At 44.8% G+C, this 236,090-nt stretch overlaps 3 protein-coding genes across 3 annotated transcripts; 1 reads left to right on the top strand and 2 right to left on the bottom strand.

Moving 5' to 3' along the window:
- Positions 1-20,419: 20,419 nt before the first annotated feature.
- ATP6V1E1 (ATPase H+ transporting V1 subunit E1) lies at positions 20,420-33,699 on the bottom strand. The gene is made up of 9 exons (XM_082256234.1): positions 33,544-33,699; positions 29,778-29,843; positions 28,773-28,882; positions 28,592-28,658; positions 24,570-24,659; positions 24,418-24,486; positions 23,423-23,517; positions 20,828-20,915; positions 20,420-20,647 (listed from the first exon to the last, which is right to left on the bottom strand). The coding sequence occupies exons 1-9, from the start codon at positions 33,574-33,576 to the stop codon at positions 20,585-20,587; spliced, it is 681 nt and encodes a 226-aa protein (XP_082112360.1). The 5' UTR covers positions 33,577-33,699; the 3' UTR covers positions 20,420-20,584.
- Positions 33,700-49,311: 15,612 nt separating this feature from the next.
- On the top strand, positions 49,312-143,128 carry BCL2L13 (BCL2 like 13). Its single transcript, XM_082255756.1, has 7 exons — positions 49,312-49,439; positions 83,529-83,666; positions 100,554-100,658; positions 112,704-112,860; positions 115,563-115,632; positions 119,548-119,691; positions 142,149-143,128. Exons 2-7 carry the CDS (start codon positions 83,564-83,566, stop codon positions 142,887-142,889), a joined length of 1,320 nt encoding a protein of 439 aa, XP_082111882.1. The 5' UTR covers positions 49,312-49,439; positions 83,529-83,563; the 3' UTR covers positions 142,890-143,128.
- Positions 143,129-195,110: 51,982 nt separating this feature from the next.
- On the bottom strand, positions 195,111-213,475 carry BID (BH3 interacting domain death agonist). Its single transcript, XM_082256533.1, has 4 exons — positions 213,268-213,475; positions 208,031-208,182; positions 203,263-203,463; positions 195,111-195,332 (listed from the first exon to the last, which is right to left on the bottom strand). Exons 1-4 carry the CDS (start codon positions 213,428-213,430, stop codon positions 195,327-195,329), a joined length of 522 nt encoding a protein of 173 aa, XP_082112659.1. The 5' UTR covers positions 213,431-213,475; the 3' UTR covers positions 195,111-195,326.
- Between the last annotated feature and the right edge of the window lie 22,615 nt (positions 213,476-236,090).

The following is a 236,090-nucleotide window of genomic DNA, read 5'->3' as shown; positions in this document are numbered from 1 at the left end:
GAATCAATCAATTAGACAAAAGGATATATGTATAATTGTATTCAGTAGCCTGGTATCTAGAGAGCCGTCAAAAAAGGGGAGAATGGAAGTATATATATCATACCTGCCATTAAAAAGTATTTCTCATGGCTAGAGGTCAGCAAAGTATCATAGGAGTATCAGTCCATAACGTGGAGTATTCCTGAAAGTGGAAGTCTAATATATAAAGAAAAAAAAGGGGAAGAAAGGGGGAGGGAAATGGGAATGGACCAGGTTTTTATTACCGTTCATCATGGAGTGTATATCACTTGTATATAGGGTAAACCATGAAGAACCAAAGGATGTTCATACCACTTCCATGCACGTGGTATGCACATCCTTTGGTTCATCATGGTATGACTTTGGTTGACCCCTGAAGAAGGGTTTTATACCCGAAACGCGTAGGGTCCAGTTCTCTCCACCAATGGTACCTAGGAGTCTTCTGTACGGAAACTGGTCTGTCCTTGCATGCAACTTTAATTCTATGCATATCCAGCTGTTTGTTGGGTATATATAATTATGTATATGTAGTTATTGTTGGTTTTCTTTATGTAATAAAAATTGAATTTTAATACCTCATTGTCTAATCTTTCAGTGTTTTAGTGGCATTTAAAGTCCCAAACCATTGGGGGTACCCTTTTTGTATTATTTAATGGAAGGGTAGGCTGCAGCATTGTCACTTTTTATCACAGAACCAAAAGTCTAAATACTGTTAGACACCACAAACACGAAAATAGAAGCAGTGCCCCACCTTTCTTGTCACTCTTTGCTCTGGTCAGGTACATCATTTGTAGGATTTGTCAATTTCTGCTCATACTTCAGAGTCAGACGGTGTAAAAGCTGACCTGATTCCTCCCAGTGTAGGGCACCAGGCCTGCGGTAACAGGTTGTCCTTGTTTACAGGAGATAGAGGTGCAAAAACGTCCATTTTAAATGTAAATTTTGGTCTGTATAGTTTTGGTTAAGACTTTTTTTTATGAAATTTCTGTAAAATTATTGATGTTTAGTATATAATATACATAGTACTGTCTGACTTTATTCTGAAATCAATAATAAATTGTTTAAATCTGTGAAGGGTCCAGTTTCTTATCCATAAAGGAGGTGTTACTCTGAACCAACACTGTCCGTATGTTTGGGCCAGCATAGGCTGAAGACGAAACATAGGTCACTATGTCACTTTGGGAAGGGGAATCTGTGAGGCCCCCACAAGATTGGCATTCTTTTGGCCTATGTGATGCTGCCTTCACAATAAATATATAAAATACGTTCTTCTGCAGTGCTGGTGATTTTGCATCTTGTCGTCTGGATCTGTCAAAGCTCAATCTGTAGCGATCACTATCAGGGCCGGATTAAGGTAGGGGCTATTGGAGCTGCAGCTCCAGGCCCCCACCACTATTTAGGCCCAATGTAAACTCACTCAGCAGGGAGGCTACATTTTACATCAGCGGCCGCTGGCCGCGGCCGGCCGGCTACCTAATAAGTCCAGGTACAATACTTCCTGTCAGCATCATCCCCGAGTCACCCCCCCCCCCCCCCCCGAAAGGACACTGCCTCCGTGACTGTCTGTGACCGATACTCCAATGCTTGTGTGCACTAGTCTATGGAGCGCGGTGTGCCGAGGCTGCGCGCTCCTCCTCCACTTGGGCGGAGCTTCATCCCGGACACGATGTGACGTCATCCAGAGACCGGCCCGAGCGTTGGTAAAGTGACTGCGGCCGTAGCGTGAGGAAGAATGACCGAACAAGGAGGAAAGAAGATCTGGGTCCTGGAAGCAAGCAGAGACACTGGCACTGTGACTGTCTGTCTGGGCTCTGCCACTCTGGTGCTTAATTGTAAAGCTTCAAGGTAGGCTGAAATGAATATGTGAGCTGCAGAATTGACTATTCTGAAATATAACTGGTTTAGGAGGGGAGAGGTGGTGGAAAATGGTGGGGGGGGGGGGGGGGGGTTGGTGTTCTAGTGGGGGGGTTGGTGGTCTAGTTGGGGGGGGGATGGTCTAGTGGGGGGGAGTGGTGGTGGTCTAGTGATGACTGATGAGGCCTACCCACTAGACACCTAGCAGTGCCCACCATGCAGCTCATCAATGCCACTCTTCAGTCCTGCCTATCCGTGCCCCTCATCAGTGCTGCCTATCAATGCCCCTCATCAGTGCTGCCTATCAATGCCCCTCATCAGTGCCGCCTATCAATGCCCTTCATCAGTGCCGCCTATCAGTGCCCCTCATCAGTGCTGCCTATCAGTGCCCCTCATCAGTGCTGCCTATCAATGCCCCTCATCAGTGCTGCCTATCAGTGCCCCTCATCAGTGCCGCCTATCAGTGCCCCTCATCAGTGCCGCCTATCAGTGCCCCTCATCAGTGCCGCTTATCAATGCCCCTCATCAGTGCCGCCTATCAATGCCCTTCATCAGTGCCGCCTATCAGTGCCGCATATCAGTGCCCCTCATCAGTGCTGCCTATCAGTGCCCCTCATCAGTGCTGCCTATCAGTGCCCCTCATCAGTGCTGCCTATCAGTGCTGCCTATCAGTGCCCCTCATCAGTGCTGCCTATCAGTGCCCCTCATCAATGCCACCTATCAGTGCAGCTCACCAGTGCCAACTATCATCAGTGCCCATGAGTGTCACCTAACAGTGTCCCCATTCAGTGCCGCCTATCGGTGCTCATCAATGTAGCTCACCAGTCCTACCTATCAGTGCAGCTCATCGGTGCCACCTATTAATGCCCCCATTCAGTGCTCGTCAGTGCAGCTCACCAGTGCTGCCTATCAGTGCAGCTAATCAGTGCCCATCTATGTCACCTATCAGTGCCCCCATTCAGGGCCGCCTATCTGTGCCCATCAGTGCATCTCACCAGTTCAACCTATCAGTGCAGCTCAGCAGTGCCACCTATTAATGCCCCAAATCAGTGCCCATCAGTGCAGCTCACCAGTGCAACCTATCAATGCAGCTCATCAGTGCTGCCTATCAGTGCCAATTAGTTTCACCTATCAGTGCCCATCAGTGCATCTCACCAGTTCCACCCATCAGTGCAGCTCATCAGTCCTGCCTATCACTGCCCCTCATCAGTGCCGCCTATCAGTGCCCATCAGTGTCACTTATCAGTGCAGCTCATCAGTGCTGCCTATCAGTGCCAATTAGTGTCACCTATCAGTGTAGCTCACCAGTGCCACCTATCAGTATCAGTGCAGTTCATCAGTGCCACCTGTTAGTGCTCCCATTCAGTGCCCACTAGTGTAGCTCATCAGTGCCTTCAGAATTGCTTAAATTGGGCTAACTCATGGGGGGGGGGGGGATGAGGCCTACCTATCTATCAGTGCAGCTAATCATTGCCACCTATCAGTGTTGCCTATCAGTGCAGCCTCATTAGTGCCAACTTATCAGTACCCATCAGTGCTGCTTATTAGTTCAGCCTGTCAGTGTAGCATCATCAGTGCACATCAGTGAAGACAAATTACTTATGTGCAAAATGTTATAACAAACTAAGAAAACATTTTTTTTTTTTCAAAAATGGTTGTCTTTTTTCGATGTTTTGCAAAAAAATAAAAAATCCAGTGGTGTTTTAAATACCACCCCAAAAAAAAAGCTCTGTTTGTGTAAAAAAAAAATGATAAAAATGTCATATGGGTACAGTGTCCCATGACAGCGCTGAAAATAAGCCTGCGCAGGAAGAGGGTGAAGGTGCCTGGCAAGTGGTTGAGGGATAAGTACATCCTTGGGAAGATGTAACATGTTCCCACTCCTGCATGTTCTCCCCGATCCACTGGATCTAGTGACAGCAATCAGAGGATCTTCTTCCAGAACTTACTGTCACTATTTAAAAAAAAAAAAAAAATAGTGTAGTTCCTGTGCGCCATCACTTTGGTTATAGAAAATAATTGGATACGAGGGAATGTTAATCTATGGGCACTGGCACTAATGCCGAGGGTTATTATTGCTGCTAGTGACACCAACGCTCAAGTTTTTTTTTTTGCGTAAACTGGCACCAGTGGATTTTATTATGGAAACTGCTATTTATGATGGGGATAATATGTTTAAACTGGCACTGATGCTGGGGGATACAATTGCAGAAACTGCCACTGATGCTGTTTTTTTTATTGCTGCTGCTGACACCAATGCTTTGGGTTGTTATTGTGCAAATTGGCACTAATGCTGACGGTTATTATTGCTGTTGCTGATGTCAATGATGTGGTTTGTTATTGCGTAAACTGGCACTGATGCTTGGGGTTATTATTGCTGCTACTGTCATCCATCCATTGTAAGGAATCCCTCCACTGAGTGCTTCCCTTCTACACATCTCTTCTGGGCTCTTATGGTGCACCTTTTTATATATTTTTCTAGTAAGAAGTACCTACCCTTATCCTTAAAACACTTTGGAGGTGTTTTTTTTTGATTCAATAAATTTTCACACACACGAGGTGTTGGGTCACTTTTCACTATTTATTTTTGTGGTATCATGCTATGGCATTTTTTTCTTTTCAATTGAGGAAAATTTGATGCCATCTTACTCCACACACACCAATCCGGATTCTGTACCTCTAGGAAGGAACTGAGGATTGAGTTACATGCTATTCTTTACTCATCTCTGGTAAGCGGTTTCCCTATTAGATGTGGATTCTCCTGTGTTGGATATCAACAATTCTGCACTCAAAAATGTTTTTGAATTTTTTGAACTTTATACTATAGAATTTTTAATTTATTATATTATATTTCACAATTTGTACATTTATACTTCTTTCTCATTTAACCATACTCTTTTGGTTTGGAATTATTGTTCCTCTGTCCAGGTTTGAGCGTGACTTATTGGTTTGCATTGTTAAAGTATAACTAAATGCAATTTTTTTTTTCTAGTTTGTTGATAGAGAGGAGAGGGATTAGATCCTCTGTCAGGTTTCCATCACTGCCTATGTCCCTGTTAGGGAGATTTACCCTCTCTGTTTGTCTCTATTTGTCCTGTTTACTGTTATCATCAAATGTGGAAGTAAATGAAAACCCTAAATTTTGGGTGTCCCCAGAGCAGGAATAGAGGTGAAATCATCCAATGGTGACACTAGTTCTGGTGACAACCAGGGATTCCCTTACTTTCTAGGGATTTTCTCTCACTTCCTGTTTGGCTATGGGACAGGAAGTGAAGAGAAATCTCCTCTTGTTTCAGACTATTGCAAACACAGACATCGCATGCGATTTGCACCACATTGCTATGCAGATCACATTGGATGTCTGTGCAATGCGAATTCAGCCATACATTTTGTTTGGCTAAACTCCCATTGCATTCCCAAGAAAATGCCGCAGGAACCTTTTTTTTTCCCCGCACAGGAATCGGATCCCATGCGATCCAATTCCTGTCCGAATTCACAGTTTGCACTGCGATCTGCAAACCAATCTGGGGGTGTCATTACCTTTGTTTTGACACCGGCAGCTGTTCACATAGCGGAGTGTGAACTGCCTGCGGGGAGATGCGATGTGGGAACCCGCACAGGAATAGCGGTGGCTCCTGCATCGCAGTAGTGTGAACCCAGGCTAACCCCTCCTTACTCTATCCAAAATAAAAAATAAAAAAAAATCTTTCTCTTTGGTTACACTTTAAACCCAGAGACTGGTGGCCTATTAATATTAGTAGGAATAGTATTGCACATATTATCAAAGATATACAGAGCTTCAGTTTTGGGTGGAGTAATATTTTCTTTTTGGTTCCACACTATATTGCATTATTGTTTGATACACAGGATTTAAAATGTCCTTTTATTAGGGTTTACATCTCCCCCCACCCCCCCCTCCCTTCCTCCTCCCTGTCTCTCTCCCATCTTCTCCCTTATGGCACAATAATAATGAGTATAATGTGGGTACAACGACTTTGGCATGAGTGTGCAGTGTATATAGTGACTAAGATTCTGTTTAAAGTGGAGTTCCACCCAAAAGTGGAACTTCTGCTTTAAGGCCTCCTAACCCCCTGATATGCCACATTTGGCATGTCCTTTTTTTGGAGGAAGCGGGTACCTAGATTTGACAGGTACCCACTCTCACTTCCTTAGCAAAAAATCGTTTGCTTTTTTATTTTATTTATTTCCATAAAAAGGCCCACCAAAATTTTCAGCACCAGGCCCATGATGCTCTTAATCCGGCCCTGATCACTATTTATCCAAAGTTCAAGTACTGTCAGGAAAGGAATTTCCAAATTGGAATTCATCACATTTAATTATTTGACATCAATCTAGTGGAGGATCACTGATGACTTGTCAGTGTACTTCCACACACTTACTGATGACATCAACTGCAGAAAGGTGCAGGAGCCAGACCAGGTCCCATGTTGTGCCACAGACATCATAATACAATACATATGCCATCCATCACACAATAAAGCTTTGTAGCTTCCTGTGTCACCTGCCTATGAAATTGAACAGATAAATTCCAGACTGGCAGATGGGTTGTGGAACTAAAATAATGACCTTGAATGTGTTTGAACACAGCTGAGAATGTTTAAGAGACCAGACAGTCTCTATACACTGATAAAAACTAAAATCTTTAATAAATAAACCACCAATACACTAACATATCAAAATAATCTAGTAAAATCCCTTTTTACAAGAAGGGCATAATTTCTACACATTACATATATTTTCTAGTACATTTCTCAATATGTCTAATTCCCCTACATATTGCAACTTGTTTTTAGGCATAGACGGGATATCAACAAAAATCCAGAAAAAAAAAACACATGATACAAATGTTATAAATTGAGTTGCAGTTCAGTGAGTAAATTAAGCATTTGATCCCCAAGCAAAACACGACTTGGTGGAGAAACCCTTGTTAGTAAGCACAGAGGTAAGTTGTTTCTTGTAGTTGGTTACCAGGTTTGCACACATCTCAGGAGAGATTTTGGTCCACTCTTCTTTACAGATCTCTAAATCCTTAAGGTTTCTTGGTTGTCTCTTGGAACTCACAGTTTCAGCTCCCTCCATAAATTTTCTATAGGATTAATGTCTGGAGACTGGCTGGGCCACTCCATGACCTTAATGTGCTTCTTCTTGAGCCACTCCTTTGTTGCCTTGGCGGTATGTTTTGGGTCATTGTCATGCTGGAAGACTCATCCATGACCCATCTTCAGTTTTCTGGCTGGGGTTGCCACCTCATGCCTTTAAACCAAGACACACATTAATTACACAGGTTCTTGTGGCTGAATTAAAGTGGTAATTAAACTCACTTAGTGCCTGATGTGCATTATATTAGGCTCAGAACCTGTGTGATTTCTATGTGTCCTGGTTTAAAGTGGCAACCCTAATGGCCCTATCGATTGGCTCCTCAATGCAGCAAAATCAGCCTGTACCCTTAGCAGAGAAACAGCCCTAAAGCATAATGTTTCCACCTCAGTGCTTGACTGTAGAGATTGCATTCTTAGGGTCATAGTCAGCATTTTTCTTCCTCCAAACATGGCAAGTCGAGTTAATGCCAAAAAGCTAAATTTTGGTCTCATACTTTTCTTCCAATCCTTCTCTGAATCATTTAGATGTTCATTGGCAAACTTCCGATGGGCCTGTACGTGTGCCTTCTTGAGGAGGGGGGCCTTGCAGGGGCTGTAGGATTTTAATCTATGGCGATGTATGTATACCAGTGGTTTGTTTAGTGAATGTGGTCCCAACTGCCTTGATGTCATTCACAAGCTCCTCCTGTGTAGTTCTGGGCTAATCCTTCACTTTTCTCATGTTCATCCTTACCCCATGAGGTGAAATCTTGCATGGAGCTCCAGAACAAGGGCAATTGATTGCCCATTTGCAAGTAATCACTCCAACAGTTGTCTCCTTCTTACCAAGCTTCTTGCTGATGGTCTTGTAGCCCAATCCAGCCTTGTGCAGGTCTACAATCTAGTCCTTTGACAGATCTTTGGTCTTGCCCATGATAGTGAGGTTTTAATGGAAGAAAGAGATTCTGTGTACAGGTGTCTTTTATACACATAAATTGACAGGACTATTCTGTACCACATGAGCATATACTGTAGCCAGTTTGTGGGAGGCAGAATTATTGTTGGTTTGTATGTTATCAAATACTTATTTTACTCACTGAACTGCTAATCAATTTATAACATTTGTATCATGTGTTTTTTCTGGATTTTTGGGTGTTATTCTTTCTCTATTATTTAAAACTCACCTATGATAAAAATTATAGACCCTTCATTTCTTTGTAAGTGGCTAAACGTACAAAATCTGCAGGGGATCAAATAATTATTTTCACCACGGTATAATCCCCTTTTCAGTAGTCCACTCATCAGTTTACGTGAAGGAAGAAGGGGAGTAGTCTTTCCTCGACAATCTACCTTTCTCAGGATGATAGATGGAGGTTAAAGTGTAACTAAAAGGCAAACCTTTTTTTTTTAGTTTTGGATAGACTGGAGAGGGATTAGAACACCTGTCAGTTTTTATTGCAGTCTCTGCCTGCATTAGGGAGATTTATCCTATTTGTCCTGTTTACTGTTACCATTGAAAGTTCAAAGCAAAAGAAAATCCCATATTTTGGGTTGGCACCGGAACAGTAATAGAAACAAAATCTTCCACTGGGGGCGCTAGTTCAGGTCACTCTGGAGGGATTTCCTCAGTGGCTCACTGAGGGGCTAAGCGGGGTGTCGGTCCAGGCATATGGGCGGATCCCGACTATACGGTCGCAATGCCTGGACCGGCTCTGTTATGTCAGCCAACAGCGGGCTACAGCGGGTCACAGGCGCGCAGAACGAACTGCACTCCCATGATCCACAGGAGAAGTACAGCCAAACTAGCTTTGACTGTACTTCTCCTTTAAGACTATTATGAGGGACCTGTTTGCTCACTGTCCAATGAGCTGACTCTAAGTTTCATGGGAAGGCAAATGACAAAGGAGGTCAGTAGGAGGAACCAGTGAGTGCTGCATGGGACCTAGAAGATTAATGTTCCGAGTAGACTTCAAGGGACCGTTTCTCAGCATTGGAGCAGCATACAGTGGTGCTGGCAGCAAGAGGTAAGTAATTGGTTATTTATTTTTTTTTACAGTTAATGTGCTTTAGTTAAACAATTTATTGACATAACAGGATCTCTTTAAAGGGTAAGTGAATTTATCATTTTTGCCCCCTGACCTAATCTAATGTACAACTCCCCACCTCCATATAAAAGCCTCAGTTCCCTAGTTTATTTACATCCAGTGTTACAAGTCCCCACTAACCTGGCAACACTTTCACACTAGTGCCCCAAAACTTCTATGGGACTGTGTCTCGAAGCCAGAGACAATCGAAGACTGTCTCATAGGAGTCTATTAGGCTGTAATTGGCCATTATGACCAGGACAGTGAGACTTGCACCACTAGAACAGCAGAGCCAAGGCCATCACATCAAGGTATGTATGGATCTGTGGAGTGGGAGGGTGGGTTAGGTCAAGACAAAGAAAAGGAGCAATAAAGATATCTGCTTTAAATTTCTTGTACAAAACAACAAAGGAGAGAGCGCACTGACCTAGTGCATTACAATACCTCTGTTTTAATGAAAGATATATAAAAAGTGAATACTGACAAAAGAATGCCATGCACAAGTAAATCTTAATATGCAGGTGAGACCCATTCAGCTGATGGAATGGGAAAACCTTAGAGCAGTGGTCCTCAACCCTGGTCCTCAGGGCCCACTAACAGGCCAGGTTTGCAAGATAACTGAAATACATCCCAGGTGATATCATTTGCTGCTCAGTGATTGCAGTACTCTAGTCTGCATCTCCCCAAGGTAATACTTAAAATCTGGCCTGTTAGTGGGCCCTGAGGACCAGAGTTGAGGACCACTGGCCTTAGAGTATCCAAGAACGGCTAACACGTTTCAAGGGTCAAGCCTTCTTCACCAAAAACATGGATGTTAGAACACCAAGTTAACCACTTGCCGACCGCTCACATTGAGCCTACTGCGGCAAAGTGGTTCGTTATCGTCCAGCGACGTAGACCTACGTCGCTGGACTCCTCCCCTTGTGAGCGGCGCGCGCGTGCCGCCGGAGGCTCGCTCCCGCTGTATTCAGTCACAGCGGGAGTCGGGCCAGGGGAGGAGCGGCGGTGATCACCGCCGCCAGTGTTGCCAACCCACCGGAGGGAAATTTACTGGCAGAACGTCCAAAATTTACGGACGGCACAAATTTTTTACTGGCATTGCAAAAATGTACATAAACAGGCTGTTTTCAGTGCTAAACCGTGCAAATATCAATACTTAATCTATAAACATGTAGATAGTGCTATTAGCAATGTGTTTAGGTTAAACAAAAGTCAAAAACCATATTTCTCCATTTACATGAAGATCAGATTAATATAACCCAGCCAGCACAGCGTTCCCCCATATATCAGAGTGTGCAGGATTCCCTTACAGTGTAACTCTGACGTAAAGAGGAATGCTGCAGATCTTGATTTAAGCAGGAACTCTTATTTTAAGTGGGTGCTCTGGTGACCAGAAACCGCCTTATATCAGAGTCCACTGCATTCCCCTTTACATCAGAGTTCTCTTTTACATCAGGGTCTGCAGAGTTCCCCCTTTGCACTGTAAGGGGAGAATCCTGCAGACTCTGATGTAGAGAGGAATACCAGGAACTCTGATAGGGGGGTGGGGGGACTCTGGTGACCAGAGACCACCTTCCACAGATTAATTACACTAAGGTAAGGGGGGGGGGTTCCCTGCTATAAGGGGGAAACCTTTATATCAGTTCCCCTTACATTATTATATTCACCCAGCCCTTACATCAGTGACCCCCCCCTTAGACTGGCCTGGCAGCGCTGTCACTTACCTGAGGGTGGTCAGACGCTGCGGAAATGATACGGGAGGTGGTCAGATGCTGTGGACATCATACCGGAGGAGGTCAGAGACTGCAGACGTTCTACAGGAGATGGTCAGAGGCTGCGCGGACATGGTACAGGAGGTATTGAGAAGCTGCAGACACCCCCCATTCCCCCCCCAACAGTAGTGTCCTAATCTGCCCCCCTTCACCCTCCACATCAGTGTCCACCTCTGCCACCTTTTACATCACCCTCCCACAGCAGAGTCCTCCTCTGCCCACCTTCATATACCCTCTACAGCACTGTCCTTCTGTGCCCCCTTCAGACCCCATAGTACTGTCCTTCTGTGCCCCCTTCAGACCCCATAGTACTGTCCTTCTGTGCCCCCTTCAGCCCCCATAGTACTGTCCTGTCTCCCCTTCAGCCCCCATAGTACTGTCCTGTGTCCCCTTCAGCCCCCATAGTACTGTCCTGTGTCCCCTTCAGACCCCATAGTACTGTCCTGTGTCCCCTTTAGCCCCCATAGTACTGTCCTGTCACTGTCCTGTGCCCCCTTAAGCCCCCATAGTACTGTCCTGTCACTGTGTCCCCTTCAGCCCCCATAGTATTGTCCTGTCACTGTGTCCCCTTCAGCCCCCATAGTACTGTCCTGTCACTGTGTCCCCTTCAGCCCCCATAGTACTGTCCTGTCACTGTGTCCCCTTCAACCCCCATAGTACTGTCCTGTGTCCCCTTTAGCCCCCATAGTACTGTCCTGTGTCCCCTTCAGCCCCCATAGTACTGTCCTGTGTCCCCTTCAGCCCCCATAGTACTGTCCTGTGTCCCCTTTAGCCCCCATAGTACTGTCCTGTGTCCCCTTTAGCCCCCATAGTACTGTCCTGTGTCCCCTTTAGCCCCCATAGTACTGTCCTGTGTCCCCTTTAGCCCCCATAGTACTGTCCTGTGTCCCCTTTAGCCCCCATAGTACTGTCTTGTGTCCCCTTTAGCCCCCATAGTACTGTCCTGTCACTGTCCTGTGCCCCCTTCAGCCCCCATAGTACTGTCCTGTCACTGTGCCCCCTTCAGCCCCCATAGTACTGTCATGTGTCCCCTTTAGCCCCCATAGTACTGTCCTGTCACTGTGTCCCCTTCAGCCCCCATAGTACTGTCCTGTCACTGTGCCCCCTTCAGCCCCCATAGTACTGTCCTGTCACTGTGCCCCCTTCAGCCCCCATAGTACTGTCCTGTGTCCCCTTTAGCCCCCATATTACTGTCCTGTGCCCCCTTTAGCCCCCATAGTACTGTCCTGTGCCCCCTTTAGCCCCCATAGTACTGTCCTGTGCCCCCTTCATCCCCCATAGTACTGTCCTGTCACTGTGTCCCCTTCAGCCCCCACAGTACTGTCCTGTGTCCCCTTTAGCCCCCATAGTACTGTCCTGTGCCCCCTTTAGCCCCCATAGTACTGTCCTGTGCCCCCTTTAGCCCCCATAGTACTGTCCTGTGCCCCCTTCAGCCCCCATAGTACTGTCCTGTCACTGTGTCCCCTTCAGCCCCCATAGTACTACTGTCCTGTCACTGTGTCCCCTTCAGCCCCCCCCCCATAGTACTGTCCTGTCACTGTGTGTGTCCCCTTCTCACATGAGTGTCCATATTCCGCCGCCGGATGGCTGGCTCCTGATTTTTAAATTCTGGCGCCTGGCCTGGCCCTGGCGGTGGTGTGGCGGGATTCGGGAAATGCTCCATGACGATGACATCCGATGATCCAATCAGCTCAGCAGCACTTGCGGCGCCGGCGCCTTGTCATCACAAGTCAGTAGGCGTGCCGGCGTGCCGCACTCACAGCTTCGTTCTGACTCTCCTGAGCCTGACAGCAGCCAGACCCACCCCCCTGGCCAGGGCTCCGCCCCCCTGCCCGAATACAGGAAATGATCGGGTCATCTCGGGCATTTCCGGAACTGCACATGCGCAGTTCCGACCCGAGCCGATCGCTGCCGTATTTCACGGGCACTTTTCTCCTGCTACGGGCATTTACGGGCAGGAGAAAAGTGCCCTGATTTTACGGGCTGTCCGTAAATATACGGACGGTTGGCAACACTGACCGCCGCTCTTCCCCGATCATCAGGGATCGAGTGTGGTGATCTGTGTAAACAAAGCGGGCGGATCTCCTAAGTGACAGGCAGGGACAGATTGCAGGATTCAGCATAGCTGAACCTGCGATCTGTGCCTGTGTCACACAGTCCCCTCCCCCCACACACATTAGTAAGCAACAGGCATACATTTACCCCTTGATCACCAATAAAAGTTAACCCCTTCCCTGCCAGTGTCATTTTTACAGTAACAGTGCATATTTATAGCACTGATTACTGTAGTAATGTCACTGGTACCCCCAAAAGTGTCAAAAATGTCAGTTAAGGGTCCGATCTGTCCGCCGCAATGTCGCAGTCCCGCAAAAAAAAAAAAAAAAAAATCGCAGATCGCCATCATTACTAGTTAAAAAAAAAAAACAATAAAAATGACATACATTTCCCATAGTTAGTAGCTGCGATAACTTTTGCGCAAACCAAACAAAATACGGTTATTGCAATTTTTTTTACCAAAAATATGTAGAAGAAAACAAATTGGCCTAAGATGTTAAAAAAATTTAGATTTTGACATTTTTTTGGGGGGGAATTTCATATAAAAAAATGTTTAAAAACTGTTATTTTTTCAAAATTGTCGCTCTTTTTTTGTTTATAGCGCAAAAAGTAAAAATCGCACAGGTGATCAAATATCACCAAAAGAAAGCTCTATTTGTGGGGGAAAAAAAGAACATAAATTTAATTTGGGTACAGCATCGCACGACCGCGCAATTGTCCGTTAAAGTAACGCAGTGCCGAATCGCAAAATATGGCCTGGTCAGGAATGGGGTAAAATCTTCCGGTCTTAAAGCGGTTAAAAATACGCTCATTGAGAATTTTTTTGTCAAAGACATGTAGCTAAATACATTTTGGCCTAAATATATGACAAAATTTAATATATTGGATATTTTTTAACTTTCAAAGTAGAAAAATATTATTTTTTCAAAATTGTCCCATTTTTTTATTAATATCGCAAAAAATGAAAAGCGCAGAGGTGATCAAATACCACCAAAAGAAAGCTCTGTTTGTGGGAAAAAAGGACGCAAATTTCGTTTGGGTACGGCGTTGCATGACCGCGCAATTGTCAGTTAAAGTCGCACAGTGCCGAATCGCAAAAAGTGGCCTGGACGTAAAGCAGGAAAATCCTCCGGTGGTAAAATGCTATTTTGTGCTATTAGCCATAACCAGAATCCCTCTGCCCTGGTGGGGGAAGGGGGTTAGAGGGGTGGGAACACAATAATGAAGATCCTATTAGCCCCAGAACAGTGCACATGTATGGGGTACTATACAATTTTCAAATACAATGCACACCATGAAAACTGGAGTCTGATGCAATTTATTTATATTCTTTCTCTGTTGTCTGTGTGCCTGGCTGTATAGCCTCAAAAGCCCTTTAATTCTTTATCTTTATTATCGATCTATATGGCTCCTAACATGCCACGTAATGCAAATATATGGATCACAGTTGTGCCATCCCTAATCGCGGCGGCGTTTAGGACGATAGACATCAGGCTCTAGTTTTCATGCATTAAATAAAAAGGTATGATGCACATTGTTTTTGAAAATTATATGGGGAGGGATTCTGGTTATGGCTAATAGCACAGTAGAGTATTTTAAGTTTGTGTTCCAACGCCCATGCGTTTGATTCTGAGGAAGAGGGCTTAACACTCGAAACATATTAGCTGTTCTTAGACACTATGAGGACTTCCCATGCCAGCAGCAGAGTATGGTGGATTGGAAGGCTCATTCATATTTCTAGATATACTTGAACATGACACGCGTTTGTGAGTATCCATTTGTTATATATCTTTCAATAAATTTGAGTTATTGTAAGGCACTAGGTCGGTGCGCCCTCTCCTTTGTTGCTTTATAGCTTGCCTTATGCCCCGTACACACGTGCAGATTATCTGCAGACTTTTGTCTGCAGACTTACCTTTTCTATGTAGTGCAAGGGCCTGCCGGATTGCATACAAATTGAAAGTGTTTAGGTTTGACCTCATATTATATGGTTTTGGTAAGTCTGCAGACAAAAGTCTGCAGATAATCTGCACGTGTGTATGGGGCATAAGGATACCCACAGTCCTGAGAGTAGCAAGTCCGTTGTGCATTATACCTGCAAGACTAGCCAAGAGGAGAGTCTGTTCTATTTATAAGCACCACACCTGAGCACAGGGGGGTTATATCGTGGATATGTTTGTTTCTTTTACATCTTATGTACACCTATCCTTTATAGAAAGCCTCAGAATTGTTGTTGCCTGGCTGGCTTAAAATACTTTGTCACTTCACTCTAACAGGCACGCAGATCAGGAAGATCAGAACTTGTGGTCTTTGTTGTGAGCTCAGTGACTCAACAAGTACTAAAGATATTGAATCAGCATCACATCCCGGCAGATAGCACTTTACAAGGAGAGATAAGCCTCTGTAGTACTCCTAATACCAGTACCTATTAGGAAGAGGAATGACTGAGGATGATGATGATAATAATAATAATATTATCGGTCCATGTGACCAAACCTTCTTACGTGATCTTATTATATGCAGTGCTTGGGCAGTGGGCACAGACCTGATCCTGCTGCTTTCTACCATGCGTGTCACTCCACCCCATAAAGCAGTATTAAACCCAAAATCTGAAATGTAATACAGTGGATATAAAAAGGTCTACAGACCCCCTGGTAAAATGTCAGTTTTCTGTGATGTATTTAAAAAAAAAAAAAAGAGACAAAAGATAAATCATTTTAGAATTTGTCTACCTATAAACAATAAAACTGAATTGAAAAAAAAAAAAATCAAATCTTTTAAGGGGGGAGTAAAAATTAAAACAATGTGGTTGCATAAGTGTGCACACCCTCTTATAACTAGGGATGTAGCTGTGTTCAGAATTTGGTAATCACATTCAAAACTCATGTTAAATAGGAATCAGTACACACCTGCCATCATCTAAAGTGCCTCTGAATAACCCCCAAACAAAGACCAACTGTTCTAGTAGGTCTTTCATTACATTTTCTTAGTCACATCCAATAGCAAAAGCCATGGTCCGCAGAGAGCTTCCAAAGCATCAGAGAGATCTCATTGCTAAAAAGGTATCAGTCAGGAGAAGGGTACAAAAGAATTTCCAAGCCATTAGATACAGTATCTCACAAAAGTGAGTACACCCCTCACATTTTTATAAATATGTTATGATATCTTTTCATGTGACAACACTGAAAGAAATGACACTTTGCTACAATGTAAAGTACAGCTTGTATAACAGTGTAAAAGTGAGGGGTGTACTCACCTTAGTGAGATACTGTACCATGGAACACAGTCCATCATCAAGAGGAGGAAAATACAGTGACATTACCAAGAACTGGACGTCACCACAAAATTGATGAAAAGAAGAAAACTGGTCAGGGAGGGTTCTAAGAAGCCTACAGCAACAATAAAGGAGCTGCAGAAATTATCTGGCAAGTACTAGCTGTGTGGTACATGCCACAACAATCTCCTGTATTCTTCATATGTCTGGGCTATGGGGTAGAGTGGCAAAACAGAAGCCTTTTCTTACCAAGAAAACCATCAAAGGCCCACTAAATTTTGAAAAAAAACATCTGAAGTCTCCCAAAAGCATGTGGGAAAATGTGTTATGGTCTGATGAAAGCAAGGTTGAACTTTTTGGCCATAATTCCAAAAGATATGTTTGGTCCAAAAACAAAACTGCACATCACCAAAAGAACACCATACCCACAGTGAAGCATGGTGGTGGCAGCATCAGCTAGAAGAGGGGCCTTAGTCAAGGTAGAGGGAATTGTGAACAGTTCCAAATACCAGTCAATATTGGCACAAAACCTTTGGGCTTCTGCTAGAAAGCTGAACATGAGGAGGAACTTCATCTTTCAGCATGAAAACCACCCAAAGCATACATCCAAAGCAATGGCTTCACCACAAGAAGATTAAAGTTTTGGAATGGCCCAGCCAGAGCCCAGACCTGAATCCAATTGAAAATCTGTAGGTTGATCTGAAGAGGGCTGTGCACAGGAGATGTCCTCACAATCTGACAGATTTGGAGTGTGTTTGCAAAGAAGAGTGTGCAAATATTGCCAAGTCAAGATGTGCCATGCTGATAGACTCCTATCCAAAAAGACTGAGTGCTGTAATAAAATCAAATGGTGCTTCAACAAAGTACTAGCTTAAGGGTGTGCACACTTATGCAACTATAAAATGTATTTTTACTTCATTCCACCTAAAAGATTTCAGTCTGTTATTCAACTGAGTTGTACAGTTTATAGGTCACATTAAAAAGGTAGAAAAAGTTCTGAATTGATTTATTTTTGCCTTATTTTCTTTCATCACAGAAACCTAAAACTTTAACAGGGGTGTGAAGACTTTTTAAATCCACTGTATATTGCAGCTTACCAATTCTTAGATGTGGTGGCTGCATCAGTTTTTTTATTTTAGGCTTTTTTTCTTCTCTTTTCACCTGATGATCTAGCCAGTGACACATTTCATGTATTAGAATGCCCCCCTCACTGTGGATGAAGGAGCACAGGGGACAGTAGCATAGTCCATCGGCAGCGAGGGAAGGGCTAATGTACTAGCAGATTTAAATACACTAACAACCTGAAGCCAAACTCCAGCTCACATTATAAGTCAATGGCAGCAGTTTTTTTTTTCCTTTTTGGAGAAGGCTGCAATTACACTAGTGCAAATTGGATAAAGGTTTCAATCGAGTCATTTCACACATCTCCGTGGCAGCTGTGGAGTGGATTGCACAGGGGTCCTATACGTCTTTTGCTCCGTTTCAGGTCTGAATTCAGGCAAAAATTCAAGCCTAATTCATCCCTGAAACGGAGAACAGGGACACACAAGACACCTGCTATGAGTCACATATGATTCAAGTGTGAACCCAGCCTTAAAGTTTTACATAAATAAAAGCTAATTATTGTAGGCACCCATCAGTGATAAATGGTTTGTCTCATCTCTGTAACTAATACATTCTTCAGGAAGAGTTTGTTAGTATCTGAATTTCATTTGGATTCAGTCCCCCTATAATCCACTTCACACACTGTAGTAGAGGGATAATAATTATCCAAGACAATCAAGCTGTGCTACATGCAGACAAGCAACATTCTGAAAGGATGAAGGAACAGAAGCATGACCTTATCGGGTTGCTGTTGCTCCTTCACTGTCCAATCACAGGCTGCAAGTAAGGAATATTACCTATTTGAATTGGACAACTGCAGTAGAGACAGTGACATGACTGTGGTGTGTAAATGTCACAAAAGAAGGGGGGGGGGGGGTGCACTGAAGTCCTTGGTTCAAATTATGGCCAGAGCACTATCTGCATGTTTTTTTTCCCCCATATTTCCCTATGCTTTTGCACGTGTTCTATTCCCCCTCCAAGTGAAAAGATATTCTGGTAGGTTTATTGGCTCTAGCAGGTTTATGAATACATGTGAGGCAAAGACTTTATACTGTAATCTCTTTGAAGCAGGGACTGATATGAATGTTCATTATGTAAAGTACTGCATAAAACTGAGAGCACTATAAATACCTGTACAAACCATTTGCCTCTGTAATACAAGAATTTTTCAATTAAACCCAAATAATCAAAAACTGCTATATTACATTGTCTTCATACTCATTCATCCACTGGAGTATTGTTTTCTGTTGGCTGCAATACAGCTAGTGAATCCTTGTCTGCCGTTTACTGGTGCACCCTCCTTCCCGGTGTCCTCCCCACTGCAGCCTGATTGTGTAGACCAGCTGTTAACTTCTATGAAGCAGGCTTCAGGTTCAGTTCCTGTCTAAGCTGTTCATATTTTTTATTTTTTTTTTATTAACTTATCTTTGCAGCACATACGACTATAGTGTAGAGCTGCACGATTCTGGCCAAAATGAGAATCACGATTTTTTTTTAGCTTGGAATAAAGATCACAATTCTCTATGTAACAAAAAAAAAAAAAAATTGGGATAACTTTACTGTTACTTTTTCTTTTTTTTTTATTCATTAAAGTCTATTAATTGCGTTTGAAAGACTGCTGCGCAAATACAGTGTGACATAAAATATTACAACAATCGCCATTTTATTCTGTAGGGTCTCTGCTAAAAAAAATATATAAAATGTTTGGGGGTTCCAAGTACTTTTCTAGCAAAAAAAAAATGATTTTAACTTGCAAGCAACAATTGTCAGAAAAAGGTCTAGGCTTTAAGAGGTTAAACTTCCTTTCTCCCTGGCAGAGGGAAGGAAAAGATACAATGTAATCATTTTGTTTATAGTTACTGGGAGACTCAATGCTGATAGGCATTTGCCGGGAGGCTTTTTTTTTTTCCACAGCGTTCTCTCTGCTATGCAAAGAATCGAGCATATGGCAGTTTTAGATCGTCAGGGGGGGGTGAATCGAGATCGCGATTTTCATACGATTAATCGTGCAGCTCTACTATAGTGTAAAGCATATGGACATATAGAGAGTGGAAAATGACACCACCACCCTCCAGTTCCTGGTATTGCTTAACACTACAGGGGCAGGATATAAGATGGTGACTGATGGAGGCTTCACCTCCCTTTTAGTCTCTGCACATACACTTCATAGACACAGGCTAGAGCAGCATGACAGAGCCTGTGATTGTCAGCACCTTCTCCAGATATATTTGGAGTGTGAACAAAGTATAAAGCAAATATCAATTTAAACCACCACCTACACTTCACTACAAAAAAAAATATTTGCTCTAAAACATGGGATTTGTAATCAGCTTTTCATAAACTTTGTTGCCATTAGGTCAACTCTTCCATTCTGGAATTTTTTTTTTTTTTTTTTTTTTTTTAAAAATGGCATGGGACCAGCACAGCAGTAATCAGTGCTGTGCAAACATATTCATAGATCAGTAGAGTACGAGAAACTCCGCCCTTAGATCTTCACTGAGGACAGGAAATGTCACATGACTTCTGAACAGCAATAATTAAAGACCATACACCGATCATTTTTTTATATTACATTAAAATACAGTGGCATGATCTTTATACATAAATAGAAGGGGTTGCAGCAATTGTATGCCTAGTATCATTTTTAAGCAAACACATCCTCCACTCTGTATTTTATTGATCTTATCTCTTGCAGCCATTTGCATGGAGTTGCTTTGTGAACACATCTAGACTAATTTTGGACAAGTACAGTACAAGGAGCGGATCAACAGTTTCAGTTAATGTAATAAATAAGACAAATTCACATATGATTGCTGCGCTATCACAATTATCAGACTGGGCCAGGCCTGTAACACAAGGGCCAATTCAGGGGAGACCAATGACAAATGCACAGAAGGAAGCAAAACATGGTGCAGTGGTTATTACAAGGCACAACCTGTCTCACAGCTTGTCCTTGACCACATAGCTCCTCACGCAGCAGAGCACCAGCTGACAAGCTGGTACATATTCTTTCATAGGAGGCACAAGCTGGGGGGCTGAACAGAGTTTTAAGGGAAGCCCAAAATTTCAATTCTACTATTATAGAAAAGAGGCTTCAGACTTCCATACTCACTGTAAAACCTAGATGCATGACAAAAAAAAACATTAATTCGGAATGCCAGAATTGTGATCACAGCACCTGTCACAGGCCACTTCTGTATACAAATAAAATAGGCCAAGCTCATAGACTGCAACAACTGAAAAAAATAATAAACGATACAAGAACGAACAAAATATTCTGGAATTTCACTTTTCTGTACACTAGGGGGCAGTATATGGCATCACTTAGTCCAAGAACTTGCGGTTTGCATTCACCCCGAACAAAGCAACTCGAATTTCTGGCATCATCTGAAAAAAAAAAGAGTAAAGTCATATAAAGCAAGGTCACATAATTACCAAACTGTTCTACATGAGGAAATCTCTTCAGAAATATACTCTTGCACTGCTGGAGGCTGCCGCTTCCTCTATCCAACTATCCTGAAATACTCCATGGATAAAAGTATACAAAAACTATCCAGAGACACGCACCTGCTGAGCGATGAGGTCCAGCCGGCTTTCCAGTGTGTTCGCCACCTTGATCTTGCCATCTGCATTGTAAAGCTCTATTCCTCCGGCACTGAGGAGAAGAAAAAGGACTCAATGAGGCAGAAACACATACAACTCTTTCAGGCAGGTGCTACAACCACCAACCAGGTTTTAAACTGACTGTAGTCATATGAGAGGCCATTCCTGATTGGCTAGTATAATTTACAACACTCTTCACACACACGGATTACTTATGCACAAGAATAACAGCTTAATATTATGGCATAATTAATGTTCAGATCATACATTTAAAAAAAAAAGTTTGCCTGGCTCAGGTCAGTCGTTTCAGCACACAGTGCCAAATGCTGCACCTTATAAGTACAGGATCCCAGGGGTTGGTATTGGAAGAGGCAGAAATGCAAACTTAAAAATAAAAAAGTTTTAAAATATTGAGTTATGTTAAAAGGCACTACTCCAGTACAACTGAACTGTATGCTTGTTAGGGTTTGGTGACTGAAGTGGTTCTGAAGCAGTGATTGAGAACCTTGGCACCCCAGATTTTGGAACTACATTTCCCATGATGCTCATGCACTCTGCAGTGTAATTGAGCATCATGGGAAATGAAGTTCCAAAACATCTGGGGTGCCAAAAAGGCTAGATTGAAAAACACGTTCCACTAGCTTTATTGCCCCCCCCCCCCTCTCCACCTATACTACCTGGCTCGATCCAACACTGTGCCCAACTGCAGCAGCTCTCATCTGTCTTCCTCTCCTGACAGGCTGCAGTGATAGCAGGAGGCATTGGTTCCTGCTGCTGTCAATCAAATCCTGTGATGAGGGAGCAGGAGCCAGAGCCTAGACGCACTCAGCCCAGCTCAAGAACAAGCCCATAGGTGTGCCGCCATGCACAAAGTAGGAAAGTAGAACATTTAATATATACACTCCCCAGCTATTATGTACACATGTTCAATTGCTTGGTAACACAAACTGCTAATCAGCCAATCACATGGCGGCAACTCAATGCATTTAGGCATCTAAGGATGGTGAAGATAACTTGCTGCAGTTCAAACCCAGCATCAGAATGGGGATTTAAGCAACTTTAAACACTGCATGGTGGGTGGTGCCAGACAGGCTGGTCTGAGTATTTTAAAAACACACACACACACACACACACACACACACACACACACACACACACACACACACACACACACCTCTAGGGTTTAGAGAGAATGGTCCGAAAAAGAGAAAATATCCAGTGAGGGGCAGTTGTGTGGACAAAAATGCCTTGTTGATGTCAGGAGAATGGGCAAACTGGTTTCCAGTAGATAGAAAGGCAACAGTAATAAATAACCACTCGTTACAACCAAGGTTCGAAGAATATGATCTCCAAATGCATAACACCTTGAAGCAGATGAGCTGCAGCAGACCACACCTATCAGCCAACAGGAAATAGAGGTTACAATTCGCACAATAGAAGACTGGAAAATGTTGCCTGGTCCGATTGGGTCTCGAATCCAGCTGTGACATTTAGATGGTAGGGTCAGAATTTGGCAGGGGAAAAAAAAAAAAAAAAATCATGACAGCATGGATCCATGCTGCCTTGGATCCATGCTGCCTTGGATCAACAGTTCAGGGTGGTGGTGGTGTGGGGGGGGGGGGGGGGGGATATATTCTTGGCACACTTTGGGTCCCTTAGTACCAATTGAGCATTGTTTAAACACCACAGGCCTACCCTACTATTGTTACGGATCACGTCCATCCCTTTATGACTACAGTGTACCCATCTTCTGATGGCTCCTTCCAGCAGGATAATGCACCATGTCGCAAAGCTCAAATCATCTCACCACTGGTTTCTTGAACATGACAATGAGGTCACTGTACTCCAATGGCCTCCACAGTCACCAGATCTCATCCAATAGAGCACCTTTGGGATGTGGTGGAATGGGAGAATCACATCATGGCTCTGCAGCCAAAAAAGCTGCAGCAACTGCGTGATGCCATCATGTCACTATGGACCAAATTCTGAAAATATTTACAACACCTTGTCTGGCATTCAGCTCATACTTCTGTATGGGCTCTCTGCTGGAAAGCTGAAAGGACATGTCAGTGGACGATAGGAGCTCTCATCAGCACCCCTACAGCCCACTGAAATTACAAATCTGCCATGGCAGCGGATAGTACTTTTTATTTTATTTATTCATTGCTGGAAATCTGAATGCTGTAGCTGTATGGGCAGAGCCACGCTGTTTCTAAACAGTGACAGAGGGGTTGTGGAGAGGAACCCCCGGTCTGCTTTCAGTCAATCTGCCTATCCTGCAATAGCAATACTTCCACTAGTAACTGTCCAAGGGAACTTTCTATAAAGGGAAGACAGAAAGAAACCCCTTTGAGACTTTGTAGGCTAAGTATACAGTATCAGTATACTTACTGCCTACAATGTCCCCAATGGTGGTTTCTTTTGGTTTTCACTATGGAGGGATGTGGTAGAGAGTCTGACTCATACCTACACTGAGCGTGACTCCTAAAAAGGGAAGAGAGGACTGATGGGGTGTTATCCCTTCCATAGTCCTAATGAAAAATTTGCAAGATTTCTTACATCTCAGGGGCCAGGTATCCCTCCTGGTCGATGAACACCTCCACGTCTCTTTTCGTTGCCGCCTTGTAGATGGGAATATTTTTCTGCAATGAATTCTAGAGAAGAGAAATAGCACAATAAGAACACAAAACTTGGGTTTAAGAGAGCCTGATGGAAGAACAGTTAGGGCCCCCCCCCCCGTTTCCTGGGTAGTGTAGAAGAGTGACTGACTACAGCAACCAACCTCCACTATACTGGTTTCACAAAGGCACAGTAAGTTACATTTCAGTGCTTTGGAGAATCACCACTCCCCCAGTTTGTTTCTTGGAATTTTTAAGTTAAAGTTCCTGATCTGCACACCTACAGTGCTCGTTATAAAAGACACCGTTCACATATTGGCGTCCTAGATTGCTGGCAGATTTGCGGGACACCCATGCAATTCCCATCACTTTCAATGGCACCCCCAAACGTGGCGCTTCTACTTTTGGGCGTCAGGCGCCCCACGATTTTACTGTAATTCAGATGACAATCGCAGCAAAATCACAACACATTTGGTGTGCCATTGGAAGTGAATCGCACGGGCATCCCATGATTTGCCGTGATTCGGGACACCAATATGTGAGCGAAGCCTAAAAGGGTTCTCTCTAACCCTGCGCTAAGCTCGCAGGTCTGAACACCCACTGCACCCAATTATATGGGTTTGCCATGATCCTGGTGTGGAGCTCCCAGGTCTGAGCACCCATGGTGCCCATTATGAGGGGTTCCCACTATCCTTGCACTAAGTTCCTGGGCCTGCATACCTGCTGTGCCCATCCTGAGGGGTTCTCACCATCCCTGTACAAGTTCCTGGGTTTGTCTGCCTGCTATGCCCAATACCCATCTTACAACAATTAGGATAAAACCCAGCACAGTACACATCTAATGGTGTCCCTATGCAGGTCACATTGCTCCATCACTAGATAACTGATAATCTTCTCTGTACAACTCATCTTCTGCCCCATCTTGTTGGCTCTCACCCTAACAAGTGGCTGGTCCTCCTTGCGGCACCGGATAAAGACCTTTGATTCCAGCAGCTGGTACAAGCCCTGAAGAGAGGCAAGAGATCAGTTAGAAATAGAGAACATCTATAAATTTATAGGATTACAGATAAATCCCATCCAACCTTTACCTGTAACACAAGTCCATCCAGCAGGGACTGGTACCTTGCTGGGTCCTTCACTACTCGCGCCAACCGCTGCTTTGCCTCGTGTAGGAGATCCTATGAGAATTAACGATCAGTTAAAGAATGACAAACCCGAGACATAAAAGCCCTTTGTATTAAATCCAGTGTGTGAACACAGACAAATCCAACAGTGGCCATACACCACTTAATGAGGAATATCATGCTCCTGATTGTGACTGATCAACAGCACCCTCAAAAAGGGGCACAGACCCCACCAGAGGCCAGTAAAGCTCAGATCAAGTATAACCCCCAGCTTCAGCAACAAGCTGAAATTTGTTCTGCTTTAGCTTGCCGTTTCTGGTTCATCTTTTCTTTCCTCAACATTCTAATGACATTAAAACAAAAAAAAAAACTAAGTAATGAAAACAAGTGATGTCATCACTGGGTCTCTGTGCTTTTCTTTACAAGCAGCAGATTGTGGCTTGTGGGAGAGAGAAAAGGGGGGGGGGGAATGCAACAGGATACTGTACATAGCTTACTGGAAACTTCACAGCACCCTGCCTCCATACTCCTCTCGAGCCCTTAGCCCTGATGTATACAGTGAGGTGGCTCTTGGGAGAAAATATTGAAATGCGTTGATGGGTGGATATCAGTTAAAGTAGTAAGAGTTCATAGAAAAGCTGCATTTCCATGCAGACCACTCTAGATTACACAAAAGCATGATGTGGAGTCTCCATGACAAAAATCCAATGAATAAAAGGGGTGGGACAAGGACACATAGGCTGAGGAGGAATGAGCTAGATGATGGTGATGGGCTATAGCCAGGAAAGGACATGCGCTTTGACTCGCTAACTTCTAAATGCACATTGTGAGAAGCTCACGCTGTGCAGTGAAATCAGAATTTAAAGCGATTAAGGTTTTTTTTTTTTTGCATTAAAATAATAAAGCTTTGCAAACATGTTACATTTACCTGCTCTGTGCAGTTGGTTTTGCACAGAATGGCCCAGATTCTCCTCTTCTCGGGTCCCACGCCAGCACTCCTGGCTCCTCCCTCCGGTCAGGTGCCCCCACAGCAAGCAGCTTGCTATGGGGGTATGCAAGCTACTGCTGTGTGTCCATTCACATACTGAGCTGCGGCTTGGCCTCATCCCTCCGTCTCCTGATTGGCTTACTGTGATAGACAGCAGCAGGAGTCAATCAGCAGCAGGAGTCAACAGCCAAGTCCCCAGAGAAGCAAGGCTCTTGTAGACATTTGCTGGATTGAGAGGGAGCTCAGTAAAAGTATTGGGGGGGGGCACCCCCACACAGAGGGTTTTTTTTAACCTTCATGCATAAAAAAAAAAAAAAAAAAAAAATTTATATATATATATATATATATATATATATATATATATATATATATATATATATATATATATAACAAACACCTTGTGCTTTTACAACCACTAAGTAATTTCAGCAGAGGAGCCCATACAACTGTTCAAAAGGGAAGGCTGGAGTTCAGCGTTAATCATTTGGGTTTCAAACACTTAAAATGCAGTCTCAGAGGTGGATTCTGAAGTTGGTCATCTAGGAAGGACAATAGTTCAACGGTCACTACTTCGCACTCTAAAGCCTCGTACACACGCAACGATTATCGGCCGACCAATCGTCCCCACTTTTGTCCAAGTTGTGTTTTGTTGGTTGGAATGTGCCTAGACTGCACACAAATTTTCTCGGCCAACAAAATTCTACTTCAGAAGTGATGTCATGTGTTAGTTTGCTTTCTTTGTGTTCTTTCTTCACTGAGCATGCCCAGACTTGCTCATAAGGTTTTTCCCTGTCAAAATCTGTACTGACTGATGGAAAATCAGCCATTGTGTTGACGGCCAACAAAAATTTTATAGCCTGCACACCAGATTTTTTTTTCAGGCGAAAAGTCGGAGTTGGTTGTCGGAAGCATCATACTAACAAGCCGAAAATCGGCAGACCGGACGTTGGCCGAAAATTCCCTGCCAATTTGACGCGTGTGTACGGGGCTTTACTCTAGGAACTCTCAACTCTCTGCTGCCTTTGATACAGTTGACCACCCCCTCCTCCTCAAAAAAAAACGAAATTTGCATGGTCTCCATGACTGCGCTCTCTTGGTTCGAATCTTACCCATCTCACCGCACCTTCAGTGTCACTTACAAGTCCACTTACTGTTGGGGTCCCCCCAAGGTTCTGTCCTTGGACCTCTACTATTCTCAATCTACACTTCCTCCTTGGGTCAGCTAATAGCCTACCATGGCTTCCACTACCATTTCTATGCCGATGACACCCAAATCTCTCTACCCCTCAGACTCCTCCCACATCACTGATTTACTAAACACACATACCAGCCTGGATATCACACTACTTCCTCAAACTGAATCTAAAACCAAGCTCAAAAATTTCCTCCCATATGTCCCCCCTTCATTGCAATACTTTGTCACACCATATTTGCGCATCGGTCTTAAACGCAATTTTCTTTTGGGAACACCCCCCCCCCCCCCACACACTTTTTTGGCGACAACCATTGGTAAAAAAATCTCCACAGCTGACGCTTTAAAAATGTCTAGGTTACAAGTTTAGAGTTACAAAGGTGGTCTATGGTCGGAATTATTGCTCTCGCTCCAATAATCGTGGCGATACCCCACGTGTGGTTTGATCACCGTTACATATTTGGCCACAACTTGCGTATGCAGTTACACCCAAGCATGAAAGGACAGGGCTTTTTTTCCCCCCCTTCATTACCTTTATTTTTACACTATCCAAAAAAAAAAAAAAAGTTTTTTTTTTTTTTTGCGGGTCACTTTTATTCCCGTTACAAGTACCCATGTAACCATCCCTTGTAATAGAAATAAGCAGGACAGGTCCTCTTCAATGTGAAATCTGAAGTCACATTTACACTGAAGCAAGTTTTTTTTTTTTTTTTAAGTGGAAGCGAAGTCTGATGTCGTTTTGGTCCTCAGGGCCATAGAGTCGAGTGGGGGCCAGCTTGCCCTCACATGACTTCCTGCCTGGGGCAGATTGTTTTCTCCGCTACCTACGGCTGGCTCCAGTAAGAGCAGAAAACGACCAGGAAGCCGCCCATAAAAATAAAAGTGATCCCGTGGCGAATCTGCTGCTAGGACCACTTCTGTGAAAGAGGACCGCCGGCTGTGTAGAAAAATACCAGGGTTATGACAGCTATCTGCTGCTACAACACTGGTATTTACCATCAAAGTACTGACGCAAATACACGGTGGTGGGTGGTCCAGTAGTGGTTAAATCCTATCCAGCTTCTAATACACTGTTTCACTTTCTCCATCAGCTCATCACCCACAGCTATTTACCTTTTGTATCAATTGACCCTCCCTTTTAGATTGTAAGCGCCAACGAGCAGGGCCCTGATTCCTTTTGTACCAAATTGTATTCTAACTAATGTCTACCTTCATTTTGTTTAGGTGCCATATAAATCCTGTATTATAATAATTATAATCCTGTACTGGATTAGCTTTACTTTCAGTGTATAAACCTGTATGACGAGGAAGGGGTTTATACATGGGGAAAGTTTGGGTACTGGCTAGAAGTCGAGCTACTGGGTTAAAAGGAGAGGTGACAATGAGCAGGTGGGGCATACCGCAGACTGCCCAACACAACTAAAAGTGTTAAAGAGAAGCAGTAGACAGTTCCATTTGGTTCTGAGAGGTTGGAGAGGAGTGTCTGGTGTAAGATGTGGAAATATCTGCTCAGAACTCCTGAGCATTACTGCCATCAGAGTCTTCCTCTTTCATGACCTCTGAATTAGACTTGTGCAATGAAGAGACGGGAGAAAAACAGAACATGGCAGAGCTTTACATGACGCTTCCCACCAGTGAGACAGCACAAGCCACCCACACAATATGGAGTCTCTAGACTCAGCCCATGTGAGCAGAGACAATGGGGGGGGGGGCTCTGTATACACCATGCAGTACAGAGGCTGGTGATAATTTAAGGGGGAGCTCCACTTACACCAAAGTGTGCTGGACAGAAGAAAACATACTCACACTGATCAGGTCATCTCGAGCTTTTAGAACCTTCAATCGGGCTTGGTTCAGCAGATTGGACATCTGACTGAAAGACAAAATGAGAGAAAGGAATATGCAAGGAGAACAAGAGGGAAAGGGGTTAACAACACACACCTAGATCAGGAGAAGGGAGCTCTCCTGGGGGCCAAATTGTACTCACATTTTCTTCTGCTGCTCAATCTGCTTCTCCTTCTTCTCATAATACTCCATGATCTTTAACCTCTGCGTTTGCACAAGACGACCCTTTTCAATGTTAAACTCCTCCTCTGCCTGAGAAGAGTCGCATGTTACAGTTTAAGAATCAAAAGTTGAAGTCTTAAATGTTTCACACTAGAACTCTTCCCACCATCAAACTGCACTGCTGGAGGACTCTGCTCCTTCCTCCAGCAAACTATCCTCTCCTGAAATAGTCTGCATTGCTGGAAGACTCTGCCCTTTCCTCCAAACTCTCCTCTCCTGAAATACTCTGCATTGCTGGGGTAGGTCATTTCTTCCTCTCACTGTCCTGGCCTAAAATACTCTGCCCCTTCCTCCAACTCTCTCCTCCTGAAATACTCTGCACTGAAGGACTCTGCTCTTTCCTCCAAACTCTCCTCTCCTGAAATACTCTGCTCTTTCCTCCATCAAACTCTCCTCTCCTGAAATACTCTGCATTGCTGGGGTAGGTCATTTCTTCCTCTCACTGTCCTGGCCTAAAATACTCTGCCCCTTCCTCCAACTCTCTCCTCCTGAAATACTCTGCACTGAAGGACTCTGCTCTTTCCTCTAACTCACCTCTCCAAAAATATTCCCCACTGGTGGACGACTCTGCTCCTTCCTCCAACTCTCCTAAAATACTCTGCTCCTTTCTCTAACTCTCCTGAAATACTCTACACTGCTGGAAGACTCTGCTCCTTCCTCCATCTAACTCTCCTCTCCTGAAATACTCTGCAATGCTGCAGTACTTCATGTCTTCCTCTCCTAAAATACTGTTCCTTCCTCCAACTCATCTCCTAAAATACTCCCCACTGCTGGAGGACTCTGCTCCCTCCTGTAACTCTCCTCTCCTGAAACACTCAGCGCTGCTGGACTGACTTTGAATCTTCCAGGTTAATGATGGAAGTGGCTCGCTAAGCAGAGTATATGTTACAGGTGGTAGCGGCCCTGCTCTTCCTCCAACACTCACCTTGGCATCAATCTCTTCTGCCTTTTCATTGGCCTCCTGTTCGATGAAAGCCATCATGTGCTTGATCTAGAACACAGAATAGAAGAAATCAGTATGGAAGATAATGGAGACTGATCTGACACAAGGCAGAGACTGGCTTACACATTGGAGGATCCTTATCAGATTGGGGACATTGCTTCCTATTCATTCCACAGGCAATGATCTTTGCATTTTTTGGGGGCAAGACTATATCAATTCAGAGCTTTTTATTTTAAAGTAATTCTTGTTTGGATTACGAAAGGGGGGGGGGGGAGGGGGGCTCAGCAGGTCAGAGGGCTATGAGATCTGTGACAGTTTATCGAGGAATGTAACACTTCACCATCCTCATCTCCTCTGCACTCACACCAACAGTGTGGATGTGATGGATCAAGCATGATACAGGCAGGGCTGAGAGTTAAACACTCATATCATTCAGGCCATAGAGATTCAATCTCCAGGTAAGAATCCCAAAACTGTCTGCACATCACACCAGCATTGCTATGTGAAGGAAGCCTATAGAAAGCCATTGTTATGTGGCCTAGCAGAGACCTGCATTGATCCCATGTAGAAAAAAAGTTCACTGCACCCATGTGTGAATGAGCCCCGAATGTGTGGGCTGGGGGGGGGGGGGGGGGGGTGGAGCATTGACTATCCCCTGAGGTTTAATTGGCCTGCTCCACGTAGGATTGCCACACATAGTTAGGTCCCAGATCAACCAGTAACATTAAGGTTCAGAGGAGAACATTGAAGTGAAGATGGTAAAAGGTATATAATTTTTTTATTTTTATATATATATATATATATATATATATATATATATATATATATATATATATATATATATATATATATATATATATATATATATATATATATATATATAAAGTAAACTGAAAATGTTAGGTGGTGTAAAAAGGGTAAATTTGGAAAATGGTAGAGGTGGAACCCATAGCAAGTGTGTGCTCAGCAGAAGACGCATTGTAGGACAAGGCTGGCGGATAGTGCAGTGACAACACCTCCTTGTAGTCACTCATAACACTGATATTTAGGAAACAGAAGACACAGAAGGTCACTTACAGTACAAACCGGGCCTTACAATCCCTGGTCTGTGGCCAGGGGCAAACCTCAAAAACTTGCAAGCAACATGAACACCAAAAGACTGCTTACCTTCTCCCAAGGCACCTTTAACTCAATGACAGAGCCAGACGAATATTGCTCACCCATAGCCGATAAAGGCAATATACCACTCAGGCATATGTACTTACAGGAATCAGACCTGTACAGGCTCCGGTTTGCCACCGTGTAAGACCAAAAGAAAAGAACAAATGGCTACACACTGCTGACTCCATGTAATAAAAAAAGTCCTTTATCCCTCCAAGATTGGACAAACAGCTCAGGGACTTAGCAAACTGGGAACGTGTTTCATACAAAAAAAGTGTTTATGGTAACACGTAAACGGTTCGCAAAGTCACTGGTCTGTTTGTCCCATCTTGAGAGGAATAAAAAAAATAAACCTGACTGACTGGAGTCAGCAGTGTGCGGCTAGTCACTTTCCTATTACTTACCCATACACATTGGGCAGATTCAGGCATTATCTGTGTATTTATCCCCTAGTTTTTAGGGGTAATTTTATCATTAATCAACGAAAAGACCATTTCTAGGAGAGGCAGGAAACCTTCATTGCATGCATTTTTCTGACAGGTTGCTCAGGTATGGATGGACACTATTGAAGTACGTATGAATCTTGGTTTGTGGAACACTTTAGGAAATGCACTTCAAATCATTCAGGTGTGAATGGGGTCACTCAGTTCAATGAGGGAGGGACACCTCAAAAAAAAAAAAAAAAAAAAAAAAAAAAAAAAAAGCAATCATGTCCCTGGAAAGCGGACGAGGATCACTGTTGTGACACTGGCCTGGAACTGTCAGCAACAATACTGTGCCGGCATCTGCATGGCTTCCTGGAGTCAGCCCTCAGCAGCCTGCAGATATGGACAAGTCTCAGCTAAGGTTGGGACAGAACCCTGACCAGTTCTCTTTAACGTGTACATCCAGCCAATCTAAGGTTTTGGAAGGTGGGGAGAAATTAGAACCCCGGTCAGTTTTACTTCTTTCTGGGGCTTCATTTTAGCGATTTCCACTCGCTTCCTGCCCCACTGGCAACAGTTTACCATAATATTTAGTATAAACCCTTTCTGTAATAATTGGGGGTCACTCTAGGTCCAGGAGAACATCTTTTCTACAGTATTCTCAGTTCAGTCCCACTGCTGGAGACATTAGACAGCTGAATGATCAGGGTCACTCAGCACAGTAGATCCCCCCTTACACCAAATACTGGGGAGCCCATCTGCTAGTGATCAGAACCTGCTATGATGGCACTGTGGGAGGAGCCAGGCTGCTAGAAACCCTCCTAGGCCTATGGATATCACTGTCATCGTAGAGGACCTGTCTGTACACCTGAGATCGCCATCACATCGCTATGTTTACAGGAGGGACAGACTCTGTTATTATCTAAACAAAGAGCTGGCCTCATCCTACACGTGATGCCTACTCCAGCCAGATGCCATCTAAGCCCCGGCTCATGGTGGATCCAGCCAGGAGCAGAGTTAGCTGACTCCACTGTTTACAGTCAACAAAGAGTGGAGCTGCTCACCTGGAATTGTAGCCCAGAATGTCAGGTTTCAGCTTCACAACCTACTGACCCCAATCTATAGGGAAGCTGAGAATCCGCACTCATGGCTGCCCTTTCCACATTTCAATTAGAAGCTTCCAATGTCATCTACAATGAAGCAGTCATTGAAGAGCTATGGATCCTCCTACTGCTGAGATCTACTTCTCAAAGATTTCTTCCCTGGCTGTCATGCTGATCTTTTAGCTTTAAAGTTGATTAAGTTGCTGACCTGGAACAAGATGAAGGAATTTTGGGCTATTCTAAGTGTAGTTTACTGCACGCTTATTTGGGTCCAGAGACTCAAAAGCACTGAAAGTCTGACATGGCCAGGCAATGAGCATTTTTCTTAGAGGCCAGCACTATAAAGCCTACCATGCCCCCATCCCCAGCATTTACTGATCAGTCTTGTGTAGGACATGCCACCATGCTGGGAGCTGTAGTCCTTCAGCAGACAGAAGCAGCCCAAAGCTGGGATGACAAAAATATCTGCAATAGGAGAGAGGGGGGGTCATGCGCGAGCGCCACGAATAATGATACAGAACACAATGAGGAACCTGAATCTACCATCATGTGACCGTCTCCAATCCTCACACTGATCACATGACTGACTCATACAGAGCTGCATAGTGATGGGGGAAGGAGGGGGTGTAATGTACAATGTTAACCATCTACAACTACAGGGGGGGGGGGGGCGCGATGACCCCAGACCATCACCCCTCATTCTGACATCACAACCCCATCCAGATGCAAAGGACACCCCTATCCACCTTACAGACCATGCCATAGGAGCCCCCCCCCCCGAGATGTGTCCAATCTGCCCTTCCCCACCCTGGGGAGACTCCATGTATATCTCCCCCACCCCATCCCTCCTAGGACAGACATCCAATCCCCCTACAATAGGGGTGGGGAAATATTTGCCTTTTTTTTTTTTTTAACCAATCTGTCAAAGTGGTGGATCAGAAAGAACGATATTGTGACACGCTCGTCTGTCTCCGGGCCTCGCTGCAGAGATCCCCACCATCACCTGACCCACCGAGGAGCGCTTCATCCCCATCATCTCCCTCCCCTGCACACACTCACCTGTTTCTGGACGTCGGCATCGCTGAGCGCCATGGTGAACAGATAGAGGTTCGGAAATATACAATGACACCGAGAGCTGGGCACTCGTCTTATACGGAGATCAGCTGACCGAAGAAACGCCCACTTCCGGGTCAGGTGACTATCACCGGGCAAAGGAGGCGCGCCCTGATCTAAAATTCCTCCGCCTACCTGTCAGTCTGGCCCCGCCCTTACGCTGTATCTCCTCTGGAGCAGCAAGGTCATCACCGACATCCCTCCTACCTCTGTATACCAACACCTTCTTGTATATACCCCCCTCCTACCTCTGTATACCAACACCTCCCTGTATATACACCCCCTTTCTACCTCTGTATACCAACACCTCCCTGTATATACACCCCCTTCCTACCTCTGTATACCCACACCTCCCTGTATATACACCCCCTTCCTACCTCTGTATACCAACACCCCCCTGTATATACACCCCCTCCTACCTCTGTATACCAACACCTTCTTGTATATACCCCCCTCCTACCTCTGTATACCAACACCTCCCTGTATATACACCCCCTTTCTACCTCTGTATACCAACACCTCCCTGTATATACACCCCCCTCCTACCTCTGTATACCAACACCCCCTGTATATACACCCCTTCCTACCTCTGTATACCAACACCTTCCTGTATATACACCCCCTTCCTACCTCTGTATACCCACACCTCCCTGTATTTACACCGACTCCTACCTCTGTATACCAACACCTCCCTGTATATACACCCCCTCCTACCTCTGTATACCCACACCTCCCTGTATTTACACCGACTCCTACCTCTGTATACCAACACCTCCCTGTATATACACCCCCTCCTACCTCTGTATACCCACACCTCCCTGTATTTACACCCCCTCCTACCTCTGTATTCCCACACCTTCCTGTATATACACCCCCTCCTACCTCTGTATACCAACACCTCCCTGTATATACACCCCCTTCCTACCTCTGTATACCAGCACCTTCCTGTATATACACCCCCTCCTACCTCTGTATACCCACACCTCCCTGTATATACACCCCCTCCTACCTCTGTATACCAACACCTCCCTGTATATACACCCCCTTCCTACCTCTGTATACCCACACCTCCCTGTATTTACACCCCCTCCTACCTCTGTATACCAACACCTCCCTGTATATACACCCCCTCCTCCCTCTGTATACCAACACCTCCCTGTATATACACCCCCTCCTACCTCTGTATACCCACACCTCCCTGTATTTACACCGACTCCTACCTCTGTATACCAACACCTCCCTGTATTTACACCCCCTCCTACCTCTGTATACCCACACCTCCCTGTATATACACCCCCTCCTACCTCTGTATACCAACACCTCCCTGTATATACACCCCCTCCTCCCTCTGTATACCAACACCTCCCTGTATATACACCCCCTCTTACCTCTGTATACCAACACCTCCCTGTATATACACCCCCTTCCTACCTCTGTATACCAACACCTTCCTGTATATACACCCCCTCCTACCTCTGTATACCCACACCTCCCTGTATATACACCCCCTCCTACCTCTGTATACCAACACCTCCCTGTATATACACCCCCTTCCTACCTCTGTATACCCACACCTCCCTGTATTTACACCCCCTCCTACCTCTGTATACCCACACCTTCCTGTATATACACCCCCTCCTACCTCTGTATACCCACACCTCCCTGTATATACACCCCCTCCTACCTCTGTATACCAACACCTCTCTGTATATACACCCCCTTCCTACCTCTGTATACCAACACCTCCCTGTATATACACCCCCTCCTACCTCTGTATACCAACACCTCTCTGTATATACACCCCCTTCCTACCTCTGTATACCAACACCTCCCTGTATATACACCCCCCCCTACCTCTGTATACCCACACCTCCCTGTATATACACCCCCTCCTACCTCTGTATACCAACACCTCCCTGTATTTACACCCCCTCCTACCTCTGTATACCAACACCTCCCTGTATATACACCCCCTCCTACCTCTGTATACCAACACCTCCCTGTATATACACCCCCTCCTACCTCTGTATACCATCACCTCCCTGTATATACACCCCCTCCTACCTCTGTATACCAACACCTCCCTGTATATACACCCCCTCCTACCTCTGTATACCAACACCTCCCTGTATATACACCCCCTCCTACCTCTGTATACCCACACCTTCCTGTATATACACCCCCTCCTACCTCTGTATACCCACACCTCCCTGTATATACACCCCCTCCTACCTCTGTATACCAACACCTCCCTGTATATACACCCCCTCCTACCTCTGTATACCAACACCTTCCCTGTATATACACCCCCTCCTCCCTCTGTATACCAACACCTCCCTGTATATACACCCCCTCCTACCTCTCTATACCAACACCTCTCTGTATATACACCCCCTTCCTACCTCTGTATACCCACATCTTCCTGTATATACACCCCCTCCTACCTCTGTATACCCACACCTCCCTGTATATACACCCCCTCCTACCTCTGTATACCAACACCTTCCTGTATATACACCCCCTCCTACCTGTGTATACCCACACCTTCCTGTATATACACCCCCTTCCTACCTCTGTATACCAACACCTCCCTGTATATACACCCCCTCCTACCTCTGTATACCAACACCTCCCTGTATATACACCCCTCCTACCTCTGTATACCAATACCTCCCTGTATATACACCCCCTCCTACCTCTGTATACCCACACCTCCCTGTATATACACCCCCTCCTACCTCTGGTATACCCACACCTCCCTGTATTTACACCCCCTCCTACCTCTGTATACCCACACCTTCCTGTATATACACCCCCTACCTACCTCTGTATACCAACACCTCCCTGTATATACCCCCCCTCCTACCTCTGTATACCAACACCTTCCCTGTATATACACCCCCTCCTACCTCTGTATACCAACACCTTCCTGTATATACACCCCCCCTCCCCCTGGGTAACACCTTCCTGTATATACACCCCCTTCCTACCTCTGTATACCAACACCTCCCTGTATATACACCCCCTCCTACCTCTGTATACCAACACCTCCCTGTATATACACCCCTCCTACCTCTGTATACCCACACCTCCCTGTATTTACACCCCCTCCTACCTCTGTATACCAACACCTCCCTGTATATACACCCCCTCCTACCTCTGTATACCACACCTCCTTGTATTTACACCCCCTCCTACCCCTGTATACCAACACCTTCCTGTATATACACCCCCTCCTACCTCTGTATACCCACACCTTCCTGTATATACACCCCCTACCTACCTCTGTATACCAACACCTCCCTGTATATACACCCCCTCCTACCTCTGTATACCAACACCTCCCTGTATATACACCCCCTCCTACCTCTGTATACCCACACCTCCCTGTATTTACACAACCTCCTATCCCTCTGTATACCCACACCTCCCTGTATATACACCCCCTCCTCCCTCTGTATACCAACACCTCCCTGTATATACACCCCCTCCTACCTCTGTATACCAACACCTCTCTGTATATACACCCCCTTCCTACCTCTGTATACCAACACCTCTCTGTATATATACACACACACTTCCTACCTCTGTATACCAACACCTTCCTGTATATACACCCTTCCTACCTCTGTATACCAACACCTCCCTGTATATACACACCCTTCCTACCTCTGTGTACCAAAACCTTCCTGTATATACACCCTCTACCTCTGTATACCAACACCTTCCTGTATATACACCCCCTTCCTACCTCTGTATACAAGCATCACCCTGTATATACACCCCCTCCTACCTCTGTATACCAACACCTCCCTGTATATACACCCCCACCTCTGTATACCAACACCTCCCTGTATATACACCCCGCCTCTGTATACCAACACCTCCCGGTATATACACCCCCTACCTCTATATACCAACACCTCCCTGTATATACCCCCTCCTACCTCTGTATACCAACACCTCCGAGTATATACCCCCTCCTACTTCTGTATACCAACATCTCCCTGTATATACACCCCTACCTCTGTATACCAGGGGTCTCAAAACTATGGCCCTCCAGTTGTTCAGGAACTACAATTCCCATCATGCCTATTCATGTCTGAATGTCAGAGTTTTACAATTCCTTATGGGATGTGTAGTTCCGCAACAGCTGGAGGGCCGTAGTTTGGGGATCCCTGCTGTTTACAAACACCTCCCTGTATATACATCCCCTACCTCTGTATACCAACATCTCCCTGTATATACACCCTGTACCACTGTATACTAACATCTCCCTGTATATACACCCCCTACTTCTGTATACCAACACCTCCCTGTATATACACCCCCTACCTCTGTATACCAACACCTCTCTGTACTGCATATACACCCCCTACCTCTGTATACTAACATCTCCCTGTATATACAATGCCTTGAAAAAGTACTCATACACCTTGAAATTCTTCCACATTTTGTCATGTTACAATCAAAAAGGTAAATTTATTTTATTGGGATTTTATGTGAAAGACCAAAACAAAGTGGCACATAATTGTGAAGTGGAAGGAAAATGATAAATGCTTTTCAAAATATTTTCCAAATAAATATGTGAAAAGTGCAGCGTGCATTTGTATTCCCCCTCCCTTTACTCTGATACCCCTAACTAACCTCTAGTGGAACCAATTGCCTTCAGAAGTCACCTAATTAGTAAAAAGAGTCCACCTGTGTGTAATTTAATCTCAGTATAAATACAGCTGTTCTGTGAAGCCCTCAGTGGTTTGTTAGAGAACCTTAGTGAACAAACAGCTTCATGAAGGCCAAAGAACACACCAGACAGGTCAGGGATAAAGTTGTGGAGAAATTTAAAGCAAGGTTAGTTAGATTATAAAAAAAATATTAAAAGTTTTGAACATCTCACGGAGCGCTGTTCAATCCATCATCCGAAAATGGAAAGAGTATGGCACAACTGCAAACCTACCAAGACATGGCCGTCCAACTAAACTGACAGGCCGGGCAAAGGGAGCATTAATCAGAGAAGCAGCCAAGAGGCCCATGGTAACTCTGGAGGAGCTGCAGAGATCCACAGCTCAGGTGGGAGAATCTGTCCACAGGGCAACTATTAGTCATGCACTCCACAAATCTGGCCTTTATGGAAGAATGGGAAGAAAGCCATTGTTGAAAGAAAGCCATAAGAAGTCCCGTTTGCAGTTTGCGAGAAGCCATGTGGGGGACACAGCAAACATGTGGAAGAAGGTGCTCTGTTCAAATGAGACCAAAACTGACCTTTTTGGCCTAAAAGCAAAACACTAAGTGTGGTGGAAAACACTGCACATCACCCTGAACACACCATTCCCACCATAAAACATGAGAATGCCTTTCTACAGCAGGGACAGGGAAGCTGGTCAGAGCTGATGGGAAGATGGATGGAGCCCAATACAGGGCAATCTTAGAAGAAAACCTGTTAGTCTACAAAAGACTTGAGACTGGGGCAGAGGTTCGTCTTCCAGCAGGACAACAACCCTAAACATACAGCCTGAGCTACAATGAAATGGTTTAGATCAAAGCATATTCATGTTAGAATGGCCCAGTCAAAGTCCAGACCTAAATCCAATTAAGAATCTGTGGCAAGACTTGAAAATTGCTGCTCACAGACGCTCTCCATCCAATCTGACAGATCTTGAACTATTTTGCAAAGAAGAATGGGCAAAAATGTCACTCTCTAGATGTGCAAAGCTGGAAGAGACATACCCAAAAAAATTTGCAGGGGTCTGAATACAAATGCATGCTCCCCAAAACATTATGGAGTGTGGAAATTGTTGCATTTTATTTGGAAATCAAGATCCCAGAGTCTGGAGGAAGAGTGGAGAGTCACAGAATCCAAGTTGTATGAGGTCCAGTATGAAGTTTCCACAGTCAGTGATGATTTGGGGAGTCGTGTCATCTGCTGGTGTTGGTCCACTGTGTTTTATCAGCGCAGCCCTCTAGCCGGAAATTCTAGAGCACATCATGCTTCCCTGTGCTGACCAGCTTTATGGAGATGCTGATTTCATTTTCCAGCAGGACTTGGCACCTGCCCACACTGCCAAAAGTACCAATACCTGGTTTAATGATTGTGGTATCACTGTGCTTGATTGGCCAGCAAACTGGACTGACCTAAACCCCATAGAGAATCTGTGGGGTATTGTCAAGAAGAAGATGAGACACCAGACCCAACAACGAAGACAAGCTAAAGGCTGCTATCAAAGCAACCTGGGCTTCCATAACAACTCAGCAGCACCACAGGCTGATCGCTCCCTTACAAGCAGCCTGTCATGTGAGCTCCCTCTCTTGGCCATTAGGTGGAATATCAGATGTACCAGATAATGATATACGGTACTTCTTATATTGGTTATACACAGGGAGCTATTCTTTATAATGATGAATAGTCTCTGTACACAGGGAATTTAATGATATATATATATATATATATATATTATCTAGATAAATGGAGATCTTCTGTATAATAATAATATACAGTGTAGTCTCTATACACAGGGAGATAGTCTGTATAATGATTTACAGTATATTCTCTATGAAGAGGGAGATATTCTGTATATTTATATTCTCTATGCACAATGAGATCTATTGTATAATGGTGAATATATTATTCTCTAGACATAGGGTAATAATCTGTATAATGACATATAAATCTATATATTCTCTAAACACAGGGAGATTTTCTGTACAATGATACATACTGTATTCTCTAAGTAAAGGGAGATATTCTGTATAGTGATATACAGTATCTCACAAAAGTTGGTACACCCCTCACATTTTTTGTAAATATTTTATTATATCTTTTCGTGTGACAACACTGAAGAAATTACACTTTGCCTACAATGTAAAGTAGTGAGTGTACAGCTTGTATAACAGTGTAAATTTGCTGTCCCCTCAAAATAACTCAACACACAGCCATTAATGTCTAAACCGCTGGCAAAAAAAGTGAGTACACCCCTAAGTGAAAATGTCCAAATTGGGCCCAATTAGCCCTTTTCCTTTCTGGCGTCATGTGATTTGTTAGTGTTACAAGGTCTCAGGTGTGAATGGGGAGCAGGTGTGTTAAATTTGATGTTATCACGCTCACTCTCTCATACTTAACACTGGAAGTTAAACATGGCACCTTATTGTAAAGAACTCTCTGAGGATCTGAAAAAAAGAATTGCTGCTCTACATAAAGATGGCCTAGGCTATGAGAAGATTGCCAAGACCCTGAAACCGAGCTGCAGCACGATGGCCAAGACTATACAGCAGTTTAGCAGGACAGGTTCCACTCAGAACACGCCTCGCCATGGTCGACCAAAGAAGTTGAGTGCACCTGTTCAGCGTCATTTCCAGAGGTTGGCTTTGGGAAATATATGTATGAGTGCTGCCAGCATTGCTGCAGAGGTTGAAGGGGTGGGGGGTCAGCCTGTCAGTGCTCAGACCATACACTGCATCAAATTGGTCTGCATGGCTGTCGTCCCAGAAGGAAGCCTCTTCTAAAGATGATGCACAAGAAAGCCCCCAAACAGTTTGCTGAAGACAACCAGACTAAGGACATGGATTACTGGAACTATGTCTTGTGGTCTGATGAGATCAAGATAAACGTATTTGGTTCAGATGGTGTCAAGCATGTGTGGCGGCAACCAGGTGAGGAGTACAAAGACAAGTGTGTCTTACCTACAGTCAAGCATGGTGGTGGGAGTGTCATGGTCTGGGGCTGCATGAGTGCTGCCGGCACTGGGGAGCTACAGATCATTGAGGGAACCATGAATGACAACATGTACTGTGACATACTAAAGCAGAGCATGATCCCAGTGGCGGGCGGCCGATAGGGGGCGCCGCCCCCCAATCATAAAAAAAATCATCTTCAAAGGAAAAAAAAAAGAAATTACAATTTTGTCCACTACGGGGCGCCGGACTCATTGCTGGCTATGGGGGGGGGGGGGGGGTTTCGCATCCCACGTGGGCCCAGGCAGAGGCGCCGACTGGCAGCCGTTCTGGGTGTCACCGGGGCGCATTGCTTGCCCACTAGTCATGTCCTGGCTCCAGCCTGGACCAATCATGATTCAGGACATCCCTGCTGACGTCGTTGGGGGCAGTGCCGGTGCGTGCATCAGTCGCTTGCCGTCACCGCCCGGTCACCTTCCCGCCGCCGCAGAACGAAGAGGAGAAGCCGCTCACCTTAACGCCGCCGCACGAAGAGGAGAGGAGAAGCTGCTCACCTTCCCGCTGGTTCCCTGCCGCCGCACGAAGAGGAGAGGAGAAGCCGCTCACCTTCCCACCGCCGCAGAACGAAGAGGAGTCTCCAGGAGAGGAGAAACCGCTCACCTTCCCGACTGTTCCCGCCGCCGTCAGCACGAAGAGGACTCGAGGAGAGGAGGAGAGGAGCAGCCGCCGTCTCGCAGGCAGCGTGAGTGTGGAGTGACTGTCACGGTCGAGTCAGCGAGCCAGCCCAAGAGAGCAGGTAAGTGATTGAAGCCCCTGCAGCGATGCCATGACCTGTGACCTGACCTGTGACTGACATGACATGACATGGACATTTTGTGACATGACCTGTGACTGACATGACCTGTGACATGACCTATGACATGCCTGTGACATGACCTGCGACATGCCTGTGACATGACCTGCGACATGCCTGTGACATGCCTGTGACATGACCTGTGACATGCCTGTACCATGACTGTGACATGACCTGTGACATGACCTGTGACATGCCTGTACCGTGACATGACCTGTGACATGCTTGTACCATGACCTGTGACATGACCTGTGACATGCCTGGGACATGACCTGCGACATGACCTGCGACATGACCTGCGACATGACCTGCGACATGCCTGTGACATGACCTGCGACATGCCTGTGACATGACCTGTGACATGCCTGTACCATGCCTGTGACATGCCTGTACCATGACCTGTGACATGCCTGTGACATGACCTGTGACATGCCTGTACCATGACCTGTGACATGCCTGTGACATGACCTGTGACATGACCTGTGCCATGCCCTTACCATGTCCTGTGCCATGCCCTTACCATGACCTGTGACATACCTGTACCATGCCTGTACCATGGCCTGTACCATGCCTGTACCATGACCTGTGACATGCTTGTACCATGACCTGTGACATGCCTGTGACATGACCTGTGACATGCCTGTGACATGACCTGTGACATGCCTGTGACATTACCTGTGACATGCCTGTGACATTACCTGTGCCATGCCCTTACCATGACCTGTGACATACCTGTGCCATGACCTGTGCCATGCCTGTACCATGAACTGTGCCATGCCTATACCATCATCTGTGCCATGCCTGTACCATCACCTGTGCCAAGACCTGTGACATGCCTGTACCATGACCTGTGCCATGCCTATACCATCATCTGTGCCATGCCTATACCATCTCCTGTACCATGACCTGTGACATGCCTGTACCATCACCTGTGCCATGCCTATACCATCACCTGTGCCATGCCTATACCTTCATCTGTGCCATGCCTATACCATCATCTGTGCCATGCCTGTACCATCACCTGTGCCATGCCCTTACCATGACCTGTGCCATGCCTATACCATCTCCTGTACCATCACCTGTGCCATGCCTATACCATCACGTGTGCCATGCCTATACCATCACCTGTGCCATGTCTGTACCATGACCTCAAAGTCACGCAATTTTTTACCGCGTTTTTTTTGCCACAAAGCTATACCTATTACATTTTTCTTTTTGCGTCCCCCAAAAAATTTTGAGCACCAGCCGCCACTGCATGATCCCCTCCCTTCGGAGACTGGGCCACAGGGCAGTACTCCAACATGATAACGACCCCAAACACACTTCCAAGACGACCACTGCCTTGCTAAAGAAGCTGAGGGTAAAGGGGATGGACTGGCCAAGCATGTCTCCAGACCTAAACCCTATTTAGCATCTGTGGGGCATCCACAAACTCAAGGTGGAGGAGTGCAAGGTCTCTAACATCCACCAGCTCCATTATGTCGTCATGGAGGAGTGGAAGAGGACTCCAGTGGCAAACTGTGAAGCTCTGGTGAACTCCATGCCTAAGAGGATTAAGGCAGTGCTGGAAAATAAGGGTAGTCACACAAAATATTGACACTTTGGGCCCAATTTGGACATTTTGACTTAGTGGTGTACTCACTTTTGTGGCCAGCAGTTTAGACATTAATGGCTGTGTGTTGAGTTTTTTGGAGGGGACAGCAAATTTACACTGTTATACAAGCTGTACACTTACTACTTTACATTGTAGCAAAGTGTCCTTTCTTCAGTGTTGTCACATGAAAAGGTATAATGAAATATTTACAAAAATGTGAGGGGTGTACTCACTTTTGTGGGATACTGTATATATTATAAACACAGGGAGATATTCTCCAAAAAGAGGAAGATGGGAGATATTCTGAATGATAATATACAGTATATTCTCTCTACACAGGGAGATCTTCTGTATAATGACAGATATTCTCTATAAAGAGGGACTCAGTAAATACATAGATATATATTCTCTATACACGTGGTTATCTTCTGTATAGTGATGGATGTTCTCTATACACAGGGAGAACTTCTGTATAAAGATATATATCCTCTATACACAGGGAGATCTTCTGTATAAAGATATACAGTATATACTCAGTGGCGGCTGGTGCTCAAAAATTTTGGGGGGGCGCAAACAAACCAATGATGGGGGTTATTATTATGGACACTGACACCAATGAGGGGGAGGGGGAGGGGGAGGCGGCACATAGCGCACACCAGACACCCCACCAGTCCAATCCCTCCATAGACGCTGTGCTGATCCATCAGCAGCATTAGTATTCCCATCCCTGGTTGTCACAGTGTTCTCAGCCCTGGCCATCACAGTGTTTTCAGCCCCGGCCATCACAGTGTTCCCATTCCTGGCCATCACAATTCCATCCCTGGCTGTCACAGCATTCCAGTTCCTGGTCGAAACAGCGTTCCCATCCCTGGCCATAACAGCAACCTCATCCCCAGCCATCACAAAATCCCCATCCCTGGCCATCTAAGCACCTTCTATCCCTGGCCAAAATTAGATCTTCATCTGTGGTCATCAAAGCATATCCCATCCTTGCCCATCTAAGCACTCCCATACCTGGTCATCGCAGCATCCCCATCCCTGATCATCACAGCATTTATATCTCTGGCTGTCTTGACACCCCCAATCCCTGGTCATCACAGCATCTCCATCTCTGGCCATTATAGTATTCCCATACCTGGCCATAACAGCTTCCCTGACCCTGGTCATCATAGTGTCCCCATCCCTGGCCATCAGAGCATCCCCATATCCATGGCCATCACAGTGCCCCCATTTCTGACCATAGTGTCCTTATCCCTGACCATGTATGGTACCCCTTGTCTTCTCCAAGCCTGCCATTGCTGGCCATGTAGGAGGGAGCAGACCAGTGGTGGGATTCAAAAATTTTAGTAACCAGTTCCAACTTTCCCAGCGGAATGACCAGCGTGCCCCCTTTTAAGGCAGAATGACAAGCGTGCCCCCTTTCAATGCACAGTGACCAGCATGCCCCCCTTTCAATCCACAGTGACCACAGCATTGCCCCCAATGATTGCAGAGTGCCACAGCATTGCCCTCAATCATTGCAGAGTGCCACAGCATTGCCCCCAATCATTGCAGAGTGCCCACAGCATGCCCCCAATGATTGCAGAGTGCCCACAGCATTGCCCCCAATAAAAGCAGAGTGCCACAGCAATGCCCCCAATGATTGCAGAGTGCCACAGTATTGCCCCCAATGATTGCAGAGTGCCACAGCATTGCCCCCAATAATTTCAGAGTGTCACAGCATTGCCCCCAATAATTGCAGAGTGCCACAGCATTGCCCCAATAATTGCAGAGTGCCACAGCATTGCCCCCAATAATTGCAGAGCGCCACAGCATTGCCCCCAATAATTGCAGAGCGCCACAGCATTGCCCCCAATAATTGCAGAGCGCCACAGCATTGCCCCCAATAATTGCAGAGCGCCACAGCATTGCCCCCAATAATTGCAGAGTGCCACAGCATTGCCCCCAATAAATGCAGAGCGCCACAGCACTGCCCCCAATGATTGCAGAGCGCCACAGCATTGCCCCCAATAAATGCAGAGCGCCACAGCATTGCCCCCAATAATTGCAGAGCCCCACAGCATTGCCCCCAATAATTGCAGAGCACCACAGCACTGCCCCCAATGATTGCAGAGTGCCACAGCATTGCCCCAATAAATGCAGAGCGCCACAGCATTGCCCCCAATGATTGCAGAGTGCCACAGCATTGCCCCAAATAATTGCAGAGTGCCAGCGATCCCCCCGCGAGACCCATGCACTTACCTCACGGTGGGCTTCTCTTCAGTCCCCGGCTCCCCGCGTCTCCGAGTCCTTAGTCCTCCCGCCTCCTCGTCCAATGGCACGGGGTTTGCCTTTTGGCCAATCAGGAAGCGGGAGGACCCGCTCCCTGATTGGCCAGGAGGAGGATCCGTGTGACAATAGCGAATTTTCATTCACTATTGTCACAGAATGGGTGGGTCGGGGCGCACTGCTCTGCTCCCCGACCGTTACATCTCATTCAATTGTACTGCGCGTCCTTAGACGTGCAGAGGGATTCAGCCGGTTCTGCGAACTTGCAGAAAGTTAGTAACTGGTACTATGGAACCGGTGCGAACCGGCTGAATCCCACCACTGTAGCAGACTGACATCTGGTACCTCCATCCAGTACAACTTTCCCCCGGTATTCCTCCGATCAGACAGGGAACCCCCCATGGCACAGCCAGCCATAGAGGAGACAGCAGCATCGGGATGTCCTCCATGGCATGACAGGGGATGCCCTCCACTTACCGTCCCAGCTCGGACTCCAGCTCGTAGTAATGGGCCAAGGTGTCCTTGTTGGAGCCATCGATCCAGTAGTCGGGGGTAGCGCTGGCGGACCTGGAAGAAGTGGAGGAGAAGGCAGTGGAAAAGGAGGAACATGATGAGGATGAGGAGGGCAATGTGAATTTCAGCATCTCGGGAAGATCCAGGAGGGGGACCGACACAGGCACAGCGGTGGCTCGCGGCTTCTCCGGCGTGACGGCGAGTCCTCTGTCCTCCCCGACTCCCGCCTCCTCCCCAGCCAATGGCATGGGGTTTGCCTTTCGGCCAACCAGGAAGCGTGTATCGGACGCGCTTCCTGATTGACCAGGAGGAGGATCCGTGTGACAATAGCGAATTTTCATTCACTATTGTCACACAATGGGTGGGCTCGGGACGCACTGCTCTGCGCCCCGGGTCCACCCTTTTTTTAGACTGTGAGAGCCTCTGGCTCTAATCACATAGCTAAAAAAAAAATAATCCCATTGTACTCCATGCATCCGGTGCCCAGCATGTAGATTAGGGGGTCGGACGCATGGATAGGGGGGGCCAGCGCCCCTGCACCCCGTATACACCAGCCGCCACTGTATATACTCTATACACAGGGAGATCTTCTGTATAAAGTTATATATACTCTATCCACAGGCAGATCTTCTGTATAAAGATATATATTCTCTATACACAGGGAGATCTTCTGTATAAAGCTATATATACTCTATACACAAGGAGATCTTCTGTATAAAGTTATATATGGGAGATCTTCTGTATAAAGTTATATATACTCTATACACAGGGAGATCTTCTGTATAAAGTTATATATACTCTATACACAGGGAGATCTTCTGTATAAAGTTATATATACTCTATTCACAGGGTGATCTTCTGTATAAAGTTATATATACTCTATACACAGGGAGAGCTTCTGTATAAAGTTATATACAGTATACTCTATACACAGGGAGATCTTCTGTATAAAGTTATATATACTCTACAGGGAGAGCTTCTGTATAAATATATATATACTCTATACACAGGGAGATCTTCTGTATAAAGATATATATTCTCTATACACAGGGAGATCGTTTGTATAAAGGCATATATTCTCTATACACAGGGAGATCTTCTGTATAAAGATATATATACTCTATACACAGGGAGATCTTCTGTATAAAGATATATATACTCTATACACAGGGAGATCTTCTGTATAAAGCGGCACAGTGATGTAGTGGTTAGCACTTTTCCCCTAGCAGCAAGAGGGTCGCTGGTTCGAATCCCAACCACGACACTACCTGCGTGGAGTTTGCATGTTCTCCCTATGCCTGCGTGGGTTTCCTCTGGGTACTCCGGTTTCCTCCCAAACTCCAAAGACATGCTGGTAGGTTAATTGGATCCTGTATAAAATTGGCCCTATAACTTTATACTTTACTATGTATGTATGAATGTGAGTTAGGGACTTTAGATTGTAAGCTCCTTGAGGGCAGGGACTGATGTGAATGTGCAATGTATATGTAAAGCGCTGCGTAAATTGACAGCGCTATATAAGTACCTGAAATAAATAAATATATACTCTATACACAGGGAGATCTTCTGTATAAAGATATATATACTCTATACACAGGGAGATCTTCTGTATAAGGATATATATTCTCTATACACAGGGAGATCGTCTGTATAAAGATATATATTCTCTATACACAGGGAGATCTTCTGTATAAAGATATATATACTCTATACACAGGGAGATCTTCTGTATAAAGATATATATACTCTATACACAGGGAGATCTTCTGTATAAAGATATATATATACTCTATACACAGGGAGATCTTCTGTATAAAGATATATATACTCTATACACAGGGAGATCTTCTGTATAAAGATATATATATACTCTATACACAGGGAGATCTTCTGTATAAAGATATATATACTCTATACCAGGGGCGTAACTACAGGGGTTGCAATCGCTACCGGGCCCCTTGCTCCAGGGGGCCCGGTAGCAAACCAGTGGGTGAACTTCCAGGATCGCAAAGGTCACACTTGCGACCGGACCCTGGCATTGCACCACTCTGGGGAGGCCCCAAGATTGCAGGAAGGGGGCCCACTGCAGAACCTGTGAAAGAATCCTGCTGCGGGACCGTAATAAAAGGCTATGCAACAAGTGTAAAGAGCCCCAGGATTAGTGGGAAGAGCCCTGGGCTTGAAGGTAAGGGCCCCAGCCAGGGGTCTGGGGGGCCCTTCATGGTTTCTTGCATCAGGGCCCTGAAGGTTCTAGTTACGCCTCTGCTCTATACACAGGGAGATCGTCTGTATAAAGATATATATACTCTATACACAGGGAGATCTTCTGTATGAAGATATATATACTCTATACACAGGGTGATCTTCTGTATAAAGATATATATTCTCTATACACAGGGAGATCTTCTATATAAAGATATATATACTCTATACATGGGGAAATCCTCTGTATAGTGATGAATATTTGCTATAAAGTGGGAGATATTCTGTATAATGATATATGTTCTCTACATAAAAGGAGATTGTCCCGTATAATGATGGATATTCTCTATACAGAGAGATATTCTGTATAATGGTATAAATTCTCTAAACACAGTTGACCCAAAGGTGACTCAGTGTCAGAGGACGTTGTGTCCCTTTAACAGGACACGCCCCCTCAAGCGGCAACCCACAGCAGTTAACTTTGTGTTCCAAGCCTCGTTCTGATCTCAGGCTCCGCTCACAAGTTTTTGATTTCGCCCTTCGTTGGAACCGCCTATGTCGTGTGAAGAGCCGTCTGATTGGCTTACTCTTTAGCTCTGCGGGCGGTAGGGGGCGTGGTTTTTGCGCTCCAGTGGTCGCCCTCGCACGTCGCCGCTGACAGCTCCGCCCCCCATCATGGCTGCGGCTCCTGTGTAGAGCGGAGCCGGGACAGGAGGAACCGCTCAGCCCGAGCTGCGGCCACAGGTGAGCGGGGCGGGGGCCCGGGGTCTATCCCTGGGTGGAGGGGCTGAGGGAGAAGATAGGGTATGGTATTCCTCCAAGGGAGCCGTCTGTATTCTGTCACTCTGCTTCCAAAGTCACTTATGCCCCTCTGGTAGCACAACTGCTCCGGGGCAGGACACACCTACCTCATTAACATATTGCTGCCCCCTGTAAAATCTGCCCCCTAGAGGAGGCAAAGGACATTGCAACGAGTCCAATTCCCTCCTTCCCCAGAGAGAATACTTACCTCTACTAAAGTACTGATCACCTATCTAGCCCCTGCAAGACTAATTATCTGTCCTTCTACCCACCCCTGGAGTACTCCCTTCTCCAATACTTGGGGGCCCACCCCCACCAGAGTATTCTCCTATTTAGGGCACTGCTCCACCCCCAGAGTACTCACCTCCCTAAATGGGGGTCCACCTACCCCTTCCCAGCAGAATACTTGCCTCTCCTATACAGGGAACCACCTAATTCCCCCCCGTCCTCGAGTACTTACTTCTCCTACATAAATGACTACCTACACCTTCCCACCAGAGTACTCCCCTCTCCCATACAGGAAACCACCTAATTCCCCCCCCCCCGAGTACTTACTTCTCCTACATAGCAGACTACCTAATCCTCCCCAGCAGAGTACTCACCTCTTCTAAAAAGGGGCCAACCTAACTCCCCTCACAGAGTACTCACCTCTCCTATACAGGGAACCACCTACCCCCCCCCCCCCCGAGTACTCACCTCTCCTATACAGGGAACCACCTAACCCATAAACCCCCTCCAATGTGATTACTACTCCTAAAGAGGGGACTACCTACTCTTACCCACCAGAGTACTCCCTTCTCCCAAAAGGGGGGCACCCCCAAAGGTACTCACTACTCCTATACAGGGAACTACCTACCCACCCACCTCCAAATACTACCTACTCTTACCCACCAGAGTACTCACTTCTCCTAAAAGGGGGGCACCCCCAAAGATACTCGCTACTATACAGGGGACTACCTACCCCAAATCTGTTTCATATGTGTTCCTTTCACATGGAAGAATATGAACACTTACCTGCTACTAGAGGTTCCATGTCATTTGTCTTCTTCCTGTTGCAACTTGTATATTCCCCTGTGGAAGGAACCAGGGAATTTAACCCAATATAGTCTGTACACTGTTACTCCCCAACATCTGCCCCCCTAGTAGACGTACAAACCACTTACCCCTCTTCCCTTATAATAAAACTGACTGAACCTATGGTACTCTTATTGTAATAGCCTCCTAGTAGACGTACAAACCACTTACCCCTCTTCCCTTATAATAAAACTGACTGAACCTATGGTACTCTTATTGTAATAGCCTCCTAGTAGACGTACAAACCACTTACCCCTCTTCCCTTATAATAAAACTGACTGAACCTATGGTACTCTTATTGTAATAGCCTCCTAGTAGAGGTACAAACCACTTACCCCTCTTCCCTTATAATAAAACTGACCGGACCTATAGTACTCTGGTAGTGTCTGCCCCCTAGTGGAGGTACAAAGCACTTACCCCTCTTCCCATATAATAAAACTGACTGAACCTATGGTACTCTTATTGTAATAGCCTCCTAGTAGAGGTACAAACCACTTACCCCTCTTCCCTTATAATAAAACTGACCACACCTATTGTACTCTGGTAATGTCTGCCCCCTAGTGGAGGTACAACCCACTTACGCCTCTTCCCATATAATAAAACTGACTGGACATATAGTGTCTGCCCCCTAGTGGAGGTACAAAGCATTTACCCCTCTTCCCTTATAATAAAACTGACCAGACCTATAGTACTCTGGTAGTGTCTGCCCCCTAGTGGAGGTACAAAGCATTTACCCCTCTTCCCATATAATTAAACTGACTGGACCTATAGTACTCTTATAGTATATGCCCCCTAGTGGAGGTACAAAGCACTTACTCCTCTTCCCTTATAATAAAACTGACCAGACCTATAGTACTCTGGTAGTGTCTGCCCCCTAGTGGAGAGATTGAGGGAAGTGTGTCATCCTACCCCCTCTAACAAAGGCTGCCCTACATGACTGGAGACAGCTCTCCCCTACAGGAGAGGCACTTTGATCTGTCCCTGCATTGCCCCCGGGTGGAGGTCAGGACAATAATCCTCTGTCTGTGCCCATCTCTCCTGCCATAATAGGCTTCAGTGTAAAATTTGCCCCCTACTGGAGGTAAAGCACATTTTGATCAAAGCCTGATGGTGGATACAGTCACCCCTACAATAGTGTCTCTGTGCCCCTAGGCTCCATTTCATCCAGCAGGAATAGTGGGAAACCCTCAGTGGACACAGCAGGGGTGCAGAGCCGGGAGCTTTGCTTAGGGATGGTGGGAACCCTGAAAATGGGCACGGCAGGTGTGCAGACCAGGGGGCTCAGTGCAGAGATAGAATCCCTGACGTATAAGAGACTTTCAATGGATCAAACCCTCCAGAATCCATCAGAAACTGAAGTATCACCTTGAGGGGTACTGTCCCTTTTAAACCTGAGTCTGTGTCTCCCATCAGTCTGTACATGCCATGTTCCCCCCTCCCCCCTCCATATACATTGCTGTCACTCTGCCTGCTGGTATCCCAGAGCTGATAATAAATATCTCTCCCGTGCAGTGATCTGCCCTGTGTTCTAGTGCAGAGCAGTCATTGCTCCATGTTATCAGCCTGCACACTGACGCCTGGCCTGTAATGTCAGAAAGAGCGAAGGTTAATTAAAGGGATGATCCTGCTGTATGTGTAATGCTTTGTCATGCTTCATCCACCTCCTAATTGCTGCTCTAATATGGATTCAGTGTGTGTGTGTGCTTTATATATACTGTATACACACACACTGTGCTTTTATATAAACTTTATTTCTTTGACTTGTCACAACATTGTAATTGATGAACAGAGCTTCTGTTAGACAAGAAAATGCCCAATAATCATGGTGACATGGACAGAGCAGTGTCACTGTCTGCACAGCCTGAGCCAGACCAATGGGTGGGGGGGATGTAAAAGTAGGTGTAAATCCAATCCCTGAAATCTCATATAATCCCTTACAGGTTCATGTCAGAAGTCATCTGCAGCTTTCATTAAACTAATCCCTGGTGATCCTGCCATGAAGGCCTTCATTCATGCTTTTTCTGTTATATTGTGATACCTGCCTCCCAATTGTGCTGCTGCATTGTCACCCTGTCACAAGCGCCCCTGGTGGAGACAAGTGGCAGTGCAGACACACATTGGAAGTTGATAGCAAGGCTGTGCAGCTGACGCTGGAGGGAGCACATGTTGTCAGGAAGTGGCTGCAAATTGCTGAAGGAGATCAGCAGCAGTATACACATGGCAGTTGTTTATGATGCACCAAATAAACTAGATCAGTGGTGGAAAACCTTTTTAAGCCTGAGTGCCCAAACTGCAACACAAAACCAACTTATTGAATTCAAAGTGCCAACACTGAATTAAACCTGCCAGTGGCTCTGTACAGAGGATGGGACTGATCAGCCCTCTGAGTGATTCCTAAGAGACCAAAAATGTACAATTCTGCCCAAAAAAAACCTTTTGTGCTTTTCCAAGCAATGGAACGCTCAGGTGTGGGCAGGGCTATTGACAGTAATTGGGTTCTTCATCATGAGCGTTGGTTGGTTTATGAATCATGCAATCAATATACTATGTATGTGTACCATGGGGCCCTACATCCAAGATGGAAATGGTAATCACCTGTTGGTAAATAAAAGTGGTTTCTACTGAAGTCCCAGTGGTGTCTTTCAAGGCACAACGCTGTGGATACAGGCTGCCTGGGGACCTAAATATTATGCTGGATGCCAGCGCATAGCTCAGGGGCTTACTGCACATAGGGCCCTGGGACCAACTGGGCCTGGAGTGCAGTCTGGCCCCACAACGGATGCACTCCCTGATCCTCAGGTAACCAACCAAGCAAAGGCAAAGATCCGGTGACTTAGCTTGCGTGCTCTGTGTGCCAGCTGTGGCATGCATGCCATAGGTTCGCCATTCGCTGAACTAGATGTACTTCATTTCTGCTTTACAGCTAAAGAACTCTGTCGTTTAGATCAGTATACCATTCAGGCCTCTAGCATGCTGAGCAACAGAGATGAGTAGAGACGCTGTCCTAACAATCCAGGTTCCCATATAAAAAGAATGGGAGTTGTAGTCCTGGCTGTCAGGGTCTGTGTTGTATCCTGTGTCCTGATAATGGCAGTGTCTTCTTTCATGGAAAGTTTTTCCACTTAGCCTAGAGTTTAGGTTTGAACACTCCCAGTTTAAATTGGGATTTCTGACGGTAAACTGGCGCGGGTGGAGAGTAACGGTTGTATTTTTAGCATTACAATAGCTCATGGCTGGACAGATTGCAGATCACAGGTAGCCGGTCTGGAAAAAGTACAGCTGTTGTCAGATTATTCCCAGCCAATTCCACATCAAACTGATCACCTCCCTTATCCTGTATTAATCAATCCACCGCTACGAGCCCTGCGTTCCTTTCTGAAGATTGGCAGCGTGCTTCTGGAGCAGGCCTCAAGGGTTTAGAGTGCTGAAAAAATGAAAAGAAATAAAACATTTGGTGTCATCCTTGAGAATACATTTTATGGCACACAGTGATACAAGGGAACTCCTTTAGATTGTACAAATGAAAATCTTAAGTGCCAACCCTCGCCTTAAGGATTGTATAGATGGGCTTTATTTATAAATGCTGCGATTTATATCCCAATGCTGAGCTTCTTATTTAATTATGCATTTTGGATTTAAGGGGATGTTCATTTAATCTTCAAGAGCATCCAAAGAAACGCAAAACAGATTATGCGCAGTTTTCTACTGGTTACCTATACTGCTCAGGTAAAATAAAATAATGGAGTTGGAGTTGGGTCTAGGAGCTTTGGCAAAAAAAAGCCAAAAGCTCCTAAACTCAAGTTCAACTCAAGTTCAGGAGCTGCCATTGTACATGAAGCTCAAGGCTTCATGTACACTACGCCTCTGTTCACATTGAGTGCGGCTTTTAAATTGTGCAATTTCACAGCCACATCTCAGTGCGACTTTGAAGGCCATTGCTGGCAATAGGATGCGACAATTTGAACTGTCAAATCGCATGACAAATTGCTCCAATGTGAACGGGGGCTACAGCTCCTAAACCTGAGTTTAGGAGCATTTGGCATTTTTCTTTTGTGCCATAGCTCCTAAGCTCAACTCCATTAAAATAGAAGTACAGCCAAAGCTTGTTTGCCTGTACATCTCCTATGGCTCACAGGAGTGCAGTTAATTCTGCAATCCTGTGACCCGTTTTAGTTCCTTCTCTGCTGACATCACAGAAGTCGGTCCAGGCACCGCGTCATCACAACCACAGAGTCGGGATCCACCAGGTGCCTAAACCGACACCCGGCTCAGCCTCTCAGTGAGCCACTGAGAGCCTAAGCCGGCCGCTCCCGCCCCTCCACAGCCCCTTCGCTGCAGTGAGCGAGGAGGGCGCAGAGAACAGTCACTGACAGTCAGCAGCTCTCTGCTCACGGAGCTGTGAGAACTGAACGATCGGAGGTGTTCAATCACTCGGTTCTCAGAGTAGAGGAGTCGGGGGGACCGATGCTCCATCCACCTAGGGTAAGTATGAATCTAAAACATACCTCCCTTTTTTAAAGCCTATGGGGTATATTTACTAAAGCTGGAGTGTGCAAAATCAGTCTTTCTTTCGCAGAGAAACCAATCAGCTTCTAACCTCAGCTTGTTCAGTTAGGCTTTGACAATAAAACCTGGAAGCTGATTGGTTTCTCTGCAATTTTTTTTTAACATTTTCAGCCAATTTGTTTTATGCTACATATGTTTGGTAAAAAAAATTGCAAAAGCGTATTTTGATTGGTTTGCGCAAAAGTTATTGCATTTAATAACTACAGGAAAGATTTATGTATTTTTTTTTTTTTAAACTAGTAATGGCGGAGATCTGCGATTTTTTTTTTTTTTTTTTGCGGGACTGCGACATTGCGGGGGACAGATCGGACCCTTGACTGACATTTTTGACACTTTTGGGGTTACCAGTGACAATACTGCAGTAATCAGTGCTATACATATGCACTGTTACTGTAAAAATGACACTGGCAGGGAAGGAGTTAACTGTATTGGAGAGGGAGGGGCTAAGTGTGTCCTAGGGGGGTGTTTCTAACTGTGATTGGACATGGCTACTGGTTTAAAAACAGAGATCAATGGTCCTACATAGAACCGTCTGATCTCCATTTTTACACAGGGGAGAATGACAGGCGGCTTGTTTACATTAGCCGCCTGCCTTTCTCCCTTCCCGGCGAACGATCGCGAGTGACCGGCGGACATCGGGTCCGCCGGTCACACGCACTGACTTGTTAGGGAACGAGCCGGAGCGGGCGCGCGCTCGCCCGCTATTGGCTCACAAGCGAGTGACAGGCTAGTGACGTACCGGAACGTCGCTTTGCCTGGCCGGGGCTGACCGCTGCAGTATATGTACTTGCGGCGGTCGGCAAGTGGTTTGTGATGACGGTAAACAGGAAAAATAGAGAGGGTAAATCGCCTTAAGCCCACATTTACATAGGTCCGGTTTGGTATGCGATTTGACATATCAAATTGGAGCCTATTGCCGGCAATAGCACTGTCCAAATCGGTGCGACGCCGAATTTGCGGTGCTGCACCGATACCCAAAAGTAGTTTCTGTAATACTTTTGGCAACTTCGGGGGGCGCCATTTCAATAGACATCTGTGCAGGAACCCTTACAGATGTCTGTGAAATCACCCCCGAAGTTGGACTGAAATGCCGGCTTAAAATCGTGCGAGTTCAGCTGAACTCTCATGATAAGGTTGGGTTCACACTAATCCAAATTGGATGCGGGTTTCCTCTGCATCCAATTTGCATGACAGGAGATTGTGACCAGCTCACACAGCTCTGTAACAGCCACGGTCCGGTTTGCAGAACGGTCCTGTTTCGTCTTTGGCTCAGTTTCAGGTCAGAATTCAGGCAAAAATTTGTACCTGATTCGCCCCTGAAACAGAGAATGGGGACACCCTGCTGTGAGCCACTCCGCAGTGTGTGTAAACCCAGCCTAAAGGAGAAGTACAGCCAAAGCTTGTTTGGCTGTACTCCTGTAGATCACAGGAGTGCAGTTTGTTCTGCATTTCTGTTACCTATTTTCAGCTGACAGCGGGCTTCAGCCGACGTCACAGATTTCGTCCAGGCTCAGGATCTGTACACATGCCTGGACCGTCACCTAGCTCAGACTCTCAGCACTCCAGTGAAGGCAGGGGGCAGAGCAGAGAGCGATGACTGATGGTCACCAGCTCTCTGCTCACGGAGCTCTAAATTGCACGATCGGTGGGGTTTGATCGCTCGGTTTTCAGTCTTCGAGCCGGTGGGGGGACAGATGCTGCATCCACTTAGGTAAGTATGATTAAAAAAAAAAACCTTCCCATACTTCTCTTTTAACGGGGGCACAAACAGTGATAAAAACTGACAGTTGTTCTAATCCCTCTCCACTCTAAGTTACACTTCAAGCTGGCCATACAATACTAGAATTTCCTCCAAAAAGTTTCATTTCTTTAAACAATTGTTCAATTTTTTTATTGGTTAATGGGATCAAATTACCATTAATTTTAGACCGTCGTGACGAGAAAATTTGAAGAAACAGGATGTCAATTTTTTCTTGAACAAATACATTTCTAGCAGCACATGTTTAAATTCAGGAAATTCCATACATATCAAAATGAAATGTTAAATGCAAATGAAATTGAGGTAATTTTGAATGATATTCGTCATGTCTCTGTTGCCATTATCAAACTTACTGATGAGATTTTACTTTTATGAACGTTCGTAAGAAAATTTCCCAGTGTATGGCCAGCTTTATTTTAGGAAGAGCCGGTCTCTGGATTTCACGGGGTGCTTTGTGTTGTTGAATTTAAAAGACTGCTATACAAGCTTATTGTCACAGCGTTCCATGTGTCTACAATTCTCTGCAGCAAGCAGTTCATCCATAATTCTTTATTTCCAGTGAAAGGAATTTGATAAGTAACAAACGTTCTTTTTCATGTTTGAAGATTGTGCTGCCTCGCTAGGTAGCAAATAAGGAAAACCCAGTAATACAACCATGTTTGAATTGGTTTCCTTTCTCCGCAGTCTGCCTGCCAAGTCTCAGATGCTCGGTGTGATAGGCAGGCGTGGCGGGTGAAATGGGGGCCCTATTATTCTAAGCTAATCCCCTGCTGATCTTTTTCTGCAGACAGAAGCTAAATTCACAGTCCAGTTTGATTTAAAACGTTTTATGCTTGGCCTCCTTGCTTACTATACCCAGTGCTATGGGAACCGCTCCCATTCCGGGCACCAAGGTTAAAGTTATTGTAAATGATCACCTTATAAAACAACCCATTCAGTTTAAAATGGAAATGAAAGGCAATACATTTTTGTATAGATATAAAAAAAAAAATATATATATAAATACCTGTTGATCACATTCCCTCTGTTCTCAGCTGCATAAAAGCTGGGGGGGGGGGGGAGCAGCAGCAGCAGCATACTGAGCTTGCCAGTGAATGACTGTGCAACGGGGCATGTCAGTACAAGTCTGATCATTCGAGAAGAGTACAATGAGTTCCCAGCATAGCTAGAGAACTGACCACGCTGTGCTCTCCTGCTTAGTGTGGTCAGTTTTTACTAGAAAAGCAGAGGGACTGGCAGGAACACCAGGCATTTCACACAAAGGAAGCAATACAAAGAGAACAGGATAATTTCTCATACAAGTACATAGTACATCAGGCACCTATCAGGAATATGCAATGTTGGGGTAACAAACGCTTTCATTTCAACCAATGGTGTTTCTTAGTAGTCAGGAACCATATGACTACAAATTGCTTTCCCATCTATAGTATGGACAGATGTGCCTTGTAGTAACTGTTGCTCAGTTTGCACTCTTGACAGTTACTGGAGTAAGGGACTGTAATAATGGCCGGAATACACGATAAGAAAATCGGCCGAAAATTTCCGTTCAGCGAAGGATCGGTCGATATTCTACTCGTTAATGCCCAGCTATCAGTGACCGATATCGATATTGTGAACGAAAAATCAGTTTGAAAAAAACAAAAAATTCTGTCGTCTCGTTTGCGAACGAACGATATTCTATACGTTGGTGTTAAGGTCGTTCATTTAAAATCTGTAGAACATCATCATGCATGCACTGTTTTGATGGTCAGCGGTCAAATGGTCGGGCGATATTCGGCCTGTGTATGTTGGCAACGTTTTCGACCTAGGAACACTTTTTCACAAGTCGGTGGTCGAATGATCGGGCGATATTCGGCCCGTGTATTCCAGCCATAAGTCTTTAGGTCTCCATGTACACTAGTATTTTTCATAAGTTCAAAAAAATCTGGATGAAAAATGCTGATGGCATTTTTGCGCCAGCTTCTAGTAGCTTTTAGATGCTTTTACGAGCATTAGCATTTTATTAGCGTATTTGCAGTATATGAAGAAAAAAAGCTGTTCTTAGCATTTTGGTAGCATTTTATGCTGGAAAATTGCTCTAAGAAACTCTACAAAAACAATTTTTCTCTTACGTCCTCCGACAGTTGCCGCCTCTTCATATTCGTCACAATGGGGGTATTAGACTTTGCTCCGTAGGAGTAGCTAGGCAACAGAATATGTCAATATTAAAGCTTTTAACATATCCCACCCCCAGGGGGTGGTCCCCTCAGTCTATACCCTCCTGCTTCCTGTTCCATACCTCAGTTTTAATGTCTAGCTTTCAGGAGTTAGCTTTCTCTTTCTGTGCTGGGGCATTTTGTCTCAGCCTTTATCTTCTTTTTGATTTTATTTGAGTTTTTTTCTCTTTCTTTACTTAGCTGTTACTTTTGTCAGCATTAGTTAGTTCTTCTGATGAAGAGGATCATGCGGGCTGGGTCTCGGGCTGGCCCCCCTGGTCGCAGGTTGTGGGCCAGTGGCTTCCCAGCCTGCCATCGAGCATTCAGTCAGGTATTTTTCCTGGCACATGTGAACGACCCATCCCTGTTCGCTGCAGGGATGCTATGGTGAGGTGGCTACCTCACTGAACGCCATGCGGTTTCGCACCGCAGTCCTCCTGCGTCCTGGCTGCGACTCTCCCTGTCACATGTGCAGTGGCTTGATCGCTTGTGCGGGTTCCCCACGCCACTCAGAAGGCTGATGTATGCATTCCCACCAATTCAGTTGCTGTCCCGGTTCCTTCGCAGGTTGTCCTCGGAACCGAAATCGGTAATTCTGGTGGTGCCAGACTGGCCCCGCCGGTCTTGGTACGCAGACCTCGTGAATCTGGCGGTTGACGCTCCATGGCGTCTGCCTCTTCGGGAAGATCTTCTGTCTCAAGGACCGATATTCCATCCTGCTTTACAGTCGTTGGCTTTGACGGCCTGGCTGTTGAGACCGAGGTCCTGAAGGATAAGGGTCTCTCTCCGGAGGTCATTCATACTTTGATCAATGCTAGAAAGGCCTCTTCAGGGAAGATATACTACCGTACTTGGAAGGCCTACTTTGCCTGGTGCGAGTCCAGGGGGTATTCCCCTCGCTCATATTCGGTTTTGAGAGTGTTGGCTTTCCTTCAAACGGGCGTGGACCAGCGTTTGGCGTTGGCCACGATTAAGGGTCAGATTTCTGCTCTGGCCGTTCTTTTTCAGCGCCCTGTGGCGTCTAATTCTTTGGTTAGCACCTTTTGTTCAAGGGGTGCGACACCTGGTCCCTCCTCGGAGGGAGCCTTTGCCTCCATGGGACTTGAACCTTGTTCTGTCCGTGTTGCAACATGCTCCCTTTGAAAAGATCAGGGAGATCTCGTTACCTCTGTTGTCCAAAAAGGTCGCCTTTTTGGTGGCGATCACTTCGGCTCGCAGAGTTTCGGAGCTGGCAGCTTTGTCGTGCAGGTCTCCGTATCTGGTACTTCACTTGGATAAAGTGGTCTGGCGACCTAATCCTTCTTCTTTTCTTCCGAAACGGATTTCGGAATTTCATCTCAATGAGGACATTGTCTTGCCTTCGCTTTGCGCGGAGCCTAAGCATCCGAAGGAGGTGGCCTTACATTCCTTGGATGTTGTTAGGGCGATCAGGGTTTACCTGAATTCGACTAAATCCTTCCGCAAGACGGATTCTCTCTTTGTCCTTCCTGAGGGACCTCGGAAGGGCATGGCGGCGTCGGCTTCTACCATCGCCAAATGGATCAGACAGACCATTGAGCAGGCATATGCTTTGAATGGGAAGGTTCCTCCTATGCCTGTGAAGGCGCACTCTACTAGATCTCTGAGTACGTCTTGGGCCTGTCATCATCGGGCTTCTGTGGCCCAGGTGTGTAAGGCGGCGACTTGGTCGTCCGTTCACACCTTCTCAAAGTTCTACAAAGTGGATGTTCAGGCATCGGCAGATGCTTCCTTTGGCCGCAAGGTTCTTAGTGCGGCAGTACCTTAAGGTCCCTTGTTTTGGGCCCTTGGCTGTTTTGGGATGTTTTTATCCCTAGGTTATTTGTTCTTCCTGGGTTGTTGCTCCTGTTGAGCACAGTTTTTTTTCATGCTGCCCAGCTGGTTTCCTTCCTTTTGGTAAGGTTACTTTCTCTGATGTTGCGACGGCGTTGCCTTAGGCGCGGCTGCGTTTCCCACCCCTCATGTTTGCACTGCTTTGGGACGTCCCCATTGTGACGAATATGAAGAGGCGGCGACTGTCGGAGGACGAGAAAACGGAATTTTTGTAAAATCTTACCTGTAAAATTCCTTTCTCTGAGTCCTCCGACAGTCGCCGCCCCCGCCCCTCTTTTGGGGTTTGTGTATGTACTCTACTGCTATTCTACTTAAACTGAGGTATGGAACAGGAAGCAGGAGGGTATAGACTGATTGGACCACCCCCTGGGGGTGGGATATGTTAAAAGCTTTAATATTGACATATTCTGTTGCCTAGCTACTCCTACGGAGCAAAGTCTAATACCCCCATTGTGACGAATATGAAGAGGCGGCGACTGTCGGAGGACTCAGAGAAAGGAATTTTACAGGTAAGATTTTACAAAAATTCAATTTTTTCTGCTCCTAGACACTGAAGCTCAATAAATGTGTAGTGTGCATGTACACATAGGATAACACTATTTAGCTTCTGGAAGCAGAAAAAAGAATGCAATAGCTTCTAGGAGCTTAAAAAACACTAGTGTGCATGAAGGATAAAGTGGTAGTAACTGCAGCTAAAAAAAAAAAAACCTGCAAGGCAATGTCATAATGTGCTAGTATAACATACTAGCACATTATGTGAGACTTACCTTAAAATGAAGCCCTCCAGCGGCGTGCTGTCAACGCTGAGGGCTTCCATCTTCCCTCAGTCTTCCTTCCGGGCTCACGGTCTCCGGCTGTTGAGTGGCCGGGGCCACGATGACGTCAATCCCACGCATGTGTGTGGGAGCCCCCAGCTACAGCACAAGCTCTAAAGGTCTGACACGGTAACAGTGCAAGTTTAGGAGATATTCACTGTACCTACAGGTTAGCCTTATTATAGGTATTATATTATTGCTTAGGAAAAAATCTGAGTTTACTACCACTTTAAGGTGAATTCCAGCCACAAAAAAAAAAAAAACTTTCATTAAAATAAATCCCCAATAGCCACAAAGGATGTATATTAACTTTGTGTGCACTATATGCCTTTACAAAGCTAGATATTACCTTGTGAAAGTAGCAGTGACTTTATCACTGTGCTGTTTGCTGTAGGAGGGGCCTAGCAGGCTCCATCCACTACAGGCTGCCTGCAGAAACTACAGGAGGGGGCGGGTACAAGACCAGTCACCCGGCACAAGGAGAGAGAACAGCAGGGAATGGTCTTTATTACAGGAAGCTCCTGCACAGAGGTAAAGTGTCACACTGGATTACTGCACAGATCTGGAAGAAATAAACAAGGCACACCAAGATTTCAGTAAGAACACACAAGACTCTTGTATCTAGACAGTATTTTGTTATCCCAGAGTTCAGCTTAAAGGTGACCTGTCCCGTAGCGCCGTTTACTGCCTCCTGTCCCGTAGCGCCGTTTACTGCCTCCTGTCCCGTAGCGCCGTTTACTGCCTCCTGTCCCGTAGCGCCGTTTACTGCCTCCTGTCCCGTAGCGCCGTTTACTGCCTCCTGTCCCGTAGCGCCGTTTACTGCCTCCTGTCCCGTAGCGCCGTTTACTGCCTCCTGTCCCGTAGCGCCGTTTACTGCCTCCTGTCCCGTAGCGCCGTTCACTGCCTCCTAGGGCTAAACGATAGTCGATATGATATCGACTATCGTTCTGCGGGCGTGGGCGATATTCAGATCGCCAAGGACACAATATTTAGCATTGGGAGGGAGAAGTCGGGACTCGGAGGAGGACTCACAGACATCCGTCCCACACTTCAGCGGTGAGCAGCGCGCCGTGAACAGCTGCACAGCTAACCAATCACGCGTGCCTGCACACCTGATTGGTTTGCTGTGCCGCTACTCACGGCGTGATTGGTTTGCTGTGCCATTGAGAAAACTAGCTGAGGGCGGAGCCGGAGACTGAACGTGTGGGTTGCACGGAAGTGGAGTGAGTCACTGTATGCGGCTGTGTTCTTCTACCGGCTCCTAGTCTTCCTAGGCTAGTACCACCACTGTGAGTCCCGACGAGAGTGAGAGACTGAATAATCCGATTCCACACAATTCCACACTCACTGTCACTGAGAGTATTGAGTACCATTATTAACCCTGGCCTGCCCTGTGTCTGCAATTAAAAATTAGAAGGCTGTGCTGCTGCCTGCATGCTTCATGATTTCCATCCATTCCCAGCATCCTTCCCTACAGTGTCAATAACATTAACCCTGGCTGTCCCGGACTCCCAGTGCAGTATATAATATATACAATCAGAAGATGGGCTGCTGCAAAACTCATCCCAACCCTACAGTAACATTAACCCTGGCTGTCCCAGGTGTCCCTTGTACAATCAGAAGGCTGCACTACTTCCCTACCCTACAGTAATATTAACCCTGTAATGTATATGGTACAAGGCTGCAGTGTGCACTGAATCCCTACAGTAACTTTAACCCTGTATGGTCAGAAAGGCTGCACGTTCCGCGTGCCTGCACAGTCACGCGTGATTGGTTTGCTGTGCTTTAATTGTTGACTTTAGACTGGTATGACGGGTCTCTAAATATCGCAATATATATAGTTGAAATAAAAAATATCGCAATATATTTTTTTTCCAATATCATGCAGGCCTACTGCCTCCTGTCCCGTAGCACCGTTCACCGCCTCCTGTCCCGTAGCACCGTTCACCGCCTCCTGTCCCGTAGCACCGGTCCCTCCCTGCTGCCCCGTAGCACCGGTCCCTCCCTGCTGTCCTTTCAAATATGCAAATAAATTATAAAAGAATGGCGTAACTACTTACTGTACCTTTACATAAGAATCCAATACTCTGGGCTTGTTCCAGAGCCAGTCTCTGTGCGCTTACACATGACTCAGTCCGGGCAAAGGAGATATTGCACAATCAGAGTTCCAGAATTTAATAAAGCTGAGAATAATATACAGCATTACGCAGCATATTCTCCGCTGCTTATCCACGACACTGCAATTCAACACAGCATCATGAGTTCCAAAAATTCATACCACCTAGCACAAATCCTCTACCCCTAAACTTCCCCTTCCTAGTACACATCTACCCCCCACACTATAAAATCCCCCCCCCTCCCAACACAAATCACCCTAAATAACCTGTCTTAGTGACCCCCCCCTCCCCAAATTTCCCCTCCTAGAACAATACTTACCCCCAAATTTCTCCTTTCAACACAAATCACCCCCCCCCCCCCCCATCTTCTCATCCGCCCACTTCACATGATATCACAGTTCCCTTCCCAGGGCAGTTTTCCCCTCCTGCCCACCCCTTGTCCCGGACCCTGCTCTTAACATCTGATGTTATAGGGGGTGGGGTGCTCTGGACATCTAGCCTTACAGATACAACCAGCCCTTTTAGGATGACCATAATGCTAATACCGGCCACAATGAATTCAAGTTTGATACCCCTATCATACAGGCAAGCAATTACACACTGACCGGAGGAATCTATTAACTACCACAGTGCTCAACAGCTCCCTGGTAGTTCATTGAGAACTACAAGCCGACATCCGTAAAGGCTTCCCTACTTGTAGTTTTCCATTCACAATGAACGCGGCTGGATGGGCAGAGCCCGCACCTCCACGTTTTTGAAAATGATAGCGGCAGCGAATGCGGAGAACATCCCTCGCTTGCTGTCACTAGATGCAACTGAGTGGGGACATGGTACATGTTCCCTAAGGTGAGCCTAACCTTTAAGCTTTGACAAAAAACCTAGAAGCTGATTGGTTTCTATGCAGAGCTGTACCAGGTTTTGTACTCTCAAGTTTTAGGAAATAAACCCAATGTGTCCTTCACTGCACAGTACATAGGAAGGAGCACCATTGGTACCTTCTCCTCTCGTCCAATAACATAAGGGGAGTGTTTGTAGTCCACAGATATATCTAGAAATAATGTAACTAATAGGAATGCAGCATAGGAAGTCATCAGCTTGCAATATTCCTGTTAGGATCAACAGGTATTTTTTTTTTTGCAACTATGGAACAGATATTAAAAAAATTTTCAGTTGTATATTTAACAGACCAGGTTTGGAATAGTATATTTAACCACTTGCCGACAGCCGCAAGTACATTTACTGCGGCAGTCAGCCGCTCCTGGGCAAAGCGTCGTAGTACTACGTCGCTTGCCCAGGAGCCTGTAGGGGGCGAGCGCAGGGGGCGAGTCAGGGGTCCGATCTGTCCGCCGCAATGTCGCAGTCCCGCAAAAAAATCGCAGATCGCCGCCATTACTAGTTAAAAAAAAAACAATAAAAATTGCATAAATCTTTCCCGTAGTTATTAAAGGCAATAACTTTTGCGCAAACCAATCAAAATACGCTTATTGCGATTTTTTTTTTTTTTTACCAAAAATATGTAGCAGAAAACAAATTGGCCTAAAATGTTAAATTTTGATTTTTACATTTTTTTGAGAATTTTATATAAAAAAAAATGTGAAAAATATTGTTATTTTTTCAAAATTGTCTCTCTTTTTTTGTTTATAGCGCAAAAAATAAGTCGCACAGGTGATCAAATACCACCTAAAGAAAGCGCTGTTTGTGGGAAAAACAATGACGTCAATTTCCTTTGGGTACAGCGCCGCACGACCGCGCAATTGTCCGTTAAAGTCACGCAGTGCCGAATCGCAAAATAGGGCCTGGTCTTTGAGCAGCCAAATCCTCCGGTGCTTAAGTGGTTAACAGACCAAAAGGGAGAATATAATCAAGGTTTGTTATAGCTGAACTTCAGGCAGATATAAAAGATACCAAAATAGCACAGCGCCGTAATCATTAATAAATCATTAAAGTGGTTGTAATAGCTGAAGGTTTGTTATCTTCATGCATTCTAAGCATAAAGGTAAAAAACCTGTGTGCAGCAGCCCCACAATACTTACCTCTACCCTATCTTGATCAAGCGATGTGCACGAGAACAGCAACTCTCCTGGGTCTCTTCCTCCTCATTGGCTGAGATAGCAGTGGGAGCCACTGTCAATCACAGCCGGTAAGCCAATGAGGAAAGGGCAGGGCCGATATGCGCTCCTTGTGGTGTGAATGGACACACAGAGCAGCGGCCCAGGAGCAAGCTGCTTGCTCTGGGGGCACCTTCCAGGAGAGAGGGGCCAGGAGTACCAGTGGAGGACCCAAGAAGAGGAGGTTTTGGGGCTGCTCTGTGCAAAACCATTACACAGAACAGGTAAGTATGACATGTTTTATTATTTAACCACTTGACCTCCTGGCGGACATCGAGTGCGCGGCACCCGGTAATCAGCTCCCACTGTGTATATTCACAGCTGGAGCGGGTCCCGGTGGCGCAAAAGCACGACTCCTACCCAGAAGCGTGGGATTCATGTAGTAGATACGTGGTCTGGCGCAGCAGTGCCACCTTGCTGCCCTATAAGTAAATAATACGGCAAGTGTTTAAAGAAAATATGCCTTTAACATCACTTTGAATACATTTTTTGAATACAAGCAGTGGAAGTACCTGGGTCTGTCTGTTGGAGTCCTTGTACAGCAGAACTGGACTGGGAGAGAAAGAAGCAACACAACAAGCCAATCAGTTCATGTGCTGACAAGAAGCATGTTAATAGGAGGAGGAAGCAGACAGAAATGAACTCACTGGTCTGCTTCTACTGTCACTGTCCAGTCACAGGCAGGGGGCAGATTCCGATCAACCTGAGTTCAGAAGTGGGTTGAATGATGATGGACATCTAGTGGCAGAACAAAAGTACTGCAGGGGGAAGTTTCTAGGTTGAAGGTGAATATTGCTGCAAAAGCTTGTTTTGTTAATTTATTTTTAACCACTTCTGGACCGGAAGGATTTGCCCCCTTAATGACCAGGCCATTTTTTGCGATTCGGCACTGCGTTAATTTACCGGACAATTGCTCGGATGTGCGACGCTGTATCTAAATAAAATAGAGCTTTCTTTTGGTGGTATTTGATCACCTGATTTTTGTTTTTTGTTTTTTTTTTGCGTAGAGCTACCTCGGTTCACGCAGGAGGGGCTGCCTGCCGCAGTAACACTGCGGCGGGCGGTCCGGAAGTAGTTAAATGGGCTATTGATTTATATCCTATTTTTTGCTGGCATCCTGCTTTAACTGAGGGCTTTAGGGAGGGAAAAGTGCATTACTTGAGGTGAACAAGACCGACGTACAAAAACAAGAAAAATGCTTCCCTGTTGCTTTCAGCAACCAATCAGATATTTTCTTTCATGAATTAGCCTGCAGTTGAAAAATGACAACTGAGACTTAAAGTGGAGTTCCACCCTAAAATGATACTTACCTCCATCTTCTCGCTCCGGGTCACCTGAAAAACAAATGGATAATCGCATTTTTTTTTTTTTACTTACCTCGTAGAGAAGAAAATATACTTTCCTTACTTCCTTCTTCCTCCCCTCGGCGGCCACGGCCCGTCGTCACTTCCTGGCTTTGCAATGATTCTTGGGAGCTGAACATCATCGCTCCCAGGAATCATTGCGCCTGCACCGGCCCCGACGTCAGTTCCGGGGGGCCCGCGTCATTCTCTTCTAAACAGCTTCTGGGCATGCCCAGAAGCTGTGGAGGGATGACGCGCGCGCATCGGAAGTGATGGCGGGGCCGGTGCAGTGCATCGTGGGACCAAAGAAGACTGAAGAGGACTCAGAAGAGGATCGCGCTGGCTTCAAACTGCCCACACCTGAGATGGCAGCGCTGGACAATACTTTTTCAAGGTAAGTATTTGTCCTAAAAGGTAAGTGCAACCCGAGACAGATCAGAGGCTAGCCATTGTGGAATGTACTAGCCCTGACTGTCCCGGGGGTATTTTTATTAAAAAAAGTATTCCCAGGGTGGAACTCCGCTTTAAGGCCCGTACACACGATAAGAAATCGGAAGTAAAATTTAGTCCGATGAACGATCTCCCGATTTACATATCGTTAGTATGGTGCTTTTAACAGCCGACTACGAATTTTTGTACTACAAAAGCTGGATGTGCGGGCTATAATTTTTATTGTACGTTTATGTACGATTTTCATTTAATTAGTACAGTTTTTGTCCGGAAGAAAATCGTAAGAGCAAGACTACGCATGCTCGGAAACGAAAGAATACATACAAAACAATTCAACTCATTACATCACTTCTGAAGTTGAATTCTGTCGTATGGGAAGTTTTGTATAAAAGTAGCCGCTTCACTTTCGATAGACTAGCATGCAACAAAAAACCGACGAATATTTGTCCGATAATCTGATCGTGTGTACAAGGTTTTATGTTCTGTTTCAGACTTTTATTAGCCCCCGTGTGTACACAGATAGGCGGTGTCTCCAGTGGCTCGGCACGCTGCTCTATAAATGTTTCGGGCCATAATTAAACCGAAGACCGGCTCCGCTAGCTACTCAAGGTCGTGTCCTCTATAGGGTTTGCTGACAGAGAAAGGTGAACAGTTTCCCTTCTGCCATGGAGAGGGGAGTGACGGTGTCACGTCTCAGCTCCTCGTCTGGGTGGTGCAACAGGTCACCCTGGAAGATCTGTGAAGGAATGTCACTGCTCAGGGATCTAAAAGCAGATGTAAACCCTGCGGGATGACATTTGTTTTTTTCTGTGTGTCATAAACCATCGCCAGGTTTTTTTTTATTAATAAATTCCTGTTTTCACCTTTTTTTTTTTCTGTCTCAGTGCTGCGGATCTCCTTCTGTCTCTTTCATCCACCTTATGTCTATTTTCACTGACATCACTGCTTTGGACGGGCCTCCTGATGTACTATGTTCATTTGAAGACCAGGCTTTTTCTTGCACTTTTTGTTTACATGGAACAATCAGTTTTTTTGCTAGAAAATTACTTAGAACCCCCAAACATTATATACTATTTTTTTTTTTTTAAAGCAGAGACCCTAGAAAATAAATTTGTGGGTTGTACAATTTTTTTGTCGCGCAGTGGTTTTTCAAACGCAATTTTTGGGGGAAAATGCTTTTTTTTTTTTTTTTTTTTTTTAATGCAAAAAAACACAATATATAACCCAATTTTTTTTTTTTTTTGTAAAATTTAAAAGATGATGTAAATAGATACCAGACATGTCACGCTTTAAAATTGCACATGTCTGTGCAACTCCGACATACGACCTAAATCTTTGCCTATGGAAAGAAAAGTTTACAAGCCTTACAGCTTACCATCTTAGATTTACGGAGGTCTAGTGCCAGAATTGCTGCCCGTGATTGCACTTTTGCGGGAATACCTTACATGTGGGATGATCGCTGTTTGCTTGTGGCCGGTGCGCATGTCTGCCTCTGCACTCTACCACAGGGGGACTGGGACACTTTCATTTTTTTATTTTTTTTTATTTTGTTGCTTTACATTTTTTTGAGCACTTTTATTGCTATCACAAGGAATGTAAATATCCTTTGTGACCGCAATAGGCATGTGACAGGTACTCTTTATGGAGGGATCTGGGGTCTAGAAGACCCGAAATCCCTCTTCTGCCCCAGACAGCATTCAAAGCACCAAGATCGGTGTTTATGAATACTTTTGATTTTTTTAAAAATGGCACTGTTGACATCCGGGTAAACCGGAAGTCATATCATGTCATACCATAGCAGGGACCTGAATAAGGCCGATACCAGCTTTGTATAGGTCTCTAATCAGCGGACGTGCCAGCTGGTAGCTCGGGGCTTCCGGTGGGACGGGAGAGCCCAAGTAAGCCATGAAACGCGGCGGGAAGGGGGGCGTCTCATTCCGCTGCTTGTAGTGGCAACCAAGCGGCTAGTTAGCTGCTCTGATTGCTATCACAAGAGAGCCAACAAACCGCTCTACAAAAAATAAAAAGACAGTACTGGGTGATGCCTGCATCATGCAGGCATCACCCAGTAAGACCACTTGAAGTCAAATGACGTACTAGGTACATGATTTGGCAGCAAGTGGATATGTCAGCTTCATAATTTTCTGGGACTTCAGTTACTGGCCTAGGAGAGCTTGTATGGCACTCATTCAGATAGGACAGACTGCCAGTATAATGTCATGCCCGTCACCCACACCAGATCCTCTTTCCCTCATTTTAGTAGTTAGTGCACTCCTGATCCCCACTGTTGGCTGGCGTGTAGGGGGACAGTGCTGGGACAAGGTCCTCTGGCATCCCAAGTCAAGAATGTCATTGTGTTACCACCTATTTAATTTGGTGCTACAAGAACACGAATTTTAAACTGTAATAAAAATGCTAACGAAAAGAAATGACGAAGCCTACTACAAAATTTTAACTTAAAATAACTATTTTGGCAAACTGCAACGTGCAAAGCTTGTCACCCATAAGAAGCTCCTGCCCCTTTTTGGGTGCCAAGCTTCACGCGTTGCGGTTTGCAGCATAATTGCAGCAAAACTACTCTACATTGAAAATGAATGGCGCTCAAACAAGCATTTTGCAATTGCAGCGCGATTTGAGATTGTGGGCGGAAAATCACAGCGATTATGCCTTAGATCCCAAAACGCTAAATGTTAATAGGTTCCTGGTACAAACTTGTTTACTACTACAAAAATGAAAAACCAAAATCTAAAAAATTATTTAAAAATCAGGCAAAAAAAAACCTAAGAGAAGGAAATTAACCACTTGAGCTCTGGAAGATTTTACCCCCTTCATGACTAGGCCATTTTTTTGCTGTTCGGCACTGTGCCTTTTTACCTGGCGATTGTACGGTAATGCAACGCTGTACGCAAACAAAGTTGATATAATTTTTTTCACATAAATAGAGCTTTCTTCTTCTGGTGGTATTTTTTCACCACTGGGTTTTTTATTTTTTACGATATAAATGAAAAAGTTGGAAAATTTGGAAAAAAAAAAATTTTTTTTTACTTTCTGCTATAAAACACATCCAATGAAATTTCTTCAAAATTTTTGGCCAAAGTTTATTCTGCTATGTTTTTGATAAAAAAAAAAACTAAAACTGTATATGGGTTGGTTTATGTAAAGGTTGTAGCACATACAAAATATGGAATTAATACTGGAATTTAAATTTTTTATTTTTTTTTTTTTACATTACTAATGGCAGTTATCAGCGACTTTTAATGGGACTGCGATAGTGCGGCGGGCAATCTGTTGCGGGGTGAGAACTGATTAATTGCCACTGAGATCACCAGTGACATGAAAACAGGGTTCAGTGCTAAAAATGTACATTGTTATTGTACTAAGGACACTGGCTAGGAGGGGGTTAACATCTGGGGTTAAAAGTGTGCCTAACTATGTATAATGTGTGTACAGTGTGCTTCTTTTACTAACAGATCTCTAAGTTTCTCATCCCTGGTTTGCAGGGATGAGAAACTGACAGATCGCTCCTTCTGTACAGAGCTATGTGTTGTTTGCCAACACAGAGCTCTGAGCTGTGATTGCACACAGCTGATCAGCAGGTCCTGGCCTTGAATCATTGGCTAGGACTTGCTGGCAGGCTCCCACTGTGTACTAAACCTGGAAGTAGGCAGTGACATACGGGTACGTTGCTCTCCCTACAGTGCCTGCTCGCCCGCAGATGGGTGGGCGGTCACCAAGTGGTTAAGCAAAAAGTGTTTGTTTTTCAGTTCATAAATGCCAGTAATTTGAAAACCACAGTCATAACTGTCATCCATAAATTAATGCAGAGCAATATCCGAGCTGTCAAAATTATAGTTCACTCCTGCAGATGGCACAAGGAGAATGTGGCTCTCCCTGTGTAATCATCATAGAAGTCCTGTGACATCTGGGCACTGTGCTCTGTTTTTAAGGAGAATGTGGCTCTCCCTGTGTAATCATAGGAGTTCTGTGACAGCTGGGTGCTGTGCTCTGTTTATAAGGAGAATGTGGCTCTCCCTGTGTAATCATAGGAGTTCTGTGACAGCTGGGTGCTGTGCTCTGTTTATAAGGAGAATGTGGCTCTCCCTGTGTAATCCATTGAAGTTCTATGACATTTATCAGGAGAATGTGGATATATGTAACCGGTCAAAATTAAGAGGTTTATATACCAATGCCAGAAGCCTGGCCAACAAGATGGGAGAGCTGGAGCTGCTAATGTTTGAGGAGGACTTAGATTTTGTGGGGATAACTGAGACTTTGTTTGACAGCTCTCATGACTGGATGGCGACCATTCAGGGGTATTCCCTTTATCGCAGAGATAGAGAAGGTAAAAAAGAGGGAGGGGTATGTCTGTATATTAAGAACAGTGTACAGGTAAATATGAGGGATGATATTAATAATGGAGCTATGGACGAGGTAGAATCCCTATGGGTAGAACTTCAAAGGGAAGGCACTGAGGGGAAAGTAATATTGGGCGTATGCTATAGGCCCCTCCAACCAGAGGGAGGAGGGGGAGGCGGACCTCCTTTTACAGATAGGATTGGCAGCAAGGATGGGAAATGTCATTATAATGGGGGACTAAATTATCCAGATATAGACTGGGCAGAAGGAACCATGCATTCAGCCAAGGCTCGGCAGTTCCTAAATGTTGTGACCATAGGTCAATTAGTTTCAGTATTAATCATAGTAATAGGAAACATAGGGGTAATATAACAACACTGAATTTCAAAAGAGCCAATTTCCCAAAACTGCGCTCTCTGCTAGAAAATATCAAGTGGGATAGAACCCTGGGAACAAAGAACACGGAGGAAAAATGGGAGTGCTTCAAGAGCATACTTAACAAAGGGATTGGCCAGTGCATTCCAAAGGGAAATACATTTAAAAGAGCAAAACTAAACCCTGGGTGGCTAAACTCCAACATAAAAATGCATATTAATACTAAAGAAAAGGCCTTCAAAAAATACAAGGCTGAGGGGTCATTGGCAGCATTCAAGCATTACAAAGAGTGTAATAAGAAATGTAAAGACGAAATCGAGGCGGCTAAAATAGAACACGAGGGACATATAGCGGAAGAGAGTAAAAAGAACCCCAAAAAATTCTTTAAGTATATAAACAGTAAGAAAGCGAGGCCAGAACACATTGGCCCCATAAAAGACAACAAAGGAGATTTGGCCACAGAGGACAGGGAAAAGGCGGTAGTGTTAAATAATTTCTTCTCTTCAGTCTTCACAAAAGAATTGGGGGGGCTACACTAACCCAGCTTGTAAGGCCAAACTAAATAACACACCTCAGGAAGTACCGCCATGGCTAACAGAAGATAGACTTAGAACTAAACTAGAGAAAATTAACATAAATAAATCACCGGAACCGGATGGCTTGCACCCGAGGGTTCTTAAAGAACTCAGCCAGGTGATTGCCAGACCATTATTCTTGATCTTTAAGGATAGTTTACAGACGGGTATGGTGCCAGCTGATTGGAAAAAAGCCAACGTGGTACCAATATTTAAAAAAGGGCAGAGATATATCCCGGGTAACTATAGGCCGGTCGGCCTAACGTTCAGTAGTCTGCAAGATATTGGAGGGGATGTTAAGGGACCACATACAAGACTTAAGTAATGAAATTGGTATTATTAGTAGTAATCGGCATGGGTTCATGAAAAATCGTTCTTGCCAAACCAATCTATTAACCTTCTACAATGAAGTGAGCTGCCACCTAGATAAAGGCAAGCCTGTGGATGTGGTGTATCTGGACTCTGCAAAGGCCTTTGACACCGTTCCCCACAAACACTTACTGTTCAACCTAAGGAAGGTAGGTATGGGCCATAAGGTGAGTACTTGGATAGAGAACTGGCTCCAAGGGAGAGTGCAAAGGGTGGTGATTAATGGGGAGTACTCGGATTGGGCGGGTGTGGAAAGTGGGGTCGTCCAGGGTTCTGTCCTGGGACCAATCCTGTTTAATTTATTCATAAATGATCCAGAGGAGGGGATATCGAGTACAATCTCAGTATTTGCGGATGATACTAAACTAAGCATGCCAATATCTTCTATGCAGGATGTGGAAACCTTACAAGCGGACCTGAACAAAATAATGGGGTGGGCAACTACATGGCAGATGAGGTTTAATGTTGAAAAATGTAAAGTAATGCACTTGGGTGCCAGAAACCAGAAAGCAAGCTACTCACTAGGGGGGGGGGGGGGGAAGGGGACCTCTGGGTGAGTCTAGGATGGAAAAGGACCTGGGGGTACTGGTAGACAACAGGCTTGGCAGTGGCATGCAATGCCAAGCCACTGCAAGCAAAGCCAACAGAATACTGGGATGCATAAAAAAGGGGATTCACTCCAGAAATAGAGATTATTCTCCCTCTCTACAAGACTCTGGTCCGGCCACATCTGGAGTATGCTGTCCAGTTCTGGGCACCGGTCCTCAGGAAGGATGTGCTGGAACTGGAGAGAGTCCAGAGAAGGGCAACAAAAATAATTAGGGGAATGGAGGACATCAGCTATGAGGAAAGACTACAAGCACTGAACTTATTCTCTCTGGAGAAGAGACGATTGAGGGGGGATATGATATCAATGTACAAATACTGTACTGGCGACCCTAGCATAAGGAACAAACTATTCAGAGAAGGGGAATACAATAAGACACGTGGCCACTCACTAAAACTAGAGGAAAGGCAGTTTAACCTTAAAATACGTAGGGGGTTCTTCACTGCAAGAGCAGTAAGGATGTGGACGTATCAGCAGGGAGCATCGATAGTTTCAAAAAACTATTAGATGGGCACCTTAAAGACCACAACATACAGGGGTATACAATGTACGGTTAACAGCAAACACACACACATAGGTTGAACTGGATGGACGGATCTCTTTTTTCAACCTCACTAACTATGTAACTATGTAATGTAAATCCCCTTTGTAATGTGTACTGTGTAGAATGAGCTATCAGTTTGACAACTCCGTTTTGCACAGAGCAGGACTTGGATGGGCAAAGCAGAGGCAAGAAAGGCACCCGTATCAGCTGCACCCCCTCTCCACTGTGCCCGAGGCAGGTGCCACATTGGCCTAGGCCTGGCCCTGGTAGGAGAAAGCAAGGCTTTATTGTAATTAAAGGCAATTTCCCAGCACAAGGTAAAAGAATGTAGACTGACTAGAGAGCATCCGAGTAAATTAAGTTGATGTTTTCCCGCACACATGTGACTTGCTGTCCAGTAATTATATAGAGGAACACTGCCAACTGAACCATCTTTAGCTAATAATGGAAAATATTTCTGAATAATAAAAGCAGCTGTATTACCTGTAGTCTTGCTTAAGGTTCATTGTCCTTAAGGGCCAATGAAACATGCTGCATTTTTTCGGTAAAAGGCACCAAAAATGCACTGGAACACACATGTCCTTATTTAACCACTTGCTGACCGCCCCATGCAGATTTACTGCGTCAGGGCGGCTCAGCTGCGCATAATAATGTAGATTGACGTGATTGTGTGCACGCGGTCTCGGCGTGCACATGCTGCCGGAGCCATGCTCCTGCTGTGATTAGACACAGCGGGAGGAGCGGGCGGGATCGCCGCCGGCCTCCCGTGATCTTTGGGGAAACTGACAGGAGAGCCGCCTGCCTATGTAAACGAGGCAGGTGGCTCTCCTGTCAGACAGGCACAATGGAAACCTGTGTCTCAGCTAAGCAAATTTAAGAAAAAGGGGTTTACAAACATTGCTCTAAGGAGCGCATGAAAATATAACATAAACATTTTGACTAGTAACATTAACACGTTGTACATTGAGGAGACAGGTAAAGGTGTCCAAAGCATGGGACACATGCTGTGGCCATGTGGGCAACAATCAAAGTGGAGGTAACAGTGCATATACAGAGGAATGGAGCAGCCCAACCCACTCACGGGTCGATCACAGTCGGGCTCTCCAACACGTCAAAACCGGCAGGGCTAGGGAAAAAAGAAAAGGGAAAAAAAAAAGAAAGGAAAAAGGGGGGGAGGGGGAGAAGGGAGGTGGTGGGCAGTGAGAGGGATTAGGGGAAAGGTCCAGAGGGAACAGAGAAGGTTATAGGAAGAGACGAAAGCGGAGGGGAGGAGAGGAAAAGACTGTTGAAGAAGACGCGCCAGGTGCATGCCCCAGCCCCCCCCCCCGGGCGCCCAGGTCCACCATCTCTGTAGGTAAGTCCAATCTATGCAAGCGGGACCGTTCGCATCACTTCCGCGTACGTCAGTGAGGATGTAGCATGAAATTTGTGTATTCTATCCTGGGATGTAAGAATCAGTTCTTCCATTTCCTCCGTTTTGTTAATTCTAGAGAACCATTCCGCCAGAGCTGGAACATGCGTGTATCTCCAATGTATGGGAATACACATCCTGGCATAGCAAAGGATTTGAGGTAGTGGCGTTTGGGCAGGGACGTATGGTGAAGCAGGTATTGAGCAGGCGTAAAGTCCAAAGTGTAGGACCATTTTCCAGAAAGGCTGGAGGAGGCAGCAGCCCCACCATACGCGCAAGAGAGACCCATCCTCTTGGTTGCACCGCTTGGGATTTTTTTTTACCAAAAATATGTAGCAGAATACAAATTGGTCTAAACTGATAAAAAAAAAATTGATTTCTCAATCGTTCATTGACAAACGCAACTCCATATTTTCTTGACCATTGGGTTATGCTGCCCCCTACAGGAGTAGGACACTTGGCAGGAAAAAGCTTACCACGCCTATGGGGCAGTCCCTGCTGGTATACACCCACACACTCTTCTCAGTTTGTTTCTGCCTAGTTTAGGAGTAGGACCTAGTTCCCTGCTGGGACTTCAGTCTTAGCTGTTTATATTTGGGAATCTGTTCTTTTTGTGATTAATTTTATAGTTAGAGTTCCTGTGAGAACTACAAGCAACAGCCGGCTGGGTCTTGGACTGGATAAACCAAGATCCTTAAAGTCTCCCAACCTGGCCAGCGAGCGTGAGCAGGTTATAGTCCAGCACTAGGCCTTGCCATTACAAAGCTCCGATGGATGGGGACAAGCCCGTGAGTTGAACACCTCGCCAAGATGCGATCGACCTGGGATGCCCTGAGTTGCAGCGTACCCCCTGGCTGTCAGCACCCCCACCCCAGGTGGGAGGTAGTCTGTTCGGAGTGGCGCCCACCTGATACCGTGGTATGTTGAGTAAATGTCCCCCCAGTTCTCTGGCCGTCTCGGGGTGGACGTGGGCCCCATCCAGTGAATAGTCGGACCCTCGGGTATTCCTTGGTTCCCCTGGACTCTTGGGCATACCAGGCCCCCCTCAGCTGTTACCCCCCCCTTCCCTCCCATAGCAGGTTCCAAACTCTGGGGGGCGTTTACATTGCGGCCGCTGCAACGGTTCTGCGGGGGGGGGGGCATCTGTCCTGGTGGGGTCTCCTTCTGGGGACCCTGCAATGCGTCTCAGAACACCCCCAGGGGTCTTGGAGACAGCATGGGGTGCCATGGGCCCCATTTTGCTGTAGACATTGCACTGCATGAGTGTAAAATGTTTTCTCATTGCAATGCATGGGCAGCCATGTTTTGATAGTTCCCTATAGGAATGCAAGGGGCTGCCATTTTCTTGCAGTCCACGATCGATGGACAGCAAGGAGAGACCCTAAAGGCGCTAGGCATGACCCGGATGCTTTTTTATTTCCCGTGTCGGATCGTTTTTATCTTCTGTACAGACCGTTCCTGAAGCCTCAAGACCAGTTTGGTGGTAATTTTTTGGGGTCCCTGTAGGTATTCGTCTCTCACACTGCTGCAGGCTGTGTTAGGCTGGGACTGGTGCAGCGGTGCAGATCGCAGTTTTGCGACTTTCTTAAAGTGACACTGCATTTTTTTTATAGTGCTAATGGAGTCCCAGGACAAAATTTCACCTACAGACCCCCTCAGTGCGGCTGCGAGACCCGCTGGGTCGCAGCCCGTCTGCTTTTACAGCAGTTTTGGAAAGCCTGGTGTCAAAAGTGGATTTAAACAGTGCCGCTAGCCGAAAGCGTCCTTCGCCTTTACCTCCCTCTGTGGTATCCTCATATTCTGAGGCAGATATAGCTGCCGCGGACGCATCCCACCTTGGTGGCTCTGTGTCATCACATTCAGCCCCTGTGCGGGAAAGTGCGCTGGTGGAAGCACTTATAGTATCTGTGCGATAAACTTTAAAAATGGTGGATGAGTCTACAGCGTCAGGGACACAAGTGTCTTTTGGAACCCGCAAATCCCAGAAGTCGGGCAAGGTGTTTCCCTGTCCGGAATTTTTTGACAATATTGTCAATGAACAGTGGGGACGCATCAGACAAATTTTAGTGGTGCCTAAGCGCTTTAAAAGGCGCTACCCTTCGCAGATGCGGCTCCAGTGACCTTCCCTTTATGGGGGATAAGTTGTTTGGATCCTCCTTGGATGAGTTGATCAAAGGCCTTACGGGTGGAAAGAGTACTCATCTGCCCCAATCCACCAAGACCAAGGCATCACGTAATAGACGGGGGTCTTCATTTACTGCTCATGGGCGGACCTTTCGTACCTCGGGTCGCAAGAAAAAGGAGCTAAGCCATTCAGGTCTTCTGGGGGTTCCAAGAAGACATGGTCGGGTAAGCCAAGAACAGGTAACTCTGGATACGAGGACGAATCCTCGTCTGCATGAAGGGACACTCTTACCCGTTTCTGGGGTGGGGGGATGTCTTCGCTTCTTTCCGGAACCATGAACTTCCTTAAATCACGACACATGGGTCCACAAACTGATTCGATCGGATTCCGGTCTCGACCGTCAGACAGGTTTCTCCCGTCCAATCTATGCCTATCTCCAGACCGGTTAAGGGATCTACAAGAGGCGGTACAAGATCTGCTGTCGCAAGGGGTATTTGTGCTACTTCCTGCTCTGGAACGCTTTTAGGGGTTCTACTCAAACCTGTTCACTGTGCCCAGGAAAGAAGGCAAAGTATGTCCAATCCTGGACCTCGAGGTTCTGAACCGCTTTGTGTGAGTACAGCAGTTTTGAATGGAGTTCATTCGCACGGTAGTGGCGTCTCTACACCAGGGAGGCCTTTAGGCCTCCATAGATATCAAGGACGTATATCTACACATACCTGTTTACACTGGTCACCAGCGTTTTCATCGCTTGCTGTGGAAGAAGAGCATTATCAAATTGTGGTGTTACCCTTTGGTCTTGCCTCCTCCCCCAGGGTCTTCATCAAAGTGTTAGCTCCTGTGTTGGAATTATTGCGAAATAGGGGGAATTTGGTACTGGTGTACCTGGACGATCTGCTGCTAAGAGCAGACTCGCATTCAGCCCTGTTGGGCAACTTGGCAATTACTGTATGGACTCTGCAGGAGTTCCGTTGGAACATCAATTTAAAAAAATCTGCCCTGATACCATCCTTAAGACTGGAAAATCTGGGTCTGTTTCTGGACTCTGCTTCGGAGAAGGTTTTCCTTCCCCTGGACAAGGTGCAAAAGTTGCAGGGGGGGCGATTCATTTGCTGTTAACCAGCAATCTGTCCTCTCTGCGGACTTGCATGCGGGCCTTGGGTCCGAGGGTGTCAACCTTCGAGGCAGTTCAGTTTGCTCAGTTTCACACAAGACTCTTTCAAGGGAGAATCTTGTCAAATGGAACAAATATCCAAAGTCTTTGGACATTCTAATTCAGTTGAGTCACAACACAAGGACTACCCTATTATGGTGGCTTCACTCGTTAGCACTACGCCAGGGCAACTCCTACCTTCCACTGTATTGGACCGTGGTAACCACAGATGCCAGCCTGTCAGGCTGGGGAGAAGTGCTGGGAAAGTTCTGCGTCCAGGGGTCCTGGATGGTAGAAGAGTCCAAATTTCTGGTCAATCTTCTGGAACTCAGAGCGATAAAGCTTTGCCCGAGTCAGTTTTGCAGGGTTGCCCAGTCCGGATTTTTTCAGACAATGCCACGGCTGTGTCCTATATCAGTCATCAAGGTGGCACCAAAAGTGTCTTGGCAGAGATCCTAGAATGGGTGAAAAAGTTTGTTCCAGCCCTTTCTGCCGTGCACATACCAGGTGTGGAAAACTGGCAGGCGTATCACCTGAGTCATTCTGGTGGCTCCAGACTGGCCTCGCCGGTTTTGGTACGCAGATCTGGTAGGGCTGGTCACCGATGCTCCTTGGAGACTTCCTGTCAGGGAGGATCTGCTGTCTCAAGGGCCAATCTTCCATCCTGCTTTACAGTCGCTGGCTTTAACGGCGTGGCTGTTGAAAGTCAGGTATTGAAGATGGCTCCTTGGAGGAGATCCCCCGCTACTTTTGTGGGATCTTAATATGGTTTTATCTGTTCTTCAAAAAACACCTTTTGAGAACATTAGGGAGATTCCTCTGCTTACATTGTCACAGAAGGTTGCCCTTTTGGGTGGCTATCGCTTCTGTCCGCAGAGTATCTGAATTGGCAGCACTGTCCTGCCGTTCACCTTTTCTGGTGGTCCACAGAGATAAAGTGGTACTTTAACTTAATCAGTCTTTTCTTCCTGAAATGGTTGCTGATTTTTTTCTGAATGAAGACATTGTACTGCTTTCGCTCTGTCCTAAGCCCAAGCATCCCAAGGAAATTGCTTTGTTTTTTTTTTTTTTTGGATGTGGTTCGGACAATTCGAGTTTACCTGGCATCTACTGAAATTTTCAGAAAATCAGATGCTCTATTTGTTCTTACCGAGGGACCTCGTAAAGGATTGGCTGCGTCTGCTGCGACCATATCCAGATGGATCAGGCAGACAGAAGTTTAGGCTTATTCACTGAAGGGTCAGGCTCCTCCGTTCTCTGTGAAGGGGCATTCTACAAGGGCGCTGAGTGCCTCTTGGGTTTTTCGCCATCAGGCGTCAGTGATGCAAGGCGGCAACTTGGTCGTCAGTGCACACGTTCGCAAAATTCTACAAATTAGATGTGTTGGCATCTTCGGATGCCTCTTTTGGTCGCAAGGTTTTGCAGGCTGCTGTCTGAAAGAGAACTTTTTTCTCTTTGAGGGAGTATGTTTTAGGTGAGGTCTAGGTGAGCTCCAGTTGTTCCTGGTTGGCTAAGTTTAGCCCTTGGGGAATTACGTTCGTTCTTGCTGTTTTTCCCACCCCTCATGCAAATACTGCTTTGGGACGTCCCAATGATCAAGAAGATATGGAGTTGCGTCTGTCAATGAACAATAGAGAAAACTGGATTTTTTGACCTACCGTAAAATCCTTTTCGCTGAAGTTCATTGACAGATGCAGCACCTGCCCCTCTAATTATGAGTGGGATGGGGTTTTTTTTCTTCTAAACACTGCTTGCAACAAAATTGAGGGCTATAGCAGAGTGTGTGGGTGTATGCCTGCAGGGACTGCCCCATAGGCGTGGTAAAGCTTTTTCCTGCCTAGTGTCCTACTCCTGTAGGGGGCAGCATAACCCAATGGTCAAGAAGATATGGAGCTGCATCTGTCAATGAACTTCAGAGAAAAGGATTTTACAGGAAGTCAAAAAATCAAATTTTTTTTTTTAAATATTCTGGGAATGTTTTTTAGCAGAAAGTAAAAAATTGTCTCCCCCTTTTTTTTGTTTATAGCGCAAAATCTAAAAACCGCAGAGGTGATCAAATACCACCACAGAAAGCTATATTTGTGGGGAAAAAAGGACATCAATTGTATTTGGGTACATCATCGCACGACTGCACAATTGTTAAAGTAATGCAGTGCCGAATCGCAAAAAATGGCCTGGTCATTAAGGGGCTAAAACCTTGCGGAGCTGAAGTGATTAAGGTTAAAAAAAAAAAAAAAAAAAGAGGGGGAAAATGCACTAGACTGCATAAAAAACACACCGGGATGCATTAAAACACGTCCAAAACGGACATACAGAAAAGCATCTGGAACGCACCTGGACTGCATTTTTATGGTGTGAACTGGCCCTTAACTACATCCCATCCGTGCTACAGCCTATATACGGCTGCAGCGCGGACTCGAATTTTCGGGAGGCCGTTTTTAAACGGCCTCCCAGAAGCAGGCTCCCCGCGCGCTCCCGCGAGCACGCATCGGGGAGAATCTGTGTCGGCCGTGTCCCTTGGACACGGCCGATCACAGATCGTGGTGAATGGCCAATCACAGCGGCCATTCACCACGTGATCGGACCATCCAATGAGAGATGATCTCATATGTAAACATATGAGATCATCTCTCATCGCCGGCGCTCCTTCCTCACACGGAGCCTGCAGTGTGAGGAAGGAGGGGGAGCCTCACAGCGCTGGGGACACAGAGACATGTAATCAGGGCACCGATCACCAGTGCCCTGATTACTGCAAGGTAAAAAAACATACACACATTGCCCCCAACAGTGCCCACAGTGCCCGCCATCAGTGTCCCCCATCAGTGCCCACAATCAGTGCCCATAGTGCTGCCAGTCAGTGCCCATCAGTGCCTGCTCATCTAGGCACTGATGAGCACTGACTGGCAGCACTATGGGCACTGAGTGTGGGCACTGATGGTGCTGCCCACCAGTGCTCATCAGTGCCGCCCATCAGTGCTCATCAGTGCCACCCGTCAGTGTCCATCAGTGCCATCCGTCAGTGCCGCCTCTCAGTGCCCAGCAGTGCCGCCTCTCAGTGCCCAGCGTGCCACCTCTCAGTGCCGCCTATCAGTGCCGCCTATCAGTGCCGCCTATCAGTGCTCATCAGTGCGGCATACTAGTACCTCCTCATCAGTGCCCATAAGTGCCACCTCATCAGTGCCCATAAGTGCCACCTCATCAGTGCCCATCAGTGCCACCTCATCAGTGCCCATCAGTGCCGCCTCATCAGCGCACATCAGTGAAGGAGAAAAATTTATTTTCAAAATTTACTCGCAGAAAATAAGAAAAACTTTTTTTTTTTTTCAAAATTTTTTGTCTTTATTCTTTTTTTTTTGTAAAAAATAAAAAACCCAGAGATGATTAAATACCACCAAATGAAAGCTCTATTTGTGTGAAAAAAATGATAAAAATTTCATATGGGTACAGTGTAGCATGACCGCGCAATTGTCATTCAAAGTGTGACAGCGCTGAAAGCTGAAAATTGGCCTGGATGGGAAGGGTGTTTAAGTGCACAGAAGGCAAGTGGTTAAAGAGGAAAGATTTATTTTTTTTTGTTTTGTTTTGGAAAGTATTTACGGTAGGTGTAGGAGTTTACGTGATGTACTTTATTGGCTATCCTAATTTGTGCAAAGCGGCAGGGTCCTGGATTGGTTTTGGTCTGATAAATACACACATCCCTGGGGGTCAGCGTGCATTTATCAGATCAGAATCAATCCGGGGCCCTGGTCCCCCCCTACCCATTTTGGGCAGATTTCGTAACTTAAGGGGATCACTTAAATGACAAACTTTCTGCATTAATCGATACATGCTACTGTGTGTACTAATGTGAAAGCCATCTATACCTCTTTACAGTCTTCTGATCCATGACTACACATTTCTCTCAGAAGTGTTTTTGTAAGGAATGTAGTAGTCTCTAGTATGCTATTCTGAATGTATATTCTCTAACCACTATTGTCTAAATAAATAATTTAAAAAATCAGTTTACTGTGAAGCTCCCGTATTCATTATTGGTTTCAGCTGGCATGTGTCATTTTTTGCTGTAGGGGTAACTGCTGTTAAAATTTACACTTCATGCTGAAACTTGCCTTGAGCCTTTTCAGATCGATGTGCAATAGACAAAGAATATAACTTGACCCATGTAAAGTGTGAAACTTGCTTACTTTCAGGCAAATTTGACAATAACCGCTCCTTAAAAAGGATCTTTGTGTTCCCATGCAGGACCTCTGCTCTCCCGCATACCTCTCTCGAAGCCCATGGCGTCAGCATCCTCAGTGCCTGTTGGATTCCACTATGAAACAAAGTATGTTGTGCTCGGCTACCTGGGGTTCACCTCACAAGAGGGTACTACTAGAGCTGGTAAGTAGGTGACATTTTAAGCAGTGACTCATTGGGGGTCTTTAGAACTGGCAGTCCCAGCATGTTTTACATGGTGCAGAAAAATCTCTTATAGTATGTTGTCTGTATTTGTTCTGAAAATTGGTATAGGCTGGTTTACCGTGGACCTCTGCGTCACGGTAAAATGCACTGCAACACACCTACTGTGGCAGCGTTGACTTGTTATTAACTGGCACCTCAACTAAGCCAGCACACACCTGTGTTGTAGCACACTACCATGCGTTGTGGTGCAGGTCCATTTTAAATTACACTGCTCAAAGGAACACTTTGAAAACGCATCAGATCTCAATAGGGAAAAATCTCATGCTGGATATCTATACTGATATGGACTGGGTAATGTGTTAGGAACGAAATTATGCCACATCGTTTGATGAAAATGAAAATTATCAACATACAGAGGGCTGAATTCAAAGACATCCTGAAAATCCTAGTGAAAAAATTACGCTGCAGGCTAGTCGAATTTTGCTAAAATGTCATTGCAGCAACTCAAGTTGGTAGTCAGTAGTTTTTGTGGCCCCCACGTGCTTGTATGCATGCCTGACAACGTCAGGGCATGCTCCTAATGAGACTACGGATGGTGTCCTGGGGTATTTCCTCCCAGATCTGGACCAGGGCATCACTGAGCTTCTGAACAGATTGGGGTGCAACCCGGCAACGGCTGATGGATCAAAACATAATGTCTCAGGTGTTCTATTGGATTTAGGTCAGGCAGGCGTGGGGGCCATTCAATAGTATCAATTCCTTCATCTTCCAAGAACTGGCTGCATACTCTCACCACATGAGGCCAAGCATTGTCGGGCACCAGGAGGAACCCAGGACCCACTGCACCAGCATAGGGTCTGACATTGTGTCCAAGGATTTCATCCTGATACCTAGTGGCCAGTGGCGGACCTGCCAATTCTGGTGTTCAATGGCAAATGCCAATCGAGATTCACAGTCCAAGGCAGTGAGCACAGGGCCCACTAGAGGATGTTTGGCCCTCAGGCCGCTCTTATGAATTCTGTTTCTGATTGTTTGGTCAGAGATGTTCACACCATTGGCCTGCTGGAGGTAATTTTGTAGCACTCTGGCAGTGCTCATCCTATTCCTCCTTGCACAAAGGAACATATACCCGTCCTGCTGATGGGTTAAGGCAGGGCTCGACAATCCCCGGGCGCCAGGTCGCATTTACGACTTGAATTAGCGACCTGGCGCCTGGGGTGCCCTGCAGAAGGTGTCCTGTCATTTTTGCATGGACTTCCGCGCACGGAGTGCACGGACTTCCGCGCCGTCCGAAAATTGAGGCCCTGGCTTTTCGGCCTACTTGAGATGAGAGGCTTCCAATGGGGAACTGGCGCCCTCTTGTGGTGGCCGGGAGTAATGACTGTTTCCACTGCCTGTTTGTTCTCAATGCATTACCATCTCCCTGTCCAGTTAGTTACCTTTGACAGGGAGTGTGGTTATTATTAATTTAATTTATTTTTAAATGTAAAAAAAAAAAATATTTTCTTCTTTTTTTTTTTTTTTTTCCAATTATTAAAAATAAAAACCTTTTTTTTTTTTTTTCCTCATCGCCATGCCACAGCCGAAGGCCCCTTTCACGCGGGCTGTCTGATCAGGTCCGCCTGTCAGTTTTTCAGGCAGACCTGATCGGAACCTTCATTCTCCTCTATGGAGCAATAATCTGCCGCCATCTGATCCTGTCCGCCATAAGCAGACGGATGGTGGTTCTATTTTCTATCCATCTCGTGGATCGGATCAGATGGCATCGGATGGAAAGAGACAGACAGTCTGTTTTCATCCAATTGCGCTATAGAGGAGAGTGGGGTTCTAGTCGTATTTATGTGTAAATTTAGTATCCGTTTTATTAAATAAAGCTTGGTTGTTAGTTTAAAAAAAAAAAAACTGGCTCCTAACTTTTTTAGCTGGCTCCTAGATTTCAGGAAAATTTGTCAAGCCCTGGGTTAAGGACCTTCTAAGGCCCTTTCCAGCTTTCCTAGAGTAACTGCCTGTCTCCTGGAACCTCCTGCATGCTCTTGAGAGACTGTGCTGGGAGACACCGCAAACCTTCTGGCAATGGCACGTATTGATGTGCCATCCTGGAGGAGTTGGACTACTTGTGCAGCCTCTATAGGGTCCAGGTATCTTCTCATGCTACCAGTAGTGATACTGACCCTAGCCAAATGCAAAACTAGTGAAAAACAGTCAGAAAAGGTAAATAGGGAAGAAAATGTCAGTGGCCTTCACCTGTAAAACCATTCCTGTTTTGGAGGTCATCTCATTGTTGCCTATCTAGTGCACCTGTTATAATTTCATTAAAGCAGAGTTACGGGCACAGAAGTCATTTTTCAATAAACATACCCCCGGGACAGTCAGGGCTAGTACATTCCACAATGGTTAGCCTCTGATCTGTCCCGGTTCACACTTACCTTTTAGAAGAAATATTATAAAATTTCTTCCACAGCGTTTCCATCTCTCTTGTGGGCAGCTGAAGCCGGCGCGGTCCCCTTCGGCGTCTTCTTCCGCGTCTTCTTCTCCCAGAATGCGCCTGCACCGGCCCCTCTCGTCACTTCCGGTGCAACGCCGCATTCCTCCACAGCTTCTGGGCATGCCCAGAAGCTGTTTAGCAGGGGAATGCGGCGTCGCCCGGAAGTGACGAGCGGGGCCGGTGCCATCGCATTGATTCCTGGGAGCGATGACGTTCAGCTCCCAGGAATCAGTGCAAGCCCGGAAGAGACTACTGAGCCTCGGTACAGAGGGAGGAAGTGAAGACTAGGTGAGTATCTTCGATCTTCAATTACAAGGTGAGTAAATAAAAAAAAAAAAAACCTAACTATCCAATTCCTTTTCAGGTGAAGGTGTAGAAGCGGACGGGCACAAAAAAAAATCAATTTTGTGCCCGGAACTCCGCTTTAACACCAAAGCAGCTGAAACTGATTAACAATCCCCTCTGCTACCTCACCAGATCAATATCCCAGGAGTTTAAAGCGGTAGTATCCCGCTTTTTGACACTTTTACCTACAGGTAAGCCTATAATACGGCTTACCTGTAGGTACAAATAATATCTCCTAAACCGGCACGGCATTTACAGTGCATGCATCCGCTCGCGCGAGCGGCGCATGCGCTCTGAAGGTCCGGGGGGACCTTCAATTAAGTTGCCGGGAGCTTGCCGGAAAAATCACTCCCGCGCGCATGCGCGGGAGTGACGTCATCGCGGCTCCGGCCTATCATCGCGCCGGAGCCGTCTCTCCCGGCCAATCAGCGCGCCGGAGCCGCCGAACCCGGAAGAGACGACGAGGGATCATGGCAGCGCCCGCAGCGCTGTCCGGGGGTCCGTGTCGGGGCTTCGTTTTAAGGTAAGTTACACATAATGGGCTAGTATGCGATGCCTTTGTCTTGCAGGTTTTTTTTTTTTATTTTTTTTTTTTTAATAGGGTTTACAACTGCTTTAATTGACTTGATGCTTTACTCTGATTAAATTAAAAGTGTTCCTTTAATTGTTTTGAGCAGTGTATATGTATATGCCCAATAGCACTTTGTGATACAGGAAATATTAATTGTTTACCAGAATTGCGTTTTTTAATAAGTGTTTGTACTTTTTTATGATCTTTTATTTTGTGCTCTTGTTACCTTACAAAGTGGAAAAACTGACGCGCAAAATGACCATACCAGCATGGATCTGCTTCTGTGCTTGGTGTGGTCAATTTGAAACCCCAACCAGGGAGAAATAGGATTACCAGGTATTTTAGTAGCAACAAACGAAATATAAAAAAAAACATTACAGAGTACATTTCCTTATACCAAAATGAATAAGCCTACACATACATTACAGTGCATCCGGAAAGTATTCCTAGCGCTTCAGTTTTTCCACATTTTGTTATGCTACAGCCTTATTCCAAAATTGATTATATTCATTTTTTCTCTTTCGGACAGACCCAGCCCCTGGTATTCCTAACCATTGGGTTACACTGCCCCCTACATGAGTAGGGCACTAGGCAGAAAATTATTCTGGCTACACCCATAGGCAGTCTCAGGGGGTATACTCCCTCTCTGCTATAGCCACTCAGTTTTTTTTTTCTCCCTAGTCAGGAGTAAGGACCTAGTTCTCCCCCTAGAGGATTTTAGGGTGTACGTGGGCCCCTCCTTGGGATGGTCGGACTCCCGGGTTCCCCTTGCCGAGTCCCTCACCTGGCCACTGTTCCTGGGGTGGGGGCAGGTCGCTTACTAACAATGGGGGCCGGGGGAGGGGGGCAGTGCGCCGCCGGCGACCGGACAATCAAGTGTGCAGGGGGGGTTGTACCTGGTGGGGGCTCCTGCCAGGGCCCCCCATCCTGCCTGGATCTGTCCCTGAGGCCTGGTCTCCCTTCTAGTTCCCTCAATGCCTTGTGGTGCCGCCATTTTGATGTTGCCTTTGTATTCCTATACACGGCGGCCATGTTTGTGTAGTCTGGCGTCCATTTTGCTGTGGTTTGCAATTGAAAATGGCAGCAGCCATGACAGTTGAACCCTGTGGGCAGCAATTTTGGCGGTGGGAGCCCCTCCTTATCCCCTGGTGCTGACTTCTGGATGAATTTACTTCCTGATAGCCGCATGTATAGTGCATTATCCTGGTGGCTGCAAGCGCTTGTTTCTGCGGGTGGTGAGTCTGGTCGGGTCCTCTCCCTCTCTGCTGTGGATCGCTTGGTGCTTGTGCCTGATGACCGGGTGGTGCTGCCAGCTTTTGTGGGTTCGCCCTGGTGACTCATGGAGTCTTTGGAGCACATTTCCCCACCTGATCCCCTCTTTGAGTCTGCTGGGCCCTCCGGGTCCCAACCATCCATCTGTGCACTGATGGCGGTCCTGGAGTCTCTTGTGTTCCGGGTGGAGGTGGCTTTCGGGTGACGGGCTAGCAAAAGGTGCCCCCTTCCTTCCCCTGTCTCATCAGATCCTGAATCTGATTTAGCCGCTGCAGACGTAGGTCCCCCTGCTGGGTCTGAAATCACGCGCCTGGAATCCTCTAAAAGCGAGGAAGATTCTTCCACGTCTTTGACCGTGCACGAAATGGTGCTTATTGTATCTGTGCGTGAGACCCTAAAGATGGAGGATGAAGCTGTGACGGAGGCGCAGGTACCCTTTGGCACTCGCAAGCCATCCAGAGCGGCAAAAGTGTTTCCTTCCCCTGCTTATTTTGAGAGAATTGTTGCTAAAGAGTGGGGACGTCCCCGTGGTGTTCCTAAGGGCTTTACCAGGTGTTACCCCTATGAGGAGTCCCTTCTTAAGAAGTGGACTGTGCCACCGCTGGTGGACCCTCCAGTTTCCAGAAAAAACAAGGCAACCATAATTCTGGTTGAAGAGTTCCCGGCCTTTAAAGATCTGGCTGATCGGGAGGCGGAGACGGAGGCTGTGGCCCGCCATATGTACACTCTGGCTGGTTCGGCAATGAGGACGGTATTCACCATTGCCCGAGTTTCGCAAATCACTTGTCAACTTGTCACTTGAGCGATCACTTGCCAACAAACCAGAGCACGTCTGTTTCAGTTCTCTCCTCTGCTCGCACACTGTACACAACAATCGGTACAGTGTGCGAGGAGAGGAGAGAGAGTGCAGCTGCACCCATCCTCTGCCTCCTCCATACCTCATCCATGCTTCATCTGTGGCACATTCATGCTTCATCTGTGGCACATTCATGCTTCATCTGTGGCACATTCATGCTTCATCTGTGGCACATTCATGCTTCATCTGTGGCACATTCATGCTTCATCTGTGGCACATTCATGCTTCATCTGTGGCACATTCATGCTTCATCTGTGGCACATCCATGCCTCATCCGTGCCATGTCAGTTCTCATCTGTGCCACGTGGGCGCTCATCCGTGCCACGTCGGCGCTCATTCGTGCCACTACAATGCTTATCAGTGTCCTACAGTGCCTCACAAAATTGTAATGGGAAGTCAGGAAATGACGGTGCTCCCTGCATGTTGAGCCTCTGTATGTGGCCAAGCTGTGTACACACATGGGGTATCGCCATACACAGGAGGAGTAGCAGAATGTATTTTGGGGTGTCATTTTTGCTTTTTACATGCTCTGTGTTAGAAATATCTTATAAATGGACAAATTTGTGTAAAAAAAAATAACATGTTCAAAAGATGCATTATGCCAACTAGATTGTGTTGGTATGTTTGCTTTCCAAAATGGGGTCATTTTATAGGTGTTTCCATTGTCCTGGTGCTCAAGGGCCTTCAAAAGTGTGATAGGCTGTCAGGAAATGATATGTGTAATTTTTGCTCCTAGAACACCTGGAAGTGCTACTTGGATGTTGGACCTCTCTATGTGGTCAGGCTGTGAAAAAGTCCCACACATGTGGTATCACCATACTTAGGAGGAGTAGCAGAATGTGTTTTGTGATGTAGTTGCAAGTATGCCTATACAGTGTGTGATAAATAACTCGGTAATATGACCATTTTGTGAAAAAAAAAAAAAAAATCTTACGTCCTCCGACAGTCGCCGCCGCCTCTAAGTCATCACTGTTGGGTATTGACTTCCGCTCCGCCTAGCAAACCGCTAGGCATAAAGACTTAGTCAAAAGAACAAAGGCATTTGCATATACACACCCATGGGGGGTGTCCCATTTGGTCAATACCCCCCTGCAGTGAACACTCCCAACTCAGTTTCATTCTGCCTAGCGTCAGGAGTAGTTAGGATTCCCTGTGCTGGGGCTACAGTCTCAGCCTAACTAATCTTTTCTTCGATTTTCTTTGAAAATTTCAGTTTTTTCTTACTTTACTAGCTGTTTATTTTGTCAGCTTTAGTTTTAGTCGACTCTTCGGAAGAAGATGGATCATGCGGTGCTGGGATTCGGACTGACCGCCCTGGTTATCCAGGGCAGAGGGTCAAATGGACCCCCAGCCCGCCATCGTGCGTTCAGCCGTGGTTCGTCCTGGCACTATGAACGACCCATCCCTGCTCGCAGCAGGGATGCAGCCGTGAGGTGGCTACCTCACAGGACACATCTGCGATGCTGCAGTGTCATGTCCCTGGCTAACGGCACTCCCTGTCAGATGAGGACATCGGCTTTCCGTTCATAGAGGCACCCCACGCCATCTGGTACAGGTACGTACTTCTGTGTGGGGCCTCTGTCTGGGGTGGCAGTCCTGTGTTGCTGTGTGTCCCCCATGCCTGTGCCTGTGTGACTCCCTGATGCGGTCCCTGCGGGGATCGCTTGTGCATGCGCTGCGGTGCTGTATGTTTTTGGGGGTCCCCTTCCCTGTGTCACTTCGGTGCTTGTTGGGGGTGCAGACTGTGTGTGGCGGCCGCAGCGGGGTAAATCCGCGCTGTCCGCCATTTTAGGTATGGGCAGGCATGTTTGGCTTCTCTACGGGCAATACTACATGCTGTTTTGGCGCCCATCCGCCGCCATTTTACGGTAGCAGAACGATCGTTCCAACCGCATGTCCGGCGGCCATTTTGGCGGAGCCTTTCATGCAATCCTATGGGGCAGCCATTTTCCCTGAGTCATGCAGCCTGTAAGTTCAGCCTACTCTAGCAGCACTTCCTTTTCCTCTGAAGCAGGACATCGGTGGCAACACTCTGCGGGGCTCTGCAGGTTTTCTCTCTCAATCTTTCTGTATTGTCGCTTCTGGCTCAGTTTTTTCTTCTCCTGTTTGGGGGTCTTTGTCACTGTAGCTGTAGCGGTGGGCTGCGCACCCTGCAGCGGTCTTAAAGGGGCAGTACAAACTTTATTGCACTGTTTTGTCACCTTGAGCAATGGATTCTCAGGACAGCAAATTCCCCCCAGCTCTGGTGGGGGTCCCCAGTTCTCCTGTGGCCCCTCTGGGATCTGATTTGGCCGCTGTAGTGGCGACCTTGGTGTCAAATATGGAAATGCTGATGGCTGAACGTGCTGCTCAAAAGAGGCCCAGATTGTCTCTCTCCTCTGATTCCAATGGTGATATGGCTGCTGCTGCTGCGAGCGCGCCCTTTTCAGGGTCTCGCTCATCCTTGGACCCGCTGGGGTCTGAGGGGGAGGCAGAGGTGGAAGGGGTTGATACCTCCTCCCCGGGGTCGTCTGAAGAGCGGGCGACCATGGATGAATTAATTGTTTCTGTTAAGGAAACATTACATTTGGAGGATGAGCCCAGTCCTACGGGCGTTGTGCCCTCATTTGGGACGCACAGGACCCGCAAGTCGGCGCAGGTTTTTCCCTGCCCAGCTGAGTTTCATTACACTGTTAATGAAATGTGGCGCACGTTAAAACGTCCATTCCTGGTGCCTAGTCGGTTCAAATTGCTTTATCCCTTTGCACTGGCTACGGAATCACGATGGTGTGTGCCTCCACAGGTGGATCACACTGTGGCCGGGTTAAACAAGGCTACCTTGGTTCCTTCCGAGGATACCCCGGTTTTCCGGGATCCCACGGACCGGCGGTTGGAGTCTCTAGCCCGCCATTCCTATACGGTGGCGGGCTCGTTACTCAGACTCATTTTCGCATTCGTTTTGGTGGCTGATTGGACTAAGGTGCTTAGGAGCAACCTCGTGTCTGATGATGTTCCGCCTGCCCGGCTGGAAATGGTGGATCAAATCCACCAAGGAATCATGTATCTGTGTGATGCGGCCTTAAATGAGGCCCCCTTAGTAGCACACCTCTCTAGTGTCTCGGTGCTTAACTGGCGACTGATATGGCTGAAGAGCTGGTCGGCTGACCAGTCCTCGCGGAAAACAGTTGCTGATTTTCCCTATGCTGGCTCTCGCCTTTTTGGCGAGGCATTGGATACTCTGGTGAAAGGCGTCACGGGGGGCAAGAGCACTTTGCTGCCCCAGAACCCGAAGAACAAGCCCTTTCGAGGCAAGCGGGGTTCTGCGCCTAGATCCACTCAGGGGTCCTTTCGTGCCTTTCGGAACCAATCCAAGGGCAAGCCCTTCATGGCCCAGGGCAGCCAGAAAACCCCTGAGCAGGTAAGCAGAAGTCAGGCAATGCTGGCTCGGCGGGTCAGTCTGCCTCTGCCTGAAGGGGCGCCCTCACCCATTTCAGGGGTGGGGGGACGTTTGCGCGGTTTCCTCCAACCCTGGCTGCTCCGGATAGCGGACAGGTGGGTTCTGGAAATCATTTGATCGGGGTACAAGATCGAATTCCTTTCCCGGCCGGCGGACAGATTCTTTCCCTTTAAATCTTCATTTGCCTCCGGGGCGTCTGCAGGACATGCACCATGCGGTACAGGACCTTCTTGCTCAAGGGTTGATTGTCCCGGTGCCTCATCGGGACAGATTTCGGGGTTTTTATTCAAATCTGTTCACTGTGCCCAGAAAGGAGGGCAAAGTGCTTCCTATTCTGGACCTGAAAGCGCTGAACCGCTTTGTGCGCGGCGGAAGTTCCGTATGGAGTCTCTCCGCTCGGTGGTGGCCTCCCTGAGCCCAGGAGAATTCCTGGCCTCGATAGATCTAAAAGATGCGTACCTGCACATCCCCATTTTCGAGGGTCATCAGCGGTACCTTCAGTTTGCTATCGCAGAGGACCACTTCCAGTTTGTGGCGTTACCTTTCGGTCTCGCTTCGGCACCAAGGGTTTTTACCAAAGTGTTGGTGCCGGTTCTGGGCCTGCTGAGGGCACAGGGCATTGCGGTCTTGGGTTACCTGGACGATCTACTTCTGAGATCACGTGCCAGCCAGGACCTAGTGCGCGATCTGTCCACCACGGTACAGACGCTCCAGGAGTTCGGATGGACCATCAACGTTCAGAAGTCGACGTTGTCTCCATCGGTTCATCTTCCCTATCTGGGAATGATTCTGGACTCTGCTCAGGCAAAGGTGTTTTTGCCGGAGGACAAGCTCCGGACTTTGCAGGACGAGCTCAGGTCCCTCAGGGACAACCCGTCCTCATCACTCAGGACCTGTATGCGGGGCCTGGGGTTGATGGTGTCGGCCTTCGAGGCGATACCCTTTGCTCAGTTTCACACGTGGGCTCTCCAGGCGGAGATCCTGGCCAGGTGGGACAGACTGCCTCAGTCCCTGGATCTGTGTGTCTCCTTGAGTCGTCAGACCAGATTGGCTCTTCTGTGGTGGCTCCAGTCCCTGTCGGTTGCGGAAGGCAGGTCCTTCCGTCCGTTGGTGTGGACGGTGATTACCACGGATGCCAGCCTGTCGGGCTGGGGTGGAGTCCTGGGCAACCTGTCTGCCCAGGGCACTTGGTCGGAGGAGGAGTCCTCCCTCCCTATAAATGTGCTGGAATTGCGAGCGATAAAACTCTGTCTCTTCCAGTGGTCGGACTGTCTTCGGGGCCGTCCTGTCCAGGTACAGACGGACAATGTTACCGTGGTGGCTTACATCAACCACCAAGGGGGCACCAGGAGTGCTCGGGCGGCCCGGGAGGTGACCGACATTCTGTCTTGGGCCGAGACTCATGTCCCAGCGATCTGAGCAGTTCACAATCCGGGTGTGGGAAATTGGCAGGCCGACTATCTGATCCGCCAGACCCTGGACCAGGGGGAATGGTCCCTACACCCGGAGGTCTTCCAAATGCTGTGTGCGAAGTGGGGATCCCGGACGTGGATCTGTTCGCATCTCGGCTAAACCGAAAGGTGCGTGGCAAAAACGCGCGATCCGCTGGCGGACGCTTTGGATGCGTTAGTGGCCCCTTGGCATCAGTATTGTCTGATGTATATCTTTCCTCCAATTCAGTTGCTATCCAGGTTCCTCCGCAGGTTAGCCTCGGAACCTGGTGATTCTGGTGGCTCTGGACTGGCCACGCCGGTCCTGGTACGCCGACGTTGTTCACCTGGCAGTGGCGCCTCCGTGGCGACTGCCTCTGCGGGAAGATCTCCTGTCTCAGGGTCCGATCTTCCATCCTACTTTACAGTCGCTGGCTTTAACGGCCTGGCTGTTGAGACCCAGGTCCTGAGGGACAGGGGTCTCTCCTCTGAGGTCATTCCTACCCTTGTCAAGGCTAGGAAAACCTCCTCTTTTAAAATCCATTACCGTACCTGGAAGGCTTATTTCGCCTGGTGTGAGTCCAGTCGGTTCTCCCCTCGCTCGTACTCGGTGTCGAGAGTGTTGGCCTTCCTCCAGTCTGGTGTGGACCAGCGCCTGGCGCGGGCCACGATCAAGGGCCGGCTATTCTTTTCCAACGCCCTGTGGCGTCTCATTCTCTGGTTCGCACCTTCATTCAAGGTGTGCGATATTTGGCTCCTCCCAGGAAGGAGCCCTTACCTCCATGGGACTTGAACTTGGTTCTGTCCGTGTTACAGCGTGCTCCCTTTGAAAACATTCGGGTTATATAGTTGCCTCTGCTGTCTAAGAAGGTTGCCTTTTTGGTGGCGATCACTTCGGCTCGCAGGGTGTCGGAACTGGCAGCGTTATCTGGCCGTTCACCATACTTGGTGATTCACCTGGATAAGGTGGTTTTGCGTCCGCATCCCTCCTTTCTTCCTAAGGTGGTCTCTGGGTTCCACATTAATGAGGACATTGTCCTGCCTTCGCTTTGTACGAAGCTTAAGCATCCTAAGGAGGTTTCTCTGCATTTCTTGGATGTTGTCAGGGCGATCAAGGTTTACCTGTCGTCTACGGAATCCTTTCGGAAGACGGATTCACTCTTTGTCCTTCCTGAGGGACCTCGGAAGGGCATGGCTGCATCTGCAGCGACTATTGCCAAATAGATCAGACAGACCATTGAACAGGCTTACGCCTTGAAGGAACGGGTTGCACCCTTCCCTGTTAAGGCGCACTCTACCAGATCTGTGAGTGCGTCCTGGGCCTATTGGCATCGGGCCTCGGTGGCCCAGGTGTGCAAGGCTGCGACTTGGTCGTCGGTGCACACTTTTTCCAAGTTCTACAAAGTAGATGTTCTGGCATCAGCTGATGCTTCCTTTGGCCGCAAGGTTCTCAGTGCGGCAGTGCCATGAAGGACCCTTGTTTTTTTATGGGTCCCTGGCTGTTGGTATTTGCTTTCCTGGGCTGTTGCTCCTGTTGAGCATTGTTTTTCTGTTGCCCAGAAGGTTCTCTTACGGTGCATGCAAGATTCCTTTCTCTGATGTGGGTACTGCGTTGCCTTTTCTACGGTTGCGTCTCCCACCCCTCATGTCTATACTGCTTTGGGACATCCCAACAGTGATGACTTAGAGGCGGCGGCGACTGTCGGAGGACGTAAGAGAAAACGGAATTTTTGTAAAATCTTACCTGTAAAATTCCTTTCTCTGAGTCCTCCGACAGTCGCCGCCCCGCCCCTCTTTTGGTGTTGTGTTCTTATTACCTACTGCTATGCTACCAAACTGAGTTGGGAGTGGTCACTGCAGGGTGTATTGACCAGATGGGACTACCCCCATGGGTGTGTATAGGCAAATGCCTTTGTTCTTTTGACTAAGTCTTTATGCCTAGCTACTCCTGCGGAGCGGAAGTCAATATCCAACAGTGATGACTTAGAGGCGGCGGCGACTGTCGGAGGACTCAGAGAAAGGAATTTTACAGGTAAGATTTTACAAAAATTCAGTTTTTGCACAGAATTGTGGAAAAAAAATACAACTTCAAAAAAATCACCATGCCTCTTATTAAATACATTGGAATGTCTACTTTCCAAAAAAGGATCATTTTGGGGGGTATTTTTACTTTACTGGCTTGTTAGGGTCTCAAGAAATGAGATAGGCCATCAGTGAATCAGGCGTGATCAATTTTCAATGATTGGCACCATAGCTTGAAGACTCTATATAACCTTCACAAAGACCAAATTTATACTTATTTGGGTTATTTTTTTTACCAAAGATATGTAGCAGTATAAATTTCGGCCAAAATGTATGAACTAAAATTACTAAATTTGCTAAATTTTAAAACCGAAACAAAGAAAAATCCATTTTTTTTTTTTTTTTACAAAATTTTCAGTTTTTTTTAATTTATAGCGCAAAAAAAAAAAAAAGCCCAATGATGAATAAATACCACCAAAATAAATCTCTGTGTGAAAAAATGGACGAAAATTTCATACGGGTACAGTGTTGCATGACAGTAATTGTCATTCAAAATGTGAGAGCACGGAAAGCTGAAAATTGGTCTTGTTAGGAAGGGGGTTTAAGTGCCCAGTGGGTAAGTAGTTAAAGTTCACCACACTGTCTTCTATGTACGCAGTTAACTAAGCCACCCACAATGCCAGTTCTGCATTATCGCCAGCTAAGGGCTTGGGGTGATCTGACACCAAACTGCCCCAAACTACCTCTGCATACTGTCGGGATCTTGATTATAAAACAACTTGACAGCCCAGAGCATTGATCCACAGACCATGCAAACTCCAGCTGGATCCTCTGTAACCTGTTTTGCCAAGACGATGGGCTTAGTCATGTCAGAATCTGCCAGGAACTGTCTTTATCTGAAGCTTTGAAGAAGAGCAGTTTGGAAAACCCTTAAACCCTTTGGCTACTAAATACACTGCTTCATTCCTCTTCTGCTACACCCCACCCCACCGCACATTTTTCTTTTTTACAGTTTTAGCCAAGGCTCCTGGTGGGTAAAAAGGGCACGTGTTTAAAAAGGCTTGGTCTGTGCTGGCCTGTCTTGTTTTGGGAATCTAAATGACATTGAGGGCCAGTGCATGATCTTCAGCATAAAGCTGTCATTTAGCTTGTGGGACACTATTAGGTGCAACATCACAGGTTGCACAGAACAATTTTTTTTTTTTTTTTTTGTAAGCAGAACTTTTCCTTAGGCCCCTTGCACACATGTGGACTGTTCAGATCCACCTGTCAGTTTTTCAGGCTGATCTGAACGGATGCCCCATGCATCTCTATGGGGCAGCGGATGTCAGCGGAGACATGTCCGCTGTCTTCCGATCTGATCCTGTCCGTCAAATCCGGATGGATGGAAACCCTATTTTTCATCCGTCTGGTGGATCGGATGAGAACGGACAGGCGGTCTTTTCTCATCCAATTCCCCCCATAGAGGACAGCGGGAATCTGACCCCTCTGTCTCCGCACACAGAATGGAGACGGAGCTGTCATCCGCCTACTTAGCGAGGATCGGCGGATCTATCCCCGCTGAGAAAAATGAGTCTGCTGACGGAGCGGACAGTTGTGAAAGGGGCCTTAGGCTCCTGTACAGAATATATCATTTTTAATGTTTTCATTTTTAGACATATGTGCGTTCCTTTACTTTCACTTTACTCCTCCATTTTATACCACATTGCATTGATTTCAATCCTGGTCCAACCACTCACTTTTAGCTTTTGATTTAGGTCTCTTGTAGCCCCACGCTGACAAGGCATTGCTGTTAAATGTTTGGTTGTATAAGTGTGCACAACTGGCGCTCCGCCCAGCGTCTCTGGCTGGTTCTACGGATATTTAGGTCTGCCCAGTAACTAGTGAATGTTTCTGTGCATGGCGCAGCTTCTGCTCTCTCCCGCGTTTTCCGCTTGGCTTCTAATTCTGTCTGACAGGTTGTCGGGTGAAATCAAGCTCTCACGATAAGCTGGAACTGAGCACAATACCTACCCAGTCTTTTGAGAGTATTGCTCTCCTGTTTTAGCTCTGCTAAGAGACAGGATATGGCTGATTGTTTGGTTCTTTGGCTATCAAATTTGGGCCTACAAAACACCACAATACAGTAGAGCGAAATTCTAGAGAGTCATGAGAGGCGCGGGGAGCCAACTGCTGACTGTGCTTGCTGCATCTTTGACAGGACGTCATTAAATATAGGACACAGACTTTAAGTATTGTTATAGGCAGGTACCTTCAAATGATTGGGTACTGCCAAGCTTTTAAATACACCCCCTCCCCTTTTAAACCTCAGCCCACCTTTGTAAGTGCTCAGTTTTTTGCTACTGTCCTAAGGTGATGGACCTCTTCTCCTGTACAGAGAATCCACTCTTAGCTTAAATAGTTAAGTGTTTTCTCTTTGTATTCTTCTAACAACTTTACATTCTTCTAATACAAAAATAGAAGCAGTGCAACCTTGGTAAAATCCTATCTGGTCTCTGCACTGTGGGGATGGCCTGTAATTTTGCTTTGGGCACTGGATCCTGCATGGGTGCTCCTCTCAGGATATTGTGCAATGCGTGCTATACAGGTTTAGGGCGGTGGTCCAACCCTGTGGATCCCAGACCCTGAAAACCTTTCCAGGGGGTATGCCAACCATGACAGGGCAACGTGGGCAGGTGGGAGAGGGTCACCCTGTATTTTTGATTGTTACTGTAAAAAAAAAAAAGTGTGTTTGGAATGCATTAACTTTTACGGTGTAAACTTTTCTAAAATTCAGAGCTTAGTCTCAGTTGGATGACCAGGTGTTAAATCACACCACAGGCTGCACACTTTACCGAGAGCCTTTTTATAAGGCCCCTTTCACACATACCATCCGTTCAGTTCATCAGTTCAGTCACGTCAATTGTATCAGTTTTCCATCCGTTTTCCGTCCGTTTTCTGTCCGTTTTTCATCCGTTGTTATCCGTTTTTCGTCCGTTGACATCCATTTTTCGTCCGTTGTCATCCGTTTTTCGTCCGTTGTCATCCGTTTTTCGTCCGTTGTCATCCGTTTTTCGTCCGATCCGTTTTTTTGACGGATGAAAAATAGGGCATTCATCCGTTCAAAAAAAACGGACATTGACGGAAGCGGATGAAAACGGATGTTAACTGATGATCATCCGTTGTCGTCCGTTTTTACATAGAGATACACTGATGTCCGTTTTTCATCCGCCAATGGATGGATGAAAAACGGACAAACGGACAGCATGTGTGAAAGGGGCCTAAGATTGCTAAAATTAAGAGCTTAGCCTTAGGTGAATGACCAGGTGTTAAATCACACCACAGGCTGCACACTTTACTGAGATCCTTTTTATAAGATAGTCGGGCACGTCCTCAGGGGTACCCCACAGGGGATTTTCCTAACCTGTAGTAATAACAGAAACCAGACAGAAGAGAGCCAATACAAAACCTCAGGCAAGCATTCACACTGCCAAAGCCCCGCACAACACTCAGTCATGTGGTGATGAAGTGTCCTTTGCGTCAGGGCAAAACTCTATTTTAACACCGGTCTTTGTATCCAATTCTAGCTCTGTTAGGCACGCAACAAGTAGCCTACCTGACTAAGGTAGACTTTTCTGTCACTATGCCACCATTCCTTGACAACTAATGACTTTGGTACAACCTTCTCTGTCAAGGAATACAGGATCTTTTGTGTTTATTGCCCTAGTCCAGTTAGCTGCAGTATGACAGACACTGCAATTTCTGTTATGTTATCCGCTTTAATGCGGTCTGCTTAGGAATTCGATCCAATTCTTCCAGACTGATACCTGGAATCAAGATTCGAACCGTGTATGGGTAGGCTGAATGTACCAAGTTGATCTATCATTTAACTTCAATACAACCAGCATTCCAGGTTTTAACCTGTGATTATCACTAGCGGCTGCTATAGCCACTAACAATCACTGTCTTCTCCCCGTGGGGATAGCTTCCCCGCCCCCCAGCCAGGAGAAGCAAGGAGGAATTCCGCATCAAGTTTGTCTGTGTTAATGGGAGAATTTGAGCAAATTTTTTTCCTCCTACCCGTGGTTGCAGGAAAGAAATTTGCTTTGTGTATCGCCGGCCTTAGTGATTTCAGTACAGGAGGGAAGCCTGTACAACTAGGTAAGACTGAAGGGAAGGCTGGAGTTCAGCTTTATCATTTACTGTTGGGTTGGTATGAATAGTTGAAAACAATCTGGTAGATTCTTAGATAACCAGTCCTTCAGCAAAGTTGAAAAATCACAATAACATGGGAATTTCACAGGTAACCCTAAAAGGCTTACTGTTTGTTTTTAGTTTGGATTGACTAGTTCCACTAAAATTTAATTCTTGTTAACTGCTGTTGTTTTTCATCCTGTATTTTCAGTGTTTTTGTCATTTTACTGAAAACACCCCTCCTGTCTTGACTTATTGCCTTGGTCTCCATTGCAGACGTCCAGCAGCCTGCGCCCCCACTATCTGCCAGAGATGGTCTGGACAAAGTTAAAGCAGAGATAGAGGAAGAGCTTAAAAGATTGGAGGAGGAGATATCTGCAGGTTTGTCTTATTGGGGGGGGGGGGGGTGGATATATTAGTGTATTGAGTGGTTTACCTGAAGTTCAGTTTCAGTGTGGACCTGTAATAATTGTGATGCCTAGAATCTGCTAGTTTTCTGTTCGTCAATGCTATCCTCTGGCCTTTCCACATACTAGGCAGCAGTGCTCTGATATAGATTTTTTTGTTTTATACGGTATACTGGTTTGTTCCGATGAACATGTTCAGGTCTGGGACTCACTTGGTAGCATAACCAAAAAATGTAATGACATTGAAGACAATATGTCTATCAAGAGCACTTCATTATTTTACCCTTTTCTTTTTCTTTCAATTTTAAAGTATATGTAAACCCTCGCCTTGTAAAACAACCCATTCAGTTTAAAATTGAAATGAAAAGCAAAACATGTATTGGTATAGATATAAAAAACAAAAAAATTCTAAATATCCCCCCCCCCCTTTAAATAAATAGAAAAAAAAATGATCACATACCTACCTGTTTAGCTGCATAAGGAGCTGTGACAGCTATGGGAGGTGAAACAACACACTGGTCTTCCCAGCACAAGTCTAATTATTGGAGGAGAGCAGGCTGAGTTCCCAGCACATGCAGAAAACTGACCACACTGTGCACTCTACAGAGTTCAGAACACCAGGGATTTTACACAAAGGAAGCAATACAAAGCAAACAGGTTACTTTTCTCTATCGTTCATCGACAGACGCAGCTCAATCATCTTTAGACCAATGGGTTATGCTCCTCCTACCAGGAATAGGCACTAGGAAGGAAAAAAGTTTAACCACACCTATGGGGCTGTCCCTGCAGGCATAACCCCACACACTCTGCTATCAGCAATCAGTTTGTTTCTGCCTAGTTTTAGGAATAGGACCTAGCTCCCTGCTGGGACTTCGGTCTTAGCTTTTAATAGGGAAATTTGTGTTAGTTGGTATTTTTTTATTTTTTGCACAAGTTCCTAACGGACCAAGATCCAGAGGAACTACAAGCAACAGCTGGCTGTGGTTTTGCACTGGATAATCTAGATCCTTAAGGTCTCCCAGCCTGGCCAGCGAACGTGAGCAGGTTATAGTGCAGAACTAGGTCTCGCCACGACAGTGCCCCAACTGATGGAGACGAGCCGGCGAGTGGACCGTCTCGCTGGGACACGACGATCTGGATTGCCCTGAGTCGCAGCTTCCCCCTGGCTGACAGCACCCCTATCCCGGGTGGGAGGTGATCTGTTTTCGGTGTGGCGCCCACCTGGTATCGTGGTATGGTGAATAGATTGTCCCCCCAAAAACCTCTGGCGGTCTCAGGGTGGTCGTGGGCCCCCTCCCTGGAATAGTCGGACCCAAGGGGCTCCCTCGGTTCCCCTGGCCTCTCGGAGGACTGGGCCTGTATACCCCTCAGCACCCCGTTACCTCTAGCAGGTCTTTTACCTTGGGGGACGGTAATATTGCTGCCATTGTGGCCCTGCATTTGTGGGGGCGGCTTGTCCTGATGGGGTCCCTGCTTGGGGACCTTCCGATGCCTACTGTTCTGGGACCCCTATTGGGGGTCCTGGAGACCGCATGGCGTGCCGTGGGGGCCACCATTTTGCTGTGGATCATAAAGGTTTCTGTTCCCATTCTATTGCATGGGCAGCCGTTTTCTATAGTTCCCCCATTATGAATAAATTTAGCGGCCATTTTCCTGAGTTCCACCAGCTGGACAGGCGTGCGGCATGGCTTTTTTAATTATAGAGGCAGAGTTTCCTTTTCCTCTTCCTGTGCAGTCAGTGTCACTTTCTTTCTTAGTTTTTCCTCATCCACTCTGCTATTAGTTCTATTAATCAGGGATTGAAGGTCCGCTGTAATAGCGGTGGGATCGCGTTTCGACGGTTTTTAAAGGGACACTGCTCTAATTTTAAATCAGTGTAACATTGAGTCCCAGGATACATTTTCTCCTGCAGACCCCCTGAGAGCGACTGTGGAACATTCTGGATCACAGTCCCAGCCTAAAATCGCAGCTTTTTTGCAAAATCTGATGTCTAAGGTGGATTTTGTCATTTTAAGTATTTCCAGCCGCAAACGCCCTCTGCCTTCGCCTCCAACGGCAGGGTCCTTAGACCCAGAGGTAGATATGGCCGCCGCAGACATAGCCCACCCTGAGTGATTGCGGTCTTCCTATTCTGACGGACTTGTCGTCCTCAGCCGTCGCACAGGAACACGCATTGGTGGAAGACTGGAAGCCCTTATAGTTTCAGTATGGGAAACTTTAAAATTAGCTGATGACTCCACAGCTCCCGCAAATCCCATAAATCGGGCAAGGTGTTCCCTTGTCCAGAATTGTTTCACAATAATGTGGATAAACAATGGCGGCGCATTAAGCATATGCTGGTGGTGCCTAAGCGTTTTGCACGCCATTACCCCTTTGCGGAGGCAGTGTCCACTAGGTGGATTGTACCGCTGAAGGTGGATCACCCGGTTTACAGGTTAAATAAAGCGACTGGTACCGGTGGAAAAGTCACCAACTTTTGAGGACCCAGTGGATAGACGGGTGGAGTCTTTGTCCTGCCATCTCCACGTGGTAACGGGGTCCATTTTAAAGACTACCTTTGTGAACATTCTGGTGGCGCAGACAGCCACTGAATGGGTGAAGTTACTTAAAAGTAACTTGGAAGCTGAACAGCTCCCCCTGCGGTTGGCTCAAGCCTTGGTGTTCATGCGTGATACATCCCTGGATTCAGCTCTTTTGGTGCCCAGGGCGTCGGCAGTGGGGATTGCTATTAGTCGCATGGTGTGGCTAAAAAGCTGGTCTGCTGACCAGGCCTCCAAAATTACCTTGACTGATCTTCCCTTCACAGGGGAGAGGCTGTGTGAATCCTCTCTGTATGAGTTGATCAAAGGTATCACAGGGGGTAAAAGTACTCTTCTTCCCCAATCCTCTAAGGGTAAGGTGCCGTGTCCTAGGCGGGGGCCTTCCTTTACTGCTCATAAACTTCTTTTACGTGTCTCCGGGTCACAAGAAAAAGGTAAATCGTTCAGGTCTTCTGGGGGTTCCAAGAAGCCATGGTCGAGAAAATCTAAGACCGGGCAGTCCGGATCTGCAGACAAGTCCTCATCTGCATGAAGGGGCTCCCTCACCCGCTTCTGGGGTGGGGGGACGTCTTTGTTTCTTTTTGGAACCCTGGACCTCCTTGATTAAGGACAGATGGGTTCACAAATTGATCTGATCAGGGTACAAGATCGAATTACGATCAACCGGACAGATTCTTCCCGTCCAAGCTTCATCTTTCTCCAGACCGGTTAAGGGTCTTGCTAGGGGCGGTACTCGATTTTCTGTCGCAAGGAGTGTTTTCTCCTTCTTCTTCTCCTCAGGAAGGTTTTCAGGGGTTTTATTCAAACCTGTTCACCGGAAAGGAGAAAGGAGGGCAAGGTGAAAGGAGGGCAACCAGAAAGGAAGGGCAAGGTGCGTCCAATCCTGGATCTCAAAGCCCTGAACCGCTTCGTGCGGGTACATCGGTTTCGGATGGAATCCATCTGCACTGTAGTGGCGTCACTGCACCAGGGAGACTTCTTAGCCTCCATAGATATCAAGGAAGCATATCTTCACATCCCTATTTACGCTGGTCACCAGTGGTTTCTTCAGTTTGCAGTAGCAGAGGAGCATTATCAATTTGTGGCATTACCCTTTGGTCTTGCCTCCGCTCCCAGGGTGTTTACAAGGTGCTTGCACCTGTGTTGGGATTGCTGAGCCAACGGGGGGATTTCGATACTGGGGTACCTAGACAATCTTCTGTTGAGAGCGGATTCCCATTCAACCTTGATGGGCGACCTGATGATCACTGTCAAAACCCTGCAGGAGTTCGGCTGGAACATCAATTTCAAGAAATCTGCCCTGATATCTTCCTTGACAATAGATTATCTGGGCCTTACTGGCTTCAGCTTTGGCGAGGGTTTTATTTCCCTCCGGACAAGCTGCAAAAATTGCAGGGGGCGATTTGGTTGCTGTTGGCAAACAATCTGTCTTCACTGCGGACTTGCATACGGGCCTTGGGTCTGATGGTATCAACCTTCGAGGGCGGTTCAGTTTGCTCAGTTCCATACCAGACCTTTGCAAAGGGAGATTCTTGTAAAATGGAACAAAGATTCGAAGTCTGTGAACTCTTTGATTCGGTTGAGCCACAACACAAAGTCTGCTCTGTTGTGGTGGATCCAGTCTCCAGCTCTATGCCGGGGCAAGTCCTTAATCCCGTTGTTTTGGACATTGGTAACCACTGACGCCAGCCTGTTAGGCTGGGGCGGGGTGCTGGGAAAGCTCTGTGCCCAGGGTACTTGGACGGTGGAAGAGTCGAAACTACCAATAAACGTTTTGGAGCTCAGAGCAATAAAGCTTTGTCTGAGCCATTGGACAACTTGTCTACAAGATTGTCCGGTTCGGATTCAATCAGACAATGCCACGGCTGTGGCTGACATCACCAGGGGGGCACCAAGAGTGTCTTGGCGGCCAAGGAAGTGGCTGAGATTCTGGCCTGGGCGGAAAGGTTTGTTCCAGCTTTCTCTGCCGTTCACATTCTAGGTGTGGACAACTGGCAGACGGATTACCTGAGTCGTCAGATGTTGGATCAAGGGTAGTGGTCCCTACACCGGAGGGGTTTCATCTCTTGTGTGGTCGGTGGGAGACACACAAGGTCGATCTGTTAGCTTCTCTCCTCAACCAGAAGGTTCAGAGCTTTGTAGCCAGGTTTTAGGATACTCTGGCCGATGCCACAGATGCTTTAGTGGCTCTTTGGGGTTGGTACCAACTGATTTATGGCTTCCCTCCGTTGAAACTCCTGCCAAGGCTTCTACTAAGGATAGAGGGGGAAGGCATTCCGGTTATTCTGGTGGCTCCAGACTGGCCTCATCGGTCTTGGTACGCAGAACTGGTAAGGTTGGTCGCTGATGCTCCTTGGAGACTTCCTCTCAGGGAAGATCTGCGGTCTCAAGGCCTGATATTCCATCCTGCTTTACACCAAATAACGGCATGGCTGTTGAAAGCCAGGTGTTGAGGAATAGAGGCCTTTCTGACTGTGATTCCTATGCTTTTGAAGGCTAGGAAGTCAACCTCCAGGAAGATTTATTATCATACGTGGAAATCGTACGTTTCATGGTGTGAATCGTTGAAGATGCACCCTCGCTTGTTTTCGATCGCTAGGGTTTTGGCCTTTCTGCAGAAAGGAGTTGAGCAGCAGTTGGCTTTGGGCACTATCAAAGGCCAAGTGTCGGCTTTGGCTATATCTTTCCAATGCCCATTAGCTATGCATGCCTTGATTCGTACCTTCGTACAGGGAGTGCGCCATATTGCTCCTCCGAGACGGTCCCTGCTGCCGCCGTGGGACCTCAATCTGGTATTATCTGTTCTTCAAAAGCCTCCTTTTGAGAACATTCGGGAGATTTGTTTGCTTTCGTTGTCCCAGAAGGTTGCCTATTTGGTGGCTATTACTTCTGCCCGCAGAGTATCTGAATTGACGGCGTTGTCATGCCGCTCCACTTATCTGGTGGTACACAGAGATAAAGTGGTAATTCGACCTAATCAGTCATTTCTTCCTAAGGTGGTTTCAAACTTTCATCTGAATGAAGACATTGTGCTGCCTTCACTCTGTCCTAAGCCCAAGCATTCCAAGGAAATTGCCTTGCATTCTTTGGATGTGGTTCGGGTGATCAGGGTTTACCTGGAGGACCCTGAGTCTTTTAGAAAGTCAGAAGCTCTTTATGTCCTTACCGAAGGACCTCGTAAAGGATGGGCTGCGTCTGCTGCATCCATATCTTGATGGATCAGGCAGACGGTGGTTCAGGCTTATTCACTGAAGCGTCAGGTTCCTCCTTTGCCAGTGAAGGCGCATTTTACTAGAGCAGTGATTGCTTCTTGGGCCTTTCTCCATCAGGCATCAGTGCTGCAAGTTTGCAAGGCGGCAAGTTAGTCGTCTGTGCAAACTTTTACAAAATTCTACAGTAGATGTGTTGGCATCTTCGGATTCTTCCTTTGGCCGCAAGGTTTTCCAGGCTGCTGTTTAAAGAGAATCTTTTTTTTTTTTTGTTTCTCTTTGAATGGGTATGTTTTTTCAAGATTAGCTCCAGTTGGTCCTTCGTTTGGCTCCTTGTTAGCTGGTTGGCTACGTATAGCCTTTGGGGGAATTACATCTTCTTGCGTTGTCTGCCCACCCCTCATGTTTATACTGCTTTGGGACATCCCATTGGTCTAAAGATGATGGAGCTGCGCGATAGCGAAAACTGGAGTTTTGTAAGAACTTAGCATAAAATCCTTTTCTCTGAAGTTCGACAGACGCAGCACCGCCCCTCTACTTCTAAGTGAATTGGGTTTTCTTGTCTTCTTAACACTTCTTGCAACTAAACTGATTGCTGATAGCAGAGTGTGTGGGGCTATGCCTGCAGGGACAGCCCCATAGGCGTGGTTAAACTTTTTTCCTGCCTAGTGCCTATTCCTGGTAGGAGGAGCATAACCCATTGGTCTAAAGATGATGGAGCTGCGTCTGTCGAACGATAGAGAAAAGCATTTTACGGTAAGTTCTTACAAAAATCCATTTTTTTTCATACATGTACACGGTACAACAGGCACATTCAGGAATATGAAGTTTTGGGTTTACATATTCTTTAACAATATGAACACTTAAAAAAAAAAAAAGTATGCATTATAAATAAACAAAACATTCATACTAATCTAGATGGCTGCATCACCGATCCCAGCTGCAGCTGTCACCAACTGCCTCTAATTCTGGCCAAACATAGATTTTTGGACGAGAATGTTCGTATGAAAATTCTTTGAACATTAGATAAATGGACAAATGGCATTCAAAAATTGTCTTTTGCTTTTAACATTCACATTTAAAATGAATGTAATTTCTGAGCGATAACCACATACACTGCCCGCAAATTCATTGATCGAGAAAATTTCCTTCTGCCCCTTCAAATTTTCCCGTCACTGCAGTGGAAAACAGACATCGATTTGACCCCACTAACTATTAGAAAATCAAACTCCTTTTCTTAAAACAAAAATTTCCGAACGTAAATCTATGTGTTTGATCAGCATAAGACCAAGACCCAAGTGATCAAACACAGCTGATCGATCAGCTCCCAGTCTTCAGCCTGCTTGATAGTCAGCAGCTCTTTGCTCTGCCCCTCCAGCGCTCACTGCAGTGCTGGGCTGTGAATGGGGAGGGAGGGGCTGGCTCAGGTTCTCGCCAGCTCGCTGAGAGCCTGAGCCAGCTGCCAGTCCAGGCTTCTGGGCAGATCCCAACCATATGGTCGATGCTCTTTTCAGAGCCTAGACTGGCTCTGTGACATCAGCTGACAGCGGGTTTTAGCCAGCTGTTGGCTGAAAACTGGACGCAGGAGCGCAGAACTAACTGTCCTCCTGGGATCCACAGGAGAAGTATGACCAAAATAGCTTTGGCTATACTTCTCCTTTAAGGTATCCCTATGCAGCATGACCGTATTTGTAGTATTAGTTAAATACCCTAAAATAGAGTAAGGGAGCATACCATTAACGTGATATACTGTGCATGGACCCACCCAATGAAGATCAGGAGCTGGAAATGAACCAGATGTATGTAACAACAAACTGAGGGTGCAGTATCAGAAGGAAAAAATATGCATTTTTCTTTCGTTCATTGATGGTCACTGCTCCTGATGTTCATAACCATTGGGTTATACTGCCCCTATAGGAGTAGGCAGAAAATAATTCTGGCTACACCCATGGGCAGTCCCAGGGTTCCCTCTGTCTGCTATAGCCACTCAGTTTGTTTCTGCCTAGTCAGGAGTAAGGACCTAGTTCCTTGCTGAGATCTCTAGTCCTGGCAATTTTTTCTTTTCAGATAGAAATTTTTGGGATCTACAATCAACTGCTGGATTGGGCGACGGGCTGGATAGTCTAGATCCAGTGGTCACCCCAGGCTGGCCAGCGACATAGCCCCACCGGAAGGGGGCTGGCCTGCGAGTTAAACGACTTGCAAGGTCGCATACGACCTGGATTTCGCCAGAGTCGTAGTGTTCATCCTGGCCGACAGCCCCCCCATTTTGATGGCGACGGGTTCTGTCTGGAGTGGTGCCCACCTGGTTCCTTGTATATGGATCTGTTCTTGAGGTCTGATCTCCCTCCTGGGTCCCTATAAGCCTCGTGGTGTCGCACAGGGCCACCATTTTGTAGTAGCCTGTGTGTTTCTATACACAGTGTATAGCCTTGTGGTGCCGCCATTTTCTTGTAGCCTGTGTGCTCAATGCACAGCGGCTATGGTTGTGTAGTTCGGCGGCAATTTGTTGTGGTTTGCCATTGAAAATAGCGGTGGCCATGACAGTGGAGCCCTGTGGGCAGTGATTTTGGCGGTGGGAGACCCTTCTCATCCCCTGGTGCTGACTCCTTGATCATTTTACTTCCTGATCGCCGCACGTGTAGCGTAGATTCTCCTGGTGACTGCAGGTGCCTGTTTCTGTGGGTGGTGAGTCTGGTGGGGTCCTCTCCCTCTCTGCTGAGGATCGCTTGGTGGTGCTGCCAGCGAGGTGGGGGTTGTCCCTTAGCAGTGTTTTACACTTTTTTTTTGTGGGGACTCATGGAGTCTTTAGAGCATATTTCCCCATCTGATCCCCTCTCTAAGGCTGCAGGGCCCTCCGGGTTCCAACCATCCATCCGTGCACTGACGCCGATTCTGGAGTCCCTTGTTTCCCAGATAGAGGTGGCTTGCAGGCGACGGGCTAGCAAAAAGCACCCCCCACCTTCTCCTGCCTCATCTGTCTCATCAGATCCTGAATCTGAATCGGCCGCCGTGGATGTGGGTCACCCAGCTGAGTCTGCATCCAGGCACCTAGAATCCTCTGATAGTGAGGAGGATTCCTCCATGTCTGCCACCGCGCGCGAAAAGGCGCTTGTGGATGCATTGATTGTATCTGTGCGTGAGACCTGAAGATGGAGGACACAGCTGAAACTGTGACGGAGGCGCAGGTACCCTTTGGCACTTACAAGCCACCCAGAGCGGAAAAGGAGTTTACTTTCCCTGCCTATTTTGACAGAAATGTCGCTAAAGAGTGGGGACCTCCCCGTGGGGTTCTTAAGCGTTTTACTAGGTGTTACCCCTATGGAGGAGTCCCTTTATAAGAAGTGGACTGTGCCGCCGGTGGGGGACCCACCAGTTTCCAGATTGAACAAGGCAACCATGATTCCGGTTGAAGAGGCCCTTAAGGGTTCGGCTGACCGGGAGGCGGAGGCTGTGGCCCGCCATATGTAAACTCTGGCTGGTTGGGCAATGAGACCATTGTCCTAGTGTCACAAACTCTGACCAAGTGGGCTAAGCTCTTACACTGTGACCTGGAGGGGGAACAACTACCCCCTGCGTTTGCTGAGCTGGCGGACCAGCTGGTCCAGGGACTACGGTTTATCTATGATGCTTCATTGGATGTGGCTCACCTTTTGGCAGTGGTCCTTCGGCGTGTCTTTTGGCTCAAATGCTGGTCTGCGGATCAGACTTCAAAAAAGGCCTTGACTGATATTTCTTTCCAAGGTGATCACCTGTTTGGAGCTACCCTGGATGACATCATTAAAAGTCTCACAGGGGGGAAGAGTACTTTTCTTCTGCAGGCTACTAAGGGCAAGGAACCTCGTCGTAGACGTGGGCCCTCCTTCTTAGCTCATAAAAAGTTTTTTGTCCCTCAGGGTCGACTGACAAGGGCTTGAAGCCTTTCAGGGCCTCTTCAGGAGGATCCAAACCTGATCTAGCAAGCCAAGATGGACTTCTCCAGACCCGTGGAAAAAGGCTCCTTCAGTATAAAGGTGCGCCCTCACCCGTATCAGTCTGGCTACAAGATTGAGTTTCGCTCTTGTCCCCCCGGCCAGGTTTTTTCCTTCCAACTTGTGCCTGTCCCCTGACCGTTTACAGGGCCTGTTTGGGGCGGTACAAGATCTGTTCCTTCAAGGGGTGATTGTACCGGTTCCGACTTCGGAACGTTTTCAGGGTTCTTTACTCAAACCTGTTCATCGTCCCCAGGAAGGAAGGCAAAGTGCGTCCAATCCTAAACCTCAAAGCGCTAAACTGTTTGTGTGGGTACAGAAGTTTAGAATGGAGTCCATTCGAACGGTGGTGGCATCCTTCGCCTCTATCGTTATCCAAGGATGCCTACCTTCACACTCCAATAAGTGCCAGTCATCAGCGTTTTCTCCACTTTCATGTGGGAGAGGAGCATTATCAGTTTGTGGCGTTACCCTTTGGTCTCGCCTCTGCTGTTTGGGTCTTCACAAAAGTGTTAGCCCCGGTTACCTCAGTCGGCAGACGTTGGACCACAGGGAGTGGTCCCTTTATCCGGAGGTGTTTCATCGGCTGTGTCTCTTGTTGATTACCCCCGAGGTGGATCTGTTAGTGTCTCGGCTCAACCGAAAGGTGCAGAGGTTTGTGGCTCAGTCAAGGGATACTGAAGCGGACACCACAGACTCGCTGGTGGCTCTGTGGGGTCAGTATCGGCAGATTCACGCCTTCCCTCCTCTCAAGATTCTGCCCAGACTTCTATGCAGGATTGAGGCAGAAGGGATTCTGGTCATCTTAGTTGCTCCGGACTGGCCTCACCAAGCTTCCTCTCAGGGAGGATCTTCTGTCCCAAAGACCGATCTGCCATCCTGCTTTGCAGTCACTGGCTTTGACGGCTTGGCTGTTGAATGCCAGGTGCTGAAGGATAGGGGTTTTTCTGAGTCGGTGATTCCTACCCTGTTGAAAGCTAGGAAATCTACTTCTAGGAAGATCTACCATCGTACGTGGAAGACGTACATTGCGTGGTGTGAGTCTCTTGGGGGTTCCTCCTCGCTCCTTCTCGGTGGCTCAGGTCTTAACCTTCCTTCAATGGGGGGGTTGAACAGAAATTGGCCTTGATTACCATTAAGGGCCAGGTGTCGGCTTTGACATTCTTCTTCCAATGACCTTTGGCCACACACTCCCTGGTGCGTACTTTTCTTCAGGGTGTCTGACATTTGGTTCCTCCAGTGCGGGCTCCGTTGCGGCCTTGGGATCTTAATTTGGTGCTTTCAGCTCTGCAGAAGCCTCCTTTTGAAAAAAATTCAGGAGATTCCTCTGCTTATATTGTCTCAGAAGGTGACCTTTTGAGTGGCTATCACTTCTGCGCGCAGGGTGTTGGAACTGGGGGCGTTATCCTGTCATTCACCTTACCTTGTGATTCACAGGGATAAGGTGGTTCTTCGCCCCTGCCCGTAGTTCCTTCCAACGGTTGTCTCTTACTTTCATTTGAATGAAGACATTGTGTTGCTTTCCCTGTGTCCCAGGCCTAAACATCCAAAGTAAATTGCCTTGCATGCATTGGATGTGTTTGGGTACTTGGTGCCTCCAGGGCTTTTTGTCATCAGGCATCAGGGACGCAGGTTTGCAAGGCGGCCACCTGGTCGTCGGTGCACACTTTTACAAAGTTTGATAAATGTGGATGTGTTGGCATCTGTGGATGAAAGGTCAGGAAAGGTTTTGATCCTGCTGTTTAAAAGGACCTGATCCTCTTTGAGGGTGTATTGTTTTTTTTCAGGTAGGCTTCGGTTTTTTGGTTGAGCTCCTAGCTCCTGTTGCCTGGTTGGCTAATGTTTAGCCTTGGGGAATTTTTTGGTTGTTCATCACCCCTCCTGTTTACACTGCTTTGGGATGTCCCAATGGTTATGAATACCAGGAGCTGGGTTTGTCAATGAACGAAAGAAAATAGGATTTTTGACTTACTGTAAAATCCATTTCTCTGACGTTCATTGGACATAGCACCCACCCCTCTATGGAGTTATTATTCTCCTGACACTGCTTGTTACAAAATTGAGTGCCTATAGCAGAGAGAGGGAGTATACCCCCTGGGACTGCCCATGGGTGTAGCCAGAATTATTTTCAGCCTAGTGTCCTACTTTTGTAGGAGACAGTATAACCCAATGGTTATGAATACCAGGAGCTGTGTCCGTCAATGAACATCAGAGAAATGGATTTTGCGGTAAGTGAAAAATCCCATTTTTTTTGTAAGGTAAATGTTTTGCTCCAAAAAAAATTTGTACTTCTTTTCAGCGTTTCCCAGTACTGGCTTTGACATGCACACTTCACCGGTGTTCAATCCTGCTAGCCCTGAAAGCGCCATTGAAGACTGTCTAGCTCAGCTAGTGGAGAGGATGTGTCTTGAGATCCCAGAGCAATTGGATCAAGCCTGCCAGAAACTCCTAAGCGGGTAAGAATATAGCTGAACTGCTTTCTTCTTCTTTCAATCTAAACATCCAAAAAAATGTAGTTTTGGTTAAATGGTCAATTTAGTGTTTTTTTTTTTTCTTTTGGATCGAAGTCCAGCCATACATGATTTGAATCTCGGCCGGTTCAGCAGGACCCATCCGAGATTCAGACTGTTAATTGGGAAGGCTGCATGTACCAAGTTGATCAATCAACTTGGGTACAACCAGCCTGCCGGATTCTCTAATGATTATCGCTAGCGACTATAATCACTGTCTGCTAACCCCCACCCCTTGCCAGGAGCAGACAATTGCTCAGCAGGAGGGATTCCCCTGTCAACACTGTCTGTCTGCAAATTTATTTTCTGCAACCTGTGATTGCAGGAAAGAAATGTGCACCGTGTATGGGCCTGCCTTTTCATTCTTCTAGTTTCCACAAGGTGAGTCGGAGGCCAGTGCTACAAATTATGCCTTTGGTGTAATGAACTTTGCTCCACTCATTTCATGCTGTAGGCTAAGTTTGGCATTTAGGCTTGGTTCACACATCTGCGATGGCAGACATCGCATGTGTTGCGGACTGCACTGCTCTGAAAATCACATGTGATGTCTGTGCGATGTAAATTCAGCCATACAGATAGTATGACTGAATTTGCATCTGATTCGGCACAAACACGCACAGGACCCTTTTTTGGGTCTGCAGCAGAATCGGATCGCATCGTGGTTCACACCTATGCGATCCGATTGATGTCAGATCGCACTGCGATATGTGAACTGATCTGGGGGGTGTCGTTAACTTCGAATTGACACCCCCCAGCGATTCGATGTGAACTACACAATGTTAACAGGCGCTTGATCACATATCGAACCAAAAGTCCATAGAGTTAAGTCATTAATGGCACAGGGGGAGAAAAAGTCCACCATGTAGGGCAGCCATCCAGAAACCAAAAGCCAGGGGTTCCACAGGGCTAAAACAAAGACAAACAGAGGCGCCTCTAAGTGTAGACTTTATGCAACAAGTTTAATGAATAAAATTATGCACTCACGTTAGTAAGCATAAATTCATGCCCATAAAACAAGGTTCCCGTGTGGAGAAGTGTACATCATCCGGTCATGGACATCCGTCCTGCTGGAGCCAAAAATCCTTTCGCCGTGGCCGGCTTGTACGGCAAGGTTAGAACCAGGAAGTAGGCTCGGTGTATTTGCTTGACAGCGAGGCTTGATGGATAGTCGAACCTGGATGATGTCATCTGCATGCGACGCGTTTCCGAGCGTGCTTGATTCAATGTGAACTGCCTGTGCTGGGAATGCTTTGCGGGAACCCATAGTAGTTTCGCAGGGTTCCCGCATCGGAAAAGTGTGAACTGGGACTTGGACAGTGCTGAATCATTAAGACAATCTAGGTCCAGCAGAGTTCCTTGTCTTATCAGTTCCTGTAATGGGAGTAATCTCTCTCTTCAGTAGTCGATTACTGCAGCATAGAGCTTAATAGTAAATAAATCCTCTGCTGGATTTCTGGGCATTTAGATTTGACAAATGCTTACGAAGCTTCAAACGGGTAGAATATGTTCGAGAAACCCCACCTCCTGGTTATGTATTTTCTGTGGCCTTCACTTATTTCACTGGAACTTGATGTACCTCTACCTCTTTTTCATACTATATTAAAAAAAAAAAAACATTTTGGCTTGTCTAGTAGCACTGGCTGTTCTGAGCATTTAAATATGTTAAATAATATATGAACCCAAAACAAAAAATTGTAATATAATGCAGTTTACATTTCCTTTATTTGTGCCTGGTGACCCTGCCAGTAACACACTTCCATTACTGTATTGTATCTGTTAAGGAAGGCATGGCTGTCACCCAGGTTTCTTGAGTGATAAGTTGTATTCCCCACTCACAGCCCCATCATATAGAGTTACCTCTGACCGGGTACTTGGAGCCAAGCAGGGGCTTGTTCTATGCCCCAAACAACCAGTAGATCCAAAAAAAGAATTTTGCCTGTCCAGAATAAAAAAGCTAATTGTTTACAGGTTAATAATTTACAGAAGACTCACAGAAAGTGATAAGCACTGGCAGGATCAACAGGTATTTTCTGTACTTGCTTAAATGTCCTTGGCCTGTAAAAAACCAATGTAGACATCACTTCTAGGGATTTGTAAGCTGCTTTACATTACATTTTTGTTTGAGAGTTTAATTGTGTCTTTCTGTCCCAGTGACAACTGCAACCGCCCATTTTTCGTATAGGTGTCACAGGGACAGTAAGTAGGGACAGTAAGTAATGTGAAACCTCCCAAATTGGGTCACCAACAGCACCAGCATTGCTCTCTGCATAATTGAGGAACACCATCTGCCAGAAGAAAATGGTAAAATACCCAGCTATTATTGTGAGCACGCTGAAAACTTCAGGGAAAAAAGGAAGTATTGAAAAAAAAAAAAAAACTAACATTTCATGCTGGGGACGATTGAGGGATGTAGGGCGGGGGGGGGGGGGTATTAGCATTGGGGGCTAAGCCCAAATTTAAGCTTTGAATGTCCTGGGTAAGTGTCAGGTTTGGTGGAGAGTATGAGTTGTAAAGGCAACTCCATTGCTTTTTGATTGACATTGTCACTTGCCAGCCCACTACAGCTTTCAGAAAACAAATCATTAGTGAATGTACAACCAGAGAATAACCAAAATCAAATTGGTAATCTCTTTCCTTCATCCCTGCAGGAACTTGACTTATGATCTGTTCAAGAAGGAGGCAGAAGCCACAGCTGTACACACCACTGGATGGAACAAGGTAAGACTCTGGGGTGGAGTACAGTGTGCGTTGAGAGTTATGTGGTTAACATGGCAATAAAAGACTGATTTTCACTCATCTTGCGCATAAGCATATTCTCTGAACTGCTGGTGGAAACGTATTCAGTTCATCTGTTCTGGGGTGCAGGAGGCTGTCTGGGGTGCCCAATCTCTGCTGTAGGAATCCACCCAAGCTTCAGGCAAGGGACTGGCCCTGAGGAATGTCATTAATATTCTTTAAATAAATGTTATGATTCATGTCTCTTTGCACATCTAGAGAGTGAATTTTTTGCCCATTCTTCTTTGCAAAATAGTTCAAGCTCTGTCAGATTGGATGGAGAGTGTCTGTGAACAGCAATTTTCAAGTCTTGTCTTAGATTGAAGTCTGGACTTTGGCTGGGCCATTCTAAAACATGAAAATGCTTTGATCTCAACCATTCCATTGTAGCTCTGGCTGTATGTTTAAAGCGGCATTCCGGCCTCAAATTCGAAAAAATCGATGTTGGGCTATCCGCTTGCTGAGTGCAACCTGAAAAAGAAATGGATACTGACGATTTTTTTTTTTTTTGGTCACTTACCTTATTCTATAAGAAAATATACTCACCTTCCTTCCACTTCCTCCCTCTGCGGCTGCGGTCCGCGCCATCACTTCCGGCTTGCGATGACTCCTGGGAGCTGAACGTCATCGCTCCCAGGAGTCAATGCGCCTGCAACGGCCCCGCTCGTCAGTTCGGTGCAGGCGCGGCATTCCCTGCTAAACAGCTTCTGGGCATGCCGCGCCTGCACTGGAAGTGACAAGCCGGGCCGGTGCAGTGCATTGTGGGACTCCGACGCCACAGAAGAGGACACGAAGAGGGACGCTGCGGCTTCAGCTGCCCATACCTGAGATGGCAGCGCTGGAGAAGAACTTTTTAAGGTAAGTATTTCTTCTTACAGGTAAGTGCGACCCGGGACAGTTCAGAGGCTGTCCATTATGGAATGCACTATCCCTGACTGTCCCGGGGGTATTTTTAGCTAAAATTGACCCCCGAGGCCGGAACTCCGCTTTAGGGTCATTGTCCTGCTGGAAGCTGAGCCTCTGCCCCAGTCAAGTCTTTTTCATACTCGAACAGGTTTTCTTCTAAGATTGCCCTGTATTTGGCTTCATCGTCATCCATCTTCTCATCAACTCTAACCAGCTTCCCTGTCCCTGCTGAAGAAAAGCATCCCCACAACATGATGCTACCACCACACTGTTTTTTTTTTTTTTTTTTTTTTTTATAGTGGGGATGGTTTATTCAGGGTAATGTGAACTGTTAGTTTTTTGCCACATACAGCATTTTGCTTTTAGGCCAAAAAGTTCAAGATTTGGTCTCATCTGACCAGAGCACCTTCTTCCATGTGTTTGCCATGTCCTCCACAGGGCTTCTTGCAAACTGCAATTGGGACTTCTTATGGCTTTCTTCCACGAATCGCTTTCTTCTTGCCACTCCTCCATATAGGCCAGATTTTTGGAGTGCATGGCTAATAGTTGTCGCATGACTAATAGTTGTCCTGTAGATCCACCTGAGCTGTGGATCTTTGCAGCTCCTCTAGAGTTACCATGGGCCTCTTGGCTGCTTCTCTAATTAATGTTCTCCTTGTCCGACCCATACGTTTAGGTGGACGGCCGTGTCTTGGTAGGTTTGCAGTTATGGACAGCCATGTCTTGGTAGGTTTGCAGTTATGCCATACTCTTTCCATTTTCAGTTGATGGATTGAACAGTGCTCCGTTAAATGTTCAAAGCTTGGGATATTTTTTTTATAATCTAACCCTGCTTTAAACCTCTCCACAACTTTATCCCTGACCTGTCTGGTGTGTTCCTTGGCCTTCATGATGCTGTTTTTTCCATAAGGTTCTCTAACAAACCTCTGAGGGCTTCACAGAACAGATGTGTTTATACTCAGAATAAATTACACCCAGATGGACTCTATTTACTAATTAGGTGACTTCTGAAGGCAATTGGTTCCACTAGATTTTAGTTAGGGGTATGAAAGTAAAGGGGGGCCAAATACAAAACAAATGTACGCCACACTTTGCACACATTTATTTGTAAAAAATTTTGAAAACCATTTATAATTTTCCTTCTACTTCACAATTATTTGCCACTTTATGTTGGTCTATCACATAAAATCCCAATAAAATACATTTACGTTTTTGGTTGTAACATGACAAAATGTGGAAAATTTCAAGGTGTATGAATACTTTTTCAAGGCACTGTAAGAAAAAAAAAAAAAAACAATACATATGCTTCTTTTGGTTATATTGTCTTGCAAAAATTGTGTTTTTTTTTTTTTTTTTTTTTTTGACAGTAGCAGCTATTAGAGCTGCTGTATTTACACAGCAATTCCTGGCTGTCATTTTGACAGTTGTGAATTGCTGGCTGGAGGGGGCTGCAGCTGGGCGAAGGACAGGTAATTCTATGCATGCCTGTTGTGCTTCAATGATGATGTTTGGGGAGTGTGTAGTACATCCACTGTGTGCACAAATGGTAAAAAAAACATAATTATTATGTTTGATTTTTAAGCATTTACCTACAAGTGAGCCATAGTTGGTCTTTAGATAGGCACATTGGATAATGCTCTTATGGCAAGCTGTTAAAATCTCTTATCAAACAAATTAAATATTTTCCTGTGTACCAAGCAGGTGACACTGTCGGCTGCTTTTCATTTTTTCCAGGCTCTCCTTGGCTCCTCTACTGTAAAAAAAATATGTTGTTTACAGGGCTCAATAGCTCAACACACAAGTGAACGAATCAGAGCAAAGTTCATATCATACAAGGTTTCAATTAGAGGCAGTGTGCCTGAAAGGAGGTCACAAACTGCTTAATTACCGTATATACTCAAGTATAAACTGACCCGAATATAAGCCGAGGCACCTAATTTTACCACAAAAAAACTGGGAAAACTTATTGACTTAGAGTATAAGCCTAGGGTGGGAAATGCAGCAGCTACTGGACCCAACTGGACCACCATGAGACTCAAAACAGGGGCTGTGGGCATGGTACAGGAGATGCAGGGCTGTGGGCATGGTACAGGAGATGCAGTGCTGCGGGCATGGTACAGGAGAATCTCCTGTACCATGCCCACAGCATGTAAGGCTGTTAGCATGGTACAGGAGATGGTACAGGCATGGTACAGGAGATGCAGAGCTGCGGGCATAGTACAGTAGATGCAGTGCTGCGGGCATGGTACAGGAAAATATCCTGTACCATGCCTGCAGCACTGCATCTCCTGAGGAGATGCAGGGGCTGCAGAGAAGTCTCACTTACCTTTTGGTGAGGCACCTTATATTTAAAAATGCCGCCGCCCAGCGCCAGCATGTCACCACGCATGCCCCGTCTGCCCAGGAATAGCCAAACGTGTACAGGCTTTCCCCAGCGGCGGAGAACAGGTAAGTGGGATCCTCACTCGAGTATAAGCCGAGGGGGGGGGGCTTTTTCAGCATATATAAAGTTCTGAAAAATATGGCTTATACTCGTTGTATATACGGTATCTCTTTTGGAAAACCACCAGATAGCTCTGGAAATCACAAGTTTTTGGTGCATCCTATATATGGTGTCTTTTTAGATAAGCTGCACTCAAAGAAACAGGAAAGTACAATCACTGTACAGAAGGTGGGAAGAAAATGTATATTTACGTGGCTTTTACGTGGCAATCTCATTGCCTAGCTGTCATCTGGTTTGTCACTGGTGCTTTTGCCATCCATGCCATCCATGAAACCTAGTATTGTTACTCAAGGCAGATAAATGTGAGATTACAGGGAATCTTTCATATCCTTTTTCTGGAAAGGACTCTTTGTCCATATTCCCTCTTTTGTTATAATTCAGTGTAAAATGTAATTTTAATTTTTGATTATAGAAAATATAATGAAATGTCACCTATTGTCGTATCACAGGTCTTGGTCCCTCTGGTCCTCTTACAGCGCCTCCTGCTGGAACTCACAAGGCGTGGGGATCGTCAGCTAAACAATCTTGTACAACTTGGAGTATCATATATTGAGGAAATGTGTTCTGACTACATCATCCAGCAGGGAGGATGGGTAAGTAAATTTGGTTCAACTGCTTTTATGATTCGCACTTTATTTTTATGCTTCATTACTAGCAGGGCAGCAGTACTATTGATTGTTGCAGTTCTGCATCTTTCTGTAAGGAACTCGTCACCTTCACCCTCCCTACTGATTAATGAATGAGAATTGGCACACTCCTGAGTTACTTCTTGGGCTCATTCATCCCTTATACCTTATAGTTCAAAGCCCAAAGACCCCTACGGGTGGGGGAGCCTGCAAATTCAAAACAAAGAGTTCTTATGTAGAGTTGACGCTCTTCAAGCATCTTGCCTGATGACCCTTAAAGTGAAATTTACACTGGAAAGATACAAAAAGAGTGATAAAACGGTAGAGCAAGATCCAACAGCAGAGACGTATCTACAGGAAAAAACTTTGATATCAAAGGGTGAAAATTGCGCTCAGCAGTCACTATAAAGTGCTTTAGTGCATATGTAATTGATCACAAATTACAAAATATAAAACAAAACTAGTATACACAATATTATAGTAATTGAATGAACTATGGTGACTCATGTGATTCAAATAAAGTCCTTAAAGTGCTCAGTGCAAACTGTGTCTTCAGCAGCAAAGTTGGACTAGATGGGAACCTTCACCAAAAACACCTCCACCCAGTGGTAAGACAATATACCTCTTACCAGACAAAGATGACCCCTTAATTACGGGGGGTCAAAAACGGCAATGATCCCCACATAGGCTCAAAATGGTCCTCAGCGCTGTCTCTGCTCAAAGGATATTGGCCCAAATGCCTTTAAGAAGCTCCGGATCTCCGGGCATCATAATGCAAAAAAGAACAAAGGAAACTCCAATGGTGTAATATCGTCACATACTGGGGTTTAATGAAAAGAATTGCACTTACATCAAAGCAGTAATTTTTCGCCTGGAAGTACAATACAGCTGATCGGGTGGATGGGACGCTGCTTGCGCATCTGCGCTCCACCTCACCGGAACTCTACGGTCTCACGTGTCCCGAAGCACGTTTCGTCAGCCGCGCTGACGTCATCAGGGGATCATGTGACCGTAATTTTCCTCACATAATAAATAGAGGCTGGTGCGCTCGCAGCATCCAATCACTGTCCACCGGCTTCTAGAACTGCCCACTCAACAATAGACTGTTAGGTTCTCCCCTTCATAAGGGTGCCTTCCGGGGACAAACTTGGAAAGATTTGGAAAGATTATTCCGACATGTTTATCACTATCGATGCTCTTCCGGTGTACACCATTACTATTCCTTAGAGCAAAAAGTTTAAAAACTATGTCTATGATCCTAATTCCAAATTTAAATTAAATTGATACATATTAGATGGAATGCTGTTTGCGCTAAAAACAGTTTATTTCATAAAAACATATTTAAAATTCCCAATATATATTATGAAATACTAGTGGATATATTTATTTAATCAACATCCTAAAACTAAAAAAATATATATATAAATGTAATATGAATCCTCAAATTTCATTATATTTCTAAAATTTTAAAAGTATAAAATATAAAATATAAATATATAGGTTGAAGGTGATAAAATTTTCTTAGAAGTTTGAAATGTAGCAGTTCAGATCTATATCAATATTCATACCCAATGGCTGCAAAGTGTTCATTTTGTAGATCCATTGGGTCTCATTCATGGAAATTTTTTTAGTCATGTTTCCTCCTCTCCAGTGATTATCTACTGCATCTATCCCGCAGAAAGACATGAGGGAAGGGTCCCTATTGTGGTAAAGGCGGAAATGATTGGAGAGGCTATGTTTAGGAAAAGCCTCTCCTTACATTCCCAACATGCTCGTTGATCCTAACGGATAATCGGCGGGTTGTTCTGCCTATATACTGCAACCCGCAGGGACAACTAATTAAATACGTCACATGAGTAGATCTACATGTTATGAGTCTATTGATATTGAATTTCTGTCCTGTCGCTTTTGATTGAAAAAAGGTAATTTTTCTAGGATTTCTCTTGGTCATTTGGCAGGCATTACATTTTTTACAAGGATAAAAGCCTTTTACATCCAAAAAGGTGGGCTTCCTCTTTGGAGGGTCAGGTATGTTGGGAGCCAACATATGTCTGAGATTAGGGGCTTTCCTGTATATAAAATGCGGTCTATCAGGTAGAATTTGATTCAAAGTCTTCTCTTTCATTAAAATGGGCCAATACTTCCGAACAATTTCTTCAACTTGTTTGTAGTTACGATTAAAATCAGTTAAAAAGGCCAATTCACCCTTATTTTCCACATTTTTATTCCTTGTTTTTAGTAATTCATTTCTGGGCATTTTGCGCGCAAGATCTCTGGTTTTGAGAACCTCCTCTAGTCTGTATCCCTTTTCCACAAACCTAGCTGTTAAAAGGTTTGATTGAGTAAGATAATCTTCATCATTTCTGCAATTGTGTTTTATACGCATATACTGCCCTTTTGGAATCGCACCTAACCATTTGGGATGGTGACCGCTTCTAGTGGGGATATAGCTGTTTCTGTCAGTTTCCTTGAAATAGCTCATAGTAGAAACAACTCCACCCTGCTTCACCAAAGTCAGGTCCAAAAAATTTACTGACGTTTTATCCCATGTGGCCGTAAAAACCAATCCATACTGATTTCCATTGATATGGTCAATGAATAATTTCAGGGACTCCTCAGGACCACTCCATATCAGGAGTAGGTCGTCAATAAACCTTTTATATAGGACCAAAGAAGGGTTTAAATTCGCAAAAATCTCCTTTTCTTCCCATTGGCCAAGTAAAATATTTGCCACACTTGGGGCATACTTGGCGCCCATGGCAACGCCTTTAATTTGATTGTAATAGCCCCCGTCATGCCAGAAGTAATTGTTTTCCATGGCTAAGCTTAAGGCATCACAAATGAATTTCTTTTGGCGTGGTTTTATATTAGTTTTTGTATTCAGGGCAGAAATGGTAGTATTCAATACATCATCTTGTTTTAAGCTTGTGTACAACGATTCAATATCAATTGTTACCAAGAAAGTATTGGGTTGTACTTCCACCTGTTCTAGCAGGTTAATTAGATGCTTACTATCTTTGAGATGGGATGGATACAGAGATACTATCGGCTGGAAAAAACGTACCAAATAATAATGCTGGGTGAAACGTGCCACGAACCAAGCACTAATTCTTAAAAAGTACAGGGGAAGTGAAAATAATAAACATACATACTCACTTAGATGGCTGCAGCATCGATTTGAATACTGCAGCTGTCCCCTGCCAGCTCTACATCGAGAAATGAGCGATGAAAGACCTTTTGATTGCTCAGTTTTCAGGTCCACTCTGAGCACAGATTGGAGACTCAGTCACTAGAGTGCCGGATAGTGGAGGGGGCAGGAGTGACTGACTCAGGCTTTCATTGATAGTCTCAGAAACGGAGCCAGCTGCTGTTCCGGCATCTGGGTGGATCCTGACATTGTCAGGATCCATGCAGAGCCTGGACCTGGTCTGTTCTGCTGACAGCCAACTTTAGCCCGCTGTCGGCTGAATCAGGGTCACATCCAAAAGAGCTTTTGCCAAACTCTGTAGAGGAACTTGATCCATCCAGATTACATAATTAAAAAAAAAAAAAAAGCTTTAAATTTATTAAAATAAAAAAGACTTGTTTTAGAGGGGGAATTGCTCCCCTTTTCATTAGTAACAGCTGTTACTCCTGAAGAGGGACTTATGCTCTCTCTAAAGCGCTTGGAGTTCAGTTTTATTTAATAAATCATGCAGACTAAAACTGGCCATAAGACAGAATTTTGGTAAAAAGCTAATTGTTTTTTTAACATTTGTTTAAATGACAAGAAAAATCAAAGGAGAAGGATGAGGATATTGTCTTGGGTGAATGAAATTCTAACTGAATTTCGCTTTTTCAGAAATAATTTTACTTACTGTATTGAGCCTGTGCATCCTGGAATTGTATGCAGAATTTAGAACATTGGCATGGCAATTAAACAACATTTTTCATGGTTGTCAGAACATTGTCGAGTCCATATCAAATGCTCTGAAAAATTTTTATTTTTTTTTCTTGAGTTCCATACGCACGTTTGAAAAAATTCTGCTGCTATGTGGCAAACTTAACCATTTCAGCTCTGGAAGATTTTCCCCCCTTCATGAACAGGCCTTTTTTTGCAATATGGCAATGCGTTACTTTAACTGACGATGCTGTAACCAAATAAAATTTATGTCCTTTTTTTCTCCACAAATAGAGCTTTATTTTGGTGGCATTTGATCACCTCTGTGGCTTTTATTTTTTGCGCTATAAACTATAAACAAAAAAAAGCCAACAATTTTTTTGGAAAAAAAAAATATATATATTTTTAACTTTGTGCTATAAAACACATCCAATAAACTTTTTTTAAAACATCAAGTTTCTTCATCAGTTTAGGCCAGTATGTATTCTGCTACATATTTTTGGTAAAAATTATCCCAATGAGCGTATTTTTAAAGGTTTGAGCAAATGTTATAGCGTCTAGAAACTATGGGATATATTTATAGACGTTTTATTTATTTTTTTATAGTAATGGTGGCGATTAGCGACTTATAGCAAGACAGTGATATTGCGGCGGACAAATCGGACTCCTTACTGACACTTTTGAACCAATTACGCCAATACAGTGATCAGTGCTAAAGGGTTAACTGTGTGCTCAACCTGTCTTTTACTACTGTGGGGGAGGTGTTTTTACTAATAGAAGGCATTGATCCATGTTCCTGCTTTGTGTAACGAACTATTGTTGGGTGTTGGCGGACATTGAGTCTGCTAGACCTGCTGATCGGCTTGTGCACAGCGGAGATGAGCCTCTGGTGGCGTACCCAAAACTCAGAAATGCAGGATCGCATATATATTCGTGATCCTGCGCAGTGCTACCGCCCTGTAGCAGTAAATATGCTATAGGGCAGTTGGCAAGTGGTTAAACTCAACTTAAACAAGTTGAGATAAAGGACGCTATGCCCAAATCAGCTTACCTTCTAAGGGGAACCCCTTGAAAGGAAAACAGTTATCCAGTATTGATTTGCAATATTTGTTTCAAGTGATATGAGCAGCTCTATGAATTTTAACACTAAAAAGGCAGAATGTCGGCACGGCTGACTATTGAATATGTCACGTCGGCCTTTTCTCCTTTCTTGGACACGCTGTTGTGTCTGTTGCACTTTGAACTCTGGCTGTGGACTCGCTGGCAGATTGTCCTCTGTCTCTCCCGCAGATTAGATGGCAGGATTACAGGCGCCCCCATCCATCTGCTTTCACTGCTTGGAAGGTAATCCTTCAGGAAATAGAGATTTCATTTCCCTGCTCTGTCCTCTGTGCAGATGTTGTGAGGTGCCCAAGCCCTCTGGCCTTGTCTTTGTCCTGGTGTGACATTGCTGTTTCCTAAATCTTAACTCCAGACTGCTCTTCAGTCTTGCACAGTTGAACAGATTCCTCTCCTGTACTGAAACTGCTTACTCTGATTTTACCGCACGCTGTGAACGTATTACAATGTGCATTAGGCTGGCCATACACCAAGTAATTTTCTCTTGTTCCACCCGCTGATTGAACAGAAGAAAATGATTTCCCCATCCAGACACTTGTTGAGGATGTGGGAAATCCCTTCCACTGATCCTTTGTATTCGGACAATCGAGAGACTTTCCCACCGTCAGATAACACTGATTTAGAGAAAATTCTTCAGCAGGCTGGTTGTACACAAGTCGAGCGATAGATCAACTTGCCTATACATGGATTAAAATTCGGACGTTCCCTGCGTAACCGGCTGGTTTTCAATCCATGTATGTCAACCTTTGAAAGATGAAGCAAGTCAAACAGTGCCTGCTTCATCTCCTGGCTGGAAGAATTCCAGCACCATCTAGTTCTGTTCTCCCCAAACTGCCCCTTTCATTCTTTGGCTTTAAGTTATCTTGGTCATGGAAGTCCAGTATTGCATGTGGAACTACCTAGGAAAATCTGCTGCAAATGCATTCTGCCAAGGAACACCCACTCCTCCAATCTGACATCCACCCATGGAGAATACAGTTTATTTTAATGGAAACACATGCAAGCAGTGCTGTATGCACATTGACCATTCTTTTGTACAAAATATTTTTGTATTCTTCTCAGCTGCCCTATATTTGCTTTTATAGCTTTGTTTCACATGATATTATTTACATATAGAAACAAAAAAATGAGGGCCCAAGGGACTTTAACAAGACATACAAGGATAAGTAAAATCACATTAAATTTATTGTAAAACATAGCTAAAAGATACATAACACCACAATGATGATCATCAACAATGAACATGAAACATTTCCATAGTATATATATACATATAAGTCTGCGCATCAACAGTATCAATAGCCTGTGCTGGATTAACCTTGACGCGTTTCGGAAAGACACAATTTTGCTTCATCAGGAGAAAAGCACAGAAATCTTGAATTGTAGCAATAGCCAGTGAATACAGATACTTAAATCGGTAGTATACCGCTTTTTGACACTTTTAACTACAGGTAAGCCTATAATAAGGCTTACCTGTAGGTACAATTAATATCTCCTAAACCGGCACGGTTTAGGAGATATTTGCACTGCATGCAGCCACTCACGTGAGCGGCGCATACTCTCTGAAGGTCCAGCGGACCTTCAGCTTTCCATGCCGGGAGCTTGCCGGAAAATGACTCCCGCGCGCATGCGCGGGAGTCACGTCATTGCGGCTCCGGCCAATCACCGCGCCGGAGCCGCCGAACCCGGAGGAGATGCCGAGGGATCATGTCCGCTCCCACAGCGGTGTCCGGGGGTCCGTGTCGGGGCTTCGTTCTAAGGTAAGTAATTCATAATGAGCTAGTATGCGATGCATACTAGCTCATTATGCCTTTGTTTTGCAGGGTTTTTTTTTTTTTTCAGGTTTACAACCGCTTCAAGGTCCACTTGACCGGACCCTACTGTATAAACATATCCACATGTCCAGACTATCAAGAAAGAATGCGCTGAAAAAGAACGCTAAATTCCTCCCAGACAAAAGGGAAAAAGTTGTTGTGCTGTTCAGTCTCCCCAGGAGTTGGGGGGGAGGAAACCGGGCCAGCAGAACACACAGAGCAGGCGACCCTCCAGATGGCAAGGCTAAGAGTTGAAAAAAGGCCTAGACCTCAAGTGTCAGGCAGCGTCTGTGCATGGAACCAGCCGGATGGAAGTATTATTTTACATATAGATCACTGTAACACAACTACGTGACTGCTGGAGCCCTGCCCACACATTCACATAGACTGCAGTTATAAACAGCAGTGCAAGGAGGAAATGCTCCGCTGTCAATCAAGATCCCTGAACCACCCTGCATGTAACATCAAGGAGTGTCACGTGGGGGCCGGCTCTTTGAGAGAACCGAACAAGTGGCAACACAGAAGCAAGCAGATTGCCCACAATAGTGTTGTCACTCTGAATAGGGAACTGGCAGGATCACCAGGTGTGTGTGTTGTAAGAATTGATTTACCATTTAACATAATGTGATATGATCATGCTGACATATGACTTGTTTTGTTCATGTGGATTTAAATCGGATTGTAAAAAGCTGCTGCCTGTTTCAGGTTCTAAAACCTTGTGATTTAATCGTACGAAGTATTTAAATACCCTTGCCTTCCATAATGCTAAGGCACAAAAATCCTTTCAGGGAAAATCAACTTATAGGTTGTAATAACCCTGCAGTTCTAACAGACTGACACTTTGGGGAAAAATGTAAATGATTTGGACCTGTGTGTGGCCCGTTATATTCCTCAGGAGCCGTAGCACTAAACCAGAAATAAAAATTCAGCATATGTTAATGGTATTTACATCATCATCATTATTTACACTGCTACTTGCAGGTTATTCTCTCAGTATAATGCAGGTAACAGCCAGAGACACAGCATTTTTTAGGATGTCCGATCCCAAAATGTCTTGTTGGCTCTTCTGCCATAACATAGAAGAGTGAACTGTTGGTTGTATTTAGCAATTTTAGCAGTTCCTTATATACAATTTTATACCCAATACTGTATAGTTTTAAACTTTCATACATTATATACACTCACTGGCCACTTTATTAGGTACATCTGTTCAATTGTTTGGTAACACAAATTGCTAATCAGCCAGTCACATGGCAGCAACTCAATACATTTTAGGCGCCTAGACGTGGTGAAGACTACTTGCTGAAGTTCCAACTGAGCATCAGAATGAGTAAGAAAGGGGATTGAAGTGACTTTGAACGTTGCATTGTTGGTGCCAGACAGGCTGGTCTGAGTATTTCAAAAACTGCTGATCTATTGGGGTTTTCATGCACAACCATATCTAGGGGTTACAGAGAATGGTCTGAAATAGAGAAAATATCCAGTGAGCGGCAGTTGCGTGGACAAAAATGACTTGCTGATGTTAGAGGAGAATGGGCAGACTGGTTTGAAATGATAGACAGCAATAACACAAAGACCCATTCATTGTAACCAGATTACCATCTCTGAATGCACAACACATCAAACCTTGAAGATTGGAAAAACGTTGCTTTGTCTGAGGAGTCTCGATTTCAGCTGCGACATTCAAATGGCCAGGTCAGAATTTGGCATAAATAACATGAAAGCATGGATCTATCCTGCCTTGTATTAATGGTTCAGGCTGGTGGTGGTGGTAGTGTAATGGTGTGGGGGATATTTTCTTGGCACACTTTGGGCTCCTTACTACCAATTGAGCATCGTTTAAACGCCACAGCCTACCTGAGTATTGTTGCTGACCACGTCCATCTCATTATGACTACAGTGTACCTATCTTCTGATGGCTCCTTCCAGCAGGATAATGCACCATGTCACAAAGCTCAAATCATCTCAAACTGGTGTCTTGAATATGACAATGAGGTCACTACTCCAATGGCCTCCACAGTCACCAGATCTCAATCCAATAGAGCACCTTCGGGATGTGGTGGAATGGGAGATTTGTATCATGGATGTGCAGCCAACAAATCTACAGCAACTGCGTGATGCTATCATGTGAATTTGGACCAAAATCTCTGAGTATTGTTTCCAACACTTTGTTGAATCTATGCTACGAAGAATTAAGGCAGACAAATTAAAAAAAAAATGTATATAACTTATACAATTGCTACACAAGTCATATTGTGATTGAATGTTATTAAAAATTACCTTTACTTTTCAATCTGCAGCTCTATCATTTTCTGTAAAATGCTATATGGTTACATGGCTACTTGGAGGCGTTGTGTACACAGATGTTGTACAGAAAACCCCCAGAAACATAATTTCCTGCTTGTGTGATTGCTTTACTGATTTTCCCAGAAGTCTACGCTAAGATACAATTTAGATTTTGGGCATCCCCTGCATCAAGCATTTTCATTTTTGGTGAGATACTCCCAAAGGAAAAATCACGTCTAAAGCGATGCAGACTTTGCAACTTTCCTCATTAGAACCCTGAAAGTGCTGACTTTTATGTACACAAACTTGGCCTGTTTGGCGGTAATGGGCTATCTTGCCCATCGTTTGCCGTTTATCTGTCTGGTCCAGAGCTGCTTGTGAATCTGATCTGCAGGAAAAGACTGGCTTTCATTTTTTTATCCCAGTCATGTGATGGACAGATTGTTTTCTAGCAGGCATTTTATGTCTAATAGGAGACAGACAATATCCACCAATCGGTTTATAGTGTGGCTTTCTGACATTAATCTGAGGGTGGGGGGTTGTTCTCCTTTCTGTGCAGGAAAACCCCTCTCCTCCATTTCTGGGCTAATCTCTGTTTGGCTGGGCAGAAGTGATGGTGATCTAAAAGGGGGTTCCCTTAAATGGTATAGTAACAGGCTGGGATCTGTTAACGAGTAGGATTAGGGTTTTTTTTTTTTTTTTTTTTTTTAGGATTAGGGTTTTAAATTTTGGTAATATTAGAATTTCTTCCCAACCTACGGAGGGCTGATCAAAAATGAAAAAAGAGAAGAAACTGATGCCACCATCCACACTGTGAGGTGGATGGGGGAATCCTCCCCTTTGTGCCATTGTATTCTGACAGCGGGACTCTCCAATCGGCTTTAGCTGGCTGATTAAGAAAAAAACACCAGTTCTCTTCAACAAAAGTTGATTGTTAGATTGACTTCTGTTGAACATGAATAGCTATAGATAGATCGAAATTTCAGTCCATCTATGATCAGCATTCTTTTTTTTTTTTTATTCTGCCTATAGTAGAAGTAGTCTATAGTCTCAGACTTTGATTGCCAGCTTTCTGTCACTCTGCAAGATGCAGTTCATTTTTTTGCAGTGAGTCAATTAATACAGAATGATGCTAGGAACTGTCACATGATGGGTGTCTGTTTCACAACATATTGATCAGAACTTTCTATACTCTCCTCACTTCCCTCTATCCTTCTCCCTTGCTCTTTCTCTCTTGTCTCTCTTTATCTTTTGCACTCTGTATCTCTTTCTCCTTTATTTTTTACACTTGTTTTTATCTGTCTACTTCTCTACCCCCATCTTTTATATTCTGTATCTCCCTCCTATTCTCCTTCTTTCTCTCTCTCTCTCTCTCTTTTTTTTCCCAGCTTTGTTTTGGCATCAGTTTGCTATTTGCCCTGCAGCCGAGTCAGAGCCTAAACAAAACTGGGTCGCTCTGCGCGCCCCCTGCATGTTGTGCCTTTCATGCACGCGCCTCCCATCCCGTGCACTCCACTAGTCCCTAGTCCAGAGCAGATGTGACGGTCTCCAACACAGGGAACTGCAAGATTGCAGCTGTCTCACTGGGTAAGGGTCTCTTTCATTATACGGAATGTACAGCTGGCGAGTAGAGGGCAGTCTAGAGGTCTGTGCTAGCAGCGTCCTTGTCACCTGCATTGTTTAACCCCTTATCACCCTGTAATTATATGTTTATTACTTAACTGATATTACGCAGCTTGAGAGCAATATTTGAGGGGTTTAAATCCCAATAGCAACATTTTAGTTAAAGCCAACCTATTATCCTGAGGATCCTAAAGTATTAGCCGATGACTGTCATCGCCTGCTGGGGCTTGTAATTCAGCTGCAGAAAAGCTGCAAGTTTCCAGTGCATAGTATAGATCAGCCTTTCTCAACCAGGGTTCCTCCAGATGTTTCCAGGGGTTGCTTAAGCAATGGACAATTCCTGATTCTCAGATAAGTAACCAATGATGCCAATGATCTTTTTATCCATCTGTAAGGGGGAATTATTCCCAACAACCACAAATATAAGGAGTATTCTTCCCACTGACCATCATACTAATGTACTGTGAGCTGTAGATGTAGTCATCAGTAGAGGTTCCTGAGCCTGGAAAGTTATTTCAAGGGTTCCTTGCCGTTAAATATTTGCCTACTTGTATACCGCAATCCCTTTTGGATCTTTAACCTAAAAACTGTTTCTTTAAAGCATAGTGCCAAAAAAAAAGACCAGTTTTGTGCATGGGTAGGTTCGTCTGTATGTATGTACTGTGTCTGTGTATACTGTATAAGAGTGTGTGTGTGTGTATATATGTGTGTGTGTGTGTGTATATATATATATATATATATATATATATATATATATATATATATATATATATATATATATATAATGTAATGTAATCCATATATTAATTTAACAAATACATCTTTCTTTTGGGTATGCAATTTAAATATATATTGGTTTAGCATTTAACCACTTAAGCCCCGGAGGATTTGGCTGCTAAAGGACCAGGGGTTTTTTTGCGCTTTTTTACTGCGTGACTTTAACGGACAATTGCGCGGTCGTGCGACGCTGTACCTAAACGAATTTGACGTCCTTTTTTTCCCACAAATAGAGCTTTCTTTTGGTGGTATTTGATCACCTGTGCGATTTTTTGATCACGCGCTATAAACAAAAAAAGAGCGCAAATTTTGCAAAAATAACAATATTTTTCACATTTTTTTATATGAAATTCCCCAAAAAAAAAAGTAAAAATCAAAATTTTTTAACATTTTTCGGCCAATTTGTTTTATGCTACCTATGTTTGGTAAAAAAAATCGCAAAAAGCGTATTTTGATTGGTTTGCGCAAAAGTTATCGCGTTTACTAACAAAGGGAAAGATTTTTGTCATTTTTGTTTTTTTTTTTTTTTTAACGCGTAATGGCGGCGATCTGCGATTTTTTTTTTCGGTACTGCAACATTGCGGCGGACAGATCGGACCCTTGACTGACATTTTTGACACTTTTGGGGTTACCAGTGACATTACTGCAGTAATCAGTGCTATACATATGCACTGTTACTGCAAAAATGACACTGGCAGGGAAGGGGTTAACTTTATTGGACAGGGAGGGGTTAAGTGTGTCCTAGGGGCGTGATTCTAACTGTGTAGGGACATTCCTATTGGTGTAAAAGCAAAGATCAACCGTTCTACATAGTAGAACGGACAGATCTTCACTTTTACACAGGGAGAACTGACAGGCAGCTTGTTTACACAAGCTGCTCTGTCTTTCTCCCTTCACAGGAGCGATCGCAGTGTGACTGGCGGACATCGAGTCCGCCGGTCACACGCACTGACTTGCCTGTGAACGAGCCGCGGCGGTCGCGCGCCTCGGCGGGCGCGCGCCCGCCCGCGATAGGCTCGCAAGTCAGTGACGTACCGATACGTCACTCTGCCTGGCCGGGGCTGACCGCCGCAGTATATAGTCGTGCGGCGGTCGGCAACCGGTTAAGGACTGTAGGGATTTAGTGTTTCAAACCATTAACACTGTGCGATTATCATATATATTTGGAACTCTAATATTTGTTTACTTTTTCATTGATTTTTGTGCCTGTGCATTTTTTTCCCTTCATTTCTGTGCAGGCTAGGTAAAGGGTTAACCTGCAGAGCAGCTCCTGTTTTCAAGGGATTACGGTTATTCTGCATTACACAAGCAGAGGCTCGTATTCCTGACAGCAATTGACAGGCCTGAAATTATTTACATATTCTATCTCTATGGCAAAAGTAAGTTAAAGGGGCAAAGTGTCTAAAATTCATATTTTAGCTTTAGAATAAAGTTGACGCACTGAAACACCTACTTGGATAACCCTCAGTGGTGTTATTCTGCCCCTCAGAAGTCTCACTACTCCTGTTGCATTCGTAGAGAATTAAATGGAGACGAGCCTGAGCCTTTCTCCCAATTTTTTTTTTTCTGTTTAGCCAGGGGCTAAATGACAAACAAACAGGGAGGTCACGTGAGCACGCAGCGACGCTCTGAAATATGGTATTTCGCTGCATTGTTTTTAAAAAAACACAGATACTGCACAGTATATCTTTCTGTAAGAAAGGCGATTCCATGATTTATGATTAGTGACTTTACAACCACTTTAAATTTTGGATAAAGTAATGAGGGTTAGAATCTCTTTCATGTTTTTGTTGCGGTCTGTGTCCCTATTGGGTGAAGATTTCAGGAAGTAAAGGGAAATTTTCCCAATAGGGATACAGACAGCAATGAAACAGAACTTCTAACAATTCCCTTCACTATTCATCTTCTTTGGCCTTTTGGCTAAGATCAAGTGTAGTATCTGTTCCTATCAGTGTCCAGTAGGGGTGCTTCACTGTCATTCTGGCCTTTTGCAAGGAGCGCTGATATTGGGCATCCCTCATATGCCCACCAGATAAAAAAAACAGACTATCTATTCTGGCCTTATGGTAGGAATGGCTGGCTGTATGGTATACCTGCTGGTATGATGGAGGCTGTGAAGATTTGTCCTGTAGGAACAAAAACTAGGACATTGGGTAAGATGGGGCATGAAAGTAATTCTGCTGTGATGTACTTGAAGGACCCAGTGCCTCCTGATTTGCATGGTACTGCCTGGTCTGGTTATGGGTTGGGAAGGCAGAGAATCCGTGGTGTCAGTGCCATTTGGCAGTTGGTTGCCTCATGGGTACTCTTAGTATACTTTGAGCCTAGGAAACCCATGGTGAGATCAAGCATATGGCCACATCCCCTGTCGCTTTTTCTGCACTGCACCTCTTGGGATAGGGCTTTTGGCCAAGACTGGGGCAATATTTGTTACTAGGCCACAAGGCCTAGCCAATGTACTGCCACTTATTTTTTTGTTAATGATTTTTTTCTTTCCATATGTTTCACTTGCACTTTTTTCCATGTTTCTTTTCACTTGGATGGGGGGTTGTGGGTCCTTAGGCCTACCCTGAAGTCTAGGGGGGAGATGTGGGGCCATCAGGTTCCTTTCTCCCCTGAACTGGAGGGTCTCTCTTTGGGATATCCCGCCATCTAGAACTTGGTAGTTGGCTTTGGCTGACCATGAGGGGAGAGGTCCGCCAGGCCTTTTTAACTAGGTGGACTATGAGTGTGTCTTGCCCTTTTCAGGAGCCTTGCATCCCGCAAAGGATAAGTTCACTTTCGGGGAAAATGTTACATGTTCCACCCATTTTTAGGAACTTCTAACCTATTCCCATTCCTGCAGCCACTGCCTCTAGTGACAGCAAGCAGGGGATCCCCCCCCCACCCACTTGCTGTCACTATTTAAAAATAAAAACTTGGCAGTGCAGGGCTCCCCTCCCCCCAGCCACAGCATTCATTCACAGTTCTGTGAATGGGAAACGACAAGTACCAACAGCCTTTTCGGCTTGTAGTTCTTAATGAACTACCATGGCGTTGAGCACTCTAGTAGTTCATCGTCTCTTGTTGTCAGTGTGTATCTGCCTGCCCGTATGATGTGCAAGCAGACAGATGTACTGACAAGTCTGCGGGAGTGCAATACTTTCCAGGCTCAAAGTAAAAAAAAAAAAATAAATGCACATTTTTTTTTTACCTGCAAAAGATGTTTTTTTTTTTTTTTTTTTATGTGAACTGAACCTTTAAGCGCACTGTTTTTTTTTGTATGCGTTTTTTGCAAGCCCTGTTTTCGTTCTGTTAACAAGTGTTTTTTTTCCCATCGCAGGGGGAAAAAAAAAAATCAAACAGTAAAAAACAATAACAGTGGCAATAATGAATTGTGGGAATAATTTCTGGAGTTTGCCATTCTGTTATAATCCATTCTGTTGCGGACTGGGTTTATGATTGACTTGTATGCTTTATTTGCATGACACCTGACTACTGTTCACTTTCATTGAGCTGTGTGGATGACCGTTCTGAGACTGCGACTGTAGCATTCATATCTTTCGACACAAACCTTAATGTAGAATTGAGCCAAAGCTATGGATAGTCCTATATATTTACACATTCTTAGCAAGGATTAAAGGACACTTACAACAAGCCCTCACTGTCCCCTGTTGCTGCAGGTACTGTGAAGAAATTCACCCCCAAACTTTACGGCGGTAGCACTGAAATTATCCAAGTTGTTCTCAGCAGCTCAGTGCACCTGCCTCCCAGTTGTGACTTACAAGCCTTTTATTTACTAATGTAGGCAGAGAATAGGAGCTGGAATGGTGGTGCTGAACAGCCAAGTCACTGCTGGGAGTGTGGCGCAGAGTGAGCTAAGCTGTTGAGCCACTGCTAGGTGGGGGGAGCTGAACTGCCAAGTCACAGCTGTGTGGGGTTAATAGTCTGAGCTTCTAAGTCACGATTGGGAAGTGGGAAAAGAATGATCTGACCTGCTATATCACTATTTGGGTGGGTGAACAATGGGAGCTAGGCAGCTGAGTTCACTGGGGGGAGGGGAGAACTGAGTTCATGAGTCACTGCTGGGAAAGGGGAGCGGGGTGAACTGAGCTGCTGAGTTCCTCTTGGGAGGAGAAGCCAAGCTGCTCTGTCACTGCTGGGAAGGGGGAGCAGGTTGAACTGAACTGCTAAGTTACTATTGGGTGTCGGAGCAAGAAAAGCTAGGTTTTCACAGGTGAGAGAGGGAAGCTGAGCTGCGGAGTCACTGCTGGGGAGAGGAGCAGAAATAGCTAAGCTGCTGGGAGCAATTTCAATGCTTTTGCTCTGAATTTCTCTACAGTACCTGCAGTGGTCAGGGAGAGAAGGGAAGATCTCAGATATGGGCATGTACTGCCATTGCTGCTGAATATTGTAGTGGTTCCTGGACATGGAATACATTTGAGTAGTACAGGCAGTTATCTTCCCACCTGTCCATTTTCTCCAGCCACAAACTAAGTTCTGTCGTGGTATTCCTATTGAAGAGCATTGTAAGCCTCCTTTAGGCTCCATTCACACCTGGGCGTTTTCAGCTCCAAAAACGCTCAAAAGAAACGCTTCCAAAACGCCCAACAAGTAAAACCCCATTCATTTAAATGGCCCCTGTTCACATCTGAGCGTTTTGCAAAACGCCTGTAGCTGAAAAAAGTACATGAGCTTCTTTTTGGGCTGATTACCAGCGTTTTTGATAGATGTCAATGAAAAACGCCTGAAAAAATCGCGGTAAAATCGCGGTAAAAATCGCAGTAAAATCGCGGTAAAAAACGCTACGCTCAAGTGTGAATGCAGCCTTAAAGTGAATAAGTACTTTTCTGGTTGCCCTTACCTAAAGGACTTCAAACAGTCTGTTCTGCAGATGATGGTGGAATCTTGAGCCATCCCAGACCAGTAAGAGTCAGCTGGGAATCATGTGGAAGGTAATAAAGTTCACCTTTTCTAGAAAATCAAAATCAATCAAGGGGTCCCAGTAGGTATTTAAAAAAAACGCAACTTTGTAAAATGTTGAGTAACTTTTTTTTTTTTTAATATGACTGTAAGCCATTCGGGCCTCCCAGGAAACTTGGCCAAAAAACTGCCAGTTAGCAACACCCATGTCCTGCCTTATTGCTAGGACACAAAAATAGTTTGTTTTCACTTCTTTAATACTGGAAGTGATCATCCTAAGGTTTTCACGTCGAAGCAACAAGGCAGAACAAGCGCATTGGTAACTGGGAGTTTTTTGACTAGATGTCTGGGGGGGCCCAGATATCCTACAGGTATGATATAACAATGACTGAATTGATAGAATTTACTTATTTGGGGAGGGAGGATACTGTGCTCTGCAGCCACCCTCTCATGCATCAGTATGTGTGTAGAAAGCTGCAGTGGATGCAGAGAGGTTGGCGGTGCAGAATCCAGAGAACACACTTACGGCCTTTTCACAGGCTCAGTATTAGGACAGTTTAGTGGACAGGGCAGCTGGGTGCAGAAGATGTATACCAGGATGAGAATTTAAGACCCACAGCAAGTAGTTATGACCCGTCAGTCTGTTTATTGTACAGTATTCTCATGTTAGTTAAGAACTGGCCTTTATTAACATGAAGAGAATGTGATGCTTAATTATAAAAAGTGTGGAATGGGGCTGGGCGTTCCCAGTGATAGCTGCTTGGGGCTGGCTTATGCCAGCTCCATCTCTTCTGCATCAGTGACCCTGCGCTTTCACACGCCCGTCCCCAAGGTGGTCACATACTGCTTGTGCGTTAACCCCTTAGAATGTACAGGCTGAGGGTATTTTTTTTTTTTTTTTTTTAATCCTATACACCTGAATAAAATCAGGTAATTGCCTTCTCTTGTTTTTGGTGCTTTGTCTAAAACTAGGTTATCATTTTTTTTAACCTGAGCTGAATTTTCTGAGCTGAATTTTCAGTTTTTATTAGACCAATATGTCCGGCTTTCCAGAAGCTATGTGCTGTTAACTGTTCTATGCCATTTCAGTTATCTGTACTGTGTTTAATCCCAGGGGATTTTGTAGACCCTGGATCCCTGTGTATACCAGAGGCTGTATCCAGATCTGGGATTTGGAAAGGTTGCATTTCGAACATGGGGGGGCACCTTCACCCTTGGGGTTCCATCCACCTGCCACTGATGTCACAACCTCGTACTACTAATGGAAACTATTTTCCCCCTCTGAAGTAGCTTTCCTGTTTTCCTTCTGGTAGGTTTACTTCAACATGGAGCTAACATTATAAATGTAAATCTAAGTGATGAGTCCGTATAACCCTTCCAGGTATTACTTCTTGCAGAGGTAATCGCCCCTGACAAAGCAGATCTGCATTTCTCCCCAGGACAGAGTTCTCTGTAGTTATACCGCAAATATTTCATCGTTCTGTTAGACCATACATATCATGTTTTGTACTTTTGCTGTCTTATTCAATAATCAGCGCTAATTCCTAAGTGCACTAATTTGTAGCAACCAATCAATTCATTCTGCTGAGGCCAGACCGGGACAAGATGAGTTCTGATTTTCTGCACTAGGTTTCTGCACTGGAAAATTCTCTTTGCTGAGTAAGGTTGTGCCTTCCCTTCTGCAGAATGAAGGGCGATGACATGTATTATCCAGCCATGTTTTACCCAGTCCCCACCTCCTGCAAAACCACTCAGTCATACAGTTATATAACAATCTAACAGCATCCAGAAGCCCTGCACAGGCTAGATGAGCAGAAGCTGCTAATGTTCTTGTGTCCAGACCAGCTTTAATATGGATTTCTGTCTTTGCCTCTGTTTAAAAGAAACCAACTAAATTTACAAGCTGGTTAATATAAATTGGACTTTCACTTAGTGACAGTGTAGAAGTTTCTCCATCTTTCGTGTTGTCAGGTGGTAGTTTAGTCCTGGGGAGGGGTGGGGTTATAGTGGAAAATACAGTGCTCCACTGAACTGCTAAAAATGACGCCGCCATGTACAGCAGCATTTAGACGAGCATATCAGGAGCCCACCCAGTGTTTAATTGTGGACCTAATGTAATAACCATTACTCTGTGGTGTCAGCTCAAACTAATTTGACATGTTTATTGGGTCAGTTCACTCAAAAAGAATATTCAGTTTCTGAATGCCCATTATGAAGGGTTTGTACTATCCTGCTGAGGTCCTGGGTCTGCACACCTGCTTTGTCCAATAAAATAGGCTCCCACCATACTTGTGCTGAGCTTCCAGGTCCGCTCAATTTCTGTGCCGTTATGAAACGCTCCCACCATCCCTGTGTGGCTTTCCTGGGTCTGCATTTCTGCTGTGCCCATTATGAGGTTTTTCCATGGTCCCTTTAAGGCTCCGTTCACATCTAGGCGTTTTGGGGCGTTTTTGGGGCGTTTTTCTGCTCTAGGATCAGCTCTCAAAACGCCCAACAAGACAAATCCTATTCATTTCAATGGCCCCTGTTCACATCTGAGCGTTTTGACGCTGTATACAAAACGCCCAACGCTCAAAAAAGTACATGAGCTTCTTTTTGGGCAGATTTCAGGCGTTTTCCATTGATCTCTATTCAATGTAAAAACGCCTGCACAAAAATCGCGGTAAAAAACGCCGCAAAAATCGCGGTAAAAAACGCGCGAAAAACGCTACGCTCAGGTGTGAATGTAGCCTTAAGGTTTTTATTTATTTAATAATATAGAGAATTTAAAAAGAGGAGCTAGAATATGCATGGATGGGAACAGCCCAAACAGCCAGGTGAATAGCTGCTGAGTCTGGAACAATGGCAGGGAGGTCCAACTGTTATACAAACACACACATGCAGCGCTGCTCAAGAATAAAAGTCCAACAGATTATATATAAAATAGTCCAATGATAATTTGGCAAGATCTTCCACCCGGGTGCGAAGGTCATGCAGAAGTGAGCCCCGATCCTCCACCACATACTGACTGTTACCCTAATGTGTGGACCATTGTACCCACAATGGTCAGGCTGCGCAGTGGGTGATTTAAAAGATCACTTAGCCTTATACATCCGGACCAATCTCGTATTGAAATCTCTTCCGTAGCCACGATATACCTCATGCATAAAAGAGAAGAAAGACTCATAGTGTAAAGAGTTTCCAATGATTTATTTAAAGAGGAAGTAAACCCTCACGAAAATATTAGAAAAAAAAAACCTTTAAGATAAAGGCATAATGAGCCAGTATGCATCGCATACTAGCTCTTATGAAATACTTACCTTAGAACGAAGCCCCCGCAGTGCCACCCGCACAGCGACAGGACAACTGACTTGTTAGGCCGTCCTGCTTCCAGGTTCGTGTCCTCCTGCCATCTGATTGGCACAGGGCTCTGAAGGAACGGCACAGATGGCCGTTCCTTCAGAGCGCATGCGCCAATGACGTAATCAGCTGCATTAACATTAAATATCTCCTAAACGGTGCAAGTTTAGGAGATATTTACAGTACCTATAGGTAAGCCTTATTAAACGCTTACCTATAGGTACAACTTCCAAAAGAGGGTTTACAACCTCTTTAAGATAGTGAAGTAACACTCACCAAACGGCAGATAAAATGCACATATCACACTACATGGAACTCCTTGTTTCCAACTGATAAGATTCTTATCGGTTGGAAACAAGGAGTTCCATGTAGAGTGATATGTGCATTTTATCTGCCGTTTTGGTGAGTGTTACTTCACTATCTTAAATACAAGATTGATCCGGATGTATAAGGCTGAGTGATCCTTTAAATCACCCACTGTGCAGCTTGACCATTGTGGGAACAATGGTCCACACATTAGGGTAAGAGTCTGTGTTTGGCGGAGGTGGAGGATCTGGCTCACTACTGCATGACCTTAGCACCCGGGTGGAAGATCTTGCCAAATTATCATTGAACTGTTTTATATATATATATATATATGTATATTCTGTTGGACTTTTATTCTTCATCAGCGCTTTACCAGTGTTTTATGCTAGCTGCTGTTATATTTTGGGGAGCGCAGGTTTGATTTTATCATTTTTTATAATTTTACATAGGTCCCACTGTTAGCCTCTGAAAGTCGCCACTCATCCTTCTCTAAGTTTCAGGTTCCTATGCTTGTAGCTGACAATTAGACATGCAGGCAACATTAGAAAGTATACTTTATGGCTAAAGGTTTGTTAACACCTAATTATTAAACCTATATGAACTTGTTGGATATCCCACTCTACAACCATGGCCATTTAATATAAAGTTTGAAGCCCACTCCTTTGCAGGATCAACACTTTAGGGCAGATTTTCCACGCGACTTTGGAGTATGTCTGTGAAAGTTTGTGCCTATTTGTGAGCTCAAGTACAGTTGATGTTGGATGAAAAGTTATGACTCAGTCAGTGTTTTAGATCTTCCCAGAGGTTTTTAATGGGATTGAGGTCAGGGCTCTGGGCAGGCCACTTGAGTTCTCCACATCAAACTGGTTAAGCCATGCCTTTTATGGAGTTGACTTTGTAAGCCGGAGGATAGTCATGCTGAAACTGAAAGGGCCTTCCTCCAAACTTTTACCACTGGTTGGAGGAGCACAATTGTCTAAAATGTTTTTGTATGCTGAAGCATTAATAGTCCCCCTCACTGGAAAAACCTGAACTCCCTAATTTTGGAGGGGAATCCACTTACTTTTGGCCATATAGTGTAGGTGTAATGAACAGGCTCTCACACATGTAGTATATTTCTTTTGCCATGGAAAGGAGTGTATTTTTTTCTAAAATGATTGTGGCTATTTGCATACAAATAAAACTTAGCTTTTTTAGCATTATTTAGCAGTTTGCCTATTACTTTTTCCCTCTTAGCAATGTTGCTACAAGTTCCTGGTAGGTTTTTGGAGCCTCTAATGCTCCTCAGTCCCTGCGGCAGCCTGATGAACAAAACCAGTAAACAATTACTGGTGTCGAAACTCCAAACAGTCCCGGGAGGCACCAAAAAACACATAATCGCTTCTTCAGCTGGGTCCAGGGAGAGAAGAGGCCATCTCATCATTATTAATGTGTCATCTCTGCCTGGGATAATGCTGCATCCGATGGTTTCCAAAATGTGCCTCATTTCACAACCTGCAATTCAGGCACTAAAGTGGATAGTAAAGCTACTCATGGAGTTTAATGTCTGTCTTGGAAGCCCCTGCCATTCTCTGGGGCTGCAGACTGCTTCAGAGGCATTAGAAGTAGTAATGCTTTTTGAGAAATCCAAATAGTTTTTATGTTCCACTGAACCCACAACAATGCCTGATTCAGAATCTTAAAAGAAATGTAAATGCTAATAATCCAGGAGTGTGTAAAGGTCAACTTTTGCCTAACTTGACAATTCAGTTTTGAGTGGAAACTGTTGGGTTAAGGCCATCTCCTGCCACATTTTGTTTAGGTTTGTTTTGTAAAGAGCTTACATTTCAATCAGGTTCCTTATATCAGTGGTCCTCAACTCCGGTCCTCAGGGCCCACTAACAGGCCAGATTTTAGGTATTACCTTGGGGAGATGCAGACTAGAATACTGCAATCACTGAGCAGCAAATTATATCACCTGGGAAAGATTTCAGTTATCTTGCAAACCTGGCCTGTTAGTGGGCCCTGAGGACCAGGGTTGAGGACCACTGCCTTATATTGCTGGAAGCATCCAGTGATGAGATTTCCTCGAAGTTGTTTGTTAAGAGTTTCTGGGAGGGGCAGAAACACAAAGGTGTCAGTCTCATAAAATTGTTTATTTTAAATCCCCATCCAGACGAGGATGATGCCATTGTTTGATTTCGTAGAAGTTGAGCGATATTGGGAGATATTTTAAGGACTTGAGTTGGCCTGGGTGGAGTTGACCTGTAACATATATTTGTAAATTGTAGTAAAGTGTCTTAAGGTGTTTTGGTGGCATTTTATTTAATCAATAAGTGTTCTTTCAATGAACTAGGGATTTCTAATAAGTAATTTCTTTGTTTTATGCATGTTTTTAGGGCACAGTCTTCAGCCTGGACACTGAGGAAGACGATATCCCGGGGCTGATAGCTGAAGACAGCAACGACATCTACATCCTTACCAGTGACAACTCTGAGCAGGTCAGCCCCCCCGAGAGCCTTGCTGTCTCCTCCTCCTGGCACACAGAGAGCCTTCCCACCTCCCTGGGGCCTGAGTCCTGGCAGCAGGTGGCGATGGATCCTGAGGAGCTGAAGAGCCTGGACAGCAATGGCGGGGCCGAGGAGCGCAGCGAGAACAACTCCTCAAACTCTGACATTGTCCATGTGGAGAAGGAGGAGATCGCAGAGGTCATTGAGGAGGCTGCTGTGGTGGAACAGAGACTGGAGCAACAAGAAGCTAAGGAGAGGGAAATACTGAAGGCCCCTCCAGCTGTGACAACCGCTCCCGTGGCTGCAACCCCTCCAGCTGAAGAAGAGACCCCTCCTCCCCCTGTAACACAACCAGAACCCCCAAAAGTGGACATACCTATAAAGGGAGTTTCAGAAAAGGAGCCCCTGGCCACTCTGGAGGAATCCAAAGAGCAGATCCAGGTCACCCCTCCATCAGAGGCGGAAAAAATCGAAGCTGCCATTTCCCCTCAACTGCCTCAACCCAAGATGGAGGAAGAGAAACCCGTTTTCCTTCCCGAGGGCAAATCCATCTTGCTGTATGGGGGAGCAGCAGCTGTGGCCATTTTGGCAGTAGCCGTGGGCATGGTGGTGGCACTGAGAAAGAAGTAGCCTGGCCAGGTTAACAGCAGTTTTGCTTCTCCCTCTAATAAGTCTGTGACCAGTGTCCCTTGTACGCCTACGATGCTCGTTCCCCTGCCAGTGCAAAGATAAAAAGTAAATTTCCTATACAGCAAGGGGCTCCCCTGAATAACACAAGAACCTCCCTGCTATCGTCGATAATCCCCATTTTCACCACACAGGCTTGCCTAAGGCTGCGACCATCACTGCCAGACCTCTTCTTTTTTTTTTTTTTTTTTTTTGTATTATCTCAGCACTATGGCAAAAAAAAAAATGGAGGCACTGGGGCTCAATACTATATTGTAGTGGCCATCTTTTAAATACCAAAAAAGTTGTAAGAAAATATATTTAATGGAGAATAAGTCCTGTATGGCCTGCGGCTTAGTTCCGATTTTAAGTACAGAAAGTTAAAAGCCAGAGCTACGTGGGCGGGAAGGGAGACAGATATAATACTATTTTTGTACAATGTCTACTTAATCCAAACAAAAATTCTGTCTTCATAAGACTTTGCTTGTGAGGCCATAGCAGGAATCTATTTCCATGCCAAAAAGCAGGTGTCATTTGAACACTGTAAAATATATGGTGGCAGATTGTCACTAGAGGGAGCCATAATTGTTGCACCAATGCATCAAATTTGATGTGGAAGTCATCTAACTTTTGAAGCGGAACTCCAGCCATGTTGGACCCCTCTCCACCCACCCCAAGGCGCCCCCCCCCCATTTTTTTTTAATATAAAAAACAAACACATTTCATACCCTTTTCTACCATTAGTCAAGCAAGCCTGGTGACATCTCATGAGGGTTCCCCATCAGCCGGGAACGGCGGGCTTTTCTTTCAGAGGCGCCCATGTAGTGACATGTGAGTGCCACTCAGTCCTAGGGTACTGTAAGCCAAGCCTGTTTGATGTGCCCCTAGTGGCTGTGTAAATAACAGGCTGAGCTCAAAGGAAATGGACAGAATGACATACTATATAAGGAAAGCCTGACAGGCTTTTTTTTTTTCTCATGGCAGGGGAGGCTTATAAAATTAAAAGTTCCACTTTAAAATTCCTGAAGATTCCTAATTGCTTCAGAGATAGTTATAAAAACGTAAAAGTAAATGAATTGTTACTTCAGACCAAAATTAAGAGTCCAAGCCCCTGGGTATATAATTTTGCAAACCGCAAAATATAGAAAAAAACAAGTTTGGGGCTACTGCAACTTGCATAAAATCATGAAGAGGAAAGTACAAACAAGGGCAGATTAATATCCCACTTAGTGATCAATATCTGGATTAGTATATTGTTTTGGTGGTGATATAGACGTGTAGGTGATGGGTGTTTTTATTATTGATTTTATTATATGTCTGTTCTAATAAAGGGCAGCTCAGTGGATTAGTGGTTACCAGCACTTTGGCCTTGCAGCCCTGTGGTCTTTGGTTCAAATCTCAAGCAGGGTAGTATCTGCTTGGAGTCTCCGTGTATTTGGGTTTCCATAGGGAACTCTGGTTTCCTCCCACACTCCAAAGACGTACTGGTATGTTATTTGGTTCTTGTCTAAATTTGCCCTAGTATGTCAGAGAGGGGCCTTAGATTTTAAGCTCCTCGAGGGTGCAGGAACTGATGTGAATGTACAGAGCTACATAAATTGACACCACTATATAAATGCACGTAATAAGTAAAAAGTTATATTTTTATGATGTATTTTCCTCTTCACGTTTTTCTGCAGGGTGCTGCAGCCCCAAATTTTTTTCTTTTTTTTCTTTTTGTTATAACGGAGTAGATGCGATAATCATTTTTCTGCATCAAAGGGCTTTAAATGTGTCAAACAACCAATCAATAAATGTTCCAATGAGTTTTGAATCTCTGTGGAGGTTGATGTGAGCAGTCACCAGATACTGAGGGCACACTGGGAATTGTAGTTCCCCAGCACAAAGAGAGCTGCAAATCAATCCAACCTTACACAGGCCTTAGTTTAGCTTAGAAAGCCCAAAGTTTTGGGTATTATAACGGAGAGGACAAGCGAGCCTCTGCTGATGTTCTTTTTTTCCTTGTCAATCACAAGAAATGCTGACTATTTTTTTCCCACAATCTTTATAGATTTTTTTTCAAAAAAATGTTTCAATCCTCTTGATAAAATGTCTTGCACACCTTGGGAGAGACGAGAGTTGCCAATGTTCTGGAAATGTTTGCTGCAAAGATCTCTATTTTATTTTTAACAAGAGAAAACACTTATTTTATGGAGTACCACATTGTAAATTGTAGAGAATTAAAACAAAGAGAAGAAATCCTTTCTGGCGTCAGGAGACTCTCCTTTCTTTGTTTGGTTTAGTTCTTGCTTTAGGTCTACTTGGGATTTGCACACTGCTGATTGGTTTCTATGAGTTGCTGCACATTGTCATGAGTGAGGTTTCACTTTTAACTAGGAAAGAAATATTGATCACAGAGACGTCTGTTGCTCACGTTAAGGGCTCACGTCAATGGGTGTTGTTTTCTTCTGTTTGGAATGTGTTTTGAAAGCACAGGTCAGGAAAATTCAATTGACTTTATTTAAGCAGTACACATGGCAATTCGGAGGCTACGCTTGACCTGCTTTGGGTTGTGCTTCTTTGGGCATAGCATGTCCTAGGTGCAGGCAATGCAGGTCAAATGCAGCTTTTTATGTCAAACATGTTTGCCATTTAAATGCCTATCAACCTAAGCCCTGAGGGTGCTACAAAAACATATCCTAGACTCCTCTTGTTATATACAACAAATGTGCCCTGATCCCTCAGTCAAGCTTGTTGATTATGGGCCCCTCAAATACTGCATTCTAGCTGATCTCCAGAATTCTTTGCAGTCTTGCACAAGTGTACAGGCTTCTCCTGTACTGAAATGGCTTACTCTGATTTCACTGCACACTGTGAGCTTCTTAGGGTTCTTTCACATGGTCCGCGTCTGACTAGGTCCATTCTCTGCTCAGCGGGGGATCGATCTGCCGATCCCCGCTGAGTAGGCGGAGGACAGCTCCGTCTCTGCTCTGTGTGCAGAGACGGAGCTGTCGGATCCCTTCTCTCCTCTATGGGGGAATCGGATGAGAATTAACCGCCGCTGGATGGATGGAAAATAGGGTTTCCATCTGTCCGGATTTCACGGACAGGATCAGAAGTGGATAGCAGCGTGTGTTAGCGAAGATGTCTCCGCTGACACCCGCTGCCCCATAGGGATGCATGGAGCATCCGATCAGGTCTGCCTGAAAAACTGACAGGTGGATCTGATCGGATCGCCCGTGTGAAAGGACCCTTACAGTGTGCATTGAAAACTGCAACAATTCAGAGCCCACCTCTTTTCTGGCTGGAGGACATGCAGCATCATCCAGCCCTTTCCTGCTCTGCCTAAAGATGGCCATAGATGATACAATTTTCTTTTCCTCCACCATTGGTGGAGGGAAAGAAAATCGCTCAATTTCAGTGGAATGCCTAATGCTGCACTATTGTATTCTGCCAGCGGAGGACACAGGGAGCATTCCCGGCGGCAGAATACAATGGTTACGGCTAGCGGCAAAACGGCAAAATTGTTGTAACAAAATGTGATTATGTTAAAGGGGGTGATTCTTTTCTCCCATGTCCCATGAGCCTCAGTTCTTCAGAGAAAGTCACTTTGTTGTTGGACTTCAGAGAAAAATGGTCAGGATCTTGGAGCTGACAGGCTTCATTAATTTCAATAATGGTTCTACAACTGTTGGGAGCATAAAAGCCTCTTAGAATGCACAACACATGGAACCTTGAGGAGATTAAGCAGAAGACCACATTGGGTTCCAGCAGGCAGGTAAGTGTATTTTATTGCAGAAGAGACTTCACATGTCTCCTATGGAAAATAGCCTGCCTGTTGGCAAGTCTTCGGACAATGCCTCAGTTGTGCTTTTAATATTAGTTGCCTATCAGGTGAATGCCACAGCCGATCAGTATTATTACTGAACATCTGCATCCTCCATGGCCACAGTTTTAGTAGCCCCTAATAAAGCATTTGAAGAGTGTATGTAAAAATAAAGGTTCTGTGACAATCCAGTCTTATTCATTAAAGGGTTCTTCTTATTCTCTTTAATTCATGCAGTGACACAGAGCAGCCAATTCACGTTAAGGCTCCATGCACACTAGCATTTTTTTAAGCTAAAAAATGCTAGTAATAGCTTTTTTTAGTAGCATTTTAGCAGTCTTTTAGGAGTGTTAGCCTTTTATTAGCGTTTTTGCAGTGAAGGGGGAAAAAAAGCTAAAAAAATGCTATTAGTAGAGTTTAGGAGCATTTAGCAACGTTTAGGAGTGTTCTGCTGCAAAAACGTTCCAAGAAACTCTACAAAAACAATTTTTTTTTCTGCTCCTAGATGCTGAAGCTCAAAAAATGCCTAAAGTGTTATACTATGTGTACATGCACACTACTTTAAGCTATTTAGCTTCTAGAAACAAAAAAAAAAATTCTAGGAGCTTTAATAAACGCATGAAGCAATGCTGCATAGTCAGACCAGGAGAAGCGGAATGCTGATTAGTTGCTACAGGGTACAGCATCCATCTCATGATCCAGGAGGATCAATCTGCTTGTAATTTGGTGTCTCTGCTTGCTTCTTCTATTAGGTTAGAGAGATAGGAGGATGTAGTAGGGGAAGGGTTAGTCCCTCTGTCAGGGGTTTTTTTTTTTGCTGTCTGTTACTGCTGGGGAGGTAGAAAGTGACAGGAAATCTAGAATTTCAAATTGTCACCGGAACAGGAATAGAAGGGAAATCTTCCTATAAAGACACCCTTTCTGGTAACAACTGTCCTAGAGAAGATTTCATTGCAGTGGAGAGATTTCCTGTCATTTCATGTTTTGGCTACTAGACAGGTGCAGGTAATTCTGCCAAAAAGGTTTCAACCCTTATTCACATTGCCATGATTTGACAGGTCAAATCGCAGTCTATTTCTGGCAATGGCACCATACCAATCGGTGCACCGCTGACTTTGCAGCGCCGCAACGATTTTCAAACTTTTTCCAGCACTACTTTTGGTGACTTTGGGGGCGACTTCAATAGACCTCTGTGAGCACAGATGTCTTTCAAGTCGCCCCCGATGTCGGACTGAAATGCAGCTTTGAAATTGTGCAAGTTCAGATAATTTTGCACGATTTCAAAGCCACCTTCAATGTGAACGATTGCTTAAGACTTTCCTGCTCCATCTAAAACTAGCCCTGAACCACGCTGGCTGATTTAGGCTTGTGTGTTTAAATTAGGCTCACACGTATGCGGATCCCAGAATGCGTGTTTATTGCATACGTTCACCCAACCGCGGACAAAATGCGCTGCTTATTCATTCTTAATGACACGCCTACGCATCTGAAAATGTAGTGTGTTTTTGGGTACATGAAAACGTATGGTGTAAAGTACCATGTGACTTCAGTATGGCTTTGGTTTTTAAAGGTACAGGGACCTTTTTCGTGCATTTCTCACAGGTTCAAATGAATGGTCTGCTGTGCCCACGCAAAGGTGTCCCGTAGGAAATGGCTAGATGTGAATCTCGCCTTAGTCTCTCTTCTGATGCCTTTACAATCCAGTTACAGGCTCGATTACTGGATTTTTACACAGGGCCGACCTTTATTGCTAACATAAGTCTATTAACGGGTGAATATAAACATCGATCCTCCTTCCAGATCTTCAATAAACATAAAAGTCCAATGTTATTGACGGTAGTTGTTGGGTAAGTATTGCAAAACTCCCGTGTAATCTGGTCGGGTCACCACAAATCCACCACCAAGTGCAGGGGGACAATAAGAAATGGCCACTCACCGGATAGATATGCTCACCTACTCTCATAAGTGAGCACCACTCGCATAATGATCACAGATCCACATGTCACCATAGGATAGATTGAATCAAGCAAGAGATGGTTCCCAATCCAGTATAGTGTCCCTTTTTCTGCCAATGTCTCCCAAATATGTGGAAAATAAACAGATATCTCCACTAGTGCAATACGTCTCATAAAGCTTTATTCCAAAGTAAAACAACACATAATGCACTCACTTGTAGTTGGATAAAATACAGCATCTCTCATAAAGGCAGTATCGGGACCCCTTCTCCTCATCCGATATGGCTCCACGCCAGATCGGGTAGTTCCGGATGTCCTTTGCTGCCGACAGCTTCGATTGGGTGCGTCGTCTGGCCACGCCCGACGCGTTTCGTCACTTCCTGACTTCAACTGGGGGCGCGGCCAGAACGACGCATCCATCCTCTTTATGCTCCGCAATCACAGCGTCGCAACCAATGGTAGAGCAACCAGGTCAACCGGAAAGACAACATGCCGACTTCCGCCGGAAGGTAAACAAACCATGGACAGTTCCCCCGTCTATTATTGATCACCCACCACCTCTGCGGACACCTGGCAATATGGAAACTACGCCCATAGAACTAAATACCCAGACCAATTCCTACAAGGATTCTAGTCTGATCGGGTGACCTGTTACTCATAAACGAACGGGTACTGCCGATAATTGTTACATTACCGGAAAAATAGCCCGGTCTAAATATGTCATATACCCACAGTGCAAATAGCTGCGATATTAAGCATAACATAATAAAATCATTAATATGCATATACCCATGTATGTTAATACAATATAGTAACATAAGACATATTTAAAATGTATAAAATATATAAAAAAGGGAGAGTATACTAAAACTCAGGTGAAAATCAAAAGTTTAAAAAAAATTAAAACAAATATTAAACTCACATATAGGAGCCTAAACTATATCATAAAAATGAAATGTCATAAGATTGGCAGATATAACTGCTAGTAACTGAAGCCATAAACAGGGATATCCATGTAGGGATAAAATATATAGACACAAGATAAACTTAATACACACTAGGTGAAATTAGATAAAATTAAGAGTCACTGATAAAACAGTTGATGTCTAATTCGATGTTTAACCCCACCGGGGCAAGGGATTGGGTCAGGAATATCCACTTCGTTTCGCATTTCGAAAGCTCCCTGACCCAATTAGCCCCTCGCCACGGTGGAGTGACTCGTTCAATGCCCCAGAACATTAATTCACTCGGGTCCATTTGATGGTACTGTCTGAAGTGGGCTGGTACGTTATGTTCCCTTTTGCCATTGATAATATTTGTAATGTGTTCCCCAACACGAACCTTCATTGCTCGTTTGGTCCTCCCAATATATACCAATTTACATGGGCACATGAGCCCATATACCACATGGGTAGTATCACACGTGATAAAAGATTTGATTTTAAAAACCTTGTCGATGGCAGGGACAGAGAAAGACTCGCGTCTTCTCAGGTTGGTTGGGGCAAGGGAACACGCCCTACAGTGTCCACACGTAAAAGACCCTTTACGGTCTGGGAAAAAAGAAATCTTAGGTGGTTCTATCACCTTTTTTACCACCCGGTCGCCAAAGTTTGGAGCCCTCCGGTAAATGAAGGATGGCTTGCTTGGTAGGGCTGGGCCCAGGGTTTTATCCATCAACAATATTGGCCAATGCTGTTTGAATATAGCCTCTACCTTTTTATAATCGTTGGAGAAGTCAGAGAGAAAACTCCACTGTTTGGGGTCATTCTCTGGTTCTCCACCTCTGACTCTAGAGTTTAGAGGTCTTGGAGCTTCCAGGATTTTAGTAATTTCCTTATCCAGCCCAGACCTTTCATAGCCCTTGGCCACAAATCTCTCCTTCAGAATTTCAACCTGGTCACAGTAGTCATTAGTGGATGTACAATTTCGTCTTACACGTAAGAACTGGCCCCTGGGGATGTTCTTAAGCCAGTTCGGATGATGTCCGCTTTGAATGGCCAGATAGCTGTTTCTATCTGTGGGTTTAAAGAATACCTTAGTTGATAAGGAATTCCCTTCCCTTTTGATAGTAACGTCAAGGAAGTGGATCTCACTCTGACTATAATTAAAATCCAGTTTGATGTTATTCTGATTTCTATTCAAATGTTGCATGAAGGTGATGAGATTCTGTTCCGATCCTTCCCAGATGAAAATTATGTCATCTATGAAACGACGGTAATATTTCAACTCTGGTCTGCTGGTATTGAATACAAATTTGTCCTCCCATTCTGCCATAAAGATGTTTGCTAGGCTGGGTGCAAATTTGGCGCCCATGGCCACGCCAGTTCTCTGGCTGAAAAACTTGCTGTCGTACCAAAAATAATTATGGCCTAGGCAAAAATCCAAGGCTCTCCTGATAAAGACCTTCTGCTCCCATGGTAAATCCTCCCTTTGACTCATAGCCCAGTTAAGGGCCAATAGAGCATCATCGTGCTGGATGATGGTGTAGAGGGACGACACGTCGGCCGTCACCAGGAAGGCCGACGAGTCGTCCCCCAACAGCACATCACCCAGAGACAAAAGCAGGTCAGCTGTATCTTTAAGAAATGCCCTAGTTCTTAGTACGCTGGTCTGCAGGAATTTGTCCAGGTATTGGCCCAATCTGGCGTTAACTGACCCTATTCCATTCACAATTGGTCTCGGAGGTGGATTTTCCGGATTCTTGTGAATCTTGGGTAGTGTATATAAAATGGGAATACGGCACGCACTGGGGAGTAAATAATTCTTCTCCTTCTTGGTCAATACTCCATCCCTAACACCCAAGCCCACCAGGATTTCCAAATCCTTCACAAATTTTGCAGTGGGGTCGCCTGGTAATTTGGTGTAAGTGAGATCATCGCTTAACATGGCCTGTATTTGGTTGTGATAAAATGTTTCATTCATAATCACAACGCCCCCGCCCTTATCTGCAGGGCGTATGATTATCTCCTTCCTGGACTCTAATGCTTCTAGGCCCTCTTGTATATGTTTATACTTCCTCTCTATTTCATAACCAGGTTGTAGAGACTGAAGGTCACGTAACACCAGGTTTTTGAAAACATCCAAACACTGGTTACTTTGAGGCGGTGGATTGAACACTGATTTGTTCCGTAATCCACTGTTAACAACCATGCCTCCACTGGTGTTACTGACGGACGTGATAGGGTTATTTAGAAAATGTTTCTTTATGTTCAACTTTCTCATATATTTATGTGTGTCCACATACGTGTTGAACTTATTAATAACTCTTTTAGGGGCACATTTAAGTCCTTGATCTAGAATATGGAGTTCATTATCATTCAGGCTGGTATCACTGATGTTAAAGATGCCTACATTCACCAGTCCCTTCTTCGTTTTTTTGAGCTGTAACTTTCGTCCGGCCCGTACTCCTCGATATTTTCTCTGTGAGAGCTATCACGGAATGGACGGGCCCACCGATTAAAGGAGCTAACAAGGAAAATAAGCATAATACCAACAATAATAGGAACAGACGGGGGGTTACTCGGGGGAACCTACAATCAGTAGGCTTACCTACCCATAATTATTATTCAGCTCTGACCAATAGACCAAATGGAGGGAATGAAAATCCAGAACCAAGAACACCCCAAAATTACCCCAGTCAGCCTTTTTTGGGGCGGGGCAGGGGGAGAGGGAGACACCGGCCGTACAACCGGGGTCACCAATCCGACCGCCAATCCCACAGAGAAAATATCGAGGAGTACGGGCCGGACGAAAGTTACAGCTCAAAAAAACGAAGAAGGGACTGGTGAATGTAGGCATCTTTAACATCAGTGATACCAGCCTGAATGATAATGAACTCCATATTCTAGATCAAGGACTTAAATGTGCCCCTAAAAGAGTTATTAATAAGTTCAACACGTATGTGGACACACATAAATATATGAGAAAGTTGAACATAAAGAAACATTTTCTAAATAACCCTATCACGTCCGTCAGTAACACCAGTGGAGGCATGGTTGTTAACAGTGGATTACGGAACAAATCAGTGTTCAATCCACCGCCTCAAAGTAACCAGTGTTTGGATGTTTTCAAAAACCTGGTGTTACGTGACCTTCAGTCTCTACAACCTGGTTATGAAATAGAGAGGAAGTATAAACATATACAAGAGGGCCTAGAAGCATTAGAGTCCAGGAAGGAGATAATCATACGCCCTGCAGATAAGGGCGGGGGCGTTGTGATTATGAATGAAACATTTTATCACAACCAAATACAGGCCATGTTAAGCGATGATCTCACTTACACCAAATTACCAGGCGACCCCACTGCAAAATTTGTGAAGGATTTGGAAATCCTGGTGGGCTTGGGTGTTAGGGATGGAGTATTGACCAAGAAGGAGAAGAATTATTTACTCCCCAGTGCGTGCCGTATTCCCATTTTATATACACTACCCAAGATTCACAAGAATCCGGAAAATCCACCTCCGAGACCAATTGTGAATGGAATAGGGTCAGTTAACGCCAGATTGGGCCAATACCTGGACAAATTCCTGCAGACCAGCGTACTAAGAACTAGGGCATTTCTTAAAGATACAGCTGACCTGCTTTTGTCTCTGGGTGATGTGCTGTTGGGGGACGACTCGTCGGCCTTCCTGGTGACGGCCGACGTGTCGTCCCTCTACACCATCATCCAGCACGATGATGCTCTATTGGCCCTTAACTGGGCTATGAGTCAAAGGGAGGATTTACCATGGGAGCAGAAGGTCTTTATCAGGAGAGCCTTGGATTTTTGCCTAGGCCATAATTATTTTTGGTACGACAGCAAGTTTTTCAGCCAGAGAACTGGCGTGGCCATGGGCGCCAAATTTGCACCCAGCCTAGCAAACATCTTTATGGCAGAATGGGAGGACAAATTTGTATTCAATACCAGCAGACCAGAGTTGAAATATTACCGTCGTTTCATAGATGACATAATTTTCATCTGGGAAGGATCGGAACAGAATCTCATCACCTTCATGCAACATTTGAATAGAAATCAGAATAACATCAAACTGGATTTTAATTATAGTCAGAGTGAGATCCACTTCCTTGACGTTACTATCAAAAGGGAAGGGAATTCCTTATCAACTAAGGTATTCTTTAAACCAATAGATAGAAACAGCTATCTGGCCATTCAAAGCGGACATCATCCGAACTGGCTTAAGAACATCCCCAGGGGCCAGTTCTTACGTGTAAGACGAAATTGTACATCCACTAATGACTACTGTGACCAGGTTGAAATTCTGAAGGAGAGATTTGTGGCCAAGGGCTATGAAAGGTCTGGGCTGGATAAGGAAATTACTAAAATCCTGGAAGCTCCAAGACCTCTAAACTCTAGAGTCAGAGGTGGAGAACCAGAGAATGACCCCAAACAGTGGAGTTTTCTCTCTGACTTCTCCAACGATTATAAAAAGGTAGAGGCTATATTCAAACAGCATTGGCCAATATTGTTGATGGATAAAACCCTGGGCCCAGCCCTACCAAGCAAGCCATCCTTCATTTACCGGAGGGCTCCAAACTTTGGCGACCGGGTGGTAAAAAAGGTGATAGAACCACCTAAGATTTCTTTTTTCCCAGACCGTAAAGGGTCTTTTACGTGTGGACACTGTAGGGCGTGTTCCCTTGCCCCAACCAACCTGAGAAGACGCAAGTCTTTCTCTGTCCCTGCCATCGACAAGGTTTTTAAAATCAAATCTTTTATCACGTGTGATACTACCCATGTGGTATATGGGCTCATGTGCCCATGTAAATTGGTATATATTGGGAGGACCAAACGAGCAATGAAGGTTCGTGTTGGGGAACACATTACTAATATTATCAATGGCAAAAGGGAACATAACGTACCAGCCCACTTCAGACAGTACCATCAAATGGACCCGAGTGAATTAATGTTCTGGGGCATTGAACGAGTCACTCCACCGTGGCGAGGGGCTAATTGGGTCAGGGAGCTTTCGAAATGCGAAACGAAGTGGATATTCCTGACCCAATCCCTTGCCCCGGTGGGGTTAAACATCGAATTAGACATCAACTGTTTTATCAGTGACTCTTAATTTTATCTAATTTCACCTAGTGTGTATTAAGTTTATCTTGTGTCTATATATTTTATCCCTACATGGATATCCCTGTTTATGGCTTCAGTTACTAGCAGTTATATCTGCCAATCTTATGACATTCCATTTTTATGATATAGTTTAGGCTCCTATATGTGAGTTTAATATTTGTTTTAATAGTTTTAAACTTTTGATTTTCACCTGAGTTTTAGTATACTCTCCCTTTTTTATATATTTTAAACATTTTAAATATGTCTTATGTTACTATATTGTATTAACATACATGGGTATATGCATATTAATGATTTTATTATGTTATGCTTAATATCGCAGCTATTTGCACTGTGGGTATATGACATATTTAGACCGGGCTATTTTTCCGGTAATGTAACAATTATCGGCAGTACCCGTTCGTTTATGAGTAACAGGTCACCCGATCAGACTAGAATCCTTGTAGGAATTGGTCTGGGTATTTAGTTCTATGGGCGTAGTTTCCATATTGCCAGGTGTCCGCAGAGGTGGTGGGTGATCAATAATAGACGGGGGAACTGTCCATGGTTTGTTTACCTTCCGGCGGAAGTCGGCATGTTGTCTTTCCGGTTGACCTGGTTGCTCTACCATTGGTTGCGACGCTGTGATTGCGGAGCATAAAGAGGATGGATGCGTCGTTCTGGCCGCGCCCCCAGTTGAAGTCAGGAAGTGACGAAACGCGTCGGGGCGTGGCCAGACGACGCACCCAATCGAAGCTGTCGGCAGCAAAGGACATCCGGAACTACCCGATCTGGCATGGAGCCATATCGGATGAGGAAAAGGGGTCCCGATACTGCCTTTATGAGAGATGCTGTATTTTATCCAACTACAAGTGAGTGCATTATGTGTTGTTTTACTTTGGAATAAAGCTTTATGAGACGTATTGCACTAGTGGAGATATCTGTTTATTTTCCACATATTTGGGAGACATTGGCAGAAAAAAGGACACTATACTGGATTGGGAACCATCTCTTGCTTGATTCAATCTATCCTATGGTGACATGTGGATCTGTGATCATTATGCGAGTGGTGCTCACTTATGAGAGTAGGTGAGCATATCTATCCGGTGAGTGGCCATTTCTTATTGTCCCCCTGCACTTGGTGGTGGATTTGTGGTGACCCGACCAGATTACACGGGAGTTTTGCAATACTTACCCAACAACTACCGTCAATAACATTGGACTTTTATGTTTATTGAAGATCTGGAAGGAGGATTGATGTTTATATTCACCCGTTAATAGACTTATGGTATTAGTCAATTAAAGACTGTGAGGACTAAGTTTTTACCACACTGTATATTTAGTTGACATCCACTGTCTATTTCAGGAACTCTTATATAGTGTTTCAGCGCTACTATCATTCCATTAACATTGTTACCAAATATTTATATTTGTTCAAGTAGCAGCTTCAGGGTTATCATTTTATTTCCAGCAGGTGCTGGTGCATCCTAAAGCGCGGAGATAGTCACACAGTTTGGGCGGTTACTGAGGATTATTATTTTATCTTTATTGCTAACATACCAGGGCCATTGTTAGCCCTTTACAGGCAATTCACATCACAAGGCCTCTTTACAAGGCCGTGCAAAGAACAGCAATGATGTACAATAACACAGATCAGTGGGATGGACTCAAAAGTTATAAGTGTACTTTGCCTTTTGCAATGTTAAAATGCACTTAGAATCAGATGTTCTGTTTAGTAATGTGTCGGTTCAACCTTTACAGTTCAGTCCATTGAAAGAATGGTGAGGAAGTGAAACACTCATACAACGATCATTAATGTACTACAGAAAGCATCATCCCTAATATAAGTATATTTACAATATACACCTTATATATGCCCCCAGTAGTCAAAAAAAGAAAAAATATTTTTCTCTATCGTTCATTGATGTAAGGTTATACTGCCCCCTACAGAACTAGGACACAAGGCAGAAAAAAAGTTCTGGCTACTCAAATGGGCATTCCCAGAGGGTACACCCTCTCTCTTCCTGCATAGGATCGAGGCGGAAGGGATTCTGGTCTTTCTTGTGGTACCGGACTGGCTTCGCCGAGCTTGGTACGCCAGCCGCAAACTCTCCTTGGAGAATTCTTCCTCAGGGAGGAGTTATTGTCTCCAGGGCCAATCTCCCATCTGACTTTACGGTCGCTGTATTGCCAGCTTGGCTGTTAAAAGCCAGTTGCTGAAGGACAGGGGATTGGCTGCTTCAGTGATTCCCACCTTGCTTAAAGCGTGGCAAGCGACTTCTAGGATGATTTTTCATCATACGAGATAGTCGTATGTTGCGTGGTGTGAGCCTCCTTGGGCTCCCTCTTACTCGGTGGCCCGGATCTTGGCTTTCCCTCTTACTCGGTGGCCTGGATCTTGGCTTTCCTTTAACGGGGAGTTGATCAAAAGTTGGCCTTGAGTACTGTCAAGGGTCAGGTCTCGGCTTTGGCAATTTTCTTCCAAAGGCCGCTGGCTGCCCGTTTCCTGGTTCGTAACCTCTTCCAGGGGGTGTGACACTTGGTATTTCCGGTGCGACCTCCGTCTCCAACTGGGGACCTTATTTTGGTGCAGTCGGTTCTTCAAGAGCCTCAGTTTGCGAGTATTCATGGGTATCCCCTGCCTACCCTATTGCAGAAGGTGGCCTTCTTGGTTGCTGTCACTCTGCTCCCAGGGTGTCGGCACTGGCGACCTGTCCTGTCCTCCTTTATATATTGGTTCATGGGGCCAAGTGATACTTCTTCCAGATCTCTTCTTCTCTCTGAAGGTGGTTTCTAGGGTTTACTTGCACGAGGACATTGTATTACCATCTTGTGTCCTAAGCCCTTACATCCTAAGGAATGTGCTTTGAATACTCTGGATCGAGTTCGGGCACTCAAGGTGTACTTGGTGACTACTGTGTCTTTTCGTGAGTCAGGTTTGCTCTCTGTACTCACGGATGGCACAAGAACAGGGCTGCCTGCGTCTGCTGTGACTATTTCCAGATGGATCGGACAGTCGGTGGTGCAGGCTTATTCAATTAAGGGTCAGGTCCTACCTTTTCGCCATACAGGCATCTGTGCTTCAGGTTGCAAGACGGCTACCTGGTCGTCTGTTCACACCTTTACCACATTTTATGATGTGGATGTGCTTGCATCTGCAGATGCCTCTTTTGGCCGCAAAGTTTTTTGATGGCTGCTGTCTGGAGGGCTTTTGGCCTTCCTTGAGGGTGTTTACGGTTTGTTTCAGATGGGCCTCATATTTTGTTCTGATGAGTCCTATGATGCCTGGTCGGCTATGTTTAGCCTTGGGGGCTTGTTCTTTTCTGCTGTTTCCACCCTTCATTTTATGGCACTGCTTTGGGACATCCCTACTGCTTTGGATCAGAGAGAACTTCGTCTTCCAATGAACGGTAGAGAAAACTGGATTTTTGACTGTAAAATCCTTTTCTCTTAAGTTCATTGACGGACGCAGTACCCGCCCCTCTATTTTGAGTTGGGTTGGTGTTACCTTCTGACACTGCTTTGATACAAAACTGACATCCTATGCAGGAAGAGAGAGGGTGTACCCTCCGGGACTGCCCAAAGGCATAGCCAGAACTTTTTTTCTGCCTAGTGTCCTACTCCTTTAGGGGGCAGTATAACCCTACTGATATGGATCAGAGAACTGTGTCCGTCAATGAATATAAGAGACAAGGATTTTACGGTAAGTCAAAAATCCAGTTGTTTTAAATAAATAAAATGTCACTCAATTCATTGCTAATCACTGGAAAGCTGTCTCAAAAAAAGGGCATTGAAATGCATTCAATCATTTAAATCTAAAATTGTATGACACGCATACAACAAAACCATTACATCGTATACAATTAGTTCTTGGAATCCCTTCAAAGAGAACCATATAAGGGAAGTTGAAACATAGGTCTCAGTCAACGTGTTTCAGGGGAAGGGACACACTTCTTCAGGACTTGTTGAGACCACAACTTAGGCCTCATGCAAACAGGGCATTTTTACGGCTGCTTTTAGGAGCGTCTGCTTTTTTTTTTTTTGCAGCCTAAAAACACCCCTCATGTTGTTCTATGGCCTCCTGCACACACAGGCTTTTAGGAGCCGTAAGTGGCATTTAAGCTGTAAAAAAACCTAGGGCCAGCACATTCTGCAGCAGCAGCGTTAAGCTGTAAAAACGGCTGACGATGCTAAAGGCTGCCTAACGCCACATACAGTGTTAGGCTACATCAGACGTTTTTAAGCTGTAGTAGTTGGATTTGAGGTTGGAAAATGTAATAGGGCAAAGAGAGGCTGCTAAAAGCGAACGCTGCAAAACTTGGCTAATACATGCATTAACGCCAATACAAAACGCTTCTAAATCCACGTTTTTACAGCTGCTTTTTCCTGGCATCAGAACTGGCTTTGCAGCTCGTTTTTTCAAATGCCCTGTGTGCATGAGGCTTTAATGTTGGCTTACATAAGACATGATGAGTAACGTACCATAATTGAAAATAAATGAAAAATATGAACTTAGAATAAAAACGTAATGCTATTTGCAAGAAAAAAAAAATATTACGTGTTAGTACACCTCTCACATTTTTGTAAATATTTTATTACATCTTTTCATGTGACAACACTGAAGAAATTACATTTTGCTACAATGTAAAGTAGTGAGTGTACAGCTTGTATAACAGTGTAAATTTGCTGTCCCCTCAAAATAACTCAACAGCCATTAATGTCTAAACCACTGGCAACAAAAGTGAGTACACCCCTAAGTGAAAATGTACAAATTGGGCACAAAGTGTCAATATTTTGTGTGGCCACCATTATTTCTCTTTCGTTCATTTACGGACATAGCTCCTGGTATTCATAACTATTGAGTTATACTCCTCCCTACAGGCGTAGGACACTAGGCAGAAAATAATTCTGGCTACATCTATGGGCTGGTATACTCTCTCTCTCTCTCTCTCTGCTAAAGCCGCTCAGTTTTTTTCCTGCCTATTGTAGGGTGCAGCATAACCCAATGGTATAAGAAGCATAAGAGCTGCGTCTGTCAATGGACTTCAGAGAAAAGGATTTTACGTTAAGTTCTTAAATAAATCCAGTTTTGTTTTTTTTTTTTGTTTTTTTTTGTTTTTTTTTTTTTTTTTTTTAGAAAATTACTTAGAAGCCACATACTTTATATATTTTTTTTAAGCAGAGGTCCTAGAAAATAAAATGGTGAGTGTTGCAATTTGTTATGCCATTTTTTTTGAACAGCAGTTTTTCAAACTTTCACTTTTTTTGAAAAAAAAAAATACTTTAATGAATTAAAAAAACAATATATTCCCCAGTTTTTTTGTATAATATGAAAGGTGATGTTATGCTGAGTAAATATATACCTATCATATGCTTAAATATTGTGCGCACTCATGGAATGGCGACAAACTACCATACATTAAATTATCCATAGGTGACGCTTTAAAAGCCTTTGCAGTTTACCAGTTTAGATTTACACAGAAGGCCTGGTGCTAGAATTATTGCTTTCACTGGCGTTTGCGGTGACACCTCACATGTGGGGCAATCACTGTTTACATTTGCGTGCAGAACCCATCTATGAGTTCGCCACTGCGTGTTATCACGGTAGAACGGGCGCGTTAAAAAAATATATATGTATTTCTCTATCGTTCATTGACAGGCACAGTCTCTGATCCATACCAGTAGGGTTATGCTGCCTCCTACAGGAGTAGGACACTAGGCAGAAAAAAAGTTCTGGCTATGCCTATGGGCAATCTATAAAGAGTATGGGGTAGGCGCTACTGTGTATGTCAAATAATTATTTGAGTACTTATAAAGTGCTGAGTATATTCCTGGTGTGATTTTTAAATATGTAAAAAACTTAATATAATAAATGCAAATATAATCGACAATAAATCAATGATCAATATCAATGCAAAGTGCCAGAGTGCAATAAATATAAATGTGTGCTGAAACTGATATTCCTTTTATCACCACTAGAGGGAGTGGTGTACAAATAAATATACGTATTAGTGCTGGTTCACATATGTGCGGCTGCGGCGATCGCATGTAATGTCAGAGCGCACCGCTCCTTCATTACATGCGATTAGCTGTGCGGTGCGAGTTCAGCCGTACACTTTGCACTGCACTGCACCCGCAGCAAAGACGCACAGGACCCTTTTTTGCAGCCGCATCAGGATCGGATCACACAGTGGTTCACACTTGTGCGATCCGATCCTGTGCAAACTGTAAAGATCGCACTGCGATATGCGATCAAACTGGGGGTGTCGTTAACATTTCATTGACACCGCCAGCGTATCACATATGGCAGTGTGAACTGCCAGGGGTGCGTTTGCGATGCGGGAACAGGCTGCGAATTCGCAGCCTTCTCGCATCGCATAAGTGTGAACCGCTCCTTAAACGAACACTTATTCAAGTAAATTAATTAATGTGCGTGCTATATAAAAGTGCCAGTATGCAATCCAAAAAATTATATATATATATATATATATATATATATATATATATATATATATATATATATAATATGATGAACTAAGGTGCATGATTTGAATACAGCCTACTGAAAAAAACTGTGCAACACAGGCAATCAAAGTGTCAATGCATATAATCACGTGAAAGCTATGATTGTAAGACTCCTCAGAAGTCCATAAAAATATAAAGTGCTTTTTCAAATCCATGACAGTGTTTATATGGTTCACAGTCCTTAAATAAAGTGCAATAATCCAATTGGGGTCCTTCCCCGTGATCTTCTAGTAGTTGCAGATGTACACCAATGGTTAAAAGTGACTTGTGCTTGTTCCTTAGTGCACAAAAGGCTCATGCAAGGTGCTAACCCCCTATGGTAATGCACTCACGGCATCTCCTTATCCCCTCAGGGGTACACAGCCTTATTTGCAGTAAGGATGTCCTGGTCTTTCCGGCTTGTCCTAACGTCTCCTAGGGTTTCATGGCTCACACCATGCAAGAGGAGTACAAAACGCCCAATGTGTAGTATTTTAAATAATTTATTTCAAATAATAATATCCAATCACAGTATGGTGAACGCAGATCAGTACGGATGTCCGGGTCCGTGCGTTCCACGGCCCTCAACCTACTCTAGCGGAAGTGACGCAATGATGCTGGATGTCCCGCCCTACGCGTTTCGTCAGAACGACGTCATCAGGAGCAGCGCCATATTGCCTCACCTACGCTATATTTACATACTCCACATTACTAAACAACCCCTATGTGGGATCGGCGCCATATTGGAGACCATTGCCATATCACTCTATTGTTGTGGAAATATTCACTTATGTACTAGCGATCTTTGTTTTTTCAATGCGTGGGGACTCGTAACCTATTTTGAGCATAGCACATGATCCACGGCCATGCTAATGTCCAATTTGTCCCATCAATATATACGGCAAGGTGTACAGATAAAGATAATAGCAAATGCCAATACGTAAATTAGAAATAAGGTAGCACATTTAGATATTCAATGTTTTGGGTTGCTTTAACGGTGGCGTGGTAATCCTAACCATTAAAATATTTCTTTATTAGTAACGTTAAAAATCAACTAAAATCAACTTCAAAATAGCAATAGTAAAGAATCCATACATGAATTACGTTACAATTTTTAAAATATGTAAATAAAATAAATAAATTATAGTTATTTAAACACTCATTATTATCCAAGATGTTATCTGTAGTTTTGATATAATGGGCATATAGCCATCTTGAGCAGCGTTTTGAGGACCATATACATAGTGTGTATTATTTATAAAATGTGTAGAGGGGAGTCCGGATCTCCCATCTAGCTCCATATTGAGTGAAACTGTGTGTATACTCATTAAGATGGGTATGTAGGAATAGGGGCTAGTTACTTAATAAATATTAACGAATGACTATAAAAGGGGGCGTGCTTATATCCATTATAAACCACACGTAGTGAGGGTATACATAATCTTTGTTGGAAAGAACACTATGTAGTGGGGGTTATTTTTAAGAATAAAATATATAAAAATAAAAAAAATTCTAATTAGGATAAAGAATATGTTATAGGATGTATTAAAAGAGGGGGTGTGTGTATTTTTTAAAAACCATCATATTGTAAGGGTACATATATTTTTTATGGGAAAGGAAGACATTATGGTGGGGGTACATATAAAATCTCCATATTTCTAAAAGGTTAATGTGAAGTCCATATATAAGAACGCCTTCTAGAGGTAAAGGTCATATCCTCATATGTTTATCTACTTTTATGGGAAAAATTAATGTATATAATCTGTATCTATATAGTATGTACAAATTAAAGTGCACAAATATATATATGTGGAAAGCATTTATGCAAAGAGGGGGACCTATATAAGTAGATGTAATGCTTTCCATATTGGATTTTAGAGATCTACCGCCTATTGACAGTCCCAGGGGGTATACCCTCTCTCTCCCTGCATAGGATGTCAGTTTTAATCTGCCAAATCAGGAGTAAGGACCTAGTTCCTTGCTGGGATCTCTGGTCCTGGCAAAGTTTTTTTTTTTTTTTTTTTCTACATACATTTTTTCATGTATAGATCCAGTGGCCACCCCAGCCGGCCAACGTCGCAGGCCTTAGCTCCGTGCTGGGTCAGCCGCGGCATGGTCCCACCGGACGGGGACTGGCCCCGCGAGTTAAACGTCTCGCCAGGTCGCATAGGACCGGGTCTAAGCTCAAGTTGCAGCATTCCTATTTGGCCGACAGCCCCCCCACTTTGGCGGAGAGGGGTTCTGTCAGGAGATGGCACAAGCCTGTGTTCCTGCTATGGTGAGTAAATGTTCCCCCCTCTTCCCCTGGCGGATTTTGGTGTGGACGCAGTCCCTTCCCTGGGACGGTCGGACCCTCACAATCCCGGGTTTCCCTCTGTCCTGTCACGCACCCCCCCATCCTCACTGCTGGGGGCTATTGGGCCTACTACCGGGGGCTAGGACCACGCTTCAGGCTGCATGTGGGGGTGGAGGGTACGCCATTGGCGACAGACTAAAGATCATGCGGGTCTCTACCTGTCACTCCATGGCCCACCTTCCAATCGATCCCATTCTGGAGTCTGGGGGGTCCCCATGAGGGTCCTTAGTTGCTCTCCAGGCCGCGTGGGCCGTCGTTTTCTTGTAGCCTCGTGTGCTGAGGAGATCGGGGGCCATCTTGGTACACCCAGCATGACCATTTTGCGGTGGCTTTTTCTAATGGGAGGCAGAATTGGATTTCCTGGAGGCGTTCTTTATACCCTCGGCTGCTCTTCAGATCCTCCCCGTTTGGATGGAGATTGTTGCTGACACGTGCTGTGCAGACATTCTGGGCCTCCTGGTGCATCTTTGGTACAGAATGGTGAGTCTGGGGGTCTCTCTCTGCGGGGGGTCTTCAGTGTGCTTTGCCTGACCTCTGGGGGGCGCTGTAACGCAGTGGGACGCTTTAAAAAAAAAAAATTGTGTCACTTGTTTAAACTTTTGCTGACGAGTTTCCCTGGTGCTACATGGACCCTACAGATCTTGTCCCCATCTGACCCCCTCAAGGAGGCCACAGGGCGTTCCCAGGCCCCAGCTGTCTATAGATGCCATTTCCTCGGTCCTGGAATCGTTTGTGTCCCGAGAGGAGGTGGCCTTTAAAAGGCAAGGTGCTAAGAAACGCCCTCCGCCTACCCCTGCCTCATCTGATGACTCAGATTCTGAGTCTGACTCAGCCACCACAGACGCTGGTCTCCCTGTCGGGTCCGCTACCTCGCGCCCTGTCTCCTCTGACAGTGAGGATGACATTTCTACCTCCACTGCCGCGCAAGATAAGGCGCTGGTGAATGCACTGGTTGTATCTGTGCGTGAGACCCTAAAAATGGAGGACGCAACGGCGACGGAGGCGCAGGTTACATTTGGCACTCACAAGCCATTCAAAGCGGCAAAGGTTTTTCCCTTTCCCGCGTATTTTGATGCCATGCTAGAAAAAGAATGGGACCGCCCAAAGTGTTCCCCTGGGGTGCCTAAGCGGACGCTAGACCCTATCCTTTTGAGGAGTCCCTTATAAAGAAGTGGACTGTTCCACCTACGGTGGACACTCCGGTCTCAAGACTGAAAAAAGCTAACCATGATCCCAGTGGGGGATTCCCCGTGCTTTAAGGATCCAGCAGACAGAAAGGCGGAGTCTGTGGCCCGCAATATGTACTCCCTGGTGGGGTCTGCTCTAAGACCGATGTTTACGGTTGCCCTTGTCTCGCAAACATTGACTGAATGGGCTAAGTTGCTACGCCGTGACCTGGAGGGATAAGAACTTTCCCCTGCGTTTGCGGAGCTGTTGAACCAGCTGATACTGGAGCTGCAATTTGTTTGCGATGCCGCGCTGGATACTGCTCCCTTATTGGGCTGACTGTTGGCTTTGGCAGTGGTCCTCGGGCTTATGCTTTGGCTGAAGTGCTGGTCTGCGGTTCAGACTTCAAAGAAGGCCTTGACTGATCTGCCTTTTCAGGGAGATCGCCTGTTTGGGGCTACTCTGGATGACATTATAAAAAGTCTCACAGGGGGTAAGAGTACCTCTCTCCCGCAGGCTAACAAGGGTAAGGACCCGCGTAGCAGACGGGGTCCACCCTCAGCACACAAGAAGTTTTTTCATCCCTCAGGGTCAGTCGATAAGGCGCATCTCTTCAAGATTCCCACGGGCGGTTCCAAACTACCCTGATCTTGCAAGCAAAAATCTAGTTTCTCCGGGCCTGAGGACAAGGCCACCTCGGCCTGAAGGTGCGCCCTCACCCGTATCTTGGGAGGGGGGATGTCTTTGCAGATTTCCGGACCTGTGGCTATCCCGGATACAAGACAAATGGGTTCAAGAGTTCATACGGTCCGGTTACAAGATCGAGTTTCGATCCGTACCGCTTGTAAGGTTTTTTCCCTTCCAATGTGCAACTGTCCCCTGATCGCTTACAGGCTCTCTTTGTGGCAGTTTAGGACCTGGTACAACAGGGTGTAATAGTTCCGGTTCCGTGCGTGGAACATTTTAAGGGCTTTTATTCAAACCTGTTTACGGTCCCCAGGAAGGAAGGGAAGGTGCGTTCGATCCTTGAGCTGAAGGCACTGAATTGCTTTGTGCGAGTTAAAAAATTCAAGATGTAACCAGTTTGCACGGTGGTGGCTTTCCTACATCAGGGGGATTTCCTGGCCTCCATAGACATCCAAAGATGCCTACCTTCACACCCCCATATGTGCAGGACACCAACAGTTTCTCCATTTTGCCGTGGGAGAGGATCACTATCAGTTTGTGGCATTACCCTTTGGTCTCGCCTCCTCGGTCTTCACAAAAGTGTTGGGGATATCGGTCCTGGGTTACCTGTACGATCTGCTTCTCCGTACGGAGTCTCCTACGGTGCTGTAAGTAAATTTGGAAATCACTATGAGAACTCTGGAGGAGTTGGGGTGGATTCTGAACCTTCACAAGTCATCCTTGGTCACCTGGCTCAGCTGGATCTGGTTGTCCAGGGAACTTGGATTCTTGTTGCATTTGATAAGAATTTCCTTCTGGAGGATAGTTGTATGGAATTGAGTGAAGGAGACCGCCTTGAAGGACGACACCATCAGTCCCAGAACTCTCATACAGGTCCAAAGGGACAACCATTTGCTGGATAGCAACAGCTGAACCGCAGTCTGGAGTTTTTCCAGAAGAAGAAACACCCTGGCTGAGGACGAGTCCAAAGTCAGGCCCAGATAGTCTAGTCTCATGGAAGGGACCAGGGATTCCCTGGTATGGTGGCTTCGGTCCCCCGATGCTCAAGCTAGGGAAATCCTTCCTCCCTGTGTATTGAATGTTTGTCACCACGGATGCCATTCTGTCTGGGTTGGGAGGGGTTCTCGGCAGGTTGTCTGCTCACAAAGGCTGGTCCCTGGAAGTGTCCAGGTCACTGATCAATGTTCTGGAGCTGAGAGTGATCAGGCTTTGCCTAGTCCACTGGACCGAGCACCTGCACGGTTGTCCGGTGCGCATTCAATCGGACAATGCCACGGCCGTGACTTATGTCAATCACCTAGGGGTCACCAAAAGTGGCCTTGCGGCCTTGGAAGTGGCAGGCTTCCTTCTGTTGGTGGAACGCTTTGTTTCAGCTCTCCGCTGCTCACATTCCAGGAGTGGAAAATTGGCAGGCGGATTGCCTCAGCCGACAGGCCTTGGATGCAGGGGAACGGTCTCTCCATCCGGAGGTGTCCTGGCAGTTGTGCCTTCGTTGGGGCACTCCAGATGTGGATCTGTTGGCGTCTCGGATTAACAGAAAAGTGCAAAGGTTTGTGGCCCGCTCCCGGGCCCCTCTGGCAGACGCCGCAGATGCGCTGATGGCCCCGTGGGGTCAGTATCAGCTGATGTATGCTTTTCCGCCTCTCAAGTTGCTGCCAAGACGACTTTTCAGGATCGATGCGGAAGGGATTCCGGTCATTCTTGTGGCTCCGGACTGGCCTCGCCAAGCTTGGTACGCCGACCTGGTCAGGCTAGTCGCAGGCGCTCCTTGGAGGCTTCCTCAGTGAGGATTTACTGTCTCAGGGGCCAACTTCCATCCTGCTTTACGGTCGCTGGCTTTGACGGCTTGGCTGTTTGAAGCCAGGTGCTGAAGGACAGGGGATTGTCTGCTTCAGTGATTTCCACTCTGCTTAGAGCAAGGAAAGCGACTTCTAGGATGATTCATCATCGTACGTGGAAGTCGTACATTGCGTGATGTGAGTCTCTTTGGTCTCCCCCTCGCTCTTACTCGGTGGCTCGGATCTTGGCTTTCCTTCAACGAGGTGTTGATCAAAGTTGGCCTTGAGCACTATCAAGGGTTAGGTCTCGGCCCTGGCAATTTTTTCCAAAGGCCCTTAGCCGCCTATTCCCTGGTGCGGAACTTCATCGCACCAGGGTGCGACACTTGGTACCTCCGGTGCGTCCTCTTTTGCCACCTTGGGACCTTAATTTGGTGCCTTTGGTTCTCCAGAAATCTCCTTTTTAAAAGTATTCGGGAGATTCCTCTGCTTACCTGATCCCAGAAGGTGGCCTTCTTAGTGGCTATTACTTTTGCGCGCAGGGTCGGAACTGGCGGCGTCCTGTCGTTCTCCCTATTGTCGTTCTGGTGGTTCACAGGGATAAAGTGGTACTTCGTCTGGATCCGTCCTTCCTTCCGAAGGTGGTTTTCAGTTTTTACTTGAATAAGAACATCGTGTTCCCCTCTTTGTGTCCTACGACAAAACATCATAAGAAATTTGCACTGCATACTCTGGATGTGGTTCGGGCAATCAGGGTATACTTAGCGACTACTGAGTCTTTTCGGAAGTCAGATTGCTCTTTGTACTCAAGGATGGCCTTAAGAAAGGGCTGCCTGCGTCTGCTGCGACTATTTCCAGACGGATCAGACAGACGGTGGTTCAGGCTTATTCGTTTAAGGGTCAGGTTCCACCTTTCTACTCAGGCGCTTCCAGGGCTTCTCATCATCAGGCATCTGTGCTTCAGGTTTGCAGGCGGCTACCTGGTCGTCTGTTCACATCTTCACAAAATTTTATAAGGTGGATGTGCTGGCATCTGCAGATGCCTCTTTTGGTTGCAAAGTTTTGCAGGCTGCTGTTTAGGGGGTTCTTAGTCTACCTTGAGGGTGTTTAATGTTTTTTTCAGGTGGGTCTAATCTTGTTGTCCTGATAAGTCTATGTTTAGCCTTGGGGACTTATTGTTCTGCTGTTCCCACCTCTCATTTTATGGCACTGCTTTGGTACATCCTTACTGATATGGTTTAGAAACTGCATCCATCAATGAACGATAGAGAGAACTGGATTTTTGACTTACCGTAAAATCCTTTTCTCTTAAATTCATTGACGAACGCAGTACCCGCCCCTCTATTTTGAGTTGGGTTGGTATTATTTCTCTGACACTGCTTCAATACAAAACTGACATCCTATGCAGGAAGAGTTGATATACCCCCTGGGACTGCCCATAGGCGTAGCCATAACTTTTTTTTTTTCTGCCTAGTGTCCTACTCCTGTAGGGGGCAGCTTAACCCTACTGATATGGATCAGAGACTGCGTCCGTCAATGAACTTCAGAGAAAAGGATTTTACGGTAAGTCAAAAATCCAGTTATTTTATTTTTACTGTATTTTTTTTATTTTTTAACATTTTGTGATCACATCCTTTTTGACAGCAAAAGTAATGACCTGTACCCTTTAGGTACTCTCCTTTGGGCTCCAAGGCAGCAGACAGATACAGATCAGTCTAATCCAGTGTTTCTCAACTCCGGTCCTCAGGGCACACTAACAGGCCAGATTTTAAGTATTACCTTGGGGAGATGCAGACTAGTATACTGCAATCACTGAGCAGCAAATTGTATCACCTGTGATGTATTTCAGTTTTCTTGCAAACCTGGCCAGTTAGTGTGCCCTGAGGACCGGAGTTGAGAAACACTGGTCTAATCAATTGCTTCACTGGCCAACAAAGAACTGGAAGTGACAAAATAGTTGTCGCTGGCCGGTTCTGATGTCACATAGTGAAGAACAGCTTCAGTTCCTCTCACTGTGAGCCTGGACCTGGATGCCACTAGCCGCATTGTTCCCGGGGTTCCCAATCACTCAGGAGAGCCCAGAAAAAGCTGCAGCAGGAGGGTGGGGATAGGACCCCCTTGCGAAACCTGTAAAACTATTCCAGTGACTGCCCAGCCGCTTTATCGGAAAGAGAATCTCTGGCTGTAAAAATGACACCAGAATAACCATTCCCTACCGCAACACACACACACACACATACATACATACATACATATACACACACACACAAACAGTTGTGCTCATAAGTTTACATACCCTGGCAGAATTTATGATTTCTTGGCCATTTTTCAGAAAATATGAATACCACAAAAACTTTTCTTTCACTCATGGTTAGTGTTTGGCTGAAGCAATTTATTATCAATCAACCGTGTTTGCTCTTTTTAAATCATAATGAGAACAGACACTACCCAAATTACCCTGATCAAAAGTGGACATACCCTGGTGATTTTGGCCTGATAACATGCACACAAGTTGACACAGACGTTTGAATGGCTTTTAATGGAAACCATCCTCACCTGTGATCTTGTTTGATTGTAATTAGTGTGTGTGTATAAAAGGTCAATGAGTTTCTGGATTCCTGACAGACCCTTGCATCTTTCATCCAGTGCTGCACTGACGTTTCTGGATTCTGAGTCATGGGGAAAGCAAAAGAATTGTCAAAAGATCTGCTGGAAAAGGTAGTTGAACTGTAAAAAACAGGAAAGGGATATAAAAAGGTATCCAAGGAATTGACAATGCCAATCGGCAGTGTTCAAACTCTAATCAAGAAGTGAAAAATTAGGGGTTCTGTTGAAACCACCCACGGTCAGGGAGACCAACTAAAATGTCAGCCACGACTGGCAGGAAAATTGTTCAGGATGCAAAGAAAAACCCACAAATAACTTCAGGTGAAATACAGGACTGTCTGAAAACGTGGTGTGGCTGTTTCAAGATGCACAAGAAGGAGGCACTTGAAGAAAGATGGGTTGCATGGTTGAGTTGCCAGAAGAAAGCCATTACTATGCAAATGCCACAAAGTATCCCGCTTACAATATGCCAAACAGCACAGAGACCAGCCTCAAACCTTTTGGCACAGTCATTTGGAGTGATTTGACCAAAATTTAGCTTTTTGGCCACAACCATAAACGCTACATTTGGAGAGGATTTTACAAGGCCTATGATGAAATGTACACCATTCCTACTGTGAAACACGGAGGTGGATTGCTGATGTTTTAGGAATGTGTGAGCTACAAAGGCACAGGAAATTTGGTCAGAATTGATGGCTAGATGAATGCAATGTTATTAAAAAAATACTGGAGGAAAATTTGCACTCATCAGCCCAGAAGCTGCTCATGGGACATTCCAACATGACCATGATCCTAAACACAAGGCCAAGTCGACCTGTTATTGGCTACAGCAGAATATAGTGGCTACAGCAGAATATAGTGTAGGTTCTGGAGTGGCCATCTCAGTCTCCTGACCTCAATATCATTGAGCCACTCTGGCGAGATCTCAAATGTGCAGTTCATGCATGACAGCCCAAGAATTTACAGGAACTGGAGGCTTTTTGCCAGGAAGAATGGGCAGCTTTACCATCTGAGAAGATAAAGAGCCTCATCCACAAATACCACAAAAGACTTCAAGCTGTCATTGATGTTAAAGGGGGCAATACACGGTATTAAGAATTGGGGTATGTAAACTTTTGATCAGGGTCATTTGGGTAGTTTCTGTTGTCATTATGATTTTAAAAGAGTAAACACAGTTGATAATAAATGGCTTCAGCCAAACACTAAGCATGAGTGAAAGAAATGTTTTTGTGTGATCATTTATAGTCTCTGAAAAATGGCCAAGAAATCATAAATTCTACCAGTGTATGTAAACGTATGAGCACAACTGTATACTGTGGCCAGTAGAGAAGAAGTAAATAAGACCTTTCTTTTTTCATTACATATCTTTTTATTCAGATCCTGTAATGTCATTGTTGTGCAATGCAGGCAGATAATGGCTGGTGGGAGGAGCCAGCAGGGTGCTGTACATAGACTCCTGAAAACATCACTGCACCCTTCCTCAGTACTCCTATCAAAAGCCCTCAGCCCCCAAGCAAGCAATGGGCTGTCTCTTGGGAGGTGTTATGCAGATATCAATATGATTTGATGGGTGGTTGTCAGGTGGCATTTCCTAGGTAACACCAACACTGAGCCTCCAGGATTGAAAGAATGGGACTCCAATGAATGAACGGAATGGGCTAGGGACAGTCAGACTGGGGAGGAAAGTGCTAGATGGTGTTGGGTGTCCAGCTAGGAGATGAGTTGGGCTGTATTTGACTTGCATCTTCTAATGCACATTGTGAGAAACTCAGAGTGTGCAGTGAAATAATGAGTAACCAATTTCCATTTTGGAGAGGAGCCTGTGCAAGACGGAGGGAAGGTTTACTTAATCTTTAACCCTACATTCACACCCATGCACTTTTTTTGTGCATTTTCTGTTTTACAGAAACACATCCATTTAACATGGTTTCCTATGGTACACGTTCACAGCTATGCCTTTTTCAGCCGGTGCATTGTTGGAAAGGGTTTCGGGACTTTTTTTCCACAGCAGATTGTGTTTTGTGTGTAAAAGACTTCAATGGAAAAAAAGTGTTGCATTTTTTGATTATTTTTTTCCCCCCCTTTAAAAGCACTGTATACAGCTGAATGTTAAGGAGTGGGACACATGGTTAACAACCGATGAGCCACTGAGTCACTAAGAGCTTATTGTAAAAATAAGTGCTGGGGGAAAAAATGGCATCCCCCCCCCCCCCCCAGACCCATACCAGGCCCTTTAGGTCTGATATGGATTTGGAGGAGAACCCCACACCAAAAAAAAAATGCAGTGGGTCCCCCCCAAAACCATACCAGACCCTTATCCAAGCACGCAGTCCATACTAGGCCCCATGCTTTGCTCTCCCACCCCCAAAACCTTGTCCTTATGTTGGCAAGGGCCTCTTCCGCAAAACCCTAGGCTGTGGGGGTCTACAGGTGGGGGGGCTTATCGGAATTTGGAAGCCCCCTTTAACAAGCCTCCATATACTGGCCCCTCCACATGTGAATGAGTATGAGGTACATACCCTTACCCATTCACCGTAAAAATGAAAAAAGACAGGAGCCAGTTTTTGACAATTTCTTTTTTAAGAAATATGTCCCCCCGATACCTGCTGCGACATCAGCGGCCCAGCGTGGGCTGCCCAGTAGCTGTTTAAGAAATGTCACATGGTGGAGCGTTTCTGGCAAGTGGAGATTTGTTTGTTTTTTTTTTTGTTTTTTTGGATCCAGTGGTGGTGGCGTGGTTGACAAAGGATCCACATGGGGGGAGACATTTTTTTTTTTTTAACCACCTCCCACTGCACATATACGGCCGGGTGGGAGTCTCGTCCTTCTGATCGGACGTTCCCGAACGTCCTGCAGAAGGAGAGAGATCGTGCCGCTGCGGGCACGCGCAGCGGCGCAATCTCGATGTGCTTGTGTCCCTCGGACACATAGCAACAAGTTGCGGCAGGAGGGCCCTGTGATTGGCCCTCCTGATCACATGACAGCTGTGTCCAATCACAGCCGTCATGTAATGTAAATACAGCCGTTGTAACGGCTTTGATCTCTTCTTCTCCTCACCCAGATCCTGTCAGTGAGGAGAAGAAGAGACAATCTGTGCTGCAGTCAGGGGATCAGTGAGTTTGAAGCATTTTTTTGCTAATTACACACTGATCACCCTGCTAATGTCCCCAAAACACCGTGTCCTCAAAACAGTGTCACCAACACCGATATAAACGTCTGTCCGTGATCATCCAGCGCACATCTGTCCGTGATCATCCAGCGCACATCTGTCTGTGATCATCTAGTGCACATCTGGCACACATCGTCACCTGTCTGTGATCTGCCACACCTGTCTGTGATCTGCCACACCTGTCTGTGATCTGCCACACCTGTCCGTGATCTGACACACCTGTCCGTGATCTGACACACCTGTCCCAGTGAACATCTGCCGCATCTCAGTTCAACATCTGTCACACATCTGTCCCAGAAATCATCTGTGCACATCTGTCCACATGGTTAAAAAATTATATAGCTGCGAGGAGGCTCTCCATATTCTCCAGAGGATGTCGGATGAGAGTAGCGGGAAACTCTCTCTCTCAGACTCGGATAGCGAGTATGAGCCAGTAGAAAGCAGTGGCTCTGAAATGGAAACGGAGGATGACAGAATCTTAACAAAGAGGCTCAGGAGATTTGAGCAGGCGCATGCTTCCACCAACAGGGCAACACATCCTGAGGCATCCACCAGCAGCGCAACAACTCCTAAGGCATCCACCAGCAGGGCAGCACTCCACGTCCAGGGTTATACGCAGGCATCCACCAGCAGTTCTGCAAGTCCTTGTGCAGTGGCAAGCGCAAGCAGGGCATCATTCCTACATGACAGGCCAGCTGCTGGTAATGGGGCGTCCCACCCACAACAAGGCAGGGCCCATACTAGCCTTCCAGATGTTCTATTATATCCTACATGGCTGCCCGATACTTCAGCAGAACTTTTAATTCCCCCTTTTACAGCACAGCCAGGCCCTCAAATCCAATCGGATAATGTAACCCCACTTGATTATTTTCATTTGTTTTTCACGGATGATCTGCTGAACTACATCGTGGAGCAGTGTAATCTGTACGCCAGCCAACATATTGCCAGCAATTCTGATTCATCCTATGCCCGCCCTTTTGTTTGGAAACCCCTCACCGTGGAAGAATTTAAACTTTTCCTTGGACTGACCAACATGGGTCTGACAAAAAAAATGAACTCCATTCCTACTGGCCTACCCTACCTTGCCATCATATATGCCAGTCTACTCCTCTTTGATGCCCAGAACCCGTTACGAAATGATAATGCGATTTTTACATTCCAACAACAATGCCCAGTGCCTCCCCCGAAATCATCCAAATTACGATAAATTATTCAAAATTTGGCCCCTAATCAATTTTTTTTACTCCAGCTTCAAGCAAATGTTTACCCCTGATAAAAATATTTGTGTGGATGAATCCCTAGTCCACTTCACCGGAAGGCTTGGAATAAAACAATACCTCCCAAGTAAACAGGCCAAATATGGGGTAAAATTTTACAAGTTATGCGACAGGGCCACGGGCTACATCTTTGATTTCCAAATTTATGAGGGAAAGGACAGTCAGCTAAACCCCCCTGGGTGCCCTACTTATATGGGGACACCACCTATATGTAGACAATTTCTACACAAGTCTCCCACTATTCCGCCATCTCTACCTGAAAAAGACTGTGGCCTGCGGGACAGCACGGTCCAACCGCAAGGGCTTCCCACAGAGATTAATCACCCCAAAATTAAATCGGGGGGAAAAAGCCAGTATGTGTAATGAAGAGGTACTAGCTCTGAAGTGGAGAGATAAAAGGGACTTCTACATCCTTTCCACAATACACAACCACTCCCTGGTGGAACTTCAGACAAGACGAGGTCCCAAAAAGCATTCATGAATATAACGTATTCATGGGGGGGTGGATATGAGCGACCAGCTGATGCAGCCCTACAGCCCCACCAGGAGATCACTGTTCTGATAAAAAATAGATGAAGTCGCCATTTATATAATTCAGCTAGCCCTGTTCAATTCCTACGTTATTTTTTCCAAGTGTACCCAAGGATCCCTAACCTATTTAAAATTTCAAGAGGACGTTATCATGGCCCTTCTCTATCCCCCTGAACAAATTCGCTCTGATGCATTAGCCAGACTTCATGAAAGGCACTTCCCGGATATCCTCCCTCGTACCCACACAGGCCGCAAACTCCCCAAAAAATGTTGTGTATGTTCAAGTAGAGGAATTCGCCGCGACACCAGATACTACTGTCCCCAATGTCCCTCCCAGCCAGGCCTCTGTATTGTAGGGTGCTATTGTGTTTATCACACTTCAGTGCACTATTAGTATAGTAAAGACATTTTCCACTATCTGCTATTTCTGTGTATGACCCGGACTGTTTATCGACTATGATGTGAAGATATTTTTCCAGTTTCTGCAATTTCTGTGTAAGGCCCCGGACTGTTTATCGACTATGCCTCTGCCAACCATGTTTCTGCCTAACACGTGAATTGATCTCAGCCTGTTGAATGACCATGCTTTTTGCCTGCCTCCCGGAACTGATTGTTTGCCCTGCCACTGTACTATTCAACACAGGGGTCTCACACAGGTGAGCGGCTCCAGAATAGAATTTCCAAGTGGAGAAAACTTTTTTCTCCAGGTTTTTGTTTTCTCGGATTAGGGTCTGGTGACTCGGAGGCTTCAAAGAGATTTGGGTGGGAGAAGCCTCTACCCCTGTCCTCAGGTCTTACCTGACAAGGCCACCAAGCCTTATAGTGCTGCCTGCTGCCACCTAAACTAGCCATGCCTCTGCCTGCCACCTGAACTGGCCATGCCTATGCCTGCCACCTGAACTGGCCATGACTATGCCTGCTAACTTAACTTCTGCCAGGACCAATACTTTGGCATATCCCTGCCTGCTGCCTGGAAAATTCATGAACATCTCCATTGGCTGCCTGGACCAATGCTTTTCCTGTGCTGGGACAGTATTCGTGCCTGCTAAAACCACAGGTAATCATTTTTTTTACCCTTTGCTCAGCAGAATGTATTTTGGGGTGTAATTCTTGATATGTACATGCTATGTGTTAGAAGCCTGTAGGTGCTACTTGGATGCTGGGCCTCTGTATGTGGCCAGACTGTGGAAAAGTCTCACACATGTGGTATTGCCATACTCAGGAGGAGTATCAGAATGTATTTTAGGTTGTCTTTCTTGATATGTACATGCTATGTGTGAGAAATATTTTAGAAATTGACAACTTTGTAAAAAAAATAGGTTTTCATTTTCTTTCCACATATTCCAAAAAATTGTGGAAAAAAATGACATGCTCAAAAGACTCATTATGCCTCATGGAATAAACATTGGGGTGTTTTCTTTTTAAAATGGGGTCATTTTGTGGGTAATTCCATTGTCCTGGTGCTCCATGGCTTTCAAAAATGTGAGAGGTACTCAGGAAATTAAATGTGTAATGTATGCCTTTAGAGTGCCTGACGATGCTACTTGGATGTTGGGCCTCGTATGTGGCCAGGCTGTGGAAAAGTCTCACACATGTGATATCACCATACTCAGGACGAGTAGCAGAATGCATTTTGGGGTGTAATTTTTGCTATGTACATGCTATGTATTAGAAATATTTTAGAAATTGACAACTTTGTGTAATTGTAAAAAAAAAAGGGTTTAATTTTCTTTCCACATTTTTCAAAAAATTGTGGAAAAAAATGACATGCTCAAAAGACTCATTATGCCTCATAGAATAAACATTGGGTTGTTTTCTTTTCAAAATGGGGTTATTTTGTGGGTAATTCCATTGTCCTGGTGCTCCAGGGCCTTCAAAAATGTGATAGGTACTCAGGAAATGAAATGTGTAATTTATGGCTTTCGAATGACTGACGGTGCTACTTGGATGTTGAGTCTATTTATGTGGCCAGGCTGTGGAAAAGTCTCACACATGTGGTATCGCCATACTCAGGAGGAGTAGCAGAATATATTTTGGGGTGTATTTGTAAGTTTATGTATGCCATGTGTGAGAAATACCTTGTTAATATAACAATTTTGTGAAAAAAAAAAAATCTTCATTACCAAAACTATTGTGGCCAAAAAATTGCAACTTCAAAAAACTCACTATGCCTCTTACAAATACCTTGGACTGTCCTCTTTACAAAAAGGGGTAATTTGGGGGGTATTTGTACTCTCCTGACATTTTAGGGCCTGAAGAAATGAGATGGGTAGTCAGTACATCAGGACTGATCAATTTTCAATGATACGTAGCCTAGCTTGTGGGCTCTATAACTTTCACACAAACCTATTTTCATACACTTATCAGGATTTTTTTTACCAAAGACATGTAGCAGAATACATTCTGGCCTAAATTTATGACAAAATTTGATTTTATTGGATTTCTTTTAAAACCGACAATAGAAAATATTTTCTTTTATTTTTCGCTATTTTTTTGCTTCTATCACAAAAAATAAAAAATCCAGCAGTGAATAAATACCACCAAAAGAAAGCTCTATTTGTGTGAACAAAATGATAAAAATTTAATTTGGATACAGTGTAGCATGACTGAGTAATTGTGATTCAAAGTGCGAGAGCACCAAAAGCTGAAAATTGGTCTGGGTAGGAAGGGGGTTTAAGTGCCCAGTATTGAGGTGGTTAAATAAAGTAATTGTCAAAAACTCTTGTACTGTCTTTATTAACTTTTACACTTTTTTTGGTGAATGGGTAAGGGTGCAATGTACCGTATACTCATTCACATGGGGCGGCCGGGATATCGGGGCCTCCAGATTCTGATAAGCTCCCCGCCTGCAGACCCCCCCCCCCCCAACCACAGCCCAGGCTTGTCCCTATCAATGTGCTTTTGGGTGGGGGGGGGGGTGCCCCAAAGCACCCCCCCCATATTCAGGGCATGTGGCCTGGTATGGTTTGGAGGGGGCCCCTTGCTCGACCCCTCCCTTTCCTGACCTGCCCGGGCTGCATGCTCGGACAAGGGGATTTGGAAAGGGGACTCCACGCCATTTTTTAAATTTTTGCATAGGGGTTCCCCTCCAAATACATACCAGACTCGAATGACATGGTATAGATTTAGGGGGGGGGGGGGGCGCCACACTGGTTTTTTTTTTTTTTTTTTTGGGGAAACCCCGGCTTCCCAGCCCGCTCCTTTGCAACCAGCTATATACAGTGTTTTTAAAGGGACATTAAAAAATAAAAACCACACAAAATGCAGGTTAAAAAACGCAAAACGTGCCTAAAAACGCTTTAACCGCAACTACATAGATGTGAACCTAGACTAAGTATATATAACTTTAGAGAGCTGATCTGGCTGACAATGGTGATAGATGGTTAGCATCACCATCATAGATAGGCCCGCAGTTTCTCAAAGCTGTCACTAGATGGCAGGACAGTTCCTGAAATATTTTAATAGCCGTGCAGTAATAAAAGTGACATTCTAAAAGGTCTACATTACAGCAGCAAAAAAAAAAAATGTAGAAAACTTTTCAAATTCCCACCTGCATTTGTTAGAGATAATGCAAGTACTCTTTTCGTACAGACTAATAACTTGTTCCTGAATCAAAGAGATAAAGGTTGTACAGATGATTCCCTCAACTTTAGGGAATTGTGTCAGCTTTTTCCACTGCACTGAGAAGTTTTTTTTTTTTTAATGGGAACCCGTCATGCAAAGAAGGTTTAACACGACTTAAAAAGCGACATCATGAGGTGCCGCCTGCAAGTGTCCAGTATCCTGCACCTGTAGCATATACTCCCTAGTCCCATATAGTTCTTGACCTAAAGCCTAATGGGCCATACATACTATACAATTGTCTTTAGATTTTTTTCCTTTAGAGTTTCATATAACATGAGGTCAAATCTAAACACTTTTAATTTGTATGCAGTCAGGCAGGCCCTTGCACTACATAGTTGAAGGTTAATCTAAAGGAAATCTAACAACAAAAGTTGTATAGTGTGTATCCTGCTTTACTCTGTTGTTCCCCATGCTCTTCCTTCCTCGATCGTCAACCTAAATTAAAATCAACCTTGTATAATTTCTTCTTTTTTTTTTAGACACCTTTTTTTAGACTAAAGCTTGATACACACTATACAACTTTTGTTGTAAGATTTCCTTTAGATTTACTTTCAACTATGTAGTGTAAGGGCCTGCCTGATTGCTTTGCCTCTTCTCTTGGCTCAGTGGTCCAGGCATTCACCGCATCAGTGCAATGAACAAGGGGCACCATAGAGCACCCTTCAGGGATGGGTCTATGACAACCTGAACTTATATATCATCCATCTTCAAGATTAAATGACACTGGGCATCATTTACCCTGGAAGACTGATGACATCTTATGGTGGAGAAGAGGCATTGCAGGGGATGGCATCCTTTTGACGATAAATATTGCACTCTAAGCTACTTTATTTATTTATTTTTCTTTAACACTACTTGGAGCACATTTTAAGAAAAAAAAAATTACCTGTATTTGGACTTTAGGCACAGACTCTGGTCTGCTGCGCCTACAGTTCAATGAACTTGCTGAAACCAAACTTGCAGGGGTCAGAGGTCAAAACTAAAGACAACACTCCTGCTGGGAGTAGACTTCTTGGCGCAACTGTATAGGGCTGATGGATGTTCTCAAGTCTTTTCAGGAACTTCAGCAGGAGTTTGCGATTCCTAGAAATTTTTTTCAGATACCTGCAGTTGCATCATGCCCTCTCCGCCCAGTTCATAATTTCAACACTTAGATTGACTGACCATAGATTGATGGAAGAAGTCTTTCAGAATACTGACCAAAAAATTAAAGGAATACTTTGAAAACTCATCAGATATCAATGGGGAAAAATATCATGCTGGATATCTATACTGATATGGACTGGGTAATGTGTTAGGAATGAAAGGATGCCACATTTTTTAATGGAATTGAAAATTATCAACCTACAGTGGGCTCAATTCAAGACACCCCAAAAATCAAAGTGAAAAAAATCATGCAGCAGGCTAGTCCATTTTGCTGAAATTTCATTGCAGCAACTCAAAATGATAGTTTTTATGGCCTCCATGTTCTTGTATGCATGCCTGACGTCGGGACATGCTCCTTTTGAGGCGGCAGATGGTGTCCTGGAGTATTTCCTCCCAGATCTGGATCAGGGCATCACTGAGCTTTTGAACAGACTGAGGTGCAACCTGGCGGTGTGGGATGGACCGAAACATAATGTTCCAGAGGTGTTCTATTGGATTTAGGTCAGACGAGTGTGGAGGCCATTCAATGGTATCAATTCCTTCATCCACCGGGAACTGGCTGCATACTGTCCCCACATGGGGCTGTGCATTTTTGTGCCTCAGGAGGAACCCGGGACCCACTGCACCAGTGTAGGGTCTGACAATGGGTCCAAATATTTCATTCCGATACCTAATGGCAGTCAGGGTGCCATTGTCTAGCCTGTAGAGGTCTGTGCATCCCTCCATTGATATGCCTCCCCAGACCATCACTGACCCACTGCCAAACCAGTCATGCTGAATAATTTTACAGGCAGCTTAACATTCTCCATGGCTTCTCCAGACCCTTTTACAGTCAGGTCCAAAAATATTGGAACATCAACACAATTCTAATCTTTTTGGCTCTATACACCACGACAATGGATTTGAAATGAAACAAACAAGATGTGATTTAACTGCAGACTTTCAGCTTCAATTTGAGGGTATTTACATCCAAATCAGGTGAATGGTGTAGGAATTACAACAGTTTGTACTTTGTATATGTGCCTCCCACTTTTTAAGGGACCAAAAGTAATGGGACAGATTAACAATCATAAATCAAACTTTCACTTTTTAATACTTGGTTGCAAATCCTTTGCAGTCAATTACAGCCTGAAGTCTGGAACGCATAGACATCACCAGATGCTGGGTTTCATCCCTGGTGATGCTCTGCCAGGTCTCTACTGCAACTGTCTTCAGTTCCTGCTTGTTCTTAGGGCATTTCCCCTTCAGTTTTGTCCTCAGCAAGTGAAATGCATGCTCAATCGGATTAAGGTCAGGTGATTGACTTGGCCATTGCATAACATTCCACTTCTTTCCCTTAAAAAACTCTTTGGTTGCTTTCGCAGTATGCTACGGGTCATTGTCCATCTGCACTGTGAAGCGCCGTCCAATGAGTTCTGAAGCATTTGGCTGAATATGAGCAGATAATATTGCCCGAAACACTTCAGAATTCATCCTGCTGCTTTTGTCAGCAGTCACATCATCAATAAATACAAGAGAACCAGTTCCATTGGCAGCCATACATACCCACGCCATGACACTACCACCACCATGCTTCACTGATAAGGTGGTATGCTTTGGATCATGAGCAGTTCCTTTCCTTCTCCATTCTCTTCTCTTCCCATCACTCTGGTACAAGTTGATATTGGTCTCATCTGTCCATAGGATGTTGTTCCAGAACTGTGAAGGCTTTTTTAGATGTTGTTTGGCAAACTCTAATCTGGCCTTCCTGTTTTTGAGGTTCACCAATGGTTTACATCTTGTGGTGAACCCTCTGTATTCACTCTGGTGAAGTCTTCTCTTGATTGTTGACTTTGACACACATACACCTACCTCCTGGAGAGTGTTCTTGATCTGGCCAACTGTTGTGAAGGGTGTTTTCTTCACCAGGGAAAGAATTCTTCGGTCATCCACCACAGTTATTTTCTTTGGTCTTCTGGGTCTTTTGGTGTTGCTGAGCTTACCGGTGCGTTCTTTCTTTTTAAGGATGTTCCAAACAGTTGATTTGGCCACACCTAACGTTTTTGCTATCTCTCTGATGGGTTTGTTTTGTTTTTTAAGCCTAATAATGGCTTGCTTCGCTCAGCTTTGGATCTCATATTGAGAGTTGACAGCAACAGATTCCAAATGCAAATGGCACACTTGAAATGAACTCTGGACCTTTTATCTGCTCCTTGTAAGTGGCATTATTAGGGAATAACACACACCTGGCCATGGAACAGCTGAGCAGCGAATTGTCCCATTACTTTTGGTCCCTTAAAAAGTGGGAGGCACAGTGCGCATGCACGCAGGCACGAGAGAGGACATGTCCTAGTCGCGCACCGCACACCACCGACAACAATCCAGCAAACATCAGCGGCGGGTGAGAGAGTTGGAGCTCGAGGAACACCTGGGGTGACCGTAAGTCTGCCATGCGGTGGGGGACTGCCAGATTACCCAGGAAGAGACCGTATAAGCTGGGTGGCAGGCGGGAAGCTTTAGGGCCTACCTCTTCAGGCAAGACACCCTCACCTAAGATTGCGCCAGGCAAGCAGGCCGCACGAGGCGGCCCGGGACGCGGCCCTGGAGCAGCCTCCGGACCCCACGCCTCCTACTCTAGCAGCTAATTCCCTCTCTGGAGAAGACATCAGAGACCCCTTCTCATCCCAGGCCTCAGGGGCATCGGAGGGGAGCCCAGGTAGCATGGCGGGGTTCCAGCCCCCATCCCCCGCCGCCTCCCACCATAGGCCCGAGATGTCAGGCTCCCTGGGCTCATCCATGGACCGCAACATGGCAGATATTGCAGACTCATTATTTAGGCAGCCTAGCCCCGCGGATGAGGAATTAGCACCCCCCGGCCCCCTACTCGGGAGATGCGGTCTTACTGGCACGCTTTTATACAATGCTGCAGCAGGAACTGTCCAAGGCATGCTCTATTATCACCACTGACATCAAACAAGATCTGCATAGTTTTGGGGGTAAGAATGGACACTATTGAAAGCAAGGTGGATGGCTCCTTGACCAGGGTCAATCAGAATACTAAACTTATCACCGAACTCCATGACAGGTTGGAGGAGGCCTACTCCAAAAATCGAGGACCTTGAAAATAGATTGCACCGCTATAACGTGCGCATCAGGGGTCTGCCTGAGACGCATCAGGATCTGGAGACGGCGGTCCATGACCTCATGAAGGACTTGATACCTGATATCTCACCACATCAGCTGGAAGTGGATAGGGTTCACAGGGCCTTGACTGCACCACTGCAAGACCGTCTACCCCGCGATATCATTTTGAAACCACACTACTATAAAATCAAGAAGAAAATTATGTCAGTGGCTAGGAATCGCCAGGACCTCACCCTGTTTGGTTCCCCTATACAACTGTTCACGGATCTGGCCCCTTCTACGGTGCAAAAGCGCCGAACGCTCAAGCCTTTACTGCAACAACTGATGAACCACCGCGTTAAGTATAGATGGTTCTTTCCTTTTTCGGCTTTCATTCACCTACTATTCGTTCACCAACTTTCATGATGGAAAGGACTTGCTTCTGGAACTGGGCATCTTATCCAGGGATCCGCATTCTTCGCCACTTGCCAACCCACCTGATCGCCCTCTATCCCCGGTTTGGTCTCGCAGGGGCACTCCCTCTCCTAAGAAGAACAAGCGCAATACCTGAAGAGCTGTTATACACTATTTTTACCTGCTCTCATTTTTTACACTACTTGTTCATCTAAAGTTTTTCTTGATTTTTTTTTTTTTTTACTCATTCCTGGCCGGCGTGGCGTTTGCGGCGGTGGCTGGGTGGCGCGCCAGTGCCACTTTGTTGTCCGGGTTGTGTGTTTTTTGCGGCCGTGGGCAACCCTGTTTTTTTTTTCCTTACATGGTCTCCCTGTTGGGGTGGCGCGGTCGCTCTGGTGGGCTCGCCCCCCCGCCCCCGTTGGGAGCTGGGGGGGGACGCGCCTCCGGGCCATAGATGACCTTGGAGTCTTGTACCCCTACTGTTCACTGCATCTCGTCTTGAATTCTCAGGTTTAGCAAATTATTTGTTTACATTTAAGCCCCTGGGGGGCCTGGCTGCGACCCTGTGCTCCGCGTTCCCTGGCCCCTTGGCGGTTTTGCTTTTTTCTGGGACTCAGGCGGTCCTGGGGGGCGAGCCCCCCTAACCCCCCCCCGCCTCCTTGTGTTTCTCCGGTTGTTAGGCAGGGTGTTACCGTATGCCACTCCAGTGACCTTGCCCTTATCTTGCGATGGGGGCAACCTCACAGCATTTACCCCAGGTATGGGCACTGGGGAAATATAAATCCCATGTACTTTGTATTGTGTTTCAACTCGCAGCTTTTTCTGCATGGGGGTTAACTCCTCCTGCCTTCACTTGCTTTCTCTTTAACCCTTTCTTTTCTTTCTTCCGCTCTTGGACCCAGACCCTGCGTGCCAGCCCCGCCATGTTGTTCCTGGACTCCGCTGCTGACTGCATTCCGTGTGATGGACTGCTGAGACTTACTGCACTGCGATCAGGTGAGCGTACTCTGCCAAACCACCATGTCAACTTTAGGCTCCTCTAAATTCTCCCTTATTTCACATAATGTACAGGGTTTCAATTCTCCCATAAAACATACCAAAGCATTCCTACACTATAAACGACAGAAAGCAGATATTCTACTATTGCAGGAAACACACTTTTCCAAAACTTCAGCCCCTTGCAACCTCTCGTCCTATTATCCTCAATTTTATTTTTCCTCCCGCCAGGACAAGAAGCAGGGAGTAGCCATATGCTTTTCTCGCAGGGTATTATTTACTCCGGTTACTGTAGTGCGGGATAGGGAGGGACAATATCTCATGGTGGTGGGCTTTATTAATGACCAACTGGTTTCTTCTATTTTCTACTATACCCCCAACTCGGGACAGCTGGCGGTTTTATCAGCGCAACCCACTAGTGAAAAAACCAAAGATGGTATAAGCAATTGAAACAGCAAATGAATACTGGTGCAAATAATTATACAAATATCAGTGCAATAATCCGGCTGCAAACACAAACTGTGTAACACCTCACAAATAATATGCAAATACATATAAAAGTGCTGCGCCAGAAATACTTAATTAATATATAAACAGGTGATATTGATGGTTTAATAAATTTCAAAAGAGTCTAAAATAAAGTCCATAAGTGTCCAAATAAAGGTGAAAAGAAGAAACTTCCAACAAGGTAGTAAAAAAAAAAAAAACAAAGGTGGTAAGAAAATCATAAAAATTTCTTCACAAACACCGCTGTGCATATATCCCACCACCGGCTAGATTGGTCTCTCACCTACTCAAGAAGTCGAAGACTATTGGTTAGCTCTGATGTAACGCGTATAGGGGGCGCAGATCCTAACAACCCCGTGGTCTGATCACTCTCCGGTACTGGTACAGTTCTCAGCCCTGTGGTCTAAACCAGGCCCGTCCCCATGGCGGCTCAATGCGGCCCTCCTGAGGCGACGATCCGCGGTAAATTGATTCAGATAGCGGCTAGACTTAAACGTAACCAGAAAAACACCAAAAACTCACAAGAACAAGCATTGACTGCTCTGCTCCACGAACAAAGGTCACATCCCCAAGTTGACATTAGACACAAGATAGACGCTGCCAGATTGGCATTGAACTTGAGCCTTACAACCCAAGCTGAAAAATCTTAGATGGTCACATCATAGGTACTACACCATGGGAGACAAACCAACCACGCTGTTGGCAAGGAAACTGACCCCCCGCCCCTTCACGTTTGCATTGCCCAGATTGCAATTGCGGAATGGTGTATTGTCTCGCAATCCTGACCTGCTCACGGAGGAATTTGCAACGTTTTATACCAAGCTCTACCGGGCTCCCATGGTCTACAATCGGGGACTGGCCGATACCTTTTTCGATGACGTGGATTTGCCTTAGTTGACGAAACCTCATGTAGATCTTATGAACGAGGCGATCACGGAAATGGAAATAAAACAGGCAATCAAGAGTTTACACCCCTCTAAGTCCCCCGGGCCCGACGGTTTTTCGGGAGCATATTTTCGCAAGTTCCAGGAAGTTTTGTCCCCTCATCTTTGCGCTTTTTTTAACACGCTTAGTGACGGAGAGTCCCTTCCTCCCCAGGAAAATGCGGCGTACATTCATGTCCTTCCAAAGCCAGAAAAAGACCATAGTACTTGTGAAAATTACTGTCCAATTTCTTTGATCAACTCTGACCTTAAAATCCTGGCCAAAATAATGGCCACCAGACTTGGCTCTTTCCTGGCCCGATACATACACCCCGAGCAAGCTGGATTTGTCCCGGGTTGTCAGACCTCTGACCAAACCAGACGGTCCTAGACGTCATATCGGCAATTCAATCGAATTGGGACGTAAAGGTATGCTCCTTTCGTTGGATATCCATAAAGCTTTCGACTCCCTATCGTGGGATTATCTCTTTGACGTACTGTCCCGTTATGGCTTTGGTCCTCCTTTTCTAACCCTGTTGAGAGCACTTTATAGTACACCCACTGCCACACTTAGACTAAAGGGGTACACTTCGGGTACTATACCCATCGGCAGGGAGAGCCGCCAAGGTTGCCCCTTATCCCCTCTCCTTTTTGTATTAGCGCTGGAACCACTGGCGATTAAAATTCGCGCATCACCTGACATCCAGGGGGTGGTTTGTGGGGGCCTAGAACACAAGTGTGTCCTTTTTGCGGACGATATTTTGGCTACAATCTCCTTACCCATTACAACCTTACCTAACCTATTTGCGTTGCAGGATAACTTCTCACACATATCGGGTTTTGCAGGCCAATCAAGCAAAATCGCAAGCCATGAATATTTCACTTGAGGTCCAGACAGTAGCCACATTACAAAACTCGTATAAATTCGTTTGGCACTCTGACACTTTGCCCTATTTGGGCATTAATTTGACTCCCTCCTTGCTCACACTATACACAAAAAACTATCCCCCTTTATTTGCCTGTCTGAGGGCCGACATGGACAGGTGGTTGCTACATCCCCCCTCATGGTTTGGTAGACTATACTCAGTCAAGATGAATGTCCTTGGAAACTAGCTCTGTCCCTGATAAGGTGCTCTCTCACATTCTGTGGTTGCCGCCTAAAGATCGCCCTCCCATTCTTTGTCTGGCTTTGTCCCACTCCCTGGCCATTTGGGATCAATTGTCTAAATCATATGGCTTTAAGTCTCTGCATACCGCCTTGGCCCCCTGTCCTCACCAACAGCGGGTTCCCCCCAGGTCTCTCCAGTGGTGGACGAATAAGGGACTTATCCGCATACTGATTTTTGTGATCATAGGGGTATCCTTAAGCGACAGCAGTTGATTGACAAACATGCTTTGCCTACATCTGAATACTTTCGGTTCACTCAAATTGAACATTATCTGCGCACCCTGTCTCGCCTATCGGACATGACCACTATGACTCCTATGGAATATCTGTGTTGCAGGTATGACAAGTTGCAGGGCTACATCTCCATAATTTATGGCATGCTGTCAGATTCGCCTCTGAAACTTCCTTATATGGAACGTTGGGAAGCTGATATCCAGGAAACCTTTGAGTTAGCGGACTGGCGCAATATGGCTCAGGAGGCCTCCAGATCGCTAATCAATACCTCTATTATTGAGGCCAACTATAAGGTATTACTACGTTGGTATATGGTACCGGCAAGGATTGCAACCTTTGTGCCTGGAGAGTCTCCCCAGTGTTTTAGTGGCTGTGGTCAGGAAGGTACTATGTTCCACGTTTGGTGGCAATGCCCCAAGGTGAGACGCTTTTGGATTAGAGTGTATAATTTTATATACTCCCTTACGCAAGTTAACCTAACCAAGTCCCCACAACAGGCCTTACTGGGCCAGAAGGTGGACACGGCAACACAAGCACAGAGACGGCTCTTAACATTTATTTTTACAGCGGCGAAAATTTCCATTGCTAGGTCGTGGAGGTCTCCTGTCTTGCCAATTGAGCAACTTAGGCACAAATTATCCTGGATTATGGTGAATGAACGGCTGTCGGCCCAACTGGACGATAAAATGCACAAGTTTGGGAAACATGGCTCAGCTATCTTACTGGAAGCACCTGAGGAGTCCGAGCGGGTCTGGGGGCGGGGTGAGGGGCGCGGGGTTGGGTCCACTTCTTTCTCTTACTTCAACTTCTTTCATCCTCTGAGTTCTCTTTCTCTCTCTTAGAATACCGTATGAAGACAATCATCAAGAAGGTAAGTATAAGTGGTTACATGCTGCTGCACACAAACTTGTCCCATTTATACCACGGAACTCTCGCAACAGGCTATATAGCTAATTGGCGGCAACTGGCCTTAGCATATGCACCAAGAATTATAGCCAAATACCGGCTGCTGCCCCGAAGTAGCCAACTGAATGCAGGCTTTTGATATTAAAACACATTATGGTCTTTGGAGTATTTATTTTCAATGTTTTTAAGGCTATTGTGGCCGACTATTGGGTTTGTTATACCATTGTTTGATATTTTTGTTACTTACATTTGTACTCTGAAAACTTTTCAATAAAAAGTGGGAGGCACATATACAAACTGTTGTGATTCCTACACCTTTCACCTGATTTGGATGTAAATACCCTCAAATTAAAGCTGAAAGTCTGCAGTTAAAGCACATCTTGTTTGTTTCATTTCAAATCCATTGTGGTGGTGTATAGAGCCAAAAAGTTTAGAATTGTGTCGATGTCCTAATATTTATGGACCTGACTGTACGTCTGTCACATGTGCTCAGCATGAACCTGCTCTCATCTGTAAAAAGCACAGGGCACCAGTGGCAGACCTGCCAATTTTGGTGTTTAACGGCAAATGCCAATCGAGCTCCACAGTGCCATGCAGTAAGCACAGGGCCCACTGGAAGACACCCTCATGAAGTCTATTTCTGATGGGTCAGAAACATTCACACTAGTGGCCTGCTGGAGGTCATTTTGTAGGGCTCTGGCAGTGCTCATCCTGTTTCTCCTTGCACAAAGGAGCAGATACCGGTCCTGCTGATGGGTTAAGAACCTTCTTTGGCCCTGTCCAGCTCTCCTAGAGTAACTGCCTGCTGCTGGAATCTCCTTCATGCTCTTAAGACTGTGCTGGGAGACACTGCAAACCGTCTGGCAATGACACGCATTGCTGTGCCATCCTGGAGGAGTCCAGGTATCGCCTCATGCTACCAGTAGTGACACTGACCTTAGCCAAATGCAAAACTAGTGAAAACAGTCAGAAAAGATGAGTAGGAAAAAAATTTAAGTCACCTCCACCTGTAAAACTATTTTGTTTTGAAGGTGATCTCATTGTTGCCCATCTGGTGCCCCTGTTGTTAATTTCATTACCACCAAAGCAGCTGAAACTGATTAACAATCCCCTCCCCTCTGCTACCTAACTGACCAGATCAATAACCCAGAAGTTTAACTGACTTGATGCTATACTCTGAATAAAAAGTGTTCCTTTAATTTTTTTTGAGCAGAGTATTTTATATATAAGTGATGCAGCTGATTTTTGAGGGGATTGTAGGTTTTGGATGTAGATTGTCCCTGACCAGCACTCTTGGTGGTGTGATTCTTGCTTCAATTAGTATTCACATTACATAATAATGGTAAAGTGTTAAAACTCTCCAAAAAACACGATATGCTGCAGCCTACTTTTGCACTTACACGGTTTGATGCCTGCCTTCTATTTGAAGGCTCCCATGTCTTTTTCCATACATCACTGTCCTTAGTTTCCCTTTTTTAGGGTGGCTCCACTGCCTTGTAGGGGCACCTGGAGCCACTTTTTCAAGCGTACTCCTGCCCAGTATTACAGTTTGGAATGCCTATGCTCCATGCCCCTACATGCACAGGCAGCTTAGAAGTTCAAGAATGCGGGCCCCTCCCCAGTCTCTGCTCCTACAAAAAGTGATCAGCAGTAGCTTTTGAGACGGTGCTGGTAATAGGAGTCACATCAAAAATAGTAAAATTAAATTCAAAAAGTGAAACTCATATAGATTCAGTACACACAGAGTGATACATTTCAAGCATTTCTTTCTTTTAGTTTTAATGATTATGACTTACAGCTAGTGAAAACCCAAAATTCAGTATTTCAGAAAATTAGAATATTGTGAATAAGTTCAATTTTGTAGACTCATGATGTCACACTCCAATCAGCAAATGAACTCAAAACAACTGTAAAAGTTTCCTGAGCCTTTAAATGGTCTCTCAGTAGGTTACACATTAATGGGGAAGACAGCTGACTTGGCAGTTGCCCTCCTTGTGGAGGCTGTCAATGACTGTCTTCTGGCCAAGTCACAAAAAGGGCATTGCTAAAGAAGCTGGCTGTTCACAGAGTGCTGTATCCAAGCATAATAATGACAAGTTTAGTGGAAAGAAAAAATGAGTGTGATACAAAAAGGTGCACAAGCAACAGGGATAACCACAGCCTTGAGAGGATTGTGAAGCAAAGGGCATTCAAGAATTTGGGGGAGAGTCACAAGGAGTGGACTATGGCTGGTGTCAGTGCTTCAAGAGCCACCACACACAGACATATCCAGCACATAGGCTACAATGGTTGCATTCCTTATGTCAAGCCACTATTGAACCAGAGATGTCAGAAGAGTCTTACCTGGGATAAGGAGGGGAAAAAAAAAATGACTGGACTGTTGCACAGTGGTCCAGTCGGTTGAAAGTAAATTTTGCATTTAATTTGGAAATCAAGGTCTCAAAGTCTGGAGGAAGAGTGGAGAGGCACAAAATCCAAGTTGCCTGAAGTCCAGTGTGAAGTTTCCACAGTCAGTGATGATTTGGGGAGCCATGTCATCTGCTGGTGTTGGTCCACTGTGTTTTAGCAAGTCCAAATGCAGAGCAGCCCTCTACCAGGAAATTCTAAAGCACTTCACGATTCTCTCTGCAGACCAGCTTTATGGTGATGCTGATTTCATTTTCCAGCAGGACATTTCACCTGCCCACACTGCCAAATGTACCAATACTTGGTTTAATGATCATGGTATCAGTGTGCTTGATTGGCCAGCAAACTGGCCTGACCTAAACCCCATAGAGAATCTGTGGGGTATTGTCAAGAGGAAGATGAGAGACACCAGACCTATAAATGAGGACGAGCTTAAGGCCCCTATCAAAGCAACCTGGACTTCCATAACACTTTAGCATTGCCACAGGCTGATCGCCTCTATTCCATGCCACATTGATGCAGCAATTCATGCAGAAGGAGCCCTGACCAAGTATTGGTAGCATACTATACTGTACATGGACATACTTTTCAGTAAGCCAACATTTCTGTATTAAAAATCCTTTTTATTGGTCTTATGTAATATTCTAACTCTCTGAGATACTGAAGTTTGGGTTTACACTAGCTGTGAACCATAATCATCAAAATTAAAAGAAAGACATGCTTGAAATATATCACTGTCTGTAAAGCATTTACACTGGTCAAAATTAAAGGAACTCTTTTTTAATCATAGTATAGAGAATCAAGTCTTTTAAACTCCCTGGGATATTGATATCGTCAGGTAAGTAGCAGAGGGGGTTGTTAATGTCATTAAAACCAAAGCAGCTTAAACTGATTAATAGGTGCACTAGATGGGCAACAACGAGACAACTTCCAAAACAGGAATAGTTTTACAGGTGGAGGCCACTGACATTTTTTTGTGCCCGTTTTTCACTAGTTTTGCATTTGGCTAGGGTCAATGTCACTACTGTTTGCATGAGGCAATACCTGCACCCTATAGGCAATACCTGCACAAGCAGTCCAACTCCTCCAGGATGGCACATCAATACGTGCCATTGCCAGAAGCTTTGCTGTATCTCCCAGCAGTCTCAAGAGCATGGAGGAGATTCCAGGAGACAAACAGTTACTCTAGGAGAGCTGGACAGGGCCAAAGGTCCTTAACCCATCAGCAGGACTGGTATCTGTTCCTTTGTGCAAGGAGGAACACTGCCAGAGCCCTACAAAATGACCTCCAGCAGGCCACTGGTGTGAATGTCCCTGACCAATAAGAAACAGACTTCATTAGTGTGGCCTGAGGGCCCAACGTCCTCTAGCGGGCCGGTGCTTACTGTCTGACACCCTGGAGCTCGATGGGCATTTGCCATTGAACACCAGAATTGGCAGGCCTGCCACTGGCGCCCTGTGCTTTTCACAGATGAGAGCAGGTTCACCCTGAGCACGTGACAGGCATGAAAGGGTCTTTAGAAGCCGTGGAGAACAATATGCTGCATGTAACATCATTTAGCATGACCGTTTTGGGGGCGAGTCAGTGATGGTCTGGGGAGGCGAATCCATGGAGGGATGCACAGACCTCTACAGGCTAGACAATGGCAGCCTGACTGCCATTAGGTATCGGGATGAAATGCTTGGACCCATTGATAGAACCTTTACTGGTGCAGTGGGTCCTGGGTTCTTCCTGGTGCATGACAATGCCCAGCCTCATGTGGCAAGAGTATGCAGCCAGTTTCTGGAGGATAAAAGGGGATATACTTGAACAAACATCACATAAAATTGACACGGTGTATTCATGGTTACAATTCTAAATTAACAAAAATGCAGATTTGTCATATGGAAAAATATAATACCACCCCTTCAGATCCATGAATTTAGAATCTGGTCTTCCAGATTAGGTGCCAATGATCAGAACCTCCTAAGGGAGTATGTAGGTGGAATCTGTAAACCTCAGACATCTAGGGTCTGGTGTTCGCTCTAGTACTGACGTGTGTGGTGTCACGCCAATATCAGTAGAGCTCTCGGAGGCTGCATTCACACCTGGGTGTTTTGAATCACTGCAATTCTGCCTGTGATTTCAAAATGCTCTGCTAAAAAGACAAATCGCACAACACAAATTTCAGATGCCATTCATTTAAATGGCACCTAAAAATGCAGTGCGATTCTGCCTCGATTTGCACGCGAAAAATCATATTGCAATTGCAGCAAAGCGCATTGCATGAAGTTTGTCGCCCGAAAGAAGCTGCTGATCCTTTTTTTGGGTGACAAGCTTCACACAATGTAGATTGCAGAGTCCCTTCCTCTTCTTTAATGTGGCCCTCCTGCTGGCAATTCTACCTGTGGAAGCCTCCAGACCCATAAAAAGATACCGGGAAGCTCCGTCCATCCATCCATCCCTCTGGATATTTTATCAAGTGTGGCCGTTTGACTGGACTCCCCGGTACCACAGCATATGCTCCATTCTCTCTCCATTGTGGTAAGAGTCCATTCACATCACTGGGTGTCACCTTAAGTTTTCAGTTTTTGCACCAAGTCACGTTTTACTGGATTATTGTTTTGGTAAGAGGTTAATTCACCTATCACCAATCAATTTGGTCAGTTTTACATGCATCACCTTGGGAACACTCTCCTTCAGATGGAATAGACTCCTCATTGTTTTCTGCATTGGTTTTTGGATTTTTTTCACATATGGACAATGTTTATTGTTTTATTGTTAAGTAATAGCGCACTTTTGTAATTTTCAGTTACAATTTTTTTTCACACATTCCTAGGAGTTTGCCAAGAGAGAGAAAAAATAAATGGATTACTAAACAATAAGAATTTTAAAAAGATTGGCAAAAAATTAGACTCAATCATTCAACTGAAAGGAAAGTGATATACAAGTGGCATATATTTCAAACACCTGCTAATCCAGGACTGGCAGGCCCAGCAAATTAAAACCCAAGAGCAGACCATCTGATACTAAAAGAAGTCTCCAAAAACCCCAAAATTGAATTGCAGGGTGTTCAGGTAACTGCAACAGTAAGGCAGTGTTTTTCAACTCCGGTCCTCAGGGCACACTAACAGGCCAGGTTTGCAAGAAAACTGAAATTCATCACAGGTGAGATAATTTGCTGCTCAGTGATTGCAGTATACTAGTCTGCATCTCCCCAAGGTAATACTTAAAATCTGGCCTGTTAGTGTGCCCTGAGGACCGGAGTTGGGAAACACTGCAGTAAGGGTCAAAGTGCATACATCTACAACCAGAAGGCAGATGCACCAAATCAACCTGTTTGAAGAGGTGCTAAGATAAAGCTGTTGCTGTCCAAAACAACATTATAACAAGATTAGAGGTTAACATTTGGAAAATCGATAAAGAGTAAAGACAAGGCCTTCTAGAACAATATGCTCAAGACAGATCAAAAATAACATTGGTAACTGCAAACCAAAAACAGTGTTTCGGGAGAAGAACCTCATACCAACTATGAAGTATGGCGTGGTAATTCTATGGTTTTGGATTGCTTTGCTGCTTCAGGGCCTCAGAGGCTTGTAATTATCAAATAAACAAAAGTTGAAAATAAAACAAAAATGTGTCTTTTTACACCATAATTATCAGAAGCAGATTACCAAATCCAAAGAATGGCTCAAGTATAAGAAGAAATGAAGGACTATAGCCAAATCCATTTGAGCAGTTATACAACGTCTACAAGAAGTCATTTCTGCTACAAGGAACAATATTAGCATCTGATGCCATGGGGTGTACTTACTTTTTACACAGTACGCCATTACTCCGATTGATAATTTTGTTGAATATATGATTGAAAAAAGGCAAATTTTTCTTGTGTTCTCATTGAAGTACATTTCCTTTATCCATAGGTACAGTTTGAATAAAGATCTATTGTTTGCCTATCTTTTTCACATGACTACATGGATGAAAACAATTGGAGGGTTTAATACTACTTTAAACTATTATTCAGCCAGTGGGAGGAATGTGACTTAAAACACAAAAACATCATAGATAAAAGTAGAGGATTATACCTGGTGAAAGATTATTTAAATCTGTGATTTCAAGTATGTGGTTGGCCCAGAAGGGGGAGTACATCCCCCATATATTTAAAGTGCTAAACATTTCCGAAAACTCAAGTTAATTTTTTTTTCCATTTTTAATTTAGCAGTTGAAAATGATAAAAAAAAAAAACAATGTTCTGAATACAAAACTGTCTCTAATACATGAAATGAGACAAGGAACAAACACTGCTATCTATTTAAAAGGGCCACCAATCTTAACCAAGAATATTCACTGATGTGAATTAAAGCTGCACACAACAGAAGGTGAGATGTCAGACTTGTGGTCTTTCCTTGGGAGCCCTATTTATCATCTAATGCTAAAGGAGGCTCCTAAGTGGCAGGAATCCATTTTCTGGACAGGAAGTGATCTATGTTGGGAAATCCTTTCCCCTATAGGAAGGGATTTCCTCTTTAAAGGCAACCATTCACAATGAAAATGTTGCTGACCTCCCACTGAAAATGCTAATTCTAAGACTACTGAAGTTAATGACTCAAGCCTGGGGGATAAGTATTTTCAGAGGGAGGTCAGCAATTGGCAGTCTGAATTTTTACCATGACAGTTGGGGAATCTTGTATAGATTTACACACATCGGTTATTAAAACCCCCAAAAAATGTAATGTATAAAAAAGGTAGACCCTAAATAAGTTCTCTATACAAAAAAAGCACCTGAGTGTTGCTGGTGTATGGCGGTTGGAGCCATGTTGAATATTTGTTTATCCCACAACCTGGCTGACTCATCCTGTGCTTTTCACAAGGAGTTTGAAGTGCACAATGAGGTTTGCAATGTGATGCGTACAAAACGATGCACATTTTTTTTCCTAAGTATAATCTACAATCTACACAGCTAGCTACAAACACAACACAGAGTCAAGTATTAAAACGGAAAATCCTCTTCATGGAACTTTGTTCCTCTCCAACGAACTCTAAAGTCTGTTGGCACTGGCCATCAACGCATCTTCAAGTCCTCCGACTTCTGATGGCTACATTCTTCACCTCTGTGGAAGCAAAGAGATAGTTTGACTTTTGGGGCAAAAGCAGGTATTACAGCTGCATACAGACACACTGAGATATGCTAGCCTTGTAAATAGAGAAGAAAAAAGGGATAGCAGGAAAAGACCAACTGGTCCATTGGTCACCGCCTTTTTTTTTTTTTTCTCCAAAACCTATGCACAGATCTATGTTTTTCCTAAGCATGATCCCCATAAGTAAGCTCCGATGGGTGGAGTGAAACACATTGGGGGCATGGCTTGGCAGGGGTCCAGGCGGAGACTGCCATTCACTATCATACAGCAGGTCTTGACTTGAACTATGGCTCCCGGGACACCTAGTCACTCTCTACATTTCTCCTAAGCATGTTTAAGTTCACTTACGATTGACTGACTCACTGCCTCTGCTGAAGGGAATTCAAAGCATCTACTATTCTTTCTGTAAAATATTACTTTCTGAGGTTCATTTTGAACTTTCCTCCCGCTAGTGTGGTCTTGTCTCAATGTTCTTGATCTAAGCTTTATACTAAAAATTATGGAGGAAAGAAGGTGTGGCTTTCCTCAGAAATACGTCCAGATGAATGTTCCTGTCTGAGATTGACAGACTGTGTTCCTGGCTTTTGACAGCTCGCTTTACCAGCATCCCCCGACATCCACCTATACTGGTGCCACCACAGCGGCATGGACTGACAGCTCCTCCGTGGACAGGACGTCTGCCCAAAAAGCCCCCTCTGTGGATACCTTTTGCGAGTTCTCTCCCCTTTCCCTCTTTTCTGAAAATTCTGACCTCCTAAACATGAGCCCGATCACACCCTTTGTGTATTTAAAGAATTTAGTCGTGTTTCCCCTTTCCCTTCTTTTCTCCAGGCTGTATATGAAAGTGATTGTAAAAGGTTCTTTACCATTAAAATAATAAAATAAATAAAAATAAAAACACCCATCATACTTACCTGCTCTGTGCAATGGTTTTGCACAGAATAGCCCCGATCCACCAAGAATGCCTCGATTCTTTCCTAGATACACATAATAATTGGATACTATTATTTATAGGTTATATCTCATTGCCTCTTGAAGGAGCAGGAAGGAATTTTTTGGTTCATGCTTTATTGGGCTTTTGTTTTTTTGCCTTCCTCTGGATCAACTATGGGTATAGTTTTGTGTATATAGTATTGTATATTTTTTTCCCTCCTATTGGCTGAACTGGATGGACTTGTGTCTTTTTTCAACCAAACGAACTATGTAATGCAGTTTGGTTAAAAAAAAAAAAAAAATCTTCTGCCTTTACAATCACTTTAAGTTTTTGAAGTTTCTCCTCATAGGATTCATCCCTCAGACCTTTCACCATTTTGGTGCTCATCTCTGGACTCATGAGTACACTGGACACAAAGAATCTATATGAGGGGAAATCGGGACTCTCTCCTACTGCTTGGGAGGAGTAATAACTTAAAATCTATACAGAGGAATTAGGAGCTCCTGCTGGTGATTCTTATAGTGATAACTAAAGATCTACAGTGGGTACGGAAAGTATTTAGACCCCCTTAAATTTTTCACTCTTTGTTATATTGCAGCCATTTGCTAAAATAATTTAGGTTCATTCTTCTTCCTCATGAATGTACACATAGCTCCCCATACTGACAGAAAAACACAGAATTGTTGACATTGTTGCAGATTTATTAAAAAAGAAAAACTGAAATATCACATGGTCCTAAGTATTCAGACCCTTTGCTCAGTATTTAGTAGAAGCCCCCTTTTAATCTAATACAGCCAGGAGTCTTTTTGGGAAAGATGCAACAAGTCTTTCACACCTGGATTTGGGGATCCTCTGCCATTCCTCCTTGCAGATCCTCTCCAGTTCTGTCAGGTTGGATGGTAAACGTTGGTGGACAGCCATTTTTAGGTCTCTCCAGAGATGCTCAATTGGGTTTAAGTCAGGGCTCTGGCTGGGCCATTCAAGAACAGTCACGGAGTTGTTGTGAAGCCACCCCTTCGTTATTTTAGCTGTGTGCTTAGGGTCATTGTCTTGTTGGAAGGTAAACCTTCGGCCCAGTCTGAGGTACAGAGCACTCTGGAGAAGGTTTTTGTCCAGGATATCCCTGTACTTGGCCCCATTCATCTTTCCCTCGATTGCAACCAGTCGTCCTGTCCCTGCAGCTGAAAAACACCCCCACAGCATGATGCTGCCACCACCATGCTTCACTGTTGAGACTGTATTGGACAGGTGATGAGCAGTGCCTGGTTTTCTCCACACATACCGCTTAGAATTAAGGCCAAAAAGTTCTATTTTGGTCTCATCAGACCAGAGAATCTTCTTTATCACCATCTTGGAGTCCTTCAGGTGTTTTTTAGCAAACTCCATGCGGGCTTTCATGTGTCTTACACTGAGGAGAGGCTTCCGTCGGGCCACTCTGCCATAAAGCCCCGACTGGTGGAGGGCTGCAGTGATGGTTGACTTTCTACAACTTTCTCCCATCTCCTGACTGCATCTCTGGAGCTCAGCCACAGTGATCTTTGGGTTCTTCTTTACCTCTCTCACCAAGGCTCTTCTCCCCCGATAGCTCAGTTTGGCCGGACGGCCAGCTCTAGGAAGGGTTCTGGTCGTCCCAAACGTCTTCCATTTGAGGATTATGGAGGCCACTGTGCTCTGAGGAACCTTAAGTGCAGCAGAAATCTTTTTGTAACCTTGGCCAGATCTGTGCCTTGCCACAATTCTGTCTCTGAGCTCTTCAGGCAGTTCCTTTGACCTCATGATTCTCATTTGCCCTGACATGCATTGTGATCTGGAAGGTCTTATATAGACAGGTGTGTGGCTTTCCTAATCAAGTCCAATCAGTATAATCAAACACAGCTGGACTCAAATGAAGGTGTAGAACCATCTCAAGGATGATCAGAAGAAATGGAAAGCACCTGAGTTAAATATATGAGTGTCACAGCAAAGGGTCTGAATACTTAGGACCATGTGATATTTCAGTTTTTCTTTTTTAATAAATCTGCAACAATGTCAACAATTCTGTGTTTTTCTGTCAGTATGGGGTGCTATGTGTACATTCATGAGGAAGAAGAATGAACTTAAATGATTTTAGCAAATGGCTGCAATATAACAAAGAGTGAAAAATTTAAGGGGGTCTGAATACTTTCCGTACCCACTGTATATAGAGGAATCAGAAACTCATTCCTCCTGCTGGGGATTCCTAAAGCCGTCTATAGATGGTCCGAATCCTCCTGAAACGGCCGGCGATTCAAACCATCTATGTGTAGGCTGATTGTGCCCGAGTCGATCCATCAAATAACTTTGGTACAACCAGCATGTCTGATTGGTATATGCGATTATTGCCAGCGGCTATAGCCACTAGCTATAATCACCGTGTTACTCAAGGGCTGCTCCCTTCGCCAGGAGAACACAATAGGCCTGCGGTAGGGATTCCCCCGTTAACACTGGCTGCATTGATGGGGGAATGGAGTGGAGTGATTTTCTTTCCTGCAACCCTGAAAAAGCGAATCATCTTCAGCCTGTCTTAGTGATACCTAAAGATCTACAGCCAGGTCCATAAATATTGGGACATCGACACAATTCTAATCATTTTGGCTCTATACACCACCACAATGGATTTGAAATGAAACAAACAAGATGTGCTTTAACTGCAGACTTTCAGCTTTAATTTGAGGGTATTTACATCCAAATCAGGTGAAAGGAGTAGGAATTACAACAGTTTGTATATGTGCCTCCCACTTTTTAAGGGACCAAAAGTAATGGGACAATTGGCTGCTCAGCTGTTCCATGGCCAGGTGGGTGTTATTCCCTCATTATCCCATTTACAAGGAGCAGATAAAAGGTCCAGAGTTCAATTCAAGTCTGCTATTTGCATTTGGAATCTGTTGCTGTGAACTCTCAATATGAGATCCAAAGAGCTGTCTGCAAGCCATCATTAGGCTGAAAAAACAAAAACAAACCCATCAGAGAGATAGCAAAAACATAAGGTGTGGCCAAATTAACTGTTTGGAACATCCTTAAAAAGAAAGAATGCACCGGTGAGCTCAGCAACACCAAAAGACCCGGAAGACCAAGGAAAACAACTGTGGTGGATGACCGAAGAATTCTTTCCCTGGTGAAGAAAATGCCCTTCACAACAGTTGGCCAGATCAAGAACACTCTCCAGGAGGTAGGTGTATGTGTGTCAACAATCAAGAGAAGACTTCACCTGAGTGAATACAGAGGGTTTACCACAAGAAGTAAACCATTGGTGAGCCTCAAAAACAGGAAGGCCAGATTAGAGTTTGCCAAACAACATCTAAAAAAGCCTTCACAGTTCTGGAACAACATCCTATGGACAGATGAGACCAAGATCAACTTGTACCAGAGTGATGGGAAGAGAAGAGTATGAAGAAAGGAAGGAACTGCTCATGATCCAAAGCATACCACCTCATCAGTGAAGCATGCTGGTGGTAGTGTCATGGTGTGGGCATGTATGGCTGCCAATGGAACTGGTTCTCTTCTATTTATTGATGATGTGACTGCTGACAAAAGCAGCAGGATGAATTCTGAAGTGTTTCAGGCAATATTATTTGCTCATATTTAGACAAATGCTTCAGAACTCATTGGATGGTGCTTCACAGTGCAGATGGACAATGACCCCGAAGCATACTGCGAAAGCAACCAAATAGTTTCTTAAGGGAAAGAAGTGGAATGTTATGCAATGGCCAAGTCAATCACCTGACCTAAATCCGATTGAGCATGCATTTCACTTGCTGAAGACAAAACTGCTCCTTGTAAATGGAATAATGAGGGGATAACACACACCTGGCCATGGAACAGCTGAGCAGCCAATTGTCCTATTACTTTTGGTCCCTTAAAAAGTGGGAGGCACATCTACAAACTGTTGTAATTCCTACGCCATTCACCAGATTTGGATGTAAATACCCTCAAATTAAAGCTGAAAGTCTGCAGTTAAAGCACATCTTGTTTGTTTCATTTCAAATCCATTGTGGTGGTGTATAGAGCCAAAAAGATTAGAATTGTGTCAATGTCCCAATATTTATGGAACGGATTGTATATAAAGGAATCAGGACCTCCTTCCTCCTGTTCGGTGATCCCTCTAGTGATAGCTAAAGATCTATATAGAGGAATCAGGACCATCTTCCTTCTGTGGTTTTCTCACTTTCAAGTCATCTGAAATGAGTATCAGCAAATCTTTTTTTCTCTGTAGTTCTGGCCAACACTGTACCCCATGTCTTCTTTTTTTTTGTTCTAAAAAGAAGAGGACTGCTGTTAATGATAAATGTACTTGGTACAATCCATACACATAAATGTGTCAATCCTATGCACATATAGATCAATTCTAATAAACATACAGTATATCATGTCCACATAAATATGTAACATATCAATGTGTCATATGCATAGGAGTTCCTCACATAATAAATATAAATAGTTTGTGCAACATATAACAAAAATCTAAAAATAAATAAATGTAAAAATTATATTTAAAAAAAATGTCCATGCAATTGAAATGTGTTCAAAGTGTCCCAATATAATAAATCAGTGTGAAGTTCTCTTCAAAATCTTCCACCACACCATAGTGAATGCCATCAACATAAATACTAAGTAAACTGCCTTTGGGAGTAACGATCTGCAGTGCCAGTAAATTCCTCTTTAGGAAACTCTCAAGGCCGCCAATCCATACATTCCAATATATCAAGGAAGAAGAGAAAGAGCTTGGATAGTGTAAAATCATGAAACCATTTTATTTTTAAAACCATTTCGAAAGCACTCACATTTCTATGTGTCGCCACTTACACAAGTAGGATTCGTGTAGTTATAAAACTGGGCTAGCTCTGACCGCAATCACTAGCAGTGAGCACAACCCCGGGATGTGTGGTGAGGTCATATCCAAGTGCCGTCCTAAACGTTTCGTCATCAGATGTCCTCCAGGGACGGTGACTGGCCCGGTTTTAGGACTACACAAATTATACTTGGAAAGTGGAGATGCATACAAATGTGAATGCTTTGGATTGGTTTTCAAAATAAAGTGTTTTAATGATTTTACACTATGCAAGCTCTTTCTCTTCTCCATTGATTTAATGGAATGTATGGATTGGTGGCTTTGAGAGTTTCTTAAAGGGGAATTAAAGCCATGTACACGTGGGCCTAATATTTGGCCAATGTGTACGGCAGCCTGTCCAGTTGCTGTCGAAGGGGCATGAGTGAAAAAGATCTACTGATTAAAGAGCCCTGACTGATGTATTCTGGTGGGGGGCATTCCTCCCTTTAGAACACAATAACTCAGCAGGGAGATCGCTGTACTAACATTGGATAGTTTGTACAGTGAGCTCCTCTCAAGCTCCTCCCACTTAGTTGAAAAAAAAAAAAATAATATATATATATATATATATATATATATATATATATATATATATATATTTATTGATAGTGTGTACCTAGCTTTACTGGTGCTGCGGATTGTTACTCCCAGCGGGAAATGTGCTGTTAGCTGGTCAAGAATGTTACCAGCATTTACCTCTGGTGAGTTTACTTAGAGTAGATGGTGATGGAAGGAGGAAGATTTTGAAAAGAACTTCATAATGTTTTTTTATATTTGGACACTTTGAACATTTATTAACTGCATGGACATTTTTTTTTATACAATTTCTATATTTTATAGATTTTTGTTTTATGTTGCACAAAACTATTTATATTTATTATATGGGGAATTCATATGCACAACACTTTGATATATGTTCTATATTTATGTAGACATATTGCACTATGATATATGTTTAATAGGATTTATTGATATATCTTTAAAGGATTGACACATTTATGTGGATATATTGCACTGTGATTAGGATTGATTGTATGAAGTACATTTCTCATTAGCAGCAGCGCTGCCCTTTTAGAATATAATACTTTTGAGTTGATTTATACATCAATAGGATACCAGCTTTGCTTTAATTAAGTCTGATTTAAAAAAAAAAAAAAAACAAACACACACAACACACACAGTATCCCCAATGTTGTACTTGATCATTGAATTCATTTCACTTAGGCCCCTTTCACACTGATGAGCCGATCGGGTCCGCCAGTCAGTTTTTCAGGCAGACCCAATCGGACCATCCATTGCTCTCTATGGAGTAGCGGATGTCGGTGGACATGTGTCCACTGACCCCTGCTGGCATCCGATCCTGTCCACTAAAAACAGACAGATGGGGATCTGTTCCCCATCCATCCAGCGGATCGGATGACAATCGGGTGGAAACGGACAGGCGGTCCAATTCCATCCGACAGCTCCATAGAAAACACAACCGTCCCTGTCCGCTCTGCAATTAGTGGAGCGCACATGGACAAGCCATCTACCTGCTCAGTGGAGATCAGCGGAGAGATCCCCTGCTGAGCAGGCGGATCTGTCGGTGGAGTCCATCAGTGTGATAGGGGCCTTAAGTGCATTGTTTTGCATTTAGAAACGTAATTATTTATTATTTATGAATAAAAAAAAAAAAAAAAAAAACCCACAAGCAATGATGATACAATGGATCTTCTGTTCATTAAAGTGTATGTAAACTTCAACAATGAAATACACGTATTAGCTTCCTTTTGATCCGTAAATACACTGTTGAAAGTGTTTTGGTTTGTCTGTATCTTCAGCATTCAGCTGATTACTTCCTATGCTTTCTGCCTCTTTCATGTTCCAGTTATCTCTGTGTCTACAGAACCCCTCACCTCTGTGATGAAGAGGGGTAGAGGTTTCTCTGTATCCCTGTCCTAGGGTGACAACAGTTTTAGATATAGTACAGTGAGCAAGCAATGTCACCACGAGACAGGAAGGATCACTAGGTGGAAAAAAAAAGAAAAAAGAAGAAGTTTTGCTTAACTTGTTGCAGCATGCTTTGTGGCCAAGACTGTTTGATAATATATGGCAATTAATAAGGATTTGCGGCAGTTTCTTACCCCTCCGGCCAGGCCTCCTACATAGGCGTTGTAGTTGTCCTGAATGAAGCCTACAGCAGTAGTAAAGCAATTTTGCAGCAGTGAAGGAATGCTTTTTCCGATCTTGCTGGTCAGCAACATGGCAATCACCAGTGAAGCCTTTTCCTGTTCGATGCCGGCTGGTATCTTACTCAGTGAGGATTCCACTGCCACCTTAAACCGCTGGAAGTGACACAAGCAACAGAGAAGCCATTAATTCAACCTAAAGGATCAAGCTATACCTTAACCACTTAAGCCCCGGAGGATTTTCCTGCTCAAAGACCAGGGCCTATTTTGCGATTCGGCACTGCCTGAATTTAACAGACAGACAATATCGCAGTCGTGCGGCGATGTACCCAAATGAAATTGACGTCCTTTTTTCCCCACAAACAGAGCTTTTTTTTGGTGGTATTTGATCACCTGTGCGATTTTTACTTTTTGCGCTATAAACAAAAAAAGAGCAACAATTTTGAAAAAAAATAACAATATTTTTCACATTTTTTTATATGAAATTCCCCAAAAAAAAAAGAATTTAAAAATCAAAATTTTTTAACATTTTAGGCCAATTTGTTTTCTGCTACATATGTTTGGTAAAAAAAAAAAAAAAAAAAAAAAAAAAAATCGCAATAAGCATATTTTGATTGGTTTGCGCAAAAGTTATTGCGTTAAGCGCCGGTTCACACTGCAGCGACGCTACTTGCGACCTCGGAGCGGCCGCCACGGACTTCATAACATTGAAGTCTATGGCAGTCGCCTCCGGGTCGCCCCAAAGAAGCTCCGGACCCTTTTTCTAGGTCGGAGCGACTTGTGTCGCTCCTATTAGAACGGGTCCGCAGCTTCCTATGGGAGGCGACCTGCGGCGACCTGTGGGGCGACCAGGTCGCCTCACAGGTCGCCCTAGTGTGAACCGGCACTCACTAACTAAGGGAAAGATTTATGTCATTTTTATTGTTTTTTTTTTTTTTTTTAACTAGTAATGGCGGCGATCTGCAATTTTTTTTACGGGACTGTGACATTGCGGCGGACAGATCGGACCCCTGACTAACATTTTTGACACTTTTGGGGGTACCGGTGACATTACTACAGTAATCAGTGCTATACATATGCACTGTTACTGTAAAAATGACACTGGCAGGGAAGGGGTTAACTTTATTAGTGATCAAGGGGTTAAGTGTGTCCTTAGGGGCATAAATCTAGCTGTAAAGGGGCGTGGCTAGTGATGTAACCACAGAGACATACGATCCTACATAGCAGGATCGTGTAGTCTCTGCAGTTAGATCAGGGAGAATGACAGGCGGCTTTGTTTACATTAGCCGCCTGCCTTTCTCCCTCTCCACCGGGAGATCTTGGGTGACCGGCAGACATCGGAGCCGCCGGTCACTCGCGCGGACATGTCAGGGAACGAGCGGGAGCGCTCGCCCCCTAGAGGCTCGTAGGCGAGGGACGTAGCCCTATGTCGCTTTGCCTGTACGGGGCTGACTGCCGCAGTAAATAGTTGTGCGGCGGTCGACAAGCGGTTAAAGCAGAACTCCAGCTACACCACTAAATACACACTTGAAACCCACCGGTGTGAGCTGTGTAACTAGCAAAATCTTAATCTCGCTGTCCACTGACTGTGGTGAATCACATACCCCTGCCAAAGGGAAAACCAAAGAAGGTCACACCACTATTTTCTATTGCAGCATCCTTTCTTGTCATACTGCATACTTTATAAGCTGCCTATTTCTCTCTACAGCCTCCTTGTGGCGAAACCCTGTATTATCACGAAGGAATCGGATCACCTGGGCCCAAAACATTTGTACAGTGGGACAGGACCATATTAAATGAAAAAGTGCCTGAGTGCTGCCTGCAAAGGGAGCACGTAGGACTTTGTGAAGATTTGTAGCGGGATACACGCACGGAGTCAGATAAGCCCTGTGTAAAATGTAAATTTGAGTTAAGCGATCAGAAATTCTAGGAGAAACCATTTTGCAATTATAAAGGATCTCCTCCCATTCATCATCTTCCGTAGAGTCTAGGTCAGGTTCCCACCTGGTTTTGGCTTGGTAAGCCAGTTTAGATGCAGAGGGCATCATGAATGCAGTATACAGTGTGGAAACTAGCATAGTTGGTTCTTGACCCATTATTACCTCTGTCAGATTTAGAGGGGCACAGGGTGGGGTTGTTCCCGGAAATTGCACTCTCACTGCATGCCACAATTGGAAATATCTGAACAACATATGGTTAGGTAGCGAAATTTCAGATTGCAGTGTCGTGAAACTTTGAGGCCTGTTGCTGAAATTACATGTTCTTGGTTTATAATGCCTTTTGAAATCCACAGTAACGGGTCTGGAAGTTGCAACAGTTCCAGCAGGTGAGAGTTGTACCAATGCGGGGTATGACCATGTACCATAGGCTTCCCTATTTGCGTAAAGCCAATTCCCATATACGTTGATATTGATATAGTATACCATCTGGGGCATAAGGGAAATTGGTACTGCTTACACCTCGAAATATAGACTGCTGTAGTGGGGTATGAATTGGGTGCAGAGGTTATCTGCATATTAAAATTTGATATCTTTCTGAATCGTTCTTAGCAAAATGATAGACATGGGACACCTGGGCTGCAATATAGTATGGGTTAAAGCCAGGTAATGCTGCACCTCTCAGGGACTTTGGGTTTTTCAAAAGTAACCATGGCAGTGTGTGGTGGCCACTACCCCATACAAAAGGTGTTGAGTATAAAGTCAATAAACTTAAATATTTTCAGAGGTATATATACTGAGGAGTGCCAAAAAGATCTACAAAAGCTTGGATAACAGCATCATTTTTATTTAATTGATCCATTCCTTAACACCCAATGCAAGCCTAGACCAGACTTGTGTCTTTTGTGGAATGAAGGCAAATAGAGGTTCAACATTTAGTGGGAGATAGCCTGGATTACGATAATGTGGATTTTAAGGTTTGCCCCAAATTTTGAAATACGTGACCTGTGATTTGGTCATGTACCAAACGTACATAAGGAAAGATAAGCAAATTTTCGCTTTGCCAAATCCCCAACTAAAAATTTCTGCATTTTGAACTCTTTGAAATTAAAGTGATTTAAGGAGGTATTGAAGGGCGAGATGGAACTGAATGTTTAACCACTTGCCAACCGCCGCACGACTATTTACGTCGGCGATCAGCCCCTCACAGGCAGAGCGACGTAGGGCTACGTCGCTAGCCTGTGAGGGTCTAGGGAGCGAGTGCGCGCCGCCGGAGGCACGCCCCCGCGTGGTCACGAACCCCCCCACGCGTGTCACCGGCAGACCCGATGTCCGCCGGTCACTCGCGATCGTCGGGTGGAGAGGGAGAAAGGCAGGCGGCTAATGTAAACAAGCTGCCTGTCATTCTCCCCTGTGTAGGAATGGTGATCATACGGTTCTACTATGTAGGACCGTTGATCACTGTTCCTGCACCTCAAGCCACAGCCAATCACAGTTAGAATCACGCCCCTAGGGACACACATAACCCCCCCCCTCTCAAAAAAGTTAACCCCTTCACTGCCAGTGTAATTTTACAGTAACAGTGCATATGTATAGCACTGATTACTGTAGAAATGTCACTGGTAACCCCAAGTGTCAAAAATGTCAGTCAAGGGTCCGATCTGTCCGCCGCAATGTCGCAGTCCCGCAAAAAAAAAAAAAAAAAACGCAGATCGCCGCCATTACGCGTTAAAAAAACAACAAAAATTACAAAAATCTTTCTCTTTGTTAGTAAACGCAAACATATGGTAAAAAAAAAAAAAAAAAATTGGCCCAAAATGTTAAAAAATTTTGATTTTTACTTTTTTTTGGGGGGGAATTTCATATAAAAAAAAAAAGTGAAAAATATTGTTATTTTTGCAAAATTGACGCCGTTTTTTTGTTTATAGCGCAAAAAGTAAAAATCGCACAGGTGATCAAATACCACCAGAAAGCTCTGTTTGTGGGAAAAAAAAGTACGTCAAATTAGTTTATGTACAGCGTCGCACGACCGCGCAATTGTCCGTTAAAGTCACGCAGTGCCGAATTGCAAAATAGGCCCTGGTCAGGAAGGGGGTAAAATCTTCAGGGGCTTAAGTGGTTAAAGGAAGGCGATTTATAAAGGTTTTCTAGGGTGTGATGGGACTTAACCACTTGCTAATCGCCCCGTAGCAGATTTACTGCTACAGGGCAGCCGCAATGAACAGAATCACACATATATGTGATTTTGCACCTGTGAGTGCCGGTGGCGACTCACTCCCGCTGTGATTTTACACAACGGGAGCCGATCAGCGGGTCCTGCGGACCCGATGTTTGGCAGCACACAGCGATCATTTGGTACATGCAATATGGCAGTCCAGCTACAAGTTGCTAATCGCCTCCATTACTGGAAAGAGAAAGAAAGAAAAAGAAAGAAAAAGAAAGAAAAAGAAAGAAAAAGAAAGAAAAAGAAAGAAAAAGAAAGAAAAAGAAAGAAAAAGAAAGAAAAAGAAAGAAAGAAAGAAAGAAAGAAAAAGAAAGAAAAAGAAAGAAAGAAAAAGAAAGAAAGAAAGAAAAAGAAAGAAAAAGAAAGAAAGAAAGAAAAAGAAAGAAAGAAAGAAAAGAAAGAAAAGAAAGCTTATACAATGAATGCTGCTTTAAAGGGAAGACGCTATTCCATGACTGGCGGAACGGCTACCCTAGAGAGACCCAACTGTGGTAGTCTGGGTGTGGCCCTCTGTAAGGTAAGGAATTCTGAAACACAAACAGCAACATGTGTCAATACATACATCCTGAGTCAGAGAGTTGTCCAGGATCTGATTAACGAGACTCTCCACCAATTCCTGCTTGATCACAGCTTCTTTCTCAAAAAGGTCTCCCAGTTCTGCCAGCTGAGCACCAATCCTGCGACAGAGTTCCTCATCCACACCTGGGTGCGACCCTGGAAAAAAAAAAAAAAAAAAAAAAATAGAACACCGCAAGGTGGCAGACCTCAAAAACGTCATCCCATAATGCAAACTGTTCTTTAATTTTTTTTAAATCTTTGTCGAGAGACAAAAAAAAAAAAATAATCTGAGGCATCATCTTAAAGAGGTTGTAAACTCGCATTTTTTTTTTTTTCACCCTGCAAGAGAAAGACATAATGAGCTAGTATGCATCGCATACTAGCTCATTATGCAATACTTACCTTAGAACGAGCCCCCGCCGTGCCGCTCACTCACCTCTATGACGGGCGACATGTCCAGTCGCCCGTCTTCCGGGATTGCGCCATCCGGCCATCTGATTGGCCGGAGCCACGGTGACGTCACTCCCGCGAGAGCCGACAGTCACGGCACGGGACTCTGAAGGAACGGCACGAGCAGCCGTTCCTTCAGAGCGCATGCACCAATGATGTCACTGGCTGCATGTAAGGTAAATATCTCCTAAACGGTACATGTTTAGGAGATATTTACAGTACCTATAGGTAAGTCTTATTATAGGCTTACCTATAGATACAAGTGTCAGAGGAGGGTTTACTTCCTCTTAATGCAACTGCATAAATTATTACAACTACGACCGACAGCACTCATAGGAAACCTGAACTGGAAGAAATATGGAGACACTACTGACCTTCTCGGAAGAAAAATCCTAATCTCATAACAAGCAGGCAGAAAGAGCAAGGCTGAGTGAATCTTTCACACAGGATCGGTTTATTTGGTTTAGGTCAGTGGTCTCTAAAGAGAATGAAAGGAAAAGGGGCATAATTTTGTGCCCCTTTTCCTCATGGGATAGTGAAAAAGAAAAAAGGGGCGCACTGACCTAGTGCATTACCACTAAAACCATTTATTAAAATTTAAAAAGTATGCAATATACTCACAAAGCAGGTGTGAATGTACACACATCAACATTGTACATAAAATCCTCCAAAGTAGCCAAGGTCCCACACGAAGCTGAATGGCATGCAGTGTGCCGTATGGGGCTGCTGTGGCTGGGCTGACGCGTTTCAGGGGCGAGCCCACTTCCTCAGAGCCAGAAAAGTTGCTGCTGGTCCACACTCTGGATAGGCCAGGGATTAAATGGGAGCTGACCACACCCCTTCCTGTTCCGCCCCAAAGAGGGGTGTGGGGGAGGGGAGGGGGGGGGAAAGGGACAAGGGTAAATGGGCGGGGGGGATGGGTAGAAATCCCACCTGGGCCAGAATCCCCCACCTTCCGAGGCCGAGCCAAACTGTGTCATCAGCAGTACAGAAAAGCAGCTTATGAAACACTTAATTTAGAACACAGAGGGGGGAATTAAAAACCAAATGTTTTTAATTAACAATTAAAAATTAAATATTGGCATTAAGTGATATGAATAAATGTAGATTCATATAAATAATCCAAAAACTCATTCTTATACATTTCATACAATGGCAAATATAATAGTAACAATGCCTAATATCCACTAACCTTGAACGCTAAGAAGTATACATTGTCCATGATTATACAATACGTGATAATGTAATGGAGAACTTTAGGTCAGGCAGAGTAGCCAGTGCATGTACACTCATGCACATATGGCCTATTCGTATGTGGTACCTGACCTGCTGCAGAGGGCATTGGTGATGCGGTAGGCATACCGAAGATGTTCTTTGTCTAAATGGCAGTGCTGTCCCATTGGAACGCACGCCAGCCCGCACCCGGAAGCCGGAAGTGCGGGTGGATGCATTCCACCGCATGCTACGTCACTTTCGCTCATAGCCATTACGGGCCCCTGCACGGTCCAACAAGCGTCAGACCGCTGACGCTGCGAGCCAACAGAAAGCACAGACAGAACGGCGCACAGACAGAAGTACTTGTTGCTGACATTTGGGGAGGTGGGCGGGTTTGGGCGGGCGCCGTTCTGTCTGTGCTCTCTGTTGGCTCGCAGCGTAACATTTGGTTTTTTATTCCCCCCTTTGTGTTCTAAATTAAGTGTTTCATAAGCTGCTTTTCTGTACTGCTGATGACACAGTTTGGCTCGGCCTCGGAAGGTGGGGGACTCTGGCCCAGGTGGGATTTCTACCCATCCCCCCGCCTATTTACTCTTGTCCCTTCCCCCTCCCCTCCCCCCACTCCTCTTTGGGGTGGAACAGGAAGGGGTGTGGTCAGCTCCCATTTAATCCCTGGCCTATCCAGAGTGTGGTCCAGCAGCAACTTTTCTGGCTCTGAGGAAGGGGGCTCGCCCCTGAAACGCGTCAGCCCAGCCACAGCAGCCCATACGGCACACTGCATGCCATTCAGCTTCGTGTGGGACCTTGGCTACCTTGGAGATTGTGTGTACATTCACACCTGCCTTGTGTATACTTTTTAAATTTTAATAAATGGTTTTAGTGGTAATGCACTAGGTCAGTGCGCCCCTTTTCTTTTGTCTTTTTCTCAGTTGGTTCTGGATACCCTTGATCCTGAGGGGGCAGCAAGACCATAGGCTTTTTCCACCTGAGTCTGAAGTATCCCTCTTCCATCTGTCATATTCCACTCGAGCGCAGGAGATTTGCTTTACTACTCCTCATGGGATAGTGACAGGGATAATGGAGGTAAAGGTCTAGTTTTGAGTGGTCACAGGATGAGGTAAAGCTGTTGCTGGGGAAAGGTTAGTTGACCTTTCTGACCGGAGGTTTAACAGCCTCCTGTTCCCGCTCAAATTGTCCTTGTATCTGGGGAGATTAGGTCCGGTTCCCCCAGTTCCCGCTCAAATTCCCCTTGTATCTGGGGAGATTAGTTTAGATTCCCCTCTTCCCGCTCAAAATCCCCGCCTAAACCCCTGGTTTTGGGCTATTTAAGGGGGACCCTCCGCAGCTAAGGGCTCAGCCACCTCATTGGAACGGAGCTGTGGTGTTCCCCTCCCTCCCTCGTTTGTCACAGCCAGTATTATTATTTGTAGGGTCACCTTTGTTAGGCAAAGGGGGACAAAATATATATATATATATATATATATATATATATATATATATATATATATATATATATATATATATATATATATATATATATATATATATATATATATATCTCATTATTGTAGTTTATCAGTTATTTAATAATAAATATAGGAAGTCCTGTCTACTGTCCCATAGGTTTAACAGCCAGGCAACGAACATTTTTAAGAAAATTCAGCCATGTCAGCCCATTTTTCCCTTTAATTCGGGGTATCTTTAATAGAAGTGCTGACTTTTTCAGAGCACTATAGCGAGTCTAAAGGGAGATTTCTTCCTACTTCCTGCTGTGCCTCTTAGATAAGAAATTAAGGCAATTATACCTTGTGGACAGAACACAGTCTGTATATGCAGTAAAGCATACTTGTTATACTCACTGTGGAACCTAAGGGATTAATCCTCCGCGTTGTGTAAAAAGGTTGATCGTGTCTACTCTGATCCTACCCTTCTTCCACAGTCCCCGACCCATCTCCTTATAGTACAGAGCCTTGAAGGCACTCTGCACATGCTCAGTTTGGTGTGCATTGCTAGAGAGTTTAATTTTTTTTCTTGGGAGGGTGCATTGGATCAGCACAGGGCCAATCAGCACTGTCCAGACAGAGGGTCAGGGGTTCGGCAGCATCATAGGACACAGTCAGAGGAGAATAAAAACTCCTAAAAGCTTTAACTAGACACTGATAGTAGTCTTGGGACTTCTATATACTGCTGATGAGAAAATCAGTTTATATTTATTTACTAAAATAATTGCATTTCCATGTTCTGTGTACTGTGGGAGACCAAATATAGTGAATGCAGGGTCTTGGGTTCAGTGGGAGAGACAAACAGAGTGAGCACCGCTTCAAGGCTTGCCTGTGAGATACTCAGCTGCCAGACTGAAATCCTGGGTGCCTGTCTGGGTTTGCAAACCCCGTGAATGCAAATAGAAAGGAGAAGATAGTGGCACTTTCCAGAAGATAAAAACTGCTTCGACTTTGAAAAATCGTAAAGGTGAAAGACGTGCCACACACACTCAACCCATGGAGGGTCAGCAGACGTGTTTCACACTTTTGTGCTTAATCACTGCAATGATTAAGCAAAGAAGTGTGAAACGCGTCTGATGACCCTCCACTGGTTGAGTATGTGGCACGTCTTTCATCTTTACGATATTTCAATAAAGAAACTGTTTTTATCTTCTGGAAAGTGCCACTATCTTCTCCTTTCCTGGGTTTAGTAAAACTTTACTAAAAAACAAAAAAAAACTAACTAACAGGGGTTCTAATTATTCCTAACTCGATGTGAAACAAAAAAAAAAACCAAACAAAAAACAAAAGGTTTTGGGTTTAAATACACTTGAAGCAGCGACACTAATCATAGTATTCTTTCCTACACAGATGACCCCTAGAGGGCGCACTGACAGAACTGCAGTAATAAAAAAAATTCCAAGCAATTATTAATAAGGAATCTTGCACATGGGCATTAATTCAACTGCCCATAGACCTGAATGGCTGTGCATGCCTGTACTGGGATAACAATGAGTATAGCATACGAGCATATGCAAAAATAGAAAATGTGCCTTTTTTTTTGCATACGCCCATACGCTATATGTTTATTAACATGAGCACCCACATATATTACATTATAGCAGCACACTGCCATATCTATGCAAGTAATCAGATACCAGTGTGAAAGAGGTATTTTTGATGTCTTTTGTCAGTGCATGGGACATAGTTGAAAAAAATAAAATAAAATCAATGCTAGTTAACAAAACTCCAGTCATTTTTTTTTTTTTTTAAGATTGGAGTGGACAAATCACATATGAAACAAAAGCATCAGTGAAAAGTGAAAAACCCAAAAAAAAAGGACAACAAAAGCATCAGTGAAAAGTGAAGAACCCAAAAAAGGACAAAAGTGTGGTCTCAAAGTTCCATAAGATGGGACCTCACAGGCTCTGCTTTCATGAAATGATGGTAGGTGGTTGTCTGAAGTTTTCAAGACATATAAAATGCTACCCAACCCAACAGCGCCATCTCTAACTGGACTGATTTATTTCACAAGGTGAATTGGGCAGTTAACCTGATGCTAAACAAAGACTCATCCACCTTCTTTGTGACTTACCGCTGTCCGCCATTACGAAGTCTCTGAAAGTCGAACCCCCATCTGTCTCCAAGTAGCCATCTTGGTCGACAGTTTGTGCCAGGCACTTTACCGCTTCTTCATAGTCATGGTTTTGATCCTTCTGATGCTCTAGGAAGGAGAGAAGAATCCGCTCCACCGTCATCCTGACTATGGGGGGCTGTGCAGGGACAGAACAAAGTACAGAGCTGATACTCCGAGCCCAAGGATACAGTATTGTATAGACTGCATTATTATAGTCATTATATATTGCACCATTCCTGCAATCTGCAAAATATACAGTTTTTCTCAAAAGCAAAACAAAAGCTCAGTTTTGTGACATCAAAAAATAAGTAAAATCGGACTTTGCGCCTCCAAAAGCTCTCAGAGTACCCTCCAGAAACTTTACTGTGTCACATTGGTGCACTCCAGATTCCATTTTGTACAGAAAAAATGCAAATAGGCTGAAATACAATTAGGATTCCACGAATAATTCTTATCAACACTGTCCTTCTTGCTTTGTTAATTATTAGGTTTTTTACTATTCCATGATGTCCCGGTGACCAAGAAGCAGCAGACTATTCCAGGAAAAAAGTAAGGCTGGCCATACAAGAATATCAACTTGCTGACCAGGCCTTTTCTGGAACTTCGTTTACAAGTTTAAAATTAGTATTTTTTGCTAAAAAAAAAAAAAAAAATTACTTATACCGCCAAACACATACATGTACACACTGTTTTTTCTTTTCCAGAGACCCAAGAGAATAAAATTGCGGTCATTGCAATATTTTACGTCACACTGTACATGCAGCAGTCTTTCAAATGCATTTTTTTTGGGAAAAAAAAAAAAACACTAAAAAGCTATCCCAATTTTTTTTTACAATGTGAAAGATGATGTTACGCTGAGTAAATAGATACCAAACATGTCATGCTTTAAAATTGTGCACGCTCGTGGAATGGTAACAAACTACGGTACCTAAAAATCTCCATAGGTGAGGCTTTAAACATTTTTACAGGTTACCTGTTTAGAGTTACAGTAGAGGTCTAGTGCTAGAATTATTGCTCTTGCTCTAACAATTGCAGCGATACCTCACATGTGTGGTTTGAACACTGGCACGACTTATGTATGCGTTTGCTTCTGCACATAAGCACTGAGGGATAGGGCGCTTTACAATTTTTTTTCATATTCATTTTACTTTCTTATTTTTACATTGTCCCTTTATTGTATTTGTTTTTTAATCACTTTTATTCCTATTACAAGGAATGTAAACATCCCTTGAAGAAATAAGTATGACAGGTCCTCTTTATTGAGAGATCTGGGGTCAAAAGAGATCCCAGCTCTCTCATTTACCCTTAAAAGCAAATAAATAAATACATAAATAAATAAATAAATATGGACACTTTGACTTTAATATGTCGGGCTTAAAGAGCTAATTTTTTTAAGTGACGTCGTAGGTCGCGCCAGGTCCTCCAAGGGCAAAAAGCTGAGCTGGGGCTATTTTGACCATCGCTTGACTTCCTGCCTAGCCATCGGCCATATCGGATTGGTTCCAGGTTTACTGAGGGCTTCGGTAAGCTTGGAAACGACCAGGAAGCGGGGCACCTCTCCCGCTGCCTCTAAAAGTGATCCAATGGCGAATCCGCCGCTGGGACAACTTTTAACCGACGCCGAAACCCTAACAGAACAAAAGGATACCGGGATTAGGGTAGCTAGCTGCTGCCATAACAGCATTTAATGTCAAAATAATGACGTAAATTTACAGTGGGTTAGAGTATATAAAAATAACTTTATTTCCCCCATTCACACACTCGATGTGGATGGGAAAATCCCCCCCCCCCCCCCACTGAGCAATTGTATTCTGACAGCAGAGGGACTTCCCAACCATCAGAATACACTGTTCAGTGCCACCAGAGCTAACCGAGAGAAAAATTTCCAACAGCCTGGTTGTATACAAGTCGATCGATAGATGGGTGATGCACATTTTTACCGTTTTCAACACATCAACTTCAGGGACAACATGTTCACTTGCTGCCTAATATATCCCACAGAATTTAAGATTGCTATTGTAACAAGATAATCATTGCTATTCACTTTACCTGTCAGTGGTCTTACATTTAAGGCTGATCAGAGTATACAGGAAGAAGCATAGTCCTCCAGCAGTATTTCAGGAGAGATAAGAGAAGGAGCAGAGTCCTCCAGCAGAGCAGAGTATTTCAGGAGAGGAGGGTTACACAGAGCAAGGAGCAGAGTCCTCCAGCAGACAAAGGAGCAGAGTCCTCCAGCAGTGCAGAGGAGGGTTAGACAGAGGAAGGAGCAGAGTCCTCCAGCAGACAAAGGAGCAGAGTCCTCCAGCAGTGCAGAGGAGGGTTAGACAGAGGAAGGAGCAGAGTCCTCCAGCAGACCAGAGTATTTCAGGAGAGGAGAGTTAGATAGAGGAAGGAGCAGAGTCCTCCAGCAGACCAGAGTATTTCAGGAGAGGAGGGTTAGGAGCAGAGTATTTCAGGAGTGGAGAGTTAGAGGAAAGAGCAGAGTCATCCAACAGAGCAGGGTATTTCAGCAGTTACACAAGCACATTGCAGTGTCACCTGTGTATTACAGCCTGTTTTCTTATAGTGGAAGTATCTTTATGATGTGTCTTTGCACATTCCACAAACAGAAGATAAATATAGATCGGGTAGGGAAATGAGTCATATTTCCTGCAAATTTCTCTCCAAACAAACAATGAATATGGCTGCCCCCATTTTAGGAGGCCACAGACGTATTGCATGCATCATCCCGGAATGACCTTTGTACGGCACTCAAATCACGGTTATTCTGTATTACACATTTTGATTGTCGGCGTAAACAACATTCAGCATGTTCACATTCAGCCTACTTTGATTTACATCTCTCCTGGCAACACTTCAGCCCTTTACTGTCCAGTATACAGCTAAGACATGGAAAGCTGAAGTATGGAATAAGGAACAGTGCAAAAAAATAAACTTTCAAATATAGTAAGGTCTGCAATGATTGACCCCCTTCTGAAAACGATTTCCTACTGGGATGACGGAGTACTTTGGGTGAGGCAGCGAGCAAACATAAATAAATAAATGGGACGAAGACGAAAATAAGAATAAAATCGAGATAGAGAGTATATATATATATATATATATATATATATATATATATATATATCTCTATCAGACACACACTCATGCTGGATATCTCTACTGATATAGACTGAGTAATGTGTTAGGAATGAAAGGATGCCACATCATTTGATGGAATTGAAAATAATTAACCTACAGAGGGCTGAATTCAAAGACACGAAGAAAAAAGAAAAAAAAAAAAAAAAAAAAAAAAAAGGGAGAAAGCAGACTAGTCCATGTTGCAGAAATTTCATTGCAGAATGGTCCTCAGTAGTTTGTATGGCTCCACGTGCTTGTATGAATGCTTCTAATGAGACGACGGATGGTGTCCTGGGGCCATTCCTCCCAGATCTGGACCAGGGCATCACTGAGCTCCTGAACAGACTGAGGTGTAACCTGGCGGCGTCAGATGGACCGAAACATAATGTCCCAGAGGTGTCCTATTGGATTTAGGTCAGGCGAGCGTGAGGGCCATTCAATGGTATAAATGCCTTCAATCTTCCAGGAACTGGCTGCATACTCTCGCCACACGAAACTGGGCATTGTCATGCACCAGGAGGAGCCCAAGACCCACTGACCATGGGTCCAAGGATTTCATTCCAATACCTAATGGCAGTTAGGGTGTCATTGTCTAGCCTGTAGAGGTCTGTGCATCCCTCCATGGATGTGCCACCCCAGACCATCACTGACCCACCACCAAACCGGTCATACTGAACGATGTTACAGGCAGCATAACATTCTCCATGGCTTTTCCAGACCCTTTCACGTCTGTCACAGGTGCTCAGGGTGAACCTGCTCTCATTTGTGAAAAGCACAGAGCGCCAGTGGCGGACCTGCCAATTCTGGTGTTCAATGGCAAATGCCAATCAAGCTCCAAGATGCCAGGCAGTAAGCACAGGACCCACTAGAGAACATTGGCCCCTCAGGCCACCCTCATGAAGTCTATTTCTGATTGTTTGGTCAGAGACATTCACAGCAGTGGTCTGCTGGGGTCATTTTGTAAGGTTCTGGCAGTGTTCATCCTGTACCTCCTTGCACAAAAGAGCAGATACCAGTCCTGCTGATGGGTTAAGGATCTTCTACGGCCCTGTCCAGCTCTCCTAGAGTAACTGCCTGTCTCCTGGAATTTCCTCCATGCTCTTGAGACTGTGCTGGGAGACACAACAAACTTTCTGGCAATGGCATGTATTGATGAGCCATCCTGGAGGAGTTGGACTGCCTGTGCAACCTCTATAGGGTCCAGGTATCTCCTCATGCTACCAGTAGTGACACGGATCCCAGCCAAATGCAAAACTAGTGAAAAAACGGTCAGAAAAATGGAGTAGGGGAAAAAAAAAAAAAAAAAAAAAGTCAGGGGCCTCCACCTGTAAAACCATTCCTGTTTTGGGGGTCATCTCACTGTTGCCCATCTAGTGCCCCTGTTAATTTTATTAACACCAAAGCAGCTGAAACTGATTAACAACCCCCTCTGCTACTTAACTAACCAGGTCAATATCCCAGGAGTTTGACTTGATACTATACTCTGAGCAGTGTATAAATAATAATAATAATAATAATAATACTACTACAACAGACAGGGGTTCTAATCCTTCCACACCCCATCCAAAAAGTGTAGGAAAAATGTTGCTTGGCACTGGGGCTTTAACCCTACACAAACAGGCCACACGTTAATACGCTTTCAAGTCTGAAAAAAGAAAAAATATGAAAATCTATTTTCCGCTTTGCAAGAAGCATCAGTGGTACAACGCCCAGACCCGAGTTCTGGTGTCAAAAATATTCACATTGTGCACAAAAAAGGAGGAAAGAGGAAGAAGAAAGAAGTGAAAGTGTTTAAAGGTTTGAGGATTCGGAGCAGATGAAATTCCCTGGCTGTTCCCCAGGTCTCCCCACCCCAGGGCCACAAGTGCCTGGCTAAAGATCACAAAGCACTTTCCTACCAGGGGGAATTCCGGGTGAAAGAAACACATATGTTATCGCAAAAAAGCGTATTTTGATTGGTTTGCGCAAAAGTTATCGCGTTTACTAACAAAGGGAAAGATTTTTGTCATATGTGGGTTTTTTTTTTTTTTTTAAACGAGTAATGGCGGCGATCTGCGATTTTTTTTTGCGGTACTGCGACATTGCGGCGGACAGATCGGACCCTTGACTGACATTTTTGATACTTTTGGGGTTACCAGTGACATTACTGCAGTAATCAATGCTATAAATATGCACTGTTACTGTAAAAATGACACTGGCAGGGAAGGGATTAACTGTATTGGAGAGGGAGGGGTTAAGTGTGTCCTAGGGGCGTGATTCTAACTGTAGTGGGACATGTCTCCTATTGTAAAAACAGAGATCAACGGTTCTACATAGTAGAACCGTCTGATCCCCATTTTTACACAGGGGAGAATGACAGGCGGCTTGTTTACATAAGCCGTCCGCCTTTCTCCCGCTCTACCGACGATCGTAGTGTCACACGCCCGGACTCCTCTGTGAACGAGCCGAGGCGGGCGCGCGCTCGCCCGCTCGCCCGCTATTGGCTCAAAACCCCGTGACAGGCTAGCGACGTAGACCTACGTCACTCTGCCTGGCCGGGGCTGACTGCCGCAGTAAATATACTGTGCGCAGTCGGCAACCGGTTAAACACCGCGGCCAACCTGAGTATTGTTGCTAACAATGTCCATCTCTTTATGACTACAGCAACATCATGGATGTGCAGGCAACAAATCTGCAGCAACTGCGTGATGCTATCATGTCAATATGGACCAAAATCTCTGAGGAATGTTTCCAACACCTTGTTAAATCTATGCCACGAAAAGTGGTTGTAAAGTCAGGAAGGTTTTTTTGTATCTTAATACATTCTATGCATTACGAAAAAAGCCTTCTGTGTGCAGCAGCCTCCCCCTAATACTTACCTGAGCCCATCTTTGTCCAGCGATGTAGCAGAAATGTCTCAGCTGCCCAGGATTCCCCTCCTCATTGGCTGTTATAGCAGCACAGCTTCATTGGCTCCCACTGCTGTCAAAGTCAGTCAGCCAATGAGGAGAGGGAGGGGGCGGGGCAGGGCTGCAGCTCAGTGTCTGAGTGGACACAGGGAGCTGCGACTCGGCTTGGGTGCCCCCATAGCAGGCTGATTGCTGTGGGGGCACTGAACAGGAGGGAGGGGCCAGGAGCACTGAAGAGGAGGATCCGGGCTGCTCTGTGCAAAACCAACTGCACAGAGCAGGTAAGTATAACATGTTTGTTATAAAAAAAAAAAAACAACAATAATAATAATAATAATAATAATAAAAAAAAAACCCAAACACGAGACTTAACAATTACTTTAAGTTCTGAAGGCAAAAGGGGGTTCAACCCAGTACTAGCAAGGTATACCTAATAAAGTGGCGGGTGATGTAAAGCGTTGCATAAATTGACAATGTTAATAGAAGTTCCTGAAAAAAAAAAAAAAAAAAAATATATTATATATAATCTTCAGGGTGGGTTCACATATCTGCAGTGCGATTTGCAGTCTAGTGTCCCATACATTTCCGTTTACAGGCTCAGGTGCAATTCTGGATCCAATTTTTCTCCCTACCAAAACTGGACCCAAAAATGTACAGGACTCTTTAAAAATGCACCGCACCTGCCCTTTACACGTGTGTACTGGCTCCATTGAAAGCCGGCCACACTCTTGTTTTATGCGTGGTTAAAAATGCATCCAATTGGCATATATGTGAACCCAGCCTTAAAGGCCCTGTTCACACCTGAGCGTTTTTCAGCTCGTAAAACACTCAGCTGAAGTCTCAAAATGCCCAACAAGCAAAATTCCATTAATTTCCATGGCCCCTGTTCACATATGAGCGTTTTCTTAGATACCAATGCCTGCCTCCAAACACCTGCAACAAACACCCAAAAAAGATATGGAGCCTAAAGCTCTGTGCATGGGGGGGGGGGAAGAGGGAATGCTTTCCTTAGCTGGAACCTCCCTGTTCCATCATCCGGTCGCATGACACCGCTAATAAAAGGAAATGAAATGGCAAATATCCAACATCTGTTTAGTGGGTTTGTACAAAAACGGGAACTTTTACAACCATATTTCTGACAATTTACAGCCTCTTCCCTATTTTCTATAAAAGGATAAAAAAAGTGTTGAGTTATTTTGAGGGGTCAGCAAATTTACACTGTTAGAGCCGGTTCACACACACACTACTCTGACCAAGTCGCCTGACAAGTCGGAGTAGTGTGTGTGAACCAGCTCTAACAGTGTAAATTTGCTGTCCCCTCAAAATAACAACACACAGCACAGCCATTAATGTCTAAACTGCTGGCAACAAAAGTGAGTACACCCTTAAGTGGAAATGTCCAAATTGGGCCCAATTAGCCATTTTCCCTCCCCGGAGTCTTGTGACTCGTTAGTGTTACAAGGTCTCAGGTGTAAATGGGGGGCAGGTGTGTTAAATTTGGTGTTGTCACTCTCTCATACTGGTAACTGGAAGTTCAGCATGGCACCTCATGGAAAAGAACTCTGAGAATCTAACTCAACACACAGCCATTAATGTCTAAACCACTGGCAACAAAAGTGAGTACACCCCTAAGTTAAATGTCCAAATTTGGCACAAAAGTGTCATTATTTTGTGTGGCCATTATTATTTTCTAGCACTGCCTTAACCCTGAGTTCACCAGAACTTCATAGGTTGCCACTTGGGTCCTCTTCCAGCTGGTGGATGTTAGAGACCTTGCGCTCCTCCACCTTCCTTTTGAGGATGCCTCACAGATGCTCAATAGGGTTTAGGTCTGGAGACATGCTTGGCCAGTCCACCTTTACCCTCAGCTTTTTAGCAAGGCAGTGGTCATTTTGGAGGTGTGGTTTGGGGTCGTTATGTTGGATTATTGCCCTGCGGCCCAGTCTCCAAAGAGAGGGGATCATGATCTGCCTCAGTATGTCACAATTTGGACATTTCCACTTAGGGGGTGTACTCACTTTCGTTGCCAGCAGTTTAGACATTAATGGCTGTGTGTTGAGTTATTTTGAGGGGACAGCAAATTTACACTGTTATACAAGCTGTACACTCACTACTTTACATTGTAGCAAAGTGTCATTTCTTCAGTGTTGTCACATGAAAAGATAGAATAAAATATTTACAAAATGTGAGGGGTGTACTCACTTTTGTGAGATACTGTATATATTACACATACATACACACACACACACACACACACACACACCACTGCATATAAATATTCAAGAATATTAACTAGATTATACACCAACTTTTTTTTTTTTTTTGAGAATTTTATCCGATCAAAACAATAATCTGCCAACTTAATCAATATGAAAATAATCGTTAGTTGCAGCCCTAGTTGGATCCCGGTGGGGTTTTTTTTTGGCAGATTTTCATATGTGCTGGAAAATCTCGGTGTGATCTCATCTAGTTCTAAGAGAATTGTGTCCGTCCAGGTTTGAACAGCAGGCATTTATTAGATCAGAGTGGAACCCCCTCCCCAGCTGGCTTCCCCACCCAACATAACACATACTGCCAATAAGCTCAGTGCTGCAGGAGAGTATTGGACTCACAGCTTGGATACATGCAGCCCAGCGCAAATATCTTGCATGCATTGCGTTTTTGTGCATCAATGGGCAATTTGTGATGTTGGATCTGTTACAGTCATTTTTTTCTTCACTTTCCCACTACTTTCTTAACCACTTAAGCCCCGGGAAGATTTTACCCCCATTCCGACCAGGGGGTTTTTTGTGATTTTTTACTGTGTGCGTTTAATGGACAATTGCGGGGTCGTGCGACGCTGTACCTAAACGAATTTCATGTCCTTTTTTTCCCCACAAACAGAGCTTTCTTTTGGTGGTATTTGATCACCTGTGCGATTTTTTGATCATGCGCTATAAAAAAAAAAAAAAAAAAAAAAAAAAAAAAAAAAAAAGCGTAAATTTTGCAAAAATAACAATATTTTTCACATTTTTTTTATATGAAATTCCCAAAAAAAAAAAATGTAAAAAACTAAATTTTTTAACATTTTCGGCCAATTTGTTTTATGCTACGTATGTTTGGTAAAAAAAAAAAAAAAAAAAAAAAAAGTTGCAAAAAGCGTATTTTGATTGGTTTGCGCAAAAGTTATCGCGTTTACTAACAAAGGGAAAGATTTTTGTCATTTTTGGTGTTTTTTTTTAAACGAGTAATGGCGGCGATCTGCGATTTTTTTTGCGGGACTGCGACATTGCGGCGGACAGATCGGACCCTTGACTGACATTTTTGACACTTTTGGGGTTACCAGTGACATTACTGCAGTAATCAGTGCTAAAAATATGCACTGTTACTGTAAAAATGACACTGGCAGGGAAGGGGTTAGCTGTATTGAAGAGGGAGGGGTTAAGTGTGTCCTAGGGGCGTGTTTCTAACTGTGATGGGACATGTCTACTATTGTAAAAACAGAGATCAACGGTTCTACATAGTTGAACCGTCTGATCTCCATTTTTACACAGAGGAGAATGACAGGCGGCTTGTTTACATAAGCCGCCCGCCTTTCTCCCGCTCTACCGACGATCGTAGTGTGACCGGCGGACATCGGGTCCACCGGTCACACGCACGGACTCCTCCGTGAACGAGCCGCGGCGGGCGCGCGCTCGCCCGCTATTGGCTCACAAACCGGTCACAGGCTAGTGACGTATATATATATATATATATATATATATATATATATATATATATATATATATATATATATATATATATATATATATATATATATACGTCACTTTGCCTGGCCGGGGCTGACCGCCGCAGTATATCTACTTGCGGCGGTCGGCAAGCGGTTAAAAAAAAACTCACCACCTAAAAAGTGAACCTGTCACTAACATGAATAAACTCTGACATGTCACAATATACAGTAACAATATAATTTTCCAAAAAAAAAAGTTAGAGGTGCAACGAATGGAAACTTTTGGTGCCAAAATTGATGAATGCATTTGTTTGAAACCGAAAAATCAAATTTTTTAAAAAAATATATATATTTTTACATATAATTGTAGAACTGTAATAATAATAATAATCTTTTTAAATAAAAGATCATGAATTTATAATCTGTCATTATCGGCACCTTTAGCGCAGGAAAAGCTCAAGAAAAATGCATCCCTTTAAATTCTATACACTGGTCCATTGCACTTTCATTATGGTGTTAAAAATCCTGCTTGCTGCATTTTTGGTCAGTTAAAAAAAAAAACGTGCTTCAAAAATGTACCTCCCCATTAAAATGTATTGAAAACGCAGCAAGAACGCATCAATAACCTGGGTTACATTATTGATGCAGTTTTGAGTCACATGACCTATGAAAAAACACACCATAAGCACAGTAAAATCGTGGCAAAAAAAAAAAAAAAAAAAACACATGCGTTGTCAGCGCCATTATCGGCACCTTTTTCCCTATTGGCAAAATGCCTAAAACACCATTTTTGGGACGATGAAACTTGGGTGCATCTCTTAAAAAAAAAAAAGCTACACCTTTTATCAGTTAAAAGCTGTCCAGTTGGTGACTTTGTCTAGAGAGGATCTTAGTCTGCTGCAGGCAGATGGAGGCATTTTCTCAGTCTCCCCAGTAATTCCACTACAACCTTGTAACTGTACAACACATCTACCACAAATATCAGTTTCCAGGTAAACATTTTATAACAGATCAAATCCATAAAAGACAATATAAAATGTATTAATGACAGTGATTACGCTATGTACAGCTCACCTGCAGCCAGTCAGTATGCCAGTCTATGTATACTGCGCACAATCCAAGCTATATATACACTCAGCACAGTCAGGATGACATCAGCGAGGGATGAGGAAATACCCCAATGCTTGTTACTACACGAAGACATCTCTAGAGGTCTGTAAACCCCCCCCCTCCTATGTAAAACACTTCTACCAGCAGAAACCCCATACACACACACTTCCTGCCCAGCTGCTGCTGTGGGCCCAGGAGCTTACACTTCTTTTACAGAGTTTTAAAGAATGAAAAAAAAGGGGAAACAAGTTCAAAAAACGATTTTACCCAAGATGAATTTCAGGGAAGCAAGGAGACAGGTGACTATACATATCAGAAAAGAAACCAAAACAGCAAGGTCCCATTTATACAATCGTATTTTAATGCATTTGTTGCAACAGGCCAAAATGCACGTGCCCAAGTTCCCCATTTAACAAATCGAGTATGTTCCCAACTCAGTGTGATTTCAAAAAAATGACATGTATGAGCGTGTTAGAGCACTGGGAGTTCCGGAGACGTCAACAGCAGCCCATCAAAGAGCATGTGACACGTGTGTGTGTTTTGATGCGTTTTGTTGGCGGTCAGGGCAGTTATGAACCTTCACATAGGCGGTGGGGTGTAGAGACGTGACTCTTAACATGTGATTTCCAGCTTTTTGTTAAGTTTAAGCCCTTGTTCACATTGGAGCGACTTGTCATGTCAAATCGCATGACAAGTTGCACCCTATTGTCGGCAATGGCCGTGTTCAAATCGAAGCAACACTGACTTTGCAGTGCAGCATCGATTTGAAAAAGTATTTCCTGCACTAGTTTTGGCAATTTCAAGTGCGATTTGCATAGACATCAGTGCATGAAGCTGCACAGGTTTCTTAAAAACCTGAAGTCATGCTGACATGAGGCTTTAAATTGTGCGATTTTAGATGAAGTTGCATGATTTTAAAGCTGCATTCAATGTAAACGAGAGCCATAAATAGTCCATTTGGACCAAACTTGTCCAAACTTTTACCTTCACTAAGAGATGCAGCAGCTCTAAGCGCTTTATGAACTGTATATAGCAGAGATATGCAAACTGTAGCCCTCCAGCTGTTGCAAAACTACAAGTCCCATCATGCCTCTGCCTCTGGGTGTCATGCTTGTGGCTGTCAGAGTCTTGCAGTTCTGCAACATCTGGAGAGCCAGAGTTTGCATATCCCTGGTATATAGCCTCAGCTACATACATTATACTGTGCTCTGTTCCAGCAGTTTGATGGGAACGTCCCTTCTCTCCCCCAGAGAGAAAAAAAAAAAAAAAAAAAAAAAAAAAAAATCGCATCTACGGAGAAGGAGCATTGTCACCCTTAACCACTTAAGCCCCGGAAGATTTTACTCCGTTTTTTACTGCGTGGTTTTAATGGACAATTGCGCGGTCGTGCGACGCTGTACCTTAACAAATTTGACGTCTTTTTTTTCCCACAAACAGAGCTTTCTTTTGGTGGTATTTGATCACCTGTGCGATTTTTACTTTTTGCGCTATAAACAAAAAAAAAAAAAGAGCGTAAATTTGAAACCCCCCCCCCAAAAAAAATGTAAAAATCAAAATTTTTTAACATTTTTGGCCAATTTGTTTTCTGCTACATATGTTTGGTAAAAAAAAAAAAAAAAAAACAAAAATCGCAAAAAGCGTATTTTGATTGGGTTGCGCAAAAGTTATTGTGTTTACTAAGGGAAAGATTTCTGTCATTTTTGGTGTTTTTTTTTTAACGCGTAATGGCGGCGATCTACGATTTTTTTTGCGGTACTGCGACATTGCGGCGGACAGATCGGACCCTTGACTGACATTTTTGACACTTTTGGGGTTACCAGTGACATTACTGCAGTAATCAGTGCTATACATATGCACTGTTACTGCAAAATGACACTGGCAGGGAAGGGGTTAACTTTATTGGGGAGGGAGGGGTTAAGTGTGTCCCTAGGGGCGTGCTTTCTACTGTGATTGGCTGTGGCTACTAGTGTAGGAACAGTGATCAACGGTCCTACATAGTAGAACCATCTGAACACTGTTTCTACACAGGGGAGAATGACAGGCGGCTTGTTTACATCAGCCGCCTGACTTTCTCCCTCTGTACCGACGATCGGCGGACATCGGCGGACACACGCACTAACTTCCCTGTGAACGAGCCGCGGCGGGCGCGAGCTCGCCCGCTATTGGCTCACAAGGAAGTGACAGGCAAGTGACGTATCGGTACGTCACTCTGCCTGGCCGGGGCTGACCGCCGCAGTATATAGTCGTGCGGCGGTCGGCAACCGGTTAAGGCCCATACACAGGATACGAAAATCAGAAGGAAAATTTCGTCCGACGAACGATCTGCCGATTTTCGGATTGATAGTATAATGCTTGCGACAGCAGATTACGGATTTTCGGACGACAAAAACTGGAAGTGCAGGCTATAAAATTTTTATCATACGTTAACACAACGTCCGATTTTAGTTTAATTAGTACAGTTTTCATCCAAAAAAAATCATAAGAGCAAGACTAGGCATGCTCAGAAACTAAAGAATACATACAAAACAATTCAATGCATGACATCACTTCTGAAGTAGAATTCTGTCGTACGAGAATTTTCGTATGAAAGTAACCTCTTCGCTTTCTATATGAAAATAGCATGCAACAAAAAACGGACGACAGATCTTTCGATAATCTGATTGTGTGTACGAGGCTTTAGGCTCAGTTTACACTCGTCCGACTCCAAAGTCGCATGAGTTTTAGTGCAACTTTGGAGTCCAACTTTGATGTGACTTTTTACACTCCCTGGCATTGAAGTCGTATCAAAGTTGGACCAAAGTACAGTAGTGCAGGAACCTTTCCAAAGTCGTGCAGACTTGTGTAGTATCAGTTAAAGCGGAGTTCCTGGCACAGAAATCATTTTTCAACAAACATACCCCCGGGACAGTCAGGGCTAGTACATTCCACAATGGCTAGCCTCTGATCTGTCCCGGTTCGCACTTCCCTTTTAGAAGAAATACTTACTTATAAAATTTCTTCCACAGCGTTTCCATCTCTCTTGTGGGCAGCTGAAGCCGGCGCGGTCCTCTTCTGTGTCTTCTTCCGCGTCTTCTTCTCCCAGAATGCGCCTGCACCGGCCCCTCTCGTCACTTCCGGTGCGGCGCTGCATTCCTCCACAGCTTCTGGGCATAGCAGGGGAATGCGGCATCGCCCGGAAGTGACAAGCAGGGCCGGTGCCGTCGCATTGATTCCTGGGAGCGATGACGTTCAGCTCCCAGGAATCAGTGCAAGCCCGGAAGTGACGGCGGAGCCGCGGCACAGAGGGAGGAAGTGAAGACTAGGTGAGTATATTCGATCTTCAATTACAAGGTGAGTAAATAAATAAAAAAAAAAAAAAACCTAACTATCCAATTCCTTTTCAGGTGAAGGGGAACAAGCGGACGGGCACAAAAAAAAAAAATATATCGATTTTGTGCCCGGAACTCCGCTTTAAGTAAAGTAAATATAAAGGAACTATTGCGCCAGTTATATAGTATCAGTTAAGACAGCTCTCATAGGGAAACGTTGAATTTCACGTCAACTGATTTGGGGTCTCACAAGTCAGATCCTGTGTCACATCAGTGTGAACCGAGAATAGGACAGAACTTCAGAACACTAACCCCCTATTCTCCATACATGGGGGTGCTCTGTAGTCCACGGAGATAACTGAGAACAATGGAACTGATGGGAAAGCAGCACAGGAAGTTATCAGCTCACTGGATTTCTGGCAGGATCAACTAGTGGTTGTTTTTGGACTTCTTGATCAGATGTAACAAAACACTTAATAGTAAAATTACAAGACCAAAAGGGAGCTAACAGGAGTTGATTGTTGAGGTTTACATACCTTTTATCTCAAGCAGAAGCTTTCCAACATGCTGGAAAATTTCTAAATCTGTAGGACTAATGGGGGGGGTCAAAGATTGTCCTTAGCTAACAGAATTACACTTACTAAATACTTATTAGGAGCACCCTTATAACCGGCATATTCATGCAATTATCTATTTAGCCAATCGTGCATGAAATAAGACCCCTTTCACACTTGTGCGACTTGGGACTGCAAAGTCACATGACAAGTCATACCCCATGATTTCCGAGTACCATTCATATTTGTGCGACTTCAAGTCGCAGCACCTTCAAAGTAGTCCCTGCACTACTTTGATGCGACTTCAGGTCTAAAGACCTCAAGATTACACAGGCGTTGCTTCAAGTCGTGCGACTTTCAGGTTGTACAAGTGTGAAAGGGGCCTTATACAGATGCAGGTCACGAGCTTCATTTATTATACCTTTCAGAGTCTGTAGTCTACCCCAACATAACACATATGTTTTTTCCCTGACAGATAGAGCTTTACATTTTTGATACCTATATCTTTATTTTCCTGTTTTTTTATTATTATTATTATTATAAGAAATCGTGAAAAGTCCTAGAGACTAGTCTAGGGAGGGAATGGAAACAGGGCACAAGAATTAGGGCCCACGCATATGGGACTGGGGATGCCACAAAGGAGACATTTATACAGTGCCTTGCGAAAGTATTCAGCCCCCTTGTACTTTTCAACCTTTTGCCACATTTCAGGCTTCAAACATAAAGATATAAAACTGTATTTTTTTTTGTGAAGAACCAACAAGTGGGACACAATCATGAAGTGGAACGAAATTTATTGGATACTGTATTTCAAACTTTTTTAACAAATAAAAAACTGAAAAATTGGGCGTGCAAAATTATTCAGCCCCCTTAAGTTAATACTTTGTAGCGCCACCTTTTGCTGCGATTACAGCTGTAAGTCGCTTGGGGTATGTCTCTATCAGTTTTGCACATCGAGAGACTGAAATTTTTGCCCATTCCTCCTTGCAAAACAGCTTGAGCTCAGTGAGGTTGGATGGAGAGCGTTTGTGAACAGCAGTTTTCAGTTCTTTCCACAGATTCTCGATTGGATTCAGGTCTGGACTTTGACTTGGCCATTCTAACACCTGGATATGTTTATTTGTGAACCATTCCATTGCAGATTTTGCTTTATGTTTTGGATCATTGTCTTTTTGGAAGACAAATATCCATCCCAGTCTCAGGTCTTTTGCAGACTCCATCAGGTTTTCTTCCAGAATGGTCCTGTGTTTGGCTCCATCCATCTTCCCATCAATTTTAACCATCTTCCCTGTCCCTGCTGAAGAAAAGCAGGCCCAAACCATGATGCTGCCACCACCATGTTTGACAGTGGGGATGGTGTGTTCAGGGTGATGAGCTGTGTAACTTTTGCGCCAAACATAATGTTTTGCATTGTTACCAAAAAGTTTGATTTTGGTTTCATCTGACCAGAGCACCTTCTTCCACATGTTTGGTGTGTCTCCCAGGTGGCTTGTGGCAAACTTTAAACAACACTTTTTATGGATATCTTTAAGAAATGGCTTTCTTCTTGCCACTCTTCCATAAAGGCCAGATTTGTGCAGTATACGACTGATTGTTGTCCTATGGACAGAGTCTCCCACCTCAGCTGTAGATCTCTGCAGTTCATCCAGAGTGATCATGGGCCTCTTGGCTGCATCTCTGATCAGTCTTCTCCCTGTATGAGCTGAAAGTTTAGAGGGACGGCCAGGTCTTCGTAGATTTGCAGTGGTCTGATACTCCTTCCATTTCAATATTATCGCTTGCACAGTGCTCCTTGGGAGGTTTAAAGCTTGGGAAATCTTTTTGTATCCAAATCCGGCTTTAAACTTCTCCATAACAGTATTTCGGACCTGCCTGGTGTGTTCCTTGTTCTTCATGATGCTCTCTGCGCTTTAACCACTCTGCAACCGCTCACAGTAATACTACTGCGGCAGAGTGGTTCGTTATCGTCCAGTCACGTAGTATTAACGTGACTGGACTCCTCCCCTTCTGGGCGGCGCTTGCGCGCCGCCGGAGGCTCGCTCCCGCTGTTTTCATTCACAGCGGGAGTCGGGCCAGGGGAGGAGCAGCGGCGATCGCCGCTGCTCTTACCCGATCGTCGGGGATCGAGTCTGGAGATCCGCCCGCTGTGTGTAAACACAGCGGGCGGATCTCCATAGTGACAGGGAGTGACAGATCGGACTGTTCAGCATAGCTGGACATCCGATCTGTCCATGAATCACATAGTCACCTCCCCCCCTACACGTCAGTAAGCACCAGGCATACATTAACCCCTCCCTCTCCAATAAAATTAACCCCTTCCCTGCCAGTGTCATTTTTACAGTAACAGTGCATATATATAGCACTGATTACTGCAGTAATGTCACTGGTACCCCCAAAAGTGTCAAAAATGTCAGTCAGGGGTCCGGTCTGTCCGCCGCAATGTCGCAGTCCCGCAAAAAAAAAAAAATCGCAGATCGCCGCCATTACGCGTTAAAAAAAAAAACACCAAAAATGACAGAAATCTTTCCCTTTGTTAGTAAACGCAATAACTTTTGCGCAAACCAATCAAAATACGCTTATTGCGATTTTTTTTACCAAACATATGTAGCATAAAACAAATTGGCCAAAAAGTTTTAAAAAAATTGGTTTTTACATCTTTTTTGGGGGGAATTTCATATAAAAAAAATGTGAAAAATATTATTTTTTCAAAATAAACGCTCTTTTTTTGTTTATAGCGCAAAAAGTAAAAATCGCACAGGTGATCAAATACCACCAAAAGAAAGCTCTGTTTGTGGGAAAAAAAGGACGTAAATTTCGTTTGGGTACGGCGTCGCACGACCGCGCAATTGTCAGTTGAAGTCGCACAGCGCCGAATCGCAAAAAGTGGCCTGGACGGAAGACAGCAAAATCCTCCGGTTGTAAAGTGGTTAAACAGACCTCTGTGACTATCACAGTGCAGGTGCCTTTATACAGAGACTTGATTTCACACAGGTGGATTCTATTTATCATCATTAGTCATTTAGGTCAACATTGGATCATTCAGAGATCCTCACTGAACTTCTGGAGAGAGAGTTTGCTGCGCTGAAAGTAAAGGGGTTGAATAATTTTGCACGCCCAATTTTTCAGTTTTTTGTTAACAAAGTATGAAATATCCAATAAATTTTGTTCCACTTCATGATTGTGTCCTACTTGTTGTTGATTCTTCACAAAAAAATTACAGTTTTTTATCTTTATGTTTGAAGCCTGAAATGTGGCAAAAGTTCGCGAATACTTTTGCAAGGCACTGTATATAGTTTATAAATACAAACATTTTGCGTGAGGTAAATTACTGGGCGGATGGCCCTATAAGGCTTTGGCTTGCCCGTCATGTGTATTAGTGGCGGGAAGGCTGAATTCCGAGTGCCTTTCCAGAATCTTCTGTTACCCCTATATAAAAAGGGGATCCGTCCAGGGTCTTTCACTGTTGGCTGGTAGCTGCCTGGCAAGCTCCCTCAGGGCTATAATACTGAGCTTGTCTGCAGTTTTCCAGTCATAAAGTCCCTGGTCCAGAAGGTCCTGGAGAAGGTGGCAGAAGCAGGAGGCAAAGACTGGCTTCGGAGGTGCCTGGAGCAGGAAGAAAAGGTACCGGCGCATGGAAGAGCCAAAAAGGAAGAGGTCCTTTTCCCCAAAGAAGCCGCGCAGGAGCCCGAGCCGCCCGCCGCGCTGATGTCCACTGCAGAGTTCGGGGAGTGGCATCTCAGAGGATTCAGCGGAGCCTTCATCCAGACAGCGTCTTCGTGTCAAGAGGAGAGTGGCCGCCCAGAAGAGGAGGAGCCGAATGAAGTCACCCCAAGTTTGAGGTAGAGCTGAAGATGCCCGAAGAGATGTCGTCGGGTTCTTTCTCCTTCACCGCCTCCTAGAGGTACGAGGCAGGACAGGTCAGTGAGAAGAACAGCGAGGCAAGCAGCGTCGGGAGTTGCTAGGCAACCGGGGCAGCAGGCATTTAGGCAGCCATTGCTAGATTTCTCTGCTGCAGATATATATTATTCTGATGCTCATCAGCCATCTGCAGTTAAGAAAGTGTCAGCGCAAACCCGAAGTTAACCCTTCAGTAAAAGGGCTGAATACTACACTACCGACTAATGTTGGTGAGTTATCACAGATATTTGTACTGAATAATTTAATTGATTCTTTATCTAAAATTTGCGAATTCTTTGAATGTTACTAACTCCTCTGTTCCTAGTAGTGTTCCTTTGCATGTTCCGTGTCCTGTAAATGTTGGGTCTCCTATTAACACTCAAACTGCCACAGTGGTAAGTAATGCTTCGCCTGTTGTTTCTAATATATCTAATGTGGACGTGAATACGTCAACTCTTACCCCGTTAGTTAATACTGTTCCTGAAATTTGTTTAAAAGAACTTTTGCCTCGTGATGTTTCACTGTTAGGATATCATTTATCTAATACTTTAAAAGAAAAAAATTTGGAGAGGTGAATTTATTGATCTTTCTCTGCTTCCATCCTCTGATGGCGCAGCAGGGGATATTATTGATATCTATATTGAGCCAGGCAACGCACTGAAACCTTTGCCGCCATTGTGCAATGTGCTGGGTGTTCAGTGTGACCCTGTGCCTTTAAGGAGGGGTGGGCTCCCTCTAGTCACCTGTCCACCATCTATCCCATTAAATGCATGTGCTCTCATTGTAGAGACTCTTTAAATTTAGAGTTAGGGACTGCAGATCACAGGGTGCCTTGTTGGGGGCCTGCAGCTTACGCATGTATTTGCAAATGTGTGCAACCAAATCCCTGTTTTTAACGTATACTGTTAGACAGGTCAATTCGGTTGGTCGCTGACTGGTTGGTAAGTTGTGACTGGAAATCTCTTCGTTTTTTTTGATAGGCGGCATCCAGTCTACAGGTCTTTTCATAACAGGTTGCAAGCTTTTTGCATTTTCTCTGCCGTGGTTTCATTATGAGGAGTCTTTTCAACAAAAATTAAATCAGTATATCCCAATCTTAAATGGGGCATGAAAAACGTGGGCCTTTGGTTGCATTTAATTCTTCCTTACAAATACCTCCCCCCCCCACAAAACAAGCTGTTACCACTAATACTTCTGCAGTTTATCGCAAAGGAGTTTGTTACGCGTATAATGTAAATTGGGCCTCTGCATGTAGATATAGACATAAGTGCTCATTTTGTTCTGGGACACATCCTTTGTCTAAATGTTTTACAAAAGCTAGCCAACATAATCAATCTGCTAGGGATATTTTTTCTAAAAGCCTGCACTTCAGTGAGGCTGGAAAGAATGTACCCCTGGCTTCTGCTATATCCAAACACAGAGAAAGCACGCTTATTAGTGAACGGTTATTCTTTCGGTTTTAAGCTGTGTTTAAAAAAGTTCCTAGTTGTAAGTAAAAGATTAAAAAATCAGTTGACCAGTGTGTTCATATTGTTAGGGAGAAGATTTTCTAGGAAATTGCGTATGGGCGGATAGCAGGCCCTTTCCCATCTCCTCCTTTTTGTTAACTTTCATATTTCACAATTAGGTTTACTACCAAAGAAGGAACCAAATTCTTTCCGCATTATTCACCATTTGTCATTTCTACACGGAAGTTCATTAACTACTTTACCACCGGAGGATTTTGCTGTCTTACGTCCAGGCCACTTTTTGCGATTCGGCACTGTGCGACTTTAACTGACAATTGCGCAGTCGTGCGACGCCATACCCAAATGAAATTTACGTCCTTTTTTTCCCACAAACAGAGCTTTCTTTTGGTGGTATTTGATCACCTGTGCGATTTTTACTTTTTGCGCTATAAACAAAAATAGCGTTTATTTTGAAAAAATATTTTTAACATTTTTTTTTTTATATGAAATTCCCCCCCCCCCCCCCCCCCCCAAAAAAATGTAAAAATCTAATTTTTTTTTAATTTTTGGCCAATTTGTTTTCTGCTACCTATTTTTGGTAAAAAAAAAAAAAATCACAATAAGCGTATTTTGATTGGTTTGCGCAAAAGTTATTGCGTTTACTAACTAAGGGAAAGATTTCTGTAATTTTTGGTGTTTTTTTTTTTTTTTTTTTAACGAGTAATGGCGGCGTTCTGCGATTTTTTTTTTGCGGGACTGCGACATTGCGGCGGACGGATTGGACCCCTGACTGACATTTTTGACACTTTTGGGGGTACCAGTGACATTACTGCAGTAATCAGTGCTATATATATGCACTGTTACTGTAAAAAGGACACTGGCAGGGAAGGGGTTAGTTTTATTGGAGAGGGAGGGGTTAATGTATGCCTAGTGCTTACTGACGTGTGTGGGGGGAGGCGACTGAGTGAGTCAGGGACAGATCGGATGTTCAGCTATGCTGAACAGTGCGATCTGTCACTCCCTGTCACTGAGGAGACTCCAAACTAGATTCCCCGACGATCGGGGAAGAGCAGCGGCGAGCAGCGGGAGCGCGCCTCCGGCGGCGCGCGAGCGCCGCCTACAGGGGGAGGAGTCCAGCGACGTAGGTCTACGTCGCTGGACGGGATCGTGCCACATTGCCGCAGTAGCAGCAATGTGAGCGGTCCTAAAGTGGTTAGATGATGAAACAGATCCAACGCTATCTTCGGTAACTTATGCTACTTTTGAGGATGCAAATTTTTTGGTTAAGCAATATGGCTCAGGAGCTCTTTTGGCAAAGGCGGATATTCAGTCCATTTTTAGACTCCGTCCTATATAACCTAAATCATTTAACTCACTTTTGAAGGGTGTTTGCCCATGGGTTGCTCCCTCTTATATATTTTGAAGCATTTGCCACTTTTTTTTACAATGGGTAGTCAGTCATTCATGAGTCGAGGTTTCAAGGGGTTCTACATTATTTCGATGATTTTTTATTCATAGGTCCGTCTGATTCTCTATAAACAAAACTAGTTAAATGAATCTTTATTTAACCAAAAAATATTTTTCACATTCTGCTATATAACATTCCACAAAAATAATCATCAAATCATCGCAATAAGCATATTTTTGATTGGTTTGCGCAAAAGTTACCGCGTCTAAACTAGGGGAAAGAGGTGTTATTTTTATTTATTTTCTTTACTAGTAACGGCAGCGATCTGTGATTTTTAGCGGGACTGCGACATTGAGGCAGACATAACGGACCCCTAACTGACATTTGACACTTTTGGGGGGGGGGGGGGCAGTGACATTACTAAATAATCAGTGATAAAAATATGCACTGTTACTGTAATAATGACACTGGCAGGGAAGGGGTTAACACAGGAGTGATCAGTGATAAAAATATGCACTGTTACTGTAATGACACTGGCAGGGAAGGGGTTAACCCAGGGGTGATCAAAGGGTTAATTGTGAGCATAGGGGAGGTTTTTCTAAATGTGAGGGAAGGGACTTGTGAAATTATCATAGAGACCCGTGATCCTAAATTGATGGATCACAGGCGCTCTGATCATTTCAGAGAGAAGAACGGTCAGCCGTGTTTACAACAGCTGACCGTCCTCTCTCAGCGGGGAGCGATCGCGGCCGCCGGTCCCCTGGATCGGCATTCCCGCTGCCCCCTCCCCCCAGCATACATAGATTCACGCAGCTGAGCCAGCCTGCCGCAGTGAATATAAGGAAGACTGCATGGAGCTTTGCTCCCTCTAGTGGCCAGCATGGGAATTATGACACAATTTCCTGATTGCAGAAAGAGACCAATAGTGAAAGCAGGGGATCCTGGGACATGTAGTCCGGAAAGCCAGGATTTCAATAAATCTAAAGCTGCAGCAAACTACAAGCTCCAGCTGGATGGAGAGAGAAAGAATTCTGGGTGAGCAGACAAATAGAACTGTCTGGGGGGGGAGGGTTCGCTCTTTTGGGACACGGGATCTACAGCTGCAGGAGCGAGCGGCTATGCTCCCCTGGCCAGTGTGAATGAGCACTGCAGCCTGGATGGCGCATAAGGCTTTTTTGTGAGTGAGCCTTATCCCTGGAGGCAGATCCTCACTCACTGACCTATCAATCAGCAGTGTTTTGGGGGCCACGTTCACCTACGCCCACCCAGACGCCGCTGAATTTCTGGGTCATTAGGTTGTCAGTCAGGCATCCTTTATCTGACTGCAGATCATTCAAGA

This window comes from Pelophylax lessonae, assembly GCF_965119305.1.
Source record: "Pelophylax lessonae genome assembly, chromosome: 4".
Lineage (NCBI taxonomy): Eukaryota > Metazoa > Chordata > Amphibia > Anura > Ranidae > Pelophylax > Pelophylax lessonae.
This window is presented reverse-complemented; position numbering and strand designations above follow the sequence as displayed.

Excerpts from the sequence above, each read along its gene's own strand:
- ATP6V1E1 (XM_082256234.1), bottom strand. The coding sequence starts at position 33,576 with ATGGCGCTCAGCGATGCCGACGTCCAGAAACAG. Across the intron at positions 24,487-24,569 it reads TGGATGGACTTGTGTTACAG|GGCTTGTACCAGCTGCTGGA; the intron begins GTAAAGGTTGGA and ends GCCTCTCTTCAG. Across the intron at positions 23,518-24,417 it reads AGGACCAGCCACTTGTTAGG|AATTCATTGCAGAAAAATAT; the intron begins GTGAGAGCCAAC and ends TCTCTTCTCTAG.
- BCL2L13 (XM_082255756.1), top strand. The coding sequence starts at position 83,564 with ATGGCGTCAGCATCCTCAGTGCCTGTTGGATTCCACTATGAAACAAAG. Across the intron at positions 83,667-100,553 it reads AGAGGGTACTACTAGAGCTG|ACGTCCAGCAGCCTGCGCCC; the intron begins GTAAGTAGGTGA and ends TCTCCATTGCAG. Across the intron at positions 115,633-119,547 it reads ACACCACTGGATGGAACAAG|GTCTTGGTCCCTCTGGTCCT; the intron begins GTAAGACTCTGG and ends GTCGTATCACAG.
- BID (XM_082256533.1), bottom strand. The coding sequence starts at position 213,430 with ATGACGGTGGAGCGGATTCTTCTCTCCTTCCTAGAGCATCAGAAGGAT. Across the intron at positions 208,183-213,267 it reads CTTCGTAATGGCGGACAGCG|GGTCGCACCCAGGTGTGGAT; the intron begins GTAAGTCACAAA and ends TTTTTTTTCCAG. Across the intron at positions 203,464-208,030 it reads ACAACTCTCTGACTCAGGAT|CGGTTTAAGGTGGCAGTGGA; the intron begins GTATGTATTGAC and ends TGTCACTTCCAG.